This window comes from Ranitomeya imitator, chromosome 2 (genome assembly GCF_032444005.1).
Source record: "Ranitomeya imitator isolate aRanImi1 chromosome 2, aRanImi1.pri, whole genome shotgun sequence".
In the NCBI taxonomy this organism is placed as follows: domain Eukaryota; kingdom Metazoa; phylum Chordata; class Amphibia; order Anura; family Dendrobatidae; genus Ranitomeya; species Ranitomeya imitator.
The window spans coordinates 528,152,368-528,440,725 of record NC_091283.1 but is presented as its reverse complement, the minus strand read 5'-3'; the positions used below and the strand labels follow the sequence as shown (position 1 = coordinate 528,440,725).

General features: G+C 43.7%; 1 protein-coding gene across 1 annotated transcript; it reads right to left on the bottom strand.

The window, feature by feature from the left end:
• Nucleotides 1-109,695: 109,695 nt before the first annotated feature.
• Nucleotides 109,696-220,517, bottom strand: DUSP3 (dual specificity phosphatase 3). The gene is made up of 3 exons (XM_069751858.1): nucleotides 220,302-220,517; nucleotides 151,373-151,599; nucleotides 109,696-110,822 (listed from the first exon to the last, which is right to left on the bottom strand). Exons 1-3 carry the CDS (start codon nucleotides 220,421-220,423, stop codon nucleotides 110,617-110,619), a joined length of 555 nt encoding a protein of 184 aa, XP_069607959.1. The 5' UTR covers nucleotides 220,424-220,517; the 3' UTR covers nucleotides 109,696-110,616.
• Between the last annotated feature and the right edge of the window lie 67,841 nt (nucleotides 220,518-288,358).

The window sequence follows — 288,358 nt, the reverse complement described above, 5'->3', positions numbered from 1 at the left end:
CTGTAAAAACGCATGCGGATTTCTGGCAGAAATGTCCGGTTTTTGTCAGGAAAATTTCTGCAAGAAATCCTGACGTGTGCACATACCCTATATCTCCTTTCCCCAATACTTGCAGCCCTAAGCTATAATGTAATTAAGCTTTGTCAACACCACTAGTGAAGAATAGCCATTCTACCTCACAGCAGGTGGGTAGTCAAATGTACATACTAGATAGACTAAGCAGAGCCGACCAGTCTAAAATCTTCTGGTGGACCCAACCATTGAATAGAAGGTGTGACCCCTACCCCGCTTCATGGGCGGATCCCAGGAGCACAGACAAGAGACCCATGTGTGATCTAGCCAGTTGTGTGTTGGATACTGGAAGAGAAGGAACCGAAGCTGTCTGAGGAAGCAATCAGTATCCGTGTGATTGTGGTGGATCTTTTGGACTCGTGGAAGGACTATTGTTTCGTTTATCGGGTGCAGGATTACTGGAAAGCACCTCCAGATCTGTTTCTTTACTTGGACTTATTGTGGACTTCTCGTGGACTTGAAGGACATTATGGATATTTGATGTTGTATGCTCCCTGCTTTAATAAATCTCGTTGGATCGTCCTTCGGCCTGTTGTCCCTTCCTGCTCTGCCGTACATCCCATCACAGCTACCATGGAGGCAGGGGGCAAGGTCGAGGTTACTCGGGTCCCACAATAGGAGATCAACCCTCAGGCTCTTCAACATCAATACCCTCATCACCTCCTCTTCTTTTTTTTAGATCAGAGAGCCACTGTGGGTTACGACTTGAGAAAACGAAATCAATAAGCACAGATGGGAATCAGATTATAAATTTGAGTGGATATACCTTATCACCAGGGGAAATCGAGGTTCTTGAAAAGGGCCTCTCATTTGTTCCTACAACACGTCACAATACCTTTGCATGGGTGAAGGATATTAATCTTTTTTGTCGAAAGTTAAAGAGGAAAAAGTTCTCTCAGAATGATAGAGATCAATCTTTAAGACTAGGTATTGCTAGATCTTGACGAGTTAACACCTTGGTTGACTTGTTGGGGGAAAATGAGAGGGACCGGGGGCTAGGCCGACACATGGATGTTAAACTTAAGAGCAAGAATATGCCCCTCCTGGTGATTATACAAACATTGATATCTTTTTAAAAGTGGTCGAGGATGACCTTAAAAAATGGAGTAGTAATAATCCCAATGTTCCTTCCAAACTTAGTTGTGAGGAAATGGAGGCACTTGAGAACTTGGAAAAAAATTCCGCTATTATTATTAAGCCATCTGATAAGGAGGGTAATTTGGTCATCCTCAACCAGAAAAGGTATACAGAAATGTGTAACTCAATACTTGATAATAAAAGCAGTTAGGGGCAACTGGAAAACGATCCAACCAGTGAGTTTGAAAGGTCCCTAATGATCATTTTGGATAGAGGTCTCAATGATAGAATCATCTCTTCAAATGAATATAAGTTTATGTCTCCTACTTGTCCTGTCATCCCCACATGCTATGTCCTCACTAAAGTTCATAAGAGATTAACCCCCATTAGAGGACATCCCATCGTATCAGGGATGGGCTCCCAAAGTCAGAACACGGGCATATACCTTGATAAGGTTTTACGCCCTTTTGTGACAGCACTTCCGTCCTATGTACGGGACACCTCTGACTTATTGTTAAAGATAGATGGTGTCACTGTTGAAAAGGAAGCACTATTAGGCTCAATAGACGTTGAAGCCTTATATAGTAGCATTCCACACGCAATGGGTCTTAAATCATTGTATTTCTACCTTAGGACAAGGGCTATATACTATCGGGCACATAACCAGCTGGTACATGACTTGATGAGTTTCATCTTGACTCACAATTATTTTGTCTTTAATGAAAAGTACTTCCACCAGCTCAGGGGGACCGCGATGGGTTGCTCTTGTATACCTTCATATGCAAATCTCCTCCTGGGCTGGTGGGAGGAAACTATTGTCTTTGCCGATTCAGACATTTGGTGGTCAACGAAGATAGCCGCCTGGTATCGGTATATAGACGATGTCTTTGTTATTTGGATAGGGACAAAGGAAGAATTTGAGAACTTTGTGAAGGAACTCAACCTGAATTCCATCGGATTGAGCTTCACATACGAATGTAATGAGACTGAGCTGGCATTCCTGGATGTAAAAATAACAAAAAATACCCAAGGTATGCTGGGAACTAGCATTTATCGCAAGCCAATGGCCACGAATGCCCTTCTGAGATGGGAAAGTCACCACCCTGTCCCTCTTAAGAAGGACCAATACCTTAGGGATAGGAGGAATTGCTCCGGGTCTGACACATTTAGGACTCAATCCTTTGAATTGAGGGAAAGATTTAGAATCCAGCCTTCAAAAACGCACTAGGGAGGGACAGACAGACACTATTGCAACCCAATACTACTAAGAAGGATTCAGACATTGTGAGAATAATAGGTACTTTTGACAATCAAACAGACCAGATATTCAGAATTCTTAACAAACACTGGAGTATCCTACAGATGGATGATTCATTGTCTGATGTTGTCACCACTAAACCAGCAGTCACTTTTTGTAAGGGTCGTTCCTTGAAAGACCGATTAGTACATAGCCATTACATAAGACCAAAACGTGAGGGCACTTGGCTAGATAGGAAAATCTGTGGCACTTTTAGATGTGGGAATAGCTCATTCTGTAGATTGGTGGCATCAGGAAGGAGTTTTTTGAGTGCCTCTAATGGCAAGAAGTTCTTCTTAAGAGATATTGCAAATTGTAGAACCACAGGAGTGGTATATATGGCCACATGCCCATGCCCAAAGAATTACATGGGCAAAACGAGAAGGAAACTTAGGAAAAGGATTAGTGAGCACCTGGGGGACATCAGAAATGAGAAGGATACACCAGTGGCTCGACATGTTTGGGAAGCACATCAAGGTAAAGGGGAAGTCCTCTCCTTTTGTGTTCTGGAGGTAATTAGACAAAGTGGGAGAGAAGGTGATTGGGACAGACTTATTTGGCAGAAGGAAACCCAGTGGATCTTTAAAATAGACTCTGTAGCCCCGAGGGGGCTCAATGATTGTTTAACGTATGGCTGTTTCGTAGGAGGATGCCCGATCCTCACTTTTACAGACTAAGCTTTGGTCCAATCAGAAGAGCATATTTAACCTCACATGGGCCTATGAGATGGTTCATGTTTTGAATCACATACAAGTCCAGAGCTATAGTGACTATTAGTTAGTGTTAGGGGTCGAGTTCCCGCCTCCGCACAGGGGGAATCTCGAACTACCTCCGCTGCGGTCTCCCATTCTTCTCCAGCCGCAGTGGAGACGTTGGTCCCAACGTCTGACTCAGGCTGATACTGGGCGACTGGTTACTACTGTTCTTCCAGGCTCTGCCTTTGTAGCCGGTACTGGTCAGCAGTGAGCAGACGTCTCTGGGACTAAGTCATGCTTTTCCCTTTTTGAGTATCCCCAGGGTAAGACCTCTCATTGGAGGTCAGGGGGTCACATGCTCAGGTACTGTAGCAGCTCCCATTGGTCCTCTAGGAAGGTCCTGAAGTTGCTGCAGCTATAAAAGATTTGCATGGCCGCATGGCCATGCGCTAGTTTCAAACAAATGTCTATGAGCTCAGCGCCAGTGTGGTCATATTTCGATGCGGTTAGGGTTTGGGGTTTGGCTGAAATAAGCCCCTAGAATACCGGCACTTCCGGTGAGGAGTTTGTATGAGTCTATTCAGGGCCTTGGCTGAAATAAGCCGCTAGAATACCAGCATCTCCGGTGAGGAGTTGTTTGTCTGTTTTCTCTGACTGCATGACCACAGTTTGCTCTGGTTGGTAGCTGTGTACCTCTGTGAGGTTAACAGGGGACAGCATCTTGTTCCTAAAGACTCTGGAGTTAACAGAGTTCGCTTATACCGCCATATAGCGCCGCCATTTGCCAGCAGCAGTTTCCTCTCCTGCACGGTGGACCCCAGGTTGCGAACGCACCTAATAATACATATATATATACTCGGTGCGTTCCACTAACCCTAACAGTTAGTTTTTTCCATATCTGATAATCATAACTTATATTAAGTGTGGGTCTTGTGTGTAACGAAATAAGGATAAAAAGCAACAATTGCTGTGCAAAAATATGGAGGAGAGAACTAATCAGGGTGATAAAGGATGTATTTTGTTGAGATCAAACCTTTATGATGTAACTCTGATACCCGAAATAATTGCACACAGATAAAGATGAGGGCATGGTATCCCCATATAGGAATAGTTGCATTACAATATATTCACCAGTGGATGTGTGGTATTAACATGCCTATAATAGTGAAAGAGATAGGCAGTATTTGTCTTCCAGATCATGGAATATGGTGAAAGATACATCCGTGGGGCGCCTGCACATTGTTTCTGTCACTGTGTAGGAGTTCTGTGATTGTGGTCCCCTATGCGCATGCGCCATACGGCACGGCCGTATTGAGATGGAGCGCTGTGAGAGGTGGTGTGGTTACCACTGAATGAGATGACGCTCACCTACTTACTACTCTGTAATCATGTGGGGCTGTGCAACAGTGGCATGGCAACCCGGAAGCGGTGAGACTAGCTTGGGTCAGTTCCTCTACTGACCGAGACATATTGTGTGACATGCACTGTACTGCGAATGGGGACAAGTAATGGATATACTGATATGACGGATGTTGCCCTATCTCCTGGTCTAAAAGGTTCCGCTGTGTATATAAGGAGACCAGATTCACACTGGCTCACCCCTGCAACCAGGCATTATCTTATATCTGTGATGTTCTGAGTGAACATTGAAATACCACATGTCTCCTGAAGAACTCATTTCATGGGAGGGAAACGCGTTGAGGCTGATGCTGATTGAGCAGGGACAAAGCTGATCAAGCATGTTTGAGCTAAAGTCTTTATTGTGGTTGTCAGATTGTTTATCTATTGGGATATAGTGCAATGGAGTGGTGATTTGTGTGGGATATCACACCTATATGCAAGGACAGATTTCGAGCTAATTAACCCTACCTCTCCTCTTCCCCTAAAAATATTAGCTATTAACCTAACCAAAAACATTTAGTTTTTTTAAGTTATGGTTTGATACCTCTGCTTGATTGTATAATGTGGTATTGCATTAGGATTTCTTCTTTGAACCCCCATCTAAGGGTCTGCTTTGTCTACCCCAGTATTCCACAATAAGCCAGAGATATTGGATTGAGATGTGAGTGTACATTTATTTGTGGTTGAACAATTCTATGTTTTTTTTTAGGGACTATAGGGTTAACAGCCATTGAGTAGAGGCACCATTTGCGTTCAAGAGGGTGCCAACTTCCGCTGTCAGGAAGGGTCCAGCTAAGGTTAATTATGGTTAAGTAGGTATAGCTCTCACCTATGCTGGTACACCTTAAACAGATCAGCAACATTTATATATTTTTTTTCATTTGGTTTTTCACACTGTGGAGTTTGGGGATATTTTTCCCTTTTTTAAGAATTTATTAATGAAAAGTATTTTTAAAGGTATTAGTTTTTTTCATATGAGCCGCAACTTAAAAAGAAAAACGGAGTGCCAATCCACAAATAAAATTCAATCACTGTATTTATTAATAATAATTCCACAGAGATTTTACACAAGCATAAATAAGCAAACAGTTTATGACAGAATACTGGTAAGAGACACTGGTGCAACACAAATGCAGCACCAATAGTATGACAGCAGGGTATCAGGTATACTCATACATATGCATAAAGTGCCTAGTGCAAAGGTGAGATAAAGAAAAAGTTGAAAATGATGCATCAGGCGTAAATATTTGAAAGCTTTAATCCACAAAGTGGAGATTTGAAAAAAAAAAAGCTGAACACAAATAGAATACACTTAAAAAAAGGCACAAATAGAAAGATGAATTTGGTACAAACAAAAGACGGTGCAACACAACAAAAACTAGGCAGAAAAAGCATATATGCAATAATGAATCATGCATGTGTGGCGCCCCAGGGTCCTGGTCATCACAGTAATGTCGCTTTCCTCACGGGGAGAGTGATGCTACATTTGGAGGCAAGAAAGGATAACTGTAACCAGGTACCACAGACATGCAACACATTCATACTCCAGACCACCAGGGGGAGCTTTTGATCCTATTTACTAGGTGACTCATATATATACTGTATATATATATATAAGCTCCTATTTACTAAGTGACTCATATATATATATACAGTATATATATATATATACATACATATATATATCTCTGGTAGTCTGTAGGGAGAGATAGAGAGTTCCAGACAGTAGACTGAGGAGGACAGAGGGTTTACGAAGCTGTGCATGCCACAGAGTGGCAGCTCCCGGAAAGAGACATTTAGAAGGCAGAATTGATTGCAGTGAGCGTGCAGGAGAAGAAGCACAGGAGAGGATACCAGAAGGGGACCAGCCCCGAGCAGGCTGCCTCCTTCTGAGGCGCAGAACTCTGGTAGCTGGAACACCGAGGTTGTAAGGACCTCCACGCCTTACATCAGAGTGGCAGGATAGCTAATAGCACGTTACCTGTCCGCACCCACACCCAGGAGGCCTGGGACACCCCACAGAGCTGGGTCATCTAAGAGACCCTATAAACAGGCTCAAGTCACTTGTCATACGGGTTATGTCCTATCCTATCCGGGGGACTGAGAGAAAGAGATAACATCTGTGAGGACTTTATGTGAAGCTTCTAGCAGTAAGGGACTACACCACTACAGCGCAAAGGAAGGCTTCTATTTTCCACCTGGAAAAGGGGACTGGATTTGCCTCCAAACCAACCGGACCCTACCTTCCTGTGATCCAATGCTCTGGGCTGTGGCTGCTGAAGTCTTCAGTAAACGAGGTAAAGAGACTGCAAACCTGTGTCATCGTTCCTTACTGCACAGCTCATCATTCCACCATCTACACAATGGGAAGCCCTGGCGACATACTTCACCTGTGAGAAGTTATACCATCTAGCTGCCATAACATCACCCCAGAGGAGCCCTTAAAGCAGCGTCATCCCCATTGACCGAATACCACAGGTGGTGTCACGAACATAAACTTTAGTCCCTTAAAAGACCTTTCCCTTTTTACATGGGCGCCCAAGGCTGCGGTCGAGGTCGCAGCCACCGTGACATCCCCCTGTGAACACCGGACCTGGTACCGAGTACCCCACGGCCCTGGCGGGTAACTCACATGGTCATCTCTACTGCAGTAATCACCTCTTATATTCTCCTATACAAGACTTCTCTCAAGCTTCCCCTCATACCATCTGACAATTTACAAACCTTCAAACTTCTGACAAGCATATCTCCTGGCTTAAAGAATTCCCCAATCAGTATTCCAGTTATGCCTCCTCCTGACATATCTATAATTGTTCAACCCTTCCATGAGATGTTTCTTCCTAATATATCTTGTATATACTGTGTCACATACTCAACTAGATCCAGCGCCTGTCAGCAGGGTCAGGTGTCACCTCTCTGACTCAGCAACGTTGACAAGGGAGGAGAAGATGACATAATCGCCTATGAGTTGGCTTACTTTGTGCCAGAAATTTGTATCACAAAATTGACACATACTGTAAAATATTAGGTTACATCCCTTTAAAAAAAACAACACCCTTTTGAAAGACAATTTATGAAATGTGTCTAAAACACATAAAATATGGTGCAAGTCACGAAGACCATTTTTTTCACACAAATTATACCAGAACTCTGGCACATTTAGCTTCATAAATATGCCCCAATGTATGCAATGTTTGGTATATGGAAGCACACTTCAGTGCATAAATCGGGTAATTTCCTTGACATTTGCACTGACTGTGTGTATCCCCATAACATGATATGAAGAAAACCTAAAGCGTTACTAAAGTTAGTGACGCTATATAAATAAATATGAATAATTAGACCACACACTTGACATATTACTGTGAAATAAGGGGACAGCAGTTTGTGGACCATAGAGAAATAAATTGTTGTCTGAGCAAAAGTTGCTTTATGAATTTAGTCCTAGCAAATGCCACACACATCAGGCAGTAGTGTTAATTAGAAGGTTTCTGCTGGGAATTTAGTCAATTCAGTTCTGCACACATCAGCTAAGTAATTAAAAGTCAGTTTAGAAACTGGAAATTAATTGCAAATAGTAATGTCAGTTATTATCAGTTTTTATGGCACTTTTTGGTGCCTTTTTTGAGCTTATGAAAAGTGTGGTTTTCGAAACTAGTGGAAATATTGAGGGAGGACTTCTACTACTCCTTGCTGCAAGTTTCACTTATGGTTTTGGATCAAAAACAGTACACCTGTGTGTCATCTACTGGAGATAGCTATCCATTCAAACTCACCGGCATACTCTTTAACAAGTCTTGCAACACGACTTGCAGACAATTGTGTTACAGTACCTGCCCTACTTCTTCACTGAACTAGATTTCTTTGAAGCAGCACATGGATGGACTGTGTAAAGCATTACTCTGATACATTGCTTTTTACATTTGTTATTTATGCTGTTATGGGAAAATTATGCTTTAATATTATAATATAACATCCATACTGTTGATATTTTTTGGTCAGTGTTAATAGGTACCTACAATTTTTAGATAAGTCCTACTGTGCAAACATCCATCCACAAGTATCAGAGAAACTAGGGTGTGCCTAGAAAATATTTACCACACCATTATGCCGACTCCACCAGTCCGAACTGTTAACGCCTGGCAGGAAAGGTTCATTGATTCAGGCTGTTTGCACCAAAAGTAAATCCTCATACCAGCAAGATGAAATAAATACCTACAGATTCATCTCATCAGGTCAGTGAGTCCATTTGTGGACTCCTTTAACCACAAGAGTCTTGCCTTTCCGTTACCCTTATTCCACAGTGGCACTCAAACTGGTCATTCTCCAGTTCTTGGCCTTCTGTGCGAAGGATGGTAATTTGTGCACTTGCACACAGTAGATGGAGCAGCAGCTTTGAATGGAGCAGCACTTCACTTGACTGTTCTTCAGAACAATTGCAGACCTCCTCATTTAATTGGTGAGTTATTTGCATCCTTTTGCATTGGATTTTTTTAATTATCAAAACATTCTTGGTTTCCTCTTGACACTGTTGCTGAAGTAAACTTCACAATGTTGGCAGTTTAGGAAAAACTCGCCATGCCTTAATCTAGCACTAATGATTATGCCTCATAGCAAGTTGTTCAGATCAATCAATTTTCTTATTTTAACATGGATCCATAATTAAAGACATCCTCAAAAAAACTTGATTACTGGCTTTGAATGCTACATTACAGGGTGTCTTACATGTTTATCCATACAAGCAGGCTCCAAATTTGGAAGGGCAGGTGTCTCTTATAAATTAGAAATCGTTAAAGGGGTTACATATGACCTTTCTTATTGTTGTGTAGGGGGGCTAAGAAAAAACAGGCAGATGGTTGCTAACTAACTGTTCTGCACAGGGACAAGCTCAGCCAGTGATTCCCCTGCTGCTTCATTCCACCTCAACTCAACAGAGCAGCTTCTGCTGTTTCGCTCTGCTCTGTTGACACTGTAACACTAATTGACAGCTAGCTCCCCGCAGTTAGGTAGCAGGAAGCTGGCTGTCAATCAGCATGATGCCGGCAGAGACGTCCCATCAACATATCAGAGAAGTATAGAAGAAAATGCTCTGTCAACATTATGTCAGTGGAAGCTGGGAAATCGCCAACAGAAGTGGTCAGTAACAGCTATGAGCTGACAGAAATGATCACCAGGTAGCACAGGTAGGCAATTAGTATCAGTGTTTTCTACATATCCTATGTTATTTACATGTACAATTACTATTTACTTACTTATTGCATGGTATATGCTCATTTTGTTTCTGTGTTAGGTTTTGTGTATTAAATGGCCACAGTGTGAATATGCTTCTATATGTTGCATGTATTCCCCTTCTTATGAGCTAGGAATTTCAATTATATAGCTTCCCATGGGCAGTGTTGGGCTCAGGTCCTGGTCTTCCCCATTCTACATCGAGATCCTCTGACAAAAGGTGAGGTTTCAATATTAGAAGATTGGACCTCGCGGATTGAGGTACAGCATCAGATGGCTTTTATGCTTTTTTTTTAATTAAAAAAACATGTTTATTAAGTATCCTATGTTATTTATATGCATTATAGCTTTTTACTTACAGCAGGGTATATGCTGATTTTGTTTCTGTTTTAGGTTTTGTCAGTAACTACCTTCCTGTTATTTCTTAGTTTAATATGCAAAATTATAAAAATCCCCAATAATCTCTTTAACCACTTCCCAACATTCGCAGTATGTATACAGCGCCGCGGGAGCTGTGTTCCCGCAAACCACCATATATAAACAATGTGATGATTGCATGGGTTCACTATGAGCACTGCTGCGATCAAGTGAGGGTGTCAGCTCTGTATGAGAGCTGACACCCTACAGCAATGCCCACGATGGGTGCAAGCTCCTGCTTTGCTCCCATCGGCAGAACATGATTGCGAACGCATTTTGCCAATGGTCTCAATGGTGATCCCATGCCGAAAGATGGCCCCAGGATCATCCAGGGACGGTAACCTCTTCCCTGTGTGAGAGTCGCCGATCTAATGTCCTGCAATGCAGAAGCATTCAACAGTATTAGATAAGCGCTCTGTCAGTATAAAGTTGATGTCCCATCATGGGTCAATGTGAAAAAGTAAAAAAAAAATATATTAAAACTTGTAAAAATATTTTTTTTAAATATTGACTAAATAAAGAACAAAAAATAAATAAAAAGAACATTAATGCAATAATTACCTTTATTTATGCAAAAACAAAATAAACTAAAAAACTTTACACATATTTTCTATTGGAACAACCCAATCTATAAAACTGTCTCACCAGTTGATTCAGTGAACACAGTTAAAAAAAACTAAGAAACCATGCTTTATCATCATACCGCAGAGCAAAAATTGGAATAAAACACAATCAAAAAGACAATTGTAAATTGTCTTGCAAAAAGCAAGCTGCCATACAAATACATCAATGGAAAAATAAAAAATATATAGCTCTCAGAATAAAGCAATGCAAAAATCTATTTTTTTTCTATAAAATAGTTTTTATTGTGTAAAACCACAAAACACAAAAAAGGCATAAGTGAGGTATTGCTGTAATCGTACTGACCAGAAGAGAACAGCTGCCTTATTAATTTTACTACACGTGGACCAGAATAAAAAAAAAACATTCCTGAATTGATGGTTTTTGCTCATTCCGCCTCCCAAAAATCATGACCAAAAATGTCATGTGCCTTAAAATGGTGCCAATAAAAACATCAACTTGTCACACAATTCGCAAGCACTCACATGACTGTCAGACAAAATATGGAAAATATATAACCATCTAAATATAGGAATTCAAAAGCATAAAAAACATATAAATCTGGTATTGCTGCAATTGCATCGACTGGAAGAATAAAGTTGCCTAATCACTTATACCGCCACAGGAATGGTGTAAAAAATAAATGCAAGAAATTCTTCATATGTTGTTGATTTGTTTATCCTGCCTCCCAAAGATTGCAGTAATAATAATAATTTTTTAATCATATAGCGCCAACATATTCCGCAGCACTTTACAATTAAGCGGGGACATGTACAGACAATAAATTCAGTACAAGTTAAGACAATTTAAACAGTGACATTAGGGGTGAGGTCCCTGCTCGCAAGCTTACAATCTACAAGGAAATGAAGGGACACAATAGGTTAAAAAAGTGCTTGTTAGTTCAGGTCTGGCAATTATAATAAATAGGGATTTTCATATAAAGCTGCATGATCCGGTTATCAGCCCGTGTGTTTAAGTGCAATAGTCAAGTATCAAGTGCAGTTATCGTGTGCATGGAGGGTGTGGAGACAGATGAATAGTAGGGTGCAGATTCAAAATAATATTTGGAAAGAGGGAACAGGGCAAAGTTAGTTTACTGAGTAGTTGATGTGGTAGGCTTGTTTGAAGAGATGGGTTTTTAAAGAGCGCTTGAATAGGTCGGGGCTAGGTATCATTCTGATCGTCTGGGGAAGTGCATTCCAGAGAGCTGGCACAGCACGAGAGAAGTCTTGGAAATGGAGGTGGGAGGTTCGGAATACGGGGGATGTTAGTCTTAGGTAATTTGTAGAACGGAGGGCACGTGAAGGGCAATAGACAGAGAGATGAGTGTATACTGGATCCCTGTAGCGAATGGGTAGCCAGTGTAATGACTGGCACAAGATGGAGGCATCGGTGATGCAGCTGGACAGAAATATGACCCTGGCTGCCGCATTCAAGATGGATTGGAGAGGAGAAAGTTTGGTAAGAGGGAGACCGATCAGAAGATAGTTGTAGTAGTCCAGACACGAATGAATAAGAGCGACAGTAAGAGCCTTAGCAGTTTCACAGGTGAGCAAAGGTTGGATTCTGGAGATGTTTTTAAGATGCAGGTGACAGGAGCGAGTGAGTGATCGGATATAGGGAGTAAAGGAAAGTTCGGTGTCGAATATGACCCCAAGACAGCGGGCATGCTGCTTGGGAGTTATGGTTAAACCCTCCAGGGTAATTTCGATGTTGGGTAGAATGAGGCTAGAAGAAGGGAGAAACACAAGAGGTTCCGTTTTGGAGAGATTCAGTTTCAGATAGAGGGAGGACATGATGTTAGAGACAGCAGACAGACAATCCTTCGTATTTTTAATTAGGGTAGGGGTGATGTCAGGGGAAGAAGTGTATAATTGGATGTCATCAGCATAGAGATGATACTGGAACCCAAATCTGCTGATTGTTTGTCCAATAGGGGCTGTGTATAGAGAGAAGAGGAGGGGGCCTAGGACTAAGCCCTGCGGAACCACGATAGTAAGGGGACGAGGAGAGGAAGAGGAGCCGGCAAAAGATACAGTGAAGGAGCGGTCAGAGAGGTAGGAGGAGAACCAGGAGAGGGCTGTGTCCTTGAGGCCTATGGAGCGGAGCATAGTGAGAAGGAGCTGGTGATCCACAGTGTCAAATGCGGCAGAGAGATCCAGGAGAGTCAACAGAGAGCAATGGCCTTTGGATTTAGCTGTTATTAGATCATTAGAGACTTTAGTGAGGGCAGTTTCAGTGGAGTGTAAAGAGCGGAAAACAGATTGTAAGGGGTCGAGAAGAGAGTTATCCGAGAGATAGCGGATTAGACGGGAGTGGACCAAGCGTTCCAGGAGTTTAGAGATGAAAGAAAGGTTAGAGACAGGTCTGTAGTTAGCAGTGCAGTTCTGGTCCAGGGATGGCTTTTTAAGTAAGTGCAGTAAGGCTCAACTCACATTGATCCTGTGCTCTGCGTTGTGTGCTTACAAAGTGGTTCCGTTGTAAATCCATCTTTTTAGGCATGCATAGAAGCACGGTCCGCCACAGTTTTGTGCACTTCTGAATAGAAGGATACGGCTGAACAGAGGCCAGACCAGTCCAGAGTAACTCTGTAGCCTCATTATAGTGAATGGATCCATCGGGAGTTTCATCTGAATCACGTCACACGGAGATTTAGATGGAAATCCCAATAAAAGTACTCAGCGTAAAGCAAAGGACAAATGTGATCCCAAACATTATGCAAAATGTTCCCAACAAAAGAATCAATTCAATCCACAAAAAAAGCAAGTCCCCACTAAGGCCCATCATCTGAAAAGGGAAACATAATGGGCTTCCACATTATCCATTTCCCTGTGTGATATTTTAGTGGTAAAAATGTAATTATTTTTTCTTCACTGCCCAATGGTATAAAAGACTGTGACACACTTGTGGTGCCAATATGATCAACGACCCGTACAAAGGCTCTGGAAAAGCGTAATGGATCCTTGCCCCCCAAAATAAATTCAGCAAATACTGCACCCCAAATCCAAATGCACCCCTCTTCGGAGCCACACAGTGTGCCTAAACCACATTTAGCGTTCACATGTTTGGTATTTCTGTAGCGATAACAGCTCACTTAATTTACGGGTGTGTGTCTCCAGAAGCAAGAGATAGGCACCACAGCTTACTGGACACTACAACATACTGGTGACTACAACTTATTCGAAACTACAATGGCAGTTTGCAATTTTCACTCAGCAACATCCACTCCTGAGTCTCGACGTATTGCTAAGCAGTATTGAACAGCCACATATGGGTATTTATACATTCAGCAGAAATTGAGGCACACATTTTGGTGCCATTTTTACCCATTTCCCAGTGTGAAAATGTAAAATTTGGGGATAAAACAAAATATTGGTGGTAAAAATGTAATTATTTTTTCCTCACTGCCCAATGAGAGGTGTAGTTTGTAAAATTGGGTCACTTATTGGGGGTTCTGCTGTTCATTTTTTCCTTCCACATTGTAAACATTCCTGCGAAGCAAATGAAGGTTTAATAAATTTCTTGAATGTGGTTTTAAGCACCTTGAGGGGTGCAGTTTTCAGAAAGGTGTTAATTTGGTGTATTTTCTGACCTATAGGCTCCTCAAAATCACTTCAAATGTGTTGTGGTTCCTAAAAAAAACGATTTTGTAAATTGTGTTGTAAAAATTAGAAATCACTGGTCAACTTTGAACCATTATAACATCCAAATAATATAAAAATTGTTTTAAAAATTGTGCTGACATGTGGGAAATGTTATTTCTTAGCTATTTTGTCTTACATAACTCTCTGATTTAAGGGCAAAAAATGTTCAAAATTTTCACCAAATTATTTTACAAATAAATTCAAGTCGCATCGAACAATTTTACCACTATCATGAAGTACAACATCTCATGAGAAAACATTCTCAGAATCACTAGGAGCCGTTGAAGCCGTCTAGAGTTTATTACCTCATAAAGGGACACTGGTCAGAATTTAAGAAATTGGACCGTTCAGGGATATGGACTAATGAGAATGGTTACAATCTCACTACATCACATTGGAATATGTTGATGTTTTATAAGTAAAATGAAATAAATGATGTTCGTTATTACATTTCTTGGTGTATGTAATCCTGTTCCACTTAATCAATAAGATATTTTCAACCACCTGTAACACATTTCTATTTTGTATCTTCTCTGCTGAGAAGCTTTTGGTCCGTCCACTACTCATAGTCCAACATCTGTTCACATTCATCACATTTATGCTGGTTTCAGTCTGCAGTGACAGGGATTTTATTTACAAATGATTGAACATTTAATTACTGGCTCCCGTAACAGACATCCCGCTGACAAATGCAGCAATGATTTATCAAAGACATTTATATCGTCTAGTATAATATTTTTTGCATTGATTTATTTCGGAAGTACTAGAGGAATGTGCCTACATGTATATTTCCACAGGCAAGCACATTATTCCTGAAAACATTTGTACAAAACCAAGTAGAAGCTTTTTGCTTACAGTAATAAATTATGCATTGACACATAAGAAAAGGAAGATTTATTGGTTTAGAAACTGAACCTGGAGAATAAATGAATATATGTACAATTCCTGTAGTGTAAGCTGAAATGGAAATACATAAAATACTGAAGATGTAGAAAAAAATTGGCTATTATAAGATAAATAATACTATAAAAAGAACTATAATGATAATATATAGTTACAGTTATTCTACTTTTGTGAATATTACACTGATGATCCAATATTTGATAGTATATACAAGGTAGAATAAAATCGAGATTTTACTCTTGCCATTTTCTCACCTTTTTTACTTCATTTTCACTAAACTGATGCAGGTTGGAACAGTTTAGAAAAACTGCAAAGACCATGTGTGAAGACACCCTTTAGCAGGGCCAGTATCCGCACACAACAAACTCTGTTCTGGGGACCCACTGAGACTGCAGGCTTAACATGGCCCAGGTTTCCAGTTCAAAAACCAAAAGAAGAGGTGGCACTCACCATCCCTTTTAAAGTCCTTTATTGTTGTTAAAACATGGTATGCAAAAGATTGAAGTGGACACTTCATGGACAATGTGTTGGCATATGCAACAGATTGGGACTTATTATAAGTGAAAGGAGGACTTTATACTAACCAGACAGCAGATGGCGATAGTGTGTAAAGTTATATACTTGCTGTAATGTGGGGAGGGAAGCTCTCAGTGGTTGGTTGTTTGTTTTCTTACTTTCGGTTTTGCTTTTCTTCATGAATGTGTTGTCTTCAGTGCACGGACTGTGTGACACTGAATTGTATCTCATGTTTATCCAGTATGAAGTAAATACTGTTTACTCAAGATATCTTGCTGATTGAAGCTCTCCTAAGGGTACCGTCACACTAAGCGACGCTGCAGCGATACCGACAACGATCCGGATCGCTGCAGCGTCGCTGTTTGGTCGCTGGAGAGCTGTCACACAGACAGCTCTCCAGCGACCAACGATCCCGAGGTCCCTGGTAACCAGGGTAAACATCGGGTTACTAAGCGCAGGGCCGTGCTTAGTAACCCGATGTTTACCCTGTTACCATCGTAAAAGTAAAAAAACAACCGCTACATACTTACCTACCGCTGTCTGTCCTCGGCGCTCTGCTTCTCTGGTCTGGCTGTGAGCACCGGGCAGCCGGAAAGCAGAGCGGTGACGTCACCGCTCTGCTTTCCGGCCGCTGTGCTCACAGCCAGACCAGAGAAGCAGAGCGCCGAGGACAGACAGCGGTAGGTAAGTATGTAGCGGTTGTTTTTTTACTTTTAGGATGGTAACCAGGGTAAACATCGGGTTACTAAGCGCGGCCCTGCGCTTAGTAACCCGATGTTTACCCTGGTTACCAGCGAAGACATCGCTGAATCGGCGTCACACACGCCGATTCAGCGATGTCAGCGGGACCTCAATGATCAAAAAATGGCCCAGGCCATTCCGACATGACCAGCGATCTCACAGCAGGGGCCTGATCGCTGCTACGTGTCACACATAGCGAGATCGCTACTGAGATCGCTGTTGCGTCACAAAACTTGTGACTCAGCAGCGATCTCGCTAGCGATCTCGCTATGTGTGTCGGGGCCTTAAGTACAGCGGTGACTGCAAGAAGACGCACTCTGCAACAGGTTATGGGCCCAGGCACCCCAGATAACCCCAGATAACCCCAGACATCCCAGGCACCCCAGATAACCCCAGGCACTCCAGGCACCCCAGACACTACAGGTCTGCACTACAAGCTCAGGCAGAAGGATCCTGGTTTATAGCCCAGATAACGGAGCACACAGATAAGCTCTGTAAACAGAAGGAACTAAATCCAGATACAGAGTGACAGAGGAATTCAGCATCCCAGGAGCTGGATATAATTGCAGAGAATTCACAGGACATACAGGAGAATATCTTCAGTACAACTCTCTAAACAAGTAAGACTATATAAAGATGATGAGTAACACAGAACTGAAATTTACAGTAGCTAAACTGAATAGTGAAAATGATCAGTTATGGAAATTCAAAGTAGAGATGTTGTTATCTAAGGATGATCTATGGGAAGTAATTGTTACAGCAAGACCAGATCAAGATAATCAGACATGGGATAAGAAGGATATGCAAGCGAGAGCCACCATTAGCTTATTAGTGGATGATGCTCAATTAATACATATAAGAAATGAAGAAACAGCTAAGGGAATGTGGGAAGCATTAAGAAAACTGTATGAAAGACCTAGCTTGAATCACAAGTTATTTTTATTAAGAAAGCTGTACAGTATGAGATTGAGTGCAAATGACGATATGCAGAAGCACATATTCTCAATGATGGAAGTGATATCACAGCTAAGATCTATTGGTGAAGATGTTAAAGAAAGTCATGTAGCAGCTATATTGTTGTGCAGTTTACCAGATTCGTATACAGCTTTGATAAATGCCCTTGAGACGAGACCAGAAACTGACATTACATTAGATTTTGTGAAAACAAGACTAATAGATAAATATCAGAGAAGAAAAGAACAAAGAAATTATTCTTCTACTGAAAAGGACAGTGAAAACGCTCTTAAAGCTACAGAATTCCAAAAACCCTATAATAAAGAGACAAGAGAATGCTTCAGATGTAAGAAAAAAGGTCATTTAAAGAAAGACTGTACCATATGGAAAGCAGAACAACAAAAATTACAACATAAAAAGCATACAGAGAAAGTAAAAAACACAATTTCCGATTCATGTGAGAATAATTGGACAAGAAATCATCACTTGGTTGGTTTATTGATTCAGGAGCAACGAGTCATATGACAAGTGACAAGAATTTCTTTACTGATCTTGATTTAGATAAGAAAGAAGCCATTTATCTCGCAGATGGAAGCAAAATAACCGCAGAAGGTATCGGACAAGGTATGCTAAATTGTTCAAACAAGTTCGGGCAAGATTCAAAGATACTTGTACAAGATGTGTTGTATGTTCCAAAATTGGAAGGCGGATTATTATCTGTGAAACGTTTAACAGCAAAAGGACTTACAGTGAAATTCAAAGACAATGAGTGTGCAATTATTGCAGGAAACAAGGTGATAACCAAAGTCAAGGCAGATGAACAATTATATCATTTTGACACACCAAAGGAACAGATGAAGGTATGTACACATGATCACAAAAACTGTATTCACATGTGGCATAGACATCTAGGACATAGACACCCTGACAGTATAAGGGAACTACAGAGAAAAGAATTGACAAAAGATTTAAAGATATCAGATTGCTCAATTACCATAAGATGTGATTGTTGTATAAAATCCAAAGCCACAAGGATATCTATTCCAAAAGAAAGTGAGATGAAAAGCGAAAGACCACTTGATTTGGTGCATACTGACGTATGTGGACCCATGAAAGTGACTACATCAGGAGGCAATAGATACATGTTGACTTTTATAGACGATTACTCAAGATACACAGTCACATACTTAATTAAAAACAAAAGTGAAGTTTTTGATAAACTTGTAGACTATGTAACAAGATCAAGTAACAAATTTCAAAGGAAGCCAATTGTCATCAGAAGTGATAATGGAGGTGAATTTACAAGTCACAGAATAGAAGACTACTTAAGACAAAATGGGATAGAACACCAGAAAACGGTTCCATACACACCTGAACAAAATGGAGTAGCAGAAAGGAAAAACAGAACTCTAACAGAGATGATAAGATGTATGCTGACGGATTCCAAACTACCAGAGAAATATTGGGGTGAGGCAGCAATGACAGCTACTTATCTACAGAACAGACTTTTTTCTAGAAAACTGACGAAAACTCCATATGAACTGTGGCAAGGTATGAAACCAAGTGTCAATCATTTAAAAGTTTTTGGATGTAAAGTTTTCATATTCATTCCAACAGAAAAACGTTCCAAACTTCAAAACAGATCCATGGAAGGAATATTTGTTGGATATAGTGAAAATTGCAAAGGATACAGAATCCTAGATCCCAAAACAGACAGAGTTACGGTGAGTAACAGTGTGACATTCATTGAAGATTTGAATGAAGATATTATGATTTCAGTTGAAACAAAAAATGAGAAAACCAATAATGACACAACTGAAGAAATATCTGATGAGAAAGAAGCAGAAGTTAATGAAGAACAAAATACTGAAAGTGAAGAATCACAACTACAAACAGACACAGAACCAAGACGTTCAATGAGAGAGAACAAAGGAAAACCACCAAAACGTCTCTCATACAAGACAAGCACAAGAAAAATCTATGAGCCTACTTCTTGGGAAGAAATATCTAAACTGCCTGTTGGAGAAGACTATGATGAAACATTTGTTCCAGTTGTCAAACACACTACAATAAGAACTTTACTTACAGTTGCAGCAATGAAACAGATGCAACTGAGACATCTGGATGTAAAGACAGCTTTTCTGAATGGAGATTTAACAGAAGACATTTATATGGAACAACCTCCAGGATTCAAAGATGAAAGAAATCCAAACAAAGTTTGTAAACTACAGAAAAGCATATATGGTTTAAAGCAAGCAGCTAAAGCGTGGAATGACAAAATCACGGAAGTACTTACAAATGAAAAATTTCAAAGAAGCAAAGCTGATCCATGCTTATACACAAAAAGGCTGATTAATAGATGGATTTACATACTCATATATGTAGACGACATTTTGATTTGTTTTGAACAAGAAAGGGATAACGAAAACATTCTAAAAATCCTGAAGCAACATTTCGAAATCAAAGACTTGGGAAATGTAAAACAATACCTAGGAATACAAGTAGAAAGAGAAGAAGATGGAAGTTTCCTACTGAATCAAAATCACATGATTCAAGACATAACAGAAAAATTTGGATTAAAGGATGCAAAAACAGTAAAGTCTCCAATGGAAACTAATTATCTCAAAGAGATGAACAGTGAACAAACAATGCTACCAAATAATGAAGAATACAGAACAGCAATAGGAAAACTACTGTATCTAGCGACCGTTACAAGACCAGACATCGCAGCAGCAGTAGGAATCCTGAGTAGAAAGGTATCAAAACCAAATAAAGCTGATTAGAATGCCGTGAAGAGAGTAATACGTTATTTGAAAGGAACTAGCAATGTTAAGCTGAAATTACCCACAAGTGATGATTGCATTTTAACAGGATATGTTGATGCAGATTGGGCTAGAGATCCAACTGACAGAAGATCTACCAGTGGACATATTTTTTTCCTCTCAGGTGGACCAATAAGTTGGACAAGTAAGAAACAGTCAATTGTAACACTATCTTCAACAGAAGCAGAATATGTTGCAGCAGCACACGCGAGTCAAGAAATACTGTGGTTAAGACAATTGTTGACAGAATTAGGACAACCACAGTTGGCACAAACAAAACTAAAAGAGGACAATCAAGGATGTCTTGTTCTTGCTCAGATGGAAAGAGTCAATCCAAGAACCAAACATATTGATGGGAAATATCATTTCTTGAGAGATCATCAGGAACAAGGAGTCTTGAAGTTAGAGTACTGTCCTACTGAAGAAATGACAGCAGACATTTTCACGAAGGCGTTGAATGCTGATAAACATCAGAGACTAATAAAAAAGTTGGGTTTGATTGAATAAGTCCTTACTGTTGAGAAAGGGTGTTCGCATATGCAACAGATTGGGACTTATTATAAGTGAAAGGAGGACTTTATACTAACCAGACAGCAGATGGCGATAGTGTGTAAAGTTATATACTTGCTGTAATGTGGGGAGGGAAGCTCTCAGTGGTTGGTTGGTTGTTTGTTTTCTTACTTTCGGTTTTGTTTTTCTTCATGAATGTGTTGTCTTCAGTGCACGGACTGTGTGACACTGAATTGTATCTCATGTTTATCCAGTATGAAGTTAATACTGTTTACTCAAGATATCTTGCTGATTGAAGCTCTCCTAAGTACAGCGGTGACTGCAAGAAGACGCACTCTGCAACACAATGGTCGTTTTGCACCTCACATGCTTCAACGAGTCCTAGGAAGCATGTCCAGGTCCAAGTCCAAACTTGGCCCAGGATTCCATTGGTAACATCTTGCGTACATGTAGAGCGAATGTTCACACTGCATGTATGGAGACAATTGAGTTAGCTTCAGTCGCACCAATTTATTCCATTATCTGCTGCTGTCAATTGACATAGTGGAATTTAACATGTTAGAAGGGGTGGTTGCCACTATGCTCAGTAGCTCTGTTGGGGCTTACGTCTAAACTGCCACAAAGTGGGGATTTGGTTGTATGTTCTCAAGGAACCATTGACTATAATTACACCGAGAGGGTCACAGTGAGTTCTGTTGTGTATCGTTTTCAGCTGTACGTGCTTAGTTGAAGTTGTCAACAAATTGCCTCAACTAAAATGATGCAAGACTGAGCTCACTGTGACCCTATCTCCATTATAGTCACTGGACCTATTTGCGTATATGCCTGAGAACCCATTTTGTGATGGTTCGGAAGGGCGTCTTAGTCTGAGTCCATAAAAAACACGTACAGCACACAGATCACAGATGGCATCCATATGCCATCCGTGTGCTGTCCGTATTTATCATTGCAAAGTATAGGAGAAGCTTTGAAATTTATTTAGTTATTTATCCATCCGTGAACAAGACTGATGACACTGATGGTAAAGATGGACACACGGACCAAACACTAATGAAACACTGAGGGTGAATAGTTATGCACACTGAAGTTTTCAGTGATTTTGTCCTATTTGCTGTTTGCTTCACAATAAAAAGAATAACAAATGTTCACAGTTGTAGGCATATTCTTTACATGAACTGACGCAAACCCTCACAAAAAAGCAGTGAGATTCAAGGTTGTGAGGTAGCCAAACATGAAAAATGTCAAGGAGGGTGATTACTTTTCACAAGTCACCATACATCATACATAGAAATTATCTGTAGGGATTTTGTATCCCACCATTCAGGCTTTGTGTACATAAATTAGCCATGTGTGACAACTCTTTATGACTGTGAGATCATAAAGGGTATGACTAGGGAAGAGCAAACGTGCTCGATCATAGTCGGATGTCACTCGAGTATCTGGGTCCTCAATTGTACACATTACTCGGCGAGCATTGGGCGGTGCTCGATGTAAATATAATCCCCGCCCCGCATGTTTGTCATTGTCACCTGTTACACAGCCACTTAGCATGCATGGATTGCCTGCGTGTCACTGTAATAACCATCTTGGTTTTGGCATTATTTGATTGGCTGGTTGTGTCACATCATCAGGGGTTATAAAATAACAGGTACTGGCCAGCTCGAAATACTGACGACATTGCACAGCTCTGGTACACTTCGTATTGGAGGGAAAGAGTGATTGTCTAGGCCTGTGTGTGCACAGTATAATGAATCAGAGGCTTGTAGTGTTGATACTGGTACTGAAGCTAAACCATCATACTAACAGCCTTTTGCTTTGCTGTTTGTATCACATGCATTTTGCATTTAGTTTAGGGACGGAGAGAGAGTTGCAGGAGCAGGGATAGTGACAGAATACAGTCTGTGGACAGGGTTAGGGCTGTGCAGCCTCTTGAAAAATATATAGTTGCGGCTTTTTTTTTTCTTTTGTGAAAAAATATAATATATTGTGTGATCCATTAAGTATTACGTGCTTTGTGGTACATTTTTGTGCTACATATCACTCCAAAAAAGTGGTGAATTTTTTTCTAGATTGAATTTCTCACCCATTCAGTATTCCGTGGCCTGGTGTACATTTTTGTGATATCTAACACTCCAAAAAGCATTAAAAAATATTGCTGGGTTAAATTCTCAGCCATACATTATTCTGTGGTCTGTGTTACATTACTGTGAAATTTATCATTCCAAAAAGAGTTAAAAACAAATTCTGGGTTAATTTGCAAAAAAACATTCAAAAATTTTCCTGGATTACAATTCTCTGCCATACAGTGTTCCATGGTCTTGGGTACATTTTGTGGGATATATAACACTACAAAAAAGCATTTAAACATTTTCTTGGGTTAAATTTCTCACCCATATAGTATTCCGTGGTCTGGGGAACATTTTTCCTATATATACTACTCAAAAAAGCATAATAAAAATTTGCTTTTTTTAAATTTCTCAGCCATATAGTATTCCATGGTGAAGTAGTACATTTATGTGATTTCTAACATTACAAAAACATATTTTAAATTTCTTCTGGGTTCAATTACTTACCCATAAAGTATTCCGTGGTGTGGGGTACATTTCTGTGACATCTAACACTTTCAAAAAGCTTGTAAAAGTTTTCTGGGTTAAATTACTCACCCATACATTATTCCATGGTCTGGGGTACATTAATGTGATATTTATAACTCCAATAAAGCATTCAAAAATGTTGCTGGGTTACATTTCTCAGCTATTTACTATTCAATGGTCTAGGGTACATTTTGTGATGTATAACACTCCAAAAAAAGCGTATAAAAATTTTGGTGGGTTAAATTTCTCACCATACAGTATTTTGTGGTTTGGGGTACATTTTTGTACTCAAAAGAAGAATAAAAAATGTTGCTGGTTTAAATTCTTTGTGGTCTGGTATTCAATGTTCTGAAGTACATTAATGTGATATCTGTCACTCAAAAAAAAATCCATACAGTGTTACCTGCTTAATCGGCCAGAAAGATGGCAGAACAATGCAAGACTCCCAAGAGAGTGACCAGAGAAATATCCGATCCAGAGGAAGCTGGCGCAAAAGCAGAGGTGGCAGGAGCCTGTGGTCCAGATCCAGCCAAATACCCAGAACTACCAAGGTCAGAACCTAGACTGCATCCTTTACTGCTGGGGTTCTTGCTGACTGTGGACGGGAGAGCCAGGATCCAGGAACTGGAGAGCGGACTACGGGGCCTAAGCTGGTTGGAAGTGACAAGGAGGCAAGCCAGGACCATGCCTGAAGAACTGTTATTGGGCCCTCTAGCAGCAAGGTACCAAGACTTGGTATCCCAGGGGTGGTGGTTATTTATGACCATCAGTGAAGAAGGGGGGCAATGGAAGAGTTTGAGACCAATCGTCGCATCTTGTTCAACTATTGGGAAGCAGAGATGGAACACTTGACTTGAGGGGCATGCAGTTAGTGTGATCACAGAATGACGGAAGCAGGATGAACCCTTCTTGAGGAATGAACGGGCCTGACAGAGGCTTCTTGAGGCAGCTCGAGACAGGGCTACTGCCACCCCCGAAAGATATATACACTGCTCAAAAAAATAAAGGGAACACTTAAACAACAGAACATAACTCCAAGTAAGGCCTCTTTCATATGTCAGTGGCTCAGGTACGTGTAGTGAGAGTTTTCTCACATACCGGAGACACGGAGACACGTAGACCCATTCAAATGAATGGGTCTATGTACATGTCTCCGTGTTTTCACGGACCGTGTGTCCGTGTTAAAAACACGGAGACATGTCTGTTTTTCCCCGGCAGCACGGTCCGCAAAGCATCCTGCACATGTGCACATGGAGAACAGTGTGCACTCTCCTCCGTGTGCACGTACCACCCGCAGGAGAGACAGCGCTACAGTAAGCGTTGTCCCCCCTGCGTGTGGTGCTGAAGGTGGCATTCATCTCTTCTCCCTGGAGGCGCTGCACATGGTACCGCACATTACAGTGATGAATATGTGCATATTCATCACTGTAATGAGCGGTACCACATGACCGCTCACACAGGACAAGCTGCCGGCGCTGAGAGGAGGCATCGTGGGACCTGGGTGAGTATTTCTCTTCAAGTGGGCGGGCATGCGTGGGGTGGGGAGGGGTGTGAGGCGGGAGGTGACCCCCAAACTTTATTTTTAACAAAAAAAACTTGATTTTTTCATCCCTTCTCTCCAGCAGGCAGAACTGCAGGGAGAAGAGATGAATGCCGCCTTCAGCACCACACGCAGGGGAACAGCGCTTACTGTAGCGCTCTCTGCTGCATGGTCCGTGTGGTCCTCAGGCAGCACACGGGCGGCACACGGCTGCCGCACGTGTGCCACACTGATGTGCCACATGAGCACACGGACACACGGACACGGATATCTCCGGTACCGTTTTTCCGGTAAAAAAAGGACGTGTGAAACCAGCCTAAATCAAACTGTCCTCTTAGGAAGCTGCACTGTTTGACAATCAATTTCACATGCTGTTGTGCAAATGGAATAGACAGCAGATGGAAATTATTGGCAATTATCAAGACACACTAAATAAAGAAATGGTTCTGCAGGTGGGGACCACAGACCACATCTGAGTACCAAGGCTTTCTGGCTGATGTTTTGCGGAAATAAGAAGAAAAAAGAGAAAAAACGACCAAAAAATGTCCAGATATATTATATTTTATTAGTAACATACATAAAATTCAGAGCAATAACAATGGGACATCATTACAAAAAAACAGTGAAAGGATGTGATAAAAATAGTACAGAAAAATTGATTAAAATCAATGCAGAACAATAAATTAAATTAAGTAAAATACCAGGGACGCCAAACCACTCAGTAAATATCAGTATTCAGACCAAAATGCTGCAGTGAGTGGCGTTAAATGATTCAACAAGTGTAGAAAAATTGGTAATACAGTGCACAATACATAAAGTGCTAATGCAGCAACAAGTGGATGATAAAATTACAAAACAATTGTTATAGAATAACAAAAAGCAAAAAGCCGAAACGCGCATCGAGCTGGCACGCTATCTACCGGTGTAACAGGGACCATTTTGTTATTGTAAGTATATTACTGACCGCTGATATTTCACTTACCGGGAATGGAATTTTCCATCTAGTGAGTCCCCGTATACATTCTTACCTTTTTGCTCTTGCACTAGGCGATTGTTGTTTACTGCACCAGCACTTTCTTTACACCATTGACTTTCTACTTTGTTTTTCTATAACAATTGTTTTATAATTTAATCATCCACTTGTTGCTGCATTAGCACTTTATGTATTGTGCACTGTATTACCAATTTTTCTATACTTGTTGATTCATTTAACGCCACTCACTGCAGCATTTTGGTCTGAATACTGATATTTACTGAGTGGTTTGGCGTTCCTGGTATTTTACTTAACCCCTTAGTGACAGAGCCAATTTGCTACTTAATGACCCAGCCCATTTTTGCAATTCTGACCACTGTCACTTTATGAGGTTATAACTCTGGAACGTTTCAACGGAGCCCGCTGATTCTGAGAATGTTTTTTCGTGACATATTGTACTTCATGTTAGTGGTAACATTTGTTCGATATTACTTGCGATTATTTATGAAAAAAACGTAAATATGGCGAAAATTTTTAAAATTTTGCAATTTTCAAAATTTGTATTTTTATGCCCTTAAATCAGAGAGATGTCACGAAAAATAGTTAATAAATAACATTTCCCACATGTCTACTTTACATCAGCACAACTTTGGAAACAAATTTTTTTTTGTTAGGGAGTTATAAGGGTTAAAAGTTGACCAGCAATTTCTCATTTTTACAACACCATTTTTTTTTAGGGACCACATCACATTTGAAGTCATTTTGAGGGGTCTATATGATAGAAAATAATGAAGTGTGACACCATTCTAAAAACTACACCCCTCAAGGTTCTCAAAACCACATTCAATAAGTTTATTAACCCTTTACGTGCTTCACAGGAACTGAAACAATGTGGAAGGAAAAAATGAACATTTAACTTTTTTTTGCAAACATCTTAATTCAGAACCATTTTTTTAATTTTCACAAGTGTAAAAACAGAAATATAACCATAAATTTTGTTATGCAATTTATCCTGAATATGCCAATACCCCATATGTGGGGATAAACCACTTTTTGGGCGCACCGCAGAACTTAGAAGTGAAGGAGCGCCGTTTGACTTTTTCAATGCAGAATTGGCTGGAATTGAGATCGGACGCCATGTCACGTTTAGAGAGCCCCTGATGTACCTAAACAGTGGAAACTCCCCACAAGTGACACCATTTTGGAAACTAGACCCCTTAAGGAACTTATCTAGATGTGTGGTGAGCACTTTGAACCCCCAAGTGCTTCACAGAAGTTTATAACGTAGAGCCGTGAAAATAAAAAATCGCTTTTGTTTACACAAAAATGATCTTTTCGCCCACAAATTCTTATTTTCACAAGGGTAACAGGAGAAATTAGACCACAAAAGTTGTTGTGCGATTTCTGCTAAATACGTCGATACCCCATATGTGGGGGTAAACCACTGTTTGGGCGCACCACAGAGCTTGGAAGTGAAGGAGCGCCGTTTTACTTTTTCAATGTAGAATTGGCTGGAATTGAGATTGGACGCCATGTCGCGTTTGGAGAGCCCCTGATGTGCCTAAACAGTGGAAACCCCCCACAAGTGACCCCATTTTGGAAACTAGACCCCTTAAGGAACTTATCTAGATGTGTGGTGAGCACTTTGAACCCCCATGTGCTTCACAGAAGTTTATAACGTAGAGCCGTGAAAAAAAAAATCGCATTTTTTCTACAAAAATGATATTTTTGCCCACAAATTTTTATTTTCACAAGGGTAACAGGAGAAATTAGACCACTAAAGTTGTTGTGCAATTTCTCCTGAGTACGTCGATACCCAATATGTGGGGGTAAACCACTGTTTGGGCGCACCACAGAGCTTGGAAGAGAAAGAGTGCCGTTTTACTTTTTCAATGTAGACTTGGCTGGAATTGAGATCGGACGCCATGTCGCGTTTGGAGAGCCCCTGATGTGCCTAAACAGTAGAAATCCCCCACAAGTGACCCCATTTTGGAAACTAGACCCCCCATGGAGCTTATCTAGATGTGTGGTGAGAACTTTGAATGCCCAAATGCTTCACAGAAGTTTAGAATGCAGAGTCGTGAAAATAAAAAATATTTTTTTTTCACAAAAAAGATATTGTAGCCCCCAAGTTTTTATTTTCACAAGGGTAACAGGAGAAATTGGACCACTAAAGTTGTTGTCCAATTTATCCTGAGTATGCTGATGCCCCATATGTGGGGGTAAACCACTGTTTGGGCGCACGGCAGAGCTCGGAAGGGAAGGAGCGCCGTTTTGAAATGCAGACTTAGATAGAATGGTCTGTGGGCGTTATGTTGCGTTTGCAGAGCCCCTGATGTACCTAAACAGTAGTAACCCCCCACAAGTGACCCCGTTTTGGAAACTAGACCCCCCAAAGAACTTATATAGATGTGTGGTGAGAACTTTGAATGCCCAAGTGCTTCACAGAAGTTTATAATGCAGAGTCATAAAAAAAAATATATATATATTTTTCCACAAGGATTTTGTAGCCCCCAAGTTTTTATTTTCACAAGGGTAACAAGAGAAATTGGACCCCAGAAGTTGTTCTCCAATTTATCCCGAGTATGCTGATGCCCCATATGTGGGGGTAACCCACTGTTTGGGCGCACGGCAGAGCTCAGAACTGAGGGAGCACCATTTGACTTTTTGAGCGCAAAATTGGCTGTCGTGTTTGGAGACCCCCTGATGTACCTAAACAGTGGAAACCCCCCAATTCTAGCTCCAACCCTAACCCCAACACACCCCTAACCCTAATCCCAACCTGATCCATAATCCTAATCACTAACCCTAACCATAATCACAACCCTTACCCCAAAACAACCCTAATGTCAACCCTAACCATAACCCTAATCAAAACCCTAAATCCAACACACCCCTAATCCTAATCTCAACCCTATCCTCAAACCTAACCCTAATCCCAATACACCCCTAATCACAACCCTAACCTTAACCCTAATCCCAAACCTAACCCTAATCCCAAGCGTAACCCTAATGCCAACCCTAACCCTAATACCAACCCTAATCCAAACCCTAACCCTAATCCCAACTCTAACCCTAACTTTAGCCCCAACCCTAGCCCTAACTTTAGCCCCAACCCTAACCCTAGCCCTAAGGCTACTTTCACACTTGCGTCGTTTGGCATCCGTCGCAATCCGTCATTTTGGACAAGAAACGGATCCTGCAAATGTGCCCGCAGGATGCGTTTTTTGCCCATAGACTTGTTTTGCCAATGGATCGTGACGGATGGCCACACGTCGCGTCCATCGTGCACTGGATCAGTGTTTTGGCGGACCGACGGCACAAAAAAACGTTCAGTGTAATGTTTTTTTGTACGTCGCATCTGCCATTTCTGACCGCGCATGCGTGGCCGTAACTCCGCCCCCTCCTCCCCAGGACATAGATTGGGCAGCAGATGCGTTGAAAAACTTCATCCGCTGCCCACGTTGTGCACAATTTTCACAACGTGCGTCGTTATGTCGGGCCGACGCATTGCGACAGCCCCGTACCGACATAAGTGTGAAAGAAGCCTAACCCTAAATTTAGCGCCAACCCTAACTCTAAATGTAGCCCCAACCCTAACCCTAAGTTTAGCCCCAACCCTAACCCTAAATTTAGCCCTAACCCTAATCCTAATCCAAGCCCTAACCCTACCCCTAGCCCTAACCCTACCACTAACACTAGCCCTGGCCCTAACCCTACCCCTAACCCTACCCCTAACCCTACCCCTAACCCTAGCCCTAACCCTACCCCTACCCCTAACCCTACCCCTAACCTTAATTTTAGCCCCAACTGCTCTTCTCCTGCCGGCCGGCAGATGGAGACAGATGGCGGGCGCACTGCGCATGCGCCCGCCATTTTCTTTTCCCCAGAAGACGCCGGCGGCCAGGAGGAGTTGCAGGAGGACCCAGGGACACCGGTAAGTATGATAGGGTCCCCGAATCCCCCTATTTCTCTGACCCCGATCATGCTCTTTGCGGGGTGGGTAAAAAAACCTCCGAATCATGTTCTCTGGGGTCTCGGCTACCCTCGGCAGCCGAGACCCCGGAGAAAATCTGACTCTGGGGGGCGCTATTCACTTTTTCCACAGCGCCGTTAATTAACGGCGCTGTGGTTTGAGTACCCTTAGCGGCCGCCGTTAAAAGGCGTATCGGCGGTCGCTAAGGGGTTAATTTAATTTATTGTTCTGTATTGATTTTAATCAATTTTTCTGTACTATTTTTATCACACCCATTCACTGCTCTTTTGTAATTATGTCTCATTGTTATTGCTCTGAATTTTATGTATGTTACTAATAAAATATAATATATCTGGACATTTTTTGGTCGGTTTTTCTCTTTTTTCTTCTCATTTCGGCAAACTTCCGATTGTCCGTTTTTTTAATACCCATGGTAATTTTTTTTTACATTTTTTATTATCTTTATCGCAAATACTTGTATAATTTCTGCTTCCATTTGGGTGTGCCTTTGTTGTTTTACTTTGATTATGGCTGATGTTTTGGTCACTTTTGAATGTTGGTTGTGCTTTCACACTTGTGGCAGCATGACACGGACTCTACAACCCACACAAGTGGCTCAGGTAGTGCAGCTCATCCAGGATAGCACATGAATGTGAGCTGTGGCAAGAAGATTTGCTGTGCCTGTCAGCGTAGTGTCCAGAGGCTGGAGGTGCTACCAGGAGACAGGCAAGTACACCAGGAGACATGATGGTCCTGTAGGAGGGCAACAACCAAGCAGCAGGACCACTACCTCAGCCTTTGTGCAAGGAGGAAGAGGAGGAGCACTGCCAGAGTCCTGCAAAATGACCTCCGGCAGGCCACAAATGTGCATGTGTCTGCTCAAACGGTTAGAAACCGACTCCATGAGGATGGTCTGAGTGCCCAACATCCACAGATGGGAGTTGTGCTCGCAGGCCAACACCATGCAGGATGCTTGGCATTTGCCACAGAACACCAGGATTGGCAAATTCGCCACTGGCACCCTGTGCTCTTCATGGATGAAAGCAGGTTCACACTGAGCACATATGACAGACATGACAGAGTCTGGAGATGCCATGGAGAGCGATCTGCTGCCTGCAACATCCTTCAGCATGACCGGTTTGGCAGTGGGTCAGCAATGGTGTAGGATGGCATTTCTTTGGAGGGCCGCACAGCCCTCCATGTGCTCGCCAGAGGTAGCCTGACTGCCATTAAGTACTGAGATGAGATCCTCAGACCCCTTGGGAGACCATATGCTGGTGCGGTTGGCCCTGGGTTCCTCCTAATGCAGGACAATTCCAGACCTCATGTGGCTGGGGTGTGTCAGCAGTTCCTGCAAGATGAAGGCATTGAAGCTATGGAGTGGCATGCATGCTCCCCAGACCTGAATCCGATTGAACACATCTTGGACATCATGTCTTGCACCATCCACCAACGTCACGTTGCACCACAGACTGTCCCGGAGTTGGCGGATGCTTTAGTCCAGATCTTGGAGGAGATCCCTCAGGAGACCATCCGCCACCTCATCAGGAGCATGCCCAAGCGTTGTAGGGAGATCATACATGCACGTGGAGGCCACACACACTACTGAGCATAATTTCCTTGTCTTGAGGCATTTCCACTGAAGTTGGATCAGCCTGTAACTTCATTTTCCACTTTGATTTTGAACATCATTCCAGCTGCAGACCTCCGCGGGATATTGTTGTGATTTACAATGATCATCTTTAGGTTTTATTGTTCTAAGCACATTCCACTATGTAATGAATAAAGATTTACAACTGGAATATTTCATTCAGCGATATATAGGATGTGGGATTTTAGTGTTCCCTTTATTTTTTTGAGCAGCGTATATATATATATATATATATATATATATATATATATATATACAGTGGGGCAAAAAAGTATTTAGTCAGTCAGCAATAGTGCAAGTTCCACCACTTAAAAAGATGAGAGACGTCTGTAATTTACATCATAGGTAGACCTCAACTATGGGAGACAAAGTGAGAAAAAAAAATCCAGAAAATCACATTGTCTGTTTTTTTAACAATTTATTTGCATATTATGGTGGAAAATAAGTATTTGGTCAGAAATAAAATTTCATCTCAATACTTTGTAATATATCCTTTGTTGCCAATGACAGAGGTCAAACGTTTTCTGTAAGTCTTCACAAGGTTGCCACACACTGTTGTTGGTATGTTGGCCCATTCCTCCATGCAGATCTCCTCTAGAGCAGTGATGTTTTTGGCTTTTCGCTTGGCAACACGGACTTTCAACTCCCTACAAAGGTTTTCTATAGGGTTGAGATCTGGAGACTGGCTAGGCCACTCCAGGACCTTGAAATGCTTTTTACGAAGCCACTCCTTCGTTGCCCTGGCAGTGTGCTTTGGATCATTGTCATGTTGAAAGACCCAGTCACGTTTCATCTTCAATGCCCTTGCTGATGGAAGGAGGTTTACACTCAAAATCTCACAATACATGGCCCCATTCATTCTTTCATGTACCCGGATCAGTCGTCCTGGCTCCTTTGCAGAGAAACAGCCCCAAAGCATGATGTTTCCACCACCATGCTTTACAGTAGGTATGGTGTTTGATGGATGCAACTCAGTATTCTTTTTCCTCCAAACACGACAAGTTGTGTTTCTACCAAACAGTTCCAGTTTGGTTTCATCAGACCATAGGACATTCTCCCAAAACTCCTCTGGATCATCCAAATGCTCTCTAGCAAACTTCAGACGGGCCCGGACATGTACTGGCTTAAGCAGTGGGACACGTCTGGCACTGCAGGATCTGAGTCCATGGTGGCGTAGTGTGCTACTTATGGTAGGCCTTGTTACATTGGTCCCAGCTCTCTGCAGTTCATTCACTAGGTCCCCCCGCGTGGTTCTGGGATTTTTGCTCACCGTTCTTGTGATCATTCTGACCCCATGGGGTGGGATTTTGCGTGGAGCCCCAGATCGAGGGAGATTATCAGTGGTCTTGTATGTCTTCCATTTTCTAATTATTGCTCCCACTGTTGATTTCTTCACTCCAAGCTGGTTGGCTATTGCAGATTCAGTCTTCCCAGCCTGGTGCAGGGCTACAATTTTGTTTCTGGTGTCCTTTGACAGCTCTTTGGTCTTCGCCATAGTGGAGTTTGGAGTCAGACTATTTGAGGGTGTGCACAGGTGTCTTTTTATACTGATAACAAGTTTAAACAGGTGCCATTACTACAGGTAATGAGTGGAGGAAAGAGGAGACTCTTAAAGAAGAAGTTACAGGTCTGTGAGAGCCAGAAATCTTGATTGTTTGTTTCGGACCAAATACTTATTTTCCACCATAATATGCAAATAAATTGTTAAAAAAACAGACAATGTGATTTTCTGGATTTTTTTTTCTCAGTTTGTCTTCCATAGTTGAGGTCTACCTATGATGTAAATTAGAGACGCCTCTCATCTTTTTAAGTGGTGGAACTTGCACTATTGCTGACTGACTAAATACTTTTTTGCCCCACTGTATATATATATACACACATACAGTGGATAAAATAAGTATTTGATATACTGCTGATGAGTTTTCTCACCTACAAAGAATGGAGAGATCTGTAATTTTTATTGTAGGTACTCTTCAACTGTGAGAGAAAGAATCTTTAAAAAATCCACAAAATCACATTGTATGATTTTTACATGTAAATGTATAATTTTATTGCCTAAAATAAGTATTTGATACAACAGAAAAACATAACTTAATATTTGGAACAGAAACCTTTGTTTGCAATTAAAGAGGTCAGACGTTTCCTGTAGTTTTTTTCCAAGTTTGCACACACTGCAGCAGGGATTTGGCCCACAACTCCACACAGATCTTCTCCAGATCTTTCAGGTTTCAAGGCTGACACTGGACAACATTGAGATTCAGCACACTCCAACGATTTTCTATTGGGTTCATGTCTGGGGGCCACTCCAGGATCTTGGAATGCGTCTTACGGAGCCACTCCTTAGTTGCCCAGATTGTGTGTTTCAGATCATTGTCATGCTGTAAGAGCCAGACACAACCCATCTTCAATGCTCTTATTGAGGAAAGGAGGTTGTTAGCCAAAATCTTACGACACATGACCCCATCCATCCTCCCAAAAATGCGGTTAAATCTTCATGTCCCCTTTGCAGAAAAGCACCCCTAAAGTATGATGTTTCCCCACCATGCTTCATGGTTGGGACAGTATTCTTAGAGTTGTACTCATCCTTCTTTTTCCTCCAAACACGACGAGTGGAGTTGATACCAAAAAGCTCTATTTTTATCTAATCTGACTACATGACCTTCCTTCTCCAATGCCCCCTCTAGATCATCCAGATGGTCAATGGAGAACTTAAAATGGCTCTGGACATGTGCTGGGAAGAACAGGGGGACCTTACGTGCTCTGCAAGATTTTAATCCATGACGGCGTAGTGTGTTACTAACGGTAATGTTTGAGACTGTTGTCCCAGATCTTTTCACTAGAGTTGAGCGACGTTTACTTTTTTAGGATCGAGTCGGGTTTCGCAAAACCCGACTTTGTCAAAAGTCGGGTCGGGTGAAATTGGACGATTATTTTGAAAAGTTGGGGGCCGACCGAAACATGAAACCCAATGCAAGTCAATGGGGAATCAAAGTCGGCAGTGAGTGGAGGACAGGAAAACACCTAGAGTGCCCATTTTAATGCCAAAAACATCAATTCTTATTTCTTAAGCTTGTCAATCTTAATTTACTTTATAATAATAGTTAGGCATTGAAAACAGGGGGTCATTTGGCTAAAGTTGTGGGGGGATAGGGCTGGCTCAAGATTTTCGTGGGCCCAGGAAACGCGGAATACCTCACGGCGGTGGAGCAGGGAGAGGTAAGTATTTCAACTTTGCAAGTGCTGTCATCCTGAGCAAGCAGGGGGAGCCCACTTGTTGACACTTGGCACTGGCCCAAGGGCCCTTCACAGTACGGTGGTGTGTTTGATGGTGGGTGGCACCTCTCACTGCCAGAGACACTTTTGCGTACTATGAGGGGCCCTGTGCCGGTGATGTCGCCAACGAGTATGCCCCCCCAACTAATGAAGGAACCTGCACTTTCATCTGCACCTTCCTCTTTGTCCCCGTGTAAGGTGGTATAGTATGTGGGAAGGGGAACCTGACTTTCAGCAGGGTCAGATTCTGGCTGTGTAGAGTGCAAGGGGAATGTAGTGGTCTGGGTCAATGTACGAGCAGACTCATCTAGCTGTGGCTGGGCAATGGGAAGGATGAGGAGGAAACACAGATATAGGCCCAAATAATAAAGTAGGCTAAATGCAGTTCAAAATTGGTAACAGGACTAAACAGGCGGCATAGCTTTGTTCAGTGGAGGACAACTGTAATGAGTGGCGCAGACACAGTTAGTACGCACAAAATAAAAAAGTAGGCTAAAAGCAGTTCAAAATTGGTAACAGGACTCAACAGGCGGCATAGCTTTGTTCAGTGGAGGACAACTGTAATGAGTGGCACAGACACAGTTAGTAGGCCCAAATACAAAAGTAGGCTAAATGCAGTTCAAAATTGGAAACATGACTAAACAGGCGGCATAGCTAGGTACTGGGGTGGGCTCCTCTGCTGAGCAGCAGACAGTGGTAGTAGGCGCAAAGTATTAACTGGTCTAAATGGAGGCCAGGGCCCCTGTATATTTTAAGTATCATCTATCATTTCAACAAATTTGTATTGGCAGTTCCATTGAAGGATTTAACAGCACAGACTACACAGTGGTGGAGCAGGGAGAGGTAAGTATTGCAAGTGGTAGAGCACTGATCGAGCTGGAGGGGAACACTCTCTCGTGGGCGACGGTACTGGCACAGGGCCCCTCATATTACGACAGTGTGTCTGACGTTGGTTGTGCACCACCACCATCAGAGACACTTCATTGTTCTATGAGGGACCCTGTGCCAGTGCTGTCGCCCAAGAGTGGGCGCACCCACCTGTCCAGGCAAACGGCACTCGCACGGGTGCTTGCGCCAGGTGGTGACCACGGCCCTGTGGGGGGAGTCAGCCCATTTAGGGAGGTATAAAAATGGACTATGGCGGACATTCAGCAGCTGAAAATGGCGGAAGTGGAGAAGTCAGTAAGAGGAGGCCAAAAGCAAGACATTTTTCAGGCAAGCTACATGTCAGCAGGAGAAGGTGGGGCAAAATAATTTGAAATCCATGATTGGTTCATTTTAATGAAGGTTAGATCATCAACATTCTGGGTAGCCAGACGTGTCCTTTTTTCGGTCAGTATTGAACCAGCAGCACTGAAGACTCTTTCTGATAGCACACTAGAAGCAGGGCAAGCGAGCTCCTGTAATGCATATTCTGCCAATTCAGGCCAGGTGTCTATTTTAGATGCCCAGTAATCAAAGGGGAATGACATGTGAGGGAGAACATCGATAAGGGAGGAAAAGTAGTTCGTAACCATACTGGACAAATGCTGCCTCCTGTCACTTTGAATCGATGCAGCAGTACCTGTCGTGTCAGCGGTCATTGCGAAATCACTCCACAACCTGGTCATAAAACCCCTCTGTCCAACGCCACTTTGGATTTGTGCACCTCTAACACCTCTGCCATGTTGCCCCCTATGGCTCGTGTGAGAACCATCACTGCTGCTGTGTGCTGGGAATGCCTGAACCAAACGGTCTACAAGAGTTGCTTATTTGGTAGCCAATATTTGCTCAAGGTTCTCATGTGGCATGATATTTTGTAATTTTCCTTTACATCGTGGATCTAGGAGGCAGGCCAAACAGTAATCGTCATCGGTCATCATTTTTATAATGCGGGGGTCCCATTTTAGGATACGCAAGGCATACTCAGCCATGTGGGCCAATGTTCCAGGTGTCAATTCACTGCTTGTGCTGGGTTGAGGAGCACTTTCTTGTAAATCAACATCACTTGTGTCCCGCAAAAACCCTGACCTGACCTTGCAACGCCACCAGTTTCTATTGCCCCCTGTAAGGCATCGTCCTCCCATAAATATTCATCCCCATCATCATCCTCCTCCTCTTCGTCCGCCACCTCGTCCAGGAGAGTTTCCTGAGCAGACAATGGCTGACTGTCATCAAGGCTTCCCTCCTCCTCGGCTGCAGATGCCAGCTCCTTAATGTGCGTCAAACTTTGCATCAGTGGACGCATTAGTGGGATGCCCATGCTTATGATGGCGTCGTCTGCACTTACCAGCCGTGTGCATTCCTCAAAACACTGAAGGACTTGACAGAGGTCTTGGAGCTTTGACCACTGCATACCAGACAACTCCATGTCTGCCATCCAACTGCCTGCCCGTGTATGTGTATCCTCCCACAAATTAATTACAGCACGCCTCTGTTCGCACAGCCTCTGAACCATGTGCAGTGTGGAGTTCCACCTTGTTGCAACGTCAATTTTTAGGCGGTGCTGGGGAAGATTCAGCAATCACTGATGATTCAGCATATGGCTGGAGTGTACGGGCGACCGGCGGATGTGCGAGCAAAGTCTTCGCACCTTCAGGAGCAGGGCTGGTAACTCCGGATAATTTTTGAGGAAGCACTGCACTGACAGGTTGAAAGTGTGAGCCAGGCAAGGTATGTTTTTAAGTTCTGAAAGGTCTATGGCAGCCATAAAATTCCTTTTGTTATCACTGACTACCTTGCCTGCCTCAAGATGTACACTGCCCAGCCAGGACTGAGTTTGTTGCTGCAAGAACTCGGCCAGTACTTCCGCGGTGTATCTGTTGTCACCATAAACACTTCATTTCTAACACAGCCTGCTGACACTTACCACTAGCTGTTCGATAATGGGACACCTCGTGCGCAACACTGGCAGCTGCGGATGGAGTGGTCGTGCGACTGCGCTCTGTGGACAAGCTTTTGCTTCTGGAGAAGGAGGAGGAGGGGTGGCGAACGCCTACAGCCAACTGTTTCCTAGACTGTGGGCTAGGCAGAACTGTCCCACTATGGCTGTTCCCTGTGGACCCTGCATCCACCACATTAACCCACTGTGCCGTGATATACATGTAATATCCCTGGCCATGCCTACTGGTCCTTGTATCTGTTGTGAGGTGCACCTTTCTACTGACTGAATGCCTGAGAGCATGGACAATGTGGTCTTTGACATGCTGGTGGAGGGCTGGGATGGCTTTACTCGCAAAGAAGTGTCGACTGGGTAGGTCATAGCGTGGTACTGCGTAGGCCATCAGGGCTTTGAAAGCATCGCTTTCAACCAACCGGTAGGGAATCATCTCTAATGAGATTAGTCTAGCAATGTGGGCATTCAAACCCTGTGTACGCGGATGACAGGATGAGTACTTTCTTTTCCTAATGAGAGTCTCTTGTAGGGTGAGCTGGACTGGAGAAGTGCATATGGTGGAACTAGCGGTGGTGGTGGACATGTCGGATTGAAAGAGGGTTGGTGATGGTATTCTCGATGTTGGCCTACATACAGTGTTTCCTACCAATAACCTTGTGATTCCCTGACTGCTTTGGCCTTGCGACGATACCTCCACATTTGCTGCTGGTGGTGTCCTAACCGGTGGGCTTACAGTGAGGGAAGCAATGTAGCGTTGCTGACTACCTTCATTCTGAGCAGGTGCACCAACGGTACGGGACGTTTGGTAGTTAGTCCAGGCTTGCAAGTGCATGCTGGTTAAATGTCTAAGCATGCACATTGTATTTAAATTTTGAAGATTCTTCCCTCGGCTAAAGGTCTTTGAGCATTTCTTACAGATCACTTTGCACTGATCATTCGGATCTTGGTTAAAAAATTGCCACACTGCACTCTTCCTACTATGGAATACCTTTTCAGGCATTGCACACTGTGCTACTTTCACCGGATGGCCACGCTGTCCTAAAACTGTTTTTGTTTTTGACAAACGTTTTTGGCCTGATGCGGGCCAGCCAGATGACAGCTGTTGCGATGTAGATGGCTGGTGTGGATCATCCTCTTCCGCTTCTGAGCTACTGGCAGTGGCACCCTCTTCCCCCAATGGCTGCCAATCTGGGTCAACAACTGGCTCATCTATCACCTCCTCTTCAATGTCATGTGGACCTTCCTCTGTGTTACCGTGTAAGGTGCTATAGCGTTCGAGACGGGGCACCATAGTCTCATCAGGGTCAGATTCTGGCTCAGTACACTGCGAGGGCAATGTAGTGATCTGACTCAATGGAACAGCATTATAATCTAGCTGTGGCTGTGCATCAGTGCACTCCATGTCCGATTCATCTTGTAATGGGCAGTTAACAATTTCCCGTTCTAACCCAGGCAAGGTATGCGTAAAGAGCTCCATGGAGTAACCTGTAGTGTCACCTGACGCATCCTTCACTTTTGGTTTGGGTGAAGGACCCAAGGAAACATCTTGTTCCTGACCGGGAGCATGCACTGATGACTCGCTGCTTTTATATTTGGAACTTTCTGAAGAGGAGGCGAAAGAGCTAGCGGCTGAGTCAGCAAGGAAATCCAAAACTTTTTCCTGCTGCTCCAGCTTTAAAAGCCGTTTTCCTACTCCCAGATAAGGGAGCCTTCGAGGCCTTGTGTAGCCAGACGATGACGCTGGCTCAACACCTCCAGCCTTAGGTGCTATTGTGCTTTTGCCACTACCACCAGATGCACCACCATCACCATCAGTACCAGCTCGCAGCCACCGCCCACGGCCTCTTCCACCTGACTTCCTCATTTTTTGGAAAATCTAACCAAAATAATAACCGTTATATGGTACTGTAAAACAAGGTAGAAGGTGTATATAAACGTGTTGAGATTTTAAATCTCCCTTTTTTTGGTGGAGACTGAACAAAAAATCAGGCCCTGTGCAAAAAAACAACACAATGTAAGTGGCTGAAAGTGGCTGGCTGATATACGACAAACTAACAGGACAGAAGTATATCCACTTTGTGAGAATTTGAATCTCCCCTTTTTTTTGGGAGACTGAACCACAACTTAGGCCCAGTGTATATAACAACGCAATCTAAGTGGCAGAAAGTGGCTGGCTGATATACCACAAACTAACAGGACTGAAATATATCCACTTTGTGATAATTTGAATCTCACATTTTTGGGAGGGGAGACTAAACCAAACCTCAGGCCCTCTGCATAAAACAACACAATGTAAGTGGCAGAAAGTGTTTGGCTGATATACCACAAACTAACAGGACTGCAACATATCCACTTTGTGATAATTTGAATCTCACTTTTTTTGGGGGGAGACTAAACCAAACCTCAGGCCCTGTGCATAAAACAACACAATGTAAGTGGCAGAAAGTGGCTGGCTGATATATGAAAAAATACAAGGACTGTAGTACAATTTCAATCTCCCTACAATGATCTCAGGATAAGTATGGCAGCAATAAAAAGGACTGCTGCACACATAAGTGTGGACAAATAAACAAGATAACAGTGCGGAAAGGAGCAACAGAATATTTGCTTTTAAAAAAGCAGTTGGTTTGCACAAAAATATAAACTGCACTGTCGCTGCAAAGAAAAGGTGGTGTTGGACAGTGGAAATCGCTACAGCACAAGCAGTTTGGGGGTTAATCTTCCCTCCCTAACTATATCCCTTCTTCTGATGAAGCTGCGGCAACCTCTCCCTGTGTTACGATCGGCAGAAGTAAGATGGCGGTCAGCTTGCACACCCCTTTATAGCCCCTGTGATGCCGCAGAAAGCAAGCCAATCACTGTCATGCCCTTCTCTAAGATGGTGGGGACCGAGACCTATGTCATCACGCTGCCCACAATCTGCGTCCTCCTTCATTGGCTGAAAAATGGCGCTGAAAGCGTCATATGAAACGCGACTTTGGCGCGAAGATCACCGACCTCATGGCCGATCCCACACTAGGATCGGGTCGGGTTTCATGAAACTCAACTTTGTCGAAAGTCGGCGATTTTTGAATTTGTCTTATCCGTTTCGCTCAACCCTACAAATGACCACTGCAGCCAATCACTGGCAATAATAAACACCACTGATCAAAATCATCACCAAGATAAGAATGGGATTCCTCTGACAGTAGAGGCATTGGTTGCACCAATACCCAAAACTTCTCCTTTACATGCAGAGGTTATATACAGACAACTAATCCTAAATATCAAAATAGCATAATACAACATACAGGACTTTCTCAGCAATGCTTTCCCTTCAATATTTGACTTCTGATCAACTGAGAAAGGTCTGGTAGTGCAGAAGGACTTGTTCTCAACATAATGAGGCTTGGCAATAAAGCCGACTGTAGATCCTTAGTTGAATAGTCTTATAATGAAACGTGACACACACAGACGAGATGGATAAATTACAGATATCATGGGGAGATGACAGGTGTGTGTGGGATTACATGTACAGTTGATAATCTAAAATACTGCAGCCCGGCTGCCTCTCTGTCAGATGCATCAAGCAGACGTCAGCACAATATTTAAAATCAAGACTGTCCTGGTACTGTGCTCACAGGCCAACCAGCCACAATCTCCACATAAGCACATATGAAGGTGCAGGAGGCCTCACCCTTCCATCATAGAGATTTTTCCAGTTTTACAAAGTCTCCCAGTTTTAGGTTGTCAAAAAGTATAGTTCAGAGAATGACCCCTGATATAGGATTATATACAGTGGGGAAAATAAGCATTTGATACACTGAAGATTTTGAAAGTTTTTCCACCAACAAAAAATGGAGAGGTCTGTAATTTTTATTGGGGTACACTTTTTTCGGCCTTATGTCTTTTTTCGGCTTTACTAACTATGTTACTATCAATATTGTATCATACAATTATTAGGTTCTGTAGAAGAACGTAGATCTGGGGATTTATTATGATGGAATATAGGCTGAACTGGATGGACAAATGTCTTTTTTCGGCCTTACTATGTTACTATGTTACTAACTGTGAGAAACAGTCTTAAAAAAACCCCAGAAAATCACATTGTATGCTTTTTACATAATTTACATTTTATTGCATGAAATAAGTATTTGATCCAATAAAAAAACAGAACTTAATATTTGGTACGGAAACCTTTGTTTGTAATTACAGAGGTCAGACGTTCCCTGTAGTTCTTGGCTAAGTTTGCACACACTTCAGCAGGGATGTTGGCCCATTCCTCCATACAGATCTTCTCCAGATCTATCAGGTTTCAGGGCCGTCGCTAGGCAACATTGAGTTTCAGCTCCCTCCAAAGATTTTCTATTGGTTCAGGTCTGGAGACTGGCTAGGTCACTCCAGGAACTTGAAATGTTCTTACGGAGCCACTCCTTAGATGCCCTGGCTGTGTGTTTACGAGTCATTGTCATGCTGAAAGACCCAGCCACAACCCATCTTCAATGATCTTACTGAGGTAAGGAGATTGTTGTCCAAAATATCGTGACATATGACCCCTCTCTTTCTTCGTCGGTGAACTTCAGATGGGCCTGGACATGTGACAGCATGAACTGGGGGACCGTGTGTGCTCTGCAGGATTTTAATCCATGACGGGGTAGTGTGTCACTAACGGTAATGTTTGAGACTGTGGTCCCAGCTCTCTTCAGGTCATTGACCAGATCCTTCCATGTAATTCTTGACTGATACCTGAACTTTCTCATAATCATCGTTACCCCACGAGGCAAGATCTTGTATTGAGACCCAGAAGAAGAAGATTGACAGTCATCTTGTGTTTCTTCCATTTTCTAATAATTGTGCCAACAGTTGTTGCCTTCTCACCAAGCTGCTTGCCTATTGCCCTGTATCCCATCCCAGCCTTGCGCAGCCTTTTGCCCCTAGTGTCCTTAGACAGCTCTTTGGTCTTAGCCATGGTGTGTGATTAAGTGTGTGGACAGATGTCTTTTATACAGGTAACAAGTTCAAACAAGTGCAATTAATACAGGTAATGAGTGCAGAATAGGAGGGCTTCTTAAGGAAAAATTAACAGGTCTATGAGGGCCACAATTCTTGCTGGATGATAGGCGATCAAATATTTATTTCATGCAATAAAATGCAATTTAATGCAATTTAATTATTTAAAAATCATAGAATGTGTTTTACTGGATTTTTTTTAGATTCTGTATCTCACAGTTGACGTGTATCTACAATAAAAATTCCAGACCTTTTCATTCTTTGTAGGTGGGAAATCTTGCAAAATCTGCACTTTATCAAATACACTGTATAATACAAACAATAATTACAAAACCAGAAGACTTCAGTAAGAAAACTGAAAAAAGCAAAGAAAATAATGTCCCCCCACCCCGTACACATTAATTTTGGATGAACCCGCTGATATGAATGGGTTTGGCCGACAGTCTAATGTGTTTGGGGATTCCAGACAATTAGGGAAGTTAAGAATCCGGCCATGTTCAATTTTGGTTCAAATTGCTTTGCTGTTCCGGAGATAAGGTGCCACCATGTCTTGTCTTCGACCGAACAAACGCTCCTGTTTATGGGAGAGCCAGGTATCGGTCGACAGCCATCTAATATGTATGAGAGATCTTATATCAACAATGGGGTCAGAGACCACATACATATTATAGGTCCACTAAAAATTAGGATTTTATAGGATGAACAGTTAACTGATGTAAGTGGATTACACAGACATGTAATCACTTCAGTGGGAGTATTGTGTGGACAGATTGCTACAGCTGGGAACAAGCAAATATTCACTGCTTCCTGTCAAATGCTGCCTATCATACTGCAACAATTCTTTTAATGGTAGAGCTGAATGTTTGCTAAATTCATTTGTTGTATTGTATTAAATACTTCCTGCTGTACATCCATGCTGGGGTCACAGGAGATATTATCTTGTGCAAGGTGTTAAGGTATCATCACATTTAGCGATGCTGCAGCAATCTAGACAACAATCCCGATCGCAGCAGCATCGCTGTGTGGTCACTGGAGAGCTGTCACACAGACAGCTCTCTAGCGACCAACTATGCGAAGTCCCCTGGTAACCAGGGTAAACATCGGGTTACTAAGTGCAGGGCCGCACTTAGTAACCCGATGTTTACCCTGGTTACCAGCGTAAACGTAAAAAAAAACAAACACCACATACTTACATTGCAGTGCCTGTCCTCCGGCGCTCTGCTTCTCTGCACTGTGTAAGCGCCGGCCGGAAAGCACAGCGGTGACGTTTTACCGACCCCTGTTTTGCGATCGCCGGTAATTAACTGTTTACCGGCGACCGCAAAAAAAAAAAAAAAAGTAAAGTGTAATTCTCTGTCCTCTGATGTGATCGCACATCAGAGGACAGAGAAATAGGGGGATTCGGGGACGCTACAATACTCACCTGTGTCCCTGGATCCTCTTGCTGCTCCTCCTGGCCGCCGGCAGAAGAAAATGGCGGGCGCATGCGCAGTGCGCCCGCCATCTGTCTCCATCTGCCGGCCGGCAGGAGAACAGCAGTTGTGGCTAAAAGTAGGGTTAGGGGTAGGGTTAGGGGTAGGGTTAGGGGTAGGGTTAGGGGTAGGGTTAGGGGTAGGGGTAGGGCTAGGGTTAGGGGTAGGGTTAGGGCTATGGTTAGGGTTAGGGGTAGGGCTAGGGTTAGGGCTAGGGTTGGGGCTAAATTTAGGGTTGGGGCTAAATTTAGGGTTAGGCTTTTTTCACACTTACGTCGGTACGCAGCCGTCGCAATGCATCGGCCCGACATACCGACGCACGTTGTGAAAATTGTGCACAACGTGGGCAGCAGCTGTAGTTTTTCAACGCATCTGCTGCCCAATCTATGTCCTGGGGAGGAGGGGGTGGAGTTACGGCCACGCATGCGCGGTCAGAAATGGCGGATGCGACGTACAAAAAAACATTTCATTGAACGTTTTTTTGTGCCGACGGTCCGCCAAAACACAACTGATCCAGTGCACGACGGACACGACGTGTGGCCATCCGCCACGATCCGTCGGCAATACAAGTCTATGGGCAAAAAACGCATCCTGCGGGCACATTTGCAGGATCCGTTTCTTGTCCAAAACGACGGATTGCGACGGATGCCAAACGATGCAAGTGTGAAGGTAGCTTTAGGGCTAGGGTTAGGGTTGGGGCTAAAGTTAGGGCTAGGGTTGGGGCTAAAGTTAGGGCTAGGGTTGGGGCTAAAGTTAGGGTTAGAGTTGGGATTAGGGTTAGGGTTGGATTAGGGTTGGTATTAGGGTTAGGGTTGGCATTAGGGTTACGCTTGGGATTAGGGTTAGGTTTGGGATTAGGGTTGAGATTAGGATTAGGGGTGTGTTGGATTTAGGGTTTTGATTAGGGTTATGGTTAGGGTTGACATTAGGGTTGTTTCGGGGTAAGGGTTGTGATTATGGTTAGGGTTAGTGATTAGGATTATGGATCAGGTTGGGATTAGGGTTAGGGGTGTGTTGGGGTTAGGGTTGGAGCTAGAATTGGGGGGTTTCCACTGTTTAGGTACATCAGGGGGTCTCCAAACACGACAGCCAATTTTGCGCTCAAAAAGTCAAATGGTGCTCCCTCCCTTCTGAGCTCTGCCGTGCGCCCAAACAGTGGGTTACCCCCACATATGGGGCATCAGCGTACTCGGGATAAATTGAACAACTTCTGGGGTCCAATTTCTCTTGTTACCCTTGTGAAAATAAAAACTTGGGGGCTACAAAATCTTTTTTGTGGAAAAATATATATATATTTTTTTTATGACTCTGCATTATAAACTTCTGTGAAGCACTTGGGCATTCAAAGTTCTCACCACACATCTATATAAGTTCCTTGGGGCGTCTAGTTTCCAAAACGGGGTCACTTGTGGGGGGTTACTACTGTTTAGGTACATCAGGGGCTCTGCAAACGCAACATAATGACCACAGACCATTCTATCTAAGTCTGCATTCCAAAATGGCGCTCCTTCCCTTCCGAGCTCTGCCGTGCGCCCAAACAGTGGTTTACCCCCACATATGGCGTATCAGCGTACTCGGGATAAATTGGACAACAACTATTGCAGTCCAATTTCTCCTGTTACCCTTGTGAAAATAAAAACTTGGGGGCTACAATATCTTTTTTGTGGAAAAAAAAATATTTTTTTATTTTCACGACTCTGCATTCTAAACTTCTGTGAAGCACTTGGGCATTCAAAGTTCTCACCACACATCTAGATAAGTTCCTTGGGGGTCTAGTTTCCAAAATGGGGTCACTTGTGGAGGGTTTCTACTGGTTAGGTACATCAGGGGCTCCGCAAACGCAACATAATACCCGCAGACCATTCTATCAAAGTCTGCATTCCAAAACGGCGCTCCTTCCTTCTGAGCTCTGCCATGCGCCCAAACAGTGGTTTACCCCCACATATGGGGTACCAGCATACTCAGGACAAATTGGACAACAACTTTTGGTGTCCAATTTCTCTTTTTACCCTTGTGAAAATAAAAACTTGGGGGCTAAAAAATCTTTTTTGTGGAAAAAAAAAATATTTTTTATTTTCACGACTCTGCATTATAAACTTCTGTGAAGCACTTGGGCATTCAAGGTTCTCACCACACATCTAGATAAGTTCCATGGGGGGTCTAGTTTCCAAAATGGGGTCACTTGTGGGGGATTTCTACTGTTTTGGCACATCAGGGGCTCTCCAAACGCGACATGGCGTCCGATCTCAATCCAGCCAATTCTACAGTGAAAAAGTAAAACGGCACTCTTTCTCTTCCAAGCTCTGCGGTGCGCCCAAACAGTGGTTTACCCCCACATATTGGGTATCGACATACTCAGGAGAAATTGCACAACAACTTTAGTGGTCTAATTTCTCCTGTTACCCTTGTGAAAATAAAAATTTGTGGGCAAAAAGATCATTTTTGTTGAAAAAATGCAATTTTTTTTTTTCACGGCTCTACGTTATAAACTTCTGGGAAGCACATGGGGGTTCAAAGTGCTCGCCACACATCTAGATAAGTTCCTTAAGGGGTCTAGTTTCCAAAATGGTGTCACTTGTGGGGGGTTTCCACTGTTTAGGCACATCAGAGGCTCTCCAAACGCGACATGGCGTCCAATCTCAATTCCAGCCAATTCTACATTGAAAAAGTAAAACGGCACTCCTTCTCTTCCAAGCTCTGCGGTGCGCCCTAACAGTGGTTTACCCCCACATATTGGGTATCAGCGTACTCAGGAGAAATTGCACAACAACTTTTGTGGTCTAATTTCTCCTGTTACCCTTGTGAAAATAAGAATTTGTGGGCGAAAAATCATTTTTGTGTAAACAAAAGCGATTTTTTATTTTCACGGCTCTACGTTATAAACTTCTGTGAAGCACTTGGGGGTTCAGAGTGCTCACCACACATCTAGATAAGTTCCTTAAGGGGTCTAGTTTCCAAAATGGTGTCACTTGAGGGGTTTCCACTGTTTAGGCACATCAGGGGCTCTCTAAACGTGACATGGCGTCCGATCTCAATTCCAGCCAATTCTGCATTGAAAAAGTCAAACGGCGCTCCTTCACTCACTTCTAAGTTCTGCGGTGCGCCCAAAAAGTGGTTTACCCCCACATATGGGGTATTGGCGTATTCAGGAGAAATTGCATAACAAAATTTATGGTTACATTTCTGTTTTTACACTTGTGAAAATAAAAAAAATGGTTCTGAATTAAGATGTTTGCAAAAAAAAGTTAAATTTTCATTTTTTCCTACCACATTTTTTCAGTTCCTGTGAAGCACGTAAAGGGTTAATAAACTTCTTGAATGTGGTTTTGAGAACCTTGAGGGGTGTAGTTTTTAGAATGGTGTCACACTTCATTATTTTCTATCATGTAGACCCCTCAAAATGACTTCAAATGTGACGTGGTCCCTAAAAAAAAATGGTGTTGTAAAAATGAGAAATTGCTGGTCAACTTTTAACCCTTATAACTCCCTAACAAAAAAATTTTTTTTTCCAAAATTGTGCTGATGTAAAGTAGACATGTGGGAAATGTTATTTATTAACTATTTTTCGTGACATATCTCTCTGATTTAAGGGCATAAAAATACAAAGTTTGAAAATTGCAAAATTTTAAAAATTTTCGCCATATTTCCGTTTTTTTCATAAATAATCGCAAGTAATATCGAAGAAATGTTACCACTATCATGAAGTACAATATGTCACGAAAAAACAATCTCAGAATCAGCGGGATCCGTTGAAGCGTTCCAGAGTTATAACCTCATAAAGTGACAGTGGTCAGAATTGCAAAAATTGGCCTGGTCATTAAGTACCAAATTGGCTCTGTCACTAAGGGGTTAAGGGCTGCACGTGTGTGGGGTCAGGCACGCGCATCCCTGCAGCAAACCATCACGCAACTAAGCATAGAGACACCGCAGTTATTTCAATGGCAGTTAGTCACGGCAGGAGTCAGGACCCCACACTATGTCGCTGTCTCATTTGGGTATGTCTACGGAGTAAGCACTTCTTATTACTTGAATCTAGCCTTTCTATTAACCCATCTTACTCCTTCATCATGTTTACATATGCCCTTACAGTGTTTGCTCCACTAATCCTCACTCTTCTTCGCTATCCACAAACCCCAGCACCTTCTACCAAATAATCATCTCCACTTCCATCTTTCCTCCCCACCTATCCTCCTCTGCTGAGCTGCTCCTCAACCTCAAATCTATCCTAATAAAACAAGTCGGCCACTCTCCTTCTCCCACCTGCTCTCCTTTTCTCTGCTTCTCCTCACTGCTGGCGACATATTTCCCTACCCTGGACCCCCACAGCTCATACCTCCCATTACTACCCCCTCCAACCGCTCCCGATCTAATATGAACTACCGCAATCTTTCCAACATAAAACCCGTGCCCCTGACGCCCACCCCTTGTTCCCTCTCTCTGGAGCACTCTGGCATGCCCGCTCAATCTGCTATAAGCTTTATGTGATTCATGGCCTTTTTCTCTCTCACAATCTTCCCTTCCTCGGCCTCAAAGAAACATGGCTAACACCCTCTGACACAGCCTCCCCTGCTGCGCTGTGTTACGGCGGCCTCCACTTCACCCACACCCCTCGCCCCGGCAACAGACATGGTGGAGGAGAGGGTCTTCTCCCTTCTTCAAAATGCACCTTTAACCCAATCACACCTCTGCTCTCCCTTATCCTCCCCTCTTTTGAAGTCCACTCTGTCCGCATCTACTCTCCCTCCATCCTCCAAGTGGCCATCATATACCGTCCTCCGGGCTCGACCACTGCCTTTATTGACCAATTCTCCACCTGGCTTCTTCACTTTCTCTCTGTTGACATTCCCACCATCATCATGGGTGACTTCAACATACCCGCTGATACCCTTCAGTCAACAGCCTCCAAACTTCTGTCCCTTACTTCATCTTTTGGACTTACTCAGTGGTCCTCCGCAGCCACCCACAGATGGACATACACTAGACCTGGTCTTCACCGTCTCTGCTCTCTATCTAACTTCACCACCTCCCCTCTCTATCCGATCACCATCTGCTCACCTTCTCATCCCTGTCCTCCTCACCGGTCACCCATTTCCAGCAACATGCACACCCCCGCAGAAACCTTGCACACCTAGACACCCACACGCTATCTGACTCTATCCTACTACTGGCATCAATATCCTCACTCCAAGACACAGACAGTGCCACTGCTTTCTACAATGCCACTCTCGCATCAGCTATTGACACTCTCGTTCATGGCAGAGTGCGACATATCAATAGACAACCCTGGCACAATAGCACCGCTAAAAAGCTCCGGCAAGTATCCAGGGTTGCAGAGCGGCATTGGAAGAAAACACATTCGCAAGATGACTTCACTGCATTCAAACAGGCAACACTCACTTTTAAATCTGCTCTCACCTCTGCTTAACAGGCCTACTTCACAACCCTCGTATCTTCACTATCCTACAACCCCAAACAGTTATTCAAAACCTTTAACTCCCTCCTCCACCCCCCACTGCCTCCTCCAACCTCCCTCATCTCTGCTGAGGACTTTGCCACACACTTTAAAAATAAGATCGACCAAACAAGGCAAGTCTTCATTGTTCAACCATCACAACCCATTTTTATACCAGACCAATGCCCAAACCCCATAAACTCCCTACCCAACATCACTGAAGGGGGGCTTAATTGTCTCCTCTCCAAATCGAACCTCACCACCTGTGCGCTTGACCCCATCCCACTTCCTCCCCAACCTCACCACTCTTATCCCATCCCTAACCCACCTCTTCAACCTATCACTATCTTCTGGAACCTTCCCTTCTGCTTTCAAACATGCCATAATCACACCTATCCTTAAAAAGCCAACCCTCGATCCAACAGCTATATCCAGCTATCGCCCAATATCGTTGCTCCCATTCACTTCCAAACTCCTGGAGCAGCACATCCATGCTGAATTACCCTCCCACCTCTCATCTAACTTGCTCTTTGACAATCTACAATCTGGTTTCCGTCCCATCACTCAACTGAGACAGCCCTGACCAAAATCACTAATGACCTACTTACAGCCAAAGCTAACGGACAATACTCTGTACTCCTCCTTCTAGACCTGTCCTCTGCTTTCGACACAGTTGACCACTGCCTCCTACTACAGATCCTCTCCTCCTTTGGCATCAAAGACCTCGCCCTATCCTGGATGTCCTCATACCTTTCCAACCGCACATTCAGCGTCTCCCACACTACCTCCTCATCCCACCCTCCCTCTGTTGGAGTCCCCCAAGGCTATGTTCTAGGACCTCTACTCTTCTCAATCTATACACTTGGCCTGGGACAACTCAAAGTCTCATGGATTCCAGTACCACTTTTATGCTGATGACACTCAGATCTACGTTTCTGGCCCAGACGTCACCTCCCTGCTGTCCAGAATCCCGGAGTGTCTATCAGCCATACCCTCCTTCTTCTCCTCTCGCTTCTTCAAACTCAATGTAGACAAATCTGAACTCATCATCTTTCCTCCATCTCATAGATCTTCCTCACCTGACCTATCTATGGCATTAAAGGACATCACGCTTTCCCCCGTACCGGAAGTCCGCTGCCTCAGAGTAACACTCGACTCTGCCCTGTCCTTAAAACTGCACATCCAAGCTCTTTCCACTACCTCCTTTCGCCTCCAGCAAAAAAAAGTCTCCAGAATCCATCCTTTCCTCAGTCCTCAATCTACTAAAATTCTTGTGCATGCCCTCATCATCTTGACTACTGCAACATCCTTTTCTGTGGCCTCCCTGCTAACACCCTTGCACCTCTCCAGCCTATCCATAACTCTGCTGCCGGACTATTCATCTCTCTAACTCCAATATAGGATGCCGTGCTACAAGGAAATACTAATAGCTGTGACTATAATGTGAAACATACAACCAGTAAAAGCTAAGGTGTATTACCTTGTGAATGTAACTGACTTGTCCACCATAAAGGAAGTGGGCTGTTGTTGTAACCGTGCCCTTTGCACTGTTGAAAGCGGCATTTTTCAGACCACAAGAGCAAGGGAGCGTCCTCCCAGTCTGCTAGGACCCTTGCGTGCACGCTGCTGGATGTGCCGGCAAGCAGCCTCGGCCGATGGCGCCGCCGTGCAGTAGCGTGGTGTGCAGTGGGCGTGGCTAACGTGGTGACGTCACCTGTCCAACTGACGGAGATTAACAAGGGGCCAACCCCAATGCGTTTCGAGGGAACCGTCCCTCTTTCTCAAGGTGTGGTCACCCTGCTCATACTGCCTGTTATATAGCCACACTATCTAGCTCTGTGTAAAGCAATGAACCACCCTACCATTTCCAGAACGCCCACAATGTCACACATAGTGAATCCCCAGCCTGTGAACCCTGGTATCGCTCACAAATAATTCCTATGGCTCTAGCCCAAATGCTAATGCTGGAGGTAGACTTCCACTTCTGTATTCGCCTTCCATGTCTAAAATAAGAATTTATTATTAATTAAAACCATCAAAATTTTAATCTAAACTTTAAAACCAATCATCAATGTGTGTGAAACAAACTTTTATTATGTGCTATAAAAATCTTATACAATTTCTAAAAAATTCCTAAAAAATCCCTGTAAACTGCCTGTTTACCTTCCTAGAAAATTACTATAAGATTTCCACTGTATATTCTCTAAATAGGTGAAGCCCATGAATGGACTCCACCCAATGCAATTAAAATTAAATACATAAATAAGTAAGTAAATGGAACCAAACCTAAAACATTAGTATTAAAAAAGCACACCCTAAAATAATACTATAAAAATATTAATATTGTGAGAATATATTGCATTCGGATCCTTCAGACGGAACCTGAAAACCCACCTCTTCAGGAAAGCCTACAGCCTGCACTGACCCTGCTGCCTCCTCATCACTACTGAAGCTATCGCCTCACCAACACCGGAGCTCCTGCAACCCCCAACCTATTGTCTCCTTCCCCATAATCCTGTAGAATGTAAGCCCGCAAGTGCAGGGTCCTCGCCCCTCTGTATCAGTCTGTAATTGTTAGTTTGTTTACTGTAAGTGATATCTGTAATTTGTATGTAACCCCTTCACATGTACAGCACCATGGAATCAATGGTGCTATAGAAATAAATAATAATAATAATTCACTGCAGCAGACATTAATGCTTCTATAGCTTTACTACCCTGGACTACAATTCCCTGTGGCCTTTGCTTCTCTTTACATCTTGGAGGAAGAAGAGTAGCAGAGAAAGAGACTGATTCACTAAGCAAGCTGGAGAACAAGGAAGGAGGTAGCTGGGCACAGGGACCTGTGATATTACAATTAATAATGGTGAGAGCCTGACATTGGAGAGCATAGAACAGAGGCGCAGAGTGAGTGCTGACAGCCATGCAGTTCAGTGAGGAGACAACCCAGGAGCTGTACCATGTCTGGAGACCACTCCATGTGTTACCAGGCATCTGAACTCTGTAGTCCCAAGCTGGATCACAGTGTGACCAGAGAGTTGATACATTAAGGAGTACTTCCTGCATGGTCTCCTGGTTCTACTACTAAACAATCCATGTGAGAAATATTGCTGAGGGAATATTACAAGGACTTGTGGTTCAAGTGCTAAGTAGTTAATGAGAGAACTTTTACTGAAGGGATGTGGCTGGGAATGTCATATTAGAATGCACCAATAATTTCTGTAAACGCACCAACATCCGCTTAAAGTGGTTTCTATCATTGGACTGTGTATTGTACTAGCCATTTCAGATTATTTGGTATGTGCTATTATTAGATAGAAGAGTTTGCTTGCTGGCACTTGTTTTGTATTACATGATTTGCCGTTCTTTCTTAATTTCCCTGCCTTTTACACCATTTGACCTCTGTACAATAAACCTGTTAAATTGTTTTAATCTCATCTCTTGTGGAGCTTAAGGTACCGTCACACTAGACGATATCGCTAGCGATCCGTGACGTTGCAGCGTCCTCGCTAGCGATATCGTCCAGTGTGACAGGCAGCAGCGATCAGGATCCTGCTGTGCTGTCGCTGGTCGGGGAAGAAAGTCCAGAACTTTATTTGGTCGCTGGACTCCCCGCAGACATCGCTGAATCGGCGTGTGTGACACCGATTCAGCGATGTCTTCACTGGTAACCAGGGTAAACATCGGGTAACTAAGCGCAGGGCCGCGCTTAGTAACCCGATGTTTACCCTGGTTACTATCCTAAAAGTAAAAAAAACAAACAGTACATACTTACCTACAGCCGTCTGTCCTCCAGCGCTGTGCTCTGCACTCCTCCTGCTCTGGCTGTGAGCATCGGTCAGCCGGAAAGCAGAGCGGTGACGTCACCGCTCTGCTTTCCAGCCGCTGTGCTCACACAGACAGTACAGGAGGAGTGCAGAGCACAGCACTGGAGGACAGACGGCTGTAGGTAAGTATGTACTGTTTGTTTTTTTTTATTTTAGGATGGTAACCAGGGTAAACATCGGGTTACTAAGCGTGGCCCTGCGCTTAGTTACCCGATGTTTACCCTGGTTACCGGCATCGTTGGTCGCTGGAGAGCGGTCTGTGTGACAGCTCTCCAGCGACCAAACAGCGACGCTGCAGCGATCCGGATCGTTGTCGGTATCGCTGCAGCGTCGCTAAGTGTGACGGTACCTTTAGACAGAGGTTTCCCAAGTTGATGTCTGGCAGAAGAGAAAGATCCTCCTGCAATCTATAGACTTCCCAGTAAGATTTGGGTGGAGGCACTGAGCAATATTGAGGTGAGAACTACTGAACACCCTGACCATGGATGTAGCTTAAAGGGTTGTTATAAGTGATGAGCGAATATACTCGTTACTCGAGATTTCTCGAGTATGCTCGGGGGTCCTCCGAGTATTTTTTAGTGCTCAGAGATTTAGTTTCCAGTGCCGCAGCTGAATGATTTACATCTGTTAGCCAGCATAAGTACATGTGGGGGTTGCCTGGTTGCTAGGGAATCCCCACATGTAATCAAGCTGGCTAACAGATGTAAATCATTCAGCTGGGGCAAGAAAAACTAAATTTCCGAGCATAAAAAATGCTCCGAGGTCCCCCGACCATGCTCGAGAAATCTCAAGTAACGAGTATATTCGCCAATCACTAGTTGTTATATATATTTTCTCTGATTTTCATAAACTATTACCATATTTTCCGGCGTATAAGATGACTTTTTAACCCCTGAAAATCTCAAAAGTCGGCGGTCGTCTTATATGCCGGGTACAGCGTGTGCGGACTTCTGAGGTCGCCGCATATTGTGCAGGGAGCGGTCCCGGTTGGTTCCCAGGGTCTGGAGGAGAGGAGACTCTCCTTCAGTCCCTGGGATCCATATTCATGTTAAAAAAATAATAAAAATAAAAAATAGGGATACACTTACCTTCTGATGGCCCCTGGAGTTCTCCCGGCTCTCAGCGGTGCACGCGGCGGCTTCCATTCCCAGGGATGCATTGGGTGAAGGACCTGAGATGATGTCTATTTTTTACATGAATATGGATCCCAGGGTCTGAAGGAGAGTCTCCTCTCCTCCAGACCCTGGGAACCATCCGGGACCGCTCCCTCCACCATATGCGGCGACCTCAGAGCTCCGCACACGCCGTATAAGACGACACCCGGCGTATAAGATGACCCCCGACTTACACGACGAGTATATCCCAAACTCTATATTTTAAATGGAAAAGTTGGGGGTCGTCTTATACGACCAGTCATCTTATACGCCGGAAAATACGGTAGTTTTTAATGAATGTATCTGAATACAGAATGTTAATTTGAAATTCACACGAAGGGCTGTGCATTATAATTGAGGTGCTCCATCATCATTCACAACACATCCCTATGCATCCATTGCTTTTTGTACCACTGTGTCCCCTCCCCAATGGGTAATAGTAATTTCTTTAATCTATCTCTCTGGATTCCTGGCCACACCTTCTACTGTATGAGCGGTCACGTGGGGTCGCTCATTTACAGTGATGAATATGCGGCTCCACCCCTATGGGAGGTGGAGCCACATATTCATGACTGTAATCGGCGGCCCCACAGGACCGCTCATACAGTAGAAGGTACGGCCAGGACAGGAAGCAGCGCCAGCCAGCGTGGGAGCCGGGTGAGTATTTTAAGAACAGCGGGCGGGCGCACAGGGGGTGGGAGGGGGGTGGGGACATGGACCTTTATTTTAAACACGAGAAACAACAAAAAAAAGGATTATTCATATCTTCTTTACAGCAAACGCTGCTGCAGAGAAGATATGAATCGCGGCTTCAGCACCATGTGTGGGGGACAGCACTTACTGTAGCGCTGTCTCCTGCATGGCACACGGACTGCACATGGACAACGTCCGTGTGCTGTACGTGTTTTACACGGACCCATTGACTTTAATGGGTCCGTGTAATCCATGCGCTCCCACGAACACTGACATGTCTCCGTGTTTGGCACACGGAGACACAGTCCGCAAAAAATCAATGACATCTGCACAGATGCATTGATTTGAATGTGTCAGTGGCTCCGGTACGTGAGGAAACTGTCACCTCACGTATCGGAGCCACTGACGTGTGAAACCGGCCTTAAGCATGGAATTCCCATTAATGAACATCTGACATCAACAGCCTGAAAACTTGAAAGGTAGCGAGGAAGGACAGATACTCATCTACAAGTCACTGATATGCATTGAGCTGAAGAAAGATTCCGATCTTAGATGGGTAAAAAAAAAAAACTATCAAAAAACTTGAAAGAAAATGAGATGCAATGTAAATCAAATAAATATTGATCAGGTTGGAATTGGAGCAAAAGCATACTGTACCAGGAGGGGAAAGATTTCTAGTCATTCTACATTATAAATATATAAAAATTTCGTTTGACTTAAATTAAAAATAGTCACCAATTCAAAATTTGCAACAAGGCCACTTACCAGATGCCATTTATAATACTGGTGTCCTTCTACGAGCAGAGTAGTCTTCCGGCCCCCTTAAGCATCAGGACAAGGGCGTGACTACAATCTCTGCACAGCCATAGCTACCCTTCTGAGGGTTCATTCAGATGTCGGTTTTTCACGTATGAGTTTCGTATGTTTTTCACAGACAGACGGTGTACAAATAGTCTGTGGGGCTGTTCAGATACTGTATATTCCTAAAGAGACATGTCTAATTTTGAACTGAGTCACAGGTCAAATTCGCCAATACAAGTTTATGGGGCAGTGAAAAAATCGAATAGCACTTTTGGGCTCTGTTTTTCTCTGACTGTTAGAAGAAGCTCAAGAAATATCCATTTTTTATATGAGAACAACTCATCAGACCCTGGATCAAACACTGATGAAACCATTTTTTTATGTATAAAAAAAATCACTGACATCTGGATGAGCCCTAACAGTATTATGTAATGATAGGACCCCAATCCAACTTGGTGTTTAATATAATTTTCTTGTGCTACTTATATGATCTAATTCATTTCATCAGAAGATCTAAACCATTCCTTGAAAAAGTAATCAGTATTTTTTTCTCCTCCGTTGCCTCATCTCCTAGCACAAAAAGAATTCTTAATCACAGACAGAGGTTCTTTAAAGGCTTAAAGCTAAAATATGATTAGCATTTGGAGATTTCTTATCCTGTAACCATCCCTTGAATTCCTAGAAAACCTGGAGTCAAGGATTTGACTTGAGAGGGTTTTAGATGGAATCTACAAATCTAATCCTCTCTGTGGTACTTTTTTAAATAGCAAAACATTTTTATTAAGTAAAAAAATAGGTGCCTCTACAGATTACAGCAAGGTTGACCAAACTCAACAATTTGGGTGGGACCAGCAGATTGTCTAAAATGTATGATGGTCTCTCATATCTCCCCCAACAGATGACGTTGGAGAATAAAAGGATGGAGTATGTACAAATCCAAAGCCAATATGTTGTTCAAGTCAGTGGCTTACTCCACTCTCATCATTCCAAAGACATGCAGTGGGCTGAATTGTATTTGGAGGTCAGGAGGAATAAAAGTTTGGTCAGCTATTGAAGATGCATGGATATCTTTAGTCAAAATCAACTAAACTCTATCGGAAATCTCAAAGATGTTTCCCCACTGAAATGAGGTATAATTGAAGCCCCCTCACAATCTAAGTGGTGGTGGTCCAGAGGAAGTGCGCTGTTTACACTACCCATAATAACATTTTTATGGTTCTGTGGGGACTAATTAAATATGATAAAGAAGCAAATAATGGAACAAAGAAAGATTAACACAAATTCATCCTATTATGTTTTAATATATGAAATATCAGAAGCTGGAAATTAAAACTTCTGTTAGATGGAAATGTGGAGTCCTGAAAAATCTGGGTCTTGGGATTATACACTGCTCAAAAAAATAAAGGGAACACTTAACAGAATATAACTCCAAGTAAATCAAACTTCTGTGAAATCAAACTGTCCACTTAGGAAGCAACACTGATTGACAATCAATTTCACATGCTATTGTGCAAATGGAATAGACAACAGATGGAAATTATTCGCAATTATCAAGACACCCTCAATAAAGGAGTGGCTCTGCAGGTGGGGACCACAGACCACATCTCAGTACCAATGCTTTCTGGCTGATGTTTTGGTCACTTTTGAATGTTGGTTGTGCTTTCACACTCATGGTAGCATGAGACGGACTCTACAATCCACACAAGTGGCTCAGGTAGTGCAGCTCATCCAGGATGGCACATCAATGCGAGCTGTGGCAAGAAGGCTGTGTCTGTCAGCGTAGTATCCAGAGGCTGGACACGCTACCAGGAGACAGGCCAGTACACCAGAAGATGTGGAGGGGGCCATAGGAGGGCAATAATTCAGCAGCAGGACCGCTACCTCTGCCTTTGTGCAAAGAAACAGGAGGAACACTGCCAGAGCCCTGCAAAATGACCTCCAGCAGGCAACAAATGTGCATGTGTCTGCTCAAATGGTTAGAAACCGACTCCATGAGGATGGTATGAGTGTCTGACATCCACAGATGGGGGTTGTGCTCACAGCTCAACACCTTGCAGGACGCTTGGCATTTGCCACAGAACACCAGGATTGGCAAATTCCACCACTGGTGCCCTGTGCTCTTCACAGATGAAAGCAGGATCACACTGAGCACATGTGACAGACGTGACAGAGTCTGGAGACACCGTGGAGAGTGATCTGTTGCCTGCAACATCCTTCACCATGACCGGTTTGGCAGTGGGTCAGTAATGGTGTGGGGTGGCATTTCTTTGGAGGGTGGCATTTCTTTGGAGGGCCGCACAGTCCCCCATGTGCTCGCCAGAGGTAGTCTGACTACTATTAGGTACCGAGATGAGATCCTCAGACCCCTTGTGAGATCATATGCTGGTGCGGTTGGCCCTGGGTTCTTCCTAATGCAGGACAATGCCAGACCTCATGTGGATGGACTGTGTCAGCAGTTCCTGCAAGATGAAGGCATTGAAGCTATGGACTGGCCAGCCCATTCCTCAGACCTGAGTCCGATTGAACACATCTGGGACATCATGTCGCGCTCCATCCACCAACGTCACGTTGCACCACAGACTGTCCAGGAGTTGGCGGATGCTTTAGTCTAGGTCTGGGAGGAGATCCCTGAAGAGACCATCCGCCGCCTCATCAGGAGCATGCCCAGGTGTTGCACAGTAGGCAAGTGGAGGCCACACACAATACTGAGCATCTTTTCCTTGTCATGAGGCATTTCCACTGAAGTTGGATCAGCCTGTAATTTGATTTTCCACTTTGATTTTGAGTATCATTTCAAATCCATGGGATATTCATTTTGATTTAGACTGATAATTGTTATGTTTTATTGTTCTGAACACATTCCACTATGCAATGAATAAAAATTTGCAACTGGAATATTTCATTCAGAGATATCTAGGATGTGGTATTTTAGTGTTCCCTTTATTTTTTAGAGCAGTGTACAAAAATTATGAAAAGGGTCAAAAGCCCCACCTGTAGGACATCACTTCACTAACATCCCACTAAAACGTAACATGTATTAATAACGTTTCATTATGATTATTCCCTTTTTTAATCGTGCAGAGTTAGAATAATTAAAGGGTATCTGTCACCACACCAGATTTTTACTATGCTATCTGATAGCAGCTTGATGGATGGGCAAACAACCTGATTCCTGCAATGTAACACTTACTAGGCTGCTTGCTGCAGTTTTGATTCAAAACTGTTTTCTCTGTTGCAGATCTAGCGGTTCTCTGAATACTGAGCTCTGTATAACCCCGGCCACATCACTGATTGGCAGCTTTCCGTGTACACTGTGCATAAGCACAAAGTTGCCAGTCCATAGGAGAAGGTGCGTGGCTGGTCTACCTGGCAGGAGGCCAAGTAGTCCTCTAGCGAAAATATCCTATAGATAAAACCGTGATTTTATAAAAACTACAGCAAGCAGCCCAGTAAGTGATAGATTATGCTGTTCTCAGATTAGATAGCAAAAACTTGGTGATTCCCTTTAACATTAACAATTTTCAGAAATTTTAGCCTATTCTATAGCTTCAATGTATAAACTAATTTAGAAGACAGGAGACCATAATGCTTTCTTATTATTGATTTTGCCTAGCATACTGTGTCTAATAAAACTTCATCACACAGTAAGGTTGTCTCCTGCCATATTTCACACCTTTTGTGTCTTCATCAGAGAAAGAGACATTAGCGTGAATGAAATCAAATTCAATAACTTCCCGTTCTAATTTTATGTTTCTATGTGATTGCCCAGGTGCATGCCAAAATCCATATTACAAAATCTCATCAGTTGGCCACACAAAGGGTATGTGCACACATTGCGGAAAGGTGTGCGGATTTTTCCGCACTGATTTTGGTAAATTACCACAGATTTAGCACGGTTTTTGTGCGGATTCCACCTGCGGTTTTACACCTGCAGATTCCTATTATGAAGCAGGTGTAAACCGCTGCGGAATCCGAACAAAGAATTGACATACTGCGGAATAAGCTTAATTACCGTAAGAGTTTTTGAAAGTTAATAATACTTACTCTCAGATGCAATTTCAAATACTCTAGACCAATCATTAATTATCTTACATACCAGATATCAAGAGTTGTGATGATTATTAGACAGGTCCTCTACACTTTGGGCCTTTTAGGTTTGCTTTATTGGATGTTGTTGCATTCCAACTTTGTACATGTTTGCCCCCAGTCTGTCTGTGCACATAGGAATAATACTGAAGCAAAGTATTATACTGGGAATCACTGACATTGAGCTCTGAGTTTTATTAGACAAAAACCTTCTCTGTGCAATCAGTGGAAGTGTGAGATAGAAATTATTAATGGTATGAATACAGAGAAATGGAGGACTTAGTATGCATGGAGATTTTGTGACAGAAGTTGCATGCATTATTCATGAGCTCTGCATTGTAAGTTCAGGACACAATAATATTTCAGAGCTGTTATTCCACATTTATATGAATCGGTACATCTCACCCTGGCTCTTAATTGACTGATCAGATTATGATGGCTATTGTGTGACTTTCCCATTCAGAGACTGCATTATGCAACGTAATGTGCCAGTAGCCGATCTTCCTCTGATTACATTTACATCTCTATTAGTTTTACATTTGGGCCATCCATAATGAAACTGCTATTAGGCTAGAGTACAATAGCCCTTGAGAAACCCAGAATATAAAAACTGATTAATGGATAATTGGCTGGAGGAAAAGTGAAAAATCACACTTTCTGTAAAGTGTCACAAAAGAAAGTTGGTGACTGGATAAATGAGATTAGACTCAGAATAAACTCTCCTGGAGTCTACTGATAGTTTTAGAATGCAACTCCAACTTTGGTCCTTGAAGATCACCATGATAGTAGCTTAGAGGTGTATCTAGCTCTTCCTGCACCCGGGGCAAAGGATCAGTTTGGCACCCCTCCTCCCCTCAGATTTCTGCCCCCTATAAAGTCCTCAGATTTCTGCCCCCATAATGTCCTCAGATTTCTGCCCCCATAATGTCCTCAGATTTCTTCTGCCCCCATAATGTCCTGATTTCTGCCCCCATCCCCTCCCTTCCTGGGTGCAGTTGCATGTGGTGGAGAAATCTGAGGAGCACAGTAGTATACAGCACTGCCCACAGAGTAGTATACAGCACAGCCCGCTTAGTAGTATATAGCACAGCCCGTATAGTAGTATACAGCACCACCCACACAGTAGTATACAGCACCGCACACGTAGTAGTAGACAGCACAGCCCACGTAGCAGTATACAGCACAGCTCACGTAGCAATATACAGCACAGCCCACGTAGCAGTATACAGTACAGCCCACATAATAGTATACAGCACAGCCCACACAGTAGTATATAGCACTGCCCACACAGTAGTATACAGCACAGCCCACATAGTAGTATATAGCACAGCCCACACAGTAGTATACAGACAGCCCACATAGTAGAATACAGCACAGCCCACACAGTAGTATACAGCACATCCCACACAGTAGTATACAGCACAGCCCACACAGTAGTATACCGCACAGCCTACATAGCAGTATACAGCACAGCCCACATAGCAGTATACAGCACAGCCCACATAGTAGTATACAGCAAGGCCCACACAGTAGTATACAGCACAGCCCACATAGTATATAGCACAGCCCACATAGTATATAGCACAGCCCACATAGTAGTATATAGTACAGCCCGCATAGTAGTATACAGCACAGCCCACATAGTAGTATATAGCACAGCCCACATAGTAGTATACAGCACTGCCCACAAAGCAGTATACAGCACAGCCCGCATAGTAGTATACAGCACTGCCCACACAGTAGTATACAGCACTGCCCACATAGTAGTATATAGCATAGACCGCATAGTAGTATGCAGCACAGCCCACATAGTAGTATGTAGCACAACCCGCATAGTAGTATACAGCACCGCCCAAACAGTAGTATACAGCACAGCCCACATAGTAGTATACTGCACAGCCCGAATAGTATACAGCACCGCTCACACAGTAGTATACAGCACAGCCCATAAAGTAGTATATAACACAGCCCGCACAGTAGTTTACAGCACCGCCCACACAGTAGTATACAGCACAGCCCACATAGTAGTATGTAGCACAGCCCGCATAGTAGTATACAGCACCGCCCACACAGTAGTATACAGCACAGCCCATATAGTAGTATACAGCACAGCCCGCATAGTATACATGTTATGAAAGGTAATTCAGTACCACAATGGACATAGAGGTCAGCGCACATACAGTGACCTGGCAATAACCCAAAAAACAAGAACGAGCTCTGAGACGTGGGAACTCTGTTGACCGCAATCCCTAATCCTCTCCAACCACACTAAAGGCAGCCGTGGATTGCGCCTAACGCTCCCTATGCAACTCGGCACGGCCTGAGAAACTAGCTAGCCTGAAGATAGAAAATAAGCCTACCTTGCCTCAGAGAAATACCCCAAAGGAAAAGGCAGCCCCCACATATAATGACTGTGAGTTAAGATGAAAAGACAAACGTAGAGATGAAATAGATTTAGCAAAGTGAGGCCCAACTTCCTGAACAGAGCGAGGATAGGAAAGGTAACCTTGCGGTCAACACAAAACCCTACAAAAACCACGCAAAGGGGGCAAAAAGACCCTCCGTACCGAACTAACGGCACGGAGGTACACCCTCTGCGTCCCAGAGCTTCCAGCAAGCAGAAAAAAACAAATTGACAAGCTGGACAGAAAAAAACAGCAAACAAATAGCAAAGAGGAACTTAGCTATGCAGAGCAGCAGGCCACAGGAACGATCCAGGAGGAAACAGGTCCAATACTAGAACATTGACTGGAGGCTAGGATCAAAGCACTAGGTGGAGTTAAATAGAGCAGCACCTAACGACTTCACCACATCACCTGAGGAAGGAAACTCAGAAGCCGCAGTACCACTTTCCTCCACCAACGGAAGCTCACAGAGAGAACCAGCCGAAGTACCACTTGTGACCACAGGAGGGAGCTCTGCCACAGAAGTCACAACATATACAGCACCGCCCACAAAATAGTATACAGCAGAGCCCATAGTAGTATATAGCACAGCCCGCATAGTAGTATAGAGCACTGACCACATAGTAGTATATAGCACAGCCCGCATAGTAGTATACAGCACTGCCTACATAGTGGTATATAGCACAGCCCACACAGTAGTATATAGCACAGCCTGCATAGTAGTATACAGCACTGCCCACGTAGTAGTATATAGCACAGCCCACATAGTAGTAAACAGCGCGTCCTACACAGTAGTATACAGCACAGCCCGCATAGTAATATACAGCATTGCCCACATAGTAGTATATAGCACAGCCCACATAGTAGTATACAGTACAGCCCACATAGTAGTATATAGCACAGCCCACACAGTAGTATATAGCACTGCCCACACAGTAGTATACAGCACAGCCCACATAGTAGTATATAGTAGAACCCACACAGTAGTATACAGCACAGCCCACATAGTAGTATACAGCACAGCTTACACAGTAGTATACAGTACAGCCCACACAGTAGTATACAGCACAGCCCACATAGCAGTATACAGCACAGCCCACATAGCAGAATACAGCACAGCCCATAGTAGTATACAGCAATGCGCACATAGTAGTATATAGCACAGCCCACATAGTATATAGCACTGCCCACATAGTATATAGCACAGCCCACATAGTAGTATATAGTATAGCCCGCATAGTAGTATACAGCACAGCCCACAAAGTAGTATATAGCACAGCCCACATAGTAGTATACAGCACTGCCCACAAAGCAGTATACAGCACAACCCGCATAGTAGTATACAGCACTGCCCACACAGTAGTATACAGCACTGCCCACATAGTAGTATATAGCATAGACCGCATAGTAGTATGCAGGACAGCCCAAATAGTAGTATGTAGCACAGTCCGCACAGTAGTATACAGCACCGCCCACACAGTAGTATACAGCACAGCCCACATAGTAGTATATAGCACAGCCCACATAGTAGTATACAGCACTGCCCACAAAGCAGTATACAGCACAACCCGCATAGTAGTATACAGCACTGCCCACACAGTAGTATACAGCACTGCTCACATAGTAGTATATAGCATAGACCGCATAGTAGTATGCAGCACAGCCCAAATAGTAGTATGTAGCACAGTCCGCACAGTAGTATACAGCACCGCCCACACAGTAGTATACAGCACAGCCCACATAGTATACAGCACAGCGCGCATAGTATACAGCACGGCTCACACAGTAGTATACAGCACAGCCCATATAGTAGTATATAGCACAGCCCGCATAGTAGTATACAGCACCGCCCACACAGTAGTATACAGCACAGCCCATATAGTAGTATACAGCACAGCCCGCATAATAGTATGTAGCACAGCCCACATAGTAGTATACAGCAGAGCACACATAATAGTATACAGCACCGCCCACACAGTAGTATACAGCACAGCCCATATAGTAGTATACAGCACAGCCCGCATAGTATAAAGCACCGCCCACACAATAGTATACAGCAGAGCCCATATAGTAGTATATAGCAAAGCCCGCATAGTAGTATACAGCACTGCCCACATGGTAGTATATAGCACAGCCCGCATAGTAGTATACAGCACTGCCTACATAGTGGTATATAGCACAGCCCACACAGTAGTATATAGCACAGCCCGCATAGTAGTATACAGCACTGCCCACATATTAGTATATAGCACAGCCCACATAGTAGTATACAGCGCCTCCCACACAGTAGTATACAGCACAGCCCACATAGTAATATACAGCATTGCCCATATAGTAGTATATAGCACAGCCCACACAGTAGTATACAGCACTGCCCACATAGTAGTATACAGCACAGCCCACATAGTAGTATATAGCACACCCCACACAGTAGAATACAGCACTGCACACATAGTAGTATACAGCACCTCCCACATAGTAGTATACAGCACAGCCCACATAGTAGTATACAGCACTGCCCACATAGTAGTATATAGCACAGCCCGCATAGTATACAGCACCGCTCACACAGTAGTATACAGCACAGCCCGCATAGTAATATACAGCATTGCCCACATAGTAGTATATAGCACAGCCCACATAGTAGTATACAGCACTGCCCACATAGTAGTATACAGCACAGCCCACATAGTAGTATATAGCACACCCCACACAGTAGAATACAGCACTGCACACATAGTAGTATACAGCACCTCCCACATAGTAGTATACAGCACAGCCTACATAGTAGTATACAGCACTGCCCACATAGTAGTAAATAGCACAGCCCGCATAGTATACAGCACCGCTCACACAGTAGTATACAGCAGAGCCCATATAGTAGTATATAGCACAGCCCGCATAGTATACAACACTGCCCACACAATAGTATACAGCAGAGCCCATATAGTAGTATATAGCACAGACCGCATAGTAGTATACAGCACTGCCCACATAGTAGTATATAGCACAGCCCACATAGTAGTATACAGCACTGCCTACAAAGTGGTATATAGCACAGCCCACACAGTATATAGCACAGCCCGCATAGTAATATACAGCATTGCCCACATAGTAGTATATAGCACAGCCCACATAGTAGTATACAGCACTGCCCACATAGTATACAGCACAGCCCACATAGTAGTATATAGCACACCCCACACAGTAGAATACAGCACTGCACACATAGTAGTATACAGCACCTCCCACACAGTAGTATACAGCACAGCCCACATAGCAGTATAAAGCACAGCCCACATAGCAGTATACAGCACAGCCCACATAGTAGTATACAGCAATGCGCACATAGTAGTATATAGCACAGCCCACATAGTATATAGCACAGCCCACATAGTATATAGCACAGCCCACATAGTAGTATATAGTACAGCCCGCATAGTAGTATACAGCACAGCCCACATAGTAGAATATAGCATAGACCGCATAGTAGTATGCAGCACAGCCTAAATAGTAGTATGTAGCACAATCCGCACAGTAGTACACAGTACCGCCCACACAGTAGTATACAGCGCAGCCCACATAGTAGTATACAGCACAGCGCGCATAGTATACAGCACCGTTCACACAGTAGTATACAGCACAGCCCAATATAGTAGTATATAGCACAGCCCGCATAGTAGTATACAGCACCGCCCACACAGTAGTATTCAGCACAGCCCATATAGTAGTATACAGCACAGCCCGCATAATAGTATGTAGCACAGCCCATAGTAGTATACAGCAGAGCCCACATAATAGTATGTAGCACAGCCCACATAGTAGCATACAGCACCGCCCACACAGTAGTATACAGCACAGCCCATATAGTAGTATACAGCACAGCCCGCATAGTATACAGCACCGCCCACACAATAGTATACAGCAGAGCCCATATAGTAGTATATAGCAAAGCCCGCATAGTAGTATACAGCACTGCCCACATAGTAGTATATAGCACAGCCCACATAGTAGTATACAGCACTGCCTACACAGTGGTATATAGCACAGCCCACATAGTAGTATACAGCACCTCCCACACAGTAGTATACAGCACAGCCCGCATAGTAATATACAGCATTGCCCACATAGTAGTATACAGCACTGCCCACATAGTAGTATACAGCACTGCCCACATAGTAGTATACAGCACAGCCCACATAGTAGTATATAGCACACCCCACACAGTAGAATACAGCACTGCACACATAGTAGTATACAGCACCTCCCACATAGTAGTATACAGCACAGCCCACATAGTAGTATACAGCACTGCCCACATAGTAGTATATAGCACAGCCCGCATAGTATACAGCACTGCTCACACAGTAGTATACAGCAGAGCCCATATAGTAGTATATAGCACAGCCTGCATAGTATACAGCACTGCCCACACAATAGTATACAGCAGAGCCCATATAGTAGTATATAGCACAGCCCGCATAGTAGTATACAGCACTGCCCACATAGTAGTATATAGCACAGCCCACATAGTAGTATACAGCACTGCCTACATAGTAGTATATAGCACATCCCACATAGTAGTACATAGCACAGCCCACATAGTAGTATACAGCACTGTTATGAACTGGTGGTTTAGGAGCAACATGGGACGAGCTCTGAAGGAGGTGGTACCTATACTGACCGCAGTCCCTAAGCTCAACACAACACTAGAAGTAGCCGTGGGATGCTCCTGTCACTCCCTAGGCACCTCGTCACAGCCTGAGAACTAACTACCCCTAAAGATAGAAACAGGAAAACTATCTTGCCTCAGAGAAAATCCCCAAAGGATAGATAGCCCCCCACAAGTAATGACTGTGAGTGGAGGGAAAAGACATACGTAGAATGAAACCAGGATGTAGCACAGGAGGCCAGTCTAGCTAGATAGATAGGACAGGACGAAATACTGTGCGGTCAGTATTAAAAAACTACAAAAATCCACAGAGTTTACAAAAATCTCCACACCTGACTAAAGGTGTGGAGGGTAAATCTGCTTCCCAGAGTTTCCAGCTTAACAGAATCAATCCAAGCTGGACAAAACATAGAATGCACAGAACGAAAAAGTCCACAACATGTGGACAGAAAAGAGCAAAGAAAGGACTTATCTTTGCTGAACTGGACAGGATATCAGGGAAATCCAAGAGAGATGTGAATCCAACCAGGAACCATTGACAAGTGGCACAAGCTGAAGGAAAGAGCCAGGCTAAATAGCTGAGCAGAAAAGACAATCAGTGGAAGCAGCTGCTGACTGCTAAATCCAAGGAGCAGCCATTCCACTTAAAACCACCGGAGGGAGCCCAAGAGCGGAATTCACAACACAGCACTTCCCACATTGGAGTATATAGCACAGCCCGCATAGTAGTATAGAGCACTGCCCACATAGTAGTATACAGCACCTCCCACATAGTAGTATACAGCACAGCCCACATAGTAGTATACAGCACTGCCCACATAGTAGTATATGACACAGCCCGCATAGTATACAGCACCTCCCACACAGTAGTATACAGCACCTCCCACATAGTAGTATACAGCACAGCCCACATAGTAGCATACAGCACTGCTCATACAGTAGTATATAGCACTGCCCACATAGTAGTATATAACATAGACCGCATAGTAGTATACAGCACAGCCCACATAGTAGTATCATGCTGCTGGCGCTTCACTGATGCGGAAGTCCCGGCGGCGGTCAGGGCATAGAAGACGCTAGTACATCCTTGGGAACAGACGCGCAGCTCTTTCTCTGAGTCAGCTATCAATTTGACAGTCGGCTCAGAGAACGGAAGAATCTGTGTGGGGGCGGCAGAATTCCGCCGACGGGGAGCCTCCTGCTTGGACCTCCGCATCAGGCGGCCTGCTGGCGCCCCCCTGTCGGCTGCGCTTGGGGAACATGCCCCGGCAGCCCCCCCCCCGGATACGCCACTGGATAGCTATTGAAAAGACTGCTATTCCTTTAATTGCAACTTTCCACCAAACCCTCATTTTTAATACATAGTGCCCACTTTATTTTGCCATATTCCCCTAATATGTGTAATTCTCAATGCAGGGCCACCTGACCACTTAAATGCACTCATACTGACATCCTACACAACAATGAATGAGATGAAGGAAAGTGGATTAGAAGTTTACAGAACAGTATTTCCATCTTATATTAAATTAGGGATTAAACCCACATTTCTCCCATATTTAAGATTCATACACATAGGCATGTTAGAGCTCTATACAATCTCTCGGAATCCTACTGTATTACCATATGCCACTGATTTAATTAACATCATGGCACACCCCTTCATGGTAGAGAGCTATTCAAAGTGAACTACAACACCATACTCTATAATGTGCAGTGCCTATTGTTCATGGTATGGGGTCAAGTAGATTTTGCGTGCCAGCATCGAGCCTCCTACATATGGCTCTGTATCATGCAGAAGGTGTTAAAAAAAAGTAGAAGTTTATTCAGGAAAAAAAAATTATTTCTCAGAATTTTACACTGCCAGTATTCCAAATTTTCATTGAACCGAACAGTATTGAAAGTGTTGTAAACAATCAGGAGGTGAGATTGCGGATGACAGGTATGTGTCACTGTGGATTCTTGATGCAAATCCTTGAAATTTTTGGTGATGCTATATCACGGAGTAGAGTATTTAACTGGAGTTTGGGTCTAGGTTACTTCCATACTCCATTCCACATCTTTTCCTCCTTACTAGAACTCACAGGTGGAAGTGTGATTAATTAAAAGCTTCCAGACTAGTGTTCTCTTATCTGCTAAAATGAGTGGAAGCTCTGCCTGCGACTAAAGGGAACCTGTCAGCAGGTTTTTGCTATGTAATCTGACAACAGCATGATGTAGGAACAGAGACCCTGATTCGAGCCATATATCATTTAGTTTACTGGATGCAGCAGCTGTTATAAAATCAGTTTTCTCTGATTGTTTTGTGTTGTGGAAACCCCTATTCTGGGAGAGCTAATTTGGGGTGAGATACAAGGGATTTCCTGATCTGACAAGGTTGGTCCAATTAATAATGATGCATCAGAGACAAGAAAACACACAGCTAGAATCTGTCAGTATACTAGGCCTGTCTGGTCTCAGATCCCAAGCCACAAGTATTTTATTATACCCACAGGAAGAAAAGGGAAATGGCTTAGTACTAGAGATGAGTGAATATTTCAATATTCGGTTCGGATTACAATCGCCGAATTTGCAATATTCACCAATTTATTCGTCGGATATTCACCGAACGCCATTCAAGGCAATGGGAGGTGTTATGACCTGGTGGTTAGGAGCACCCGGAATGACCTGATAGTTAAAGGGACACTGTCACCTGGATTTGGAGGGAACAATCTTCAGCCATGAAGGCGGGGTTTTTGATTCACCCTTTCCTTACCCGCTGGCTGCATGCTGGCTGCAATATTGGATTGAAGTTCATTCTCTGTCCTCCATAGTACATGCCTGCACAAAGCAATCTTGCCTTGCGCAGGCATGTACTATGGAGGACAGAGAATGAACTTCAAACCAATATTGCAGCCAGCATGCAGCCAGCGGGTAAGGAAAGGGTGAATCAAAAACCCCAAAACCCCGCCTCCATGGCTGAAGATTGGTCCCTCCAAATCCAGGTGACAGTGTCCCTTTAAACCTCATACAGGACGAGCTCTGGGATGTGGGAACTCTGCTGACCGCAAGCCCTAATCCTATCACACACACTAGAAATAGCCGTGGAGCGCTCCTGACCAGACCTAGGCGCCTCGTCACAGCCTAAGAACTATCTAGCCCTAGAGATGGAAAATAAAGCCTACCTTGCCTCAGAGAAATTCCCCAAAGGTAAAGGAAGCCCCCCACATATATTGACTGTGAGTAAAGATGAAAGTCACAAACGCAGAAATGAAACAGGTTTCAGCAAAGGGAGGCCAGACTTACTAAATAGACAGAGGATAGGAAAGGTAACTTTGCGATCAGCACAAAAACCTACAAAAGACCACGCAGAGTGTGCAAAAAAGACCTCCGCACCGACTCACGGTGCGGAGGGGCCACTCTGCATCCCAGAGCTTCCAGCTAGCAAGACAAAATCATGATAACCAGCTGGACAAGAAAACAGTGAACAAATAATGACTATCAGGAACTTAGCTTCTGCAGGAGAAGGCAGGTCACCAGAGAGATCCAGGAGCGAACTGAACAAATGCAAAAACATTGACAGCTGGCATGGAGTAACGATCTGAGAGGATTTAAATAGAGCAGCCAACCAAAGGATAAACCACGTCACCTGTGTAAGGAACCTCAGAAGCCGCAGCTTCACTCATAGCCACCAGAGGGAGCCCATAGACAGAACTCGCCGAAGTACCATTCACGACCACAGGAGGGAGTTCGACAACAGAATTCACAACAGGGAGGCAAAAACAAATACATGCACAACACAACACCTTCAATGCACATCAAATGAGGGACAGACACCAGGAAAGTTGCTTCAATTCACTCTTAGTACAAATTGTAGCATGGCACAGCAGCAATCAGCCATGCATGAGGTATCAGGGTCTGGGCCAGCATTTACAGATTTCTATTGAACATCAAAGACAAGGTGGGTGAGGTATCGGTGTAGGCCTGCTGTGCTGGGAGCCCTGATACCACACGCAACAACTCAACCTGCTTTCATGCTCAGCCTCCCTCAGATGGCATAAACATCAAATTTTGTAGAATACTATTGCCAGAAATATGTAAGGATAGTAACACGGATAGTTGACTCCAAGGAAGTGGAGGCCTGACAGTCTCAGAGGCTTACTGCTACAGGCAACTCACATGAAGGAGACTCAACCAGGAGTCTACACATTTTCAAAAATTAGTGGCAGACAGCAACAAAGTGGCATCAATTGCAATAGAGTAGAACTAGTATAGCGAGGACCGACACTTCTTCCACTACAGCCAACCAGATGTAGATTGTAACGGGCAAGGTGGTGGAACCAATGTGCTGTATACCTCGGAAAGCCTGGAAGGGCATAACTAGGTGGCCTACCAAATCCCATCTTGGATAAGTGGCAGCAGGCGAAAACTGTGACCCAAGGAGAGACTAGGAGGTGGCACCACCAGGTGCAACTCCAGGCCTGCCCTAAAGAAGATGGCAGCTGACCCCCTACAGCATTTAGGCTGCTATGGCCAAAAGGAGGAATGAAGAATGCAGGCAGGCACCATAGGGACACTGGAACCCCGGGTGCAGATGGGACCGGCTGAGGAACAGAAAAGCAATGTCAGGTGTGGGCTGGACCGGGTGTTAGACAGATGAGCCCTGGAAGGCACGATCTGGACTGGCTGATGGTCAGATGAGCACTAACAAGTACGAGCAGAAGGGTACAGGGTAGACAAGCAGACAGGCAGACCTGGGGAATCTGACAACTAGCAAGCATGCAAGGCAAACTAACAATGTAGCTCAGGCACCTCCATATTGAAGGAGAAATCTTAAATAGAAGGCGCCGCCCAGCTATAGGCTGGGAATACCTTAGGTTGATGTGGGCAGTCCCTTTAAGAGGTTGGGAGCACACATCCGCCCTATGCATAGTGCCCGGGCATACAACTGAACCTTGGGGGACACGGACACATAGGGGGCGAGATGAGGAGGTGTGTGGGAGTGGAAGACACTGAATATCCTGTCTGTTAGATATGAGGAGATCCAAGAAAGGGCCAAGTCTGTAATGTCAACAGATCAGAAAGTCTGTAGTAAGGAGTGGTCCACTGTGTCAAAGGAAGATGCCAGGTCCAGGAGAAGGAAGACAAACTTTTGTTGCTTTCATTTGGCGGTTAGTAGGTCGTTGGTGACTTTAGTCAGGGCAATTTCAGTGGAATGGTGCGGTCAGAAGCCATATTGTAAGCGGTCAAAGAGGGAGCAAGAGGAGAAGTGGAAGGACAGTTCAAAATGGACGTGTTGTTCCAGTAGTTTGGAGGCAAAGGAGAAAAATGATATGGGGCGATAACTAGACACAGAGGATGGATCATAGGAGGACTTTTTGAGGATGGGTGTGATTGAGGTACATTTCAATCAGGAGGGAAGACACCAGTTGTTAGTGACAGGTTGAAGAGGTAGGTTAGGCTTGGGATGAAGACTATAACCGAAAAAAACTACTTGAGAAAGTATACTGAAACACAAGTAATATAAAACCAAATATTTTATTATTATAAGACACTAGACAAAACTGAACACAGAAATTTGGAGGAGGCACATAATACAAGTACCAGAAGCACTTATAGAAGGGCAAATGTAACAATTTTAATTTATAATTATGGTTATACCCTTGCTTCCAGTTAAATTGTTAATACATGCATGAGCAACGATAAGGAAAAAAAAGGCATAATTAATGCTATCAGTTTATCCAAATAAGTGGATTATATATAAGCCCTTATAGGTTTGCCAAGTATACAAAGTGCATAGTACATATAGCAGTCCCTGCCAATATTAAATAGTATAAGGTGCAGAGTGCATATGAAAATTCTTACCGGTGCTCATGCTGGCGTTCCGTGCCTCAACCCCACACTCCAACGCGCGTTTCACACATTGCTTCTTCAGGGAGTGATACATGGGGGGGGGCAATGCCTGCCATTTATATAATAGCCATACACATCCTGAGCCAATCATGGCACTAGAGGCGGCGCATCACATGTTGCTACAGTGCCGGCGTCCCCGGCACATGTCCCGCGGCCACATCATAGAAAGGCGCACCAGCGCCATCCACGACATCACAGATGGATCACGTGACAAGGCCCGCCCACACTGAGAGCAGTGGATGCGCACCAGTACCATGTCCGCCATATTGGATTTGGGCAAATGTAAGGGCAAATAGCAGCCACCCATAATTAAGGCAGAAGAGGCGATACTTGATGTTAATCACAGATGTGATTACCACACAGCGCATCGCATGCTGCCACGATAATAGCGACCCCGGTGCATGTTCTGCGGTGACGTCACAGGAAGGCGCACCAGCACCGTCCGCGGCATCACAAGCAAGAGACACAGCGGAGCACGCACGCAGCGGAAGCAGGAGATGCGCACTGGCATCACATCAGTCATCTTGGATCAGGGCAAGTATAAGGGCAAATAGCAGCAAATCACGATTTGGAGCGAAAAAAATCAATTAAAAAGGTGAAAAATCCTGGACTACAAATGTGAATGAATTGTGAAAGAATATATAATATAATATATAATATGATATATAAAATTGAACAAACAACCAATATAAATAAATAAAGGAATTTCAATACATAAATGTGAGAAAGTGTTCATTAATACATCAAATAAATATACAATTTATAAAAGAAAAAATAAATGAACAAGATGCACAAATCAAACGCATATTAGGATATAAAGTGCACAAGTGTCCTTCAAGTGCAAAAGAAGTCCAGATTTCCCTCCTAGGATAGTATATTCATGTCCATTCGATACACATGAGTCTTCATAAAGAAATATCCATATCCAAAAGACCCATAAGAACCCTATGTATAAATAAGAGAAAAAATCCATTAAATCAGATAATCTTCAGCTCCAATTAAGTGAGAGGGATACACCACATTGACCTCCGCATGACAAAATTCACAAGGACAAACACTAAAATAAAGAAAAAAGATTAAAAACATTTACAGGTACAATTAAAACAACAAAATATTAAAAAACTATGTCAGACAGGCGACGGCAATGAGATCCGAAACCCAAAAAGGATAAATTACAGAAAACTAGAGAATCCCCCCTGGTCATTAAGACCATGTGGTTTTATTGTTCTAAGGTTAGTAATCCAGCGGCATTCCTTTTGGGCCAATCTATTCATAATATTCCCACCACGAATACCCAAGTGCACCACATCAATACCTTTTACTTGAAGTTCTATTGGTCCGAATGGATGAAATTCCCGATAGTGGGCAGGTATTGTCTTCAATTTAACGAAATCTTCCCTCTGGGAGTTTTCTGAGTTCAAGAGTCTTGCTGATCTAATGTCCCTCACATGCTCTAATATTCGTACTCGGAGTTATCTTGACGTGAGGCCCACATAAATAAGCCCCCATGGGCATGTCAGATAGTATATAACTGATGTGGTTTTACAGTTAATTGGATGGACAATTTTGAAATCAAGTGTCTTCGGGAGTTGCTGAATGTTTCTGCCTTGACCATATATTTACAGGCACTACAGTCACCACCAGTGCTTCTGGTACTTGTATTATGTGCCTCCTCCAAATTTCTGTGTTCAGTTTTGTCTAGTGTCTTATAATAATAATAAAATATTTGGTTTTATATTACTTTTGTTTCAGTATACTTTCTCAAGTAGTTTTTTTTCGGTTATAGGTTTGTGTATCTACTTGAAATTTGTATCATTATTGGGGTAGATTTCTCTCCTTGGTTTCTTGGAATGAAGACTGTTGTAAGGTTTGGAATGTGGTGGGATGTTATTGTGTCAAGTTCACACGTGGTGAGGCAAAGCTTTCAGCTGAGATGAGAGGGTAAAGGAACTGGTGGATGGAGGAGAGAAATGAAAGTACTGACTAGCTGTTTAGGGTTGTGAGACAGGTATGAAATGAGGAATGAAAAGTCAGTTTGTTTTGCTGCAGTGAGCAATTGCAGCATTTTTATAACTTCTGTTACTGGATGGCTACTCCACTCCCTTTCTTTGACAGCCATACAGCGGTACTCTTTGAAGATGAGGGCCAGAAAGAACATGTGCTCCAGTAGACGGCAAGCACTGCATCAAGTGGCCTCTGCTCCTCATCCTCCACCTTACCATCACACACAGTACAGTCCTCAGCGGTGGAACCCCAATTATCCTTGTTTTCCCCCATGTCACAACTCTCCAACCGCCCAACTCAGTTTTTTAACAAACGACATAGTAGGGTTAAAAAAATTAAATTATTTGAGTACTACATGCAGGAACTGAGATGCGCGTTGTCAAAAATGCATTAATCGAGGAATGTCACTGTATTAAAATGCAGACTAGTGGGACTCGCCAACCACCGTCCACTCCATCATCTGTATCTTCTGATTCTTCCTCCTCCCTCACCATGGCCAGTGTTGTCACACTGGTCTTTGGCCTCTGAACCTCCAATTGTTTACCCCCTAGTTAACCAGTTGATATGTGATATGACCACACCGTGGAATAAAACTCTGCACATGTTGCAGTGACACTGGCAGCAGCACCGACACCTGGTGCAGTATGACATTTTTCATAGCCTGGCACAACTCAGTACGTGGTGCAATTCACACTTGCGTAGTGGACACAGATGAAGGACCTCTGTACCCTTCTGCATGTTTTGTTAACCCCCTACCGACCTCCGCCGTACTATTACTGCGGAGGTCGGATACCCTGCTTTGATGTGGGTTCCGGCGGTGAGCCCGCATCAAAGCTGGGACATGTCAGCTGTTTTGAACACCTGACATGTGCCCGCAATAGCGGCGGGTGAAATCGCGATTCACCCGCCGCTTTTAACTAGTTAAATGCCACTGTCAAATGCTGACAGCGGCATTTAACCGGCGCTTCCAGCCATCGGGCCGGAAATGAGCGCATCGCCGACCCCCCCATCACATGATCGGGGTCAGCGAAGCGTTGGCATAGCAACCAGAGGTCTCCTTGAGATCTCTATGGCTGCTGATGCTGCCTTGCTGTGAGCGCCACCCTGTGGTCGGCGCCCATAGCAAGCCTGTAATTCAGCTACTTAGGAGCGATCTGATGCTATTGCCTATTGAAGCATGGCAAAAGTTAAAAAAAAAAAAAAGTTTAAAAAAATATGAAAATAATAAAAAAAATATAAAAGTTTAAATCACCCTCCTTTAGCCCCATTCAAATTAAAACAAAAAAAAAATCAAACCTACACATATTTGGTATCGCCGCATTCAGAATCGCCCGATCTATCAATAAAAAAAAGCATTAACCTGATCGCTAAACAGCGTAGCGAGAAAAAAAATTAGAAATGCCAGAATTACATTTTTTTGGTTGCCGCGACATTGCATTAAAATGCAATAATGGGCGATCAAAAGAATGTATCTGCAACAAAATGGTACCGTATATACTCGAGTATAAGCCGACCCGAGTATAAGCCGACCCCCCTAATTTTGCCACAAAAAACTGGGAAAACTTATTGACTCGAGTATAAGCCTAGGGTGGAAAATGGAGCAGCTACCGGTTAATGTCAAAAATAAAAATAGATACCAATAAAAGTAAAATTAATTGAGACATCAGTAGGTTAAGTGTTTTTGAATATCCATATTGAATCAGGAGCCCCATATAATGCTCCATACAGTTCATTATTGCCCCATAGATGCTCCATATAAAGCTGTGCCCCATATACAATGCTCTGCACCGTTCATTATTGTCCCATAGCTGTGCCATATAGTGCTCTGTACCGTTCATTATTGTCCCATAGCTGTGCCATATAGTGCTCTGCACCGTTCATTATTGTCCCATAGCTGTGCCATATAGTGCTCTGCACCGTTCATTATTGCCCCATAGCTGTGCCATATAGTGCTCTGCACCGTTCATTATTGCCCCATAGCTGTACCATATAGTGCTCTGCACCGTTCATTGTTGCCCCATAGCTGTGCCATATAGTGCTCTGCACCGTTTATTATTGTCCCATAGCTGTGCCATATAGTGCTCTGCACCGTTCATTTTTGTCCCATAGCTGTGCCATATAGTGCTCTGCACCGTTCATTATTGCCCCATAGCTGTGCCATATAGTGCTCTGCACCGTTCATTATTGCCCCATAGCTGTGCCATATAGTGCTCTGCACCGTTCATTATTGCCCCATAGAAAGCTGTGCCATATAGTGCTCTGCACCGTTCATTGTTGCCCCATAACTGTGCCATATAGTGCTCTGCACCGTTTATTATTGTCCCATAGCTGTTCCATATAGTGCTCTGCACCGTTCATTATTGCCCTATAGCTGTGCCATATAGTGCTCTGCACCATTCATTATTGTCCCATAGCTGTGCCATATAGTGCTCTGCACTGTTCATTATTGCCCCATAGCTGTGCCATATAGTGCTCTGCACCGTTCATTATTGCCCCATAGCTGTGCCATATAGTGCTCTGCACCGTTCATTGTTGCCCCATAGCTGTGCCATATAGTGCTCTGCACCGTTTATTATTGTCCCATAGCTGTGCCATATAGTGCCCTGCACCGTCCATTATTGCCCCATAGCTGTGCCATATAGTGCTCTGCACCGTTCATTGTTCCCCCATAGCTGTGCCATATAGTGCTCTGCACGGTTCATTGTTGCCCCATTGATGTACCATATAGTGCTCTGCACCGTTCATTATTGCCCCATAGAAAGCTGTGCCATATAGTGCTCTGCACCGTTCATTGTTGCCCCATAACAGTGGCATATAGTGCTCTGCACCATTTATTATTGTCCCATAGCTGTGCCATATAGTGCTCTGCACCGTTCATTATTGCCCCATAACTGTGCCATATAGTGCTCTGCACCATTCATTATTGTCCCATAGCTGTGCCACATAGTGCTCTGCGCCGTTCATTATTGCCCCATAGCTGTGCCATATAGTGCTCTGCGCCGTTCATTATTGCCCCATAACTGTGCCATATAGTGCTCTGCACCATTCATTATTGTCCCATAGCTGTGCCACATAGTGCTCTGCGCCGTTCATTATTGCCCCATAGCTGTGCCATATAGTGCTCTGCGCCGTTCATTGTTGCCCCATAGCTGTGCCATATAGTGCTCTGCACCGTTCATTGTTGCCCCATAGCTGTGCCATATAGTGCTCTGCACCGTTCATTGTTGCCCCATAGCTGTACCATATAGTGCTCTGCACCGTTTATTATTGTCCCATAGCTGTGCCATATAGTGCTCTGCACCGTTCATTATTGCCCCATAGCTGTGCCATATAGTGCTCTGCACCGTTCATTGTTGCCCCATAGCTGTGCCATATAGTGCTCTGCACCGTTTATTATTGTCCCATAGCTGTGCCATATAGTGCTCTGCACCGTTTATTATTGTCCCATAGCTGTGCCATATAGTGCTCTGCACCGTTCATTATTGCCCCATAGATGTACCATAGAAAGCTGTGCCATTGCTGCTGCTGCTGCTGCAATAAAAAAAAAAAAACATACTCACCTCTCTTGCTTGCAGCTCCCAGCGTCTCTCCGCACTGACTGATCAGGCAGAGGGCGCCGCGCACACTTTATGCGTCATCGCGCCCTCTGACCTGAACAGTCAGAGTGGAGAGACGCCGGGAAGATGGAGCTGCGCCGGGAAGATGGAGCGGCGCCCGGCGTGTGGATCGTGGACAGGTAAATATGAGATACTTACCTAGTCCCGGCGCTCCTGACGCTGCCCCTGTCTGTCACAGTCTTCGGTGCCGCAGCCTCTTCCTCTATCAGCGGTCACCGTTACTGCTTATTAGAGAAATGAATATGCGGCTCTACCCCTATGGGAGTGGAGTCCATATTCATTTTTCTAATGAGCGGTCCCACGTGACCGCTGAAGAGGGGAAGAGCTGCAGCACCCGAAGACCGTGGGACGGCAGAGGGACCGCCGGGACTAGGTATGTATGCCTCAGCGCCCTCTCCCCCTCACCCGCGGACCCTGCCACCCACCGTGACTCGAGTATAAGCCGAGAGGGGCACTTTCAGCCCAAAAATTTGGGCTGAAAATCTCGGCTTATACTCGAGTATATACGGTATAATTCAAAACGTCACACAAAAAATAAGCCCTCACCTGATCCCAGATCACAAAAAATGGAGACGCTACTTTTTTTTTTTAAGCAAAGTTTGGAATTTTTTTTTACCATTTAGATAAAACGTAACCTAGACATGTTTAGTGTCTATGAACTCGTAATGACCTGGAGAATCATAATAGCAAGTCAGTTTTACCATTTAGTGAACCTAGCAAAAAAGCTAAACAAAAAACAAGTGTGAAATTGCGCTTTTTTTTTGCAATTTCACAGCACTTGGAATTTTGTTCCCGTTTTCTAGTACATGACATGGTAAAACCCATGATGTCGTTCAAAAGTACAACTCGTCCCGCAAAAAACAAGCCCTCACATGGCCATATTGACGGAAAAATAAAAAAGCTATGGCTCTGGGAAGGAGGGAAGCGAAAAACGAGAACGCAAAAAGGCAAGGTCCTGAAGGGGTTAATGGCTACTAAGATGGTTAGCGGTGAGAATGCAGTCATCAGCATCATTATTAGGCTGCCATCACACTCGCAGTATTTGGTCAGTATTTTACATCAGTATCTGTAAGCCAAAGCCGGGAGTGGAACAAATAGAGGAAAAGTATAATAGAAACATATGCACCAGTTCTGTATTTATCACCCACTCCTGGTTTTGGCTTACAAATACTGAGGTAAAATACTGACCAAATACTGATAGTGTGATGGCAGCCTTACTGTCTTATTGTTCGACATGTGCCCTGCTGTCTTTGTCTGTGGACCTCTGTAGTGACAAAAAAAAAATTGTTAAGTCGATTTGACAGCCACACAGGACACGTTCTAGCTAAACTATCTGAGTAAGAAACAACAGCCTAGCTAACTACGTAGGTAAAATATAGCTTCTAACAATGCCAGCTTCAGGAGCAGCCTCTCTGCACTGTTATAGTGTCAAAATGGCGCTAAAACAAGATGTCCGCTCTTGTGATTTCAGCAGCAAATGACACAAGCCATTGTGTCAGGGCATTGTGGATGTTTCCTGTGCCCTGATTGGCTAGCTGCAACGTGCACACATATAGTTAGAAAGAAAAAAAATTACTGTTTACAAGAACGCCGTGCCTCTGAGCTGTGCAATCCCCCTCCCCTCATCAAACACATGCCAAACGCTCATGATACACCATTATTGTTGAAAAAGTGCTGAAAATACTTTTGCGGCAACACAAATATTTTCCCTCACTTTTTACCGAATATTACCGATTTTTTTCCAGATTTTATAACATTTTGCTCGTGTTTCTAATCACGAATCCGAATGTGACATATTCATGAAAAAATTTATGTTTGACAATCGTTTTCCGATCAAATTCGCTCATCACTACTTAGTACGTTACCTAAAAGATATGTAAGTGATAAAGGCCCATAAATCATGGATTCTGCTGAATTCTTTCAAACTAGATTTATCCAGCTCTCACAGTCTTCAGCAACTTTTAAATAAAAATAACACTCTGTGACATTGTTTTTATGAATAACACTTATAAAGATAATACAAGTTATTAAAGATATATTTGGAAATTTATATGTGACGCTAGTTCCTTCTCACGGCCAAGCCATGAATCAGAGCACTCATGGAGTCCAAGGTCAGAAGCCAGGAGGGTACGTCATAAAGAGAAGGAAGAGACAAAAGCATGGTCAGGTAACGTTCCCAGGTCAGAATACCAGGGGGATAACAGATCAGAGCAGAAGGAGTTAAACAGATGGATGGTCTGCACGAGGTCTAAGGTCAGGCAACGAAAGATCAAACATACAGAACTCAAGGCACAGAGAGTACAAACCACACAAGCTGAATGTACACCTGGTAGGGGTCTGGGAAAACAGATCAGTTAAGTAAAATAGCAATCACCTGGGATAATAAACACATGGACACCGCCAGTGCCTCCCAGTCTCAGATTGGATAGTTGAGCGGTCAATCAGCACCCTGACAGCTCAGCACACCCTTGTACCAGATTGGATGTCTGAGCTGTCAAAGTACCGACAAGTTCAGCACGCCCTTGTATCAGATTGAATAGCTGAGCTGTCAATAACTGCATCCCAGACACACTGAGATGTGGAACCGTGACAGGACCCACTCTTCTAGAGGGGTCACTGGACCTCCAGGCTCTCCAGGAAATTTTAGATGGAAGGCTCTGACTAACCAACCGGCATTCACATCTCGAGTAGGGACCCAGGATCTCTCCTCTGGTCGGTATCCCCTCCAGTGGATGAAGTATTGGAGGAAATTAAGGACCCTGCGAGAATCCACAACCCTCTGAACCTCATAATCCAGGCCACAGTCTACTGAAACTATTGTAGGCGGTGATGAGTGAGACAATGCAGTGGGACAAACTCCTTTAAAAGGGATTTATGGAACACATTAGGGATGCAAAGGGATGGAGGAAGCTTTAATCTAAGTGCCACAGGATTAAGCACCTTTAGGATCACAATAAACTTTGGGTCCAACTTCGCTGACGACACTAAGTTTAATGTTCCCAGATAACAACCAAACCTTATCCCTAATTTTAAAAACAGGACCCACTAAATGCCTTCTATCGGCCTTCCCTTTTTTTCGTTTTGATTTAATAAGAGAAAACACAGTAGTTTGACAATAAATGGCTTCATCCAACCACTAACCATGAATGGAGAGAAAGTTTTAGTGCTATCATTCATATTCGCTGAAAAAAGGCCAAGAAAGCAAAAATTCTGCCGGTGTATGTAAACTTTTGAGCACAACTGTATATAAATTAAATGATGATCAAAGGAAGATATAAAATATTATCCATAACATTTTGAAACCACAAAATACAGCTTAGCAAGTGACACATGACTGGAATCAGGGTATGTCCCCCTTCATCATGATGCTGTCAAATTACATAGCAAAACCCTGGTGACAGATTCCATTTACAAGGTCTGAAGAGATCACTATGGAAAGCGAAAGGAATATTGTTTGAATTGAACAAGGAAAATTTGGAGAAAAAAAAACTTGATTTATGTAGAAGTGCCATATTTGACATCAAGAACACTTATCTTTCTGTTTTGCTATTGAAATAAGCCTGTTTCAGTAACTGTTTCTTTTCAATGCACATAATAAATACTGGACATTTGAACTTGTACTACCAGCGTGTGCCTGTTTGCTTGGCTAATTGAAGGGTTCCATTCACACATGGTGGAGAATGCGGGAAACTCTCTTCTAAGTGGCAACACTGTGAAAATGTGTTGGTGTTAAGTTCCATGAGCTAGTCTACGTCCTGTGTGAAATCAGCAGCAGGACCAGAACAGTGTGCTCTGTGACTGCAAGACTGGGTGGAAGTTCAGCCTGGGATTAAAACGTCTGAAGAAATTACTTTGAAAAGTTAATGGCTATTATTTGAACTGAACCTGAAAAGTTTATTGAGAAAACCTTGATTTATGTATTAGCGACCATATCTGACATGAAGAGTTTATTTTTATGTATGTAAACCTGTTTCAGTTATTGTTTCTTTTGGATGCATAATAAATTTTGAACTTTTACAACAAGAGTGTGATTGTTTGCTTAGCTATCTGAAGGGTTCCATACACAGTGGTTAACATGATATTTCATTACTTCACCAATTACTTCAAGTAATTTTCTTGCATTACAAAAATGAATGAGAATTTATATTGTACTAGTTAGCGCAATAGTTTCCCAGAAATTAGAGTGATTGTCTAGCTTACAATACCCATTTTCAAATAAACTACTATTGAGTTCCAATTGGAACACTCATCTATTAGATAATAGCAGATTTGGATGGGCATATTGTCATAGTTCATTATTCCTGTGATGGTATTTAAGATTCCACGTTACAACTGATTTCTTCAGGTTTGGATGAATCTTCTATCACAAATGGAATGTCTAAGGTGGACAACAGTAGGAAGTATAGTATGAGGGGGCATCAAACAACCACTATGCCCATGCCCTTTTTGTAAGCCAGCAAAACCGATGATCACCTTTATCCATTTACTAAAAAGACGAATCTACTGTATTTAGTGTCAGTAAACCAACACCACAGTTATGAGCTTTGTAGGCACAAATAGAAACTGGATCAACAATGCAAAATTTTCAGACCACCCACCCCAAAGCTAAAGTTATAGTTATATCACTGGTATCCTCCTATTTGGATGAGATGTCATTGCGTCACCAGGGCTAGAGATAACCTCTGAGCCCCCTACTGTATTTAAAGTAACCTACAGTCAGTGTCAGGTTGGCAGTGTTAATATGATACCTTAGGTGAAGAAATACGTCTTGGGGTTCTTGTCTAATCAGTGTTAGAAGTTTGCAGTTAATGATATGATCGTGATCCAGGGCAGGACTGTAGGCAGAGTCTTATCTTCCTACTCTAAGCAAGAGAGAAACCAAGGAGAGACCTTCCTACAGCTGCCCCGAAGCACAAAAATGTTCCTCATCATAGAAGACTGTTTGTGCTTCGGGGTGAACTGTGGGCAGGTCTGGCCTTGGTTTCTTTGGCATAGAGCAAGAAGATAAGACTGCCTACAGTCCCACCCTGGAGTACGGGTATATCATCAACTGAAAACTTCTAACACTGATTACACAAGAACCACAAGACAGATTACTTTACCCCATTTATCATTTTAATGAGTATAACAGCGGCAACCTAACAGTGTCTGTAATTTACTTAGCAAAATTCTGCTGACACGTTCACCAAAAGCCTCAAGATGTATTTGTGATTTGGCGCTGAAAATGGATCATTCCCCACATACCTGCTATATATTCAGAATAGCAGAATTAAAGAACAATATTGTAAATTTACTGATGTGATACCTAATCATTTTTTACATTATTAGCAAATAAAGATGTGTACTTGTGTAGCTTCCAGAATCTTGGTAGACGGCGCGTATGACATTTTAATGGAGGTGTTTTACTTACAGATGAGTCAATGTGCATTTAACAGCTGATATAGGCAATCCATCTGTTTAGAAAACATATCATACTAATTAGGGCATGCACGCACGGGGGAACACAAAATCTGCCCACTATGTTACTGCCTAGCAGTGTGCATGCTAATGTTCTACCAATATACAAATGTCTTGTCTCAAGTTATTAGGACATTAAGCAGTGATTGCATCGATGACCGTGTCCTTTTCATTCTCTTGTGACACAGCCCCATGTTTCCAGTATAATGAACTTAATCCATTCTTCCGCACGCAATACAATGGATTTAGCATAGTCTACACATGGAGCTGTCCCAGAATAGATGGATGTTTTAGAATAATATTACACACTTTTTACACTTCCCTCAACAATTTCCAAATCAGCCTAAAATGTATGTAGGAGCAAGGGAATAATCACTGTCATCTAAGCCTTACCATTACCACACAGCGCCTTAATGCAGAATAACCCCTGCAAGTTCACTAAAACCATGGTACATATATGAATACCTCACCTCCATGGGTGATCCTTTTAACAGAATCTAATATATAATTGCCTAGAATACTACTTCCTGCAATTTGTGCCAACTTCCGGAGCTAATGTCCGGAGCTAATGTCCGGAGATTAATTGCCTAGAATACTACTTCCTGCAATTTGTGCCAACTTCCGTGGCTTTGTCCGGAGCTAATGTCCGGAGCTAATGTCCGGAGATAAGTGACGTCAACAGTGTCCAGTGTCTGATTGGTTGCCGCCTGCTGCGAGCGACCAATCAGAAACGTGCCGTACTGTGACACACTCCGCCCGCCATTTTGGTGTGATTTTTGAATTTTTACCTCAGCAAGTTTCTACTGCGTGGAGGCGGGCCCAGTGACGTTGCTCTTCAAGCTCCTGCCGAATTTCGTCAAAAAAATGATACCACCATTTACCAAAACTATATATATTTAGTTGTGAAGTGGTTCAGTGACATTTTCACACCAATTTTGAACTTTTGTTTGGTGTTTTCTCCATATACTGCCTATTATTCACTGACTGTTATACTGAGAGACTGCCGTTTATTAACCTCTTCTTTGCCACATTGGGTATATTGCTCTATTATTTGCCACATAAGGACATTGTCCATTATTGCCCAGCAATTTCTCTGCAATATAAACTGCCTATTTATTAATATCTGCATTCCTGCAAAGAACTATTGCCTATTATTAACTGGCTATTTTCCTACTACCTGACTCTGCCTCTTATTAACCTGTTGTTTGCCACCACCACGCTTAAAGCTGTTTAGCTTAGCCAACATGAGCTCTAATAGTAAGGATACTAATGACACAGAGCCCAAAGCTGCTGATGGCGCACGTAAGATTAGGTCTGATAGAAAGTATACTAATAATGCAGAGCAAAAAGACGCCGATGCCGCACGTAAGCGCAAACAGCGTGCTAACAAGAGTACAGAGGATAGATGCAAGCGCATGGACACTGTTAAGTATACTAATGACACAGAGTCCAAAGATTATGATGGCGCACGTAAGATCAGGTCTGATATAAAGTATGGTAATGATGCAGAGCGAAAAGCCGCCGATGCCGGACGTAAGCGCAAACAGCGTGTTAACAAGAGTACAGAGGATAGATGCAAGTGCCTGGATACTGTTAAGTATACTAATGACACAGAGCCCAAAGCTGCTGATGGCGCACGTAAGATCAGGTCTGATATAAAGTATGGTAATGATGCAGAGCGAAAAGCCGCCGATGCCGCACGTAAGCGCAAACAGCGTGCTAACAAGAGTACAGAGGAGAGATGCAAGCGCCTGGACACTGTTAAGTATACTAATGACAGAGCCCAAAGCTGCTGATGGCGCACGTAACATCAGGTCTGATAATAAGAATACCAATGACGCTGAGCGAAAAGCCGCCGATGCCGCACGTAAGCACAAACAGCATGCTAACGAGACTACAGAGGACAGACATAAGCGCCTGGACACTGTTAATGCTGCTTGCAATAAACGCATTACTAATGAGTCTTTTGAGGACAAAACTAATCGATTAAGTAATAAAGCTGCTGCTGCACGCTCTCAACGTTGCAAACATAATATTTCCACGTCCTCAGTCATAGATTCTGCCCACAATACAGCTTCTTTGTCTCCATTCATAGAATGTGTGCAGCTTGAAGCTCCTTTAACCGTTGGTAAATCTGCACGTAAGCGCAAACACTGTCCTACTTACACTCCAAATGATAAACGCCGTCGCCTGCACACTGTTAAGTCTGCTTATAAGACATGCTTCACACCTGACTCTTCTAAGGCAACAAACAAACCATTACCAAATGCAGCTGGTGCACGCCGTGAATGGCGCAAAAAAAACCGCTTGCACCTCCATATTAATAAACTCTGACCACGATACACCTTCCAACTCCTCAGTGATTGAATTTGTGGACAGTGAAGATCCTCTACCAGGTCCACGCTTTATATATGTTGGCTTACAGAAACATTCCAATGCTCCGTTATCACAACCTGTACCTCAACATCCTACAGGTTTTACTAATGATGACAGTACCATAGTAGAACACTCCTGTGGTCCTATGAACTATTTATGTGAACATTGTCAAGCATTACATTTTAATGCTGAGATACCAGCAGATAAAAATTTTACTCTGTGTTGTCACAAGATTAAAGTGCATATACCTATACCCCAATATCCCGAGGTCTTTAAACGATTGCTGACAGGGGAGAGTGAGTTCAGTAAGAATCTCATGGAAAATATTCGTAGTATTAACAGCTCATTTGCTTTCGCCTCCATGGGTGCCAATATATCCCCTCCACCTGGACATGGCCCCTACTGTTTCCGTATACATGGACAAATATATCATCGTACTGGAACTCTACATCCCAGTGATGATCAAGTTCCAGCTTATGCCCATCTGTATATTTTGGATACCGCTACCGCGAATGAACAACGTTTAAACTGTGAACAAAATCAAAAATGTCATCCCACTTTGATGAGTATAATTGCTCTTCAGTTAGACAATGTGAATCCCTTTGTTGCTGCCTACAAAATGTTACGAGATGTGGAACATGAAGAACATCTTAAAGCTGAAGCTAATGGCACTCTCATGCCAAATATCATCATGGCCCTTAAACAAGATCGGAATCAAGACCCTCGCCGATATAATAATCCAACTGTCAATGAAGTTGCTGTCGTATTTGAAAATGACAATGGAGAGCCACCATTTAATCGTGATATTTTAATACATTTACAACCGGACCCCAAAAATCCTTTGGCGCCAAGAACACAACAGGTCAGCATTCTACACAGTAATTTAGATGCTTTACTCTATCCTTTATTTTTCCCTTACGGAGACCAGGGCTGGCATGATGGCCTCAAGCAACAAGGGCAAAGTCCACGCAGAGTTACACAACTGCAATATTACTGCTATGTGCTGTCTGTCCGTAATCAGTTTAATCCACTCCTGAATGGTGGCAAACTCACTCAGCAGTACTTAGTGGATGCTTATGTGAAAATCGAGGCAAATCGCCTAAATTATATCCGTCAACACCAAAAGGATTTGAAAGTAGAGGATTATTGTGTACTCCAGGAACATCTCCAGAAAAAATCCATTGAGAAGGGCATCCCCATTGGAAAAACGGTCATTTTACCATCTTCGTTTGAAGGCAGTCCCAGGAATATGCAGCAGCGGTACCAGGATGCCATGGCTATTGTGACTAAATATGGTCGTCCTGATCTATTCATCACCATGACCTGTAATCCGAAATGGAATGAGATTACTGAGAATTTGGAACCTTGGCAGCGTGTGGAACATAGACCTGATTTGGTGGCACGTGTTTTCAAAATAAAACTGGAAGCACTCTTAAAAGACATTAACAATGGATTATTTGGGAAAGTTTGCGCTATGGTTCATGTAATTGAATTTCAAAAACGTGGCCTTCCACACGCTCACATTTTGATTATTCTGGACAGCAACTCCAAATTAAGGACTGAGGAGGACATAGACAATACAGTGTGGGCTGAAATTGCCAATCCTACCCACTACCCTCAGCTCCATAAAATTGTTCTCCAATATATGATTCATGGTCCGTGTGGAGAACACAACCCAAATTCTCCCTGTATGGATCTGGGGAAGTGTACAAAAGGTTTCCCTAAAGATTTGCAACCAAGAACCATCATAGCTAAGGACGCCTATCCTACTTACCGCAGACACTTTGGCCCATCTTTTCAACACCATTCTAACATGATTGATAATTCGTGGGTGGTTCCATATAATCCGTTCCTGCTATTAAAATACAAGTGCCATATAAATGTCGAAGTTTGTGGTTCCATTCAGGCTGTGAAATATTTATTTAAATACGTCTACAAAGGACATGATAAAGCCAATCTTGAAATCTGCCAGACTAACATCCAACATGATGAAACACACCAATTCCTGGATTCAAGATATGTCAGTGCACCAGAGGCAGCTTGGCGAATATTCTCATATCCAATGCATAAACAATCTCATAGCATCATTCGCCTTGCTGTACATCTACCGCATTCTCAGCCACTCTATTTTCATGAGGATGACTCTATTGGAAACATCAAACAAAAGCTCCATCAAAATTCTACACTTATGGCCTACTTCAAGCTTAATCAGAACGACCATCATGCTCATATTTATTTATACCGTGAAATTCCCAAAAACTATGTTTGGAAAGAAGGTTCTTGGGAAGTTAGAAAGCGAGCAGGTGGTTCAGTGATTGGACGAATGTATACTGTCAGTGTGAAAGACCAAGAACGCTACTATTTAAGATTGTTATTGTTACATGTCAAAGGTGCAACCAGTTTTGACAGCATAAAAACTGTACACGGAGTCACACATGAAACCTTCAAAGATGCGGCATTAGCTCTTGGCTTACTATTTGATGATAGTCTGTGGAGAAATACATTACTTGATGCCAGTATTCTCAACATGCCAGCAGAGCTACGTGACATGTTTGCCTACATTTGTATTTTTGGTCCTCCAGCTAAACCTCGGGACTTATGGGATGAATTTAAGGAACACTTTGTAGAAGACTACTGCCATGCATACCACTCCGACACTCTGGAGTGTGTCAATTGTGAAGGCTATGCTATGACAGATGTCCAACATGTTCTTAAAGCTCATGGCAAAACTTATATTTATTTTAATTTGCCACGTCCAGTCAAGAAACAACACCTCCTCCCACAGTATGATAAAGATTATGAGTTATCAGCAGCTGCTGAAATGAAAGCTACTCTAAATGAGGACCAACTTTTTGCTTTTGATGCTATCACTCAAGCTTTAGAAGACACTAATTCTACAGCAAAGTGTTTTTTCCTTGATGGTCCTGGTGGCAGCGGAAAAACGTACCTATATCATCTACTCCTACATCAGCTAAGAGGACAAGGAGACATTGTGTCACCTGCTGCCACTACTGGAATTGCCGCCAACTTGCTACAAGGTGGACGAACCATTCATTCTCTTTATGGGATTCCAATTCCTGTGAATGAAACATCTGTTTCCAGGATTAAGAATGATACCGATGCAGCAAAAGATTTGCACAGCACTAAACTTTTTATTATTGATGAGTGCACAATGCTATCCAAATATGCATTGCATGTCATTGATAGAGTTTTACGTGATGTCATGACAACAAATGTAGCTCACAAAGAAAAAACACCGTTTGGAGGTAAAGTGATTGTTTTTGGAGGCGACTTTAGACAATGTCTTCCTGTCATCCCTCATGTGACAAGAACTGATGTTGTAGAGAGCTGTATAAAATATTCACAACACTGGCAACATTTTACTCGCCTGCCACTTATTAACAACATGCACTCCATTGATCCTCACTACAGCAGTTGGTTGCTTCAACTGGGAAATGGTGAACTATCTAATGAACATAACCTTGGAGATGATGTAATTGAAATTCCTCCAGACATGGTATGTACTGGCTCTTTAATAATTGAAACTTTTGGAGATAATCTTTGTATTGATGTGAATGACACCGAAAGTATAAATACAGCTGCATCTCATGCAATTTTATGTCCAAAAAATGAGGACGTTGAGAAAGTCAATTCCCAAGTCATGGATTTATTGATAGGTGACTATACTGAATATATCAGTGATGATTCCATCGATCCTGATGAAGCTGATGACCTCGATCAATACCCACTTGAGTTTTTGAATTCACTAACACCAACTGGTATGCCTTCACATCGGCTGAAACTTAAAATTGGCACCATTGTCATGTTATTACGTAATGTGAACACGAACAAAGGTCTCTGCAATGGTACGCGGCTCATTGTCACTGCCTTACATGCCAATATCATACTGGCTAAAGTAATTAGTGGGTCAGCAGCAGGAAATGTGGTATTCATTCCACGAATTGATTTGTGTCCATCAGAGACTGGATTACCTTTTAAATTAAGACGGAGACAATTTCCCATCAAGCCCGCATTTGCAATGACCATAAATAAATCTCAAGGCCAGACCCTCCATCGAGTTGGCATTTATCTACCAGAACCTGCTTTTGCCCATGGTCAATTGTATGTTGCTTTTTCCAGGGTGAAGCAATGTTGCAATGTGAGGGTTAAAGTGGTTAATACACCACTTCAAGGACAATTATTGGCTGATAGTACTAAAGTCTTCACACGTAATATTGTGTACAAAAATATTTTAGTTTAAACTTAATTTTCATTTTTTTCATTATTCAGTTTTTCTAATAACATAGACAGCAATAGGCAAATTCTATGTGTAGAGATAAGGAAAAAATAAAAAAATAAAAAAAAAAATTAGTGTAGCCATAGACATATAGATTTTAAGTACTTATGTAGGAAATACGTATATAACATACGTACTCATTAGCATATAGGGTTAATAACTCTATATCATATCTACATAAATTTAGAAATATGATATATCAATACATATTTTTATAGGTAAGTAGAACACACATTAAGTACAAGATGTAAGATGTGTATCATTCAAATGCCTGTATTTGGTGATAGGAACCTGTATTTGAAGCTCCAGCAGTATAGCTGCTGAGAGATTTCATTTTGTTTTTAAAAAGGGTGAGGTTTTTGTGAACAGGTAAGAGACGGGTGGGATGGCTGTTCACACACATCTCTATCTTCAGGTGTGTTCTGTACATAGAAATAGATATATAGATAGGTACATTTTTAGATAGATAGGGAAAGAATAGAGATTTTGCTTTCACATCAACATTTTTCTGCTATTTGGAGAATTTATGGTGGAAAAAAGGCTATTTCTGCACGTCCTGCCTAAGGGCTGACCCACGCCACTCTTGCTGTAAGTTGCATGCAATGTATACGGAATTTGTACTTCACTTGCGGCAGGTGCGGCACATGTGGTTTCTGCTGTTTTCGCCACAAAATCTCCACTTACCAGTGTTTTTGTTGTGGCTGCATTTAATGCAATTGCCGAAGCCGCGTTTGCTGCATTTACTGCAAGTAAACTCCAAGCTTCATCTACATTGCATGGCACTTGCTGAAAGTGTGTTGTAGGTCAGTTCTTTGGTGCCAAGTGTGGAAGTTGCATTGTTTTTAACATTACTTCTGCAAATATCAGAAACATGCAGATGTGAAAGAGGTCTGAGTATTAAGAAATAGGAATCAGTTAGTTAGGACCCATCAGTTCAAAGGCTACCGTGATGTGGTTGATGGGCATGCTTATATTAGCCCATCGGTGTACTTTGAACGTTGATTTCTTAAATTTTACACTTCTGTAAAAATAAACACAAAAAACTTGGGTACACAAAAAGGCTTTTATTTCTGTTGTACCTATTAGAATTATTTAAAATGAAGGCTTAGCTAAGCCCAAGAGATGATTAAAAACGTTTCATACCAACCCATCAGATGTAAAATTACTGTGAAAATACCTGATGGGCACACAAGTATGCGCCAGTATGGGTACTAAGAGCCTTTCCACATAATAATGAAATATTTTAAAATGTCATAGAACATACCAATATACATAGTTATTGATACATATTATTTATTATTTACATTATTGTTCTTAAGCAAAGAACCGTTGTTGTGGCATTTGCCACAACACACAAAGTTGTCGTCTGATGTCTTTCATCCCTCCCCTCATAAGCATGTTCATGGATCCTGTGTAACTGTACCTTAAATAACAAGAATTGTCAAGAGCTGGTGAGTGCAGCCATTTTTTGTTCTTTCTTACTATTATTTATTAATTGTATTATTCTTACATTTGAATAAATAAAGTATATATGGATTCTAGACTCCCGATTCTTTAGAATCGGGCTGCCATCTAGTAATGTATAAATGAGACTGCTATAAAAGTCAGGCATGTGTGTAAAGCTTTACGAATTAACACTCACTGGCTTATCAGATGACAACCTAGTTATATATTGAGGAGGATATTATACTGCCCTCTACCAAAAATGTTGCAATCATCTGCTATTTAAATACACTCTACGGCAGCAACCTGAACTTTGCCGCATAGTATTTTTGGCCGTCTCTAAACAGAAGTTTCATATAACTCCAATTTCACTCTTTAGTGTGCAGATGGACTGCCATATTTCTCATGTGAGGATCACATTGCAATTCTCGGACTGACCGTCGGCTCTCCTAACCGGAGCGTGACAGTTGCATAGAAATATATCACGCTGTCACGTTCAGGTCAGAAGAGCCTACGGCCAGTGTGTGCACGGCGATGTGATCCTCACAAAAGATATACGGCCGTCTGTGCCCATAAGAGGATTGTCAGCTGAATAAGCGTAAGGGCTCATTCATATGTCTGCTTTTCTTGTATAATTGCTATCCGTGTTTTCTTCTCCTGTGAAAGTCTTTGGGGCCATTCACATGTTCGTGATTTATCGGGACCAAGCTGAAAATCTCCGATTTAGATCTGAGCTTCAGATGAAAATTGGCAATGAAAGTCATCGGGTCGGTGAAAAAAAAAGTCGTACCGCACATGGATGACATCTGAGTGCGCTCTCATTTTCACAGACTGTCACATAGGAGAAGATAGAAACATGGTACCTTTTTTTATTCCAAGTATGAGAAAAATTGATAACACTCTGATCACAGTCGTATCAAAATAATGTCTCCGTTTTCCCGCATATGAGCATAAGGAATGGATGAATGAGGCCTTAAGGTGCCCTTACTCCCAACTCCCCCCAACAGCTGATGTTGAAGAAGGATTAGACAAGTTGAAATAGAATGTCTGATTGTTTTATTCTCACAGTAGAAAAACCACTGCAGATAGTGTCTTTATGGCAGCATTATATTCACTGAAAATTCTTAGAACATAATAATTTGTAAATGGGGGGAAAATCATCTTATTTCTTGTACACCATGACAATACCTTGATTTCTTCCACCCATCCATATCTTTGGTTTCCAGTTAGTAACTGCTTGCAAATTTCTAAAAAAGGAAAGAATTTGTTTCATTTTTTACATCCAAGTCTATTGTCCTGTTGCTAAGTAGTCCATTTATGGTGCTTACACATATGGCTGTAAAGAAGGTTAACAGTAGAAGTATTTTTTTTCATAAATAATTAGCATATACTTTCTATATGATTATCCCACGTTTGTACAGTAATAAACCTACCTGATGTTGTCAGCACAATTCCTTCCCTATCTATAGCAGATGCATGTCCTTAAAAGGGTTGTCCAATTTCTCAGCTTATTACGTACCCACAGGATATGCAATAAGTATAGGATAGGTAAGGGTAAGACTGCTGGAACCCCCCAAAAAATGAACATATTTGTCCTGAGTCCCCGTTTGAAAAGAGTGGAACTCTACATTTGAAACTTCTGTTCATTTCAAATAGGCCCTTGAGACTTCCCTTCTTGCGATCAGTGGAGGTCCCCATGTTGGGATCCCAAGTGTTCAAACACGTATCACATAGACAGGTGAGAAGTGAATATTGTGAGAAAACCCATTTAATCTTTTGGGATCATGTGCACGAACCAAAGTGCTGTAATTACACCAAATGCTTAGCATAAACTACTTTGAAAAGTTGCACGTTCTGCACAACGAGAGGTGCAATAAAAATATAGCGACTTTTGGTGTTTTCATTCTAGCGTCAGCCTGCTTCGCCAAAAGGGGCAAAGCTGTGGCAGGATGGGGTCTGTTGATGCCCACTTGTCTAATTCATGAAGAGTTATGTAGTAACTCATGTCACAAATCTTACTCTGCGACTAGAGTAGGGTCTGTGCATTGAGTAGGATCTGAGATGTGCTTTGAGGCCCTCACCACTTTTAAAGAGAACTTAACACCTGATATATTTTTCCCAATCCATGGACAGCATGGATGAGGGACGGACTGTATGAACTCTTCCATGTATGTTTGACTATGAAATGTGTAGCGTTCCAGAGAAGAACATACCTTAAAAGCTGCTGGGGGCCAAGACCACTCAATAAAGTAGTTGGAAAGGTAGGTCCCTCGTGGCTTCTGCCCACCCACTGTCTTAAATGGACAGATCTCTGCCTACATGCGTGTATGAGTTACAGTGGGGCAAAAAAGTATTTAGTCAGTCAGCAATAGTGCAAGTTCCACCACTTAAAAAGATGAGAGGTGTCTGTAATTTACATAATAGGTAGACCTCAACTATGGGAGACAAACTGAGAAAAAAAAATCCAGAAAATCACATTGTCTGTTTTTTTATCATTTTTTTTGCATATTATGGTGGAAAATAAGTATTTGGTCAGAAACAAACAATCAAGATTTCTGCCTCTCACAGACCTGTAACTTCTTCTTTAAGAGTCTCCTCTTTCCTCCACTCATTACCTGTAGTAATGGCACCTGTTTAAACTTGTTATCAGTATAAAAAGACACCTGTGCACACCCTCAAACAGTCTGACTCCAAACTCCACTATGGTGAAGACCAAAGAGCTGTCAAAGGACACCAGAAACAAAATTGTAGCCCTGCACCAGGCTAGGAAGACTGAATCTGCAATAGCCAACCAGCTTGGAGTGAAGAAATCAACAGTGGGAGCAATAATTAGAAAATGGAAGACATACAAGACCACTGATAATCTCCCTCGATCTGGGGCTCCACGCAAAATCCCACCCCGTGGGGTCAGAATGATCACAAGAACGGTGAGCAAAAATCCCAGAACCACGCGGGGGGACCTAGTGAATGAACTGCAGAGAGCTGGGACCAATGTAACAAGGCCTACCATAAGTAACACACTATGCCACCATGGACTCAGATCCTGCAGTGTCAGACGTGTCCCACTGCTTAAGCCAGTACATGTCCAGGCCCGTCTGAAGTTTGCTAGAGAGCATTTGGATGATCCAGAGGAGTTTTGGGAGAATGTCCTATGGTCTGATGAAACCAAACTGGAACTGTTTGGTAGAAACACAACTTGTCGTGTTTGGAGGAAAAAGAATACTGAGTTGCATCCATCAAACACCATACCTACTGTAAAGCATGGTGGTGGAAACATCATGCTTTGGGGCTGTTTCTCTGCAAAGGGGCCAGGACGACTGATCCAGGTACATGAAAGAATGAATGGGGCCATGTATCGTGAGATTTTGAGTGCAAACCTCCTTCCATCAGCAAGGGCATTGAAGATGAAACGTGGCTGGGTCTTTCAACATGACAATGATCCAAAGCACACCACTAGGGCAACGAAGGAATGGCTTCGTAATAAGCATTTCAAGGTCCTGGAGTGGCCTAGCCAGTCTCCAGATCTCAACCCTATAGAAAACCTTTGGAGGGAGTTGAAAGTCCGTGTTGCCAAGCGAAAAGCCAAAAACATCACTACTCTAGAGGAGATCTGCATGGAGGAATGGGCCAACATACCAACAACAGTGTGTGGCAACCTTGTGAAGACTTACAGAAAACGTTTGACCTCTGTCATTGCCAACGAAGGATATATTACAAAGTATTGAGATGAAATTTTGTTTCTGACCAAATACTTATTTTCCACCATAATATGCAAATAAAATGTTAAAAAAAACAGACAATGTGATTTTCTGGATTTTTTTTTCTCAGTTTGTCTCCCATAGTTGAGGTCTACCTATGATGTAAATTACAGACGCCTCTCATCTTTTTAAGTGGTGGGACTTGCACTATTGCTGACTGACTAAATACTTTTTTGCCCCACTGTATATACTGTATACATATATGTCTATACAGCATTAGTAAATGTGGCACCTGACTCCAGTACGCTTCCTCAGATGTCCAGACTGATGCGAACAACGCGACTCTTGATGCATTGTGGCCTATGATAGCGTTTTTCATTCTGTCAGCCACATTGACAACTTTAACAACATAATAAACACGTTATAAAGAAAGTACAGCCACAATTTGTCTGCAGTAGTTATTTATTCACACAAAACACTTAGGTGGACATACACAGGCAGGTGTGAGATATTTCAATTTGCATATAAACCATTGTGTTCACCTTTACCTATATATGCTGAAAATCTGTAGGCACCCGATTTTGAAAATTAAACACAGTTTAAAAAAAGAACAAATCACGTTATAACCATCAAAATAGACAAATATAAAATGAATAGAATTATTAAAAAAGGTAAATAAGTCTATGCATCAAAACAATATGGATTGAAGCTTCCAGGCCATCTGGCCACTTCATCATGTTCCAGGCGGTGAGTGGTTGATTATAGACTTGCATGGTGCAAACACTGAATTGAGGTAATATATTGTGCAAAACTACAATGACAGCCATTTCGTACTGTGGGGATTGACAAGTAACGGAGAAATAAGCAATGATAACTTTTTGCAACCAATCAAGTTTTAGCTTTTAGTCAACGGCTGTCATACTAAGGAATGTCTGGGTACAATAAGGCGCAATACGTCTTGTTTTCTTGTGAAAAGACTTGTGCTGCTTTCAGGTTAGAGAGATCACACCCAATAGCGGGAAAAGGGTCCAATTAAAGGAGTTGCATGAGATGAAGAAAAATATGGCTTCTTTCTTAAAAGAACAATGTCACTCTTGTCCATGGACTCAGTGTTACTTCACCTGAGCTTCATTAAAAATGACTCCATGTAGAGGCTCAAACAATTGGCCGTACTTTCAGTCCTAGTGTGACCTGACAAAACTTTGGATAGAACTGGGACTAATGCTATTTTATGGGGCAGTGCACATATTAGATTCTTTCCTTAGGCTGAGCCAGTCCGAGGAGAAAAAAATTGGTACATACTCGAGATTGGATATTTGGATCCATGAGTCCATGGAAAACATTGGACTGCATGTAGATGACATCTCAGTGCAGCCCTATTTCCATGGACTGACAGAATGGAGAGGATGAATATTTTTTTCTCCATCACCTCCTCATCTGAGAGAATCAGATCACACTATGATCATTCTCAGATCAAACTCTGATCAGGGTGTGATTTGCACAATCGTCCCAATTCTCTTGGATGAGAGTCAACTGCACCTAGCCTAAAGGGTACGTCCACTAATCAGTGTCTACCTGTTAAAGCGATTGTGATACATTGGACTGAACACAAAGTATCCCATTGCTGGGACTCCCAGAGATGAACTTGGCAGTAAGTGTTCACTTTTACTACAGGGTCACCATATGGCAAAATGAAGCATTACATGGAACCTACTCAAGTCAATGAAATGTATGTGTAATGCTGGTCAAAACAGGTTCTCCGTAGTGAGCAGGGCTCTTTCTAACCTTTCTTCACTGTCAACAGGATGAGGATCCAGAAACTGTTATTTTAACAAATAAAGTAGACAAAATCACCACTGTTTAAAACCGATATACTCCAAAATATAACTACGGTATATACAAAAGAACACAAGGAGTACAAAAACACCCATAAAAAAACTTAAATATTTTATTTTATTAATTGCTCACATAAAATACCAAATTCAAAATATTACTACAAAAAAAATATATGGACAACAATTATCACAGTGAAGAACACAAACAATTAAAGATCCTACACTAATACACATGTATAAGGACCGGGAGTTCAGAGTCCATAAAAATCCCCATAATGCAATATTATTATATAGATATATCAATATAGCAGCACTGTCACAGTACTAGAAAATCAATATAACGCTGTGGGTGTGACTAGGGTAAATTGAAACGTATTGCTACCATAGCGTTATATTGATTTTCTAGTACTGTGACAGTGCTGCTATATTGATATATCTCTATAATAATATTGAATTATGGAGATTTTTATGGTCTGGTCTCTGAACTCCCACTCCTTATACATGTGTATTAGTGTCAGATCTTTCATTGTTTGTGTTCTTCACTGTGATAATTGTTGTCCATATAATTTTTTGTAGTAATATTTTGAATTTGGTATTTTATATGAGCAATTAATAAAATATTTAAAGGGAACCTGTCACCCCGAAAATCACGGGTGAGGTAAGCCCATCCTCTTCTGATCTTCAGCCACGGCTCCGGCGCAGGCGTACTTTGTCTGCCCTGTTAAGGGCAGAACAAAGTACTGCAGTGCGCAGGCGCCGGAAAGGTCAGAGAGGCCCGGCGCCTGCGCACTGCAGTACAACAGGGCAGACAAAGTACGCCTGCGCCGGAGCCGTGGCTGAAGATCAGAAGAGGACGTCATGGAATGAAAATGGGAGGTGCCGCAGCGGACCAGAGACACCCATCTGACCGGACCAGCAGCGGGACCGCCCCTGGGTGAGTATAATTTAACGTCTTTTTCTCCTCTTTCAGGTAACATCGGGGGCTTATCTACAGCATTACAGAATGCTGTAGATAAGCCCCTGATGCCGGTGGGCTTACCTCACCCGCGATTTTCGGGGTGACAGGTTCCCTTTAAGATATTTTATATTGGTGTTTTTGAACTCCTTGTGTTCTTTTGTATAATGTATATACTGCGCAGTTTATCGTGGCGTTGTATGATAAATAGAAAAATTAGTGTGTTATTTTTCATTAAAGAAGATCACATCTCATTGGCTGAGGCTGGTTCTGCAACTCAGCTGTGGGGTTAAAACTAAATAAGGTTGAACTACAATACCAGACACAAACCATGAGCAAGAGTGTTTAAAAAGAGAAAAAAACAATATGCACACTTTTATCCATTTTAATCTCATGCCACCCATTTAGAAAAGTTTCAGGTGACTGATGTGAGAGCAGCTGCAATGATACTGGTGGGACGGAAGAGCATGGATGTCATGTTATCATATACAGTATTAGTCTAAGGTTCCACCATCCCTCACAATAAGTGGGACCTATTTCTATACTGTGTCACTGGAGAATGAGCCACACTATGAAATTTGAAAACTGACGAGCTACTGAATTCAGACATGTCATAGATGTGCATCGAAAGGTAATATACTCCATGAGCTCATGCTATTCCTGATTTCCAGAGCAAAAGAGCTGGCATGAGCTATTCAACTAGATGGTCATGCAATGCATAGTGAGATGCTTGTTGCTCTCCATACTACATCTATGACATTCAAAGTGTTGCAGTAAGATAGATAATCCCTTTAAAGTTATTATTTTGTTGTGACAACTTCTTTTAATTCTTTGGACCTGGGACTAGCAGCAGAAAAAATTTAATAACCAAGAGAGAACTAATAACAAGTGATGGGTCCAATCATTGGATGGAGTGTTAGATTCTGGAAATTAAAGAATGGTTTTACCAATTACAAAATGGGAAAATGGAATCACCATACACAAAGACTGTTCTCCCAAGTACTCGATACTCGCTGATCAAGCATGCGACCCCATAAGTACTGTATCAGTAGACCTTGTCTGGTATTTGTTTCAAAAATTCAAAATTATGATTGGTTAATTTTCTCTCATCATTATTTAATGAGGTTGTTGTGCACTACTTTAACATTGATGAGGCTTCATCAGGATAGGTAATCAATGTCTGATCTATGGGTGCACGACACTCGGCACCCCCACCGATTAGCAGTTCTTGGTGCCGGTGGTGGACAAAAGTGCTCAGTTACAGAGCTGCACAGTCTACTGATAGTGGTGTGGTCGGGTACTACACATCCACCTCATATTGATTTCTGGTCTGAGTTGAGCGATGGGATCGTGGTTTGTGCCAGAGAGGGGAGCGTGGTCTGTGCCAGGGAGGGGAGTGTGGTCTGTGCCAGAGAAGGGAGCGTGGTCTGTGCCAGAGAGGGGAGCGTGGTCTGTGCCAGAGAGGGGAGCGTGGTCTGTGTTAGAGAAGGGAAGATAATCATGAAGAGAAAACTGTGTTAAGGGATGGAGGAACCAGGTAGAGCAATCGGTGTGACCTGAGCATGAGGTATATCAGGGAACCAAGAGGTGCAGTTTGTGTGATTAGATGAAGGAACCATGTAGCACAGTGTGTGTGAGAGAGGGGTGGTTTCAGGGAACTGAGTCGGTGTGAGGGGACCCAATGAAGAAGATATAGAGGGTGACTCATTGGGAGCAGTAAATGTAAGTGGGCCATGTGGAGCAGACATAGAGGGTGACTCATAGGGAGCAGTAAATGTGAGTGGGCCATGTGGAGCAGACAGAGGGTGACTCATAGGGAGCAGTAAATGTGAGTGGGCCATGTGGAGCAGATAGAGGGTGACTCATAGGGAGCAGTAAATGTGAGTGGGCCATGTGCAGCAGACATAGAGGGTGACTCATAGGGAGCAGTAAATGTGAGTGGGCCATGTGGAGCAGACAGAGGGTGACTCATAGGGAGCAGTAAATGTGAGTGGGCCATGTGCAGCAGACATAGAGGGTGACTCATAGGGAGCAGTAAATGTGAGTGGGCCATGTGGAGCAGACAGAGGGTGACTCATAGGGAGCAGTAAATGTGAGTGGGCCATGTGCAGCAGACATAGAGGGTGACTCATAGGGAGCAGTAAATGTGAGTGGGCCACGTGGAGCAGACATAGAGGGTGACTCATAGGGGGCAGTAAATGTGAGTGGTCCATGTGGAGCAGACAGAGGGTGACTCATAGGGAGCAGTAAATGTGAGTGGGCCATGTGCAGCAGACATAGAGGGTGACTCATAGGGAGCAGTAAATGTGAGTGGGCCATGTGGAGCAGACAGAGGGTGACTCATAGGGAGCAGTAAATGTGAGTGGGCCATGTGCAGCAGACATAGAGGGTGACTCATAGGGGGCAGTAAATGTGAGTGGTCCATGTGCAGCAGACATAGAGGGTGACTCATAGGGAGCAGTAAATGTGAGTGGGCCATGTGGAGCAGACAGAGGGTGACTCATAGGGAGCAGTAAATGTGAGTGGGCCTTGTGGAGCAGACAGAGGGTGACTCATAGGGAGCAATAAATGTGAGTGGGCCATGTGGAGCAGACAGTGGGTGACTCATAGGGAGCAATAAATGTGAGTGGGCCATGTGGAGCAGACATAGAGGGTGACTCATAGGGAGCAGTAAATGTGAGTGGGCCATGTGGAGCAGACAGAGGGTGACTCATAGGGACCAGTAAATGTGAGTGGGCCATGTGGAGCAGACAGAGGGTGACTCATAGGGAGCAGTAAATGTGAGTGGGCCATGTGGAGCAGACAGAGGGTGACTCATAGGGAGCAATAAATGTGAGTGGTCCATGTGGAGCAGACATAGAGGGTGACTCATAGGGAGCAGTAAATGTGAGTGGGCCATGTGGAGCAGACAGAGGGTGACTCATAGGGAGCAATAAATGTGAGTGGGCCATGTGGAGCAGACATAGAGGGTGACTCATAGGGAGCAGTAAATGTGAGTGGGCCATGTGGAGCAGACAGAGGGTGACTCATAGGGAGCAGTAAATGTGAGTGGGCCATGTGGAGCAGACAGAGGGTGACTCATAGGGAGCAGTAAATGTGAGTGGGCCATGTGGAGCAGACAGAGGGTGACTCATAGGGAGCAATAAATGTGAGTGGGCCATGTGGAGCAGACATAGAGGGTGACTCATAGGGAGCAGTAAATGTGAGTCAGCCATGTGGAGCAGACATAGAGGGTGACTCATAGGGAGCAGTGTTGTGAATTCTGTGGCTGAGTTCACTTCTGTGGTCACAAGTGGTATTGCAGTCTCTGGGCTTCCTCCCTCAGGTGTTTTGGTGAGCTCGTTGGCTGCCTTGCTATTTAGCTCCACCTGAGTCTGTCTTCCTTGCTCCTTGTCAATGTTCCAGTGTTGGATCTGAGCTACTGCATCTTTCCTTGGGCCTGCTGCTCTGCTAGATAAGTGCTTCTAGTTTGTTTTCTGTTTTTTCTGTCCAGCTTGCTATTAACTTTTGCTGGAAGCTCTGAGAAGCAAAGGGGTGCACCGCCGTGCTGTTAGTTCGGCACGGTGGGTCTTTTTGCCCCTTTGCGTGGTTTTCGTTTTAGGGTTTTTTGTAGACTGCATAGTTCTCTTTGCTATCCTCGCTCTGTCTAGAATATCGGGCCTCACTTTGCTGAATCTATTTCATTCCTACGTTTGTCTTTTCATCTTGCTAACAGTCATTATATGTGGGGGGCTGCCTATTCCTTTGGGGTATTTCTCTGAGGTAAGTCAGGCTTGTATTTCTATCTTCAGGCTAGTCAGCTCCTGAGGCAGTGCCGAGTTGCATAGGTAGTTGATAGGCGCAATCCACTGCTGCTTATAGTTGTGTGAGGATAGATCAGGTACTGCAGTCTACAGAGATTCCACGTCTCAGAGCTCGTCCTATTGTTTTTGGTTATTGCCAGATCTCTGTATGTGCGCTGATTACTGCACGCTGTGTTGCCTGATTGCCAGCCATAACAGTACAAGGAGCCTTTCAATGATTTCCAATAGAGGGAAAAAAGAAATCCTGACATCATTTTTTTTTCTTAGCTCTGTCTTCAGTCTTTTTTTTCCCCTAGACATTAGAGTGCTTCAGGACACAGCTGTGGACATGGATATTCAGGCTCTGTGCTCCTCAATGGATAATCTCGTTGTAAATGTACAAAAGATTCAAGATACTATTGATCAGAAATCGATGCTAGAACCAAGAATTCCGATTCCTGATTTGTTTTTTGGTGACAGAACTAAGTTCCTGAGCTTCAGAAATAATTGTAAGCTATTTTTGGCCTTGAAACCTCATTCTTCTGGTAATCCTATTCAACAGGTTTTGATTATTATTTCTTTTTTGCGCGGCGACCCACAGGACTGGGCGTTTTCTCTTGCACCAGGAGATTCTGCATTGAGTAATGTTGATGCATTTTTCCAGGCGCTGGGATTGCTTTACGATGAGCCTAATTCAGTGGATCAAGCTGAGAAAAATCTGCTGGCTTTATGCCAGGGTCAGGATGATGTAGAAGTATATTGTCAGAAATTTAGGAAATGGTCAGTACTCACTCTGTGGAATGAATCTGCACTAGCGGCTTTGTTCAGAAAGGGTCTCTCTGAAGCTCTTAAGGATGTAATGGTGGGATTTCCTATGCCTGCTGGTTTGAATGAGTCTATGTCCTTGGCCATTCAGATCGGTCGTCGCTTGCGCGAGCGTAAATCTGTGCACCATCTGGCGGTATTGTCTGAGAGTAAGCCTGAGCCTATGCAGTGCGACAGGACTATGACTAAAGTAGAACGGCACGAACACAGACGTCTGAACAGACTGTGTTTCTATTGTGGTGATTCTACTCATGCTATTTCTAATTGTCCTAAACGCACTAGGCGGTTCGATAGCTCTGCCGTTATTGGTACTGTACAGTCCAAATTCCTTTTGTCCATTACCTTAATGTGCTCTTTGTCATCATATTCTGTCATGGCGTTTGTGGATTCAGGCGCTGCCCTGAATCTGATGGATTTGGATTATGCTAAACGTTGTGGATTTTTCTTGGAGCCTTTGCGGTGTCCTATTCCGTTGAGAGGAATTGATGCTACACCTTTGGCCAAGAATAAGCCTCAGTACTGGGCCCAGCTGACCATGTGCATGGCTCCTGCACATCAGGAAGTTATTCGCTTTTTGGTACTGCATAATTTGCATGATGTGGTCGTGTTGGGGTTGCCATGGCTACAAACCCATAATCCAGTATTGGATTGGAACTCTATGTCGGTAACCAGCTGGGGTTGTCAGGGAGTACATGGTGATGTTCCATTTTTGTCTATTTCGTCATCCATTCCTTCTGACATCCCAGAGTTCTTGTCGGACTTTCAGGATGTATTTGAAGAGTCCAAGTCTGATGCCCTACCTCCGCATAGGAATTGTGATTGTGCTATCAATTTGATTCCTGGTAGTAAATTCCCTAAGGGTCGTTTATTTAATTTGTCCGTACCTGAACACACCGCTATGCGCAGTTATGTGAAGGAGTCCCTGGAGAAGGGACATATTCGCCCATCGTCGTCACCATTGGGAGCAGGGTTCTTTTTTGTAGCCAAGAAGGATGGTTCGCTAAGACCGTGTATTGATTACCACCTTCTTAATAAGATCACTGTTAAGTTTCAGTATCCCTTGCCATTGATTTCTGATTTGTTTGCTCGGATTAAGGGGGCTAGTTGGTTTACTAAGATTGATCTTCGTGGTGCGTATAATCTGGTGAGAATCAGGCAGGGAGATGAATGGAAAACGGCATTTAATACGCCCGAGGGTCATTTTGAGTATCTGGTGATGCCGTTCGGACTTGCCAATGCTCCATCTGTTTTTCAGTCTTTTATGCATGACATTTTCCGTGAGTATCTGGATAAATTCTTGATTGTTTACTTGGATGACATTTTGATCTTCTCAGATGATTGGGAGTCTCATGTGAAGCAAGTCAGAATGGTTTTCCAGGTACTGCGTGCTAATTCCTTGTTCGTGAAGGGATCAAAGTGTCTCTTCGGTGTGCAGAAAGTTTCATTTTTGGGGTTCATCTTTTCCCCTTCTACTATCGAGATGGATCCGGTTAAGGTTCAGGCCATCCAGGATTGGACTCAGCCGACATCTCTAAAAAGTCTGCAGAAATTCCTGGGCTTTGCTAATTTTTATCGTCGCTTCATCTGTAATTTTTCTAGCATTGCCAGACCATTGACCGATTTGACCAAGAAGGGTGCTGATTTGGTTAATTGGTCTTCTGCTGCCGTGGAAGCTTTTCAGGAGTTGAAGCGTCGTTTTTGCTGTGCCCCTGTGTTGTGTCAACCTGATGTTTCTCTTCCGTTCCAGGTCGAGGTTGATGCTTCTGAGATTGGTGCAGGGGCGGTTTTGTCACAGAGAGGTTCTGGTTGCTCAGTGTTCAAACCATGTGCTTTCTTTTCCAGGAAATTTTCTGCTGCTGAGCGTAATTATGATGTGGGCAACCGAGAGTTGCTGGCCATGAAGTGGGCATTCGAGGAGTGGCGTCATTGGCTTGAGGGTGCTAAGCATCGCGTGGTGGTTTTGACTGATCATAAGAACCTTACTTATCTTGAGTCTGCCAAGCGCTTGAATCCTAGACAGGCCCGTTGGTCGTTATTTTTTGCTCGTTTTGATTTTGTGATTTCATACCTTCCGGGCTCTAAAAATGTGAAGGCGGATGCTCTGTCTAGGAGTTTTGTGCCCGACTCTCCGGGGTTATCTGAGCCGGCGAGTATCCTCAAGGAAGGAGTCATTGTGTCTGCCATCTCCCCTGATTTGCGGAGAGTGTTGCAGAAATTTCAGGCTAATAAACCTGATCGTTGTCCGGCCGAGAAACTGTTCGTCCCTGATAGGTGGACTAGTAAAGTTATCTCTGAACTTCATTGTTCGGTGCTGGCCGGTCATCCAGGAATCTTTGGTACCAGGGAGTTGGTTGCTAGATCCTTCTGGAGGCCATCTCTGTCACGGGATGTGCGTGCTTTTGTGCAGTCCTGTGGAATTTGTGCTAGGGCTAAGCCCTGCTGTTCACGTGCCAGTGGGTTGCTTTTGCCCTTGCCGGTCCCGAAGAGGCCTTGGACACATATTTCGATGGATTTCATTTCTGACCTTCCCGTTTCTCAAAAAATGTCGGTCATTTGGGTGGTCTGTGATCGCTTTTCTAAAATGGTCCATCTGGTGCCCTTGGTTAAATTGCCTTCCTCCTCTGATTTGGTGCCTTTGTTCTTCCAGCATGTGGTTCGTTTACATGGCATTCCTGAGAATATTGTTTCTGACAGAGGTTCCCAGTTTGTCTCGAGGTTCTGGCGAGCCTTTTGTGGTAGGATGGGCATTGACCTATCTTTTTCCTCAGCCTTCCATCCTCAGACTAATGGCCAGACCGAACGAACCAATCAGACCTTGGAAACATATCTGAGATGTTTTGTTTCCGCTGACCAGGATGATTGGGTGTCATTTTTGCCGTTGGCTGAGTTCGCCCTTAATAATCGGGCCAGCTCGGCTACCTTGGTCTCTCCATTTTTCTGCAATTCTGGGTTCCATCCTCGTTTCTCTTCAGGACAGGTTGAGTCTTCGGACTGTCCTGGTGTGGATTATGTGGTGGACAGGTTGCAGCAGATCTGGACTCAGGTAGTGGACAATTTGACCTTGTCCCAGGAGAAGGCTCAGCTTTTCGCTAATCGCAGACGCCGTGTGGGACCCCGACTTCGTGTTGGGGATCTGGTTTGGTTATCTTCTCGTCATATACCTATGAAGGTTTCCTCTCCTAAATTTAAACCTCGTTTTATTGGTCCGTATAGGATTTCTGAGATTCTCAATCCGGTGTCTTTTCGTCTGACCCTCCCAGACTCCTTTTCCATACATAATGTATTCCATAGGTCGTTGTTGAGGAGATACGTGGCACCTATGGTTCCATCTGTGGAGCCTCCTGCCCCTGTTTTGGTGGAGGGGGAATTGGAGTATATTGTGGAGAAGATTTTGGATTCTCGTGTCTCTAGACGGAAACTCCAGTATCTGGTCAAATGGAAGGGTTATGCTCAGGAAGATAATTCCTGGGTTTTTGCCTCTGATGTCCATGCCCCAGATCTTGTTCGTGCCTTTCATGTGGCTCATCCTGGTCGGCCTGGGGGTTCTGGTGAGGGTTCGGTGACCCCTCCTCAAGGGGGGGGTACTGTTGTGAATTCTGTGGCTGAGTTCACTTCTGTGGTCACAAGTGGTATTGCAGTCTCTGGGCTTCCTCCCTCAGGTGTTTTGGTGAGCTCGTTGGCTGCCTTGCTATTTAGCTCCACCTGAGTCTGTCTTCCTTGCTCCTTGTCAATGTTCCAGTGTTGGATCTGAGCTACTGCATCTTTCCTTGGGCCTGCTGCTCTGCTAGATAAGTGCTTCTAGTTTGTTTTCTGTTTTTCTGTCCAGCTTGCTATTAACTTTTGCTGGAAGCTCTGAGAAGCAAAGGGGTGCACCGCCGTGCTGTTAGTTCGGCACGGTGGGTCTTTTTGCCCCTTTGCGTGGTTTTCGTTTTAGGGTTTTTTGTAGACTGCATAGTTCTCTTTGCTATCCTCGCTCTGTCTAGAATATCGGGCCTCACTTTGCTGAATCTATTTCATTCCTACGTTTGTCTTTTCATCTTGCTAACAGTCATTATATGTGGGGGGCTGCCTATTCCTTTGGGGTATTTCTCTGAGGTAAGTCAGGCTTGTATTTCTATCTTCAGGCTAGTCAGCTCCTCAGGCAGTGCCGAGTTGCATAGGTAGTTGATAGGCGCAATCCACTGCTGCTTATAGTTGTGTGAGGATAGATCAGGTACTGCAGTCTACAGAGATTCCACGTCTCAGAGCTCGTCCTATTGTTTTTGGTTATTGCCAGATCTCTGTATGTGCGCTGATTACTGCACGCTGTGTTGCCTGATTGCCAGCCATAACAGAGCAGTAAATGTGAGTGGTCCATGTGGAGCAGACATAGGGGGTAACTCATAGGGAGCAGTAAATGTGAGGGCCTTGTGGTGCAGACATAGAGGGTGACTCGTAGGGAGCAGTAAATGTGAGTGGGCCATGTGGACCAGACATAGGGGGTGACTCATAGGGAGCAGTAAATGTGAGTGGGCCATGTGGAGTAATAGGTGTGAGAGCAGGGAACAACTCCATTCTTTTCTCATCCTACAGTGCACACAGTGCCGCTGCCTGGCACACACTCGCCAGCCAATGACAGTAGTCTGCCTGTCAGTGTGATGTTGCAACAGAACCATCAGTGCTGAAGAGCAGACGACAGTGGACTCTTTTCAAGATCAAAAATAGTAAGTGAGTGAGTATTGGTCAATATCATAGTGAGAGAACAATTTTATATGAGGTTTTAGAGTGGTGTGGGGGCTATAATTTTTATTTTGTGCACTGTTTGGGGGGTGAGGGGGAAGCGGGCGTGTAGTTGGATGTGTGGGAGGAGGGGCAGAAACATTTACACAAGGCAATAAAGAAAGCCAGGATTTTATTTAGGGAAGTTTAAACATGGGACATAACTTTACATAGGGCACTTTTCTGGGCATAATTTAATATAGGGCGCTAAATATATAGCTTAGCTTCATATTAGGCACTAAGATAAACACTACGCTACTTAGAATGTATTATAGTGCTATTTACTATGGAACACTTTGGGGGCATTGTACGAGTATGGAACGTTTTACTATGAGGCACTTTAAGAGGGGCACTACGTGAATGGAGCTCTATAGTCTGAAAGATCCTATAAATTTTTGGAAGCACTACTAGTTTGTAGGTTAATGTAGTTATAGCAGTGTTAATTCTCTTGTATAGCATTTGTGGTACTGATGAGCACAGTAGACACTTTAATAGGTGTAGCATCTAGATGGCGAGATTAAAAGAGGTAGCAAAATGTCAAGCTTGTGACAAGGGTGAGGATGTGCTGGGAAACATGGAGCCAAAATGTCTGTATTACAAACTGTGCAGAGACAAGGAGCTGTCATGATGGCTTCTCCCTAATGGAGAAAATGATTAAAGTGAATTACTGCAATCAGGCATTGGCTGTGAGTCACTGGATTTAATGCTTTGTTCTGTCTTAACTGTGTCTGATAAGTATCAGTATAAGACTACAAAACTATCACTGGTTTCAGTTTTTGTGTTGTTCTAGATTTAGTATTCCTGTAGAGTTTTTTTTTTAAATTCATCAACGTTATGGATATCCAGATATGCTATAGTGGTATTATTTAGTTATAATATGGCGGTGTTATTTAGTTATGGCATTACTGTGTTATTTACTTATGGTATGGCAGTGTTATTTAGTTATGGTATGACTTATTTAATTATGGTATGGCAGTTTTAATTATGGAATGGCGGTGTTACTTAATAGTGGTATGATGGTGCTATTTAGTTTTCATATAGCGGTTTATTGTGTTATTTAGTTGTGGTATGACGGTGGTATTTAGTTATGATAGGGCAGTGTTAATTTGTTATGGTTTGGTGGTGGTATTAACTTAATGTATGACAATGTTATTATGCTATGGTGGTGTTATTTAGTAAAGATTATTATTATTGTTATGGTATGGTGGTGTTACTCAATTACTGTATGGTGACAGTATCCATTCACTGGTATAGCACAATGTGTTATATCACTTCCCAAAAAGCTCCAATTCTTACAATTGCTCAACAATTAGTGAACGATGATGATTATTGGGAAGTGTGAATGTTCCTTTCATGGCTTATGTAATTTATTAATTGTATGGAGAAATCTCTTAAAAACTAAAATAATAAACTTTTTTTTCACAGGATTTCACTGTATGTTTTAACATATAATACAGTATTTTATATTCACAAAGTAAAATAAAGAGGTAATACATGTACACCCATAAAACAAACACTGAAAACAATTTTAAGAAAATCATACCAGCGATAGTAGACTATTTTTTGTGATCACCCTGACATGAAGAGTTGTAATCTCCCTCCGTGTGCTATAGTAGCTGACGTAAAATATGGCCAAACAGTTAGAGCTTTGCTGTTTCGATGGCAAAAATGACTGCAAGTGACCTGTAACTTTAAGCACTGATACACCGTATATATGTATTTTTTTTTTACACGTTAAAGCAGATTTAATATACATCTGAAACAGAACATTATAAACGGTTTTGATACATAGACCCAAAAACATCATAGCAAAACTTTACTAGAAAAACTGAAAAGGTTTAGCTTGATAAATGACAGTGAGCAAAATCAATAATAGAAGGCAATGGGCCATGCTGATCACAATGACACAGAGAGAAGATGGGTCACCCCTCAGGCATAGGGGTGGTTTGTATACATTTTCGGTTATAGCAAATATCACAATTTAAAAAATAAACCAAATTAAAATGGTTCCTTTAAACTCTAAAAAAGTAAAGCCAAAAATATTTGGCAACTCAACTACGTCAGGACAACACTGAACCATTGGGAGATCCCTTCCTGCTTTTTGAAGGGAACCCACCTCCTACACTCAGTGAAGGCATCCATTTGATAAGCCAAAAAAGTACCCAATTAGCGCACAAGACATTAGTAACACCATGAGCCGTGAGGTGAACATGTGCCTCATGGCTCACAACGGTTTCCAAACTAACAAAAAAGTAACAGAAATGGCTGCCTACACATAGTCTAGAGGATGGTTCCATGTTGAAATCCCTGCTGTGGGAACACATTGTACTTGTAGCTATTTGCTATAATCAACACTTGATTTTGCCCTCCGACACCAGTTTTTCATTGAGCTGACAAAGCTGCTTCAGGAAACCATCGTTGGGGCCAATCTCCCTTTTTTGCCGCACTGTGGCAACTGCGGTTTTTACATCCATCTTGTGACGCAGCATGAGGTAAGCTATGACCAACGTAGGTGAACGGCTGTAACCCTCCCGGCAGTGGACAAACACCCGACCTGTAAGCAGAAGAGAACAAAGTGAGTCGTTTGTTCTAGGCAACTCTTGAAGAAATCCTCTTATTTGGGAGGCTTATGACATATCGACAAGAAAGTGTCCATCCATTGCATGAGGACATACCCTGAGGGCCCATGTGCACGGCACGGCTGCCATACATGTATATTGTGCTATGTTATGGAAAAGACACCCTGTAGGTGCTACTGGATAGCTAGATGAGAAGATTTATCAAAAAAAGCTGCAAAGTAAAATATTTTTCACTTAGTTGGGGTTTCACTGATTGGTGGATCTCAGAAAACCTACATCCACCAACTCATACCTGCACATGGAATCTTCTCATCCAGTGAGCACAATCAGAGGCATCCCTGTTATGGCTGGCAATCAGGCAACACAGCGTGCAGTAATCAGCGCACATATAGAGATCTGGCAATAACCAAAAACAATAGGACGAGCTCTGAGACGTGGAATCTCTGTAGACTGCAGTACCTGATCTATCCTCACACAACTATAAGCAGCAGCGGATTGCGCCTAACAACTACCTATGCAACTCGGCACTGCCTGAGGAGCTGACTAGCCTGAAGATAGAAATACAAGCCTGACTTACCTCAGAGAAATACCCCAAAGGAATAGGCAGCCCCCCACATATAATGACTGTTAGCAAGATGAAAAGACAAACGTAGGAATGAAATAGATTCAGCAAAGTGAGGCCCGATATTCTAGACAGAGCGAGGATAGCAAAGAGAACTATGCAGTCTACAAAAAACCCTAAAACGAAAACCACGCAAAGGGGCAAAAAGACCCACCGTGCCGAACTAACAGCACGGCGGTGCACCCCTCTGCTTCTCAGAGCTTCCAGCAAAAGACAATAGCAAGCTGGACAGAAAAAAACAGAAAACAAACTAGAAGCACTTAACTAGCAGAGCAGCAGGCCCAAGGAAAGATGCAGTAGCTCAGATCCAACACTGGAACATTGACAAGGAGCAAGGAAGACAGACTCAGGTGGAGCTAAATAGCAAGGCAGCCAACGAGCTCACCAAAACACCTGAGGGAGGAAGCCCAGAGACTGCAATACCACTTGTGACCACAGAAGTGAACTCAGCCACAGAATTCACAACAGTACCCCCCCCTTGAGGAGGGGTCACCGAACCCTCACCAGAACCCCCAGGCCGACCAGGATGAGCCACATGAAAGGCACGAACAAGATCTGGGGCATGGACATCAGAGGCAAAAACCCAGGAATTATCTTCCTGAGCATAACCCTTCCATTTGACCAGATACTGGAGTTTCCGTCTAGAGACACGAGAATCCAAAATCTTCTCCACAATATACTCCAATTCCCCCTCCACCAAAACAGGGGCAGGAGGCTCCACAGATGGAACCATAGGTGCCACGTATCTCCTCAACAACGACCTATGGAATACATTATGTATGGAAAAGGAGTCTGGGAGGGTCAGACGAAAAGACACCGGATTGAGAATCTCAGAAATCCTATACGGACCAATAAAACGAGGTTTAAATTTAGGAGAGGAAACCTTCATAGGAATATGACGAGAAGATAACCAAACCAAATCCCCAACACGAAGTCGGGGTCCCACACGGCGTCTGCGATTAGCGAAAAGCTGAGCCTTCTCCTGGGACAAGGTCAAATTGTCCACTACCTGAGTCCAGATCTGCTGCAACCTGTCCACCACAGAATCCACACCAGGACAGTCCGAAGACTCAACCTGTCCTGAAGAGAAACGAGGATGGAACCCAGAATTGCAGAAAAATGGAGAGACCAAGGTAGCCGAGCTGGCCCGATTATTAAGGGCGAACTCAGCCAACGGCAAAAATGACACCCAATCATCCTGGTCAGCGGAAACAAAACATCTCAGATATGTTTCCAAGGTCTGATTGGTTCGTTCGGTCTGGCCATTAGTCTGAGGATGGAAGGCCGAAGAGAAAGATAGGTCAATGCCCATCCTACCACAAAAGGCTCGCCAGAACCTCGAGACAAACTGGGAACCTCTGTCAGAAACAATATTCTCAGGAATGCCATGTAAACGAACCACATGCTGGAAGAACAAAGGCACCAAATCAGAGGAGGAAGGCAATTTAACCAAGGGCACCAGATGGACCATTTTAGAAAAGCGATCACAGACCACCCAAATGACCGACATTTTTTGAGAAACGGGAAGGTCAGAAATGAAATCCATCGAAATATGTGTCCAAGGCCTCTTCGGGACCGGCAAGGGCAAAAGCAACCCACTGGCACGTGAACAGCAGGGCTTAGCCCTAGCACAAATTCCACAGGACTGCACAAAAGCACGCACATCCCGTGACAGAGATGGCCACCAGAAGGATCTAGCAACCAACTCCCTGGTACCAAAGATTCCTGGATGACCGGCCAGCACCGAACAATGAAGTTCAGAGATAACTTTACTAGTCCACCTATCAGGGACGAACAGTTTCTCGGCCGGACAACGATCAGGTTTATTAGCCTGAAATTTCTGCAACACTCTCCGCAAATCAGGGGAGATGGCAGACACAATGACTCCTTCCTTGAGGATACTCGCCGGCTCAGATAACCCCGGAGAGTCGGGCACAAAACTCCTAGACAGAGCATCCGCCTTCACATTTTTAGAGCCCGGAAGGTATGAAATCACAAAATCAAAACGAGCAAAAAATAACGACCAACGGGCCTGTCTAGGATTCAAGCGCTTGGCAGACTCGAGATAAGTCAAGTTCTTATGATCAGTCAATACCACCACGCGATGCTTAGCACCCTCAAGCCAATGACGCCACTCCTCGAATGCCCACTTCATGGCTAGCAACTCTCGGTTGCCCACATCATAATTACGCTCAGCAGCAGAAAATTTCCTGGAAAAGAAAGCACATGGTTTGAACACTGAGCAACCATAACCTCTCTGTGACAAAACCGCCCCTGCACCAATCTCAGAAGCATCAACCTCGACCTGGAACGGAAGAGAAACATCAGGTTGACACAACACAGGGGCACAGCAAAAACGACGCTTCAACTCCTGAAAAGCTTCCACGGCAGCAGAAGACCAATTAACCAAATCAGCACCCTTCTTGGTCAAATCGGTCAATGGTCTGGCAATGCTAGAAAAATTACAGATGAAGCGACGATAAAAATTAGCAAAGCCCAGGAATTTCTGCAGACTTTTTAGAGATGTCGGCTGAGTCCAATCCTGGATGGCCTGAACCTTAACCGGATCCATCTCGATAGTAGAAGGGGAAAAGATGAACCCCAAAAATGAAACTTTCTGCACACCGAAGAGACACTTTGATCCCTTCACGAACAAGGAATTAGCACGCAGTACCTGGAAAACCATTCTGACTTGCTTCACATGAGACTCCCAATCATCTGAGAAGATCAAAATGTCATCCAAGTAAACAATCAAGAATTTATCCAGATACTCACGGAAAATGTCATGCATAAAAGACTGAAAAACAGATGGAGCATTGGCAAGTCCGAACGGCATCACCAGATACTCAAAATGACCCTCGGGCGTATTAAATGCCGTTTTCCATTCATCTCCCTGCCTGATTCTCACCAGATTATACGCACCACGAAGATCAATCTTAGTAAACCAACTAGCCCCCTTAATCCGAGCAAACAAGTCAGAAATCAATGGCAAGGGATACTGAAACTTAACAGTGATCTTATTAAGAAGGCGGTAATCAATACACGGTCTTAGCGAACCATCCTTCTTGGCTACAAAAAAGAACCCTGCTCCCAATGGTGACGACGATGGGCGAATATGTCCCTTCTCCAGGGACTCCTTCACATAACTGCGCATAGCGGTGTGTTCAGGTACGGACAAATTAAATAAACGACCCTTAGGGAATTTACTACCAGGAATCAAATCGATAGCACAATCACAATTCCTATGCGGAGGTAGGGCATCAGACTTGGACTCTTCAAATACATCCTGAAAGTCCGACAAGAACTCTGGGATGTCAGAAGGAATGGATGACGAAATAGACAAAAATGGAACATCACCATGTACTCCCTGACAACCCCAGCTGGTTACCGACATAGAGTTCCAATCCAATACTGGATTATGGGTTTGTAGCCATGGCAACCCCAACACGACCACATCATGCAAATTATGCAGTACCAGAAAGCGAATAACTTCCTGATGTGCAGGAGCCATGCACATGGTCAGCTGGGCCCAGTACTGAGGCTTATTCTTGGCCAAAGGTGTAGCATCAATTCCTCTCAACGGAATAGGACACCGCAAAGGCTCCAAGAAAAATCCACAACGTTTAGCATAATCCAAATCCATCAGATTCAGGGCAGCGCCTGAATCCACAAACGCCATGACAGAATACGATGACAAAGAGCACATTAAGGTAATGGACAAAAGGAATTTGGACTGTACAGTACCAATAACGGCAGAGCTATCGAACCGCCTAGTGCGTTTAGGACAATTAGAAATAGCATGAGTAGAATCACCACAATAGAAACACAGTCTGTTCAGACGTCTGTGTTCTTGCCGTTCTACTTTAGTCATAGTCCTGTCGCACTGCATAGGCTCAGGTTTACTCTCAGGCAGTACCGCCAGATGGTGCACAGATTTACGCTCGCGCAAGCGACGACCGATCTGAATGGCCAAGGACATAGACTCATTCAAACCAGCAGGCATAGGAAATCCCACCATTACATCCTTAAGAGCTTCAGAGAGACCCTTTCTGAACAAAGCCGCTAGTGCAGATTCATTCCACAGAGTGAGTACTGACCATTTCCTAAATTTCTGACAATATACTTCTACATCATCCTGACCCTGGCATAAAGCCAGCAGATTTTTCTCAGCCTGATCCACTGAATTAGGCTCATCGTAAAGCAATCCGAGCGCCAGGAAAAATGCATCAACATTACTCAATGCAGAATCTCCTGGTGCAAGAGAAAACGCCCAGTCCTGTGGGTCGCCGCGCAAAAAAGAAATAATAATCAAAACCTGTTGAATAGGATTACCAGAAGAATGAGGTTTCAAGGCCAAAAATAGCTTACAATTATTTCTGAAGCTCAGGAACTTAGTTCTGTCACCAAAAAACAAATCAGGAATCGGAATTCTTGGTTCTAGCATCGATTTCTGATCAATAGTATCTTGAATCTTTTGTACATTTACAACGAGATTATCCATTGAGGAGCACAGAGCCTGAATATCCATGTCCACAGCTGTGTCCTGAAGCACTCTAATGTCTAGGGGAAAAAAAAGACTGAAGACAGAGCTAAGAAAAAAAAATGATGTCAGGATTTCTTTTTTCCCTCTATTGGGAATCATTGGTGTGGGCTCCTTGTACTGTTATGGCTGGCAATCAGGCAACACAGCGTGCAGTAATCAGCGCACATACAGAGATCTGGCAATAACCAAAAACAATAGGACGAGCTCTGAGACGTGGAATCTCTGTAGACTGCAGTACCTGATCTATCCTCACACAACTATAAGCAGCAGTGGATTGCGCCTAACAACTACCTATGCAACTCGGCACTGCCTGAGGAGCTGACTAGCCTGAAGATAGAAATACAAGCCTGACTTACCTCAGAGAAATACCCCAAAGGAATAGGCAGCCCCCCACATATAATGACTGTTAGCAAGATGAAAAGACAAACGTAGGAATGAAATAGATTCAGCAAAGTGAGGCCCGATATTCTAGACAGAGCGAGGATAGCAAAGAGAACTATGCAGTCTACAAAAAACCCTAAAACGAAAACCACGCAAAGGGGCAAAAAGACCCACCGTGCCGAACTAACAGCACGGCGGTGCACCCCTCTGCTTCTCACAGCTTCCAGCAAAAGACAATAGCAAGCTGGACAGAAAAAAAACAGAAAACAAACTAGAAGCACTTATCTAGCAGAGCAGCAGGCCCAAGGAAAGATGCAGTAGCTCAGATCCAACACTGGAACATTGACAAGGAGCAAGGAAGACAGACTCAGGTGGAGCTAAATAGCAAGGCAGCCAACGAGCTCACCAAAACACCTGAGGGAGGAAGCCCAGAGACTGCAATACCACTTGTGACCACAGAAGTGAACTCAGCCACAGAATGCACAACACATCCCAAAAGGTCAGTTCCTACGCGGCAAACGGATATGTTCTAATTACATTTAGTTTGAGAAACAGTGCGAGGAACTGACTAGAAGATTTGAGGACAGAGAGTATAGTTGGCGAATGATTAGGAGGGGTTATAGAAGGGCTAAAGCCACTACAAGAAATGAATTATTGTACACCAACAAGGTCAGAGAGAAGAAGGATGATAAGCAGGTCCGTTTCATTTCCACTTACAATGGACAATGGAATAATTTGAGGGATCTAATCAATAGACATTGGAATGTTTTGTTAACGGACCCCATCCTAAAACAAGTGTTACCTCTGGCCCCACAATGTGTGGCCCGACGCTCGGCTAATGTCAAGGATTTGCTGGTACATAGTCACTACAACCCAAAATGACCCTCTACTTGTAGTAAATTATCCCCTGGCTTCTTCCCATATGGGCTATGCAAAGCTTGTTTAAATTTGGATAAGTCTAAACATTTCTTTAACGCGGATGGCACATGAAGATACGACATTCGCAAGTATCTTACCTGTTCATCTAAAGAAATTATCCATCAGGCAACATGCCCGTGCGGGAAAATGTATATTGGCCTGACCACCAGAGAATTCAAATTAAGGGTGAGAGAACACATTCTGGATATTGAAAAGGCGGCAAGTGTTGGGGACGACACATTGCTAAAAACTTTACCACGACACTTCAGGAGATATCACAACTGTAAATCTCGGGGCCTAAGATTCAAAGCCATTGACAGACTAGATTTGGGAGTCAGAGGGGGTGATACAAGCAAGATGTTGGCACAATTGGAATGCCGTTGGATTTTTCGTCCAGGTGCTTTGAGCCCTGTAGGTTTGAATGAGAATATTGGATTCTCTGCATTTCTGTAATTGGCATCCTTTTAGGGGTTGAGGGGTATATATTACTGTATCTGTATTTGTTTTTTATTGTTTATTACAGTTAGGGCCAGAAATATTTGGACAGTGACACAAGTTTTGTTATTTTAGCTGTTTACAAAAACATGTTCAGAAATACAATTATATATATAATATGGGCTGAAAGTGCACACTCCCAGCTTCAATATGATAGTTTCCACATCCAAATCGGAGAAAGGGTTTAGGAATCATAGCTCTGTAATGCATAGCGTCCTCTTTTTCAAGGGACCAAAAGTAATTGGACAATGGACTCTAAGGGCTGCAATTAACTCTGAAGGCGTCTCCCTCGTTAACCTGTAATCAATGATGTAGTTAAAAGGTCAGGGGTGGATTCCAGGTGTGTGGTTTTGCATTTGGAAGCTGTTGCTGTGAGCAGACAACATGCGGTCAAAGGAACTCTCAATTGAGGTGAAGCAGAACATCCTGAGGCTGAAAAAAAAGAAAAAATCCATCAGAGAGATAGCAGACATGCTTGGAGTAGCAAAATCAACAGTTGGGTACATTCTGAGAAAAAAGGAATTGACTGGTGAGCTTGGGAACTCAAAAAGGCCTGGGCGTCCACGGATGACAACAGTGGTGGATGATCGCCGCATACTTAATTTGGTGAAGAAGAACCCATTCACAACATCAACTGAAGTCCAGAACACTCTCAGTGAAGTAGGTGTATCTGTCTCTAAGTCAACAGTAAAGAGAAGACTCCATGACAGTAAATACAAAGGGTTCACATCTAGATGCAAACCATTCATCAATACCAAAAATAGACAGGCCAGAGTTAAATTTGCAGAAAAACACCTCAAGAAGCCAGCTCAGTTCTGGAAAAGTATTCTATGGACAAATGAGACAAAGATCAACCTGTACCAGAATGATGGGAAGAAAAAAGTTTGGAGAAGAAAGGGAACGGCACATGATCCAAGGCACACCACATCCTCTGTAAAACATGGTGGAGGCAACGTGATGGCATGGGCATGCATGGCTTTCAATGGCACTGGGTCACTTGTGTTTATTGATGACATAAGAGCAGACAAGAGTAGCCGGATGAATTCTGAAGTGTACCGGGATATACTTTCAGCCCAGATTCAGCCAAATGCTGCAAAGTTGATTGGACGGCGCTTCATAGTACAGATGGACAATGACCCCAAGCATACAGCCAAAGCTACCCAGGAGTTCATGAGTGCCAAAAAGTGGAACATTCTGCAATGGCCAAGTCAATCTCCAGATCTAAACCCAATTGAGCATGCATTTCACTTGCTCAAATCCAGACTTAAGACGGAAAGACCCACAAACAAGCAAGACCTGAAGGCTGCGGCTGTAAAGGCCTGGCAAAGCATTAAGAAGGAGGAAACCCAGCGTTTGGTGATGTCCATGGGTTCCAGACTTAAGGCAGTGATTGCCTCCAAAGGATTTGCAACAAAATATTGAAAATAAAAATATTTTGTTTGGGTTATGTTTATTTGTCCAATTACTTTTGACCTCCTAAAATGTGGAGTGTTTGTAAAGAAATGTGTACAATTTCTACATTTTCTATCAGATATTTTTGATCAACCCTTCAAATTAAACGTTACAATCTGCACTTGAATTCTGTTGTAGAGGTTTCATTTTAAATCCAATGTGGTGGCATGCAGAGCCCAACTCGCGAAAATTGTGTCACTGTCCAAATATTTCTGGCCCTAACTGTATGTACACATGTCCATGTCATTGCATCTTCTAATTGTTTTTGTTTCTGCGTCTTTTTTAGTATATGAGAGGCTCCAATTGTTTGATCTATCTATGAAACCTTTCTTTCCCATGGAGTGTGCGGTTCAGGAGACTCAGCGGAGATAAGAGGAAGATTTATGGAGAATTAAAGAGGAAGACCATCAATTATAATAATTTTTATGTGTATTTCAGGTCTTATACCATTTAAAGGTTTTTTTTAGCAACTAATATGTTTTTATATATGGGTGGTTAAACGGGAGTACTTTATATTTATATACATTCTATTATATATAGATTATATTATAGGGGGTACTGGGTGGAATAATGTATTTAGTATGTCTATACAGTCTAAGTATAATATATATTATGAGCACTTTATAGAATACGGGCATGTTTTTTGAAGTTCATATATTGTACGCTACAAAAGCACTGCAGGGTCCAGTACGGGTACCATAATAGGGGGGACACACTTAGGTATTTATATGTAGCAATGGATAGGGATTAAAACTGGTTAGCTTTGATTCATTTATATGTATTTGGTGTTGTTTAGGGCACAAGATATTTGTACTGGCATTAGTTAGATACCCTGTTTATATAGAATGGATAAGACTGCTATATGTAGGTTCATTTAATTGTCTTTCAGTTCACTGCACTTCGGTCACTAATTATAGAATTATATTGTACTATCATTAGTTTGGTGCATCGGTACATAAAATGGGCAAGACTGTTCTGTGTGGGTTCATTCATTCATTTCACTTCATTTATTCTATTTTATTGCACTCCTATTAGTATTTATTCAATAAACACCGCAACTTTATTCATTGGTTTATTCATTTATTCAATCGCACTGTCACCAGCACTTATCGGCAAATCACTTTTAGGGTATGTTCACACGTTCAGGATTTCCATCCTTTTTTTTTCAGGACAGTTTTTTTAAAAAACTGCAGCTCTTGGCAGAAAACGCAGGTCCTTTTTTTGTCCTTTTTTGATGCGTTTTTGATGCGTTTTTTGATGCGTTTTTTGATGCGTTTTTTTATCCTTTTTTTACTGTGTGTTTCCTAGGAAGCTTTTTAGGGCTAAAATGGCTGAAAATACCCTAACCCTACCCCTAACCCTACCCCTACCCCTAACCCTACCCCTAACCCTACCCCTACCCCTACCCCTAACCCTAACCCTATTCTAACCTTAGTGAAAAAAAAAAAAAAATTCTTAATTTTTTTATTGTCCCTACCAATGGGGGTGACAAAGTGGGGGGGTGTCATTTACTATTTTTTTATTTTGATCACTGAGATAGGTTATATCTCAGTGATCAAAATGCACTTTGGAGCGAATCTGCCGGCCGGCAGATTCGGCGGGCGCACTGCGCATGCGCCCGCCATTTTGCAAGATGGCGGCGCCCAGGGAGAAGACGGCCGGACGGACACCGGGACGCCGGGTAAGTATAAGGGGGGGAGATTAGGGCACGGGGGGGGCATCGGAGCACTGGGGGGGGGGCATCGGAGCACGGGGGGGGCATCGGAGCACGGGGGGGCGGGATCGGAGCACGGGGGGGGGGCAGCCACACTCCGCCCACGCACTTCCGCCCGCTCCCCCGCACTTCCTGCTGCAGCGGTTCTGCACATCAAATCGCAGTAAAACCCGCAGATATATTTTTGATCTGCGGGTTTTACTGCGATTTTGACCTCACAATGGAGGTCTATGGGTGCAGAACCGCTGCGGTTCAGGAAGAAGAATTGACATGCTCCTTCTTTTTTCCGGGAGCTATTCAGCGCGGCTTTTTTTTTACAATTTCCGGACCATGTGCACAGTGTGTCCTGTTTTCCATAGGGTACAGTGTACTGTACCCTGCATGGAAAACAGCTGCGGAACCGCAGCGGCAAAACCGCCGCGGTTCCGCGGTAAAAAACGCACTGTGTGAACATGGCCTTATACTTGGTCTTTTTTCTAGGTTCTCTCATGTATTTGGCCACATTCCGTTATATTTTAGTATTATATAAGTCATTACTCCTTCGGTTTCTTCCTCTTGCGCCACACGGCTGTATTATTCCTTCACCGCTCCACACCAGGCATGTGCGCATGCGCAGTGACTTCAGCCCTCTGTCGCTCCCTGAAACGCTCATACACTGACACGCATAGCTGGTGCTTGCGTCTCATTGAGCGTCGACGGGAAGCGCGTCATTATGGGGGTGGAGCAACGCACGATGCGCCGCCAGCTGCCAGTGTTCCGGATACTCACCTCTCCTATAAAGAGCATGGTTGCCCCTCACCTCGGCACGCCCCCGGAAGAAGCAGGAGGCGAAACGCACGTTGGGGTGAGGGGACGCCATCAGCACTAGGTAACACCATCTCTCTACCGGTTTATGGATTTAGTGGTCAGTCAGGTTGCTCCAGTGTGGTTAGTCCAGGATCTCCTGCAACTATTGTAATTGTATACTAACTATTGTGAATTCTGCTTTTGGGCTCACTCCGGTGGTTATAGGTGGTAATGCAGTTGTCCCAGGGCTGCAGTCATGGTCAGGTGTATCTGCTGATTGCAATTCTGACTGGGGTATTTAGGTTTGCAGCATTCATTAGTCCTTGCCAGTTGTCAATGGTTCTTGGGAGGTGTTGGACCTCTGTCTGGTTTCTCCTGCTTAGCTGCCAATTCAGCAAACATAAGTGTCTGGTTTTTTTCTATGGCACACATGCTGTGTGCTGGATTTTTTATTGTATTTCTGCTCTGTGTGTAGGATTCTCTGGAGTTGCAGATATACGTTCCACGTCTTTAGTTAGATGAAGGAATTTTTTGTATAATCTGCTGTGGATATTTTTGGAAGGGTTTTATACTGACCGCACAGTATTCTGTCCTATCCTTTCCTATTTTAGCTAGAGTGGCCTCTTTTGCTAAATCCTGTTTTCTGCCTACGTGTGTCTTTTCTCTCCTACTCACAGTCAATATTCGTGGGGGGCTGCCTATCCTTTGGGGTTCTACTCTGAGGCAAGATAGTATTCCTATTTCCATCTATAGGGGTATTTAGTTCTCCGGCTGTGACGAGGTGTCTAGGGTTTGTTAGGCACACCCCACGACTACTTCTAGTTGCGGTGTCAGATCAGGATTTGCGGTCAGTACAGTTACCACCTACTCCAGTGAAAGTTATTCATGCGGCTCCAAGGTCACCGGATCATAACAACTAACCCACTGTGTGAGTTATATTTATGTTGCCCCATGGTGGGTAGATGGGGATCTGTAACCACCATATATATTTGATATATTAAGCCACTGTGCTAATTACCCTTTACCATTGTTTTGGAGTTAAATATCCACGGATACTATCTAAGTGCTACTGAGTATGAATTATTGATATTTTGCCTTGTCTTTTGGTGTCCCCTATGGTAATTTTGCTTTTTTATTCTGTGAATTTTTAATAATATTAATAAAGATTTGGTTTTTACTATGGGATCTCTTCGTTCTTCCCAAAAGTATATCGCTTTTGTAAGGTGAACAGGTCCTTGTTATCTTCAGTATAGTGAAGGCTCTTCACCTTCAGCATACTACCAAGGGCATCATCCTCATTTTATGCTTTTCATAAATATAGAAGTACACAGAGCCTCTAATGTGCCTCCACGTATTTTCAGTTTTACTGCAAAATTTAATTATGTCATACTTCATACAAATCCAACAAAAACTCGTGGCATACTCCATCTATAATAAGGCACATAACCCATTTGTGACCCCATGCATGAGCCTTACATGGTTTTTGTAAAAAAAAAAAAAAAAATATTAAAACACCCAATTAACTTCAGTAGAACGAGATGCTTGATTCCACAATAATCTGTTTTTTTAAAACTTTTTTTTTATGTATCAATGAAGTAAATTGGTGATGTATATCAAATGTTATTGTTTCAATTGGTTTTGGTCAGTTGAAGGAAGAAAACATTACTACAGTGTAGCGCTGGTGTCGCTGCACGCTTCGCATGCTTCTCCCCTCCCCGGCAGGGATGCCAGCTCACTTACAGCCGTGGCACCGTCCCACACTACCTTCTCCCCGGGCTGCTGCTTGGGGTCTGCCCTTGGCTCGCAGATCCCAGGAACTGTGACTAGGATGCGTGTGTGCGCACTTCCTCATTCTTAAAAGAGATAGTGCGCGACATCCTAAAGTGTCCTGTTGTGAATTCTGTGGCTGAGTTCACTTCTGTGGTCACAAGTGGTATTGCAGTCTCTGGGCTTCCTCCCTCAGGTGTTTTGGTGAGCTCGTTGGCTGCCTTGCTATTTAGCTCCACCTGAGTCTGTCTTCCTTGCTCCTTGTCAATGTTCCAGTGTTGGATCTGAGCTACTGCATCTTTCCTTGGGCCTGCTGCTCTGCTAGATAAGTGCTTCTAGTTTGTTTTCTGTTTTTTCTGTCCAGCTTGCTATTAACTTTTGCTGGAAGCTCTGAGAAGCAAAGGGGTGCACCGCCGTGCTGTTAGTTCGGCACGGTGGGTCTTTTTGCCCCTTTGCGTGGTTTTCGTTTTAGGGTTTTTTGTAGACTGCATAGTTCTCTTTGCTATCCTCGCTCTGTCTAGAATATCGGGCCTCACTTTGCTGAATCTATTTCATTCCTACGTTTGTCTTTTCATCTTGCTAACAGTCATTATATGTGGGGGGCTGCCTATTCCTTTGGGGTATTTCTCTGAGGTAAGTCAGGCTTGTATTTCTATCTTCAGGCTAGTCAGCTCCTCAGGCAGTGCCGAGTTGCATAGGTAGTTATAGGCGCAATCCACTGCTGCTTATAGTTGTGTGAGGATAGATCAGGTACTGCAGTCTACAGAGATTCCACGTCTCAGAGCTCGTCCTATTGTTTTTGGTTATTGCCAGATCTCTGTATGTGCGCTGATTACTGCACGCTGTGTTGCCTGATTGCCAGCCATAACAGTACAAGGAGCCACACCAATGATTCCCAATAGAGGGAAAAAAGAAATCCTGACATCATTTTTTTTTCTTAGTTCTGTCTTCAGTCTTTTTTTTCCCCTAGATATTAGAGTGCTTCAGGACACAGCTGTGGACATGGATATTCAGGCTCTGTGCTCCTCAATGGATAATCTCGTTGTAAATGTACAAAAGATTCAAGATACTATTGATCAGAAATCGATGCTAGAACCATGAATTCCGATTCCTGATTTGTTTTTTGGTGACAGAACTAAGTTCCTGAGCTTCAGAAATAATTGTAAGCTATTTTTGGCCTTGAAACCTCATTCTTCTGGTAATCCTATTCAACAGGTTTTGATTATTATTTCTTTTTTGCGCGGCGACCCACAGGACTGGGCGTTTTCTCTTGCACCAGGAGATTCTGCATTGAGTAATGTTGATGCATTTTTCCAGGCGCTGGGATTGCTTTACGATGAGCCTAATTCAGTGGATCAGGCTGAGAAAAATCTGCTGGCTTTATGCCAGGGTCAGGATGATGTAGAAGTATATTGTCAGAAATTTAGAAAGTGGTCAGTACTCACTCTGTGGAATGAATCTGCACTAGCGGCTTTGTTCAGAAAGGGTCTCTCTGAAGCTCTTAAGGATGTAATGGTGGGATTTCCTATGCCTGCTGGTTTGAATGAGTCTATGTCCTTGGCCATTCAGATCGGTCGTCGCTTGCGCGAGCGTAAATCTGTGCACCATCTGGCGGTATTGTCTGAGAGTAAACCTGAGCCTATGCAGTGCGACAGGACTATGACTAAAGTAGAACGGCAAGAACACAGACGTCTGAACAGACTGTGTTTCTATTGTGGTGATTCTACTCATGCTATTTCTAATTGTCCTAAACGCACTAGGCGGTTCGATAGCTCTGCCGTTATTGGTACTGTACAGTCCAAATTCCTTTTGTCCATTACCTTAATGTGCTCTTTGTCATCGTATTCTGTCATGGCATTTGTGGATTCAGGCGCTGCCCTGAATCTGATGGATTTGGATTATGCTAAACGTTGTGGATTTTTCTTGGAGCCTTTGCGGTGTCCTATTCCGTTGAGAGGAATTGATGCTACACCTTTGGCCAAGAATAAGCCTCAGTACTGGGCCCAGCTGACCATGTGCATGGCTCCTGCACATCAGGAAGTTATTCGCTTTCTGGTACTGCATAATTTGCATGATGTGGTCGTGTTGGGGTTGCCATGGCTACAAACCCATAATCCAGTATTGGATTGGAACTCTATGTCGGTAACCAGCTGGGGTTGTCAGGGAGTACATGGTGATGTTCCATTTTTGTCTATTTCGTCATCCATTCCTTCTGACATCCCAGAGTTCTTGTCGGACTTTCAGGATGTATTTGAAGAGTCCAAGTCTGATGCCCTACCTCCGCATAGGAATTGTGATTGTGCTATCGATTTGATTCCTGGTAGTAAATTCCCTAAGGGTCGCTTATTTAATTTGTCCGTACCTGAACACACCGCTATGCGCAGTTATGTGAAGGAGTCCCTGGAGAAGGGACATATTCGCCCATCGTCGTCACCATTGGGAGCAGGGTTCTTTTTTGTAGCCAAGAAGGATGGTTCGCTAAGAACGTGTATTGATTACCGCCTTCTTAATAAGATCACTGTTAAGTTTCAGTATCCCTTGCCATTGATTTCTGACTTGTTTGCTCGGATTAAGGGGGCTAGTTGGTTCACCAAGATAGATCTTCGTGGTGCGTATAATCTGGTGAGAATCAGGCAGGGAGATGAATGGAAAACGGCATTTAATACGCCCGAGGGTCATTTTGAGTATCTGGTGATGCCGTTCGGACTTGCCAATGCTCCATCTGTTTTTCAGTCTTTTATGCATGACATTTTCCGTGAGTATCTGGATAAATTCTTGATTGTTTACTTGGATGACATTTTGATCTTCTCAGATGATTGGGAGTCTCATGTGAAGCAAGTCAGAATGGTTTTCCAGGTACTGCGTGCTAATTCCTTGTTCGTGAAGGGATCAAAGTGTCTCTTCGGTGTGCAGAAAGTTTCATTTTTGGGGTTCATCTTTTCCCCTTCTACTATCGAGATGGATCCGGTTAAGGTTCAGGCCATCCAGGATTGGACTCAGCCGACATCTCTAAAAAGTCTGCAGAAATTCCTGGGCTTTGCTAATTTTTATCGTCGCTTCATCTGTAATTTTTCTAGCATTGCCAGACCATTGACCGATTTGACCAAGAAGGGTGCTGATTTGGTTAATTGGTCTTCTGCTGCCGTGGAAGCTTTTCAGGAGTTGAAGCGTCGTTTTTGCTGTGCCCCTGTGTTGTGTCAACCTGATGTTTCTCTTCCGTTCCAGGTCGAGGTTGATGCTTCTGAGATTGGTGCAGGGGCGGTTTTGTCACAGAGAGGTTCTGGTTGCTCAGTGTTCAAACCATGTGCTTTCTTTTCCAGGAAATTTTCTGCTGCTGAGCGTAATTATGATGTGGGCAACCGAGAGTTGCTGGCCATGAAGTGGGCATTCGAGGAGTGGCGTCATTGGCTTGAGGGTGCTAAGCATCGCGTGGTGGTTTTGACTGATCATAAGAACCTTACTTATCTTGAGTCTGCCAAGCGCTTGAATCCTAGACAGGCCCGTTGGTCGTTATTTTTTGCTCGTTTTGATTTTGTGATTTCATACCTTCCGGGCTCTAAAAATGTGAAGGCGGATGCTCTGTCTAGGAGTTTTGTGCCCGACTCTCCGGGGTTATCTGAGCCGGCGAGTATCCTCAAGGAAGGAGTCATTGTGTCTGCCATCTCCCCTGATTTGCGGAGAGTGTTGCAGAAATTTCAGGCTAATAAACCTGATCGTTGTCCGGCCGAGAAACTGTTCGTCCCTGATAGGTGGACTAGTAAAGTTATCTCTGAACTTCATTGTTCGGTGCTGGCCGGTCATCCAGGAATCTTTGGTACCAGGGAGTTGGTTGCTAGATCCTTCTGGTGGCCATCTCTGTCACGGGATGTGCGTGCTTTTGTGCAGTCCTGTGGAATTTGTGCTAGGGCTAAGCCCTGCTGTTCACGTGCCAGTGGGTTGCTTTTGCCCTTGCCGGTCCCGAAGAGGCCTTGGACACATTTCGATGGATTTCATTTCTGACCTTCCCGTTTCTCAAAAAATGTCGGTCATTTGGGTGGTCTGTGATCGCTTTTCTAAAATGGTCCATCTGGTGCCCTTGGTTAAATTGCCTTCCTCCTCTGATTTGGTGCCTTTGTTCTTCCAGCATGTGGTTCGTTTACATGGCATTCCTGAGAATATTGTTTCTGACAGAGGTTCCCAGTTTGTCTCGAGGTTCTGGCGAGCCTTTTGTGGTAGGATGGGCATTGACCTATCTTTCTCCTCGGCCTTCCATCCTCAGACTAATGGCCAGACCGAACGAACCAATCAGACCTTGGAAACATATCTGAGATGTTTTGTTTCCGCTGACCAGGATGATTGGGTGTCATTTTTGCCGTTGGCTGAGTTCGCCCTTAATAATCGGGCCAGCTCGGCTACCTTGGTCTCTCCATTTTTCTGCAATTCTGGGTTCCATCCTCGTTTCTCTTCAGGACAGGTTGAGTCTTCGGACTGTCCTGGTGTGGATTCTGTGGTGGACAGGTTGCAGCAGATCTGGACTCAGGTGGTGGACAATTTGACCTTGTCCCAGGAGAAGGCTCAGCTTTTCGCTAATCGCAGACGCCGTGTGGGACCCCGACTTCGTGTTGGGGATCTGGTTTGGTTATCTTCTCGTCATATTCCTATGAAGGTTTCCTCTCCGAAATTTAAACCTCGTTTTATTGGTCCGTATAGGATTTCTGAGATTCTCAATCCGGTGTCTTTTCGTCTGACCCTCCCAGACTCCTTTTCCATACATAATGTATTCCATAGGTCGTTGTTGAGGAGATACGTGGCACCTATGGTTCCATCTGTGGAGCCTCCTGCCCCTGTTTTGGTGGAGGGGGAATTGGAGTATATTGTGGAGAAGATTTTGGATTCTCGTGTCTCTAGACGGAAACTCCAGTATCTGGTCAAATGGAAGGGTTATGCTCAGGAAGATAATTCCTGGGTTTTTGCCTCTGATGTCCATGCCCCAGATCTTGTTCGTGCCTTTCATGTGGCTCATCCTGGTCGGCCTGGGGGTTCTGGTGAGGGTTCGGTGACCCCTCCTCAAGGGGGGGGTACTGTTGTGAATTCTGTGGCTGAGTTCACTTCTGTGGTCACAAGTGGTATTGCAGTCTCTGGGCTTCCTCCCTCAGGTGTTTTGGTGAGCTCGTTGGCTGCCTTGCTATTTAGCTCCACCTGAGTCTGTCTTCCTTGCTCCTTGTCAATGTTCCAGTGTTGGATCTGAGCTACTGCATCTTTCCTTGGGCCTGCTGCTCTGCTAGATAAGTGCTTCTAGTTTGTTTTCTGTTTTTTCTGTCCAGCTTGCTATTAACTTTTGCTGGAAGCTCTGAGAAGCAAAGGGGTGCACCGCCGTGCTGTTAGTTCGGCACGGTGGGTCTTTTTGCCCCTTTGCGTGGTTTTCGTTTTAGGGTTTTTTGTAGACTGCATAGTTCTCTTTGCTATCCTCGCTCTGTCTAGAATATCGGGCCTCACTTTGCTGAATCTATTTCATTCCTACGTTTGTCTTTTCATCTTGCTAACAGTCATTATATGTGGGGGGCTGCCTATTCCTTTGGGGTATTTCTCTGAGGTAAGTCAGGCTTGTATTTCTATCTTCAGGCTAGTCAGCTCCTCAGGCAGTGCCGAGTTGCATAGGTAGTTATAGGCGCAATCCACTGCTGCTTATAGTTGTGTGAGGATAGATCAGGTACTGCAGTCTACAGAGATTCCACGTCTCAGAGCTCGTCCTATTGTTTTTGGTTATTGCCAGATCTCTGTATGTGCGCTGATTACTGCATGCTGTGTTGCCTGATTGCCAGCCATAACAGTGTCCCCAGCCAATGGATGGGATACACTTACTATTTAAGGCACCTCCACCTGATGGGAGGTGCCTGAGCAACTTGTAAAGTTAGTTGCCTGCACGCTTGGTAGTTGTCAGGTCCCCAGTACCCGCCAGTTCCCGTGTTGTACCTGTCTGCCTATACTTGCTTTGTGTCCCTGTATTCCAGCCGTGCCTGCCAGCACCTGCCTGTATATCAGTTGTGCCCGCCAGCACTTGCCTGCCAATATATCAGTTGTGCACGCCAGCACCTGCCTGCCAATATATCAGTTGTGCCTGCCAGCACCTGCCTGCCTGTATATCAGCCGTGCCTGCCAGCACATGCTTTGCCAGTCTGTATACCAGCTGTACCTGCTATGCCAGTCTCTATACCAGCCTGCTCCTGCCGTGCCAGCCTGTTTATCAGTCATACCTGCCTGCACTTGCTTGTGGCAGCACTCGTATATGAAATTGCACCAGGATAACAAATCAAAATGAACAACGGACGTTGCCAGGTAAGAGATGGTACTCCATCTCCCATCCACTGGTTACTGATAACTGTATGGCCAATGGAATAGGATCGATTTGACCCAACTCTAATGACCACCTGTTCTACATTATTATTTTGACTCTTGAATTTAATGGACAGGCTGGAGATGTGTTTAGAATGGGGACTAAAGATCTTCCATAGCAGAAAAAAAGGACTTGTGACAATCGTTGAGTAATTGAATCCACTCTACTTAGAATCATAGCGATTCCACTCAACGTTATGTTGCTAGAACATCCAAAAAGATACCATTAGCCACACCAATGTTTAAACCCAAAACTAAAATACTGCAGCATTATTAGCCTTGGCATTTACTTTAACCTTTTGCAAAGTATGTATACTTATTCACTTTTTGAATGGATTAGATAAGATTTGATGCTTTTTGTATATTCTGGAAGCTGGAGCCTTTACCTTTCTTGGACATATCTACCCAAAAAGCCATGCAGTGCCGTGCTTTCACACTGACTGGTTTATTTTGGAAAGGGCAAGCTGGATTATTTTGTTTAATTGAACAGAAAAGAAAACTGCAGCATTTCAAGTGAAGTCCAAATGCAAGGGGAAAATACTCCAGAAATGTGGTCTATATCATTAGTTTAGTCCGTTTTAGGGACCAGATTACTGCATGTAATAGAATGCAGGAACTATAGCCATTAGCAATTTGAAAGAATACATGGTGCTGCAGGTCTGATTTTAACAATAGCCAACCTTAAAGCGGTTGTCCCATGAACAAAGTACACTTTTTATGATTAGATGTTGGAATAATAACAAGTTCCACAATAGGATGTGTTATTCTTTTTCCCGTGCTGAGATAATATTATAAATATGTCCCTACTATGTACTGTGTTATTTGCTGTGTTGGACCATGCAAAGTTGCTCCAATTCCTGGTTTGAACATACCACAGCACTAGACCAAAGGAGGAAGCATAAGACAGTACACAGATGACAGCAAGGTCAAGATCATTCAGGTGCCTGTTTTTCATGTATGTGTTCTGTCCGTGTTTTTCATATAGAACATGTACCCATTATATTCTATGGTGCTGTTCACATTTTTTTTTGTTTTTTATCAAAATCTGGGATCAAAATCATCTCTAAAAGTCTATGTGTTCTGTCCTAGTAGTATAATTGCTGTCAAAAAGTCTTGTCATTTTTGTATCTCATACAAAATACATTGTATTTTCTGTGTATATTATTAACCCTTCCTATATTTTTATATTGTAAGGTAACAGCCCCATCTGCGTGCGGTTTAATGTATGCATTCTAGTTCAGTTTGTATTATGGGAAGTTCCTAGAGCATTGTGGGATTTTTCCTGTTGCATTGTGGTCTTACAGTGAATTTGATGTATTGAATAGGTAATCATCATATTACCTCTTGTAACTGTGTATTGCAGACTATCAATATTTTATGCACTGTACAGTCACATATTCTGAAATGCTCCTGTAAGGCTATGTGCACATGCTGCGGACTGGTGTGCGGATTTTTCCGCATTGATTTTGATAAATCCGCAGGGAAAAAACACTGCGTTTTTCCTGCGGATTTTCTGCAGTTTTTGTGTGGATTCTACTGCGTTTTTTTAATATGGAGCAGGTGATAAACCGCTGCGGATTCCGCAAAAAGAATTGACATGCTGCAGAAAATAAACCGCAGCGTTTCCGCGCGTTTTTTTCCGCTGCATGGCACAGCGTTTTTTGTTTTCCATAGGTTCACATGGTACTGTACACCGCATGGAAAACTGCTGCGGATCCGCAGTAAAAACCGCAACGTGTGCACATAGCCTTACTGCATCTTAGGCTACGTTCACATTTGCGTTGTTGGGCGCAGCGTCGTCGACGCAACCAACAACGCAAAACACAACACTGCGTTTTTTGTTTTTTTTTTAATTCGTTTAATGGTTCAGAATAAACAAACATTGCACACATTTGCATTATCATCATTAATTATACCATGGAATACAAATAGTTGCAAAACACTGTCGTACCAAAGATTACAAAGGTAGTGGAGTGTGCATGTTAAATCATTAGATCCTAACACTGCGTTTTTTGACGCATGCGTTGCCATAAACTAGTAATGTTCCTGAATTTTGGCGCAGGGAAAACGCTACAAGTAGCGTTCTCCGCGCCCTGTCTGGTGCGTCAAACTGATGCATGCATCGTAAAACGCAATACAACGCATACCGGCGCATGTCCATGCGCCCCCCATGTTAAAGACAGGGGCGCATGACGCATGCGTCGGTATGCGTCGACAACGCAGCGCCCAACAACACAAATGTGAACGTAGCCTTACAGTTTCACCCTTTCCTGTCACATCTACAATCAATAAAAGGTTACACGTGTTTCCATTGTTCAGGTGAGGCAAACCTTTTGATTCTGAGCACTCTGTTGCTAACGTAGACATAGAAGCGTCTCACTTCATTATGAATGTACTCTAGTACTATCTTGCTGTCAGTGTAGTACTCAACATTAGTGAGGAGCGAGTATACTTGTTGCTCGGGTGACCTCTGAGTATTTGTTATTGCTCGGAGATATAGTTTTCATCGCCTCAGTTGCATGATTTACGGCTTTCAGATACGCTGAATACATGTGGGGATTGCCTGTTTGTTAGGGAATTCCCACAAGTATTCAGCTTATCTGAAAGCCGTAAATCATGCAACTGAGGCGATGAAAACTATATCTCCGAGCAATAACAAATACTCAGAGGTCACCCGAGCAACGAGTATACTCGCTCATCACTACTCAACATCTTTAATCTCTAGGTTCATTTCCATAGTGATGAGTGCTGCCAACTCGACTGCTAACACAGAAGCACAAAGTTCCAGGGGTGGTATGGTGTGTTCACAGAGTGGTGTTAGTTTTGCTCTGCTCATGACAAACCCTACATGGCATTGTCCACTGGTGTCTATCGTCTTCAAATAAGCTACCGTTGCAATCGCTTTGATTGAAGCATCGGAGAACACACAAAGGGTTCGTGTCAACTTTACAGCTTTGTTTTCTTAAAGAAGACAGGGGGGGTTTAGCTACATGTCCCATGACACAAACTATGGCGCAATCAAAATCACGTACAGACCATGGATGGCATCAGTGTGCAAATCTTGTATTTTAGATTTGCAATCAGTAGGAGAGGCTTTGCAATTTTTTTGCCATACAAGACAAGAAGATCATTGATCATAAAAAAGGACATGCTTTTCACATACAAAAAAAAAAAAGCAGATGTCTGAATGAGGCCCTAGGATGACTTTCTTCAAACACTACAGTAAAGAATTACACATTAGCTAAGAAATCCTGATACTAAATTTAGTCTAAGAGCTCGGTCACATAATGTATTTGCACACTGACCGCACTCGGATCAATGTTATTCAATGGGGCCAGTGCACATGAGCTTGTGACTTGATATTTGTATTTAAGATTCTTTACTTCCTCCCTTGTCAATCATGGCATATTAATAAGTTCTGATGCAGTATGAGTGAAGTGCCCATTACGGGACCTTCAGGTCCGATATTCTGCTTCCTCCACACAATGCTTCACTCACTTTTTTAAAAATAATGAATCTTCCTGCTTCTAAATCCCCCTAGAGATAGGAGATTGCCGTAAAAAAAAAATATGGTCCAGCTGACATCTATCTCCCCCCACTCTCCCATACACAGAGGAAAACTTGTTGGGCCTAGCGCTCCCGTGTTCTCTATGAAAAAAAGCAGTTGCCAGACATCTCATTGGTGGTGGCATATCTCTAGAGAACAAAAGGATCGTCAGTCCAAAATCAAACATGTCGGATCCTTAACTACTCAATAGTCAGCTGTCAGCGGACCCCATACACATTAGACTTGACAATATAGATGGGTTCTTCCTATGGTAGTATTATGTATGTGGGGGCTATAAATGCAAGAAGTCCAGCAGGGTGTTCATTGACAGTAATTATGTAATAATAATCCTGTTCATATTAACATTTGTAGGGTTAGGGTATGTGCACACGTATTCTTGGCCACTGCGGATTTTTCCGCAGCGGATTTGATAAATCTGCAGGGCAGAAACGCTGCGTTTTTGCTGCAGATTTATCGCGGATTTACTGCAGTTTTTCTGCAGTTTTCACTGCGGTTTTACAACTGCAGTTTTCCATAGGGGCAGCTGTAAAACCGCTGCAGAATTTGCAGAAAGAAGTGACATGCCACGGAATGTATACCGCTGTGTTTCCGCGCGTTTTTTTCCGCAGCATGTGCACAGCATTTTTGGTTTCCCATAGGTTTACAATGAACTGTAAACTCATGGGAAACTGCTGCAGACCTGCAGCTGCGGAAACGCTGTGGATCCGCAGCAAAATCCGCATCGTGTGCACATACCCTTAGAGACAGACAAGCAGCTGACCATTTACTATGATTGATACATTGTTAGCTCCATTTAATGCTCCTAGGTTTTCAAATACATGTGTAGTTTTTTTTATTCTATATTCATCGGATAGAAATTTATCTTGATCTCCTAAGTCGCCCATTTTGGTTCATACTGTTGCCAATAAACACAAGAAATATATACTGACCTTGCAATAAAAATGATGCCTTCTACAATTCATCACCAGAATTTCAATAAACTGAACTGGCTCTGCAAGTTATAACTCGTCCTGATATCAGAAAATGAATTTGCACTCCCAAGTCAGCTCACAAACTGAAAACATAGCCGTTATGTGCCCGCCACTTGCAACAGCAGCAATAAACAGAGTAAATTGACCTGTCAGACTTGGAATTTAATTATTGCTGATATTCACACGTTGCACAGGAAAGAATACAAGTATAGAATAAAAACATATCGGGCACGTCAGTATTTCGGTAATGAAGATGACTGCGTGTGGCCGCCTCTATGGCTGAATTGTGTGTTTGATGTAATGTTGGCATTTGGTTAATGTTTATTTAATGTGACAATTACGTTTCCATTTCAGAGGCCCAGAACAGCGCCCACACTGATATTTGGCAAGTCCATAAACAATAGTTGTTGCCATATAGCAAAAAAAACCATGAAGATTAAATGGAATTAATTTACGACTGGAAAAGGACTTGCTGGGATAATTTAGTTGATATTATAAATGAATTTCTCTCTTAATTTGCTGTGGGATAAAAGCAATAAAAAAGGACAGACAGGCTGAATCATAAAGGTGTATCATGCACCTCTGTAGATGTTCCAACCCTCCTTAGGATGCCTAGTGATTTCTGTATAGCAAAGAAAGACTTTTGATTGCTGATCCAATAGTTAAATATGGCCTATAAAGTTCCCTCATTGGCAGACAGTCACATAAAAATTACTGCATTTTGTGGTGGCTCAGGAGCCCGATTTTGATCTCATAGATATTGTACAATAAAAAGGACAGTAACATTTGGACTATACTATAACAGCAGCGCTCCCGCAGGTTGTCAAGGTTGAGATTTCCAGCTTTGCATCAGCTGAAAAGCCACAAGTTGAAGATCAGAACTTTGTAGTGTTCATAGTCAGGTGGTTTCAAAGACTTGAGACTCTTCATACACTGCCCATTCTGACCTTTCCTAAGTGAATTAGTGTAGATCGACATTTCCCAACCTGGAATTTATGGGACCCCGAAATATGTTCAACATACCTGGATCAGATCCAGCTTGGCCTCAAGACAATATTCTGTCCTCCTCCCTTTGCCTTCCTCTCTACTATCTCATTCAATGTTCCTAGCCTCTTCACATCTATATCAGGATAATGGATGCTGTCCCTTTGTATCACAATGCATGTGTGTGTGTCTCTAGGCATCTTCTCAGGTACCCCATTATACAAAGTCTCTGAAATACCAAAATAGGCCATAACAGGGGACAGCTGTGGAGGAAACAGCAGCAGCATATACACTGCTCAAAAAAATAAAGGGAACACTAAAATCCCACATCCCAGATATCACTGAATGAAATATTCCAGTTGTAAATTTCTATTCATTACATAGTGGAATGTGTTGAGAACAATAAAACCTAAAAATGATCAACGTAAATCACAACTAATATCCCACGGAGGTCTGGAGTTGGAATGATGCTCAAAATCAAAGTGGAAAATGAAGTTACAGGCTGATCCAACTTCAGTGGAAATGCCTCAAGACAAGGAAATAATGCTCAGTAGTTTGTAAGACCTCCACGTGCCTGTATAATCTCCCTACAACGCCTGGGCATGCTCCTGATGAGGCGGCAGATGGTCTACTGAGGGATCTCCTCACAGACCTGGACTAAAGCATCCACCAACTCCTGGACAGTCTGTGATGCAAAGTGACTTTGGTGGATGATGCGAGACATGATGTCCCAGATGTGTTCAATTGGATTCAGGTCTGGGGAACGGGCGGACCAGTCCATAGCTTCAATGCCTTCATCTTGCAATAACTGGTGACACACTCCAGCCACATGAGGCCTGGCATTGTCCTGCATTAGGAGGAGCCTAGGGCCATCTGCACCAGCATATGGTCTCACAAGGGGTCTTAGGATCTCATCTCGGTACCTAATGGAAGTCAGGCTTCCTCTGGCGAGCACATGGAGGGCTGTGCGGCCCTCCAAAGAAATGCCACCTCACACCATTACTGACCCACTGCCAAACTGGTCATGCTGAAGGATATTGCAGGCAGCAGATCGCTCTCCACGGCGTCTCCAGACTCGGTCACGTCTGTCACATGTGCTCAGTGTGAACCTGCTTTCATCTGTGAAGAGCACAGGGCATCAGTAGCAAATTTGCCAATCCTGGTGTTCTGTGCCAAATGCCAAGCGTCCTGCACGGTGTTGGGCTGTGAGCACACCCCCCATCTGTGGACGTCGGGCACTCAGACCATCCTCATGGAGTCCGTTTCAAACCATTTGTGCAGACACATGCACATTTGTGGCCTGCTGGAGGTCATTTTGCAGGGCTCTGGCAGTGCTCCCCCTGTTCATCCTTGCAAAGGCTGAGGTAGCGGTCCTATTGCTGGGTTTTTGCCCTCCTACGGCCCCCTCCACGTCTCCTGGTGTACTGGCCTGTCTCCTGTTGGCGCCTCCAACCTCTGGACACTACGCTGACAGACACAGCAAACCTTCTTACCACAGCTCGCATTGATGTGCCATCCGGGATGAGCTGCACTACCTGAGCCACTTGTGTGGGTTGTAGAGTCTGTCTCATGCTACCACGAGTGTGAAAGCACAACCAACATTCAAAAGTGATCAAAACATCAGTCAGAAAGCATTGGTACTAAGATGTGGTCTGTGGTCCCCACCTGCAGAACCACTCCTTTATTGAGTGTGTCTTGATAATTGCCAATAATTCCCATCTGTTGTCTTTTCCATTTGCACATCAGCATGTGAAATTGATTGTCAAACAGTGTTGCTTCCTAAGTGGACAGTTTGATTTCACAGAAGTTTGATTTACTTGGAGTTATATTCTGTTGTTTAAGTGTTCCCTTTATTTTTTTTGAGCAGTGTAATATGAGCTTCATAACACATCAAAGAAGAGGGGGTCAACAAATACCCAGGTATAAACAGTGCCTGAACCACATGAGGAATACTTTATGAAGATACGACCAACCATAACCAATGCTTTAGGTTTAAACGTGTGAATTAATTTTGGGGTCTGATCTGGGGGTCAAAGTTAGCGACTTAAATCCTGGTCAAAACAAAGTGGTTACAAGTGTCACTTATGTCCAAGTGCTGAAATTGATCATATACAGGCTTGTCTTACTAATTCCTGAATCTGCTTCTTTTTTGATTCTCTGTTACTAAACAAAATGGTCTTGGCACCGCTAAGGCTAACCTTACTGCGGGCATTTATCTGCCTTTTCTAGATGAGAACCACTGTGTGAAGTGAAGTTGGTGACTACTATCTTCCAGTTGACTCTTTTATGTGTCACTTTGAAGCGAAGTCCACTGTTCATTATTTTTGTAGAGCTTGTATTTCACAGAAGATAATTCCCAAGCCACACTATTACAGCTGTACTTTCTAGTGAGTACATCACAGAATGCTCCACTATCATTTATATGCAGCCAATGTTCTGCCGCACTGATAAAACTCAAAATTACTCCATTTAAAAAGAGGCTGCTCGCTATGAAATGGAGCCGGGCTACACTGGATATCAGCTGCAAACTGAAGACTCAACTGTATAATGGGATTCTAACAAGAGTCAAAGGCAGCGACAGGAAGAAAGTGTGGAAAATGCAAATGCTCAGTCGTGTAAATGCTACTAAAGTACGCCTGTTCTGCAAATTATCCAGGATCCCGCTGAAATCTCCTTGGTGCCAATGCGACATAATGAGGCAGCTTTTTTCCTGAGAACCAAATTTTTCTTCATGCACATTAGATTAGATTCATGTCGGTTCAGTTTTATTATTATTATTTATTGTTATTTCGCCATTTATTCCATGGCGCTTTACATTTTATCTCATTGTGCTGAGACAGCCAAAAAGCCCTTCCAAAATAAAGACTAAAAGCACATGTCGCAATGTGGGCAAAATGTTGCTACTTTTTCATGCCATTTGCCAGTTAGATTACAATATTGTCAAAATATTAGGAGTGGTTATCAAGGAGTGGGTGCGACCAATAAGGCCTTATTCGGAAGTCCGATTTTTGCGTACAAGTGCGATTCGTGGTCTTCACGGATTTCACACGTACCTGTGATGGTCTATGGGATAATTCACATGTCAGCGATTTTTTGCGGAGACATGTCCCCTTTGGATCTGAAGGTCGGATAAAAATTGTCAATGCAAGTCAATGGGTCCATCGAAAACAGTCAGAAACACTGGGACGGCATCTGATTTTCACAAACTGGTAGAAAGGAGAAGGTGGAGAAAGGTTTTCTTTTTTTTCTCCACATACGAGAAAATCTGGTGACACCCAGACCACATTCTGATAAAAAAAAAAAATCAGTCCATTTTTCTCATACATGTAACAATCAGACATATTAGTGAATTCATTACTAGCTTTAATCTAAAGGCAGTAAATACTATTTTTTAATATACTGCCTAAATGCAGGCATGGATTTTCTTTTCAAACTTTTAGACAAGTTTCAAAGCAACCCACTGTCACTAAATTGTGACTATACATTCTGCAAATATCATCGCTTTCTCTGCTGAGTGATCATACATTCTGCATATCATCACTGTCTCTGCTGAGTGATCATACATTCTGCATATCATCACTTTCTCTGCTGAGTGATCATACATTCTGCAAATATCATCACTTTCTCTGCTGAGTGATCATACATTCTGCAAATATCATCACTTTCTCTGCTGAGTGATCATACATTCTGCATATCATCACTTTCTCTGCTGAGTGATCATACATTCTGCAAATATCATCACTTTCTCTGCTGAGTGATCATACATTCTGCATATATCATCACTTTCTCTGCTGAGTGACCATACATCCTGCAAATATCATCACTTTCTCTGCTGAGTGATCATACATTCTGCAAATATCATCACTTTCTCTGCTGAGTGATCATACATTCTGCAAATATCATCACTTTCTCTGCTGAGTGATCATACATTCTGCATATCATCACTGTCTCTGCTGAGTGATCATACATTCTGCATATCATCACTTTCTCTGCTGAGTGACGATACATTCTGCATATATCATCACTTTCTCTGCTGAGTGACCATACATCCTGCAAATATCATCACTTTCTCTGCTGAGTGATCATACATTCTGCATATATCATCACTTTCTCTGCTGAGTGATCATACATTCTGCAAATATCACTTTCTCTGCTGAGTGACCATACATTCTGCATATATCATCACTTTCTCTGCTCAGTGACCATACATTCTGCAAATATCATCACTTTCTCTGCTGAGTGATCATACATTCTGCAAATATCATCACTTTCTCTGCTCAGTGACCATACATTCTGCAAATATCATCACTTTCTCTGCTGAGTGATAATACATTCTGCATATCATCACTTTCTCTGCTGAGTGATAATACATTCTGCATATATCACTTTCTCTGCTGAGTGATAATACATTCTGCATATATCACTTTCTCTGCTGAGTGATAATACATTCTGCATATATCACTTTTTCTGCTGAGTGACCATACATTCTGCATATATCATCACTTTCTCTACTGACATCCGTTCTTCTTCAGCTGCCTCCCCCTTTGCCCCCAGTCCTCTTCCATCTAACATAGCCATGAAGTCAAGTGGGAAGAACAGTGGTAAATCTAAAGCACCCCTCCCCAGTCTTCTGTCTGCTGAGGAATGGACAAAGCCCTGCCATTATGTTTGGCAGGCACGGTCCTGATTAAGGAACGTGCCTCTGACTGTGGAGCCCATAGGGTTAAAAATAGAAGGAAACACTATTCAGTGCTCAATTCCCCCCTCCCACAGCCCCCCCAGGTGATGCACTAATAGGTGAGCCCAACTGACCAATGGGAATAAAGGGGAAGGGGCATCCGGCCACACCCACATGGGTTACATGCAGGAAACCGGAGTCAGCGACTTTCTCTTTCTCCCCCGGCTGACCTCTGGAACCCGTTGTCCTATCCTCCCTCCCTTATATATTAATTGATGTTTTGTGCTGATAGGATAAATGTAAATAAATTAATATATATATATATATATATATATATATATATGTATATATATATATATATTAATAATAATCCTATTGTTATTAAGTCACAACAGAAGTGTAGAGAGGGGCAAAGGTTCGTAACTGCTCATTGGCCCGCTCACCTGTCGGTCGCAGACAGGGCCTTCGGCGATGAGCCAGTTATGAAATGTAATTGCCCTTCTCTGCATATGTAATTAATAAACTGTGACCGACCTGTTTAACCCATCTAGGCCTGTGTTTTCAATACAGAATCGGTGGGAGGGGGGAAGGCACTACTAACGACACACGGGTCTCCGCAGTCATGCTGGACTGACGAGAACAAGACCTCTGGGACCCTAGAAGGAGGCAGTGGAGAAAGTGACTATACATCCAAAATGCAATAGTCACTTTTTTAGGAATAGATTGGAGGGTCTCTTTAAATGCGCAAAATTTAATAAATGAAATGTTGTTTCATAAATTTGGTGCAAATGGCCCCAGCAAGCTTTTCTTTTTTTTTTGACTGATGTGAAAAATAAATGTGACCATTAGCCCTGCAGGATACATTATATGGTGCCTAATGAAAGCAACGGACTGTCCATATAATGCACGGATGTGCTGATCCTCCAGAAAGAGAGAGACGAACTTAATAACTTGATATTTGAAAACCTGTCTAGAGCATTTCAATCAAACATCTTAAATTCAACCAGAGCCAATTTTACAAGCATGGACTTGGTTTTTAAAAACAAACTACATTTGACGATGATGTCATGATCCGTCCCAGGGTTTATTACTGTCTGCCCTTTTTTGGATGGATAATGTCAAGGGTTAACTTGCTCTGCCCTCATTCTGGGTTTAGGTTTGCTATTTAGCTCCCATGAATCTTGCTGGCAGCGTCAGCTATAGTTCTGCCTTCGGCGTGTGAACCTGACCGTGCTGGTAGCTCTTGATTTGTCCTGCTGTGAACCCTGACTTGTCTTGTGTCTGTTAACTCCCTCTGTCTGCCCTTTTCCCAGCGTTTCTCTGTTTGTCTGTTCATCAGCTTGATTCTCCGGTTCTGACCTCCTGGCTTTGCTATTGACTTAGTTATTGTTTGTCACTATTGTACCGTATATTGCTCGTTCTGGTTTACTGATTTCCTGCTACGTCCTGATTATCCGTCTGTCTAATCTTTTTATACTGTCGTGCTAGCTCGTGCTCTTAACTATGTTTGTCTGACCACTCTCTTGCCACTTGGTGGCGTCTGTTCTGCTGCCCTGTGAGTGCAATCTCACTTTCCTCTCAAGCTCCCACTGGTGGAGGTTGCGCTGTACTGCACTGCAGCAGCCTGACAGATGACATGCAAATCAGAATGGGCAATAGTCCTTTTACTAGAACTTAGATATCTAGATTTCCGAATATTCACCACCCCCTTCTTGGCCAGTCCTATGATTCATACATGCCCAGTTTCCTATGTGCTAAACATCTGGAGCTGATGGCACTCTCCGCAAACTACGCAATTGCTCACTGTCATCTTCTAGCAACCATCTGACCGGACACGGCACTTAGCTGCCCATTCATTACAGCAATGTTATATATTGTGCTGGCACAACAATTCATTTTTATCACAATTGCACATTACAAACATGTACAGATGGCCAGGCAGATGGAGGAGATAGAAGCCTTCATCCAGTGAAGTAGTAGCCAAAGGAAGTGATAAATGAAAGCTCACAGTTGACAAGGACAGGAATAGGGCTAAAAATTACTAGAAATCTGTCGGACAAGTTGAGCCTTTCAGAGAAAAAGTAATAAGGATAAACTTTACATGGATATTGTAAAACTAGAAAGGCCTTTCGTGATAAGATGACAAAATGCAATACTAAGACATCAGCCAATTCAACGAACGTCAAATTCTTAGGCAAGCCCGTAAATATGGATCGGGGGTCATAAAACCGGAATTTCCACTCAGAACCAGAACTAATGTACTGAAACATCATAGGCCTGAGACAGCAACCATGAGGCTAAACTGGTTTGACTGGTAACGCAGTTCAGCCCCGTTCACAAGAACAGGCTGGGAACTCTGTGGTCCATGAGTGCACTTCAGTTTTAAATTAAGAAATGATTAATTCTTCAAGCCTTTATTAACCCATTATCTACCAATGTCCTTTTTTTGGGACGCCTAATCTTTAGCTTCTAGCAACTAAGATTTTATAATTTTTATAATTAGGTCCAATTTTTTGTGTTGTGTTTGTAAAATGAATGTTTTCAAAATAGGAAATCATGTCATTGTCATTTTTAATTGAATATTGGGACGCCCTTTTCTGAAAAATCCGTACTTGTAAAAATTTTAATTTGGCAAGTAATGGGTTAAACAATAATTTGACATAATGTGATGTGATGAAACTTGTAAATGCAGTTCTTTGCCATATAAAAGGCAGGTCCAGGTAAAGACCCCACCAAACAACAACTTAGATCTCTGCTTTCCGGAGCCTTGTAAGCGTGACACAGGAGAATGAGATATTCAAGAAATCTAGGAATCCATATCAGCCACTGTAATGCTCAGATTTTATGCACGTTTCAAAATTGTTTCTTGGAGAGAATACCACGGTGTTTGGTGGCACCATAGAGATCACATGTAGTACATACAGTTCATAATGTATCTTGTATCTCGTGGATAGGTGATAGTGTTTTCCCATGACAAACCCTTTTAAGTGTAAACCCCAAATGTCAAAGTACGTTATTCTAAACAATAAGTTATTCAAACCATGAAAGAGGTCATCCAAAAAGGTATACCGTACATCCTCCATTTATACTGGTAACATTTCTTACATAATAAAGACCACATCCAATATACTTTAAAGCAGTTATGGTCAAGGGTCATACTAAGAAGATACCAACTTATTGCCCACTAACCGCCATGTATGACAAATATGATATTTAAGTACAGTATGGTCTATGGGTTTGGGGTGCCCTGTAGGAAAGAAAATATTACTTCTATAAATAGAGGTTGTATGCCTTTTTGGAGGTCTTTTCCTTAATTTTAAGTTTTCTATTATTGAGTTTATGGACTGCCTATATTGATGTTTACAGGTTTTTGCTACCTAATCTGACAGCAGCATGATGTAGTGGCTGAGACCCCCATTCCAGTGATGTGACACTTACTGGACTATGTGTTGTTGTTTCAATAAAATCACTGTTTTATCAGCATGGGATTATCATTACAGGACTAGGTATCTGACTAAATCATGCTGCTCTCAGATTACATTGCACATGGTGGCAGATTTCCTTTAATAATAAGTTTGAAAAATGATGCCCAGCTGTTTAAAGCCGATCTGTCTCCCGATTTCACAATACAAACTGTATACAATAATAGTTTTCTAACACCAGATGAGGCTGTTATATTTACTTTGAAAATCAGTAACCTAATAGCCGTGTAATCTTTAGTAAGTATTTTTTGCAAGACCATTTTACAAGTCCAGCTATAACTGGAAATGAGTTTTTCTAACCCATACAACCATTTGAAGCTTTACATTCCCTGAAACACAGTAAGCATTAAATGTTTTTCGCTCTAAATACGCAATTTACCTGCTCAGGATTCTGCTGGGTTTGCAGTTCTGTACTCATATAACCCCTGCTAATTAACTATGAGCAGATGGAGGAACAGTAAAAAGTGACTGCTGTTTATTCATCCAAATGTTTCCTATATGTACATTTGTGCATTAGGTATTGGAGATCTTTGGACTAGGATCTATTCACAACTATGGGCTCATACTCATCTGCGTATAAATCGAACGAGAGCAATCCTTACTGACAGCACCGCTCGTCACAGCAGCTGGGTTTTCACACTACACAGCGTGAGAATTGGCAGCGGCTACACCTGCAGTTCTCTCAACGTGGGACCTCTTTTTGACTTCAGAGGAACCTTTGTATTGTTTTTTTTTATGGTAATAAATGGGTAAAAGAGGGTATCTTTTTACAAGATAATGGAGTGGTTTTTTTTTTTAGTTTTTCTTTTACAAATAAAGGACTTACCCCCATGTCCTTGAAGGGTATGCAAAAACTTTTTGGAAGCCTTGGCAATTGCCATGTCTAATTTTGGTGCCTTCTCCTAAAATAAACATGCCGGGTCATCGAATGGATATTTCCTCTTTAGGGATAACAGGCCCTTTCTCTCTAGTATCTTCCACTCTTTTTAATTAGGGATTTGATTTTCTCATTTAGGGGAAAAGATCTCTTTTTTTGTTCTGTCTTAAACTGATCATTTTGGAAGAGGGTCTACCAGCCACATGATGGCCCTGACTGCTTTGATGAGGCTGTTTCCTCTAGGGTAAAACAGATAAGACCGCCCATGCCCCGGATGAAGATGATGATGAATCGGACGTATCCGAGTCCCCCTCTTCATCCTCTGAACTTTTAGACCCAGATTCTGGGGACCTGTCTCTGGACTTTTGCCATTTTTTTCTCCTTATCCTAAAGGTATTTTCTACCTGTGACTTTATTAAGGACCTAAGATCGGACACAAACTTCGGGGTCTTTCCACAGATTGACTGTTCTATACAATAGCTGCATAGTCTTTTTTCCCACACAGTGGGTAACTCCTTCGTGCAAAGCGCACAGGTCCTGTGTTTGGTCTTGCCCGCACTTTTCATTTCCTGAAGAAGAGAAGAGAAACAGGGGGGACCCTAATTATAAGGTGGACTTTGAAGTAGATCATGTATTATTCTGACAGAAGAAGGGGTACAGAGGTAGGAGGGGGGAACCATTCTTGCAGATGGGTTCTCTGTTGCACTCAACGCCACACTGGAGTCCTAGCTACGCTGGAACGATCTGCCAGAAAGCCCACTCCCACTGTTACAATGCTCTGTTGTGAATTCTGTGGCAGAGCTCCTTCCTGTGGTCACAAGTGGTACTTCGGCTGATTCTCTCTATGAGCTTCCGTTGGTGGAGGAGAGTGGTACAGCGGCTTCTGAGTTTCCTTCCTCAGGTGATGTGGTGAAGTCGTTAGGTGCTGCTCTATTTAACTCCACCTAGTGCTTTGATCCTGGCCTCCAGTCAATGTTCTAGTATTGGACTTGCTTCCTCCTGGATCGTTCCTGTGGCCTGCTGCTCTGCATAGCTAAGTTCCGCTTTTGTTATTTTGTTTGCTGTTTTTTTCTGTCCAGCTTGCTTTTTTGGTTTTTCTTGCTTGCTGGAAGCTCTGGGACGCAGAGGGTGTAACTCCGTGCCGTTAGTCGGTACAGAGGGTCTTTTTGCCCCCTTTGCGTGGTTGTTTGTAGGGTTTTGTGTTGACCGCAAAGTTACCTTTCCTATCCTCGCTCTGTTCAGAAAGTCGGGCCTCACTTTGCTAAATCTATTTCATCTCTACGTTTGTCTTTTCATCTTACTCACAGTCATTATATGTGGGGGCTGCCTTTTCCTTTGGGGTATTTCTCTGAGGCAAGGTAGGCTTATTTTCTATCTTCAGGCTAGCTAGTTTCTCAGGCTGTGCCGAGTTGCATAGGGAGCGTTAGGCGCAATCCACGGCTGCCTCTAGTGTGGTTGGAGAGGATTAGGGATTGCGGTCAGCAGAGTTCCCACGTCTCAGAGCTCGTTCTATGTTTTTGGGTTATTGTCAGGTCACTGTATGTGCTCTGACTTCTATGTCCATTGTGGTACTGAATTACCTAATCATAACAATGCTCGTGATGATGGGAAGGGTCCTCTTGATGTTCCGCTTGTTTTTTCTTCTGCTGTCGCTGTTGTGACTTCGACAGCTGCTGCGGCTGTCGCCACCGCTGCTGCTGCTGGAGTGGTGACTAGACATTCAGAATCTGCATCTCCTGGTGCACCTGTTCGCTCATGACTGGGGGGAAGACTGTCAGAGCTCTATCAAAAACACTGACGTTAGTGCTTTCTGGATTTAAGTAAGCCCTAACACTTCCCCTGCACCTAGCACACCTGCTGTTTCAGCGTGTCATCCTAGATGCCCGTTCACTCTCCAAAGGGCCGCCCTCAGGGAGGGGTGGGGTGCGGCGCACAGACAGACAGTATTGGGCACATACACTGCCGGCGAAGACGCGCATGCGCCGACTGGATTTCCAAAGTCATACCTTGCGCTCCACATCATAAGGGCACACCTGCATCTCTGCGAGTGTGCATTAGACATCGGAAGTACCGGAGCGCACGTCTTTTCCTACACGCCAGCCCAGGCTGCCTGCAGAGCAGGTGATAAGGATTCTAGGAGAGGTAGCATACCAAGCGATGCCTCTTCTCTGCTATCTCAAGACACCGCGCCAGCCGAGACAGGGAATCGCTGATGCCTGGATCGGTCTGGCATCCCACGACGATCTCTTCTCCTTTGCAGGTACATTGACTGTAGGTCCCCTGTCAAGGACAGGAAACTAACTGATGTGGGAAAGAGATACTGCCTTTTTATCTGTAGGTTTTCTGTCCTTGAAGGGCGGATCCCCTCTCTCCGTGGTGCCATCATGGGGGAAGGAGAAATAAGGTCATGTGCACTTGGAGTCTTTTTGCTGAGTTTTTGGTGCGACAACTACAAGTTTTTAATGAGGGCTTAAAGAGTTTCCACGTAATTTCTGCTCCAAAATCTACTCAGAAAATGTTCTGTGTATTGTTAGAATAGGATTTTTTCACTTTAGTACAGAATATGTATTGTACGTGCAAATACTGCCACTATATACCTTATCTACAAATAATAGTGGGGAAAATAAGTATTTGATGCACTGCCGATTTAGCAAGTTTTCCCATCTACAAAGAATGGAGAAGTCTTTAATTTTTATCATAGGTACACTTCAACTGTGAGAGGCAGAATCTAAAAATAAAAAACAGAAAATCACATTGTATGATTTTTAAATAATTAAATTGCATTTTATTGCATTAAATAAGTATTTGATCATCTACCAACCAGCAAGAATTCTGGCTCTCACAGATCTGTTGTGCACGTTGCCGTTCTTCCCCGGCACAGAGCGGTCACAGACTGCTCTTGCCAGGGTTTCAGGAGCCTCTGCTGACGTCACATCTACAGAGCGGAAGCTTCTTTTCCGCTCTGCTTTGTCATTGGAGCAGAACTTCAAACATCATTCTGATTGACAGCCAAGTCCATGCTGGCTAACTGGGGTAGCCGTCTCAGTCAGAATATCGGAAGTCACGCCCCGTCGCATCAGCAGAGGCAACTGAATCCCCGGCAGGAGCAGTGTGTGACCGCACTATGCTGGGAAAGAACGGAGCCATGCACAACAGGCAGGCAACTTGCAATTATAAAGTCCTGGATATATCCTTTAGAAGCCATCCTACTCTGCACTCATTAAGTGTGTTAACTGCAGCTGTTTGAACTCGTTATCTGTATAAAAGACACCTGACTACACTCTCAATTATTCACACTCCAACATGGCCAAGACCAAAGAGCAGTCTAAGGAAACCAGCGATAAAATTGTAGACCTGCATAAAGCTGAGATGGGCTACAGGACAATAGGCAAGCATCTTGGCGAGAAGGCAACAACTCTTGGCACAATTATTAGAAAATGGAAGAAACACAAGATGACTGTCAATCTTCCTCGGTCTGGGGCTCCACGAAAGGTCTCGCCTTGTGGGGTAAGGATGATTCTGTGGAATCAGCCCAGACCTGGTTAATCACCTGAAGAGAGCTGGAACCCCAGTCTCAAACATTACCGTTAGTAACACAGTCATGAATTAAAATCCTGCAGTGCATGCAAGGTCCTCCAGCTCACGGCGGCACATGTCCAGACTCATTTGAAGTTTTCCAACAACCTCCAACCCTCAGTAAGAGCATTGAAGATCTCTCCATTCTTTGTAGGCGGGAAAACTTGCAAAAATCAGCAGTTTATCAAGTACTTATTTTCCCCCACTGTAGATGTAAACATCATATTACCGTATATACTTTACACAGAATACCACTACATACTTGTAGGGAATCAACTCTTTGGCAGTCAGCTGCATTCACACAGGCAAGCGGTTTCTTGGCTCAAAAAGGAAAGTATATTAAACTTCATACACTTTCAGCCCAAAATGAAAAACATGAAGGCAAAAAGAAGAAAATAGCCATTTCATGTAATAGCAATATGGGTTCACCCACTTAACAGTACACTTCGGTCTCAATCTCTCAGGTCCTGTCAGAGAGAATAACACCAAAAGGTCTAACCACCTCTCACTCACAGACAACTCCCAAAGGTGTTTTCCCCACTGCATCCAGACACTTGTGAGCAGTTCAACTGCTATTCTAAATCAGCTTCACCTGTTGGATTAGAGAATGGGACTGACTGTTCAAACCTATTTCTACCAGACATTCCTGAAACCTGGAGCCATGTTGCCCCATTACACAAACCTCTAAGCACTATCTGTGCTGAAGCCTGCGTTCCAGGTCTCATATTACCAAGGCCAAGCACATTGGTGATACATGCACTCCATTCAGAACTCGTCCGGATGCAACCTTACAATATATACAATGACATACTAAGCTTCATGTGTCACGCACAGTGTAGGAAAGGCTAAGTGCAACACAGAGGGATAAGGGAACCAAACACTAGGGATGGGAGACCCCTAGGCAGATCGAACGTCACCCTGTTTGCCCTATCATCCCTATATAGGTTCCGCACCTATCGCCGAGCAGGATACCTAATCCCTGCCTGACCATGGTGATAGGCCCTGCATAGGGGAGAACAAAATGAGCTCTAGTTAATCTCCACTACCACTAAAGACAGGTGGGATACACAAACAAGGGGGAACACTTCGCTTCAGTAGGCTCAGAGAGAAACACAGACGTCCTCCAGCAACACCAAGAAGGAAGAGAGCAAACTGCTATGGCTCCAAGCCTCAACAGGGAAATGGAAATAGAAATATCAACTGCAACTTCCAGCAGCAAGTTGGGAGTTATAGACCCCCCAGTTCAGGTATGTCAACTAGAGCCGGGGGAGGATGCCACTGTGTCCTAAAGTCAGAAGGACTAGGAAGAAGTCTGCAAAGCCAACCCCTGAGATTTTCTGCAGCTAGATGCAGTGCAACTATCTGCAGCCTCTGACACATCCGTGACATCATGAGCACAAATTATGGGCAGAACGGTGGCTCAGTGGATACTACTGTAGTCTTGCGGTGCTGGGGTACTCTAGGTACGGCAGTTTAAACTCACATTCCAAAGATACACCGATAGGGAATTTAGATTGTGAGCCCCAATGAAGAAAGTGATGATTAGGTCTTTAAAACACTGTAGAATTAATGATGCTATATAGGTGAGTAAAACAAATAAATATACCACTTCAAACTTGAATGTGCAGAGAAACAAAGAAGCTATAACATGGCAAACAATACAAAATCTTTAATTCACCCCAACTGAAAAAATAGTTTCAGCCTCAGATATTTGCATTTACGTGATTAAAAAAAACACAACTGGACAATCCCTTTAAGAACGGTGTTTTAGTGGAAGTCCATATTCCCTCAAAGTGGTGATGTAATCCCTATAATCTGGTCCTGACAGTTTTTGATTATAAACAATTACAATTCAGATAGTACAATCTACAGTAAATTTGTGGACTTATAAGACGCACCTTTTAGGCTACGTTCACATTTGCGTTGTGCGCCGCTGCGTCGGCGACGCAACGCACAACGCAAATAAAAACGCATGCAAAAACGCTGCGTTTTGTGACGCATGAGTCCTTTTTTGCCGAAATTTGGACGTAAGAAAAATGCAACTTGTTGCGTTTTCTGCGCCCGACGCTTGGGGCCAAAAAAATCGCATGCGTCGCACAGTGCAGCACAACGCATGTCCATGCGTCCCCCATGTTAAATATAGGGGTGCATGACGCATGCGTCGCCGCTGCGTCGCCCGACGCAAACACGCAAAACGCTAATGTGAACGTAGCCTTAGCAAGAGGAAACCACTTATGAGCTTTGTGCCCAATCATTAGAAATGTGGTTTGGTGGCACAATCCCTGACTCCATACCTGTCCCAATATAGGTAAGAATGCTCCCAGATTGATTCCGTGATTCCCCATCCACTTCGCCTGCCTCTGGCTTTTAAATGTTAGGTCACTGCTTTTACACTTCAAATGCTGATTTCAGAAGAACAACTAAACAGCGTAGCAAGAAAAAAAAATCTAAATGCCAGAATTACATTTTTTGGGTTGCTGCAATATTGCAATAAAATGCAATAACGGGTGATCAAAAGAACGTATCTACACCAAAATGGTATCAATAAAAACGTCAGATCGGCGCGCAAAAAAAATAAGCCCTCAACCAACAGCAGATCACGAAAAATGGAGATACAACGAGTATCGGAAAATGGCAACTTAAATAAAAAAGAACCTAGAAATGTTTGGTGTCCGTGAACTTGAAATGACCTGGAGAATCATAATGGCAGGTCAGTTTAGAATTTAGACAACATGGTAAAAAAAATCCAATAAACAACTGTGGAATTGCACTTTTTTTTTGCAATTTCACCACATTTTGATTTTTTCCCCGTTTTCCAGTACATGATATGGTAAAATCAATGGTGCCATTCAAAAGTACAACTTGTCCCGCAAAATATCAAGAACTCACATGACCATATTGACAGAAAAATAAAAAAAAGTTTTGGCCGTGGGAAGAAGGGGAGCAAAAAAGGGAAACGCAAAAGGGGTTCAGGTGAATTTTCTGGTATTTACAGGACCCGTAGAAGCGCAGTAGTGCGAAACGGCCGTCGTCCTTTCTGTCCACGTTCTCCCTTTGGTTGCCTGCACATGTTGTAAATAAAGGATCGAAGTTTTCAAGACCGGTGAGTGCACTCTCGTTTTTTCTTCATTTGGACTTCAATACATTACTGGATTCAGTGCACCCGAGTTGTCTGTTAAAGGCATATACAGCACAGCGGCGGCACATAGCTATGGTACTATTGGGATTTTTGGCAGCAGTGGTGCCGTGTATTTTCTTTTTTATTTTACATGATTGGTTTCTTATATGCCATGCCCTGGATATAGATTATTTTTAAATTACCTTTTGTTATCTACTCACCATCTTTTTGTGACAATGCTTTATCAATAAAGTCGGAGGCTTCCTCAAAGTAAGAGCTCAGGTCAAAATTTGGTCTGTCGTTGGCTTTAATACCATGGTAGGTAATCCCTGTGCCGTTGTAGAAGGCAGTATTTGTGTTCACGTGCATGAAGGAATTCCCCTCGGCAGCATTGAGGATGTGTGTTATCCCGAGGCGCTGCAGTCTCATGATGTTCTGTGCAATGAAGCTAAAAAACAAAAGAGAAAAAAGGATTATTGAAGTATATGAAAAGCTTCTCAGAAATATTGGATCGGCTCCAGTACACGTGCAAAACAAATGAAAGTGGAATCCCATTAGAAATCCAAACCAGAATGACATCAGCATTTGCAGAAACCTATAGGGCCCAAGCAGACCCCTCACAATCTGGCGTAGACTTGTAACATATGGTCTCAAAAGAAGAATAATGAACTCAAAGCAATTCCTCAAAATTGCAAGAGGGGAAAAAAAATGAGGCTACGGATACTGTACGACATGGAGGGCTCTAGCATATAGACAAATGGAGACCGAGAGGATTACATGACAGCGTCTATTGCGGACAGTGAAGCATGGCAGTAACGCCTATGGATACACAGATAGCTAAATGCTAGCGTACAAGGAGATTCTATAGGTTACTTGTGTATCAACCCATAAAAAAGAATCTCTAAGTGAATGTGCAGACAATCTGGAATTGGCAACGTTTTGGATGCAGCACATGTCCGCATGTGTACAAAGCGCTGCCGTCTATTGAATGCAGGTGAATCCGCATGTGTTCACTGAAGCGTGCGGATTCATCGCAAGATAAATAGACATGCTGCGGTCTGGAGAGACGCACCGCATATCCGTCTCTGCAGGTGAGGTGCGGGCATCTGTGGACATGGAATTTCTTAAAATCCCATCCACTCTGCTGTAACATCTAGACGCTGCGGGTTGGACGCTATGCAGCGTATACTGATCGTGTACACATACCCTTATAGGAACAACTCCAAATGTTAGGTCATCAATATGTTAGTTTGAACAAATTCTTTAATATTTTAGCGATATTCATAAAGTTTATTATATCAGAAGAACATCAATATACTAAAGTAATGTGAAAAGGAGGATGTTCCAGGATATAAAATGTCAGAGGTCACGTTACAAAAGAAAATCTTTCACCAAATTTTTCATATTGAACTGTACACACGAGGTAAGAGTTTTCTTTATTTTGACTCTCCATACCAGAGATAATGGCAATCAACGTATTTGGCATCTATTGTGTTAACGCTTGATATGTCAAAGTGAGCATGAACAAATAGATTTTGCTAGGGGCGTATACTTTCCCTCCCCCTCCCCATGATATTGACCAATCATAAGAAAGCAGCAAAACACTGAAGAAAGAACATGCCCCCACCATAGCTAAGAGCAGGTTTCTCAGTGTGTGAGATGTAATCACACCTATCTCTGCTGTGCTCAAGCAACTTGAGCTTGCTCTGCAGTGAGATTAGGGCTGTCATTATATCTCACAAAGGATGAGTCTGTTCTGGGCTACTCCTGTGAGAGATGTCACTACAGAGCGAGCACAGCTTATTCTGAGCACTGCAGACATAAGTGTAATTACGGATATTTCTGTACAGAAAATGTGGGGTAGGGGCAGTACAGAAATGGTGACAAGGCTAGGAGAAGAGTAGAGTTGATAAAACAGTTTGTAATGTGACAAAGCTAAACTCAGCTCTGCTACCCCCACAGAAACCTTATCTGAAAGTTGTTAGTCATCGGTATTTCTAATCATGCAGGGGGTAACACTAGGAGGTTAGGGCTGTATCATTACACTGTGTGCAGAATTATTAGGCAAGTTGTATTTTGATCACATGATACTTTTTAGACATGTTGTCCTACTCCAAGCTGTTCAGGCTTGAGAGCCAGCTACCAAGTAAGTTAATCAGGTGATGTGCATCTCTGTAATGAGCAGAGGTGTTGTCTAATGACATCAAAACCCTATATAAGGTGTGCTTACTTACTAGGCAACTTCCTTTCCTTTCGCAAAATGGGCCAGAAGAGAGATTTGACGAGCTCCGAAAAGTCCAAAATTGTGAGATGTCTCGCAGAGGGATGCAGCAGTCTTGAAATTGCCAAACTTTTGAAGCGTGATCACCGAACAATCAAGCGTTTCATGGAAAACAGCCAACAGGGTCGCAAGAAGCGTGTTTGGCAAAAAAGGTGCAAAATAACTGTCCATGAATTGAGGAAAATCAAGCGTGAAGCAGCCAAGATGCCATTTGCCACCAGTTTTGCCATAATTCAGAGCTGCAACATTACTGGAGTAACAAAGAGCACAAGGTGTGCGATACTCAGGGACATGGCCACGGTAAGGAAGGCTGAAAAACGACCACCTTTGAACAAGAAACATTAGATAAAACGTCAAGACTGGGCCAAGGAATATCTTAAGACTGACTTTTCAAAGGTGTTATGGACTGATGAAATGAGAGTGACTCTTGATGGGCCAGAGGCTGGATCAGTAAAGGGCAGAGAGCTCCACTCCGACTCAGATGCCAGCAAGGTGGAGGTGGGGTACTGGTATGAGCTGGTATCATCAAAGATGAACTTGTGGACCTTTTTGGGTTGAGGATGGAGTGAAGCTCCATCAGGGTTCATCAGGGGAAGGAGTGGGGCCTCTAGCGGACCGAGGAAGCTATAATAAGCTGCGTCCCGAAGTAACCGCTCAGCAAGTCCAGGGCAACTACAGTGAGCTGCGACCCGGAATGACCGCTCTCAGTGAAGGGCTGCCCTGTGTATTTACCTGGGGGGAAACGCGTCGGGATGGGCGGCAGCATATGGATGAGTACATCCTTGATTTTTGACCATTGTTTCATTATTTGAGAGGTGCTAGTGTTTGACATGTTGGCATAAGATTGTCTCTGTAGTACATTAATCTGCTAACATAAGGTATACTCCTGTGAATACACCGTGCTTATGACTAGGGTCATTTTGTCCATTTTGATACTGAATTGCCTATCACAACAGTACAGGAAGCCAAAAGTGCTAATGATTCTCAATAGAGGGAAAAAAGAAGTTCTGAGACCATTTTTTTTTCTTTGCACTGTGTTTTGCCTTTTTTTTTCCCCTAGACATTTGGGTGGTTCAGGACAGGTGTAGCAATGGACATTAAAGGTCTGTCTTCATGTGTGGATCAGCTCACGGCAAGAGTTCAAAATATTCAAGATTTTGTGGTTCAGAATTCTTTGTTAGAACCGAGAATTCCTATTCCAGATTTGTTTTTTGGAGATAGAACTAAATTTCTGAGTTTCAAAAATAATTGTAAACTATTTCTGGCTTTGAAACCTCGCTCCTCTGGTGACCCAGTTCAACAGGTTAGGATCGTCATTTCTTTTTTGCGTGGTGACCCTCAGGACTGGGCATTTTCTCTTGCGTCAGGAGATCCTGCATTAAGTAATATCGATGCGTTTTTCCTGGCGCTTGGATTGCTGTACGATGAGCCTAATTCAGTGGATCAGGCAGAAAAAAATTTGCTGGCTCTTTGTCAGGCTCAGGATGAGATAGAGGTATATTGCCAGAAATTTAGAAAGTGGTCTGTGCTCACTCAATGGAATGAATCTGCGCTGGCAGCTATATTCAGAAAGGGTCTCTCTGAAGCCCTTAAGGATTTCCTATGCCTGCTGGTTTGAATGAGTCTATGTCTTTGGCCATTCAGATCGGTCGACGCTTGCGTGAGCGTAAATCTGTGCACCATTTGGTGGTATTACCTGAGATTAAACCTGAGCCTATGCAGTGCGATAGGACTATGACCAGAGTTGAACGGCAAGAACACAGACGTCTGAATGGGCTGTGTTTCTACTGTGGTGATTCCACTCATGCTATCTCTGATTGTCCTAAGCGCACTAAGCGGTTCGCTAGGTCTGCCACCATTGGTACAGTACAGTCAAAATATCTTCTGTCCGTTACCTTGATCTGCTCTTTGTCATCGTATTCTGTCATGGCGTTTGTGGATTCAGGCGCTGCCCTGAATTTGATGGACTTGGAGTATGCTAAGCGTTGTGGGTTTTTCTTGGAGCCCTTGCAGTGTCCTATTCCATTGAGAGGAATTGATGCTACGCCTTTGGCCAAGAATAAGCCTCAATACTGGACCCAGCTGACCATGTGCATGGCTCCTGCACATCAGGAGGTTATTCGCTTTCTGGTGTTGCATAATCTGCATGATGTGGTCGTGTTGGGGTTGCCATGGCTACAAGCCCATAATCCAGTATTGGATTGGAAATCCATGTCGGTGTCCAGCTGGGGTTGTCAGGGGGTACATGTTGATGTTCCATTTCTGTCAATTTCGTCATCCACCCCTTCTGAGGTTCCAGAGTTCTTGTCTGATTACCGGGATGTATTTGATGAGCCCAAGTCCGATGCCCTACCTCCGCATAGGGATTGTGATTGTGCTATCAATTTGATTCCTGGTAGTAAATTCCCAAAAGGTCGACTGTTTAATTTATCCGTGCCTGAGCACACCGCTATGCGCAGTTATGTGAAGGAATCCCTGGAGAAGGGGCATATTCGCCCGTCATCGTCGCCATTAGGAGCAGGGTTCTTTTTTGTAGCCAAGAAGGATGGTTCGCTGAGACCTTGTATAGATTACCGCCTTCTTAATAAGATCACTGTTAAATTTCAGTACCCCTTGCCATTGTTATCTGATTTGTTTGCTCGGATTAAGGGGGCTAGTTGGTTCACCAAGATAGATCTTCGTGGTGCGTATAATCTGGTGCGAATCAGGCGAGGCGATGAATGGAAAACTGCATTTAATAATCTTTATTTTTTTTTATATATAGCGCTAACATATTCCGCAGCGCTTTACAGGTTGCACACATTATCATCACTGTCCCCAATGGGGCTCACAATCTAAATTCCCTATCAGTATGTCTTTGGAATGTGGGAGGAAACCGGAGTACCCGGAGGAAACCCACGCAAACACGGAGAGAACATACAAACTCTTTGCAGATGTTGTCCTGGGTGGGATTAGAACCCAGGACTCCAGCGCTGCAAGGCTGCAGTGCTAACCACTGCGCCACCGTGCTGCCCTCCCGAGGGTCATTTTGAGTATCTAGTGATGCCATTCGGACTTGCCAATGCTCCATCAGTGTTTCAGTCCTTTATGCATGACATCTTCCGAGAGTACCTGGATAAATTCCTGATTGTGTACTTGGATGACATTTTGATCTTCTCGGATGATTGGGAGTCTCATGTGAAGCAGGTCAGAACGGTTTTTCAGGTCCTGCGTGCTAATTCTTTGTTTGTGAAGGGATCAAAGTGTCTCTTTGGTGTGCAGAAGGTTTCATTTTTGGGGTTCATCTTTTCCCCTTCTACTATCGAGATGGATCCTGTTAAGGTCCAAGCCATCCATGATTGGACTCAGCCGACATCTCTGAAAAGTCTGCAAAAGTTCCTGGGCTTTGCTAATTTTTATCGTCGCTTCATCTGCAATTTTTCTAGTATTGCCAAACCATTGACCGATTTGACCAAGAAGGGTGCTGATTTGGTCAATTTGTCTTCTGCTGCTGTGGAAGCTTTTCAAGAGTTGAAGCGTCATTTTTCTTCTGCCCCTGTGTTGTGTCAACCAGATGTTTCTCTTCCGTTCCAGGTCGAGGTTGATGCTTCTGAGATTGGAGCAGGGGCTGTTTTGTCACAGAGAGGTTCTGTTTGCTCAGTGATGAAACCATGCGCTTTTTTTTCCAGGAAGTTTTCGCCTGCTGAGCGAAATTATGATGTGGGCAACCGAGAGTTGCTGGCCATGAAGTGGGCATTCGAGGAGTGGCGTCATTGGCTTGAGGGAGCTAAGCATCGCGTGGTAGTATTGACTGATCATAAGAACTTGACTTATCTCGAGTCTGCTAAGCGTTTGAATCCTAGACAGGCTCGTTGGTCGCTGTTTTTTGCCCGTTTTGACTTTGTGATTTCGTACCTTCCGGGCTCTAAAAATGTGAAGGCGGATGCTCTGTCTAGGAGTTTTGTGCCCGACTCTCCGGGTTTATCTGAGCCGGCGGGTATCCTCAAGGAAGGAGTAATTGTGTCTGCCATCTCCCCTGATTTGCAGCGGGTGCTGCAAAAATTTCAGGCTAATAAACCTGATCGTTGTCCAGCGGAGAAACTGTTTGTCCCGGATAGGTGGACGAATAAAGTTATCTCTGAGGTTCATTGTTCGGTGTTGGCTGGTCATCCTGGAATCTTTGGTACCAGAGAGTTAGTGGCTAGATCCTTTTGGTGGCCATCTCTGTCGCGGGATGTGCGTACTTTTGTGCAGTCCTGTGGGATTTGTGCTCGGGCTAAGCCCTGCTGTTCTCGTGCCAGTGGGTTGCTTTTGCCCTTGCCGGTCCCGAAGAGGCCTTGGACACATATCTCTATGGATTTTATTTCAGATCTTCCCGTTTCTCAAAAGATGTCAGTCATTTGGGTGGAATGTGATCACTTTTCTAAGATGGTCCATCTGGTACCCTTGTCTAAATTGCCTTCCTCCTCTGATTTGGTGCCATTGTTCTTCCAGCATGTGGTTCGTTTGCATGGCATTCCAGAGAATATCGTTTCTGACAGAGGTTCCCAGTTTGTTTCGAGGTTTTGGCGAGCTTTTTGTGGTAGGATGGGCATTGACTTGTCTTTTTCCTCGGCTTTCCATCCTCAGACTAATGGCCAGACCGAACGAACCAATCAGACCTTGGAAACCTATCTGAGATGCTTTGTTTCTGCCGATCAGGATGACTGGGTGTCCTTTTTGCCTTTGGCTGAGTTCGCCCTTAATAATCGGGCCAGCTCGGCTACCTTGGTTTCGCCATTTTTCTGCAATTCTGGGTTCCATCCTCGTTACTCTTCAGGACAGGTTGAGTCTTCGGACTGTCCTGGTGTGGATACTGTGGTGGACAGGTTGCAGCAGATTTGGACTCATGTAGTGGACAATTTGACCTTGTACCAGGAGAAGGCTCAACGTTTCGCTAATCGCAGACGCCGTGTGGGTCCCCGACTTCGTGTTGGGGATCTGGTTTTGTTATCTTCTCGTCATGTTCCTATGAAGGTTTCCTCTCCTAAGTTTAAACCTCGTTTCATTGGTCCGTATAGGATTTCTGAGGTTCTTAATCCTGTGTCTTTTCGTCTGACCCTCCCAGATTCTTTTTCCATGCATAGCGTATTCCATAGGTCATTGTTGCGGAGATACGTGGCACCTATGGTTCCATCTGTTGACCCTCCTGCCCCGGTTTTGGTGGAGGGGGAATTGGAGTATATTGTGGAGAAGATTTTGGATTCTCGTGTTTCAAGACGGAAACTCCAGTATCTGGTTAAATGGAAGGGTTATGCTCAGGAAGATAATTCCTGGGTTTTTGCCTCTGATGTCCATGCTCCCGATCTTGTTCGTGCCTTTCATGTGGCTCATCCTGGTCGGCCTGGGGGCTCTGGTGAGGGTTCGGTGACCCCTCCTCAAGGGGGGGTACTGTTGTGAATTCTGTGGCAGAGCTCCCTCCTGTGGTCACAAGTGGTACTTCGGCTGATTCTCTCTGGGAGCTTCCGTTTGTGGAGGAAAGTGGTACTGCGGCTTCTGAGTTTCCTCCCTCAGGTGATCTGGTGAGGTCGTTAGGTGCTTCTCTACTTAACTCCACCTAGTGCTTTGATCCATACTTCCTGTCAATGTTCCAGTGTTGGACTTGTTTTTCCCTGGATCATTCCTTTGGCCTGCTGCTCTGCATAGCTAAGTTCTTCTTTGCTATTTGTTTGCTATTTTTTCTGTCCAGCTTGTCTATTTGTTTTGCTGGAAGCTCTGGGACGCAAAGGGTGTACTTCCGTGCCGTTAGTTCGGTACGGAGGGTCTTTTTGCCCCCTTTGCGTGGTTTTCTTTAGGGTTTTGTGTAGACCGCAAAGTTATCTTTCCTATCCTCGCTCTGTTAAGAAAGTCGGGCCTCAATTTGCTGAATCTATTTCATCCCTACGTTTGTCATTTCATCTTAACTCACAGTCATTATATGTGGGGGGCTGCCTTTTCCTTTGGGGTATTTCTCTGAGGCAAGGTAGGATTATTTTCTATCTTCAGGCTAGTTAGTTTCTCAGGCTGTGCCTAGATGCATAGGCAGAGTTAGGCGCAATCCACGGCTGCCTCTAGTGTTGTTTGGAGAGGATTAGGGATTGCGGTCTGCAGAGTTCCCACGTCTCAGAGCTCGTTCTATTATTTTGGGTTATTGTCAGATCACTGTATGTGCTCTGACCGCTATGTCCATTTTGATACTGAATTGCCTATCACAACACACACCCCAGTGAAAGCTGTCTGATAACTCCCACTGATTGAGGTAACAAACGTTAACTCATTAAGTGCCAAATACTTTGCTAACATCTGTACTGCAGAAAGCCAAAATACGAAGATAAAACAGAGCTGCTCCCGGGAAAATAGTCAATTTTCTCCTTTCTGCCACATTTTCAGTACAGTGGCTGGGCCCACCCATAACACTACTAACCTGCAGATTACCTTTACATATCCAGATAAATAGAATTATAGGACCTGAAAGGTTACCTATAAGCTCAGTGCAAGTCCTATTCTTGCTAGATTTAGAGGATCAGACGTGGCTATAAAATTCATGGGAATCCACTAAAACAGAAGCCATCCATTTTCCATTAGATTTAACTAATCCATTACTAAGTGACAATGGAAAAACTTCAATCAGTTTACCTCCTTCAGACTTTAAAAACAGATAAGAAAAGATCAAAACGCATTAAAAAGCGGCGCCAAATGAATCCAAAGGAGTGTCACAATAGATAAAATGTAGCTATGTTTGATGGGCAAAAATGGAAAAGAGTATATGAATGTGCCTAACGACTTACACTGGACAAATATGACGATTTCTGCAGGCGTGACTGACTTATATGCATGACATGTTCACCTGATGCCCATTCAGCATATATCAGGGTGATGGTGGACTAGATAGGTTGGATTAAAAGAGCCCTTTAATCTCAAAGTTGATAAGTCAATGGAAGAGGTATTCGGCAGCAGCTTATTTCCCTCTTCTCACTGAAAACACATTATACATGGCTGAACCGAGACTGCTTGTGTACGGGGAGATTGTTTAGCCATTGAAAGTGCATGGCCACCATAACACGGCTGTGAAGATGCTTTATTTATCTGGCGTGAATTCTTTTGCTGCTTAGAAATAAATGTTTCCCCGATAAGCAAAACTGCATACAAATATGACTTAGAAGCGTGCGCTGTGTGGCAGCTGAAAGGAAAGCATCAGAAAGAAATAGTAATGAAGCAGATGGAGCAGGGAGACATTATTACCCGCTGAGCAGGAAGTCATACCGCAGGTAAGCATGCATAAAACAATGCCAGAAAAGACAAAAGCTGATAATCATGTTGGACAGAATGTCTGCTTGAGACGTCATAATGCATCGTGTACTAATTCCCTAGTGTGGCATTATTTACCAGAAATGCTTCCTTTAAGGAGTGCAGATGTTTGAGTAGATACAGCTTCAAGAATCCATCGACAGACTACAGGCCGCCTAAAACAGCTACCTGCTGACGGATTTGCAAGGGACCCATAATAAGAAAAATTGATAAGGATTTGTTATTAGATTAGAGAATTGTAATTTAAATTTTACTACAAAGAGTCTGGCGCCTACAACATTTGGGGCTCATTCAGCTGTGAGAACAGAGTGCCTGCAGCTTTATGCTACAGGGCAAAATGTTCTTTAATATAGCACATTCAGAATAAACAATATGTTTATGTTGGATTTACAATGGAATAAAACAGAAAAAACTAAGTGCTTCTGTTCAAAATTATGGCGATTTGCATACATTTGGTCACATGCCAACTGTTACGGTTGCTGCTCACCGCTCTCCTCCTGGTCCTCGGCATGCTTCCGCTCCCCTCGCTCGTTCTTCTTTCGGGTCCCGCACGTCGTCCTTTCCTCCTCTCGGGCTGCGCCGCCTTCTTCCGTCATCTCTCGTCCCTGCGCTCCTGCGGCGCGTTCCTCCTCCTAGTCGTGGGATGTCCGCTTCTGCGCAGGCGCGCAGGTTTCGGCGATAGATGCAGTCTCTCTGTTCCGGATCCTCTGGCACCGGATGTGGTGCTTCTGCAGCCAATCCCTGTGGAGTGCACGGTATATCAGGCCACCTCCCCTGCTAGGAGGTGCCTGAGTGTCTTTAGCGTTTGCTTTAGTCTCTGGCCGTCTTGTCTCCGTACTCTGTACCTCCGTACTGGTTCTGCGCTAGTATTTACTGTGTTTGTTTTCTCTCTTCCTTGTTTAGTTCCGTCTTCGTCTCTGGTGTCCTTCAGCCCGTTCCTGCCTTCCTTCTCCCGTGTCTTCTGCCTCTGGATTCTCTGCCCTCGATTCTGGTTCTCTGTTTGGTCCACTCTTCAGCTTCCCCTCTACTTGAGCCGTCCCTTCTGGTATCCGCTACCGTGTATAGGTAACCTCTGGGCCTGCTCCTAAACAGTCCCTGTATAGGGGTTGGTTAACACCGGGTCTGCTCGCCCACGAGGGGGTCTTCCACGGTCCAGAGGGTCCACTCTCGTACCTGCCTCTGAAACCATAACAGTACACTCAGGCCATGGACCCCGCGGGTGCCGCGTTCTCTGCTCAGAATGAATTGGCGCACTTGCGCGACAATCAGCAGCACATCATGTCCTTCATGAAAAACATGGAGTCTCGTCTGACCTCTTTACAAACCGCCAATCCAGTTAATGCTAATCAAATTGCGGGTTTGCAGCAGGAACTCTCCCAACAGCGCTATACGCAGGCGCGTATGCTGTCCTATATGGCTTCCATTGATGACCGTTTATTTAATTTGCAGTCTCTCTCCACGGTTTTCGCTCAGGTTTCGCAGGATTCTAACTTGACTCCCTCGTCCCATCCGCCCCCTCGCCTCGGCAAACCCCCAAGGTTTAGCGGGGATCCCAAGCTCTGTAGGGGATTTCTGAACCAGTGCCGTCTCCACTTTGAGCTCCTTCCCCAACAGTATCCTTCCGACCGGGCCAAGGTGGCTTTTATAGTGTCTCATTTAGAGGGGGAGGCTTTGGCCTGGATTAATCCTCTGTGGGAGCGGGATGATCCTGTTGTCACCCAACTAACTTCTTTCTTAGAGACTTTCCGTAGGGTTTTTGATGAGCCCGGGCGCTTAGCTTCCACAACTGAGTCGCTTTTCAACCTCCAGCAAGGTTCTCTATCCGTTGGCCAATACGCCATACGCTTTCGTACTTTAGCCTCTGAGTTAGGGTGGAACAACGAGGCCCTGGTTAGCGCCTTCTGGCGAGGTCTGTCCAGTCGAATAAAGGATGAGTTGGCTAGACGGGATACCCCAACATCTTTAGATGACCTCATATCCTTGTCCACGCGCATAGACCTATGCTTTCAAGAACGAACACGTGAGACCACTAGAGAAAGGAGGTCTGTTCGTTCTCTACCATCCATCCGCAGGTCAGGGAGTCCGCGGTCCTTGTCGTCTACTACAGCTTCCTTGCCAGAGCCTATGCAAGTAGATCGGGTCAAGTTGGCAGAGCAACGCCGTCAGGAGAGACGTTCCCAGGGACTCTGCTTTTACTGCGGTAGCGCCTCACATTTACTACGAGCATGTCCTGAGAGACCGGAAAACTCCTCCACCTAGGACAGGTAAGAGAGGCCTCCCTAGGTGTTTCTGATTCCTCTCAACCCTTGTTTCTGTCAGTTTTGCTAGTTCTCAATCAGAAGCGTTTTTCTGAGGTCGCGTATGTGGATTCGGGCGCGGCGGGCAACTTTATCAGTCTTGAGGCAGTTTGGAGGCTTCGCGTTCCAGTTCTCTCTTTGGATTCTCCTCGTCAAATTGCTTCCGTGGATGGGAGGCCCTTGCAAGACGCCGTCAGCTTGATTACGGAGGAGATAGACCTGTGTATCGGGGCTCTTCATCGTGAGAAGATTACTCTCTATGTCTTGCCTAATCTAACCCATGCTCTGCTCCTAGGTTTACCTTGGCTCCGTATGCATGAGCCTACTCTGGACTGGCGTTCGGGTGACGTGCTCCGTTGGGGATCTACGTGTCAAAAACAATGTCTTCTGCCCGTTTGCCCTGTAGTTCCGCTTCCAACTGATTCCGTTCCTTCCGGACTACCTACTCCATACTGGTCCTACATTGATGTTTTTGATAAGAAAGAAGCAGAGAGTCTTCCTCCGCATCGAGTCTACGATTGCCCGATAGAACTTCTTCCTGGTTCCACTCCACCTAGAGGGAGGATTTACCCTCTATCTCCTGCTGAGACCAAAGCTATGACTGAATACGTCCAGGAGAATTTGTCTAGAGGATTCATCCGAAAGTCTTCTTCCCCTGCAGGTGCGGGATTCTTCTTCGTCAAGAAAAAGGACGGATCTCTTCGACCCTGCATTGATTACAGGGGTTTGAACAATATTACTATCAAGAACAAGTACCCTCTGCCTCTCATTCCTGAGCTCTTCGATCGACTAAGAGGGGCGCGAATCTTTACGAAGCTAGATCTTCGAGGTGCTTATAATCTTGTTCGAATCCGCGCTGGCGATGAATGGAAAACTGCTTTCAATACTCGGGACGGGCATTACGAATACCTGGTCATGCCGTTCGGTCTCTGCAATGCTCCCGCAGTCTTCCAAGAGTTCGTCAATGACATCTTCCGAGACCTTCTTTACTCTTGTGTTGTGGTGTATCTAGACGACATTCTAATTTTTTCGGCTGACCCACCGTCTCACAGAAGAAGCGTCCGTTTGGTTTTGCAACACCTGAGAGAGAATCGTCTTTATGCCAAGTATGAGAAGTGTCTCTTCGAACAAACTTCACTGCCTTTTCTTGGATACATCATTTCGGATACTGGTCTCAAGATGGATCCTGAAAAGCTGAGAACCATTCTCAATTGGCCACGTCCCTATGGAACAAAAGCCATCCAGCGGTTTCTGGGGTTTGCCAACTACTACAGGCAATTTATTTCACATTTCTCCTCAGTAGTTCGGCCTCTTACTGCTCTCACTCATAAAGGTTCCAATCCGAAGACTTGGACCCCAGAGGCCGAAAAAGCCTTTGAGCTTCTGAAGCAATCCTTTTCCTCCGCTCCAGTATTACACCATCCAGAGATCAATAGACCATTCATTCTCGAAGTGGATGCCTCGTCCTCAGGTGCCGGAGCCGTGCTCTCCCAAAGGTCTTCTATGGGTCGACTGGTTCCCTGCGGCTTCTTTTCCAAGACGTTCTCAGCTTCGGAACGTAATTATACCATTGGGGACCGAGAGCTCTTAGCCATAAAGCTGGCTCTAGGGGAGTGGAGGCATCTTCTAGAAGGAGCCGTTCATCCTTTTGTAATTTTTTCTGACCACAAGAATTTGGCCTATCTTCAAACCGCGCACAGACTTAATCCACGGCAGGCTCGATGGTCCCTGATTTTTGCCCGCTTCGACTTCGAGCTTCGTTTTCGGCCTGGTGACAAGAACGTCAAAGCAGATGCTCTGTCCAGACTATCGCAGCCTGAGGACTTCGACTAAGAACCAGCGCATATCGTGGATCCCGGTAAAATCGTTACTGTGGCTCCTTTAAGTATAATCTGTCCACCTCCGGGTAAGACTTTTGTCACTGAGAAAGACAGAGAGACAGTGCTGCGTTGGGGACATTCCTCCAAATTGGCAGGCCACGCCGGGATAAAGAAAATCTCCCTTCTCATCTCCCGCTACTATTGGTGGCCTTCGTTACGTCTTGATGTCGAAGAGTTTGTCGCCTCCTGTCCCTGCTGTGCCAAGTGCAAAGTGCCTAGACAGTTACCTCGTGGAGGTTTGCTTCCTCTTCCTGTGCCTTCTAGTCCGTGGCAACACATCGCCATGGACTTCATTACCGATTTACCGAGATCCTCTAGTTGTACAGTCATCCTTACGGTAGTAGATCGGTTCTCCAAGATGGCCCATTTTGTTCCCTTGCCTGGACTTCCCTCAGCTCCAGAATTGGCGAAGATCTTTATTTCCAATATCTTCAAACTTCATGGTTTCCCTCAAAACATCGTGTCAGACCGAGGAGTCCAGTTTACATCACGTTTTTGGAGAGCGTTATGCAAGCTTTTGAAGGTATCACTAGATTTTTCATCGGCTTATCACCCTCAGACTAATGGTCAAGCTGAACGAACGAATCAGATTGTGGCTGCCTATCTTCGTCATTTCACCAATTCCCACCAAGATGATTGGGTAAGCCTTCTGCCTTGGGCCGAATTCGCCTATAACAATCATTCTAATGAATCCTCAGCTAAGTCTCCTTTTTTTGTCATCTTCGGGCAACATCCGAATATGCCTCTTCCAATTTCTTCCATTACTGGAGTTCCAGCAGCAGACTCTTTGACTTTAAATTTCTCTGCAATATGGGGTGAGGTTAAAGAGGCTCTCGAGAAGACATCTGTTAAGATGAAGAGACATGCCGACAAGAGGCGCCTAGATTCTTCTCCATTCTTACCTGGCGATAAGGTTTGGCTTGCCTCTCGTTACATTAGGCTCAAGATACCATCCTATAAACTTGGTCCTCGTTTCATCGGTCCCTTCGAGATTCTGAGTCGAGTCAACGAAGTTGCCTACAAGCTGAAGTTGCCCGCCTTGCTCCAGATTCCCAACACTTTTCATGTGTCTCTGCTCAAACCTGTTGTCCTTAATCGCTTCCATCCTTCTTCCTGTACCTCTCCTCAGCCTGTCCATGCCGATAATATCTTTGAGGTGAGGGATATTCTAGCCAAGAAGAGGGTTCGTGGGAGAGAGTTTTTTCTGGTGGATTGGAAGGGTTTTGGGCCTGAGGAGAGATCCTGGGAACCTCGAGAGAATATCAATGCACCTCGTCTACTTAGCAAATTCCTCTCTAGTCTTAGGAGGGGGGATTTTAAAGAGGGGGGTACTGTTACGGTTGCTGCTCACCGCTCTGCTCCTGGTCCTCGGCATGCTTCCGCTCCCCTCGCTCGTTCTTCTTTCGGGTCCCGGCGCGTCATCCTTTCCTCCTCTCGGGCTGCGCCGCCTTCTTCCGTCATCGCTCGTCCCTGAGCTCCTGCTTCCGGTATGCGGCGCGTTCCTCCTCCTAGTCGTGGGATGTCCGCTTCTGCGCAGGCGCGCAGGTTTCGGCGATAGATGCAGTCTCTCTGTTCCGGATCCTCTGGCACCGGATGTGGTGCTTCTGCAGCCAATCCCTGTGGAGTGCACGGTATATCAGGCCACCTCCCCTGCTAGGAGGTGCCTGAGTGTCTTAAGCGTTTGCTTTAGTTTCTGGCCGTCTTGTCTCCGTACTCTGTACCTCCGTACTGGTTCTGCGCTTCTGTGCTAGTATTTACTGTGTTTGTTTTCTCTCTTCCTTGTTTAGTTCCGTCTCCGTCTCTGGTGTCCTTCAGCCCGTTCCTGCCTTCCTTCTCCCGTGTCTTCTGCCTCTGGATTCTCCGCCCTCGATTCTGGTTCTCTGTTTGGTCCACTCTTCAGCTTCCCCTCTACTTGAGCCGTCCCTTCTGGTATCTGCTACCGTGGATAGGTAACCTCTGGGCCTGCTCCTAAACAGTCCCTGTATAGGGGTTGGTTAACACCGGGTCTGCTCGCCCACGAGGGGGTCTTCCACGGTCCAGAGGGTCCACTCTCGTACCTGCCTCTGAAACCATAACACCAACTAGATGTACGCAGCCTCGCTCATTACAAGTGAATTGAGAGAGGTCACGTCTAGTTGGCATGTGGCAGCAAGTATACAAATAGCATACTTGCCAGAGAATCATGACGGCGCAGGATTCACAGGACTTGTGAGGATTCTTAAGTCTGCAGTCACATAGAGTGACTTTAGAGCAGAGGTCCCCAACTCCAGTCCTCAAGGCCCACCAACAGGTCATGTTTTCAGGATTTCCTTTGCATTGCACAGGTGATGCAATTATTACCTGGGCAAGACTAAGGAAATCCTGAAAACATGACCTGTTGGTGGGCCTTGAGGACTGGCGTTGGGGACCTCTACTTTAGAGGTCCGAGCCTGGACAACGCTTTTAAAGTGGCTCCAAAAGTGGACCTTCAGGTCAACTATAGGTACATTTTAATACACAATGACTTATTAATCATTGTTCATCAGTCACTGAAATCTTCAGACATGAAACAATACTGTACAGTTCACGCTTTTCTTCACGTCATTTGTGCCGTTAACATACAACATTGTATTTCAATTAAATCAGATTGTGCAGCCATGTAACTTATCGCCCAGCATTATGGCATCATTTTCACTGCAGCGGCCTGCATATTCATACATACATGCAGGCCAGTTTCACGCTTCAGAAAATTAATGATTTCAATGCGGACCACAGGTCTCCTGACCTGAGCACAGCAGCCTCAAATACTTGCAGGAGAACACCTGCAGCATAAATATTATTTATCGTAGCTTACAATCTCACTCTAATAATAATTCCCATTGATACCATCTATGACGGAGTATCACAATAAGGCCAGGGTCAGACGACCTTCGATTCTCTCATGTGAGAGGATCGAGCCGATCATGCTAATGACTCTGGGCTCAAACGCGGTCATCTTAGGCCTCTTTCACACTTCCGTCATCTGGCGGCCGTCACAATCCGTCAGCGCAACGCATCGACTGATGCGTCAAAAATAGTGTAAAACTGATGTAATGGATCCAGTTTTTCAACGGATCCGCTAGATTATCTATTTTTTTTTCATCCTTTTTTTTACGGATCCGTTTTCCATACCTCCAAATTTGAGGCTCCCAAATGTGATTGGCTACTGGAAAATAGTGGAAAGCTATATATTGAGTGTTTTAGCACCCCATCTTTGAGAGAGTTTAGAGCAAGTGGCAGAAATGGAAGGAGTTCTAGCAAATATTGTGACCATCTATGCATCTATCTATCAGGCAGGTTGCTGGCAGGCTTCTTGCTTGTATGCTTCTTGCTGGCACATTGAGGAATGAAGCCACATGGCAGGTTTATATAGATTTGGGGCTGTCTGGCCAATTGGCTGCTAAATACTGATTTGGAGCATGCTCAGTGTAAAAAAACGGAATCCAGAGCTGGATTCCGTCATGTGACGTACCACGACGTATCCGGCGTCCATAGGCTTCCATTCTAGCCAACGACGCAGGATCAGTCGTGGCACGTTTTTACGACGCAGACAAAAAACGTTTCTTTGTACGTTTTTTCCAGGCGATGTGTCGACAAATTCAGACGGATCCAGTGCACGACGGATGAAACGTGTGGCCATGCGTCGCAATCCATCGCTAATACAAGTCCATGAGAAAAAAACGCATCCTGGGGGGAAATTCGCAGGATCCGTTTTTTTTCACAAAACGACGCATTATGATGGAAATTGAAAGACGGAAATGTGAAAGAGGCCTAAGTGATATTCAATTCTCCCACATGAGAAAAATCACAGCATGGGTGCAGAAGACAGAGAACTTAATTTCTCTATCTTCTCCACCGCCTCTGTGCACATACAGTACAAACCAAACGTTTGGACACACCTTCTCATTTAAACATTTTTCAGTATTTTCATGACTATGAAAATTGTAAATTCACACTGGAGGCATCAAAACTGTGAATTAACACATGTGGAATTATATGCTTAACAAAAAAGTGTGAAACAACTGAAAATATGTCTTAGGGTATGTTCACACGTTCCTGATTTCCATCCTTTTTTTTTCAGGACTGAAACCGCAGCTCTTGGCAGAAAACGCAGGTCCTTTTTTTGGTCCTTTTTTTGTGCTTTTTTGGTGCGTTTTTTGATGCGTTTTTTGATCCTTTTTTTTATGCAGTTTTCTATGCAGAGTGTGTGTGTGTTTTCTAGGAAGTTTTTTAGGGTTAAAATGGCTGAAAATACCCTAACCCTACCCCTAACCCCTAACCCTAACCTTAGTGGGAAAAAAAAAAAAAAATTCTTAATTTTTTTTATTGTCCCTACCTATGGGGGTGACAAAGGGGGGGGGGTGTCATTTACTATATTTTCTATTTTGATCACTGAGATAGGTTATATCTCAGTGATCAAAATGCACTTTGGAACGAATCTGCCGGCCGGCAGATTCGGCGGGCGCACTGCGCATGCGCCCGCCATTTTGCAAGATGGCGGCGCCCAGGGAGAAGACGGCCGGACGGACATCGGGAGGCCGGGTAAGTATAAGGGGGGGAGATTAGGGCACGGGGGGGGCATCGGAGCACGGGGGGGCCATCGGAGCACGAGGGAGGGGCATCGGAGCACGGGGGGGGGCATCGGAGCATGGGGGGTGGGATCGGGGCAGCCACACTCCGCCCACGCACTTCCGCCCGCTTCCCCGCACTTCCTGCTGCAGCGGTTCGGCACCACAAACCGCAATAAAACCCGCAGATATATTTTTGATCTGCGGGTTTTACTGCGGGTTTGACCTCGCAATGGAGGTCTATGGGTGCAGAACCGCTGCGGCTCCGAAAAAAGAAGTGACATGGTACTTCTTTTTTCCCGCAGCTATTCAGCGCGGCTTTTTTTTTGAAATTCAGGAACATGTGCACAGCGGTTCCTGTTTTCCATAGGGTACATTGTACTGTACCCTGCATGGAAACCAGCTGCGGAACCGCAGCGGCAAAAACGCTGCGGTTCCGCAGTAAAAAACGCACTGTGTGAACATGGCCTTATATTCTAGGTTCTTCAAAGTAGCCACCTTTTGCTTTGATGACTGCTTTGCACACTCTTGGTATTCTCTTGATGAGCTTCAAGAGGTAGTCACCGGGAATGGTTTTCACTTCACAGGTGTGCCCTGCCAGGTTTAATAAGTGGGGTTTCTTGCCTTAAGGCCCCTTCACATTAAGCGACGCTGCAGCGATACCGACAACGATCCGGATCGCTGCAGCGTCGCTGTTTGGTCGCTGGAGAGCTGTCACACAGACAGCTCTCCAGCGACCAACGATGCCGGTAACCAGGGTAAACATCGGGTAACTAAGCGCAGGGCCGCGCTTAGTAACCCGATGTTTACCCTGGTTACCATCCTAAAAGTAAAAAAAAAACAAACACTGCATACTTACCTACAGCCGTCTGTCCTCCAGCGCTGTGCTCTGCACTCCTCCTGTACTGGCTGTGAACGTCGGTCAGCCGGAAAGCAGAGCGGTGACGTCACCACTCTGCTTTCCAGCCGCTGTGCTCACAGCCAGTACAGGAGGAGTGCAGAGCACAGCGCTGGAGGACAGACGGCTGTAGGTAAGTATGTAGTGTTTGTTTTTTTTTACTTTTAGGATGGTAACCAGGGTAAACATCGGGTTACTAAGCACGGCCCTGCGCTTAGTTACCCGATGTTTACCCTGGTTACCAGTGAAGACATCGCTGGATCGGTGTCACACACGCCGATCCAGCGATGTCAGCAGGAGTCCAGCGACGAAATAAAGTTCTGGACTTTATTCAGCGACCATCGATCTCCCAGCAGGGGCCTGATCGTTGGTCGCTGTCACACATAACGATTTCATTAACGATATCGTTGCTACGTCACAAAAAGCAACGATATCGTTAACAATATCGTTATGTGTGAAGGTACCTTTATAAATGGTGTTGGGACCATCAGTTGTGTTGTGCAGAAGTCTGGTGGATACACAGCTGATAGTCCTACTGAATAGACTGTTAGAATTTGTATTATGGCAAGAAAAAAGCAGCTAAGTAAAGAAAAACGGGCTATTTGACCATGAAGGAGAGTGATGGGGTGCTACGCCAGATGAACTGGCCTCCACAGTCACCAGACCTGAACCCAATCGAGATGGTTTGGGGTGAGCTGGACAGCAGAGTTAAGGCAAAAGGGCCAACAAGTGCTAAGCATCTCTGGGAACTCCTTCTAGATTGTTGGAAGACCATTCCCGGAGACTACCTCTTGAAGCTCATCAAGAGAATACCAAGAGTGTGCAAAGCAGTCATCAAAGCAAAAGTTGGCTACTTTAACCCCTTAGTGACAGAGCCAATTTGGTACTTAATGACCAGGCCAATTTTTACAATTCTGACCACTGTCACTTTATGAGGTTATAACTCTGGAACGCTTCAACGGATCCCGCTGATTCTGAGATTGTTTTTTCGGGACATATTGTACTTCATGTTAGTGGTAACATTTCTTCGATATTACTTGCGATTATTTATGAAAAAAACGGAAATATGGCGAAAATTTTTAAAATTTTGCAATTTTCAAACTTTGTATTTTTATGCCCTTAAATCAGAGAGATATGTCACGAAAAATAGTTAATAAATAACATTTCCCACATGTCTACTTTACATCAGCACAATTTTGGAAACAAAATTTTTTTTTTGTTAGGGAGTTATAAGGGTTAAAAGTTGACCAGCAATTTCTCATTTTTACAACACCATTTTTTTTTAGGGACCACATCACATTTGAAGTCATTTTGAGGGGTCTATATGATAGAAAATAATGAAGTGTGACACCATTCTAAAAACTACACCCCTCAAGGTTCTCAAAACCACATTCAAGAAGTTTATTAACCCTTTACGTGCTTCACAGGAACTGAAACAATGTGGAAGGAAAAAATGAACATATAACTTTTTTTTGCAAACATCTTAATTCAGAACCATTTTTTTTATTTTCACAAGTGTAAAAACAGAAATGTAACCATAAATTTTGTTATGCAATTTCTCCTGAATACGCCAATACCCCATATGTGGGGGTAAACCACTTTTTGGGCGCACCGCAGAACTTAGAAGTGAAGGAGCGCCGTTTGACTTTTTCAATGCAGAATTGGCTGGAATTGAGATCGGACGCCATGTCACGTTTAGAGAGCCCCTGATGTGCCTAAACAGTGGAAACTCCCCACAAGTGACACCATTTTGGAAACTAGATCCCTTAAGGAACTTATCTAGATGTGTGGTGAGCACTTTGAACCCCCAAGTGCTTCACAGAAGTTTATAACGTAGAGCCGTGAAAATAAAAAATCGCTTTTGTTTACACAAAAATGATCTTTTCGCCCACAAACTCTTATTTTCACAAGGGTAACAGGAGAAATTAGACCACAAAAGTTGTTGTGCGATTTCTCCTGAATACGTCGATACCCCATATGTGAGGGTAAACCACTGTTTGGGCGCACCGCAGAGCTTGGAAGTGAAGGAGCGCCGTTTTACTTTTTCAATGTTGAATTGGCTGGAATTGAGATTGGACGCCATGTCGCGTTTGGAGAGCCCCTGATGTGCCTAAACAGTGGAAACCCCCCACAAGTGACACCATTTTGGAAACTAGACCCCTTAAGGAACTTATCTAGATGTGTGGCGAACACTTTGAACCCCCATGTGCTTCACAGAAGTTTATAACGTAGAGCCGTGAAAAAAAAAAATTGCATTTTTTCTACAAAAATTATCTTTTTGCCCACAAATTTTTATTTTCACAAGGGTAACAGGAGAAATTAGACCACTAAAGTTGTTGTGCAATTTCTCCTGAGTACATGGATACCCAATATGTGGGGATAAACCACTGTTTGGGCGCAGCGCAGAGCTTGGAAGAGAAAGAGTGCCGTTTTACTTTTTCAATGTAGAATTGGCTGGAATTGAGATCGGACGCCATGTCGCGTTTGGAGAGCCCCTGATGTGCCTAAACAGTAGAAATCCCCCACAAGTGACCTCATTTTGGAAACTAGACCCCCCATGGAACTTATCTAGATGTGTGGTGAGAACCTTGAATGCCCAAGTGCTTCACAGAAGTTTATAATGCAGAGCCGTGAAAATAAAAAATATTTTTTTTTTCCAAAAAAAAGATTTTTTAGCCCCCAAGTTTTTATTTTCACTAGGGTAACAAGAGAAATTGGACCCCAAAAGTTGTTGTCCAATTGGTCCTGAGTATGCTGATGCCCCATATGTGGGGGTAAACCACTGTTTGGGCGCACGGCAGAGCTCGGAAGGGAAGGAGCGCCTTTTTGGAATGCAGACTTTGATACAATGGTCTGTGGGCATTATGTTGCGATTGCAGAGCCCCTGATGTACCTAAACTGTAGTAACCCCCCACAAGTGACCCCATTTTGGAAACTAGACCCCCCAAGGAACTTATCTAGATGTGTGGTGAGAACTTTGAATGCCCAATTGCTTCACAGAAGTTTAGAATGCAGAGTCGTGAAAATAAAAAATATTTTTTTTTTCACAAAAAAGATTTTGTAGCCCCCAAGTTTTTATTTTCACAAGGGTAACAAGAGAAATTGGACCCCAGAAGTTGTTGTCCAATTTATCCCGAGTACGCTGATGCCCCATATGTGGGGGTAACCCACTGTTTGGGCGCACGGCAGAGCTCAGAAGGGAGGGAGCACCATTTGACTTTTTGAGCGCAAAATTGGCTGTCGTGTTTGGAGACCCCCTGATGTACCTAAACAGTGGAAACCCCCCAATTCTAGCTCCAACCCTAACCCCAACACACCCCTAACCCTAATCCCAACCTGATCCATAATCATAATCACTAACCCTAACCATAATCACAACCCTTACCCCAAAACAACCCTAATGTCAACCCTAACCATAACCCTAATCAAAACCCTAAATCCAACACACCCCTAATCCTAATCTCAACCCTAACCTCAAACCTAACCCTAATCCCAATACACCCCCAATCACAACCCTAACCCTAATCCCAAACCTAACCCTAATCCCAAGCGTAACCCTAATGCCAACCCTAACCCTAATACCAACCCTAATCCAAACCCTAACCCTAATCCCAGCTCTAACCCTAACTTTAGCCCCAACCCTAGCCCTAACTTTAGCCCCAACCCTAACCCTAGCCCTAAGGCTACTTTCACACTTGCGTCGTTTGGCATTCCGTCGCAATCGTTTTGGACAAGAAACGGATCCTGCAAATGTGCCCGCAGGATGCGTTTTTTGCCCATAGACTTGTATTGCCGACGGATCGTGACGGATGGCCACACGTCGCGTCCGTCGTGCACTGGATCAGTTGTGTTTTGGCGGAGCGTCGGCACAAAAAAACGTTCAATGAAACGTTTTTTTGTACGTCGCATCCGCCATTTCTGACCGCGCATGCGTGGCCGTAACTCCGCCCCCTCCTCCCCAGGACATAGATTGGGCAGCGGATGCGTTGAAAAACTACAGCTGCTGCCCACGTTGTGCACAATTTTCACAACGTGCGTCGGTATGTCGGGCCGACGCATTGCGACGGCCCCGTACCGACGTAAGTGTGAAAGAAGCCTAACCCTAAATTTAGCCCCAACCCTAACCCTAAATTTAGCCCCAACCCTAACCCTAAATTTAGCCCCAACCCTAGCCCTAACCCTAACCCTAGCCCTACCCCTAACCCTACCCCGACCCCTACCCCTAACCCTAACCCTACCCCTAACCCTAATTTTAGCCCCAACTGCTGTTCTCCTGCCGGCCGGCAGATGGAGACAGATGGCGGGCGCACTGGGCATGCGTCCGCCATGTTCTTCTGCCGGCGGCCAGGAGGAGCAGCAAGAGGATCCAGGGACCTAGGTAAGTATGCAAGGGTCCCCGAATCCCCCTATTTCTCTGTCCTCTGATGTGCGATCACATCAGAGGACAGAGAATTACACTTTACTTTTTTTTTTTGCGGTCGCCGGTAAACAGTTAATTACCGGCGATCGCAAAACAGGGGTCGGTAATACCGACCCCGATCATGCTCTTTGGGGTCTCGGCTACCCCCGGCAGCCGAGACCCCAAAGATTCTCCCGGTGTCGGCCGGCGGGCGCACTGCGCATGCGCCCGCCATTTTGAAGATGGCGGCGCCCACCGGGAGACACGAGGAGCATCGGGGGAGCTAGGTGAGTATTGGGGGGCCACCTGGGACCCCTTTTCTCTGTCCTCCGATGTGCGATCACATCGGAGGACAGAGAAATTAAAAAGAGATCGCTTTTTTTTTTTTTTTTTTTTGCGATCGCCGGTAAACGGTTAATTACCGGCGATCGCAAATGCGGGGAGGGTTAAAAAACCCCCGAATCATGTTCTCTGGGGTCTCGACTACCCTCGGCAGCCAAGACCCCGGAGAAAATCGGCCTCTGGGGGGCGCTATGGACTTTTTCCACAGCGCCGTTAATTAACGGCGCTGTGGTTTAAGTACCCTTAGCGGCCACCGTTAAAAGGCGTATCGGCGGTCGCTAGGGGGTTAAAGAACCTAGAATATAAAACATAATTTCAGTTGTTTCACACTTTTTTGTTAAGTATATAATTCCACATGTGTTAATTCATAGTTTTCATGCCTTCAGTGTGAATGTACAATTTTCATAGTCATGAAAATACAGAAAAATCTTTAAATGAGAAGGTCTGTCCAAACTGTTGGTCTGTACTGTATATTAGACTGCACTAGGATGACTTGTATGGGTTGTAAGATAGCAGCAGGACACTTCCTTGAGGGGAGACATATATCACCGAGCTTGATAAGTTCAGTGATGTAATCCCCACCACAGGGGTGTCGCATGGCAATTAAAATGGAGACGGGCTGAATGAAAGCTTGTGCTAAGTAAATTGCAATTTAAAGAGAATGTGCCATCTAAAAATTACCTACTCTTTAGATATGGTTTTTCTGTTATAGGGAACCTGTCACCCCGTTTTTTCAGTATGAGATAAAAATACCGTTAAATAGGGCCTGAGCTGTGCGTTACTAGTGTATTCTCTGTACCCTGATTCCCCACCTATGCTGCCGAAATAACTTACCAAAGTCGCCGTTTTCGCCTGTCAATCAGGCTGGTCTGGTCAGATGGGCATGGCGACATCGCTGTTTTTTCCCCCAGATCTTGCATATCTTTCCGTTGGTGGCGTAGTGGTTTGCGCATGCCAAACTTCTGAATCCACTGCGCAGGCGAAGAAAAAATGCGCGATCGGCGCTATTTCCCTGGTGATCAGTGGGGGCGGCCATCATCCTGAGGCCGTGCGTGCGCATATGGAGTCCTCTGCTGCCCGGGGCTTCAGGAAAATGGCCGCGGGATGCCACGCGTGCGCAGGTGGAGATTGTGGCGGCCATTTTCCTGAAGCCCCGGGCAGCAGAGGACTCCATATGCGCACGCGCGGCCTCAGGAAGATGGCCGCCCCCACCGATCACCAGGGAAATAGCGCCGATCGCGCGTTTTTTCTTCGCCTGCACACTGGATTCAGAAGTTGGGCATGCGCAAACCACTACGCCACCAACGGAAAGATATGCAAGATCTGGGGGAAGAAACAGCGATGTCACCACGCCCATCTGACCTGACCAGCCTGATTGACAGGCGAAAACGGCGACTTTGGTAAGTTATTTCGGCAGCATAGGTGGAGAATCAGGGTACACAAAATACACTATAGTAACACACAGCTCAGGCCCTATTTAACAGTATTTTTATCTCATACTGAAAAAACGGGGTGACAGGTTCCCTTTAAATGTATTTTTTGTAGAAATGTTTTCAATTTTCAATATCACTGTCAACATTAAAAAAATACATTTTAAATACTGCAATCTTACACTGGTCACTGCACCTTTTACTAGATTGACACTCCCTGTTGTGTACAGATGACTTTTCAGCAGTCTCATTATCATTACTGATCCAAATTATTTGGGTGGTACTAGTAACTTTCAGTGGAAGTACTTACTGATATAGCTTAACCCCCATACATTAGCAAAGAAACTACAGAACTCGAGAAAAATTATTTTTAATAAAAGGGGGCATTACCAGTGTGAGACATGTTATGACTGACAGTCTTCTCTCCTAATCTGCTTGTCTCACACTGGTAATGCCCCCTTTTATTTAACATAAGCTATCAATGCATATTCTCAGGAAGATCTATGTCCAGCCTATAGCCTTGAAGAGCTCATTTACATAGAAGAAAAATACGGTATATATTTCTCTGCAATAAGACAACAAATCGCAGATATCAAGGTATTATTTTATTCAACTTTCTATGACCTGCAAGCCTATATAAATGGCTTTGGTAGATTGATCCTGACAGATTCCCTTTAATAAAATAAAAGAGTGGGCAACCCTACATTGATATAGAAAATATAGGTTAGTATCAAAAGAGTTCCCAGTGTCCCCCTGAACGAGACCATCATTTTAATAAAATTGGGCCTGAACATCTTGGTTGTGGGATTTTGGAATCAAGAGCGGGATCCCACAACCCTTTGTGGCTTTTCTCACCGTGATAAAGAGAGATCTTGCGCTTTCCACTAACCCAGCGCTCCTGTATTAGTGGCTAATCAGGAGAACAAGCTTTTTCTGCTAAATCCATGTCTCATTTGATGAGTATTGTTAAGAGACCACGTCTAGCAAAATTTACATTATAACCTCAGAACCAATCTAACGTCCTAATCACATTTCTCTGCCCGCTCTTGGAGTTGTGTGAGGACAAAGCAAGTGGAAATGAGTTTGACTTGGCGTAAAGTCATCTGAGACCCTCAATGTTGGGATCGAATTTCTATTCTTCATTGTGCTATGAATTTTTCCGATTTTAAGCTTCCAGATGGCACGTGCTAAAAGAGGTCTGTGACGAGCAGGTTTTGCTGTCTGCAAGAAGGGTGAATCAGCTGTTTAGGGCATCTTGAAAACATTCTGCATTGTGAGAGTAGATTGCTTGAAGAAGTAGCACAAAATATTGTTCTACTGCCATATACTGGAATGTATTTTCGTATAATAAAGAATACTTTCATTTTGAAGATACATACAGTCTAAACCTAAAGGTACCGTCACACATAACGATATCGTTAATGATATCGTTGCATTTTGTGACGTAGCAACGATATCGTTAACAAAATCGTTATGTGTGACAGCGACCAACGATCAGGCCCCTGCTGGGAGATCGTTGGTCGCTGGGGAAAGTCCAGGACTTTATTTCGTCGCTGGATCATCCGCTGACATCGCTGAATCGGCGTGTGTGACGCCGATTCAGCAATGTCTTCACTGGTAACCAGGGTAAACATCGGGTTACTAAGCGCAGGGCCGCGCTTAGTAACCCGATGTTTACCCTGGTTACCATTGTAAATGTAAAAAAACCAAACGCTACATACTTACATTCCGGTGTCTAGTCACGTTCCTCGCCTTCAGCTTCCCGCACTGACTGTGAGCGCCGGCGGCCATAAAGCAGAGCACAGCGGTGACGTCACCGCTGTGCTTTACAGCCGGCGCTCAGTCAGTGCGGGAAGCTGAAGGCGAGGGACGTGACCAGACACCGGAATGTAAGTATGTAGTGTTTGTTTTTTTTACATTTACAATGGTAACCAGGGTAAACATCGCTTAGTAACCCGATGTTTACCCTGGTTACCCGGGGACTTCGGGATCGTTGGTCGCTGGAGAGCTGTCTCTGTGACAGCTCTCCAGCGACCAAACAGCGACGCTGCAGCGATCGGCATCGTTGTCTAGATCGCTGCAGCGTCGCTAAATGTGACGGTACCTTAAGAAAAACTTTTCAGATCTTAAGAGCTCAAATTTCGAAGGTAGAAGAAAGTTTCAATAGCATTGTACTTTTGGATAGAAAGCTGAATATGAGGATATTGATCGAACCTGAAGGCAAACCAGTCATCAAGTCCACTACTATTATTTTCATGTTCCATGTAAAGCAAACAAAAGACACAAAACTAATGAAAACTAATTTACATCAAAACTGACAAACGTTCTTGTCTTCCAAGCCAAGATGCGGGAATACCATGTACTCGCACCTTCCTAGGCTTTCATGTCATATTCAGAACTGTATGAAGGAGCAGCAGTCATATTCTTTACTGATAACTCAACATAGACAAATCAAAAAGAAAGAATCAAGATAACAGATAGTAAAAGGCAATGACCATCTGTGATATAATTACATGATAAAGGGAATCTGTCACCAGGTTTTTGCCACCTAATCGGAGAGCAGCATAATGTAATGAAAATTCCATGACAGACAATATGATCAGTGACAAAAAAAAATTCCCCATTATATGTCTCCTGCTTAACCCAGCAGGAAGTACATCGGTGATTAAAAATCACTAAAATTGACAAATCTCCGGGCCCGGATGGGATACACCCCCGAGTACTGCAGGAACTAAGTACAGTCATTGATAGACCATTATTTTTAATCTTTAAAGACTCCATAATAACAGGGTCTGTACCACAGGACTGGCGTATAGCAAATGTGGTGCCAATATTCGAAAAGGGGACAAAAACTGAACTCGGAAATTATAGGCCAGTAAGCTTAACCTCTACTGTGGGTAAAATCCTGGAGGGCATTCTAAGGGACGCTATACTGGAGTATCTGAAGAGGAATAACCTCATGACCCAGTATCAGCACGGGTTTACTAGGGACCGTTCATGTCAGACTAATCTGATCAGCTTCTATGAAGAGGTAAGTTCCGGACTGGACCAAGGGAACCCAGTGGATGTAGTGTATATGGACTTTTCAAAAGCTTTTGATACAGTGCCACACAAAAGGTTGATACATAAAATGAGAATAATGGTGATAGGGGAAAATATGTGTAAGTGGGTTAAGAGCTGGCTCAGGGATAGGAAACAAAGGGTGGTTATTAATGGAGCACACTCGGACTGGGTAGCGGTTAGCAGTGGGGTACCACAGGGGTCAGTATTGGGCCCTCTTCTTTTTAACATATTTATTAATGACCTTGTAGGGGGCATTCAGAGTAGAATTTCAATATTTGCAGATGGCACTAAACTCTGCAGGGTAATCAATACAGAGGAGGACAATTTTATATTACAGGATGATTTATGTAAACTAGAAGCTTGGGCTGATAAATGGCAAATGAGCTTTAATGGGGATAAATGTAAGGTCATGCACTTGGGTAGAAGTAATAAGATGTATAACTATGTGCTTAATTCTAAAACTCTGGGCAAAACCGTCAATGAAAAAGACCTGGGTGTATGGGTGGATGCCAAACTCATATTCAGTGGCCAGTGTCAGGCAGCTGCTACAAAGGCAAATAAAATAATGGGATGCATTAAAAGAGGCATAGATGCTCATGAGGAGAACATAATTTTACCTCTATACAAGTCACGACCACACTTAGAATACTGTGTACAGTTCTGGTCTCCGGTGTATAAGAAAGACATAGCTGAACTAGAGCAGGTGCAGAGAAGAGCAACCAAGGTTATTAGAGGACTGGGGGGTCTGCAATACCAAGATAGGTTATTACACTTGGGGCTATTTAGTTTGGAAAAACGAAGGCTAAGGGTATGTTTCCACGTTCAGGAAACCCTGCGTTTTTGATGCTGCGTTGAGCCGCAGCATCAAAAACGCAGCATCCAGATGTTACAGCATAGTGGAGGGGATTTCATGAAATCCCGCCTCAACTATGCATTAAAAGACGCATGTGGCAGACCCGCGAAAACGCACATGCGGCGCGTCTTTTAAGAACGCAGCATGTCCTTACATTGCAGAAAAAACGCAAGGACAACGCAGGTGACCTGCCAGTGACCTCAGGTGCAGATTTGGTCAGGATTTTACCTGCATAAAATCCTGACCAAATCCTGATGCAATCCTGAACGTGGACACATACCCTAAGGGGTGATCTTATTTTAATGTATAAATATATGAGGGGACAGTACAAAGACCTTTCTGATGATCTTTTCCCTCATAGACCTGAGACAGGGACAAGGGGGCATCCTCTACATCTGGAGGAAAGAAGGTTTAAGCATAATAACAGACGCGGATTCTTTACTGTAAGAGCAGTGAGACTATGGAACTTGCTGCCGTATGATGCTGTAATGAGTGATTCATTACTAAAATTTAAGAGGGGACTGGATGCCTTTCTTGAAAAGTATAATGTTTCAGGGTATATACACTAGATTCCTTGATAGGGCGTTGATCCAGGGAACTAGTCTGATTGCCGTATGTGGAGTCGGGAAAGAATTTTTTTCCCCAAAGTAGAGCTTACTGTTTGCCACATGGGTTTTTTTTTTCCTTCCTCTGGATCAACATGTTAGGTTAGGCTACGGGTTGAACTAGATGGACTTATAGTCTTCCTTCAACCTTAATGACTATGTTACTATTTATTGTAGAGACAGTAACCCAGATTCCAGAGCTGTGTCACTTACTGGGCTGCTTTATGTACATTTGATAAAATCACTGAGAACTAGTAAACCTGCTACCATGTAGCCTTCCATATTCATGAGCTCTGTGTATCCCCACTCCCACCACTGATTGGTAGCTTTATGTGTACACTCTGCATAAGCAGAAAGCTGCCAATCAGTGGTGTGAGCGGGGTTATACAGAGTTCAACCCTCAAGAACTGCTAGATCTGCAAATCAAGCTCTCTGCCTCTACAATATGACGCTCTCAGATGGGGTAGTAAAAACCTAGTGACTGATTCCGTTTAAGTGGTTATCGTTAATTAAAAATAGCACTACCATTAACTTTTTTCATCTTAAACCTTAGTATATATGGATGCAGTGTAGTGTTTGTTAATATACGCACCTACCATCCATTTTCTACAGGATCCAGCGCCGTTCTGCTCCCTTTTCTGATTGTTGTCACCGCGCTTCATACTGCTCGGATCAAGCAGAGCGCTGCGTGAAGAGAGGTGACTTTTACAATGTAATCATATGGAGCGTCAGAACAAAACTTCCGGCTCACGTATAGAGTGCTCTAGGCAGTCTGAAGTGCGGTGACATCAATCAAAAGAGTAGCAGAATCTCTGGATCCCAGAGAAGATGAAAGGAGGAGAATATTATCACATTCACATTACACTACATACACATATCCACAGGATTAGGGGGAAAACAAAGCTCATGTGAGTGCCTCTATAACAAGAAAAAAGTGCACTCTCCGATTTTCAATCCATCATGTAAATTTTCATCCTTAGCCCTACTCCCTCAACTAATTCGGAGTTTGCAACCACTTCCTACTTTCAGACTTTTCTATGGTTGATTTGTTCCTGCCTGTATTACATGTGGGATTTCTGGGGCTGCTGCGGGGGAGAGCGTGAGTTTGGATGCAAGCCCCAACAGGACCCACAAACGTGCAGAAAAGCGCACCGTGAAATCACCCTAAGATTAATAATTTAGATAATAAAGATTGTGATCTGAGAAAAAAAAAAGATTGCCAAAAATGTTTTAAAAATAAAGTTAGCACAAAAACTTTATTTAAACCATAGGTCATTAACCTGTCTGATGTGGAGCGGGGGTGTTATTGGTAGAAATGTTTGGAGTGTGGATCTGTGACTCTTGCTTGGTGTTTCGGCTGTGTGAAAAATACTCTTCCTCTCCTATTTGTTTTTCCTTCTTTTTATTTCTGGTGTTCCTCTCTGTTGTCTGTGAGTGCATATTTGAACGTTTGGCATTTTCATTTATCCCTGTACATCTTCCCTTGTTAGTCTGGCTTGTCTATATGCATACACTATTACTACCCACTTCCCTAGAGGAACAGATATATGGTTGAATCAGGAGTTCAATAATGTACGTGGCCCCACTGTCTTCACCATTAGAAGTTATCAGGAAAGCAGGGATGGCTAGGGCACCCCTAGCTTTAGGGACAGGGAAGGATCCACTGGCTGCGGGTATTCCGACAACAGAGTTGTGACATTAGGTCTGATTCAGAAGTCAATGACTTTTCTTGTACGTAAAAAAAAACAAGGATTTTCATCAGTGTTGTGGATTGGGTTTTTATCAGTATTTGGTAAGTGTGTCAGATTTTACAATCAGCGCTTCATCAGGTTTTTTTTTATATGTGCTTTGTGCACATGGAGTCTTTTTGTTGAGTTTTATTTTAGAAAAAACGGAGCAGAACGTCCAAGTTGGCGTTTTGCATTTTTGAGAAAGACTTGAAAAGTTTCCTCTCAGTTTCTACTGCTAAAGCGCCTCGAAAAACTGTGTGCACCAAGCCAATGAGAAGATTCTCCACTGGACAGCACTTGGATACAGCTAGTATTTCATAAAAAATGGGCAAATCTGTTTCTTTTTGCAGACCATTTGGCCCACAAGATATCTCAGACATGTGAACATCCACACAGATTAAGGCCACGTTTCCAAGTACAAAATTTGGTCAAGATTTTCCATTAGTATTTGGAAGCCAAAATCAGGACTGGTAAGGGGAGGATGTTTCTCCTTGTGGAGAGCACCAAGCTGGCGTATGGAGACTTATGGCCAATGCAATGGTTCTGATAATTTAAATATGCAAATATCATCTTCAAAAAAAAAGAGGACTTTAACTCTGGCGCCACCTATTGAATCCTGTAGCACTCCAAAAAGTCCATATCTACCATTTAACGAGCCTTGCCACATGACTTAGGATAAGTAGCCAAACCAGAAACTCCATTTACGGACATGTGCTTCGGGGTGCTTGCCCCTCTTCAGTGCAAAGCAGAAGCTCTAATCTGACTGTATGAGAGGTCTTCGAGTAAGGATCTAAGGGTGAATATTTTTCCTTATAGAACTTGTATGTGAAACCCAAACATCTAAATAAGCTCTGTTTATTAAATTTCCTTAACCAGTTAATGAAAATTGCATTTTTTATTATTTACTGCTCTTTGCCTAGGTTATCGGGCACCACGGATTTTCAGCAGGGGTAGATGACATGCACAGTGCTTAAAGGCTATTTATTGTGGAGTGTGTAAGCACTGCAATGAACTGTCTGAAATTGTTGGAGTGCAATAATAACACCAGATCCAAGGCAATTTCAGTACTGCACACCATCATGATTCTTAATGTCAGTAATATGATTATGGAGATACCAAACTTGTAAAGGTTTGTTTTTATATTGTAGTAAAAAAAAAATACTCAAGAACGGAGAGGCACAGGAAAAAAATGCCAGATTAAAGGGATCTTCGGCATTTACATCAGGCAAATTTATTTATGGCAAGTTCTCTCTACAGTTTTGTACGGATGAGAATGAAAAAAAGAGCACTGAATGCTCGCACTGCCACTGAACATGTGAAATCAGTAAATTAGGAAGCATAATATAGCAAAATCTTGTAACGGTCAGCCAGATATGGTGGTGCTCAGCCCACAAGTAAAGTCTCATAAATGTAGGTTTCAAGGTAGAAACTATCCAGGAAAAGAGTGGCACTCACCAATGATGTGTGACTAACTGCCACTTTATTGAGATCTGGAGCGACAGCTGTTTTGCGTATCCTACGCTTCTGACCTCAATAAAGTGCTGTTTATTCATATACCAGTGGTGAGGGCCGCTCTTTTCCTGGATATTTTCTTCCTTGATAATCTGCATGGATGAGAATGAGACTGATCTGTGCTATATGACACAACAAAGAGACAAGAGTAGCACAGTTGTTGGGAAAAAAGACTCCCTTTCCCTTTACTAATCAATGAACCTCTTCAGCTAAAGAGATTATACAGGGCTTTTTCCTTCCCCTATGGGGCTAGTTGCTAATTATCTGCCTGCGCTCCAATGACTTCTCCAGACTCAGAGAGGTCACTACTGTTCCTGCTTTGCGACTAATGCTTACTGTAACGTCACATTGATAGAGCAGTTCCTTCTCTTCTGCTCTGTCAATGGGGCTTGACTGCCGACGTCATGTTGATTGACTGCTCAGCCACACATAGAGGGAAGCCGGCTATCAATCTACATGAAATGGAAGGAGGTGCCCTGTTGACCAAGCAGCGTATAAGAGAAGGAGCTGCTCTGTTGATCTGATGTCAAAGGAAGAATTTTTGTCTGGAGTGGTCTGTGACCTTTCTGAGCGGGAAGAGATCGTTGCAGGACAGAAAAGGCAGGTAGGTAAATAGCAACTACCTGCTGATAACAGCTTAGCCCCATCAGTGAAATATAGAAAAAGTCCTGGATAACTTTAAAGAAACATTCAAGTGGTCCTTATATTCTATATTATTTGGAAATAAAACATTTTTCATTTTTATGAACAAACCTTTTCATATACACAATTTTATTTTTAAGAACTGGAGCATCTGATGCTGACGAGCAAGAGAAAAGCGGCAAAAAAAAAAAACCTTCTATAAACAACCTTCAATGGAAAGGATGCCTCATTATACAGTAAAACTGCAGTCTGCACCAGTGATTTGCCAGACATTTGCCTTAGCAAGCTCTTCCCGACACCGCAAGGTTATACATAAAATCACCATCCCTGTACCTAACCTCGAGCCTTCCATGAAAATCCACGTGCAATCTCACCTGAATAAGATCTCCTACACAACCGATAAATCACATAGTGAAATAATCTATACACTTCCTGAGGGTTTATGTGTGAGGAATGATCCCAACACATTAATTAAAAACACATTATCAGGGCTACTAAAGAAAAAAAAAAATCACTTAACCTCTACGCCTGGCATATTAACAGCCGCCACTGCCAGAACAGAAAATCAATGTCATACTGTTGCGGGCATTCGGTCATTATCATTAGGAATGTGAGAATCGATAGGGGCTAAATTATTCATTTTTGGAGATAAATGCTGCTCTGTAATTCCTCATTGTAATCACCCATGCTTTGCGTGAAAGTAAAAAGTAAAACGGTCAGCCATTTTGTTCTTTTAGCCATTACTTGCTAGGTGATAAATACGACACTACAGGGCGCCATAAATCAGTTAAGTATCTTCATTTAATTAGCGGTGTTGCTACCGACAACTGATGATTTTACTTTATTATAGGATTTACTACACTATGTGGTTGAGCTAATCTAAAATTACAATTATTTCGCTTTTCAATGTAAAAGAATGGAAACCCTACAGAAAAGGAAGTTACCCCAACAGTCCGCTGACGAGTGAAGATTAGAAAGTGCCGGCGATTAGCTGAGATCACCGTGTGGAAAGTTCTGGGTCACAAAAAGAAATGTATTAAATGGAATTAAAGCGCTTTTCCTACCAAAGAAAGTGTTGGCAATGTAGTCATTAAAACCCACCACTGTCATAGGAACCAACTACTGGACTGACTCTGACCAAAATGATGAGTCCCAATGCCAAGATAGGATGCCCCCTCATCAGTATGTTATAACATACAATATTAGGGCATGTGTAACAGGGATACCGGGACAGAGAGGGCTCCGAAGATCGCGGTCTGTGGCTACACGTGCACCTGCACTGGATGGATCTGCGTTGCTGTGTAGATTTCCCTTGTTCTGGTGTTGCAAGGGTTAAACAGTTTGCTATACCTTGGCGTTGGTTTGGGAGCTGTGATCCGTGGCAATAAAAGCCGTTTAGGACTCGTCTTTGGAAATTGCGGTTTGGAAGTTAGTCTGGTGTGTTCTTTCTCCTTCTCTCCATTTTTGGCTTGTCTCACTCTTCCTCTCCCGTTATATTCCGTTCCTTAGTCTGGGTGCTCTGCTTTCTTTATTCTTGTCTGTTCCCTTTGTGTCTGTACTATAGAGCAGGACTAACGTTCCTGCTGCCCCACACACCCACCGGGACAAGACAGGGATAGGAACATGATCGCCTCATGGGGTAACAGCACCAGTCTATGTACGTCAGGGAGCTCAGGGTTGCACAGGGCAAGATTCAGGGGTGCCCCTTTAATCTTTTCCTAGTTTCGGTGCTTTCCTTCCCATCCATCGTCTCCTTAGTGGAGCGTGACAATACCATAACAGTCAATGATGTGAATAGTCTTTTGACAAATGGGAACCCATGTAGTACTAGGACACACAAGCCATTAGAGAGCTCTAAAAAAAATAGCAGTTTTTGACTCTTACCAAAGAGTGAAGGAGCACCCTATAATGCTCACCTCCTTTTTATAAGAACGGTTTTACACAATTATTACAATCCTTGCTGAATCTGTTTTTCAAGTATGAAATTCTTAGCTTCTCTTTATAATTATTTCTGCGCAGCCCATCTACTATATAATTGTCTAAGGGTCACTTCCATATTTCTGTCTGTCTGTCTGTCTGTCCGTAACGGAAATCCCAAGTCGCTGATTGGTCGTGGCTGTTTTGCCGCGACCAATCAGCGACGGGCACAGTCCGGCGGCAAAATGGCCACTCCTTACTCCCCGCAGTCAGTGCCCGCTCCATACTCCCCTCCAGTCAGCGCTCACACAGGGTTAATGGCAGCATTAACGGACCGCGTTATGCCGCGGTGTAACGCACTCTGTTAACGCTGCTATTAACCCTGTGTGACCAACTTTTTATTATTGATGCTGCCCATGCAGCATCAATAGTAAAAAGATATAATGTTAAAAAAAATCGTGATATTCTCACCTTCCGTCGCCTCCGTAGCAGCTTTTCCTGCAGCTCCGGTGCCACCGCTTCGCTGATTGGTCACGCCGGCTGGTTGCAACCAATCAGCGACATTGGCGCGGTATTTAAATCACGCTTCGCTGATTGGTCACGACGGCTGGGCGCGACCAATCTGCGACATTTGCGCGGGATCTAATGTTAAAAATAATTAAAAAAATTAAAAATCATTATATACTCACATTCCAGATCCAGCCTAGGCCTATCCCGCTCCTCGTGACGCTCCGGTGACTGGTCCGTGTATTGCGGTCTCGCGAGATGATGACTACGTGGCTCTGCTATATACTACGTGGCTGACCAATATACTACATACCTGTGCAATACACTACGTGGCTATGTTATATATTACGTAGCTCTGCTATATACTACGTACACTGTATTACATACTATGTAGCTATGTTAGATACTACGTTGTTTGTGTTATATACTACGTCACTGTGCAATATAGTACGTAGCCCGTGCAGTATACTACCTACATATTCTAAAAGACACAAAAGCGCAGAGTGAAGTAAAAAATACTCTGTTGTAAAAAAAAAAAATCACAGTAATAAGCAAGTGCTTGTCAAAAGATGGAAAAAAAAACAGGGTATTTAGTTGATACGTTTTTTTTGCAAAAAAATGTATACCAAGCTGCTCCACCAATCATCAAGGTATACCCTTATAGAGCAGTCCTATCTAATGTATATAATCCCTATCTGATGTATTTAAAACCTGATCATCTGTATAGTACCTGTATAAGCAGGGTTCAGAGAAGGAATATCCATGTGGACATGCAGGATGGAATGTGCGCTTTTGTGTCTTCAAGTTTTTTGGTGGTGTGAACAGGTTCCTACAGACTTGTTCAATGTGCAAGTAAACCCATGTGTTTCTGGTTCTATACCTACATATTCTAGAATACCCGATACGTTAGAATCGGGCCACCATCTAGTAGACTATAAACATCCGAGCAGATCACACATTAATCTGCACATGTGTTCTAAAATGTCACTGAATAGTGTGCAGTTGGCAGGAGATTGTGCAGCTTTGGGGGTGGGGAGCTGGCTATCAGACACAGCCAGACTCCCCACAAAGAGGGCAGATATGATTTAGCATGATGTCTGACTTCTTAATCATTGTATGCACAAGCTAAACTAAGGTGCGTGTAAACAGAAGTACTGACTGTGGCTCCTTCTACAGACTAAGGCTACGTTCACATTGGCGTTCCGCCAATGTGCGTCGCTGTTGCGCCGGCGACGCGCCGGCGACGCAGCGGCGACGCGCCCCTATGTTTAACATAGGGGACGTGTGCGTCGTTTTGGTGGCGTTTTTCGCCACGTGCGTCGTTTCCGACGCTAGCGTCGGACGCAAGAAAACGCTACTTGTAGCATTTTCTGTGCGTCCGATTTTCGTCGGAAAACGACGCACGCGTCGCAAAACGCGCGCGTTTTTGCGCGCGTTTTAGCGTGCGTCGCGCCGCCGACGCACGGCGGCGCAACGCTAATGTGAACGTAGCCTAAGCGGTCATGTGATAATGGGTATAGGGAGGGAGCAGGAGTTGGAGGTCCTAGGACACCCAGTCACACTTTTTTGTTAAGTATATAATTCCACATGTGTTAATTCATAGTTTTGATGCCTTCAGTGTGAATGTACAATATTCATAGTCATGAAAATACAAATAAATCTTTAAATGAGAAGGTGTCTCCAAACTTTTGGTCTGTACTGTAGCTCCAAAAAGTTGATAAAAAAAAACATATGGATACAATTGTGCTAAGTGCATTACTTGTATTCGGCATATCCATGTGCTGCCATATAGAGTCAATAGATGGGGCATTGGGGTCTACCCCGTTGGACATGGGTAAGATACGATTCTTTTAACCCCTTCATGACCCAGCCTATTTTGACCTTAAAGACCTTGCCGTTTTTTGCAATTCTGACCAGTGTCCCTTTATGAGGTAATAACTCAGGAACGCTTCAACGGATCCTAGCGGTTCTGAGATTGTTTTTTCGTGACATATTGGGCTTCATGTTAGTGGTAAATTTAGGTCAATAAATTCTGCGTTTATGTGTGATAAAAACGGAAATTTGGCGAAAATTTTGAAAATTTCGCAATTTTCACATTTTGAATTTTTATTCTGTTAAACCAGAGAGATATGTGACACAAAATAGTTAATAAATAACATTTCCCACATGTTTACTTTACATCAGCACAATTTTGGAAACAAAATTTTTTTTTGTTAGGAAGTTATAAGGGTTAAAATTTGACCAGCGATTTGTCATTTTTACAACGAAATTTACAAAACCATTTTTTTTAGGGACCACCTCACATTTGAAGTCAGTTTGAGGGGTCTATATAGCTGAAAATACCCAAAAGTGACACCATTCTAAAAACTGCACCCCTCAAGGTACTCAAAACCACATTCAAAAAGTTTATTAACCCTTCAGGTGCTTCACAGCAGCAGAAGCAACATGGAAGGAAAAAATGAACATTTAACTTTTTAGTCACAAAAATTAACTTTTAGCAACAATTTTTTTATTTTCCCAATGGTAAAAGGAGAAACTGAACCACGAAAGTTGTTGTCCAATTTGTCCTGAGTACGCTGATACCTCATATGTGGGGGTAAACCACTGTTTGGGCGCACGGCAGGGCTTGGAAGGGAAGGAGCGCCATTTGAATTTTTGAATCAAAAATTGGCTCCACTCTTTAGCGGACACCATGTCACGTTTGGAGAGCCCCCGTGTGCCTAAAAATTGGAGCTCCCCCACAAGTGACCCCATTTTGGAAACTAGACGCCCCAAGGAACTTATCTAGATGCATAGTGAGCACTTTGAACCCCCAGGTGCTTCACAAATTGATCCGTAAAAATGAAAAAGTACTTTTTTTTCACAAAAAAATTCTTTTAGCCTCAATTTTTTCATTTTCACATGGGCAACAGGATAAAATGGATCCTAAAATGTGTTGGGCAATTTCTCCTGAGTACACCAATACCTCACATGTGGGGGTAAACCACTGTTTGGGCACATGGTAAAGCTCGGAAGGGAAGGAGCGCCATTTGACTTTTTGAATGAAAAATTATTTCCATCGTTAGCGGACACCATGTCGCGTTTGGATAGCTCCTGTGTGCCTAAACATTGGCGCTCCCCCACAAGTGACCCTATTTTGGAAACTAGACCCCCCAAGGAACTTATCTAGATGCATATTGAGCACTTTAAACCCCCAGGTGCTTCACAGAAGTTTATAACGCAGAGCCATGAATATAAAAAATAATTTTTCTTTCCTCAAAAATGATTTTTTAGCCTGGAATTTCCTATTTTGCCAAGGATAATAGGAGAAATTGGACCCCAAATATTGTTGTCCAGTTTGTCCTGAGTACGCTGATACCCCATATGTGGGGGTAAACCACTGTTTGGGCGCACGGCAGGGCTCGGAAGGGATGGCACGCCATTTGGCTTTTTAAATGGAAAATTAGCTCCAATCATTAGCGGACACCATGTCACGTTTGGAGAGCCCCTGTGTGCCTAAACATTGGAGATCCCCCAGGAATGACACCTTTTTGGAAACTAGACCCCCAAAGGAACTAATCTAGATGTGTGGTGAGGACTTTGAACCCCCAAGTGCTTCACAGAAGTTTATAACGCAGAGCCATGAAAATAAAAATAAAAAATTATTTTCTCAAAAATGATCTTTTAGCCTGCAATTTTTTATTTTCCCAAGGGAAACAGGAGAAATTTGACCCCAACATTTGTTGTCCAGTTTCTCCTAAGTACGCTGATACCCCATATGTGGGGGTAAATCACTGTTTGGGCACATGCCGGGGCTCGGAAGTGAAGTAGTGACGTTTTGAAATGCAGACTTTGATGGAATGCTCTGTGGGCGTCACGTTGCGTTTGCAGAGCCCCTGATGTGGCTTAACAGTAGAAACCCCCCACAAGTGACCCCATTTTGGAAACTAGACCCCGAAAGGAACTTATCTAGATGTGTGGTGAGCACTTTGAACCCCCAAGCGCTTCATAGAAGTTTATAATGCAGAGCCGTGAAAATAATAAATACGTTTTCTTTCCTCAAAAATAATTATTTAGCCCAGAATTTTTTAATTTTCCCAAGGGTAACAGGAGAAATTTGACCCCAATATTTGTTGTCCAGTTTCTCCTGAGTATGGTGATACCCCATATGTGGGGGTAAACTACTGTTTGGGCACATGCCGGGGCTTGGAATTGAAGTAGTGACGTTTTGAAATGCAGACTTTGATGGAATGCTCTGCGGGCGTCACGTTGCGTTTGCAGAGCCCCTGATGTGCCTAAACAGTAGAAACCCCCCACAAGTGACCCCATTTTGGAAACTAGACCCCAAAAGGAACTTATCTAGATGTGTGGTGAGCACTTTGAACCCCCAAGTGCTTCATAGAAGTTTATAATGCAGAGCCGTGAAAATAATAAATACGTTTTCTTTCCTCAAAAATAATTATTTAGCCCAGAATTTTTTATTTTCCCAAGGGTTACAGGAGAAATTGGACCCCAAACGTTGTTGTCCAGTTTCTCCTGAGTACGCTGATACCCCATGTGTGGGGGTAAACCACTGTTTGGGCACACGTCGGGGCTCAGAAGGGAAGTAGTGACTTTTGTAATGCAGACTTTGATGGAATGGTCTGCGGGTGTCACGTTGCGTTTGCAGAGCCCCTGGTGTGCCTAAACAGTAGAAACCCCCACAAGTGACCCCATTTTAGAAACTAGACCCCCCAAGGAACTTATCTAGATATGTGGTGAGCACTTTGAACCCCCAAGTGCTTCACAGACGTTTACAACGCAGAGCCGTGAAAATAAAAAATCATTTTTCTTTCCTCAAAAATTATGTTTTAGCAAGCATTTTTTTAGATTCACAAGGGTATCAGGAAATATTGGACCCCAGTAATTGTTGCGCAGTTTATCCTGAGTACACTGATACCCCATATGTGGGGGTAAACCACTGTTTGGGCACACGTCAGGGCTCGGAAGTGAGGGAGCACCATTTGACTTTTTGAATACGAGATTGGCTGGAATCAATGGTGGCGCCATGTTGCGTTTGGAGACCCCTGATGTGCCTAAACAGTGGTAACCCCTCAATTCTAACTCCAACACTAACCCCCCCACACCCCTAACCCTAATCCCAACTGTAGCCATAACCCTAATCACAACCCTAACCACAACCCTAATTCCAACCCTAACCCTAAGGCTATGTGCCCACGTTGCGGATTCGTGTGAGATATTTCTGCACCATTTTTGAAAAATCCGCGGGTAAAAGGCACTGCGTTTTACCTGCGGATTTTCCGCGGATTTCCAGTGTTTTTTGTGCGGATTTCACCTGCGGATTCCTATTGAGGAACAGGTGTAAAACGCTGCGGAATCCGCACAAAGAATTGACATGCTGCGGAAAATACAACGCAGCGTTTCCGCGCGGTATTTTCCGCACCATGGGCACAGCGGATTTGGTTTTTCATATGTTTACATGGTACTGTAAACCTGATGGAACACTGCTGCGAATCCGCAGCGGCCAATCCGCTGCGGATCCGCAGCCAAATCCGCACCGTGTGCACATAGCCTAATTCTAAAGGTATGTGCACACGCTGCGGAAAACGCTGCGGATCCGCAGCAGTTTCCCATGAGTTTACAGTTCAATGTAAACCTACGGGAAACAAAAATCGCTGTACACATGCTGCGGAAAAACTGCACGGAAACGCAGCGGTTTACATTCCGCAGCATGTCACTTCTTTGTGCGGATTCCGCAGCGGTTTTACAACTGCTCCAATAGAAAATCGCAGTTGTAAAACCGCATTGAAATGCGCAGAAAAACCGCGGTAAATCCGCCATAAATCCGCAGCGGTTTAGCACTGCGGATTTATCAAATCCGCAGCGGAAAAATCCGCAGAGGACCAGAATATGTGTGCACATACCGAAACCCTAACCCTAGCCCTAACCCTAACCCTAGCCCTAACCCTAACCCTACCTCTACCCCTACCCCTAACCCTATTCTAACATTAGTGGAAAAAAAAAATTTCTTTATTTTTTTATTGTCCCTACCTATGGGGGTGACAAAGGGAGGGGGGGGTCATTTATTATTTTTTTTATTTTGATCACTGAGATATAATCTATCTCAGTGATCAAAATGCACTTTGGAACGAATCTGCCGGCCGGCAGATTCGGCGGGCGCACTGCGCATGCGCCCGCCATTTTGGAAGATGGCGGCGCCCAGGGAGAAGACGGACGGGACCCCGGCTGGATCGGTAAGTATGATGGGGTGGGGGGGACCACGGGGGGGGGGGAATCGGAGCACGGGGGGGAATCGGGAGCGCGGGAGGGGTGGAACGGAGCACGGGGGGCGTGGAACGGAGCACGGGGGGCTGGAATGGAGCACGGGGGGGTGGAACGGAGCACCGGGGGGGGGGTGGATCGGAGTGCAGGGGGTGATTGGAGCACGGGGGGGTGATTGGAGCACGGGGGGAGCGGACAAGAGCACGGGGGGGAGCGGAGCACTGGACGGAGGGGAGCCGGAGCAGTGTACCGGCCAGATCGGGGGGCTGGGGGGGCGATCGGTGGGGTGGGGTGGGGGCACATTAGTATTTCCAGCCATGGCCGATGATATTTCAGCATCGGCCATGGCTGGATTGTAATATTTCACCCGTTATAATAGGTGAAATATTACAAATCGCTCTGATTGGCAGTTTCACTTTCAACAGCCAATCAGAGCGATCGTAGCCACGAGGGGGTGAAGCCACCCCCCCTGGGCTAAACTACCACTCCCCCTGTCCCTGCAGATCGGGTGAAATGGGAGTTAACCCTTTCACCCGATCTGCAGGGACGCGATCTTTCCATGACGCCACATAGGCGTCATGGGTCGGATTGGCACCGACTTTCATGATGCCTACGTGGCGTCATGGGTCGGGAAGGGGTTAACTATAGGTCCAGTCTGCGTTTGCCTTTTCATGTCATTATCCATGTGTACTTGCTGTTTTGTGTGATAGGCACAGTTACACTGGTATCACTATAGCTTTCATGACTGTATAAAGTGCTGACTACACACAGACACACAAATGCAGTTAGTGTTATTTTATCTGCATATGCATATATGCAGCTCTGGAAAAAATTAAGAGACCACTGCAAAAGTTTCAGTTTGTCTGATTTTTCTCTTTCTTGGTATATTTTTGAGTGAAATGTAAATTGTTCTTTTATTCTATAAACTTCTGACATCATGTCTCTGAAGTTCCAAGTAATAAATTTTGTATTTATTTTCTGAAAAGGAGAAATGGTCAAAATTACAAACAAAACCCAGGGCTTTCAGACCTCAAATAATTCAAAGAAAACAAGTTCATAGTAATTTAGAAACAACAATACTAATGTTTTAAGTCAGGAAGAGTTCAGAAATCAATATTTTGTGGAATAACCAACCATGATTTTTAATCACAGCTTTCATGCGTCTTGGCATGCTTTCCACCAGTCTTTCACACTGCTTCTGGCTCAAACATTTAAGTACGGTAGTTCTTCTTTGTTGATGGCTTGTGACTATCCATCATCCTCTTGATTACATTCCAGAGGTTTTCAATGGGGTTCAGGTCTGGAGATTGGGCTGCCCATGACAGGGTTTGGATGTGGTGGTCTCTTAAATTTTGCCAGAGCTGTCAATTTTTTTTTTTTGGCTCCATGACCGTACTATCTAATTACTACCGGTAGTTTTATTATATTCCATGTACCCACTGAGTGTGGGCACCTTTTTCTTTTTTTAGCTCATTCTGCTAACCTCAATTGATTCAATCAAATTCTAAGCTTTTTATCAACTTTATCCAGCATATTGACTCATTTTGCTTCTTAGGATATTTACTTTACTGAGTCTTCTTTGCTGTTACGATAAATTTAGTCCCAAAATCCCATTGTTCTAAAATATATACTTTAGTAGCTGGAGAACTCACAGGAGCAAGTGGGAAATATGCCAAAAGTACTGTATTTTGAGCAATTCTGGTTAAATCCTCCTAAGAATTTCTACTGCTGAGCCACTTTAGTGACTTCATAAGTAGTCTACATGGCTTTTACAATTTACTTTATGTTGTCCAATCCCAACAGTGCCACCATAATATAATGATTATAATAATATGAATATTTATATTATGTTTTGATGATAAAATTCATATGTCCATATTATATCCATAATATGAATGTATTAGTTTGTCTCACAGGCTCCAGTAATCATCTTATAGATGGATACAGAATATAGAGTTTTCATGAAAAGTTGAGATTTTCAGTAACTTTACCCACACATAATATATTGGTTAAAAGGCGAATATATACATACTAGATGGTGGCCCGTAGTCTATAACACAGCCCACATAATATATAGCACAGCCCACGCAGTATATAACAGAGGCCACGCAGTATATAACACAGCCCACATAGTATATAACACAGCCCATGCAGTATATAGCACAGCCCATGCAGTATATAACACAGCCCACGCAGTATATAACACAGGCCACGCAGTATATAACAGTGGCCACGCAGTATATAACACTGCCCACGTACTATATAACACTGCCCATGTAGTATATAGCAGCCACGCAGTATATAATACAGCCCACGTAATATATAGCACAGCCCACGCAGTATATAACACAGCCCACATAGTATATAGCACAGCCCACGCAGTATATAGCACAGCCCACGCAGTATATAGCACAGCCCACGAAGTATATAACAGCCCACGCAGTATATAGCAGCCCACGCAGTATATAGCACAGCCCACACAGTATATAACACAGGCCACGCAGTATATAACACAGGCCACGCAGTTTATAACACAGGCCACGCAGTATATAACACAGGCCACTCAGTGCATAACACAGGCCACGCAGTACATAACACAGGCCAAGCAGTATATAACAGCCCAAGCAGTATATAACACAGGCCACGCAGTATATAACACAGCCCATGCAGTATATAATACAAGCCACGCAGTATATAACACAGCCCACAGTATATAACACAGGCCACGCAGTATATAACACAGGCCACGCAGTATATAATACAGCCCACGCAGTATATAACACAGCCCACATAGTATATAACACAGCCCACACAGTATATAACACTGGCCACATAGTATATAGCAGCCACGCAGTATACAACACAGCCCACGTAGCATACACTGTGTTCCAAATTATTACGCAGATGACATTTTTCTCGGATTTTCCTAAATGGTCGGTGTAATGACAGTCAGTCTAATAAAAGTCATCACCCGTTAGAGTATACATCGTATTTTATTGAAGAAACCTCCCAATGATAACAGTATAATCTCCAAAATGAATAAAAACTCAAAATGCACTGTTCCAAATTATTAGGCACAGTAGAATTTCTAAACATTTGATATGTTTTAAAGAACTGAAAATGCTCATTTGTGGAATTTGCAGCATTAGGAGGTCACATTCACTGAACAAAAAGCTATTTAACTACAAAACATCCTAACAGGCCAAGTTACATGTTAACATAAGACCCCTTCTTTGATATCACCTTCACAATTCTTGCATCCATTGAACTTGTGAGTTTTTGGAGAGTTTCTGCTTGTACGTCTTTGCATGAAGTCAGAATAGCTTCCCAGAGCTGCTGTTTTGATGTGAACTGCCTCCCATCCTCATAGATCTTTTGCTTGATGATACTCCAAAGGTTCTCTATAGGGTTGAGGTCAGTGGAAGATGGTGGCCACACCATGAGTTTATCTCCTTTTATGCCCATAGCAGCCAATGACTCAGAGGTATTATTTGCAGCATGAGATGGGGCATTGTCATGCATGAAGATGATTTTGCTCCTGAAGGCACGTTTCTGCTTTTAGACCATGGAAGAAAGTTGTCAGTCAGAAACGCTATTTACTTTACAGAGGTCATTTTCACATCTTCAGGAACCTTGAAGGGCCCCACCAGCTGTTTCCCCATGATTCCGGCCCAAAACATGATTTCTCCACCTCCTTGCTGACGTCGCAGCCTTCTTGCGACATGGTGGCCATCCACCAACCATCCACTACTCCATCCATCTGGACCATCCAGGGTTGCCCGACACTCATCAGTAAACAAGACTGTTTGAAAATTAGTCTTCATGTACGTCTGGGCCCACTGCAACCGTTTCTGCTCATGAACACTGTTTGGGGGTGGCCGAATAGTAGGTTTATGCACCAAAGCAAGCCTTTGAAGGATCATACACCTTGAGGTTCGAGGGACTCCAGAGGCACCAGCAGCTTCAAATAACTGTTTGCTGCTTTGTAATGGTATTTTGGCAGCTGCTCTCTTAATCCAATGAATTTGTCTGGCAGAAACCTTCCTCATTATGCCTTTATCTGCATGAACTCTGTTTGTGCTCTATTTCAGTCACAAATCTCTTCACAGTATGATGATCACAAAGTTTTTGTGAAGTATCTAATTTTTTCATACCTTGTCCAAGGCATTGCACTATTTAACGCTTTTCAGCAGCAGAGAGATCCTTTTTGTTTCTCATATCACTTGAAACCTTTGGCCTGCTTAATAATGTGGAACATCATTTTTAAGTAGTATTCCTTTAATTAGAATCACCTGGAAATCTAATTATCACATGTGTTTAAGATTGATTTCAGTTATCTATTGAGCCCTGAGACACAATACCATCCACAAGTTTATTTGAAAAACAAAACAATTAAATCTTTATGACACTTAAATTCAATTTGCATAATAATTTGGAACACAGTGTATAGCAGTGTGGGCACCATATCCCTGTTAAAAAAAATTATTAAAATAAAAAATAGTTATATACTCACCCGCCGGCGTCCAGCGAAGCGATCCCGATGCGCACGCTGCTGCCGCCAGATTCCGTTCCCAGCGATGCATTGTGAAATTACCCAGATGACTTAGCAGTCTCGCGAGACCGCTAAGTCTTCTGGGTAATTTTACAATGCATCTATGGGAACGGAAGCTGGCGGCAGCCACGTGCATCGGTGGACGACGGAAGGTGAGAATAGCAGTTTTTTTTGTTTTTTTGTTATTTTTAACATTAGATCTTTTCACTATTGATGCTGCATAGGCAGCATCAATAGTAAAAGTTGGTCACACAGGGTTAATAGCAGCGTTAACGGAGTGTGTTACCCGCGGCATAACGCGGTCCGTTAACGCTGCCATTAACCCTGTGTCAGCACTGACCGGAGGGGAGTATGGAGCGGGCGCCGGGCACTGACTGGACGGAAGTAGGGAGGGAGTAATTCTCGGCCGGACTGTGCCCATCGCTGATTGGTCACGGCCGCGACGCGGAATTTCCGTTACAGACAGTCAGACGGAAGTACCCCTTAGACAATTATATATATAGATAACATACTGTGTGTGTGTATATATATAGTGCGCATAGTAGAGAGGCAAGTTGACAATTAGAATCGCTGCCATGTACCAATCAGCATAGATGGAGGCTGTGTTTTTGCTGTTAATGGAATAAGAAATAACTTCATCCTATGTTAGACTTGTAAAAGTATCAGCGGCATCTGGATTTTGCTTATTTCCATATGCTAGCCTAATACTACATCTTCATGCCTCATTAGGATATTTTTAGAGTCTTTATGAGTAAGTCAAAAAGTATCCTGGAAGTTACGCAACTACTGGAAAATCTATTTTTATGATGGTAAGGTCTGATATGAATCTACAGAAATCTTATAATTTAGAAAATAAGATTTGCTGCTCGTCTTACAGATTTAGCCATTTTATTCTCCATGTAAAAAGTTTGAAGATAATTCGGTACTATGTCTCATTGTTGGGCTTCTGGCTATCTTCTACCCTTGTTAGTGCAATTACGTCTAAGAACGTTTGATATTTTCCTATTAAGGAAGCATAACCCTTTACATGCTTAGTTAGTTATTACTGGCTACGATACAATAAAAGTGTGCCTAAATTAGGATGTTTTTATATTAACATGTTAAAGGGACACAAAGTCATTTCTGTCTTGTGCTGTAAACATTGACTTTAAAAAAAAGTATGCATGTTCCATGTATAAAGGGATATTTTATTTAAGTGTTGCCTTCTTTGGGTTAATTCCTTTGTGTTACAAAGGCCTCTTAAAAGAGGTTCCGTAAGAATGTAAAAAAAAAAAATTACCCCTGTCACTTAATTCGAACAGCAGCCCATCCTCATCAAATTTAAAAAAAAAAAAAACTTACGGTCACATCCAAACATAGAATAAGTGTGAACAGGTGCTGAATAGTGATGAGCGAATACACTCATTACTCGAGATTTCTCGAGCACGCTCGGGGGTCCTCCGAGTATTTTTTAGTGCTCGGAAATTTAGTTTTTAGTGCTGCAGCTGAATGATTTACATCTGTTAGCCAGCATAAGTGCATGTGGGGGTTGCCTAGCAAACAGGCAACCCCCACATGTACTTATGCTGGCTAACAGAAAGTAAAACATTCAGCTGCGGCGGTCAAAACAAACTCTGAGCACTAAAAAATACTTGTACCTGGAAGCCGCGTTAAGGCGTTTCTCATTTCCAAGACCTAGCAATGCCTTTCCTCTCCTAGAATAAAGTCTTCATCTGTATGGGAATATGAATCCTCTCTTAGACTACAATCTATCTCTCTGTGGAGGGGTTGTGGTTCTGGGATTAAAAACACATGTGGCCTTTTAGCAGGATTCAGGAATGGTAAGTATACAAGGATTATTGCAGTAATTAACGTCAAGTATTTTATTTTCATAACTATTCATTTTCCATACTAACTAACCGGTTAAATTAATTCTTCAAGTTATTACGATATGGTTGATACTTATGCACAGGGGTTTTTTTATTTATGTAAACTATGTGCAATTAGATATATCTTTCTAAATAATCACATTTTTGTATTATCTTTCTTTTAATGAGGAATTTGATTTCATGCATATTCATATTTGTTTTATATTGTGTCATCCAAGAGGTCACAAAAACTAAACAATAAGAAAAACATTGCTTTAGAGAAACAAGTCGCTGGCAGAGCTGATGTGGGTCTGCTCAGATCCAGCAGCTATGTTTTACTGGGCAGACATTTGGCTATCATGTGTTATGGTCCAACAGAAACACTGGCATTGCCAATGCTTCTATTAACTACATAGCGCTATCAAGGTGGCAAAAGAAGAGAGAAGCAGCAATAAATTTCATAGACTAAAAAATAAAATAAAAAATATATGGTATATGTTTTCCATTTAAAGTACCTAAAATGGCTAACAGCATAGCGCACTGTGCATTTGTTGGGTGATCTAGGCTTTTTGTTTTTTCAAGAGAACAGTTTGGTAGCGTGACTTTGAAAACCGTTGGTCGCATTGGTGATCATTTGGGTCACTATCGAGCACTCATATAGTTGACAATTTTTTTTCTCTTGCACCGACCCCCAAAAGAAAGCAATGTTCTGGGCATGCTCTATTATCTGTGCAAAGCTAACTGTACATAGAAGGTCCTGTGTTATCTGTCATTGTAATCCTGCTGGTGATGATCTTGGGATGACAACTGAAAAGTGATCTGTACAGAACATGCAATGTCAGTGTAATATGAAGTGTAGCAGCTAGAATGAAAACTGCGAAGATTCAGGATTCTTTTTTTATATGATTGTCTTACAACTCAAATGGGAAAATAGGTAAAACACTAGAAACTGCAACTGACCCAGCCGGTTCCTGTACAGACTAGCGAGTCTGACCACGCAGTCACTAATGAATCCCAAGTGGGCTGGAACAGCCCTAACAACAGAATAAGCTATGGGAGCAAGGACCAATGCTGCCTGAAAGGTCGCTTCACATCCCTCCTAAGAAACAGGAGGGCAGAGCAGAGTGCAATGTACAGAAGGGAAGGTGTGCGGAGATAGAAAGAGATCCCAGAATGCGTTAAAATGAGTTAAAACAAATCATGAAATGCAAAATGAGTAGATCAGGTACTTACTGCTAGCTCTCCTAAACAAGAAACATAAGATAGGTACAAGGTGAAAAGCATAATCAACAAAGAGATAAACCATAGCTGGTCTTTCACTGACTGGCATAAACAAGAGCAGTATGGCTCCAAATGAGAACATCACCAGCAAAAAATACCAAGGGGAAAGTACTGTATATATAGCAGCACCCGAAAGGTGATAGAGCAGACAAATTAATAAAAACACCTGTTAACCTAAAAAGACTGAAACAAGGATAACAGAAAATAAAAACCAGTAGAAAAGCTGTAACTGCTGTAGCTCAGCAGATAGAGATGCTGGCAACAAAGTACACGATCAAGGGTTCAAACCCAGAAGCATGACACTTTTCATCTACACTTCTCAATACTGAAATTTAATTAGTAAGAAGGAAAAGGAGTGGGAGTTATCGAAATCATATAAAAGGCAAACCTGCTAATGCTGCACAAATTCACAATTTTTCAATACATCTCGATTTATTCAGCATACACTGTTACGCGCAATGGCATGCTATTAATGAGGTTATTATCCTTTTATCAATCAGCTCTGTATTACAGGAGACACCTCGTGAGGTGTGATGTGACAGCTGTGGTGCAGTTAATAGTAATGATAAAAGGCCCAGGAAAGCAGAGAAGGGGAAAAGTCGATGCCTGGTTGTGTAGCAGAACGGATGTCTGAGCAGCAGAGTTGGCTTATAGCAGCAATTACGAGAGACCAGGCTCAAGTAAAAACCAGAGCATCCAGACCCAAGAAACCAGACCCGAGGGAAGACCCAAGCGAACACCCATAGATGACAGTCGGAAGATCCAAGTAGTGTGAGGAAGGCCAGAATCGGGAGAGACATTCGTGTGAGCTCCAACCCCTAATGCAAACATATGGTATAGAGGGCAGGTTGGGGCTGTACTTCAGAAAAGAGGCAGCCAGTGTATCGGGTGTGCCAACTAACTCATCAATATGGGACACTTAACGGGGAGTAACAGAGATTGCCTTAGTATTACACAGGTGATAATTGCATCACCTGGACAGGCAAGCATTCAATGACCTATGCAATACTAAGGAAATCCTGAAAACATGACCTGTTGGTGGCTCTTGAGGACCGGACTTGGGGAACACTCATTTACTGTATTGACACTGTTCACTTTTACCTTTGATACTGTGCCATGAGCATTAAGAAAATGTTCATTTGTGTTACTCAAATAAATAGTTGCCGGTTAAGTACAACTGTCTCCTCAGTCTCTGCGCAGTTGCATCCACTTACCTGTTTGGACTGTGTCCAAGTTCTAAGGACTGATGGGGAGACAATCAACTATGCCCTGCCACGTGGGATGCTTGCAAAGAGACATACTTTGCCATTTACTTGTTCCAGGGCCCTTGCTAAGAAGGGCCAAATCAACCCAATGTGTCGGGTTAAGAGAACTTGGATGGTTGCAGTTCTGGGGTCCTAACTGAGTAGGACCAGGTCGGTGATACTCTATGAGGAAAAGAGGGCCCTGCACTATTTAAAATTTGTTGTGTGATAATGAGTGGTGTCTTGTCTTCCAGGTTTGGGATGGCCGAAGACGGACATCGTTAAAGAAGGGGAAATATAAGGAGATGGAGATACTGCTCACGTTTCCCTTTGAAGACGCTCGCAGTGTTGCAAAGTGTAATGTGACTTGTGACCCGCGTTATTACTGGCGGCTTTGTACTTTAACGGACAGTAGATAAAGTTAGAATTAATGATTGGGACTAGCACAGAGTGGGAGGGGTCAGGGTGAAGGGACAGAGCCAGTTTCCAGTCAGAATATCAGATAGGGACTCTGCCTGTACTAGAAGCAGACCTACAGTTTGATCAGTAAGCAGGGCTGCCTGACATGGGTGTCCCTGTTGTGAGTGGAGACAAAGGCAGTTGACAGTTAAAGTGAGAGTGGAGATGGGTCCTGAGATAGGACAATTGCCTAGCAGTACAGCCCTGAGTTTGCATGTCAGAGAGGTAATGGCCCAAAACAGAACAGTGAATGTGAGAGGAAGAGAGTGCCTAGGGTGGGAATTCCAAGACAGCAGCAAGCAGGGAAGCTAGGAATTGGTCGTAGTGGCATATTAGCTTTCTTAGGGGGAAAGAGGACATGAAACAGCGAGTTGAGACTAGGACTCTCATTTACTGGACTGTTGTACTGTGATGGGATGTGGTGAAGACAGGAACTTGGGGACAAAAACAAGTGAGCCTGGAAGAGGTAGAGATCCGGTGTGTGAAGCTGCTCCATGTTGTTAAAGAAACAATGGTAAAGTTATGCACTTGCAATCTATTGAACATAGTTCCTGTTCAGAAAAAAGCGGTTTATTATTGGTTGGTTGGCGGTCTCCCTTATTCAACCTCTCAATGCCTGGTCTGGGTCAGCCGAAGTCACCGGCATCATGAGGCATGCAAGGGCAAAGTTCCCTCATAGACGAAGCCCACAAACCGAGCCAGAATTCCCATTTTCATGTAGCATGCCAGGGTATAAAAGACTATTACCTCACCCACAAGCCAACAAACAAAGACGAATTGCTTACATTTTTGCACCAGAAGCAGTGTGAAAGACTGGTGGAAAGCATGCCAAGACACATGAAAGCTGTGATTAAAAATCATGGGTATTCCACAAACTATTGATTTCTGAATTCTTTCCGAGTTAAAACATTAGTATTGTTGTCTCTAAATGATTATGAACCCGCTTTCTTTGCATTATTTGAGATTTGAAAGCATTGGTTTTTTTTTAATTTTTATTATTTTTTCTATGTCAGAAAAAAATACTAAATTTATTGCTTGGAAATTCGGAGACATGTTGTCAGAAGTTTATAAACTAAAAGAACAATTTACATTGTATATGTGTGTGTTACTGACATGTATATATATGTATTCTACAAGTATATTTCTATTCTATCTTTTCTATTGTAACCTGTCAGTGTGATTTTACTGTATGCAGCACATGAATTACCAGCTTTTCAAAGGACAACGGTGCATAAAAAACGGACATCACTTGTAACCCATTGAATAACATTGGTCAGAGTGCAATCTGATTTTTTATCGGTGCGTAAAAAACGGACATCACTTGTAACCCATTGAATAACATTGGTCAGAGTGCAATCTGATTTTTTATCGGATTGCACTCGTCCGTTTTTCTCACATATGGGTACGTACCGTAAGGAACATCACACTGGTCCTACTCCCAGAATTATGGTGTCAGTGGCATAATGTACGGAAGTCGGACCTCTTTAGTGTTCATCCCAGAGACACTAACAGCTTGGAGCTTGATTTGGATGTGAGACCAGTGGTACGACCATATCTTCAAAGTATCTTAGGAGCCACTAGTCAATACGACAACACCAGGCCACATATTGCTTGAGGGACTGTGAGCAAACTGCACGGCCTAAACATGGTAACATTGGCTGCAGCGTCTCAGGATATTGATCACATCAGGGACGTCATCGTTAGGCAATTGTAAAGGGAACTGCCAGCAGATCTTGATGATTTGCGCGCTTAAGTGTCTTTAGTGTGGCGGAACATTCCTCAATCAACTATTAATAATCTCACTGATAGCAGCAATGGGTGTGTGTACATTTCTGTGCATAGCACTGGATCCAGAATAAGTCAAGATGTTTTAAATATTTTTCTTTCCATTTTTTCATCATTTGCATACCATTAGCATGTCAATCCATCCTGTGATTGAGAATTCCACGACTTTTCCTTATTGATTGCATGTGAAGGGGGTCACCGCTTTGCGTATTTCCGGGCCGATGGCCTGAAGCGCGATTTAAATGCCACTTTCAGAGTTTGACAGCGGCATTTAACTAGTTAATAGACACGGGCAGATCGGGATTCCAGCAGCGGCTATTGCAGGCACATGTCAGCTGTTCAAAACAGCTGACATGTCCCGGCTTTGAGGTGGACTCACCGCCTAAGCCCACATCAAAGCGGGGAATACTGACATAGGCGTATTAGTACATCCGATGTCAGTAAGGGGTTAAAAGGGTATTCTCATCTCCAAGCTCCAATCCCAATATGTAGCAGGTGTAATAATAATATTAGCAAATACCTCCAATTATCAATGTAGTATAGTTCTTCTGATTCGCTATGCCTCTTTCCCCATGCAGGGCACAACAGTAGCTTAGATATCCACGACTACAGTGAGAGTTAGATAGCTAGGTAGTTAGCTAGTTGTTGGTAGTCGTAACGATAAATACATTTCTTTATGTAAAAAAAAAAACAATAAAAGTACACATATTTGGTATCACCGCTTCCGTAACGACCCGACCTATAAAACTGTCCCACTAATTAACCCCTTCAGTGAACACCGTAAAAAAAAAACGAGGAAAAAAAACAATGCTTTATCATCATGCCGCCGAATAAAAAGTGGAATAACACGCGATTACAAAGATAGATATAAATAACCATGGTACCGCTGAAAACTTCATCTTGTCCCGCAAAAAATGAGCCGCCATACAGCATCATCAGCAGAAAAATAAAAAAGTTATAGCCCTCAGAATAAAGCGATGCAAAAATAATTATTTTTTCTATAAAAGTTTTTATTGTATAAAAGCGCCAAAGCATAAAAAAATATATAACTGAGGTATCGCTGTAATCGTACTGACCCGAAGAATAAAACTGCTTTATCAATTTTACCACATGCGGAACGATATAAACGCCCCACCCCAAAAGAAATTCATGAATTGCTGGTTTTGGTTCCCTCTGCCTAACAAAAATCGGAATAAAAAGGGATCAAAAAATGTCACGTGCCCAAAAATGTTACCAAAAAAAAGTCAACTCGTCCCACAGAAAACGAGACCTCACATGACTGTGAACCAAAATATGGAAAAATTATAGCTCTCAAAATGTGGTAACGCAAAAACTATTTTGTGAAATAAAAAGGGTCTTTTAGTGTGTGACGGCTGCCAATCATAAAAACCCGCTATAAAAAACGGCTATAAATATTAAATCAAACCCCCCTTTATCACCCCCTTAGTTAGGGAAAAATAAATAAATAAAAAAAATGTATTTATTTCTATTTTCCCATTAGGGTTAGGGCTAAAGTTAGGGTTAGGGCTAAAGTTAGGGTTTGGATTACATTTACGGTTGGGATTAGGGTTAGGGGTGTGTCAGGGTTATGGTTGGGATTAGGATTAGGGGTGTATTGGGGTTAGGGGTGTAAGGGTAGGGATTAGGGTTAGGGGTGTGTTTAGGGTTATGACTAGGGTTGGGGTTAGGGGTGTGTTGGGGTTAAGGTTGGAGTTAGAATTGGGGGGCTGCCACTGTTTAGGCACATCAGGAGCTCTCCAAATGCGACATGGCATCCAATCTCAATTCCAGCCAATTCTGCGTTGGAAAAAGGAAAACAGTGCTACTTCCCTTCTGAGCTCTCATGTATGCCCAAACAGGGGTTTACCCCCACATATGGGGTATCAGCGTAGACAAATTGGGCAACAACTTTTGGGGTCCAATTTCTCCTGTTACCCTTGGGAAAATACAAAACTGGGGGCTAAAAAATAATTTTTGTAGAAAAAAAGATTTTTTATTTTCACGGCTCTGCGTTATAAACTGTAGTGAAACACTTGGAGGTTCAAATCTCTCACATCACATCTAGATAAGTTCCTTGGGGGGTCTAGTTTTCAATATGGGGTCACTTGTGGGGGGTTTCTACTGTTTAGGTACATCAGGGGCTCTGCAAATGCACGTGACGCCCGCAGACCATTCCATCTAAGTCTGCATTCCAAACGGCGCTCCTTCCCTTCCAAGCTCTGCCATGCGCCCAAACGGTGGTTGCCCCCCCCCCATATATGGGGTATCAGCGTACTCAGGACAAGTTGGACAGGGGGTTTACTTTCCAAAATGGTGTCACTTGTGGGGGGTTGCCACTGTTTAGGCACATCAGGGGCTCTCCAAACGCGACATAGGGTCCTATCTCAACTCCAATCAATTTTGCATTGAAAAGTCAAACGGCGCTCCTTCCCTTCCGAGCTCTGCCATGCACCCAAACAGTGGTTCCTCCCCACATATGGGGTATCTGCGTACTCAGGAAAAATTGAACAACTTTTGGGGTGCAATTTCCCCTGTTACCCTTGGTAAAATAAAACAAATTGGATCTGAAGTAAATTTTTGTGAAAAAAGTTAAATGTTTTTTTTTTTTTTTAAAACATTCCAAAAATTCCTGTGAAACACATGAAGGGTTGATAAACTTCTTGAATGTGATTTTAAACACCTTTAAGGGGTGCAGTTTTTAGAATGCTGTCACACTTGGGTATTTTCTATCATATAGACCCCTCAAAGTGACTTCAAATGTGATGTGGTCCTTAAAAAAAATGGTGTTGTAAAAATGAGAAATTGCTGGTCAACTTTTAACCCTTATAACTCCCTAACAAAAAAAAAATTGGGTTCCAAAATTGTGCTGATGTAAAGTGGACATGTGGGAAATGTTACTTATTAAGTATTTTGTGTGATTTAAGTCCATGAAAATTCAAATTTGGAAAATTGCGAAATTTTTGGCAAATTTCCGTTTTGGTTTTTTTTCCCACAAATAAACGCAGGTAATATCAAAGAAATGTTACCAATAACATGAAGAACAATATGTCACGAGAAAACATTGTCAGAATCACCGGGATCCATGCAAGCGTTCTAGAATTATAACCTCATAAAGGGACAGTGGTCAGAATTGTAAAAATTGGCCCAGTCATTAACATGCAAACCACCCTTGGGGGTTAAGGGTTTAAAAAATAGGTCATTTTCTAATACACTCCCTGCAATGGTATGTGCACACGTATCTGTGAGGGCTGCGGATTTTTCCGCAGCGGATTTGATAAATCCGCAGTGCAAAACCGCTGCGGTTTTTCCTGTAGATTTATTGCGGTTTCTACTGCGGATTCCGCTGCGGGTTTACACCTGCAGTTTTCTATTGGAGCAGGTGTAAACCCACAGCGGAATCCGCACAAAGAATTGACATGCTGCGGAATGTAAACCGCTGCGTCGCCACGTGGTTTTTTCCGCAGCATCTGCACTGTGGATTTTGTTTCCCATAGGTTCAAATTATACTGTAAACACATGGGAAACCGCTCCGGACCCGCAGCAAAATCTGCAGCGTGTGCACATACCCTAAAGGATTAACAAAGAATATAACAGTGCAACAGAAAGCACATCTACAGCTATATTCATGGGCTTCATGGGAACCCTTATAAAATTGTGCTCTGAGGATATTTTCAAAAACAGAAACAGGTTAAATAGAGAAAATACCACGTTCTCAAAACCAACCGGTTTACCCGGCCTAACCTATTGTATATCACTGACAGTTCAGAAACTGCGCCTGGTGGAGAGCCAACAGAAAGTGAATTAATTAGCTGAGATTAATGTCCGGCTGAATCAATATGTTGGAAGCACTTCATGGGCAAATCGATAACAGGAGAGCAACACGTGAGCCGGTTGAGAAAATTTATCACTGGGTGATTGCACTAAAGAGGAGCACTCGAGTCAAACTGCACCTTCAGCGACCAACCAACACCTTCTACTTAAATAGCAATGGTAATGACATGTAAATCACCACTCCACATTCATTGCCTTCCGAGATGGCGGCTTTAACTGTAAATATATAAAAGGCCTGTTCCCTGGGTATAAAAAGGTGAAGAGGGATGGGCAACCAACAGGGAACACTTTAACACTTATAACCCTGGAGATAAGCCACCACCAGAAGTGTCTGACTGTCACATTCTTCTCTCTAAAAGTACATGCACGCTTGTCCGAGCCGAGTGTCCATGTGTATGGGAATTAGGAAATATAGCTTTCAGCGGAATGAGAATTTGGCCCTCAACTATCTGATGTGCCGGGCCAGCTAGAGACCCCCAAGCACATTAGACTAATGTTGGACGAACCTGATATCGACAGGTTCAGCCAATGGTGTAATGTGTATGGGGGCGATGAGCGACTGGTGGGAGGGAGAGATGCTGATCGGCCAAGTCTGATTTTGGACTACTGATCGCATTTTTCTCTTGGTGATAAGCAGGGCTGTGGAGTCGGAGTCGAAGCCCATTTTGGAGGTGTTGGAGTCGGTATCATGGAAATTGAGGCGTCGGAGGTTTGGCTTACTGACTCCACAGCCCTGGTGATAAGCCATAGGCCAACCTGACAGTCGGTGATTGTTTCATAGACACAGTAGCCCTCAGATGAGTGAGTAGGCTGAGATGGCTGAGGGCTGAAACATCTTTTGGCCTATGGCCATTTATTGTGTATGGCTGGGATTAGATAAAAAATAGAAAGCCAGAAAATTAGATGACATTAGCTGGTGCACGGACTAGATGGCTCATGGCGTTTTTCCAATCCAGTATTAAATCATAATACAAACAGTTCCCAAATCAATGCAAGATGAGAGATTAGGATGTTGTTTGTATCTTTTCTCAGCATACAAGCTTTTACCATCAGTCGCGTAGGGTTGCAGCCTAGAGGGTCAATTAGCTACTCCAAATTGTTTCTGATAAAACTGTTTCAGGGGCAAATCCGAAGGCCAGATTTCCACTTAAAAATCTTTACACAGTCTAGGAAAATAAATATTGATAGTTCATTTAGTGACAGGTGACTGACAGCTGTGGGCCTAAGGTTATAAAAGGGGAAGGCTACATACATGAGTGGGAAAAAGCGAGGTCATGGTGGAAGGGGGAATAGGCATGGTGTTCGACATGTACGTGGGTTAGAGGCAGGAACATAGTAGATTACTGCTCCATTTAGACCTCACAAAACGATGGGGCTCGGGGCCCCCACTCTGCAGCGGAGCCCCCAATGATCACTATTTCTCATCCATCCACTAAAGGTTTCAAAATTTCTTTAGAGTTTCCTAAGCTTTAGAGACAAAGATTTATTTACAAGCTGCTGAATGAAATTTAGCAGATAATTGGAGCTTGGGATCAGGCAAGGATTATTCTGGGACTTCCTGCTTGAGAAGGGGAGAGAGCTCTGCTTCATGGACAGCCTTGTCTGGACTCTGAGCTGCTCACACCACTCACTGTAAGTGGATGTAATCTAGATATACATGAAAGTTCACATTGACATTGCATTCAATAGGACACATGACACGCCATACTTTCCCTTGTGAGCTACAAAAATGTGCCCCTTTTGGGGTACCCATCCATTTTAATTAAAGGCATTTTCCACTACTGTGATACTGATATCCTAAGGGCAGAGACAGACGGTCATATAAATTGGAGTGGGATCGGAACGCAGTGCATGGACTGGACGGCGGCTCTCCCGACCAGAGCGTGACCGTTGCATGTATTGGCCACCCACCAGTCAGAACCTTGCGTTTCTCAGTCCAATTTATAGAGTCATCTGAGTGTGCCCTTAGGAGTCTCCAACAGCAGATCAGTAGGAGTATGACACTTGACACCCCTATTGATCAGCTGTCATCAAACTTTTTTCAGCAGCACCCTGAGGTATACAGTGTATGGAGCTGAACAGCAGAGCTTGGTAAACTGTAATAGGGTCACTGAAATGTGAAATTCAGGTGACAGTGTCCCTTTAAGACTGCCGTCACACTAGCAGTATTTGGTCAGTATTTTACCTCAGTATTTGTAAGCCAAAACCAGGAGTGGAACAAATAGAGGAAAAGTATAATAGAAACATATGCACCACTTCTGTATTTATCACCCACTCCTGGTTTTGGCTTACAAATACTGATGTAAAATACTGACCAAATACTGCGAGTGTGACGGCAGCCTAAGACTACACCTTTAATTGAACCACTAGTTTAAATGTGCTTCCCACTGATGATTTCTATACACATGATATAATGATGACATTTCTGCAAATAATTTGTTAGTCCTAAATGTAGATGATATAACCTTATATTCTCAGTTCAGATAAAAAGCAAGATTAAAATTCTGTGGGCACTGCATGGTGGGAAATCAGATAACTGTTACACAAGCAATGGCCGTCTGTGAGGTACGGTACGTTTGCTGCAAACTCTGAAAAAGCTCCCAACACACGCACTAAGGGTAAGTTTACACAGGACGTTTTTGCTGAGTATTTTTTGCTGCGTTTTTTTATGCTAATTTTCAGCTGCTTTTTACAGTTCCAGCAAAGCCTATGAGATTTCAGAAATCTCATGCACACACATTGCTTTTTTGTTTGATCAGTATTTTGTGCTTTGCTGCATTTTTTTGACATAGAGCATGTCACTTCTTTCAGCGTTTTTGCTGTGTTTTTTCACCCATTGACTTGAAAGGGTGTTGAAAAAAACACAGCAAAAACGCAGGTATCATTTTTTGCTGCGTTTTTGCTGCTGAAAATCCAAGGACATTAGCCTGGACAAAGAGAAAAAAAACGCACCAAATACGCAACAAAAAATGCACCTAAACCTGCGTTTTTGACGCAGCTTCTTTCCTGCCAAGATCAGGTTGTGCTGCAGAAAAAAAAGCAGCAAAAACGCCCTGTGTGAACTAAAGGTACCTTCACACTGAGCAACTTTAGAACGAGAACGACAGCGATCCGTGACGTTGCAGCGTCCTGGATAGCGATCTCGTTGTGTTTGAAGGCACAGATGATTGGCCTCGGGGAGACCAAAACATCCAACACCGCGGAGACACCATCACGTGTTTCTCAACGCAGTGATTCCAGAACACTGCCCCCATCCCTTATGGGAAATATGCAGATGCAAGTAAAGAAGCTGCGGAGACACCATCACGTGTTTCTCGACGCAAGCAGTGAATAGCCAGGCCTTTCCCCGGGAAGGAACAACCACGGGAAGGGCAGCATCCTATGAAGGAAAGCCACCTATGCCAAGCATGGTATCCATCCACAGACAGCTGTTTCGGGGTTTTTGCCCCTCATCAGTGTGGAGTAGGAATCTGGCTATTAGGAGCAGTGCCTAGTAAAAAGGCTATAAAGGCACAGATGATTGGCCTCGGGGAGACCAAAACATCCAACACCGAGGAGACACCATCACGTGTTTCTCAACGCAGTGATTCCAGAACACTGCCCCCATCCCTTATGGGAAATATGCAGCAGCGATCTGGATCCCGCTGTGCCATCGCTGGTCGTAGCTGAAAGTCCAGAACTTTATTTGGTCGTCAGGTCGGCATGATTCGTCATGTTTGACAGCAAAAGCAAAGATGCCAGCAATGTTTTTTCATGGAGCTAACAACCAGCGAGAACGATAAGTACGTCACTGGATGGCTCCTGCATCGTTCTGGTGTTGCCGTGTTTGACGTCTCCTAGCGACCTAAACAGCGACGCTGCAGCGATCGGCCCGTGTAACGGTATCTTTACCCTAAGGTGCTAATGTGTCCTTATGGCCCACTGCCAAAAACAACAGCGGTCCACATACAATGCGATAACCCCGAGTGATACAGGAGACCGATGGCAATGAAGTAAACAGAGCTCACGCACTTAGGACAAATCTTCTCTCGAGTCGGTTGTGAACAGAAAAGACGACAACATGCAGCTGTAAAAAGTACAAAACAGGGAAACTATTCACAAAGTAAGGTTGGGTTCATACCTCTGTGAAACATGGACCGTTCTAAGGGTAAGTTCACACTAGGCGTTTTTTCAGCACTTTTTCTGCAGCAAAACCTGATCTCTTGGCAGGAAAGAAGCTGGAGAAAAAAGCAGGTTTTCCTTGATTTTTCCTAAGTTTTTGAAGCGTTTTTTAGGCGGTTTTGGCATGCTATATTTGTCTCCTGTGCATGCTGGTAAAGTTTAGTATTTAACCCCTTAAGCCCCGAGGGTGGTTTGCACGTTAATGACCGGGCCAATTTTTACAATTCTGACCACTGTCCCTCTATGAGGTTATAACTCTGGAACGCTTCAACGGATCTTGGCGATTCTGACATTGTTTTCTCGTGACATATTGTACTTCATTTTAGTAACATTTATTCGATATAACTTGCGTTTATTTGTGAAAAAAACGGAAATTTGGCGAAAATTTAGAAAATTTCGCAATTTTCCAACTTTAAATTTTTATGCCCTTAAATCACAGAGATATCTCACGCAAAATACTTAATAAGTAACATTTCCCACATGTCTACTTTACATCAGCACAATTTTGGAACCAAAATTTTTTTTTGTTAGGGAGTTATAAGGGTTAAAAGTTGACCAGCAATTTCTCATTTTTACAACACCATTTTTTTTTAGGGACCACATCTCATTTGAAGTAATTTTGAGGGGTCTATATGATAGAAAATACCCAAGTGTGACACCATTCTAAAAACTGCACCCCTCAAGGTGCTCAAAACCACATTCAAGAAGTTTATTAACCCTTCAGGGGTTTCACAGGAATTTTTGGAATGTTTAAATAAAAATGAATATTTAACTTTTTTTCACACAAAATTTATTTCAGCTCCAATTTGTTTTATTTTACCAAGGGTAACAGGATAAAATGGATGCCAAACGTTGTTGTACAATCTGTACTGAGTACGCTGATACCCCATATGTGGGGGTAAACCACTGTTTGGGCGCATGGCAGAGCTCGGAAGGAAAGGAGCGCCATTAGACTTTTCAATGCAAAATTGACAGGAATTGAGATGAGACGCCATGTTGCGTTTGGAGAGCCCCTCATGTGCCTAAACATTGAAACCCCCCACAAGTGACACCATTTTGGAAAGTAGACACCCTAAGGAACTTATCTAGATGTGTGGTGACCACTTTGACGGACCAATTGCTTCACAGAAGTTTATAATGCAGAGCCGTAAAAATAAAAAATCATATTTTTTCACAAAAATGATCTTTTCGACCCCAATTTTTTATTTTCCCAAGAGTAAGAGAAGAAATTGGACCTCAAAAATTGTTGTCCAATTTGTCCTGAGTACGCTGATACCCCATATATGGGTGTAAACCATTGTTTGGGCGTATGGCAGAGCTCGGAAGGGAAGGAGCGCCATTTTACTTTTCAATGCAAAATTGACTGGAATTGAGATGGGATGCCATGTTGCGTTTGGAGAGCCCCTGATGTGCCTAAACATTGAAATCCCCACAAGTGACACCATTTTGAAAAGTAGACCCCTTAAGGAACTTATCTAGATGTGTGGTGAGCACTTTGACCCAACAAGTGCTTCACAGAAGTTTATAATGCAGAGCCGTAAAAATAAAAAATCTTATTTTTTCACAAAAATGATCTTTTTGCACCCAATTTTTTATTTTCCCAAGGGTAAGAGAAGAAATTAGACCACAAAAGTTGCAATTTGTCCTGAGTGCGACGATACCCCATATGTGGGGGTAAACCACTTTTTGGGCGCATAGCAGAGCTCGGAAGGGAAAGAGCGCCATTTGACTTTTCAATGCAAAATTGACTGGAATTAAGATGGGACGCCATGTTGGTTTGGAGAGCCCCTGATGTGCCTAAACATTAAAACCCCCCACAAGTGACACCATTTTGGAAACTAGACCCCCTAAGGAACTTATCTAGATGTGTTTTGAGAGCTTTGAACCCCCAAGTGTTTCACTACAGTTTATAACGCAGAGCCATTAAAATAATTTTTTTTTTTTCCGCAAAAATTATTTTTTAGCCCCCAGTTTTGTATTTTCACAAGGGTAACAGAATAAATTGGACCCCAAAAGTTGTTGTCCAATTTGTCCTGAGTACGCTGATACCCAATATGTGGGGGGGAACCACTGTTTGGGCGCATGGCAGAGCTCGGAAGGGAAGGAGCGCCATTTGGAATGCAGACTTAGATGGATTGGTCTGCAGGAGTCACGTTGCATTTGCAGAGCCCCTGATGTACCCAAACAGTACAAACCCCTCACAAGTGACCCCATACTAGAAACTAGACCTCCCAAGGAACTTATCTAGATGTGCTGTGAGAACTTTGAACCCCTAAGTGTTTCACTACAGTTTATAACGCAGAGCCGTGAAAATAAAAATTCTTTTTTTTTTTTCACAAAAATGATTTTTTAGCCCCCAGCTTTGTATTTTTACAAGGGTAACAGAATAAATTGGACCCCAAAAGTTGTTGTCCAATTTGTCCTGAGTACGCTGATACCCAATATGTGGGGGGGAACCACTGTTTGGGCGCATGGCAGAGCTCGGAAGGGAAGGAGCGCCATTTGGAATGCAGACTTAGATGGATTGGTCTGCAGGCGTCACGTTGCATTTGCAGAGCCCCTGATGTACCCAAACAGTAGAAACCCTCCACAAGTGACCTCATATTGGAAACTAGACCTCCCACGGAACTTATCTAGATGTGTTGTGAAAACTTTGAACCCCCAAGTGTTTCACTACAGTTTACAACGCAGAGCCGTGAAAATAAAAAATCCTTTTTTTTTCCCACAAAAATGATTTTTAGCCCCCCAAATTTTTATTTTCCCAAGGATAACAAGAGAACTTGGACCCAAAAAGTTGTTGTCCAATTTGTCTCGAGTACGATGATACCCCATATGTTGGGGTAAACCCCTGTTGGGGCGCACGGGAGAGCTCGGAAGTGAAGGAGCACTGTTTTACTTATTCAATGCAGAATTGGCTGGAATTGAGATCGGACGCCATGTCACGTTTGGAGAGCCCCTGATGTGCCTGAACAGTGGAAACTCCCCAATTATAACTGAAACCCTAATCCAAACGCACCCCTAATCCCAACTGTAACCCTAACCACACACGCACCCCTAACCCTAATCCCAACTGTAACCCTAACCACACACCTAACCCCGACACACCCCTAATTCTAATCCCAACCCTAATCCCAACCGTAAATGTAATCCAAACCCTAACCCTAGCCCTAACCCTAGCTCTAACCCTAATGGGAAAATGGAAATAAATACATTTTTTTAAATTTTATTATTTTTCCCTAAGGCTAGGTTCACATTGCGTTAGGGAAATCCGTTTAGCGCTAGCGGATTGCGCTAACGCAATGTCTTTTTAGGTGTCGTGTTTAGTGGTCGCGTTAACGTCCCCGCTCTGGAAGATCGGGGATCGGACCTCGGGCGCGCCGCGGACGCTGCAAGCAGCGTCCAAGGTGCGCCACAAAAGAACGGCACCTTGCTAGCGCGAGCCGAAAATGGCACGCTCTAGCGATGCGCTACACCCGAAAATCACATTGCTGTCAATGGGTGTGCTAACGGACCCGTTGCACGGCGTTAATTGTGACATTTTCGCCGTGCAACGCTGTCCGTTAGCGTAAACCCATTAACGCAATGTGAACCTAGCCTAACTAAGGGGGTGATGAAGGGGGTTTGATTTACTTTTATAGCGTTTTTAATATCGGATTTTTATGATTGGCAGCCGTCACACACTAAAATACGCTTTTTTTATAGCAAAAAAGTTTTTGCGTCTCCACATTTTGAGACCTATAATTTTTCCATATTTTGGTCCACAGAGTCATGTGAGGTCTTGTTTTTTGCGGGACGAGTTGACGTTTTTATCGGTTACATTTTCGGACACGTGACAGTTTTTGATCGCTTTTTATTCCGATTTTTTGTGAGGCAGAATGACCAAAAACCAGCTATTCATGAATTTCTTTTGGGGGAGGCGTTTATACCGTTCCGCGTTTGGTAAAATTGATGAAGCAGTTTTATTCTTCGGGTCAGTACGATTACAGCGATACCTCATTTATATCATTTTTTTTATGTTTTGGCGCTTTTATACGATAAAAGCTATTTTATAGAAAAAATAATTATTTTGGCATCGCTTTATTCTGAGGACTATAACTTTTTTATTTTTTTGGTTATGATGCTATATGGCGGCTCGTTTTTTGCGGGACAAGATGACGCTTTCAGCGGTACCATGGTTATTTATATCCGTCTTTTTGATCGTGTGTTATTCCACTTTTTGTTCAGCGTTATGATAATAAAGCGTTGTTTTTTGGCTCGTTTTTTTTTTTTTTTTTTTTCTTACGGTGTTCACTGAAGGGGTTAACTAGTGGGCCAGTTTTATAGGTCGGGTCGTTACGGACGCGGCGATACTAAATATGTGTACTTTTATTGTTTTTTTGGGTTTTTTTTAGATAAAGAAATGTATTTATGGGAATAATATTTTTTTTTTTTCTTCTTTATTTAGGAATTTTTTTTTTTTTTTTTTACACGTGTGGAAATTTTTTTTTTTTTACTTTTTCACTTTGTCCCAGGGGGGGACATCACAGATCACCGATCTGACAGTGTGCACAGCACTCTGTCAGATCGGTGATCTTACATACAGCCGGGCAGGATTAGAGCTGCAGCTGCAGCCTGATCCTGACCCGGAAGTGCTCCCTGCAGGACCCGGATGCAGCCCCGCGGCCATTTTGGATCCGGGGACTGCAGGGAGAAGACGCTCGGTACACGGGGAGTACATCACCGTGTACCGATCGTCTCAGGGAAGCACGCAGGGAGCCCCCTCCCTGCGCGATGCTTCCCTGCACTGCCGCCACACCGCGATCATCTTTGATCGCGGTGTGCCGGGGGTTAATGTGCCGGGAGCGGTCCGTGACCGCTCCTGGCACATAGTGCCGGATGTCAGCTGCGATAGGCAGCTGACACCCGGCCGCGATCGGCCGCGCTCCCCCCGTGAGCGCGGCCGATCGCATATGACGTACTATCCCGTCACTGGGAATTAAGTCCCAGGTCACCTGGACGGGATAGTACGTCATATGGGATTAAGGGGTTAAAAAAAAAAGTCTTATTCTGTAGAATAAGGTTTTGGCAAAAAAAACACTACAGAAAAATGACACCTGTGTTTTTGGTGTGTTTTTTCAGCACCCATTCCAGTCAATGGGTGAAAAACACTGAAAGAAGAGACAAGCTCTGTTGTGCAAAAAAAACCATGCAAAGCCCAAAATACTTATGACAAAAAATACAAGGTGTGTGCATGAGATTTCTGTAGTCTCATATGTTTTGCTGGTACTGTAAAAAGCAGCTGAAAATTAGCATAAAAAAAAACTCAGCAAAAACACCCTGTGTGAACTTTAGCCTCACATGGAGAGAGCGGATCCCAATGCTGAGTCTCCCGACCGGAGCTAGCTGCTTCACGTGTGATAATAAAGCAGTTCGCTCAGGCAGGGAAACCGTGCTTTCAGGCTGAGTCTCCAGATGTGAGGCCACGCCGTGTTTCGCAGAAGTGTTAATCCGGCCTTACTCAGTTTGTTAGACTAGACCTGCGTGTGCACTGAGGTAGGGATGGATTCAGAACATGACAGAGAAGAGCGGCGCCACATGACTGCTTTGACTATTAGGCCATAGTCATACGTTCAGTACTTGGTCAGTATTTTACCTCAGTATTTCTCAGCCAAAACCAGGAATGGGTGATAAATACAGAAGTGGTGACGTGGTTCTATTATACTTTCCCTCTGACTTTTGGCTTACAAATACGGAGGTAAAAAACTCACCGAACACTCATGTACATGTGGCCTTATTTTTTTTGTGCATTTTTAGTGTTTAGTTTTCCTTTAGGCCACATTCACACGTTCACTATTTTACCTCAGTATCTGTAAGACAAAGTCAGGAGTGGGTGATAAATACAGAAGTGGTGACGTGTTTCTATTATACTTGTCCTCTTCTTCCTCTCCTGGTTTTGACTTAGACTGCCGTCACACTATCAGTATTTGGTCAGTATTTTACATCAGTATTTGTAGCCAAAACCAGGAGTGGAACAATCAGAGGAAAAGTATAATAGAAACATATGCACCACTTCTGTATTTATCACCCACTCCTGGTTTTGGCTTACAAATACTGATGTAAAATACTGACCAAATACTGCTAGTGTGATGGCAGCCTAATAAATAGTGAGGTAAAATACTGACCAAATACTGACTCTGTGAACGTGGGCTAATGGAGTCTGTGGGGTTTTCATCATGCTGTCCATCATCTTATGGGTGGAATCTGTCTTCCTGGTTTGTAAAATATTCAATATTCTGGCTTTCTTTAAATATTAAAGGATTCTGCATGATGGGCCATTAATTATTTATCATTTTTATTATTATGCATTGTTTATATAGCACTATCATATTCCGCAGCGCTTTACAGACCTTATCATCACTGTCCCCAATGGGGCTCACAGTCTAATTTCCTATCAGTCTTTTTAGTGTGGGAGGAAACCGGAGTACCCGGAGGAAACCCACACAAACACAGGGAGAACATACAAACTCCTTGCAGATGTTGTTCTTGGTGGGAGTTGAACGCAGGACTCTAGCGCTGCAAGGAACAGTGCTAACCACTGAGCCGCCGTGCCGCCCAATGAGTTGTGGGGGTTCAATATCTGGGATGAACAGAGTTATGGGGTCTCAGTGCTCCCATTGGACGAGCTGCAGAGCTGTCAGCACAGGAAGCCACCGTGCCCAGGTAAACAACGGAGAAATGGCGGCTTCAGTGGGAGCGCGGCCTGACAAAAAAAGTCACACAGCAGCGCCTTTCCTCAGGATAGCCCAGCCATATTCCCCAGGTCCCCTTCTTTGATCCTTCTGTCCGACATCAGAGACGGGGTCCGCACTTTAGGCCATAACCACACAGTTACCAAGGCAACCACGTGACTTACAAAAGTTTCTCCTGCACAGTTTCCATTGTGATCAATGGGAACTATAAGTAACAGACTTCTGCAGTGGCACTGTTGCCATGACAACGTGCCTCGTATGTCTCCTGCTGTCACTCACTCCAAACTTTGGACGCACTATACAAAAAAAAAAAACATGAAATTATGCTGATGTAGGAGAACACGGTCAGTGGTGTTTTACATGTGGGATCCCGCCATAAAGCTACTTTACAACAGAAAACAAACGTGGACATGTGTGTACAAGGACCTACAGCAATCACCTCCCCCATAGACCATCTAGTGTAGGCCAAGAGAAAAAGGGCAGCTTACCCTTAGGAACCAATCAGCTTCGTGCTTTCAATTTCTAATACAGGTTACAAAATAGAAGCGATGATTTCATTGGTTAATTGGAAAGCTCCGCCCAAATGTTGTAACTAACACCCGAGTTCTATATACAGCCATATACACACACGCCACATATAACGCCCCACACCGCAGCCTGCACACCACGTACACGTATATACGGGCTGCAGCAGCAGGTGCCATGCACAACACTCGGCGCCCAGACACTCCCGCTCCGGGCAGCAGTAACTCACGCGTTGCCCACGTAGATCCGGGGGAAGACCTCGTTGAAATGCTGGGAGGGGAGGCTGTAGAAGCCGCCATCGTTAGCCAGGAGCTCATTGAGAGCTTGCACCGAGATCTCATAGTCCGACATACCCGCGGCCTGTGACCCGCCCTAAGCACGACACCCGAGCCGGGCGGCCTGCTGCCTGTGACCCGCCCTCCTCGTCCTCGCCGGTGGTAGGCGGACTCCCGGGATGGCAGCTGATGCCAGCGCGGTGTGCGCCCGCCGTCATGTGTCTGCCGTGCATCCGCACAGTGACCTCTGCTGCCCTCTGCATCCGGCCACAAGGTCACCGGGGGCTGCCAAGGGGCCCCTCACCGGGCACGGTGGGCTGGGGCAGCGCCTGCCGGTACTGTGACACATTGGTGGACCCCAAAAGCATATTAGGCTACGTTCACACTTACGTCGTGTGACGTCCATCGCAATGTGTCGTTTTGGGGAAAAAACGGATCCTGCAAATGTTCCCGCAGGATGCGTTTTTTGCCCATAGACTTACATATATGGCTATACGTCGCGTCCGTCGTGTTTTGGCGGACCGTCGGCACGAAAAAGCGTTCAAGGGAACGTTTTTTCGTACGTCGGGTGCACCATTTCCTACCGCGCATGCGTGGCCGGAACTCCGCCCCCTCCTCCCCGGGACTTTAGAATGGGCAGCGGATGTGTTGAAAAACTGCATCCGCTGCCCATGTTGAGCCAAATTTTCACAACGTGCATCAGTACGTCGCGCTGACGGACCCATACCGACGCAAGAGTGAAAGAAGCCTTAGGGTCTGCTCACACCTTCTGTAAGGTGGGGGTAACAGCGGTGCCATGGGTGCGATCACCTCCACTGGTGGTACCTGATAGACCCCCACCAAGACTGGGACAAGGTATTTTGGTGCGCTAGGCAGATAAAGCTGACAGCCCCTACCCCGATGAATCCTCAGCACCAAGGTAGAGGAATTGGTCAGAGACCAAGGTCAAGGGACCCCTAAAGTACCCCCCCACACACACCTTTATCCACCCAGAAAGTAGTAAACGTGATGTACTCCCCTAGGAGGTTTCATTGTTTGTGGACCATTTACACATTACAAAGGATAAATAGTGATATTCACCCCTGACATGTTATATTTTTTTTGTTGTCAGACACAAAGATTGCGGTGGGGTGAGCGTATTTCAGATCTACCCACTGTTATCCTTGGAGCAAACAGCGTTCTGCTGCCCCCTTTCGTCCGGGCAGTTGCATAAATAACCAACGATTAGCGGAGGATGCCGCTGGGTGGTTCCACTAATTGGCCGGTTATCAGGAAACTAACAGTGAGCATGTGGCATATACACCTCTGATTCCAACGCATGGGATATATGTATATACCCCCAATACAGTCACTGCGAACTCCAGGATGAACCAAGAAACATTATTGGCTGCCACCACCAGTCGTTTTACAGGCTAACTGGACGCCTGATTTCTGGTAGCTTATATGGCTTTGGGGCGCGGATAACAGAACAAAAGGAACAGTACTATTAAATTTTACATTTAACCCCTTTCTATTATGTGTCGTAATAACATGTCCCTGTGCCCTGGGGATTATTGACCAGGGACGGATTATTACGTCATCGCGATTGCCCGTGCACATGGGTTGTGCGCTGGCGATCGCCACCAGGTGTCAGCTGATTCTGAGAGCTGACGCTAAGTGCCATTAGCGGTCATGCACCGTTTCTGGTACTTTAACCCCCTAAATGCTGCGGGAGGACAGCTCCTCTGCCCTTGGATCGTAAACCCAGTGACGTGACGCTGAGTCCTAATCGTTGCCATTGTGATTCAATGATGTCATGACGACATCCGGGTAACCAGAGCTAGGAAAGTTGCTTGACCATGCGCTGTGCATCATCATTAACTTTCTCTGTAAGTGCAGAGCTGAGTTTGTACAGCATGGGGTTGCTGCTGCATCCCCATGCTGTACAAGCTATTGGCCTGTGAAAAATGATTGTCCCATAGTGAGACAAAGTAAAAAAGTTAAAAAAAAGTTTTTAAATAATTGTAAAAATATTTAAAAAGAAGTAAAATAATAAAAAATCTAAAGATATTGTACCGATAAATATTTGTATGAAAATAATATAAACAATAAAAGTACACATATTTGGTATCGCCGCTTCTGCAACAAGCCGACCTATAAAACTGTCACACTAGTTAACCCCTTTATTGAACACCATAAAAAAGAAAACAAGGCAAAAAACAACGCTTTATCATCATACCGCCAAACAAAAAGAGGAATAAAACGCAATCAAAATGAAGAATATAAATAAGCTTGGTAGAGCTGAAAATGTCATCTTGTCCCTCAAAAATCGAGCCGCCATACAGATCCATCAGCGGGAAAATAAAAAAGTTATAGCTGTCAGAATAAAGGGTTGCAAAAATAATTATTCTTTCTATAAAATAGTTTTTATTGTGTAAAAGTGGCAAAACATAAAAAACTATATAAATGTGGTATCGCTGTAATCGTATTGACTCGAATAATAAAACTGCTTTATCAATTTTACCACACACGGAACGGCATAAACCCTCCCAAACAAAATTCCTGAATTGCTGTGTTTTGTTTATTCTGCCTCCCAAACATAAGAATAGAAAGCGATCAAAAAATATTGTGTTCCCGAAAATGGTACCAATAAAAACATCAACTTGTCCTGCAAAAAACAAGCCCTCACATGACTCTGTCGGCCAAAATATGGAAAACATAGCTCTCAAAATATGGTGATGGCAAAACTATTTGTTGCAATAAAAAGCGTCTTTTAGTGTGTGACAGCTGCCAAACCCGATATAAAGATAAAGAATAAAGTCGCCTAGTCACTTATACCGTACAAGGAGCAGCGTAAAAAATAAAACCAATTTTTCACATGCTGTTGATTTTTTCATTCTGCCTCCCAAAGATTGCAGTAAGGCTCGGTGCACATTTATCTCGCGCACTGTGCGGTGCTTGCATCGGGGTTTCAGTGTAAATCTCTGAAATACGTGATTCAGACGGAACCTCTGGCGGAAGATTCCCTATAATGAGGCAGATGGAGAAACTGGGGGCGCCATAGGACCTGTGATCCGGCAGTGTCTGTCCTTTTAGGATTGCATAAAAGTGCCATCGGCCACAGTTAAGTGCACTTCTGAAAAGAAGGACACCCCTGAACAGAGGCAGACGGAGTCCAGAATAACTCTGCTGACTCATTATAGTGAATGTATCCCTTGGGGGTTTCATCTGTTATGTCACTCAGATTTAGATGGAAACCCCTAAGTAAGTGGTCAGAGTAGAGCACTGGATAAATAAATGTGATCCCCAACATTATGTAAAACGTTACCAATAAAAGCTTCAACTCAGTCCACAAAAAAGCAAGTCCCCACTCAGGTCCGTTATCTGTCAATGGAAATATAAGGGGCTTCCACGTTACTGATAGTACAAAGGCTCTGGAAAAGTGAAATGGTTCCTCACCCAACAAAAGAAATTCAGTAAATTCTGCACTCTCAAATCCAAATGCCCCCCTCCCTTCTGAGTCCCGCAGTGTGAATAAACCACATACATTGTGTGCAGAATTATTAGGCAAGTTGTATTTTGATCACATGATACTTTTTATACATGTTGTCCTATTCCAAGCTGTTCAGGCTTGAGAGCCAACTACCAAGTAAGTAAATCAGGTAATGTGCATCTCTGTAATGAGGGGTGTTGTCTAATGACATCAAAACCCTATATAAGGTGTGCTTAATTATTAGGCAACTTCCTTTCCTTTGGCAAAATGGGTCAGAAGAGAGATTTGACGGGCTCTGAAAAGTCCAAAATTGTGAGATGTCTTGCAGAGGGATGCAGCAGTCTTGAAGTTGCCAAACCTTTGAAGCGTGATCACCGAACAATCAAGCATTTCATGGCAAATAGCCAACAGGGTCGCAAGAAGCGTGTTGGGCAAAAAAGGCGCAAAATAACTGCCCATGAATTGAGGAAAATCAAGCGTGAAGCTGCCAATATGCCATTTGCCACCAGTTTTGCTATATTTCAGAGCTGCGACGTTACTGAAGTAACAAAGCACAAAGTGGGCGATACTCAGGGACATGGCCAAGGTAAGGAAGGCTGAAAAACGACCACCTTTGAACAAGAAACATAAGATAAAATGTCAAGACTGGGCCAAGAAATATCTTAAGACTGACTTCTCAAAAGTTTTATGGACTGATGAAATGAGAGTGACTCTTGATGGGCCAGATGGATGGGCCAGAGGCTGGATCAGTAAAGGGCAGAGAGCTCCACTCCGACTCAGAAGCCAGCAAGGTGGAGGTGGGGTACTGGTATGGGCTGGTATCATCAAAGATGAACTTGTGGGACCTTTTCAGGTTGAGGATGGAGTGAAGCCCAACTCCCAAACCTACTGCCAGTTTCTGGAAGACAACTTCTTCAAGCAGTGGTACAGGAAGAAGTCGGTATCGTTCAAGAAAAACATGATTTTCATGCAGGACAATGCTCCATCACATGCCTCCAACTACTCCAAAGCGTGGCTGGCCAGTAAAGGTCTCAAAGAAGAAAAAATAATGACATGGCCCCCTTGTTCACCTGATCTCAACCCCATAGAGAACCTGCTGTCCCTCATAAAATGTGAGATCTACAGGGAGGGAAAACAGTACACCTCTCGGAACAGTGTCAAAATTTGCCAAATTTACATATTTTTAGCAAATAAACACAAGAAATTTAGAAAAAATGTTACCATTATAAAGTACAATATGTTATGAAAAAACAATCAGTGGGATCCGTTGAAGCGTTCCAGAGTTACAACCACATAAATTGACTGTGGTCAGATTTCAAATTAATGCCTGGTCGTTAACCTACAAAGTGGCCTGGTCCTTAAGGGGTTAAATACGGACCTCATACAGATTGTACACTGATGCCATCCGTGTGCTGTACATGTTTTTCACTGACTCATAGTCTTGTATTGGCCCTATTCAACCATGCTGCTAGAAAAAAAATAGACACTTACCTGTGAATAACACCATAGACTATAATGGTTTAGTGTTGTATACATGAAAAAAACTGTTACGACATGCACGTGCCTAAGGCCTCATTTAGACACCCGGTTGTGCGGTTTGTGTAACTTTGTGGAGACATGTCAAATTTTGATCCAAGGGCCAGATCGAAATCGGCAAGTCAAGTGTATGGATCCGTGAAAAAATCAGATTGCACGTTGATGCCATTCAGTCAAATTTTCACAGACTGTCACATAAGAGAAGGTGGAGAAACTTCTTTATTCTCTCTGTATGAGAAAAACTGATGACTATCAGACCAAACTCTAAACAAAATAATCAGTCCGTTTATCTCATAAGTTAGAACATAAGACATCTGAATGAGGCCTATGACTGCGGCCACACAGCGTCTTCATCCTCGACACCTGCTGCGCGACAAAGATTCCCTCAGTGCTGCTGCTACATCACAGAGCAATACAAGTGGGGGTGGCATTGCGACCCTGATGGTACAGCAATAATGTGCATTGCATTGCGATGTGGCAGGTCTCGTGGACAAAGTCGCTTTGAAGCTGTAGCCTAACTTTCAATCCTCTGACATCTTCCCTCAGGCACTTGAGAAAATGTCTTGAATTAAAGGGGACATCCTAATGAAAGCATTATGGATTTTTAATAGGATGCCTTGTGCATTCATAGATCTACTTCATGGCAGGAAATGAATACTACTTTCCTGACATTGGTGGTCCCAGCAGTCAGACCCCTGCTCATTGGATTTTTATGACTTCTCAAATCAGTATGCAAATTTATGAGGGGAAGGGAGAATATCTGGTGATAACAAAAAGTAGCCTTAATATCCATCTCTTCTGTTCTCTAGTAGGGTGGTTTCACACTTGCGTTTTTGTCTGCAGCGTTTTTTTTCCCTATATTTAACATTGAAAACGCATGCGTTTTTGTTTGTACGCGTTTGGTCGCGTTTTGCAACGCATGCGTTTTTTTACTGCATGCGTTCATTTTCAGAAATGCAACTTGTAGTATTTTTGAGAGGCGTTTTTTGGACCAAAAAACGCATGCGTTTTCATGCGTTTTTTTGGGGTCAAAAAATACATTGGAGTCAATGGGGACGCATGCGTTTTTTGCGTTAAGCCTAAGGGATCATAAACCTAACCCTAGGGGATCCTAACCCTACCCCTAACCCTAAGGGATCCTAACCATAACCCTACCCCTAACCCTAATCCCTTTAGGGTTAGGGGTAGGGTTAGGGGTAGAGTTAGGGTTAGGATCCCTTAGGGTTAGAGGTAGGGTTAGGATCCCTTTAGGGTTAGCGGTAGGGTTAGGGTTAGGATCCCTTTAGGGTTAGGGTTATGATCCTTACCCCTAACCCTACCCCTAACCCTAACTATTTCTGTTTATAGTGGGTTTTTTACTTTATTTTGATGATTGGCAGGTGTCACACATTTCTCAGCAGGTGTTTAAAAAACGCAAACGCATGAAAAAACGCATGTAAACGCGTCAAAACGCCGCGTTTTTTTCACCACATGCAAAAACGCATGCGTCAAAAAAACGCAGCGTTTGCACGCGTTTACATGCGTTTTTTCACCATGCGTTTTTTACCGCAAAAACGCACCCAAAAAAACGCAAATGTGAAACCAGCCTTACTAGGGTGGCCACATTGTGGTAAAAGAACCCATTATATGCAATGCGTTTTTCCAGTCTTCTTAGCCCCATACCATCGCTGCCATGAGGCACAAATCCTACTACTTTTTAAATGGTAGATAGAAATAGCTACCTGGCGAACTACATTATAGGTGCTATGTTGCCCCAGTGTGGGGTCACGCTGTTGTGGGTACTATTATTTTATACTGTTCAAGGGTATTCGCATTAGTGGCTCGAGACATTTGGGCTAAGAATACTGGGCTGCCATGAGGTGTTTGGCAGCATTGCCAGAATAATCTGCAAAATGCTTCAATAATGTAGGGTGTTGCATGGCAAGTTATTGACTCTTCAGGGAGGAGGAGAACTTGAACTCTATCATCACCTATTGGAAGTAGCAATCCTAAAAGTTAATATCGTCCCTTTAATGAGCTTTCCCACATGACTTAAGGCCCCGTCACACATAGCGAGATCGCTAGCGAGATCGCTGCTGAGTCACAAGTTTTGTGACGCAACAGCGATCTCAGTAGCGATCTCGCTATGTGTGACACGTACCAGCGATCAGGCCCCTGCTGTGAGATCGCTGGTCGTGTCGGAATGGCCTGGGCCATTTTTTGATCGTTGAGGTCCCGCTGACATCGCTGAATCGGCGTGTGTGACGCCGATTCAGCGATGTCTTCGCTGGTAACCAGGGTAAACATCGGGTAACTAAGCGCAGGGCCGCGCTTAGTAACCCGATGTTTACCCTGGTTACCATCGTTAAAGTAAAAAAAAACAAACGCTACATACTTACCTACCGCTGTCTGTCCCCGGCGCTCTGCTTCTCTGGTCTGGCTGTGAGCGCCGGGCAGCCGGAAAGCAGAGCGGTGACGTCACCGCTCTGCTTTCCGGCCGCTGTGCTCACAGCCAGTACAGGAGGAGTGCAGAGCACAGCGCTGGAGGACAGACGGCTGTAGGTAAGTATGTAGCGTTTGTTTTTTTTACTTTAACGATGGTAACCAGGGTAAACATCGGGTTACTAAGCGCGGCCCTGCGCTTAGTTACCCGATGTTTACCCTGGTTACCGGGGACCTCGGGATCGTTGGTCGCTGGAGAGCTGTCTGTGTGACAGCTCTCCAGCGATCAAACAGCGACGCTGCAGCGATCCGGATCGTTGTCGGTATCGCTGCAGCGTCGCTATGTGTGACGGGGCCTTTACTCTGCAAATTGAGATTCTGGTTTGGCTTTAATCCTACATCATGTGGCAAGGCTTGTTAAAGGGTCAATATTGGCTTTTAAGATTGCAACGTACAATAGGTGGCTCTTCTTCTCTGAATACTCAATTTGCATATTTAATTTCCCAGAGGAGCCTAAAAGTTTCGTTACACTGGAATGTCAGGCATGTCATTCTCCACAAGGAGAAACGTTACACCTTTGGCAACTAATAGTAACGGTGGCTTCTAAAATCAGTTAGATGATCATCCTAAGTTATGTTCTTTGCTCTATAGAACAGGTGCGTAAGCACTATTTAAAAACATGTACTCCTTGTTTAAGGGGTTGTAATTTTTTCACTCCATATCCTGAGTATCGATCAGTATTGATCAACACTCAGAACAAGAATTTTATGTGCTTTTTAATATTCTGTGATGGACACTCCTGTAGACCAAAATAGAAAAACATATGTAAGAACAGTTACATGGAACGTGCCACAAGATTCATGTTGCCCCAACCACAGACAGCATGTGAATCATAGTCTGCCTTCTGCATTCTGAACCTCTATGTTTTACTCTATAATGCTGCGGTGTTACAGCAGGGTTTATGCTTATTTTGCTTCTTGCAGGTTTTTTATGCTTTGTGGCCAAAGTGAACATGCGTTTATGTGCTGCATGTATACCAACTTAAACCAAGCTCAACTTTTGAATTTTTTCTTTGTATTTTTGCATTCTGTACAAGCTGAGGTGTGGCCTCCCTCCCTTGAGCTGGAAACTACTTTTTAGGCAACGTTCACATTAGCGTTTCCCGACGCTGCGTCGGGAAACGCTGCGGCAACGCATGCGTCATGCGCCCCTATATTTAACATGGGGGGCGCATGGACATACGTTGTGCTGCATTGTGCGACGCATGCGTTTTTTTGGCCGCAAGCGTTGGGCGCAGAAAATGCAACAAGTTGCATTTTTCTTGCGTCCAAATTTCGGCAAAAAAGGACGCATGCGTCGCAAAACGCAGCGTTTTTGCGTGCGTTTTGGTGCGTTTTTATTTGCGTTGTGCGTTGCGTCGCCGACGCAGCGGCGCACAACGCAAATCTGAACGTAGCCTAAGACCTTCCCTAGACTGATGTCCACAGGTTGGAATCCAGTCCTTTTGTCTGCCCTTATTCACACACTGAGGTCAACGCTGACACATGGTAAGGTTTTTAATATTAGACAGCGTAGGACCATACCGATCAAGGTCAACTTGTCAACACTGAGATGGCTTTTATACTATTTTTGAGAAAAAGCAGTATTACTAAGAATTCTGTGTTATTTAAATGCATTTTATTTATTTATTTAGTTACAGCAGGGTTTATGCTTATTTTGCTTCTTGTAGGTTTTTATGCTTTGTTGCCAAAGTGAACATGTGTTTATATTCTGCATGTATACCAACTTAAACCACCTCAATTTTTGTGTTTTTTCTTTGTATTTTAGCATGTGAATCATAGTCTGCCTTCTGCATTCTGAACCTCTATGTTTTACTCTATAATGCTGTGGAGTTCCTGAAAAAAATGTAAGTGAAAGCCTATCCAGAGACATAGGGACTAGTCCGAGGGGTCCCCGCCAGCTTCTTCTCACCTGCTCAGGTAGATTGATATGTCTTTCCCTAAACATATACTGTATATGGTGAGACCTGTCAGTCTAGCTGAATGGGCAGGGAGAAGCCGACATATACCTGCCTCTTGGACTAGTCGCATTGTCCCTTGCTTTGTAGATATTTCGAAAGCAGGAGATACTCTGTTATTCACAAGCTGCCTGTGGTTCGGGCTACATGAATCAGCTGATAGGTCACCTTTAACCTCTTCCTGAGGTAGTATAAACCAGTACAACCTATCTTGGGTATGGGCTCATTCTGGAGCATGCTCAGTAGCTCAATAGCTCCATACTGTGCTTTACAGTCGTCACCTGCCTCTGACAGCAGTGACAAATGCCGCTGCCATTCACTAACAATGGCATTTAAAAGGTGCTGTCAGACTTTGGGCGCCCATTACCCACAATCTACCAGCTACACATTCTTGAAGTGCCAGTGGTATGCCACACCAGCCAGGGGTTAGCCATCTTTGTACTCCCATGAGGCTTGGCTTCATAATAGACTGTTCTTTTCCCCATGTACTCTAGAATTGCATTTTACAGTACAAGTATTCAAACAATCACAAGTTCAAGTCCTTTAGGGGGGACTAAAAATAATGTCAAAGTAAAACCATGTTTTGTTATAAAAAAAAATCTAAGAAATAAAGTCAAATCTACGAATATATAAAATAACTTAAATCTTATGGTAAAGTACGAAAAGAAAAAAATCAAAAAGACAAATTTACAATTTTTCAAGTTATGGCTCTTGAAAGAAGGGGAAGAAAAAAAGAAAGAAAGTGACTTAGTCATGAAATGTTATGATCAGTGAAATAGCTGGTCATTCTAGTTATTAATATTGCTATATTATGCTTTGTGTATTTCTTAGTTGCAGTGAGTGCACTCGCTATTATGCTTAGTGACGACTCTTATGCATTACATTTGTAAGTGATGCAGGCATTGGACTTTGCATGGGTTTTTCAGTCCTTTTTTTCCATAAATCATCCTAACATGGCTGAAAAATAATAAAACTGCAGAGTGACCTGTTGATCTCCCTCTAGTTTGAGAACGGAGTCGGGTGTGCCTTTTTCAATGAAATCATTTGTATGGGAGTACCGAAAACTGCAGAGCTTGCTTGCTTGTTATTTTTCTGAACTACCATATAACTGAATGGAGAGAGCTGCACATGCCCGACCACTCCTCCGTTCCCTAGCAGAGCACAACTGGACCCTTTTCTTGGGGAAGGGGGGGTGTCACAGCCTTTAAATTTGCTAAAAATGTTAAGCTTGGAGATAACTCTTTAACTTTGCCATGTCTGTGTCTGTCACTGCGACATGTTAGTGTGAAAGTTGTTTGGGGTCAAGAGCTGTACGCAAAAACTGATCAGCTTATGGTCTTTGTAAAGGAAGAAATCAGATTATTATAATAATGGTGGAAATAAAAAATTAGACCTATCTTTATGTTAGGTGTACTGGCCCTTTAACAGATTTTTACGCACATTCCCCAAACGTTAACAAAGGTTGTTCATATGGCCTTTGTGCCTTTATCATTACATGTAAGGCGTGGAAATCCTTTATGATATTTTATACCTTGTGATCGCATTTCTCATGTCTCCACGCGGACGTAGCTGGGTCAGGCTGATTCAACTGTGGATTTCTGACAAGTGTGATATTTACAGTGGGGCAAAAAAGTATTTAGTCAGTCAGCAATAGTGCAAGTTCCACCACTTAAAAAGATGAGAGGCGTCTGTAATTTACATCATAGGTAGACCTCAACTATGGGAGACAAACTGAGGAAAAAAAATCCAGAAAATCACATTGTCTGTTTTTTTAACATTTTATCTGCATATTATGGTGGAAAATAAGTATTTGGTCAGAAACAAAATTTCATCTCAATACTTTGTAATATATCCTTTGTTGGCAATGACAGAGGTCAAACGTTTTCTGTAAGTCTTCACAAGGTTGCCACACACTGTTGTTGATATGTTGGCCCATTCCTCCATGCAGATCTCCTCTAGAGCAGTGATGTTTTTGGCTTTTCGCTTGACAACACGGACTTTCAACTCCCTCCAAAGGTTTTCTATAGGGTTGAGATCTGGAGACTGGCTAGGCCACTCCAGGATCTTGAAATGCTTCTTACGAAGTCACTCCTTCGTTGCCCTGGCGGTGTGCTTTGGATCATTGTCATGTTGAAAGACCCAGCCACGTTTCATATTCAATGCCCTTGCTGATGGAAGGAGGTTTGCACTCAAAATCTCACGATACATGGCCCCATTCATTCTTTCATGTACCCGGATCAGTCGTCCTGGCCCCTTTGCAGAGAAACAGTCCCAAAGTATGATGTTTCCACCACCATGCTTTACAGTAGGTATGGTGTTTGATGGATGCAACTCAGTATTCTTTTTCCTCCAAACACGACAAGTTGTGTTTCTACCAAACAGTTCCAGTTTGGTTTCATCAGACCATAGGACATTCTCCCAAAACTCCTCTGGATCATCCAAATGCTCTCTAGCAAACTTCAGACGGGCCCGGACATGTACTGGCTTAAGCAGTGGGACACGTCTGGCACTGCAGGATCTGAGTCCATGGTGGCGTAGTGTGTTACTTATGGTAGGCCTTGTTACATTGGTCCCAGCTCTCTGCAGTTCATTCACTAGGTCCCCCCGCGTGGTTCTGGGATTTTTGCTCACCGTTCTTGTGATCATTCTGACCCCACGGGGTGGGATTTTGCGTGGAGCCCCAGATCGAGGGAGATTATCAGTGGTCTTGTATGTCTTCCATTTTCTAATTATTGCTCCCACTGTTGATTTCTTCACTCCAAGCTGGTTGGCTATTGCAGATTCAGTCTTCCCAGCCTGGTGCAGGGCTACAATTTTGTTTCTGGTGTCCTTTGACAGCTCTTTGGTCTTCACCATAGTGGAGTTTGGAGTCAGACTGTTTGAGGGTGTGCACAAGTGTCTTTTTATACTGATAACAAGTTTAAACAGGTGCCATTACTACAGGTAATGAGTGGAGGAAAGAGGAGACTCTTAAAGAAGAAGTTACAGGTCTGTGAGAGCCAGAAATCTTGATTGTTTGTTTCTGACCAAATACTTATTTTCCACCATAAAATGCAAAAAAAATGATAAAAAAACAGACAATGTGATTTTCTGGATTTTTTTTTCTCAGTTTGTCTCCCATAGTTGAGGTCTACCTATGATGTAAATTACAGACGCCTCACATCTTTTTAAGTGGTGGAACTTGCACTATTGCTGACTGACTAAATACTTTTTTGCCCCACTGTATCTATCCTGCAGTCATACATGCTCAACCAATAAGGAGGAAAAAAACTGGGCCAGTTATGTGATGTTATTCCATCTTATGTACTGTGCACACAGCCCACCCATTCTCCCTGGCATTCATCCCTAGTCACAATGCAAGTATCTGTAAAATGTTGTATGAAAGTAGATTCATGTGCCACCAATCACAGCAGACCCTGCCTGATATTTATGGCCATGTCTGCTGGCTTGTAAAGCAAGGTAACATATTATTGCCTTATTTAAAGCAAACCTGTCACTAGCAGGTCCACTATTAATACAGGCAGTTACGATATGCCCTTAATTAGCAAGAAAGAGCAACAATGGGGTCACCATACACATTAGCAGTTGTTCATTATTCACGGAAAAAACATACACCTGTTACAGTCTATGGAGCTGTTCACTAGTGATGAGCAAATATACTCGTTACTCGAGATTTCTCGAGCACGCTCAGGGGTCATCCGAGTATTTGTTAGTGCTCGGAGATTTAGTTTTCTTTGCCCCAGCTGGATGATATACAGCTACTAGCCTGCTTGATTACATGTGGGGATTCCTTAGCAACCAGGCAACCCCCACATGTACTTATGCTGCCTAACAGATGTAAATCATTCAGCTGCAGCGATGAAAACTAAATCTCCGAGCACTAAAAAATACTCGGAGGTCCCCCGAGCGTGCTCGAGAAATCTCGAGTAGCGAGTATATTCGCTCATCACTACTATTCACATGTCCATGTCTTTTTTGTGGGCCGTGTCTCTGCAAAAGAAAAATTCACACAGACGTGTTTGATTTTAATCTGAGTTAAAAAGCAAAATCACCTAAACAAGCCTCGGGGTCTGTCAACAAACACCTCACACATTACTGTTCACGAGCTGCCCGTTTTCTGATATTGTAATGGTAGAAACATTTTTCTTTTCCTATCACAAAATCACTGATGGTCAAATGTGAAACACTGACCAAACACTGATGAAAATCTGATCCAAAACACTGTTGAAAATTCAACCATTTTTGCATACAAGAAAAATCACTAATGTCTGAATGGAACCTTAGACTAACATTGTCCAAACCTACATGTAGAGAAAAATTAAACACTTTTCCAGAGAGGGGACATGTCACCATCACATTGAACATATGGGATTAATTATAACTGGGGGACTGAGAGAGATGACACTCCAACCTCCACTGAAGTAGGGACCTTCAGCAGTGACCATATATCATTATATAACGGTTATGGTTTGGAAGATATAGGCAGTCTCTGTTGAAAGGGCTTGTCTGAGACACTTTGGAGTTAGTGGTCAATGATGAATATTGGAGTTTGCATCAATTCGATATTTATGGGAGATATGTTTGTGGTGCCGTAGAGAAGAGGCTAACATAACGCATTCACTAACATCATAATAAGGCCATTATAACCCATCCAACTTAACCCCTTTACCCCCAAAGGTGGTTTGCACGTTATGGACCGGGCCAATTTTTACAATTCTGACCACTGTCCCTTTATGAGGTTATAACTCTGGAACGCTTCAACGGATCCCGGTGATTCTGACACTGTTTTCTCGTGACATATTGTACTTCATGATAGTGGTAAAATTTCTTTGATATTACCTGCGTTTATTTGTAAAAAAAAAAATGGAGATTTGGCAAAAATGTAGAAAATTTTGCAATTTTCCAACTTTGAATTTTTATGCAATTAAGTCACAGAGATATGTCACACAAAATACTTAATAAGTAACATTTCCCACATGTCTACTTTACTTCAGCACAATTTTGGAACCCAAATTTTTTTTTGTTAGGGAGTTATAAGGGTTAAAAGTTGACCAGCAATTTCTCATTTTTACAACACCATTTTTTTTTAGGGACCACATCTCATTTGAAGTCATTTTGAGGGGAAAGTAGACCCCGTAAGGAACTTATCTAGATGTGTGGTGAGCACTTTGACCCACCAAGGGTTTCACAGAAGTTTATAATGCAGAGCCGTAAAAATAAAACAAAAATTTTATCCCACAAAAATTATTTTTTAGCCCCCAGTTTTATATTTTTCCGAGGTTAACAGGAGAAATTGGACCCCAAAAGTTGTTGTCCAATTTGTCCTGAGTGCGCTGATACCCCATATGTGGGGGGGAACCACCGTTTGGGTGCATGGGAGGGCTCGGAAGGGAAGGAGCGCCATTTGGAATGCAGACTTAGATGGAATGGTCTGCAGGCATCACATTGCGTTTGCAGAGCCCCTAATGTACCTAAACAGTAGAAACCCCCCACAAGTGACCCCATATTGGAAACTAGACCCCCAAGGAACTTATCTAGATGTGTTGTGAGAACTTTGAATCCCCAAGTGTTTCACTACAGTTTATTACGCAGAGCCGTGAAAATAAAAAATCCTTTTTTTTCCCAACAAAAATTATGTTTTAGCCCCCAGTTTTGTATTTTCCCAAGGGTAACAGGAGAAATTGGACCCTAAAAGTTGTTGTCCAATTTGTCCTGAGTACGCTGATACCCCATATGTTGGGGTAAACCCCTGTTTGGGCACACGGGAGAGCTCGGAAGGGAAGGAGCACTGTTTTACTTTTTCAACGCAGAATTGACTGGAATTGAGATCGGACGTCATGTCACGTTTGGAGAGCCACTGATGTGTCTAAACAGTGGAAACCCCCCAATTATAACTGAAACCCTAATCCAAACACACTCCTAACGCTAATCCCAACGGTAACCCTAACCACACCTCTAACCCAGACACACCCCTAACCCTAATCCCAACCCTATTCCCAACCGTAAATGTAATCCAAACCCTAACCCTAACTTTAGCCCCAATCCTAACTGTAGCCTTAACCCTAGCCCCAACCCTAACCCTAGCCCCAACGCTAGCCCCAGCCCTAACCCTAACCCTAGCCCCAACCCTAGCCCTAACCTTAGCCCTAACCCTAATGGGAAAATGGAAATAAATACATTTTTTTAATTTTTCCCTAACTAAGGGGGTGATGAAGGGGGGTTTGATTTACTTTTATAGCGTTTTTTTAGCGGATTTTTATGATTAGCAGCCGTCACACACTAAAAGACGCTTTTTATTGCAAAAAATATTTTTTGCGTTACCACATTTTGAGAGCTATAATTTTTCCATATTTTGGTCCACAGAGTCATGTGAGGTCTTGTTTTTTGCGGGACGAGTTGACGTTTTTATTGGTAACATTTTCGGGCACATGACTTTTTTGATCGCTTTTTATTCCGATTTTTGTGAGGCAGAATGACCAAAAAACAGCTATTCATGAATTTCTTTTGGGGGAGGCGTTTATACCGTTCCGCATTTGGTAAAATGGATAAAGCAATTTTATTCTTCGGGTCAGTACGATTACAGCGATACCTCATTTATATCATTTTTTTATGTTGTGGCGCTTTTAAAAGATAAAAACTATTTTATAGAAAAAATAATTATTTTTGCATCGCTTTATTCTGCGGACTATAACTTTTTTATTTTTTCGCTAATGATGCTGTATGGTGGCTCGTTTTTTGCAGGACAAGATGATGCTTTCAGTGGTAACATGATTATTTATATCTGTCTTTTTGATCGCGTGTTATTCCACTTTTTGTTCGGCAGTATGATAATAAAGCGTTGTTTTTTGCCTCGTTTTTTTTTTTTCTTACGGTGTTTACTGAAGGGGTTAACTAGTGGGACAGTTTTATAGGTTGGGTCGTTACGGACGCGGCGATACTAAATATGTGTACTTTTATTGTTTGTTTTTTTATTTAGATAAAGAAATGTATTTATGGGAATAATATTTTTTTTTTCATTATTTAGGATTTTTTTTTTTTTTTTTTTTTACACTTTTGCAAAAAAATTTTTTTAACTTTTTTACTTTGTCCCAGGGGGGACATCACAGATCGGTGATCTGACAGTTTGCACAGCACTCTGTCAGATCACCGATCTGACTTACAACCCTGCCAGCCATCGCGGAGCGGGTGCGCCATAATGCTTCCCCTAGGGTGCCTACCCCCGCAGATAGGCAGCCATTCAGCATAGATGTTTCAGTAGGGCTGACTATTCTCCCCACTTTAGTTTGTTCACGGTGTGTTGTTTTTCGTTTTTTTGGGTGAGCCATTGGTTGTTGGCTTTTTAGAGATATATTTAATAAAATTTGTGATTTTTAAGGGTAATTCATGATTACATATATACAATTACTACCCGGTTATATTTACTTTAAACAGACATGGTGGCAGGATGAAATATATGGGGGCAGTATTGGAGATATGGGGGCAGGATTGGAGACGTCATTGTCATTAGCCTGCGAGTGCGCACTTTCAGGGAACATCACTCGCCGCAGGTTTTTTTAAGTATTTTTTATATTTTTATCGAAAGCGGCAAGCCGGCAGGATGGAGACAAGTGTCCATCCTGCCAGGGGCAGAATAGAGACGAGGCAGAATGGAAACAGAGGGCATGATTGGAGACACAGGGGGCATGATTGGAGACACCAAAAGCATGATTGAAGACACAGGGGGCAGGATTGGAGACACAGGGGGCAGAATGGAGACACAGGGGGCAGGATGAAAGATATGGGGGCATAATTGGAGGCACAGGGGGCAGAATGGAGACACAGGGAGCATGATTGGAGACACAGGGGGAAGAATGGAGACACGGGGCAGGACTGAAGACACGGGCAGGATTAGAGACACGGGCAGGATTGGAGACACAGGGGGCATGACTGGAGACACAGGAGGCAGGATTGGAGACACGTGGGCAGGTTGAAATATATAGGGGCATGATTGGAGACATGGGGTAGGATTGGAGACACAGTAGGTATGATTGGAGACACTGAGGGCATCATTGGAGACACAGGGGGCATGATTGGAGACACGGGGCATGATTGGAGACACAGGGGGCAGGATTGGAGATATGGGGGCTGGATTGGAGACATGGGGGCAGGATTGGAGACATGGTGGCAGGATTGGAGACATGGTGGCAAGATTGGAGACATGGTGGCAGGATTGGAGACATGGTGGCAGGATTGGAGACATGGTGGCAGGATGAAAGATATGGGGACAGGATTGGAGACATGGTGGCAGGATGAAAGATATGGGGGCAGGATTGGAGACTTGGAAGGATTGGAGACACAGGGGCAGGATGGGAGACATGGTGACAGGATTGGAGACATGAGGCAGGATTGGAGACATGGTGGCTGGATGAAAGATATGGGGGCAGGATTGGAGACACAGGGAGCATGATTGGAGACATGGTGCGCGATGGAGACATATGGAACAGGATGGAGACAGATGGGCAGGATGAAGAAAGATGTGGCAGGATCATGGGGCAGGATGGACACAGGTGGTGCAGGTTCATGGGACAGGATCATGGGATAGATGGGGCAGGATCATGGGACAGATGGGGCAGGATCATGGGAAAGATGGGTCAGGATAAGGGGACAGATGGGGCAGGATCATGGAACAGTTGTAGCAGGATCATGGGACAGATGGGGCAGGATTGGGAGATCATATCGACAGAATAGATACTCATGAGGGCAGGATGGGAGAACATATGGCTGGAGCCAGGAATGAGATACAAGGGGGCCAGAATGGGGGATATTATTACCATAGGGGCTAATTAAGGGATATTTTTACTGAAGTGATGTACTTATTTTCTTTTTTGAGAATACTGTTTTAAATGGGGGGTCAGTCCTGTTACTGTGCACAGTGATACTATGCTGCCTTTTTTTCTTCATTTGTTGTGTAGAAGTTGGGATAAAAATAAGTAATGTGTTCTGCAAGCTGTGCTCTAGATAACTGTGTTATTTCCTGCAGAGACGAGCCCTGGCTGGAAGAAGTGACGTCATTCTGTGCTGGATGAAGATGAAAGACTTCACCTAGAGACTTTACTGGTGAGTCAGTGTGTTACCTATGCACTGATACTATACACTGTATTTTATATGCAGGGGTCCTGTGTACAATGTCACTAGTGATCACTATATTACCTTTACACTGACACTGCATACTAAGTACAGATCTCCTGTGTACAATGACACATATGGTGATATTAGTATTGTGTTTTTTTTTATTACTGATCAGTATTGTACTGTTCAGACACTATGTGAAGGTAATATGTTGTCCGGCCATGGTGTCGTGGTATTTGTTCCTTGTATGTGGTATTATTGGTCACCATGTGGTGGTAATATGTGGTCTGGTCATGGTGTGGCGGTATTTGTCCCTTGTATGTGATATTATTCGGTCACTGTGGTTTTAATATGTGGTCTGGACATGGTATGGCGGTATTTGTTCTTTGTATGTGGTATTATAGGTCACTATGTGGTGATAATATGGTGTCTGGTCATGGTACGGTGGGATTTGTCCCTTGTGTGTAATATTATTGGCTTTGGAGCCCGGCCTAAAGAGTCTACCGTGTTGTGGTGGCGGCTTAAAAAATCTTTTGGCCAAAACAAAGGCTGCTGGTTATATGTGTGATCTGGTGATGGGATGTTATGATCTGGTGGTTTAGGAACAACATGAGACAAGCTCTGAAGGAAGTGGTAACTGTACTGACCGCAAATCCTGAACCTAGCAGCGCAACTAAAAATAGCCGTGGGGGGTACCTGACGCTCCCTAGACCCCTCGGCACAGCCTAAGATCTAACTTCCCCTAAAGATGGAAACAGGAAACCTATCTTGCCTCAGAGAAAATCCCCAAAGGAAAGATAGCCCCCCACAAATATTGCCGGTGAGAGGAGGGGAAAATAACATACGCAGAAATGAAATCAGATTTTAGCATAGGAGGCCAGTCTAGCTTGATAGATAGGACAGGAAAGGATACTGTGCGGTCAGTATAAAAACTACAAAACAATCCACACAGAGTTTACAAAATCTCCACACCTGACTAAAGGTGTGGAGGGTAAATCTGCTTCCCAGAGCTTCCAGCTAACAGAAAAAATCCATACTGACAAGCTGGACAAATATAGAATGCACAGAACAATAAGTCCGCAACATGTGGACTGAAATGAGCAAAGCCAGAACTTATCTTTGCAGAACTGGTTAGGAAACCAGGAGAATCCAAGCAGAGATGTGAATCCAGCCAGGAACATTGACAAGTGGCACAGGCTGAAGAAAGAGCCAGACTTAAATAGCGGACAATAAGTGGAGGCAGCTGATGACAGCTAACTCCAAGGAGCAGCCATACCACTATAAACCACAAGAGGGAGCACAAGAGCAGAACTCACAAAAATGCCACTTACAACCTCCGGAGGGAGCCCAAGAGCGGAATTCACAACATGGGAACTGTTAATGTGTGATTGGTGAGAAGTGGAGTTTTTCCAAGAAAGAGCGGTAGGGCTGTGGACAGTTTGAGGGGTGGAGGCAGAGCTGGGATGGAGCCTGGGCGGAGTCTCAAGGGGGCCCTGAAAATTTTGGCAGTATGGGACCCCGAAATTCCTAGTGGCAGCCCTGCTCCCCAGGACACAAACTTTCATATCCGTGTTCGCAGGCTGTTTCTCTATCAGTAAGCCACAGCCCACATTATTATAGATAGGAGATTTTGGATGGCCTCACTCTGGGATTCTGGGAGGCTTCTGACCCTTGGCCTGGTGTTTTTTACCCTGTTGTGCTTTATGCCTGTGCTACGTTACGTCTGTCTGATTCTGATTTGGTTATGTCCCTGTTACAAGTTTTGCCTGCCCTTTTTGTACAGTGCTGCCCTCTCTGTGTATGACCCCTTGGCTACTTCCTGACTAACCTCTGCCAGCTTCTCTTGTACTGCGCTGCCCTCTCTGTGTATGACCCCTTGGCAACGTCCTGACTATCCGTTCTGTCTAACCCCTTGGTAAATTAGTCCCGTAGATACCTTTCTAGGAGTTTTCCTTCAGCTCCTAGCTCTCTGGAGCTTAGGCCACTCCCCCAGCAGTCACATGCTTCAGGTCCTGTTTGTCTGAAGCACACATCTTCACCGCTGCTGCCCCGCTCCACAGGTATCTTTGGGCACAGTTTGTTTTACTCAGGACACGCGCACTGGTTCAGTGAGCAAGTGCAGTGCGGTGTTCCTGACATTATAAGCAACCGGGAATGGCCCCACAATGAGGCTTTAAGAAGCCTCCCAGAATCCCAGAGTGAGGCCATCCAGCCTAATCCCAGAAACTCAGCAGACTATGACAGATAACCACACCATGACACAAGAAAAAGAATGCCCATATACGTACGGAACACCCAAACAAGTTAAACACTCAATTTATTGTAGAAAAAAATCATGACACTACAAGCACAACAATTTAAAAACATTTAAAACAGTTCTGAAAAACCACAAAGGACATGCCCAGTAATATGGATCATGGACACCCCGTGACTACCTAAAATATGCTCGATAACCACACCAAGTCACCAAGACACAAGTCCGGACCCACCAAGCATCTCCGATCAGCCACACTCTTATATTTGGACCCCATCTTCCTCAAATTATGAAGAACCCCTTGCCACACAGATGTAATTGATGATGAAAGCCATTCTTCAGGTATTTTTGAAGAACAATTCCTATTAATAGAGCAGAACTGAGAATGAAACCCGTTTGCCCTTAACGATGATTTACCACAAATTCAGCTAGAGGTAAGTAGGTTACCCAATCCTCCTGATTCTCAGAGACAAAACACCTAAGTTAAGTCTCAAGATTATGGTTAACACGTTCAGTCTGCTCATTGACTGGTGGGCATGAGCTTGGGGGTTTGTGGCCCCACTGAGCCACAAACCAGACTACCCTGGAAGGGGCGTGACTATGACAGGTGCCTGGGTTTTCACTGGAGCCTCTGATGGTGAGGTCAGGCTTGTGCAGCAGGCAGCTGCCAGGTGCTACTCCAGGGTGGTGTCTGGCTGTGGCTGCTGATCCCACTTGGAGAACAGGAACAGTAGGATAGGTGCGGGCATCAGGCAGGACTGGCAGAAGAGCATAGCTGAAACTCAGACAAGTAGGCTGGCACGGCTGAGACACAGGGCTGGCAGAGACATGGCAGAGAACACAGGGCTGGCAGGCACGGCAGAGAACACAGGGCTGGCAGGCACAGCAGAGAACACAGGGCTGGCAGGCACGGCAGAGAACACAGGGCTGGCAGGCACGGCAGAGAACACAGGGCTGGCAGGCACACAGGACTGGTTGGTGTGGTGTATGAAGGAACAGGTTGGGACCTGTTCACACAGGAGGTGCAGGTATGCATATGTAGTAAGAAGAAACAGGTAGGGACCTGTTCACACTGGAGGTGCAGATAAGAAAACAAGCAGAAAGGAATGAAGTATAAAGGAACAAGTTGGGACCTGTTCACACAGGAGATGCAGGTACGGAAACAAGCCAGAAGGAAAGGAGAATGAAGGAACAAGTTGGAACCTGTTCACACAGGAGATGCAGGTACGGAAACAAGCCTGAAGGAAAGGAGAATGAAGGAACAGGTTGTGAACAAAAAGAGAAGTGCAAGGCTGCAGATAGGAGCGGAAGAGCAGCAAGAGATAGTGTAGCAACAAAAGCTAAATAGGGCAGAACTGCAAGGAATGCGGAGAGGAGCTGCAGCAAGAGATTTATGCAGAAGCTAAGCAGAGCAGAGCCACAAGGAGTGTGGAGAGGAGCTGCAGCAAGGGATAACTGCAGCAGCAGAAGCTAAGCAGAGCGGAGCCACAAGGAATGTGGAGAGGAGCTGCAGCAAGAGGTTTCTGCAGCAGCAAAGCAGAGCAGAACCGCAAGGAATGCGGAGAGAAGCTGCAGCAAGAGAATACTGCAGCAGCAGAAGCTAAGCAGAGTAGAACAGAGCAGAACCTGGAATTGCTTGCCTGAGGAGGTGGTGATGGCGAACTCAGTCGAGGGGTTCAAGAGAGGCCTGGATGTCTTCCTGGAGCAGAACAATATTGTATCATACAATTAGGTTCTGTAGAAGGACGTAGATCTGGGGATTTATTATGATGGAATATAGGCTGAACTGGATGGACAAATGTCTTTTTTCGGCCTTACTAACTATGTTACTATGTTACTATGTACCGCAGGAGTGCGGAGCAGAGGTAAAGCCAGAAAGGTACAGAGCAGGCAGAGCTGCAAGAGTGCGGAGAATAAGCAGAATGAGAATACAAGGAAAGACCCAACAGGGAAGGAAGCCACAGACAAGGAGACATAGGTAGGACAAAGTACAGACAAGGCAATGGAACAAGACACAGGGACAAAGACACAGGGACCAGGATATTCTGCCTCCTGGAGGGCGGACAACAAGATCAAGGAAAAAACACAGAGAAAAGCCTCTAGAGAGGGAGTAACACAGAGCAAGGCCTGGCAAACTCAGAAGCTAAACACAAACCGAGCTAACACATTGCACAGGCCCAGTCCACTGGGTGGAGCTGCACTAATTACTGGAGGCCTCTTGGTAATTGGTCAGGAACAGATTAGACAGGTGCACCTGATATCTATAAGAACCAGAGAGTTCAGGTGCCGCCCCCCTGTGCACACAGCCAGGAAGCATGCAGAGATCAGAGGAACAGAACATGGAGCTGGCAAGAAACAGAAACCACATCATGGCCTGGAGCAGTGGGTAAGATAGTGTGAGAGATGAGAGGCCATGCCGTGATGCCAGCAGAGTTGTTACAGTCATGAACGGACACGGGTATGTCCGGCAGACTAAATAACATAGGGCAATCATGGCTAGTCTTGGTAAACATTGGTCAGTGTTGCTGGCGGATGATGATTTAAAACAGTTTATACCGGGTCATCCAGCAGTAACATGGAGAAGATTGAAAAATGTAAAAGATCTAATTACAAGTAGTTACTACTGTGTTTCCCCGTAAATAGGGCGCCCCCCGAATGTAAGGCATGCTAGGGGGAGCACTGTGCCTGCTAATATAAGGCACCCCCCGAAAATAAGGCCTACCATATACAGTGGGGCAAAAAAGTATTTAGTCAGTCAGCAATAGTGCAAGTTCCACCACTTAAAAAGATGAGAGGCGTCTGTAATTTACATCATAGGTAGACCTCAACTATGGGAGACAAACTGAGAAAAAAAAATCCAGAAAATCACATTGTCTGTTTTTTAACATTTTATTTGCATATTATGGTGGAAAATAAGTATTTGGTCAGAAACAAAATTTCATCTCAATACTTTGTAATATATCCTTTGTTGGCAATGACAGAGGTCAAACGTTTTCTGTAAGTCTTCACAAGGTTGCCACACACTGTTGTTGGTATGTTGGCCCATTCCTCCATGCAGATCTCCTCTAGAGCAGTGATGTTTTTGGCTTTTCGCTTGACAACACGGACTTTCAACTCCCTCCAAAGGTTTTCTATAGGGTTGAGATCTGGAGACTGGCTAGGCCACTCCAGGACCTTGAAATGCTTCTTACGAAGCCACTCCTTCGTTGCCCTGGCGGTGTGCTTTGGATCATTGTCATGTTGAAAGACCTAGCCACGTTTCATCTTCAATGCCCTTGCTGATGGAAGGAGGTTTGAACTCAAAATCTCACGATACATGGCCCCATTCATTCTTTCATGTACCCGGATCAGTCGTTCTGGCCCCTTTGCAGAGAAACAGCCCCAAAGCATGATGTTTCCACCACCATGCTTTACAGTAGGTATGGTGTTTGATGGATGCAACTCAGTATTCTTTTTCCTCCAAACACGACAAGTTGTGTTTCTACCAAACAGTTCCAGTTTGGTTTCATCAGACCATAGGACATTCTCCCAAAACTCCTCTGGATCATCCAAATGCTCTCTAGCAAACTTCAGACGGGCCCGGACATGTACTGGCTTAAGCAGTGGGACACGTCTGGCACTGCAGGATCTGAGTCCATGGTGGCGTAGTGTGTTACTTATGGTAGGCCTTGTTACATTGGTCCCAGCTCTCTGCAGTTCATTCACTAGGTCCCCCCGCGTGGTTCTGGGATTTTTGCTCACCGTTCTTGTGATCATTCTGAACCCACGGGGTGGGATTTTGCGTGGAGCCCCAGATCGAGGGAGATTATCAGTGGTCTTGTATATCTTCCATTTTCTAATTATTGCTCCCACTGTTGATTTCTTCACTCCAAGCTGGTTGGCTATTGCAGATTCAGTCTTCCCAGCCTGGTGCAGGGCTACAATTTTGTTTCTGGTGTCCTTTGACAGCTCTTTGGTCTTCACCATAGTGGAGTTTGGAGTCAGACTGTTTGAGGGTGTGCACAGGTGTCTTTTTATACTGATAACAAGTTTAAACAGGTGCAATTACTACAGGTAATGAGTGGAGGAAAGAGGAGACTCTTAAAGAAGAAGTTACAGGTCTGTGAGAGCCAGAAATCTTGATTGTTTGTTTCTGACCAAATACTTATTTTCCACCATAATATGCAAAAAAAAAATGAAAAAAAACCAGACAATGTGATTTTCTGGATTTTTTTTTCTCAGTTTGTCTCCCATAGTTGAGGTCTACCTATGATGTAAATTACAGACGCCTCTCATCTTTTTAAGTGGTGGAACCTGCACTATTGCTGACTGACTAAATACTTTTTTGCCCCACTGTATACGAGGATAAGCCAAGATTTTCAGCCCATTTTTGGCTGATAGTCCCCCTCTCAGCTTATACTCGAGTCATACCCAGGGGTCATCAGGGGAGGGGGAGCGGGGGCTGTCTAATTATACTCACCTAATCCTGGCACGGTCCCTGCAGGGAATAATATTTGGGGCTGCAAAATAAGACTTCCCCCCCCCCTGAAAATAAGACATGGTGCAACTTTCGGAGCAAAAATGAATACAAGACGGTGTCTTATTTTCAGGGAAACAGGGTATGTGGCACCTCAAAAATCATTTTTTTGGATAAGGCTGGCCCTAAATGGGGTTCTTTTCAATGTGGGGACTGTTCGGCGTGCAGGTTTGTAGAGAGAACTACTGACTTGGTGAACAGCTATGGCAATAGGACTTTTTCCATCACTCACAATATTATTTGTAAAACGGAAAATAATATATACTATGAACGCTGACCCTACAACCTCATTTATATCGGGTTGACTACCCACCAGATGCTTACACGCATTCTTGAACATGTGCGTGATATCAGTAATGCGAATTTGGAAAAGGAGTTGAAAGTCTAAAAACCATCCCCAAACATTGTAGGCATGCAATAGAGAAAGAAAAAGAAGCGCACTTACCCCGGTACGGTGGTCACAACTTTATTTGGACATGTGTTAAAACAATAGCAGGGAGGAAAGTGAACTATAAACGAACTACAGCCGTTTCGTGCTATACAGCACTTCAACGGGTCCTTGAAGTGCTGTATAGCACGAAACGGCCGTAGTCCGTTTATAGTTCACTTTCCTCCCTGCTATTGTTTTAACACATGTCCAAATAAAGTTGTGACCACCGTACCGGGGTAAGTGCGCTTCTTTTTCTTTCTCTATTGCATGGTATGGATTTTTTTGAAGCTGCACCCCCAATGGTATCAGAGGGGATTTATTCTAGTGGCATCTAACACAGTAGCATCATCTGGGTTGAAGACTTTAGGGTCAGGCATATAGCAGCAGTGCGGTGGTATTCTTTTCTTTTTTTCTTGTCCAAACATTGTAGGATTTACCATAACAGTAACCCCAATTATTTCAAAGTGAGGGATATAGTCCGAGTACAACTGGGTACCGGCGGAGCTGACTATATGAGAGAACTGTTAAAAAGAGAAACTAAGTGGGTGGTGGTTCTGGATACTGTTGCCTCCAAGGGTCTAAATGAATTTTTGAGTTTCAAACTTTTTCTTGAGTAGCGCAAATTTTATTAACCTTTGGAAATAAATGTTTTTAACCTTTTTTATTTATGTTGTTTAGTACTTACTTATCTGTCTGTCTTTTTATAGTAGTTAACTACAAGCTGAGGGTTCCAGGATGTGACGTACCGCTGGGACAACCTATCTGATTCTCTGAAGGGCATTACTAAACATGGATCGAGTTTTCTGTCATGAGGACCTCCCCATTTATTGAATTACATGTCAAAAATTAGTATTTTTGGATTTAGTTCACTTATTAGTCGTTATGTATATATAATCTTTGTATAGTTGTATTTTTCACAATATTATATAAATTATTTGTATTATTTATCACCCTTTATTGTATACACTTTATACAGATATTTATTCATGGCATTGAAGTATCAATTATGTCATAGTGTGTATATATTTATTTATTTATTAATATTTTGTTAGGGTCTTTGTGACCTTTTAAACCCATAACTAAGCACTAGGCACTTTGCTTTGGGGATCATGTATAATGTGTTTTACTAATCTCGGTCCGTTAAGCTATGTATGCAGCCACCGGTATATTATAGTTGCCATGATAGTATGTTGGTTACTGTTTGCAATGCTCATGGCTGGGCTTGCTATACTTACTTCTATAGTGCAGACTCTCCATACAATGGCGGTGACAGTCTACATAGGAACTGAGACTGCTCTGTTTAGATAAAACTGATGGGTTTTGACCATCTTCACAGTGTACCTGTGGTGCCATGGCTGCACGTGCGCTGTGGTGTCTCGGTGTTGAGGTGATAACTTAGGGAACCAGTCGCCTTGGCTACAGTTCTGGTCACATGACCGGATCATGTGACTGGGTGATGCGCTCCCTGAGCGCCGCCCCCTCCGTGACGCCGCAACATGGTGGCGTTGCGCCGGAACACAGGCCTAGTTAATCGGGTCATCTACATACTACTATTTAAGCATGCACATGGTATGCTACTCCATCTCTTGATGAAACTGCAATGGGCAGTGAAACGCACGTCGAGGTGCGGTCACAGCAGCCATCTATCCCTCTGCCATGGACACAGGTAATTAATGTGTAAGCTATGGCTGTGGCAACATGAGAACTTGCCCTTGTAATGACGTATAATTTGTTCCTCTTATATGGGTTACTTTTTATAATGTGATTATAGCTCAATGCTGTTGTAGGGCTAATCCATCAGTTTTTGACCGTGTTACTTATTGATGTACTTATGGCCCTACATATACTGTAGCCATTTTCTAATACTCTGTCATAGTGTTCATCGTGCTGGGCTATTCCATGGACACATCTAAAGTTACTATAAATTAACTGATGTTATTATTTTGATGTTGTGTGTCATGGAATTTCTGCTGCAGTTGGTCTATGCTGACTGGTTCCAAATACGCTCGTATAGTCCTATTCCTATTTTTATTTTTATGTGCTGTTACTATGTATTATATCTTTTCTAAATAAAATTTGTTATATTTTATATACCTTGATTGACTGATCCTTCGGTTGTTCTCTATTGGTGCTACACAACATATACGTACAACAGGATGATAAAGGGAAAGGAAGGCCCTAATGGTATGGAGAGGGTGATAGAACACCTCCTGACACCAACCTGTGCCTGTCCCTAAGCTCCCTTAATGCCCTATGCGGGTCCCCCCCTCGCCGCCATCACGTGCCTACTCCCTTGCTGTCATCTCTACTAACCCTGGCTATTGTACTGTCCGGTGTGGACGCTAGCCTTGCCACTGCAGGTAATATTCCACAGGGAAAGAGACAAACAAGGGATGGACAGAAAGAATAATTTAGCTCAGAATCTGCTGCTACAGTCCACAGCAGCAAAGTAAACAGTACCAGGTAAACATGACTCCAACAGCGGCAATACCACAGCCAAAGGAGTACTCCACACACCTAGCTGGTCTGCATAGAAGTAACTCTATCACTGACGATCAGCTGATGACACTAGTTAGAGGGATGTGGGAGAAGGTTGCCAGTCAACATCAGCTGACCAGCATAAAAGAAGCTGCCAGCAAGAGCCTGACATTAACTCTTGCTCGACCAAAGTAAAAAAAATCGACATTTAAATTCCAGCAGATCCAAAGCTACCACGAATCCTTTAATGATTTGTGACACCAACAAAGCCTATCACCAGCGAGAAACATTAGTAGGGGAAGGTATACTGTATAGAGCTGCACCTGAAAGGTGATAGGGCAGACAAACAGAGTAAATTAAAAACACCTCTTACCCAAAACCGATAGAAACAAAGATAACAGAACTAAAACACCAAAAGGAAAGGTGTATCAGTTGTGGCTCAGCGGTGCCCTGAAAGTTTACTGGCACTGCTTGAATGGCAAGCCAGTGCGTGCCAACACGTTATGGCTGTCTGTCTTGGTTCTGTATGATGACAGCTGGGGATATCGCAGTGCTTGTGAATCCCAATGTACTAGCACTTCACCTGACTCCTACTTGTGATTGTTTTAATTATGTGATTTTAAGAAATGTGTGGTCATTTTGACAGCAAAAATAATATACAGCTCTGGCAAAAATTAAGAGACCACCACATCAAAACCCTGTCATGCGCAGCCCATTCTCCAGACCTGAACCCCATTGAAAACCTCTGGAATGTAATCAAGAGGATGATGGATAGTCACAAGCCATCAAACAAAGAAGAACTGCTTACATTTTTGCACCAGAAGCAGTGTGAAAGACTGGTGGAAAGCATGCCAAGACGCATGAAAGCTGTGATTAAAAATCATGGTTATTCCAGAAAATATTGATTTCTGATCTCTTCCTGAGTTAAAACATTAGTATTGTTGTTTCTAAATGATTCTGAACTTGTTTTCTTTGCATTATTTGAGATCTGAAAGCTCTGTTTTTTTTTTAATTTTGACTATTTTTCTTTGTCAGAAAAAAATGCAAAATTTATTGCTTGGAAATTTAGAGACGTTGTCAGTAGTTTATAGAATAAAAGAACAATTTACATGTTACTCAAAAATATACAGTACAGACCAAAAGTTTTGACACACCTTCTGATTTAAAGATTTTTCTGTATTTTCATGACTATGAAAATTGTACATTCACACTGAAGGCATCAAAACTATGAATTAACACGTGGAATTATATACTTAACAAAAAGTGTGAAACAACTGAAATTATGTCTTATATTCTAGGTTCTTCACAGTAGCCACCTTTTGCTTTGATGACTGCTTTGCACACTCTTGGCATTCTCTTGATGAGCTTCAAGAGGTAGTCACTGGAATGGTCTTCCAACAATCTTGAAGGAGTTCCCAGAGATGCTTAGCACTTGTTGGCCCTTTTGTCTTCACTTTGCGGTCCAGCTCACCCTAAACCATCTCGATTGGGTTCAGGTCTGGTGACTGTGGAGGCCAGGTCATCTGGCGTAGCACCCCATCACTCTCCTTCTTGGTCAAATAGCCCTTACACAGCCTGGAGGTTTGTTTGGGGTCATTGTCCTGTTGAAAAATAAATGATGATCCAGCTAAACGCAAATCGGATGGAATAGCATGCCACTGCAAGATGCTGTGGTAGCCATGCTGGTTCAGTATGCCCAACAGTGTCACCAGCAAAGCACCCCCACCCCATCACACCTCCTCCTCCATGCTTCACGGTGGGAAGCAGGCATGTAGAGTCCATCCGTTCACCTTTTCTGAATCGCACAAAGACACGGTGGTTGGAACCAAAGATCTCAAATTGGGACTCATCAGACCAAAGCACAGATTTCCACTGGTCTATTGTCCATTTCTTGTGTTCTTTATTCCAAACAAGTCTCTTCTGCTTGTTGCCTGTCCTTAGCAGTGGTTTCCTAGCAGCTATTTTACCATGAAGGCCTGCTGCACAAAGTCTCCTCTTAACAGTTGTTGTAGAGATATGTCTGCTGCAAGAACTCTGTGTGGTATTGACCTGGTCTCTAATCTGAGCTGCTGTTAACCTGCGATTTCTGAGGCTGGTGACTCAGATAAACTTATCCTCAGTAGCAGAGGTGACTCTTTGTCTTTTTGTCTTCCTTTCCTGGGGCGGTCCCCATGTGAGCCAGTTTCTTTGTAGCGCTTGATGGTTTTTGCCACTGCACTTGGGGACACTTTAAAAGTTTTCCCAATTTTTCAGACTGACTGACCTTCATTTCTTAAAGTAATGATGGCCACTTGTTTTTCTTTACTTAGCTGCTTTTTTCTTGCCATAATACAAATTCTAACAGTCTATTCAGTAGGACTATCAGCTGTGTATCCACCAGACTTCTGCATAACACAACTGATGGTCCCAACCCCATTTATAAGGCAAGAAATCCCACTTATTAAACCTGACAGGGCACACCTGTAAAGTGAAAACCATTCCCGGTTACTACCTCTTGAAGCTCATCAAGAGAATGCCAAGAGTGTGCAAAGCAGTCATCAAAGCAAAGACATAATTTCATTTGTTTCACACTTTTTTGTTAAGTATATTGTTGGGGGAGGATCTGAAGTGACCCTTTGCGGTTGACCAAGTGATTTCCGAATTAATCCACAGGGCTTTGCCGGCAACTGAGAATGGCCAGACGGAAATGTGTCTCTACTTATCAACAACCACCATACTCATTTGCAGGTGAAAAAGAGGCATAAGCAAATATAACTAGCTAAATACTACAAAAAAGTTACATAATAAATGGAGCTTAGAGATCTGCTCGATCCTCCCAAACAGAGACACATTTCCTACACATAACCAAAATCCACTAGTGGGCTTGCCACCTCCAAAGACAATACTTATCAACAACCACCATACTCATTTGCTGGTGAAAAAGAGGCATAAGCAAATATAAAACCATATATACTTTATTTAGACGATAATAAAAAACAAGACAAGGATATTCATAAAATACTGACGGCAAGCAGGACAGAGCATTAAGCTTATGAACTGTTTAAAGCCACAAAACGCACCCCATTTTAATAGTGCAAAAAAGTATATAAGAACTGCATAATGACCTGTATACTTGGTCTACCTCTGCAGGATATTAAGTTATTAAGTTATAAGGACACACTCAATTCAGGGAAAAGTCTGATAACTTTTCCTAAGAAACCCATACAAATTCTATAGGTATATAGACTATCACAGCCTTATAATTCCCTAACCCGTATAACCTGGTCTGAAAAAGTGTCCTGTGCAAAAGAAATGGCGGTGCCACCTAACACAGCCTAAATAGCCGGCAAGCAAACTCACTGATATCAACTATGTCATGCGCAACTCTAGTCGCTAGTGCAGCCTGCATAAATGACAAGTAAATACGCTGATGTCAGCTATATCATAAGCGGCTCTAGTCGCTAGTACAGCCTGCATAAATGGCAAGAACACTCGCTGATATCAGCTATATCATAAGCGGCTCAAGTCCTATACAACTTGCATTCCCCCATTTTGAGGAAGCCACAGAGGCGAAACGGCGCTGTCGGGGTGACTGATGTGCGTGCAGGACAGGAAGCGTATTATTGTAAGTTGTATAGGACTTGAGCCGCTTATAATATAGCTGATATCAGCGAGTGTGCTTGCCATTTATGCAGGCTGTACTAGCGACTAGAGCCGCTTATGATATAGCTGACATCAGCGTATTTACTTGTCATTTATGCAGGCTGCACTAGCGACTAGAGTTGCGCATGACATAGTTGATATCAGTGAGTTTGCTTGCCGGCTATTTAGGCTGTGTTAGGTGGCACCGCCATTTCTTTTGCACAGGACACTTTTTCAGACCAGGTTATACGGGTTAGGGAATTATAAGGATGTGATAGTCTATATACCTATAGAATTTGTATGGGTTTCTTAGGAAAAGTTATCAGACTTTTCCCTGAATTGAGTGTGTCCTTATAACTTAATAACTTAATATCCTGCAGAGGTAGACCAAGTATACAGGTCATTATGCAGTTCTTATATACTTTTTTGCACTATTAAAATGGGGTGCGTTTTGTGGCTTTAAACAGTTCATAAGCTTAATGCTCTGTCCTGCTTGCCGTCAGTATTTTATGAATATCCTTGTCTTGTTTTTTATTATCGTCTAAATAAAGTGTATATGGTTTTATATTTGCTTATGCCTCTTTTTCACCAGCAAATGAGTATGGTGGTTGTTGATAAGTATTGTCTTTGGAGGTGGCAAGCCCACTAGTGGATTTTGGTTATGTGTAGGAAATGTGTCTCTGTTTGGGAGGATCGAGCAGATCTCTAAGCCCCATTTATTATGTAACTTTTTTGTAGTATTTAGCTAGTTATACTTCAACCAATAGTATAAAATCACCCTTGCAGCACTTAACCTATAAAAATGCAGGAAAACAGGAAACTACATATATGGCCGTGTCTACGTGGCATAGGAAAAAAACACAACAGCTTGTGCGTCAAGGTCTTGCAGAACAATACACCCTCAGTCTCATATCTTATTCAGGCTGGAACAATCTGGCCCCACAACAACTATGAACTTTTACCTAGTTAAATAACAGAATTTATCTCGTAAACAACGAGATGGAGTTAAAAAGCACAAAATGAAGCCCGCTTTACTCTTTCTTAATTTTAGTCCTTCACAATCCCTCCTAGATAAATTTTGTTAACTAATGTCCAACATCAGAGGTTCGATCCCAAGCTATAAGCTTGAGGGGTACTAGTCTTCATATGACTGGTGCCATGTTACCAGCCATGGCTGTTGCGGCGTACCCGTCCCCCCTGTATGCTAGAATTTACAAATAACAATTTTTGATGACAGTGGTGGGGATCCTTTGAAGGTAGCCATGCGTTTGGCTTCATCATCTTCATCAGGTAACTTCGTGAAATCGGTGTAGAGAAGAGCAGGGGTGGCAACACTTTTGGTATCATCATTAGCTGTCCTAGTGCAGAATTTCCTAATACATACAGAAATACACCAGAGAACAAGTTTTAGTATTACATACATGACAAGAATAAAGGCAGCAATGTGTAACAAACTTTGCAAGATTCCAGCTATCCAGCCCCCAATTCCTTTGAACCAACTGGCTGGATTAAGAAAGGAGAAGGTGTCTGCCCACCAACTGTCCTTATTACAATCATTGTCTTTATTATATGATCTCTGAGTCTTTGAATGTCTTCTAACTTTAACTTTAACTTCACAGTGCTATTGGTATCTATATAATGACATGCAAGCGGGTCCAATAACCTGACACATACCACCCTGTGCTGCTGTTAAGTAATCCAGTACTATAGTATGTTGATTAGTGACTATGATAAGTTGGTTTTGGACTGGGAATTATCCAACAAATCTCTCAGTAATCTTTCATGATATTGTATAAACTTATTATTCAAGGACGTTGGGGAATTTAGGCTGTCCCATGCGGTTACCAATAATAATATGGAAAATGCGAAGAAACAAAACATTATGTCCCCTTATTTGCTACTAGTCTGTTTGACCAGCTTGCAGGGCGATGCGTGGATCCATGTCGGTCTCCCTCCCAGCTTTACTGACATAGGAGTGATGAGGAGGACTTGATAAGAACTGTCATACAAGGGTTCCAGTCTGTGTTTTCTGACATGCCTTTTCACGACCACAAAATCACCAGGCTTCAAGTTGTGTCAAGTGTTGGTTTTTGCTGAATCTGAAAGGGAAGAAGAAACTAGAGCATGGGTGTTAGCAAGATTTTTACTAAGCTGAATAACATATTGAACAGCACAGTCAGTTTCTTCTGATAACTGCTGAGACTGGAAATTTGCAACTGGGGGCCTGGTACCAAACACTATGTCATATGGGGGCAGGCCATGTATTGCAATAGGGGTAGTATGAATGTGGTACAGTACAATGGGTAGGAGCTCTGGCTTGGAGCCATAGTCTCCTGCATCATTTTGGTCAATTGACCCTTCAGTTCAGCCTCTCAACTTTCCCACTGGATTGTGTAAGGTGGGAGGGCAGAAACTGGAGTTTGTTGTGTGGACCACTGATAAGGAAGGAGCTGTGTGCTTGCAGCTGGGGTAGGGGCTGGGGTTGGAGCAGGAATCGCAGCAGCTGCTGGTTTAACCATTGATTTCCCTGCTGATGCAGGGTGAGCTAAGTTCTTCTGAAAACTTTTTACTATTTTCAATGCATCATCCGGAGTGAAAGTCTCGATATCAGGTTTGACTGACATTATTGCCTCTTTAATTCAGGTTTAAGGCCAGACATCAAAGCTGTCACAAAAAGGTGTGAATGGGCTTTATTATACAGTTAAAACCCCAAATCTTTAAACACTACCATAAGACGCCCATAAAACTTCTCGGCAGTCTCCCCCTTGTCCTGTGTGACATCTGTGTGGGAGGTAGCTTGGTCCGCTAGTCTATCTTGTACCCAAACATTTAAAGCATTACAGAAATCAACACCACTCTCATATGTTCCCCCGTCCAAATTCACATTATACGTTATGCCACCCTCAATAATTGGAAAATACCCCTCCCCAGCCTTCACTCGGCCCAAGTGTAATAGATCTCTCTGGGGAGTGGAATAAATCTCTCAATTCGCTGCCATTTGTCTGTAAAATGCCATGGGGGAGGTTTCTGGATCGGGTAACTGGTTGCAAAGGGTGTTTATTTGGTATGGGGAAAAGGGAGTATACTTTGGCCTGTCAGGAGTAGCTTTCACATCATCTTCTTCAAATTCTGATATTACTGACTCGGGGGCGGGAGGAGGTGGCGGTAGTACGGGCACAAGAGGCATCTGCTGCGGAAGCGGGGCAGGAAGCTCTGTTACAGTTAAAGATTGTATTGCCTGATGGGCTGTTAGGCTGCTATCAAGGACAAATCGGACCTCCTCCAATTTGATGGGGTTTTCCTGTATACATCGCTCTATTGCTGATACTATGACCATGGTGGCATCCTTCCTGGAATATTAAAAAATATCGGCAGAGATTAATGGTATGGCCATTGTACGTTGAGGCATCGTACCGGGGGGACAGAGGAGGCATACAGAATTGCGTTCTGGACGGCCTCGGTAAGTAATTTTTGGGACCTAGGAATGTTGGTAGGATCATATCGTGGTCCCACTACATGTATTACATATTGACACGGCAGCTGTCCTGCTCTGGTTGCTGCGACCTGTCCTGTTTCTACCTAGCCATACGTTTGTATATATGAATTAGATTCTTCCTGTATCATGGGTCCGCCTCTCTGTGAAATTGTTGCGGCCAGTCCTCCAGCATGGTGGAGTTGATTATTTGTGGCATTTACTATGGCCCCAATGTGCTGTTTCGTAAGATCCCCTGTCCCTATCCTAAAGGGCACATCATGATGGTGGGGTCCAGGAATAACATTGGAATACATTTTCTGGAAATCTCCTATCTCCTCTGTGTATCCTGTCCTTGACCGGGTGACTAAAGTAGGAAGGGGTGGATATTCATAACCACTAGCAATACTAGGCATAGCAGGGACTGGTGCTGGCAGTGGCTGATAATAAGTGCTGTCAGCGTTTAGCAAGGAAAAGGTGGGGGCTACAACTCTGGGTCTTCTTGCTCCACAATGGTAACAGACCTCTCTCCACTGAGAATTAGTAACTCCGCATACATCACAAATCCACCCGGCAGGATCATAGGGTGGGGGCGCATGGAGTTTTGGCAACCCAGGATATATTGGTGCTTTGGGGTTGAGAGGCACGGAGCCTACGGTCGGGAGGAGAGGCCTGATTTCCTGGGGAGGGACCATATTATCTAACAGGGAGACCCCCTGTCCCAGATCATCATTTTTAGTTGTTTATCTTTCTGGCACATTACCCTCAGTCACTTTCTCACCTTCTTGCACCACAAAACATCCAGTCTTTGTCATAGTAATAGACAGCTTTCCTTTTTTCAACGTAACAATAACAGAAACAACCAGAATTCACTTCCTCTTCTACTTCCACATAACCTTCATCACACAATTCATGTGCCAGACCACGGAATTCCTCTTTTGTGTCTTTAAGCAAACCATTATCAGTTAACCTTCCCTTGTTCTTTCTGATACGCTTGTCCCATAACGTAGACTGTAGCCTCCCGCCCTTAGGAAAACCCATGATTGAGAATATTTTTCCTGCATTCCTGACAGATTTCTTTCCCCGTTTTTGAATCATAAGACTAACAGTATCAGATCCATCACACAAATCCAAACTCTTCTTTTTCTTCCACAGAAACATGATTCTCCTTTAGAGCTAAATATCCTTACTTCAGTTGTGCACAGTACTGGAGCGAGCGTTCAGTCTGTTCCACTGGGTCTGTCCCCCACTGGGACAACCCAAAATTCCAACGTGGTACTCAATGAAAAGAGGAGGGAGTCTTAGAATATCCCTCCGGACACCTCTGGTTATATATATATCCATATATTCCTGAGTTAGGTATCCTACCCAATCTTCGATCACCTCACCACTCCTGATTCTAACAGTGATCAGGATTTCAGGATATTTTGACTAAAAAAAGAATTACATCACTGGTCAATCCGGGGTGTCCGTCCCTTATGAGGTACGGTTCGAACACTGGGCCCCCAACGGAACTACACCTCTATATGATTCCACCCAACAATCACCCCACCATCGGGGACAAACCTCAGATCCTCTTTGCAGCAACAAACACAGGAAAACCACACCAAACGGTCAGTCTGAGCAGTATAACTGTCAACTTACCGTGGTTGTCGTGGGGGATGATCAGTCCCAATTTTTCCAGTGCCTGTGTCCGGTCTGAGGGCCCTTTGTCTTGTTGTTCTCTGGGGGGCAGAAGCGTCCCTATTTGGGGGTATCATGTTGGGCACCAAGCTGTTGGGGGAGGATCTGAAGTGATCCTTCACGGTTGACCAAGTGATTTCCGAATTAATCCACAGGGCATTGCCGGCAACTGAGAATGACCAGACGGAGACGTGTCTCTGTTTGGGAGGATCGAGCAGATCTCTAAGCCCCATTTATTATGTAACTTTTGTAGTATTTAGCAAGTTATACTTCAACCAATCGTATAAAATCACCCTTGCAGCACTTAACGTATAAAAATGCAGGAAAAGCGGAAACTACATATATGGCCGGGTCTACGTGGCATAGGAAAAAAACATAGCAGCTTGTGCGTCAAGGTCTCGCAGAACAATACACCCTGTCTCACATCTTATTCAGGCTGGAACAATCTGGCCCTCAACAACTATGAACTTTTAACTGGTTACCGTATATACTCGAGTATAAGCCGACCTGAGTATAAGCCGACCCCCCTAATTTTGCCACAAAAAACTGGGAAAACTTATTGACTCGAGTATAAGCCTAGGGTGGAAATGCAGCATTTACCGGTGAATTTCAAAAATAAAAATAGATCATTATTTCCCCATAGCTGTGCCATATAGTGCTCTGCACCGTTCATTATTTCCCCATAGCTGTGCCCCATATAGTGCTCTGCACCGTTCATTGTGCCCCATTGCTGTGCCCATATACGGTGCTCTGCACCGTTCATTGTGCCCCATTGCTGTGCCATATACGGTGCTCTGCACCGTTCATTGTGCCCCATTGCTGTGCCATATACGGTGCTCTGCACCGTTCATTGTGCCCCATTGCTGTGCCATATACGGTGCCATATGCTCCCTGCATGTCCCACATATATACACAGCTCTGCCGCCTGCATGTCTCACATATATACACAGCTCTGCCGCCTGCATGTCCCTCATATATACACAGCTCTGCTCCCTGCATGTCCCACATATATACACAGCTCTGCTCCCTGCATGTCCCACATATATACACAGCTCTGCCGCCTGCATGTCCCACATATATACACAGCTCTGCTCCCTGCATGTCCCACATATATACACAGCTCTGCTCCCTGCATGTCCCACATATATACACAGCTCTGCTCCCTGCATGTCCCACATATATACACAGCTCTGCTCCCTGCACCGTTCATTGTGCCCCATAGAAATCTCTGCCGCCGCCGCCGCTGCTGCAATAAAAAAAAAAAACACATACTCACCTCCCTTGATTGCAGCTCCCGGCGTCTCGTTCCGGCGCCTCCATCTTCCCGGCGTCTCTGCTCTGACTGATCAGGCAGAGGGCGCCGCGCACACTATATGCGTCATCGCGCCCTCTGCCTGAACAGTCAGAGCGCAGACGTCGGGAAGATGGAGGCGCCGGCCGGGAAGATGGAGCGACGCCCGGCGGCTGGAACGAGGACAGGTGAATATGACATACTCACCTAGTCCTGGCGATCCTCGCGCTGTCCCTCTGCCTGGTCTTCGGTGCCGCAGCTCTTCCTGTCAGCGGTCACCGGCACCGCCGATTAGAGGAATGAATAGGCGGCTCCGCCCCTATGGGAGGTGGAGCCGCTTATTCATATCTCTAATGAGCGGTCCCACGTGACCGCTGAAGAGAGGAAGAAGCTGCAGCACAGAAGACGGGGAGGAAGGCAGGGACAGCGCGAGGATCGCTGGGACTAGGTAAGTATACCTCAGCGCCCTCACCCCCTCACCCGCCGACCCTGCCACCCACATTGACTCGAGTATAAGCCGAGAGGGGCACTTTCAGCCCAAAAATTTGGGCTGAAAATCTCGGCTTATACTCGAGTATATACGGTAAATAACAGAATTTATCTCGTAAACAACAAAATGGAGTCAAAAAGCACAAAATGAAGCCCGCTTTACTCTTTCTTAATTTTAGTCCTTCACAATATAATTCCACATGTGTTAATTCATAGTTTTGATGCCTTCAGTGTGAATGTACAATTTTTGATACTCATGAAAATACAGAAACTGAACATTTAGCAGTAGTCTCTTAATTTTTGCCAGGGCTGTATTTTCTGTATTTATTGCATTGTCTAGGTTTACTGTAGTTATGATTGTTTTAAGGTGGAATGGGGGTCCATCCCATGTCCAAAAGTCATGTTTTCTTATCTACAAAATTTCTGTTTAATAGTGACTATTGGACCCAGCGCTGTAAACAAAAGGTGGATGTCATAAAAATAATAAAAGATTTTTATTATGTCTAGAAGAAAGCTGGCACCTCGCTGGGTATATAATACACTGCTTTCCTATTCCATGGTACATCGTGTGCCCTGTAAATGCTGTGCAGGAGTAAAGTTATTAGACATAATAAAATAAGGCGGAAGAAATAAAGGTAACGGCATATGGTAGAAGGCTCTCGCTAGAACATTTCTCAGCATCCAGCTTTCTGGATCTTGCTAGCATTACTACAGTTTATACTAACTGGATTTTTGGCTTTTACAATGCTGTGATGTCTCAACAAGAGCAGCTGCAAGAAGAGGAGCTAAAAATAAGTGTTTTAAACACAGCAAGCCACTCTTGGAATTGCATGAAAACATTTACTGATTTCCAATAGCTGCCACAAAAATCAGATTACCAGACTGAAGACATAGGTTTTATATGATGTAAAATGTAATTAGCTACATAAAGCATATTATTTCTTCTTTACTCCGCTAAATAATAATAGTAACAATAATTAAAAGCGTATCAAAGTACTGTATTTTAATAAGGAGACCATCCAAACAGTGTATTAAGAAATAATATGCTTTCTTCAAAGGATTGAAAAATTATTTGATTTTAAAAAAAGTACAAGTTTGCCTACTCATAGGTTAAGTTCACATGTTGAATTTTTGATGAGTTTTTAAAGCTGCATATTTACACTGCGCAAGAAAAACACTGCGTCTAAAAGTTCCAGCAAAGTGGTTGGGATTTATAGAACCCTGATGCTAAACTGACAAGCAGTGCATGTTTAACCCCTTTCTGACATCGGATGTACTATCCCATCGAGGTGGGGTGGGTCCCTATGACCATCGATGGGATAGTACGTCCAGCGCGATCGGCGGCGCTCACGGGGGGAGCGCAGCCGATCGCGGCCGGGTGTCAGCTGCCTATCGCAGCTGACATCCGGCACTGTGTGCCAGGAGTGGTCACGGACCGCTCCCGGCACATTAACCCCTGGCACACCGCGATCAAACATGATCGCGATGTGCCGGTGGTGCAGGGAAGCATCGCGCAGGGAGGGGGCTCCCTGCGTGCTTCCCTGAGCCCCCCGCAGCAACGCGATGTGATCGCGTTGCTGCGAGGGTCTGCTCACCTCCCTCCCTGCTCCAGGCCCGGATCCAAGATGGCCGCGGATCCGGGTCCTGCAGGGAGGGAGGTGGCTTCACAGAGCCTGCTCAGAGCAGGCACTGTGAAGCCTGCAGCCCTGTAAGTAAGATCAGTGATCTGACAGAGTGCTATGCAAACTGTCAGATCATTGATCTGTGATGTCCCCCCCTGGGGCAAAGTAAAAAAGTAAAAAAAAAATTTTCCAAATGTGTAAAAAAAATAATAACACGCGATCAAAAAGACAGATATAAATAACCATGGTACCGCTGAAAACGTCATCTTGTCCCGCAAAAAACGAGCCACCATACAGTATCATCAGCAAAAAAATAAAAAAGTTATAGTCCTGAGAATAAAGCGATGCAAAAATAATTATTTTTTCTATAAAATAGTTTTTATCGTATAAAAGTGCCAAAACATACAAAAATGATATAAATGAGGTGTCGCTGTAATCGTACTGACCCGAAGAATAAAACTGCTTTATCAATTTTACCAAACGCGAAACGGTATAAACGCCTCCCCCAAAATAAATTCATGAATAGCTGGTTTTTGGTCATTCTGCCTCACAAAAATCGGAATAAAAAGCGATCAAAAAATGTCACGTGCCCGAAAATGTTACCAATAAAAACATCAACTCGTCCCGCAAAAAACAAGACCTCACATGACTCTGTGGACCAAAATATGGAAAAATTATAGCTCTCAAAATGTGGTAACGCAAAAAATATTTTTTGCAATAAAAAGCGTCTTTCAGTGTGTGACGGCTGCCAATCATAAAAATCCGCTAAAAAACCCGCTATAAAAGAAAATCAAACCCCCTGTTAGGAGTCGAGTTTCCTCCGCTGCGATCTCCCATTCTCCTCCAGCCGCAGTGGAGTCTGCTCAGCAGGGACGTCGCTCCCAGTGTCTTGCTCGCTCTCACTCTGTACAGAGAGTTACTGCTGCTTCTTCAGCTCCTGCCATTAAAGTCAGTGCTGGTCAGCGGCGAGCGGACTTCCATGGGACTAAGTCCTTGTTTGCGCACACTGAGCATGCCCAGAGCAAGATCTCCCGTTGGAGATCGAGGGTCATGTGCTCTGGCTCTGCAGCGCATTCCATTGGTCCTCTTGGCAGGCCCTGGAAGGGCAAAGTTTCTGTGGCCACTTCCTGTCCTGCAATTATATAAACTGTGCATGACCGCACGGCCATGCGCTAGTGTACAATTGAATACGTGTGTTTGTTGTGAGTGCAAGTCGTTCATTAAATACCCCTACCCTATTGTATGACTGTTCGCGTATGGAGTATGGCTGCTATCTAGCGCCCGACAAATCACTCAACGTGTCACACACGTATCAGCGTCTATTGCTGTGACCGCCAGTGCGGCGCCACGCGCCAGTAGTGTGCTTCCTGACCCACGTCTGGGTGCTTAGTGGTGCCTGCCAGCACGGCACAGTTCGCACTTCGGTGCTCTAATTATAAGAGTTGCCTAACACACCCTGTTGCGGTGTTGTGCCAGCAAGTGGTCTAATCGGACTTCAATCCTAGTTGGGGTTAAGTTCGCTGACTGCTTGCTCGCCTTCTATGTGCGGTACCGCGATCCTGTGACGCAACAGGATCGCTTCCTTCACGTTGGGTGAAGTTTAACCCACGCGAGTATACTTATGAGTACCGCCATATAGTCCATCATTACTCAGCAGCAGGTTCCATCTCTGCACGGTGGACCCCGGGCTACGAACGCACCGTACACTATCAGTCTTATTATTTGGTGCGTTCCGCTAGCCCTAACATTACACTAGCGCCAGGGTCTGGCTAGTGATGACGGACAAACAGCAATCCCTGCGGTATATACAGCAGCTGGAGGGTAGGTTGGCGGCTCTCGAGAGCGCAACCCCAGCTGTGGATGTTACCGCAGTTGCTGTACAGGCTGCCAGCGTGGCTGCAGCAACTTTGTCCATTGCCACCCCTGTTCCGACATTTTCTCGCCTCCCGCTGCCAGAAAAATTTTCTGGTAATAGCAAATTTTGTAGGGGATTCGTGAGTCAGTGCTCTATTCATCTCGAGCTTCTGGCTGCACGTTTCCCCACAGAGCGGGCTAAGGTGGGATTTATTGTGTCTCTATTGTCGGACAGGGCGTTGGAATGGGCTACGCCGCTGTGGGAGCGTGGCGATCATGTGGTGCAGAGTGCTCCTCTGTTTTTGAGCACTTTAAAACAGGTCTTTTTAGGACCTCAAGTCACCCATGACACTGCGCTCCAACTGCTGGCATTAACTCAGGGTGAGTCCTTGGTCAGTCATTTTGCCGTCCAATTCCGCACTTTAGCATCTGAGCTGGAATGGTCGGATAAAGCTCTTATCCCCATATTTTGGAGGGGCTTGGCTGACCATGTAAAGGACGCTCTGGCCACTAGGGAGATTCCTGCCACACTGGAGGAGTTAATAACAGTCTCCACTCAAATTGACCTCCGTTTTAACGAGCGGAGGTTAGAGCGAGCCCAGTGTAGGCAGAGGTTTCGGCTGGCTCCTACTTTCGCCAAACCTCTGGAATCTCCGGTCCTGGTTCCTGAGTCACATGAGGCCAGGGAAGTGTCACAAGCGGGACCTAAGTCCCGGACCGCTTGTGCACTCAGGGTCTGTCATGTTTGCCAGCAGTCTGGACATTTAGCCACCAGATGTCCTCAGCGGTCGAGGAAACGTCAGCGTCTAGTGGTCGTAGGTGGAGGTACACTAGACACGGCGACGTTTGCCTCTAAATTGTCCTTTAAGGGGACAATTACTTTAGGCTCATTCTCCCACTCGGTAGAGCTCTGCGTGGATTCTGGGGCGGAGGGCAATTTTATGTCTTCTGCCTTCGCCCAACGCCACGCAATACCTCTGGTTATGCTAGCTCAACCTGTAACGGTACGAGTGGTGAATGGGTCGACTCTGCCCTCACAGATAACTCACCAGACCATCCCTTTTACTCTGTCCATGTCGCCATCTCATCAGGAGATTATTTCTCTGCTCGTCATTCCAGAGGGAATTGATGAAGTCCTGTTGGGAATACCTTGGCTACGGTACCACTCTCCTCATATCGAGTGGTCCTCAGGCAGAATTCTGGGATGGGGTGAATCTTGTGAGGGTAGGTGTCAGAGGGAGTGCGTTCAGGTAGCTACAACTGAGGTACCCGCAGATCTTTCCTCTCTCCCCAAGCAGTATTGGTCGTATGCAGACGTATTCTCCAAAAAGGCGGCGGAGACCCTTCCGCCCCATCGCCCCTATGACTGTCCTATTGACCTCTTGCCTGGTGCTGAGCCTCCCCGGGGTCGAGTCTATCCGCTATCTCTCCCGGAGACGGAGGCAATGTCACAGTACATCCAGGAAAATCTGGCAAGAGGGTTCATCAGGAAGTCAGTGTCACCTGCTGGGGCAGGGTTCTTCTTCGTGCAGAAGAAGAGTGGGGAATTGCGTCCATGCATAGACTACAGGGGTCTTAACGCCATCACCGTTAAGAATAAATACCCGTTGCCTTTGATATCTGAACTGTTTGATAGGCTTCGGGGAGCAAGGGTATTTACTAAATTAGATCTGCGGGGTGCTTACAACCTGATTCGCATCCGTGAGGGGGACGAATGGAAGACGGCTTTTAACACCAGGGATGGGCACTATGAATATCTGGTGATGCCCTTTGGGCTCTGTAATGCCCCAGCCGTTTTCCAAGACTTTGTGAACGATATCTTCCGGGATATGCTTTCCACCTCGGTCATAGTCTATCTGGATGATATTCTCATCTACTCTCCAGATATTGGCTCCCACCGGAGAGATGTTTGCAAAGTCTTCGACCTCCTACGGGCAAACTCCCTCTATGCCAAGTTGGAGAAGTGTATGTTTGAGCAGGAGTCCTTACCTTTCCTAGGCTACATCATCTCAGCCCAGGGATTGGCTATGGATCCTGCCAAACTACAGGCTGTGATGGACTGGCAGGAACCCCATTCTCTTAAAGCGGTGCAGCGCTTTATGGGGTTCATCAATTATTATCGCCAGTTCATCCCGCATTTCTCAAATTTGGTAGCTCCCTTGGTTGCCCTCACCAAGAAGGGGGCGTATCCCAAATTGTGGTCTGAGGAGGTCTCCAAGGCTTTTATCTCTATAAAGTCACACTTCGCTAGCGCTCCCATTCTTCATCGCCCCGATGTTGATAAGCCATTTATCATGGAGGTGGATGCCTCTTCTGTTGGTGCTGGAGCAGTCCTCTTCCAAAAGGATGCTCAAGGTCGGAAGCATCCTTGCTTCTTTTTCTCCAAGACCTTCGCACCAGCAGAGAGGAATTATTCCATCGGGGACAGGGAGTTGCTAGCCATGAAGTTGGCTTTCTCGGAGTGGAGATATCTCTTGGAGGGAGCACGTTTTCCCTTCCAAGTCTTCACAGATCACAAAAATTTGGTGTATCTGCAGACAGCTCAGCGGTTGAATTCTCGCCAGGCCAGATGGTCCTTGTTCTTCTCCCGGTTTCATTTCACCCTCCATTTCCTTTCTGGGGAGAAGAACATTCGGGCCGATGCTCTCTCTCGCTCCGTTGTCATCTGCGGAGGAGGAGCCTCGGCTTATTGTCCCCACCGAGAGTTTGAGAACCGTGGCCCCGGTTTCGCTGGAGTCTGTGCCCCCGGGCAAGACTTTTGTTCCATCTAGTTTGCGACCGGAGGTTCTCTCTTGGGCGCACTCGTCCAGGGTGGGTGGACATTTTGGTACTAAAAGGACATCAGAGTTACTGGCGAGGACATACTGGTGGCCGCATATGGCTCGTGATGTCGCGGAGTACGTTCGGGCGTGTGTCTCTTGCGCCAGGAACAAGACTCCTCGGCAACGGCCAGCTGGTTTGCTATATCCTCTGCCCGTGGCTGACAGGCCCTGGGAGATGGTCGGGATGGACTTTGTGGTTGGCTTACCCAAGTCTCGTAATTGCACCATTATCTGGGTGATCACCGATCATTTTTCCAAAATGGTGCATTTGGTGCCTCTTCCACGGCTACCATCTGCACGGGCGTTGGCTGTCTTGTTTATTAAGCATATCTTTCGCTTACACGGTATGCCAGACAAAATTGTTAGTGACCGGGGTCCCCAGTTTGCGTCTCGATTCTGGAGGGAGCTATGTCGTCTACTCAGTATTGAGTTAAAACTCTCTTCGGTATATCATCCCGAGACGAATGGGTTGGTAGAAAGGGCCAACCAGACCTTGGTCACATATCTGCGACATTTTGTTTCTGCCAGACAGGATGACTGGGCATCCTTGCTACCATGGGCAGAGTTTGCACTTAACAATGCCGTAGCCGACTCCACCGGTCAGACTCCATTCCTCTTAAATTACGGCCAGCATCCGCGTGTTCCTGTGCCCATGCCTGTGTCTTCCGCTGATCCCAGGGTGGCAGACTGGGCTGTGGAGGCACGGGACAATTGGGATCGCACGCAGAATGCCATTCGGGCCTCCAAGGAGAGAATGAGGTCCTCCGCCGATGTTCATCGGCGCCCCGCTCCGACTTTTGCCCCTGGCGACTTGGTGTGGCTCTCCGCCCGTAACATCAGGCTGCGAGTTGAGTCCACTAAGTTTGCTCCTCGCTAGTTGGGTCCCTTCAAGGTTCTCGAACAGGTTAATCCTGTGGTCTACCGCCTGGCTCTTCCTCCACGCTTGGGTATCACCGACACCTTTCATGTGTCCCTCTTGAAACCCGTATACATGTCCCGGTTTTCCGAGTCATCTGTCGGGACATCGGGTTCGTCTACGGACGATTACGAGGTGAACGCTATTTTGGGGTGCAAGGTGGTACGCGGCAAAAAGTTTTATTTGGTGGATTGGAAGGGTTATGGTCCAGAGGACAGGTCTTGGGAGCCTGCTGAAAACATTCGGGCCCCACAGCTCATTGCTGCCTTCGAGCGTAGCGAGGCCCAAGGAGGGGGGGCCCTAGGAGGGGGGGTAATGTTAGGAGTCGAGTTTCCTCTGCTGCACAGGGGGAATCTCGATCCGTCTCCGCTGCGGTCTCCCATTCTCCTCCAGCCACAGTGGAGTCTGCTCAGCAGGGACGTCGCTCCCAGTGTCTTGTACAGAGAGTTACTGCTGCTTCTTCAGCTCCTGCCATTAAAGTCAGTGCTGGTCAGCGGCGAGCGGACTTCCATGGGACTAAGTCCTTGTTTGCGCACACTGAGCATGCCCAGAGCAAGATCTCCCGTTGGAGATCGAGGGTCATGAGCTCTGGCTCTGCAGCGCATTCCATTGGTCCTCTTGGCAGGCCCTGGAAGGGCAAAGTTTCTGTGGCCACTTCCTGTCCTGCAATTATATAAACTGTGCATGACCGCACGGCCATGCGCTAGTGTACAATTGAATACGTGTGTTTGTTGTGAGTGCAAGTCGTTCATTAAATACCCCTACCCTATTGTATGACTGTTCGCGTATGGAGTATGGCTGCTATCTAGCGCCCGACAAATCACTCAACGTGTCACACACGTATCAGCGTCTATTGCTGTGACCGCCAGTGCGGCGCCACGCGCCAGTAGTGCGCTTCCTGACCCACGTCTGGGTGCTTAGTGGTGCCTGCCAGCACGGCACAGTTCGCACTTCGGTGCTCTAATTATAAGAGTTGCCTAACACATCCTGTTGCGGTGTTGTGCCAGCAAGTGGTCTAATCGGACTTCAATCCTAGTTGGGGTTAAGTTCGCTGACTGCTTGCTCGCCTTCTATGTGCGGTACCGCGATCCTGTGACGCAACAGGATCGCTTCCTTCACGTTGGGTGAAGTTTAACCCACGCGAGTATACTTATGAGTAACGCCATATAGTCCGTCATTACTCAGCAGCAGGTTCCATCTCTGCACGGTGGACCCCGGGCTACGAACGCACCGTACACTATCAGTCTTATTATTTGGTGCGTTCCGCTAGCCCTAACACCCCCCTTCATCACCCCCTTAGTTAGGGAAAAATTTAAAAAATGTATTTATTTCCATTTTCCCATTAGGGCTAGGGCTAGGGTTAGGGTTAGGGCTAGGGTTAGGCCTAGGGTTAGGGCTACAGTTTGGGTTGGGGCTAAAGTTAGGGTTGGGGCTAAAGTTACAGTTAGGGTTTAGATTACATTTACAGTTGGGAATAGGGTTGGGATTAGGGTTAGGGGTGTGTCAGGGTTAGAGGTGTGGTTAGGGTTACTATTGGGATTAGGGTTAGTGGTGTGTTTGGATTACGGTTTCAGTTTTAATTGGGGGGTTTCCACTGTTTAGGCACATCAGGGGCTCTCCAAACGCGACATGGCGTCCGATCTCAATTCCAGCCAATTCTGCGTTGAAAAAGTAAAACAGTGCTTCTTCCCTTCCGAGCTCTCCCGTGTGCCCAAATAGGGGTTTACCCCAGCATATGGGGTATCAGCGTACTCAGGACAAATAGGACAACAACTTTTGGGGTCCAATTTCTCCTGTTACCCTTGGGAAAATACAAAACTGGGGGCTAAAAAATTATTTTTGTGGGGACAAAAAAGATTTTTTATTTTCACGGCTCTGGGTTATAAACTGTAGTGAAACACTTGGGGGTTCAAAGTTCTCACAACACATCTAGATAAGTTCCCTGGGGGGTCTAGTTTCCAATATGGGGTCACTTGTGGGGGGTTTCTACTGTTTAGGTACATTAGGGGTTCTGCAAACGCAATGTGACGCCTGCAGACCATTACATCTAAGTCTGCATTCCAAATGGCACTCCTTCCATTCCGAGCCCTCCCATGCGCCCAAACGGTGGTTCCCCCCCACATATGGGGCATCAGCATACTCAGGATAAATTGGACAACAACTTTTGTGGTCGAATTTCTCCTCTTACCCTCGGGAAAATACAAAACTGGGGGCTAAAAAATAATTTTGGGGGGAAAGTTTTTTTTTTAATTTTCACGGCTCTGCGTTACAAACTGTAGTGAAACACTTGGGGGTTCAAAGCTCTCACAACATATCTATATGAGTTCCTTAGGCGGTCTAGTTTCCAAAATGGTGTCACTTGTGGGGGGTTTCTACTGTTTAGGTACATTAGGGGTTCTGCAAACGCAATGTGACACCTCCAGACCATTCCATCTAAGTCTGCATTCCAAATGGAGAGCCTTCCCTTCCGAGCTCTGCCATGCGCCCAAACAGTGGTTCCCCCCCCCACATATAGGGTATCAGCGCACTCAGGACAAAATGGACAACAAATTTTGGGGTCCAATTTCTCCTGTTACCCTCGGGAAAATACAAAACTGGGGGCTAAAAAATAATTTTTGTGGGAAAAAATTTTTGTTTTATTTTCACGGCTCTCCATTATAAACTTAGGGGGTCTACTTTCCAAAATGGTGTCACTTGTGGGGGGTTTCTACTGTTTAGGTACATTAGAGGCTCTGCAAATGCAATGTGACACCTGCAGACCATTCCATCTAAACCTGCATTCAAATGGCACTCCTTCTCTTCCGAGCCCTCCCATGCGCCCAAACAGTGGTTCCCCCCAGATATGGTGTATCATCGCACTCAGGAAAAATTGGGCAACAAATTTTGGGGTCCAATTTCTCCTGTTACCCTCGGGAAAATACAAAACTGGGGGCTAAAAAAATAATTTTTGTGGGAAAAAATTTTTGTTTTATTTTTACGGCTCTGCATTATAAACTTCTGTGAAGCACTTGGTGGGTCAAAGTGCTCACCACACCTCTAGATAAGTTCCTTAGGGGGTCTACTTTCCAAAATGGTGTCAATTGTTGGGGGATTCAATGTTTAGGCACATCAGTGGCTCTCCAAACGCAACATGGCATCCCATCTCAATTCCTGTCAATTTTGCATTGAAAAGTCAAACGACGCTCCTTCCCTTCCGAGCTCTCCCATCCGCCCAAACAGTGGTTTACCCCCACATATGGGGTATCAGCGTACTCAGGACAAATTGTACAACAACTTTTGGGGTCCAATTTCTTCTCTTACCCTTGGGAAAATAAAAAATTGGGGGCGAAAAAATAATTTTTGTGAAAAAATATGATTTTTTATTTTTACGGTTCTACATTATAAACTTCTGTGAAGCACTTGGTGGGTCAAAGTGCTCACCACACCTCTAGATAAGTTCCTTAGGGGGTCTACTTTCCAAAATGGTGTCACTTGTGGGGGGTTTCAATGTTTAGGCACATCAGGGGCTCTCCAAACGAAACATGGCGTCCCATCTCAATTCCAGTCAATTTTGCATTGAAAAGTCAAATGGCGCTCCTTCGCTTCCGAGCTCTGCCATGCTCCCAAACAGTGGTTTACCCCCACATGTGGGGTATCGGCGTACTCAGGACAAATTGTACAACAATGTTTGGGGTCCATTTTCTCCTGTTACCCTTGGTAAAATAAAACAAATTGGAGCTGAATTAAATTTTTTGTGAAAAAAAGTTAAATGTTCATTTTTATTTAAACATTCAAAAAATTCCTGTGAAGCACCAGAAGGGTTAATAAACTTCTTGAATATGATTTTGAGCACCTTGAGGGGTGTAGTTTTTAGAATGGTGTCACACTTGGGTATTTTCTATCATATAGACCCCTCAAAATGACTTCAAATGAGATGTGGTCCCTAAAAAAAAAATGGTGTTGTAAAAATGAGAAATTGCTGGTCAACTTTTAACCCTTATAACTCCCTAACAAAAAAAAAATTTTGGTTCCAAAATTGTGCTGATGTAAAGTAGACATGTGGGAAATGTTACTTATTAAGTATTTTGTGTGACATATCTCTGTGATTTAATTGCATAAAAATTCAAAGTTGGAAAATTGCGAAATTTTCATAATTTTCGCCAAATTTCCATTTTTTTTAACAAATAAACGTAGGTACTATCAAAGAATTTTTACCATTTTCATGAAGAACAATATGTCACGAGAAAACAGTGTCAGAATCACTGGGATCCGTTGAAGCGTTCCAGAGTTATAACCTCATAAAGGGACAGTGGTCAGAATTGTAAAAATTGGCCTGGTCATTAATGTGCAAACCACCCTTGGGGTTAAAGGGGTTAAAATCCACATTAACAGTTATCTTGCTGAGTTTTATGTGCAGAGGTTTCCTACAGATTTTGCATTAGATTTGTAAAATCGCCAAGTAAAAACTGTGCGTTTTTAATATGTTTCCGTGTGTGGTCCTGGCATGACTATATGAATAAAGTTTTATCAGAGCCAAATACCAGGAAGCATCAAAAACAAAGCAGCTTCATTTAAAACATAACATACAAAAAAGAAGCAAAAGCCACAGCTTAAAAATTACTGTATTTTCCTGCGTATAAGACGACTGGGCGTATAAGACGACCCCTCAACTTTTCCAGTTAAAATATAAAATCTTCTTAAGGCTGCCGTCACACTAGCAGTATTTGGTCAGTATTTTACATCAGTATTTGTAAGCCAAAACCAGGAGTGGGTGATAAATACAGAAGTGGTGCATACAGTGCCTACAAGTAGTATTCAACCCCCTGCAGATTTAGCTGGTTTACACATTTGGAATTAACTTGGCATTGTGACATTTGGACTGTAGATCAGCCTGGAAGTGTGAAATGCACTGCAGCAAAAAATAATGTTATTTCTTTGTTTATTTTTTTTTTAAATTGTGAAAAGTCTTTTCAGGGGGTAATTTATTATTCAACCCCTCTACCCACCAGAATTCTGTTTGGTTCCCCTAAAGTATTAAGAAGTAGTTCAGGCACAAAGAACAATGAGCTTCACATGTTTGGATTAATTATCTCTTTTTCCAGCCTTTTCTGACTATTTAAGACCCTCCCCAAACTTGTGAACAGCACTCATACATGGTCAACATGGGACAGACAAAGGAGCATTCCAAGGCCATCAGAGACAAGATTGTGGAGGGTCACAAGGCTGGCAAGGGGTACAAAGCCTTTCCAAGGAGTTGGGCCTACCTGTCTCCACTGTTGGGAGCATCATCCGGAAGTGGAAGGCTTATGGAACTACTGTTAGCCTTCCATGGCCTGGACAGCCTTTGAAAGTTTCCTCCCGTGCAGAGGCCAGGCTTGTCCGAAGAGTCAAGGCTAACCCAAGGACAACAAGGAAGGAGCTCCGGGAAGATCTCATGGCAGTGGGGACATTGGTTTCAGTCAATACCATAAGTAACGTACTCCACCGCAATGGTCTCCGTTCCAGACGAGCCTGTAAGGTACCTTTACTTTCAAAGCGTCATGTCAAGGCTCGTCTACAGTTTGCTCATGATCACTTGGAGGACTCTGAGACTGACTGGTTCAAGGTTCTCTAGTCTGATGAGACCAAGATCGAGATCTTTGGTGCCAACCACACACGTGACGTTTGGAGACTGGATGGCACTGCATACGACCCCAAGAATACCATCCCTACAGTCAAGTATGGTGGTGGCAGCATCATGCTGTGGGGCTGTTTCTCAGCCAAGGGGCCTGGCCATCTGGTCCGCATCCATGGGAAGATGGATAGCACGGCCTACCTGGAGATTTTGGCCAAGAACCTCCGCTCCTCCATCAAGGATCTTAAGATGGGTCATCATTTCATCTTCCAACAAGACAACGACCCAAAGCACACAGCCAAGAAAACCAAGGCCTGGTTCAAGAGGCAAAAAATCAAGGTGTTGCAGTGGCCTAGTCAGTCTCCTGACCTTAACCCAATTGAAAACTTGTGGAAGGAGCTCAAGATTAAAGTCCACATGAGACACCCAAAGAACCTAGATAACTTGGAGAAGATCTGCATGGAGGAGTGGGCCAAGATAACTCCAGAGACCTGTGCCGGCCTGATCAGGTCTTATAAAAGATGATTATTAGCTGTAATTGCAAACAAAGGTTATTCCACAAAATATTAAACCTAGGGGTTGAATAATAATTGACCCACACTTTTATGTTTAAAATTTATAAAAATTTAACTGAGCAACAAAACTTTTTGGTTTGTAAGATTTATGCATCTGTTAATAAATCCTGCTCTTGTTTGAAGTTTGAAGGCTCTAACTTATTTGCATCTTATTAAACCTGCTAAATCTGCAGGGGGTTGAATACTACTTGTAGGCACTGTATGTGTCTATTATACTTTTCCTCTAATTGTTCCACTCCTGGTTTTGGCTTACAAATACTGATGTAAAATACTGACCAAATACTGCTAGTGTGACGGCAGCCTAAAAGTCGGGGGTCTTCTTATATGCCATGTGTCATCTCTTATAGGGCCGGTGACTAATGTGCCTTTTGGGGGGGAGTGGTCCCGATGACGAAGAGGGGGCATCTCACAGGAAAGAATGAGTGGAATATCCCCCTATTACCTCATTGTAGCTGCAGCGTGGGGTCTCTGTGCTGGGAGCGGTGGTGGCTGCTCCTCTTTGTGCCGCGTGGGTGCTGTGCTGTGGGGCGGCGGCTCCTCTTCGTGCAGCGTCGGGGCTCTGTGCTGTGGAGCAAAATAGGAAGAACAGCGCTCCAAACGGGTGTTATCCAATAGAAAAGAACTTTATTCCAGTCATGGTACGATAGCAACGTTTCGGCCGCACATCCGGCCTTTTTCAAGCATACAGCATAATGCCGTGGGCTGTCTTAAATAGTGTGCACTCCCCTCTGTGCTGTGGGGCGGCGTATCTTCGTGCAGAGTCGGGGTTCCTCTGGCATTTATGCAACTGTAATTAGTCCTGTAAATTATTAATAGCAGCTGTTGTAAAAAAACGAATAGTACACAGACTGCACACGGATGACAAGTGAGAAAAAAATCTTTTGAATTTTCTGGATGAAACTTTATACGCTACTCTAAATCTACTCTTAGGCTACGTTCACATTTGCGTTGTGCGCTGCTGGGTCGGCGATGCAACGCACAACGCAAACAAGAACGCATGCCAAAACACATAGTTTTGCGACGCATGCGTCCTTTTTTTGCCGGATTTTGGACGCAAAAAAAATGCATCTTGCTGCGTCCTCTGCGCCCTAACGCTTGCGGCAAAAAAGACGCATGCATCGCAAAACGCATGTCCATGCGCCCCCATGTTAAATATAGGGGCGCATGGAGCATGCGTCGCCGCGGCTGCGCCCGACGCAGCCCGGCAGAACGCTAATGTGAACGTAGCCTTACATACTCTAAAGAAACCTGTATAGTCTGATCAATAGGACAGCAAGAAGAAGGTGCAGAAGGCAGGAAGGGTTCTTTTACATGGACCAATAAATTGTTCACCACATGCGCCGATCAAATCCGAGAAGTTGATCGCAGCTTGTTTACTTTTCCTTAGATATTTGTTTAGCACAGTCACCCACTGTGTGGAGCTCATCCTTAAGACATCCCAGCAGCTAATCAAATACAATCAACCCCTATAAATCCATGCAGGTGAATATAATTTGAGTTTTAAATAATTTACACCAACAAAACAATGACAAATAAATTATTAATGAGACAAAATGATGGAAGCCTGGAATACACTGAGATTTTGTAGCGCTACTTATTGGTTTTAACCACTAAGCTACAGCTGCAGTCCAAATGAATACACTGAGTTGTCTGCAATCTTGTATTGCCTAGATGGTTAAACTCAGTAGCACTACAAAATGTCCCAATGTAAGGGTTCATTCAGACATCCGTGAGTGATATACACCTTGTATCTATGTTTTTTTATGAGTAGAACACCCATTATAGTGAATGTGGCTTATCAAATGTCCATGTTTTTTACAGACCGAGTGGTCCTCAAAAATTGTTGTGACATCAAAATTACCCACACAGGTTTAGGGTTCGTGACACACACGAATGGCATCAGTGTATAATATGTGTGCAATGAATAGAAGAAGATTTGTGTGACACCCCACGCTCCTGGTTATCACAGTGGCATTCCTTTCCTCACGGGGAGAGTGGTGTCACGCTTGGAAGCGAAGGAAGATCTCTTTCATCTGGTAACCACAAAGCACACAACATGTTCACACTCCAGACCAGAAGGGGGAGCTCTGAACCCGGATTAAGGGGAACTTCCCTATATATATACAGTACAGACCAAAAGTTTGGACATGCCTTCTCATTTAAAGATTTTTCTGTATTTTCATGACCATGAAAATTGTACATTCACACTGAAGGCATCAAAACTATGAATTAACACATGTGGAATTATATTCTTGACAAAAAAGTGTGAAAAAACTGAAATTATGTCTTATATTCTAGGTCCTTCAAAGTATCCACCTTTTGCTTTGATGACTGCTTTGCACACTCTTGGCCTTCTCTTAATGAGCTTCAAGAGGTAGTCACCGGGAATGGTTTTCACTTCACAGGTCCCCTGTCAGGTTTTATAATTGGGATTTCTTGCCTTATAAATGGGGTTGGGACCATCAGTTGTGTTGTGCAGAAGTCTGGTGGATACACAGCTGATAATCCAACTGAATAGACTGTTAGAATTTGTATTATGGCAAGAAAAAAAGCAGCTAGGTAAAGAAAAAATGAGTGGCCATCATTACTTTAAGAAATGAAGGTCAGTCAGTCTGAAAAATTGGGAAAACTTTTAAAGTGTCCCCAAGTGCAGTGGCAAAAACCATCAAGTGCTACAAAGAAACTGGCTCACATGAGGACCGCCCCAGGAAAAGGAAGACCAATAGTCACCTCTGCTTCTGAGGATAAGTTTATCCGAGTTACCAGCCTCAGAAATCGCAGGTTAACAGCAACTCAGATTAGAGACCAGGTCAATGCCACACAGAGTTCTAGCAGTAGACTTGTCTCTACAACAACTGTTAAGAGGAGACTTTGTGCAGCAGGCCTTCATGGTAAAATAGCTGCTATTAATCCACTGCTAAGGACAGGCAACAAGCAGAAGAGACTTGTTTGAGCTAAAGAACACAAGGAATGGACATTAGACCTGTGGAAATCTGTGCTTTTGTCTGATGAGTCCAAATTTGAGATCTTTGGTTCCAACCACCTTGTCTTTGTGCGACGCAGAAAAGGTGAACGGATGGACTGTACATGCCTGGTTCCTACCGTGAAGCATGGAGGAGGAGGTGTGATGGTGTGGGGGTGCAAACCATTCCCGGTGACTACCTCTTGAAGCTCATCAAGAGAAGGCCAAGAGTGTGCGAAGCAGTCATCAAAGCAAAAGGTGGCTACTTTGAAGAACCTAGAATATAAGACATAATTTCAGTTGTTTCACACTTTTTTGTTAAGTGTATGATTCCACATGTGTTAATTCATAGTTTTGATGCCTTCAGTGTGAATGTATAATTTTCATAGTCATGAAAATACAGAAAAATCTTTAAATGAGAAGGTGTGTCCAAACTTTTGGTCTGTATATATTCTAGTCTGGAGGGAAAGACAGTCAGTGTCAGAGAGTGAGTGCCAGACATCAGAATGGACCAGTCTGATGCACAGAGCAGTTTGAGGGGCCATGCAGCCATAGGTGCTGCAGCTCCTGGATAGTGATATACCAAAGGAAGAACAGTGTTTAGTGATCATGCAGGAGAGTGAAGCGCAGGAGAGTGACACCACGGGAGCACAACAACATTTGGGCTACCTTCCTGGCTGAACGCAGATCCTTGTAGCCGGAAGACCAAGGTTGTGTCGGATTCTAGCAGGCACAGCAGAAACCAGCAGGACAGCTGGATTACAATAGGAGGCACAGCAGAAACCGGCAGGACAACTGGACTACAAGTAACCTGTCTGCCCTAATACCCAGGAGGCACAGTGGCACATAGAGCCCGGGTCGTGATAGAGACCCTATAAAAAGGCTCGAGTCACCTGTCATACGAATTTGTACCCTAACCTTCATGGAGGATGAGTGAACTGTGAAGACCTTGCCAGAAACCATAGGCAGTAAGGGACTACAACATCACTGCGCTAATAGGAAGGCTTCTAACTACACCTGGTAAAGGGGACTCTGAATTTGCTTCTAAGCCGGCAGGACCCTGCCTGTACCTGTGATCTGGTGCCCTGGACTGCACTTGCCTGAAGTCTCCAGAAAACCAGTTAAAGAGAGTGCAAACCTGTGTCCTCCGTTCTTTACTGCACCTCTCACCATCCTCCTCTACACAACGGGAGCCCTAGGGACCTACTTCACCTGTGGGAAGTTATACCATCTTAGCTGCCATAACATCACCACAGAGGACCCCTTTAAGCAGCGTCGATCCCCACTGAGAGGTGGCGTCACGAACACAAACTTTATTAATCCCTTAAAAGACCTTTCCCATTATTTGGGTGCCCAGGGCCACGGACCGGGTCGCAGCCACTGTGACATCCCCTTTAAGTACCGGACTTAGTACGAGTACCCCAAGGCCCTGGGGACTCATTTGCAATATATATATATATATATATATATATATATATATATATATATATATATATATATGTGTGTGTTAAAATCATTAATAAAGCACTGAAGGTAAAAACCGACACACAGACCTAACATTGATAAAAATCTGATCCAAAACAGAAGTTTGTGTTTTTACATTTGATTAAAATTATGGACATCTGAATGAGGCTTTAGGCTGGAGACACACTAGCGATTTTAAAATCGGTCCCATTTTGATGCAGGAGAGTCGGACGAGTGTAATGCAAGTGTCATGTGAGTGTCATGCATTTTTTTATGCAAGTACAATCCAATTTGTCACATCTAGCATCCGATTTCCATCCGAATGCAGTGCGATTGCTATCGGACTGCAATGCGATTTTAACATGAGCATTTACATAAATTCTCTTAGTCATTTATACATCCACTAGATGGTGGCCCAATTCTAACACATTGGGTATTCTAGAATATGCATGTCCACATAGTATATTGCCCAGCCCATGTAATATATTGGCCAGCCACGTAGTATATTGCCCAACCACGTAGTATATTGCCCAGTGACGTAGTATATTGCCCAGCCACGTAGTATATTGCCCAGCCACGTAGTATATTGCCCAGCCACGTAGTATATTGCCCAGCCACAGAGTATATTGCCCAGCCACGTAGTATATTGCCCAGCTACGTAGTATAATGCTCAGCTACGTAGTATATTGCCCAGTGACGTAGTATATTGCCCAGCCACGTAGTACATTGCCCAGCCACATAGTATATTGCCCAGCCATGTAGTATATTGCCCAGTGAGTGACGTAGTATATTGCTCAGCCACGTAGTATATTGCCCAGCCACGTAGTATATTGCCCAGCCACGTAGTATATTGCCCAGTCACGTAGTATATTGCCCAGCTACGTAGTATATTGCCCAGTCACGTAGTATATTGCCCAGCCACGTAGTATATTGCCCAGCCACATAATATATTGCCCAGCCACATAGTATATTGCCCAGTGACGTAGTATATTGCCCAGCCACATAGTATATTGCCCAGCCACGTAGTATATTGCACAGCGACGTAGTATACAGCACAGACACGTAGTATACTGCGTAGTCACATAGTATATTGGCCAGCTACATAGTATATTGCCCAGTCACGTAGTATATTGCCCAGTTACGTAGTATATTTCCCAGTGACATGGTATATTGCCAAGCCACGTAGTATATTGCCCAAACACGTAGTATATTGCGCAGCGACAAAGTATACAGCACAGAGCCACGTAGTATACAGCACAGTCACGTAGTATATTGCCCAGCCATGTAGTATATTGGCCAGTCACGTAGTATATTGCCCAGCTAGGTAGTATATTCCCCAGCCACGTATGTAACAGGTTAAAAAATAAACATATACTCACCATCCGAGAGCCCCTTGTAGTCCTGTCGCCTGTATGCGGTGCACGCGGCATCTTCCGGTCCCAGGGTTGGTATGAGCGCAGGACCTGTGATGACGTTGCGGTCACATGACCGTGACGTCATGGAAGGTCCTTCTCGCTTAGCATCCTTGGCACCGGAGCCTGCCGCTTGCACTACCGAGGAGAGGGGTGCGATTGCGGAGGGTGAGAATAACATATATATTTTTTATTATTATTATTTGTATCATTAGATCTTTTCACTATTGATGCTGCATACGCATCATCAATAGTAAAAAGTTGGTCACACAGGGTTAATAGCGGCGGTAACGGAGTGAGTTACCCTTGGCATAACGCGGTCCATTACCGCTGGCATTAACCCTGTGTGAGCGGTGACTGGAGGGGAGTATGGAGCGGGCACTAACTGCAGGGAGTAGGGAGGGACTAATCGGACTGTGGCCGTCGCTGATTGGTCACGGCAGCCATGACAGGCAGCTGGCGAGACCAATCAGCGGCTTGGATTTCCATCGCAGACAGGGGCTGCGACCAATGAATATCCGTAAGAGACAGAAAGACAGACAGACGGAAGAGACCCTTAGACAATTATATAGTAGATTTCAAAGGAAATATTCTTCAAAACATAGATAGATAGATAGATAGATAGATAGATAGATAGATAGATAGATAGATAGATAGATAGATAAAAGAAAAGCCGGCAATTCATATGCGGGTGCAGTAAAATCACAATGACAGGTTACAATAGAATAGATATATACACATAGAATACATATACTGTATATATCTATAATATAACGCTGGGAGCGTCACTCTGTCCGAAGCCTTTATAGACTGCGCAGGCACGACGCTCCTAGCGTTACATTATAGAGTGGCAGGAAAAAAAAATGGCGCCGGAAGGCAAGGGGTCGGGAGCAGGGGGACACCGTGCACATATTTGCACCCTGATTATGCTGTGGCACTTCATGCCACAGCAATTTGTTACTTACGCCATTCCTTTCCGCCCATTTTGTTCGTCCTTCTGCTGCCGGAATCGGCACCTGCGCAGTCCGCGCTTTCCGGCGCCATTTTCCTGAAGACACACTGCAGGTGTGTCTTCAAGAAAATGGCGCCGGAAAGCGCGGACTGTGCAGGCGCCTATTACGGCAGCAGGAGGACGAAGAAAATGGGCAAAAAGGAATGGCGTGATTAACAAATTGCTGTGGCATGAAGCTGTGGCACTTCATGCCACAGCAATTTGTTACTTACACCACCTGATTCCTTTGTCCTGCTGCCGGAATCGGCGCCTGCACACTGCAGTGTGTCTTCTAGAAAATGGCGCCGGAAAGCGCGGACTTCGCAGGTGCCGATTCCGGCAGCAGGAGGACGAAGAAAATGGGCGGAAAGGAATGGCGTAAGTAACAAATTGCTGTGGCATGAAGCTGTGGCACTTCATGCCACAGCAATTTGTTACTTACACCACCTGATTCCTTTCCGCCGCCATTTTCTTGGTCCTGCTGCCGGAATCGGCGCCTGCGCAGTCCGCGCTTTCCGGCGCCATTTTCTTGAAGACTGCAGTGTGTCTTCAAGAAAATGGCTCCGGAAAGCGCGGACTGCGCAGGCGCCGATTCCGCCAGCAGGAGGACCAAGAAAATGGCGGAAAGGAATCAGGTGGCGCAAGTAACAAATTGCTGTGGCATGAGGCTGTGGCACTTCATGCCACAGCTATTTGTTACTTACGCCACCTGATTCGGGGCATATACTATGGAGCATCTTATGGAGCAGCGTATGGGGCATATGGATGGGAGCAGCAATTTAAAGAACAGTGGCGCAGGATGGGAGCAGCACATGACAGAACGGGGGCGCAGGATGGGAGCAGCACATGACAGAATAGGGCAGCACATGACAGAACAGGGGTGCAGGATGGCAGCAGCACATGACAGAACGGGGGTGCAGGATGGAAGCAGCACATGACAGAACGGGGGCGCAGGATGGGAGCAGCACATGACAGAACGGGGGAGAAGGATGAGAGCAGCACATGACAGAACGGGGGCGCAGGATGGGAGCAGCACATGACAGGATGGGGGCGCAGGATGGGAGCAGCAAATGACAGAATGGAGGCGCAGGATGGGAGCAGCACATGACAGAACGGGGGCGCTAATGGGAACAGCACACGACAGAATGGGGGCGCAGGATGGAGCAGCACATGTCAGAATGGGGGCGCAGGATGGGTGCAGCACATGACAGGATGGGGGCGCAGGATGGAGCAGCACATGACAGGATGGGGACGCATGATGGAGCAGCACATGTCAGAATGGGGGCGCAGGATGGGTGCAGCACATGACAGGATGGGGGTGCAGGATGGAGCAGCACATGACAGGATGGGGACGCAGGATGGAGCAGCACATACCAGGATGGAGACCATATACCAATATAAATGTTCGCCACCCGGGCGTAGAACGGGTTCAATAGCTAGTATATATATATATATATAGATGTCAGTGACACACACACATATATATAGATATATAGATAGCAGAAAAGCTTATAATTCATTTGTCGGCTTTTGTAAAATCACTGCAGGAGCCGACAGGATAGAATAGATGGATAACATACAGTAAATACATGTAGAATCGGTAGATATATAGATGTCAGTGATAAATACAATTAGTACAGTGTGTCTGCAAATTACTGTACATGTATTTATTTAAAGGTTTTTCTTTGGGAAAAAATGGTGTGGTCTCTCGCTCAATTTGCAAAACCAGAAGCGGGAAAGCCAGCGACTGGGGGCAAATGTTTATAGCCTGGGAAGGGGGTAATACCCACGGAGCTTCCCAGGCTATTACCCATGGAGCTTCCCAGGCTATTAATATTTGCTCACAACTGTATACTTAGCCTTTACTGGAGGGCCCCCCCCAAAAATGATGTGGGGTCCCCCCATAATTATTAACCAGCAAAGGCTATGCAGCTAGCTTCAGGCTGATATTAATAGCCTATGAAGGGGTTATGGATACTGCCCCCCTGGCTAAAAACATTAGCTCTCAGCCACCCCAGAAAAGGCACATCTCTAAGATGAAGATGCACCAATTCTGGCACTTAGCCTTGCTCTTCCCACTTGCGCTGTAGCGGTGAGAAGTGGGGTAATACTTGGGGGGGGGGGTTATAAAACACCTATCCATTACTAATCCAATAGTTGTTTGGTAAATAAAGACACAGCCAGAATAAAGTCCTTTATTTGAAAGAAACACACTGACTCCTTTATTATTCTTAATTAAACCATAGTTACGAACTCACCTAATACCTGCAAAGCCCTCGATCTCCTGTAATAAAAGTAAAATAAAAAAGCAACAATATACCATACCTGTCCGTCGTTATGTCCCACGCTGTAATCCATGTCTGGGGGATAATTAGTTTTCAACCAGGACGGTGCCAAGGTGCGACTGTCCCAGCTGAAAACCACTGGTGAATGAGCTGCTGGGAGTGCAGCTTCAGTGATGTTACTGAGGCTCCGCTCCCAGCCGTACTGAACTGGGATGATCTCTGGACCGTGGAAAAATGCCAGTGATGAGGTCACCGCAGTTCAAGCACAGTATCTTCACAGCAGATATATATATCTGTGTCACTGACATCTATATTTATATATATGTATTCTATGTGTATATATCTATTCTATCTATTCTATTCTTCTAATCTGTCAGTGTGATGTTTTTTTGTCACACCCAGTGACTTCTATTGCGGGATGCGATCCGAATTTTGATTACAATCGCAGCATGCTGCAAATTTTTTCCAGTCTGATCGTGATCGGATACAAGCTGGAAAAAAAAACACAGATTAAGACACAATCATAGAATAACATTGGTCCGAATTCAATCCGATTTTTTATCGGATTGCATTCGTTTGATTTCATCACAAGTGGGAATGAGCCCTTAGGCTGCATTTACGCATCCAACATTCACCGTTTGTGTATGGACCACCGTTTACTGAATGCTTGTGGTCCCCTCAACAGAATTTAACCAACTCAAATATGCCATTAACCCCTTCACGACCTTGGACATATAGGTACGTCCGAGGTCGTCTCCCTGCTCTGAAGCCCACATCTTTCCCTGCACATGAAAGCTGATCTGTTTACCAGTCATGTGCATCTAACAGCCACGGGTGGATCCGAAAATCAATATGCAACTGTTAATGTTAATACTATGGTCAATTTCTGACAACAGCATTTAACACGCGCTAGGCAGAAGCACATCACTATCCCCGCCCATCGGCACCCATCATGTGATCGTGGGGCGCCGGTGGGTTGTCATGACAGACGGGGGTCTTCAGAAGACCCCCATGCTTGTCATTGTAAATCTCCTATGAGCGCCAGTCCTTGGCCGACATTTTTAATTTATGCCACACAGGTGATCGGATGATCACAGCTTCAAGTCTCTTAAGGAGACTATTAAAGCCAGTAAAAAGTTGAACAAAAAAACAAAAAAACTAAAGTTCAAAACACCCCTGCTTTTACCCCATCTAAAATAAAACAATAAAAAATATACATATTTGCTATCGCTGCTTTCATAAATTTCCGATCCATCAAAATATAAGTTAATTAATCTGTAAATGACACAACGAGAAAAACAGAGAAACACAGCCGCAATGTTGCAATAAAATGCGATAACAGACAATCAAAAATTGTATCTACCCCAAAATGGTATCAATAAAAACGTCAGCTTGGCGAGCAAAAAATAATCCATCATCCAGCCCCAGATCCCGTAAAATGGAGACACTGTGGCAACATTTTTTTTCTTACAAATTTCAGATTTTTTTTTCACCACTTAACTAAAAAAGAACCTATACATGTTTGATATCTACATACTCGTAATGACCTGGAGATTCATAATGGCAAGTCAGTTTTAGCATTTAGTGAACATGGTAAATAAAATACCTCAAAAAACAATTGTGGGATTGCACTTTTTTGAAATTTCACCTCACTTAGAATTTTTTCCCGTTTTCCAGTACACGATATGGTAAAACCAATGAAGTAGTTCAAAAGTTCAAAAGTACAACTCATTTAGCAAAAAACAAGCCCTCACATGGCCATATTGATGAAAAAATAAAAAAGTTATGACTGACTGGGAGGAAAAAGGGGAGCAAGAAATTAAAGCGGAAAATTGCAAGGTGGTGAAGAGGTTAAATATGTTGAATTTAGGTAAGGATTGGTGCAGGTCCGAAATCTGGTACCCCACTAATCACTTCTTCTTAGTACCACCTGCAGCCGGATGTAATCATAGAATGGAGCTGAACAGTACAGTACTGCAGATGAGATCCTGTACGAGAGAAACTGTTCCTCCACTCCGATGGCGTAGGGATGGCTGTAGCTGATCAGTGACTGCCGATTGTCTGTATCGGTCATATGACATTATTCACATCAGGAGACCGGCAGGGGACGCAGGGCTGAGAGCAGGAGGCAGTGCCGGCCTGAGAATTAAAATGGATTTTGTTTACATTTTTGCAGCACCTTTGTATTATTAATAATAGGCTGAATGGTAGTGGACAGTACCTTTAACCCCTTTCTGACATTAGATGTACTATCCCGTCGAGGTGGGGTGGGCCCGTATGCCCACCGATGGGATAGTACGTCATAGCGATCGGCTGCGCTCATGGGGGGAGCGTGGCCGATCGCGGCCGGATGTCAACTGACTATTGCAGCTGACATCCGGCAGTATGTGCCAGGAGCAGTCACGGACCGCCCCCGGCACATTAACCACTGGCACACTGCAATCAAACATGATCGCAGTGTTCCGGTGGTATAGGAAAGCATCACGCAGGGAGGGTTCTCCCTGCGTGCTTCCCTGAGACCCCCGGAGCAACGCGATGTTATCGCGTTGCTGCGAGGGTCTCTTACCTCATCCTCCCTGCAACAGGCCCAGATCCGCGGGGCTGCATCCAGGTCCTGCAGGGAGGTGGCTTCACAGCGTCTGCTCAGAGCAGGCGCCGGGAAGCCTCCAGATGTGCACGTCAGATCGCTGATCTGACACAGTGCACAGCAAAGTGTCAGATCAGCGACCTTACACTATAACATGATGCCACCCCCCCTGGGGCAATGTTATAGTGTAAAAAAATATATATTTACATGTGTAAAAAAAAAAATCCTAAAAAAAACTATATATATTGTTCCTATAAATACATTTCTTTATCTGAATTAAAAAAACAATAAAAGTGCACATATTTAGTATTGCCACGTCTGTAACGACCAACCTATAAAACTGTCCCACTAGTTAACCTCTTCAGTGAACACTGTAAAAAACAACAACAAAAAAACAAGGCAAAAAACAATGCTTTATTATCATACCGCCAAACAAAAAGTGGAATAACACGCGATCAAAAAGACGGATATAAATAACCATGGTACCGCTGAAAATGTCATCTTGTCCTGCAAAAAATGAGCCACCACACAGCGTCATCAAAGAAAAAATAAAAAAGTTATAGTCCTCAGAATAAAGCGATGCAAAATAATTATTTTTTCTATTAAATAGTTTTTATCGTATAAAAGCGCCAAAACATAAAGAAAATATAAATGAGGTATCACTGTAATCGTACTGACCTGAAGAATAAAACTGCTTTATACATTTTACCAAACGCGGAACGGTATAAACGCCTCCCCCAAAAGAAATTCATGAATAGCTGGTTTTTGGTCATTCTGCCTCACAAAAATCGGAATAAAAACCGATCAAAAAATGTCAAGTGCCCGAAAATGGGACCTATAAAAACGTCAACTCGTCCCGCAAAAAACAAGACCTCACATGACTCTGTGGACCCAAATATGGAAACATTACAGCTCTCAAAATGTGGTAATGAAAAAAATATTTTTTGCAATAAAAAGCGTCTTTCAGTGTGTGACGGCTGCCAATCATAAAAATCCGCTAAAAAAACACTATGAAAGTAAATCAAACCCCCCTTCATCACCCCCTTAGTTAGGGAAAAATACAAAAATTAAGAAATGTATTTTTTTCCATTTTCCCATTAGGGTTAGGGCTAGGGTTAGGGTTAGGGCTAGGGCTAGGGTTAGGTCTAGGGTTAGGGCTAGGGTTAGGGTTGGGGCTAGGGTTAAGGCTACAGTTAGGGTTGGGGCTAAAGTTAGGGTTAGTGTTGGGGCTAAAGTTAGGGCTAGGGTTTGGATTACATTTACGGTTGGGAATAGGGTTGCGATTAGGGTTAGGGGTGTGTCAGGGTTAGGGGTGTGGTTAGGGTTACCGTTGGGATTAGGGTTAGCGGTGTGTTTGGATTAGGGTTTCAGTTATAATTGGGGGGTTTCCACTGTTTAGGCACATCAGGGGCTCTCTAAATGCGACATGGCGTCCAATCTCCATTCCAGCCAATTCTGCGTTGAAAAAGTAAAACAGTGCTACTTCCCTTCCAAGCTCTCCCGTGCGCCTAAACGGGATTACCTCAACATATGGGGTATCGCGTGCTCAGCACACATTGGACAACAACTTTTGGGGTCCAATTTCAACTGTTACCCTTGGAAAAATACAAAACTGGGGGCTAAAAAATAATTTTTGTGGAAAAAAAGGATTTTTTATTTTCACGGCTCTGCGTTATAAACTGTAGTGAAACACTTGGGGATTTAAAGTTCTCACAACACATCTAGATAAGTTCCTTGGGTGGTCTAGTTTCCAATATGGGGTCAATTATGGGGTTTTTCTACTGTTTAGGTACATTAGGGGCTCTGCAAACGCTATGTGGCACCTGCAGACCATTCCATCTAAGTCTGCAATCCAAATGGCGCTCCTTCCCTTCCGAGCCCTCACATGCGCCCAAACGGTTGTTCACCCCACATATGGGGTATCAGCATACTCAGGATAAATTGGACAATAACTTTTGGGGTCCAAATTCAACTGTTACCCTTGGAAAAATACAAAACTGGGGGCTAAAAAATATTTTTTGTGGAAAAAAAAGGATTTTTTATTTTCACGGCTCTGCGTTATAAACTGTAGTGAAATACTTGGGGGTTCAAAGTTCTCACAACACATCTAGATAAGTTCCTTGGGGGGTCTAGTTTCCAATATGGAGTCACTTGTGGAGGGGTTTCTGTTTAGGTACATTAGGGGCTCTGCAAACGCAATGTGACGCCTGTAGACCAATCCATCTAAGTCTGCATTCACGGCTCTGCGTTATAAACTGTAGTGAAACACTTGGGGGGTTCAAAGTTCTCACTTCACATCTAGATGAGTTCCTTAGGGGGTCTGCTTTCAAAAATTGTGTCACTTGTGGGGGTTTCAATGTTTAGGCACATCAGTGGCTCTCTAAACGTAACATGGTGTCTCATCTCAATTCCAGTAAATTTTGCATTGAAAAGTCAAATGGCGCTCCTTCCCTTTCGAGCTCTGCCATGCACCCAAACAGTGGTTTACCCCCACATATGGGGTATCAGCATACTCAGGACAAATTGTACAACAACTTTTGGGGTCCAATTTGTTATCTTCCCCTTGGAAAAATAAAAAATTGGGGGCGAAAAAATCATTTTTGTGAAAAAATATGATTTTTTATTTTTACGGCTCTGAATTATAAACTTCTGTAAAGCACTTGGTGGGTCAAAGTGCTCACCACACATCTAGACAAGTTCCTTAGGGGGTCTACTTTCCAAAATGGTGTCATTTGTGGGGGGTTTCAATGTTTAGGCACATCAGTGGCTCTCCAAACGCAACATGGCGTCCCATCTCAATTCCTGTCAAGTTTGCATTGAAAAGTCAAATGGCGCTCCTTCCCTTCCAAGCTCTCCCATGCGTCCAAACAATGGTTTACCCCCACATATGGGGTATCAGCGTACTCAGGACAAATTGTACAACAACTTTGTTGGTCCAATTTCTTCTCTTACCCTTGGGACAATAAAAAAATTGGGGGCAAAAAGATCATTTTTGTGAAAAAATATGATTTTTTATTTTTACGGCTCTGCATTATAAACTTCTGTGAATCACTTAATGGGTCAAAGTGCTCACCACACATCTAGATAAGTTCCTTGGGGGTCTACTCTCCAAAATGGTGTCACTTGTGGGGGGTTTCAATGTTTAGGCACATCAGGGGCTCTCCAAACGCAACATGGCGTCCCATCTCAATTCCAGTCAATTTTGCATTGAAAAGTCAAATGGCGCTCCTTCGCTTCCGAGCTCTGCCATGCGCACAAACAGTGGTTTACCCCCACATATGGGGTATCGGCGTACTCAGGATAAATTGTACAACAACTTTTGGGGTCCATTTTCTCCTGTTACCCTTGGTAAAATAAAACAAATTGGAGCTGAATTACATTTTTTGCGAAAAAAAGTTAAATGTTCATTTTTATTTAAACATTCCAAAAATTCCTGTGAAACACCTGAAGGGTTAATAGACTTCTTGAATGTGGTTTTGAATACCTTAAGGGGTGCAGTTTTTAGAATGGTGTCACACTTGGGTATTTTCTATCATATAGAACCCACAAAATGACTTCAAATGAGATGTGGTCCCTAAAAAAAATTTGTGTTGTAGAAATGAGAAATTGCTGGTCAACTTTTAACCCTTATAAATCGCTAAAAAAAAAATTTGGTTCCAAAATTGTGCTGATGTAAAGTAGACATGTGGGAAATGTTACTTGTTAAGTATTTTGTGTGACATATCTTTGTGATTTAATTGCATTAAAATTTAAAGTTGGAAAATCGCGAAATTTTCAAAATTTTCGCCAAATTTCCATTTTTTCACAAAGAAACGCAGGTAATATCAAAGAAATGTTGCCACTATCATGAAGTACAATATGTGTTGAGAAAATATTGTCAGAATCACCGGGACCCGTTGAAGCGTTCCAGAGTTATAACCTCATAAAGGGACAGTGGTCAGAATTGTAAAAATTGGCACGGTCATTAACGTGCAAACCACCCTTGGGGGGTAAAGGGGTTAAAGGGCACAAGCTATAATAAAATAGCATTGTCTGCTAACACTTCTTTAAGGCTCTTTCTACGAAAAAAAGCCATTATAACATTATATTGTAGTATGTCATGGGCTGGTACACTATGCAGTTATGACATTGGACATTTCT

Bases quoted from the DNA above. Each gene is read 5' to 3' on its own strand.
- DUSP3 (XM_069751858.1), bottom strand. From the start codon at position 220,423: ATGTCGGACTATGAGATCTCGGTGCAAGCTCTCAATGAGCTCCTGGCT. The intron at 151,600-220,301 runs GTGAGTTACTGC...TTTGTTTTTTAG, and splicing joins CGGATCTACGTGGGCAACGC to CTTCATTGCACAGAACATCA. The intron at 110,823-151,372 runs GTGAGTAGATAA...TTCTGCTTACAG, and splicing joins AGCATTGTCACAAAAAGATG to GTCGGGTGTTTGTCCACTGC.